Source organism: Callospermophilus lateralis, chromosome X, assembly GCF_048772815.1.
Source record: "Callospermophilus lateralis isolate mCalLat2 chromosome X, mCalLat2.hap1, whole genome shotgun sequence".
In the NCBI taxonomy this organism is placed as follows: Eukaryota; Metazoa; Chordata; class Mammalia; order Rodentia; family Sciuridae; genus Callospermophilus; species Callospermophilus lateralis.
The window spans coordinates 120261481-120549838 of record NC_135325.1 but is presented as its reverse complement, the minus strand read 5'-3'; the positions used below and the strand labels follow the sequence as shown (position 1 = coordinate 120549838).

Genomic DNA, 288358 nt, shown 5'->3' with positions numbered 1-288358 from the left:
GTCTCCTAGGGTATGTACCTAATGAAAATTCTGGCAGTGAGCAGTTAGAAGGAAAGCTGGCATAAGGCAGTACAATAGTAGGCAGACGTTTTGGCATTACATGGGGCATGGCAGGTTAAATGTATGGCAGAATGCATTAGATACGTATCTAGGTAGGCAGGCATGATCATAGTGGTCCAGCAGTTAGGACATATTATCCAAGGACTAAAGACCAAGGACCCCAGTGGGAGAGAAACTGGGGTATAGAGCATTGAATTAATGTAGCCCACAGGAATTAGGTAGCAATTAAAGAGGCTCATTGCCAGAATAGAAGCATGTGATAAAATCTCAGTTACTACAATTAGTCTACAAGATCAAAGCAAGATCAGAGGCAAAATTATTCATAACCAGTTATTGGCATAGGGCTCTTTACATTTCTTAATCAGAGAAGATTGTTAAATACATTGTGCCAAAACCTTGGTCGGGATTGACCTTGTCTTTAGGGTTGTATAACCACAAATTTAGAGATGAGTGAAGTGTTGGTATGTTGTGGATTGAGCTGCAGAAAATCACAACATCTTTACTAACGTGTAGTTCAGTTTTGAAGTGAAGGGTATATATTCAATCTCCACGAGATGCCAAAAACTGGGTTTGGTACCATAAGCACCATGAGACTTATCCCTTATGTTTAATTTCCTGTAAGCACATTACTTGCTAAGGTAATAATTGGACTTCAGTCTAAAAAAGGCAGACTTTCTGTGTTTCCATGTTAAGTGCATCTGTGATCCATGAAAATAATGTAAAAGGTAACCAATGAAGAAGTGGAAAAATTGGTGAGAGGAAGACAAACTTGTTTGGGATTCTAACATCCCACCTCTTCTCTACCTCTAGGCAATACCAGGTGATCCATTAACACCCTGTATTAGTTTTCTAGAGCTGCCATAAGAATGGCTCTTGTGTGACCTGAACTATATAACTTTCTCATATTTCTGAGGCCTTTCTCTTTGGCTTACTGATGGCCATCTATTCACTATATCGTCACATGTCTTTTTTCTATGTGAGTGCATATTCTTGGTGTCTTTTACTTATCTTATAAGAACTCCTTTCAGAATGGATTAGGGCCCCCTCCAATGACCTCATTTTAGCTTAATAATCTCTTTAAAGACTGTATCTTCAAGTAGTCTCATCCTGAGGAACTTTAGGTTAGGGTTTAAAAACAGGAAGATTGGGGGCAGGGGCACATTCGTCCTATAGCATTTCTTTACTGTAATGATGATAGGTCGGAGGAGAGTGCTCTCCTCCAGAGGACCTTTTTCTCCCCTCCCCCATTGGGATACACTGTAGCCAGAACCCTGACATAATAAACTAGTGGATCAGAATAACTCTTTATCTGCCATAGTCAAGAAGGATTTCAGAGAAGTCTCCTTGTTCCTGTAAACCCGAGACTTCCTGTCTGTATCAATTATTTTGTGTAAGTTTTATATAAATTATGATGTTGTAGCATCTGGGAACTTGCTAGCTCCTGACTATGATGGTGGACACATGAACCTTCACAGGTGATACTCTCATATAGTGCTTAATACACACACACACACACACACACACACCCATACTCACACACAAGGGAGTACAAGTAAAACTCAGGAGGTCTGAATAAGATTGGTGACATTGTATCAGCATCAATATCCTAGTGTGATATTAAACATAGTTTGCAAGATGTTGCTGGGGAAAAAGCTGAATAAAAGGTACATGGAACCTCTGTATTATTTCTTACAACTCTATATGAATTTACAATCATCACAAAAAAGGATTATGTTTGCCTTCTTGGCAATCATATTGGTAGAAATCGAAATGGGGTCATTTTGAGGACAAATATGAAACATAGTGGAGGAAAGTGTCAGAATTCTCTTACTCTAGATTGTTTCTTACCTCCATTGCTCTCTTGCAATTTGATCATGTTGTCTCAAGGATTCTCATACCTCTGTCTTGGAAGAAATCTACAGGTAAATTAGCTACTCTTTTGTGTATGTCCTAAAATAAAAAAATATTAATGGATTCTGTATCTCCAACATAATCAGGCTGTCATGATCCCAGGAAGACAGAAATGGTTTTCCTTCTCTTAATCTCCCAAGTATACAAGAAAAAAATAACTTCAGAGGATTAATAGTACATATTCTGCCTATCAAAAATCCAGGGAAGTTAGAAAAGTTGGAAACTGCTTCTCCCATGAAGTTATTGGAAGTAAAATCAGATAGAAATCAGATTGTTTCTTCTTTTGCAGAGGAAAAAGAAAACTTTCATGGAAGTAGAGTAAGCATTGAGGGATAGAAAACTGTTCCCTGGAGATCAAGTTAGCCCTGGTAGGAGGTCTGACCTCTACAAAATTGTGTGTGAATTGCATTTTTCCTTGCTGCCATGATATGGCTGCAGTCTGTTAAACTTTCCCAGGTACCATGTGGCAATGAGACTTTCCCAAATCAATCCAGTTCCATAATCTATGTCTGAGCTCTGCATGAGATAGTGTACCTCAGAAAGTAGCCCTCAGGTATACATGTACTCTTTTGGAGTGAAATTAGAAACCATTGAAGAAATTATTCTGTTGAATTTGAATTCTGTTGTAAATGAATTTCTAACTATAGTGACTTGAGTTTGAGCTTTTTTGAGGCTACATAGTCCCGTTACAGTGTTTATAAGAAGTTCTCTTCATATAGCTATAATATTTTAGCTACCATGTAGGAAATATAGTCAATTAAATACTAGACCAACTTACACTTTGATTTAATTTTATATTCCCAGCACCTAGCCAGGCAGATAGCAAGTATCCCATACTTTTGGAGTGATTAATTGGTAGGCTAACTGAACGGATAGGAAAATCTCTTGATTCATATTCTCATGTACTTCTTTTTTAAAAAATTATTTGTTCTTTTTAGGTATACATTAGAGTGTATTCTGACATATTATACATACATGGAGTATAACTTATTCTAAATAGGACTCCATTCTTGTGGTTGTACATGATGTGGAGTTTCACTGGTGGTGTATTCATATATGAACAAAGGAAAGTTATTTCTAGCCACACTTGATTTGACTTTTCTCTTGTATTACTTAATATTCTTAGACTCTTAATTCTTAACATAAGTACTGTCTGGTTTATAAGTATAGAACATTGGATGTGTGGATGAATGAATGAATGGAGTCACTTATGTACTAGAAATGTTCATAAAATTCAGTCAAATCATTACTTTATCAACTTCAATTGACCACCTATTACACACAGTCAAATCCATCTACATTGTTGAAGGACTCATGTTATATCCTTCAATGATATTGGACTGTACACTTTCATTAACTGCAAAGAGAGAGAATGTAACTTCTATATTTATATGGCTATAGTCTCATTAGTAACTGTTTTAAAAATTTCAAAAATTCCCAAACTCCACCTTTTGCATTCATTCATGGTCATTGGTACAAATTCTATCATCTGCTTGGGAGGGTTGCCAACATATTAAGATAAGAACATGATACTTCCATGGAAAAGCCTTTCAACATTACATAAAATGTATAAGCACTCACGGAACAATTAAATTAATTCACCCCTTAGAGCTAGCTGTTCAGAGCTGACTCATCTAAAATGGTGTTGAATTATTTTGTTATACAATGAATCTATAAAGAGCTGACATAAGATAATAAATTCATTTTTATATTTATCTTTGAATTTAAACATTATTAAAGGAAAAATGAAAACATTCTTTATAGAAGCATTTGGTTTATCATTTGTGTAACAGCAATGTTAAACTTACAAAAAAATCTAATGGCTCAAAACCTATTAATAATTTTTCTTCTTGTTTCAGTATGGTATCAGACTATTTTAACAGTGACAAGGCCATTAACATTCTTAATTCAAATGAAATAAAATTATGATTAAGGACATCTTTGGCATCAGAATTAGGATTGGCTTTGAGAAGTGAATATAAAAATCAGTGTTTGAAACAAGATGTAGGTTTATTTTAAACTGGAGAGAAACAGTTCAGGGATAGCCTGGTGGTTCCATGGTGTCAGATGCACAGAGTCCTCTTCTTTTATCAATCATGCTTGATTTACATCTCTAAAGTTCCCTCAGAGACCAAAATGGCCATCACATCCACATTCTCTGCAGTAGAAAATGGGAAGAAGGAAGGAGGATATTACCCTATTTTTCTGGAGGTACTATACTAAACTTACATCTTATTTTCTTGAACTTAGTCACACAGACATTCCAACCTACAAAGAGATTTTGGAAATGTAGTTTTCGTACATGGCAATGTGTCCAGCTTAAAAATTAGGGCTGATTTATTAAGGGAGACAGGGAGAATGGATTATTGAGAACAAAAATAGAGCCTCTGCCTTATCCAAGAGTTGACTAATGGGGAAGAATACTTATCTCATGTTGTCTTCACAGACGTTTTTATTAATCTTTGTTAAAACTTCAACATATTCTTTTGAAGAGCAACAATGCCTCTTGGATGTCAGAATTTTTCCTATTTCATGAACTGTGAAGTTTGTACCCCTTTCTAGGCATATGTATTGCTCAACAATAGTCTTCATGTTCAGCTGGCTGGCTTATAACTGACTGAAATGAATTGATTGGTCTGGTTTTGGCTCAAGTCTCTTACAATAAACCTAATCTAATTCTACATTTTCATCATCCCACTGACTACATAGTACTTCTAAATCATCAAGACTTTGATAAAGGATGACTTTCCAATGGCAAGGATTGCTTTTTAAATTCTAGCTTCCTCTGCAGTTTCCTCCTAGTTAAAAGAAAATAGATAAAAAAAGCCAGAAGGATAAACATCATTTGTTTTAGTGTTAAGAATTCTCCAATGGTATAATGATAAAAATGTCTTTATGCTAATACTATAGAAGTATTTGGTATAATATACTATGACTAAGGTTATCAGATAATCATTTTAGTGGATATCTTTTTTTTACATATTTTCAGCAGCCTGTACCCACTCTCTTTGGGGGATTTTTTTTCTCCCCCTTTCAGTTCATGGTTTGTAGATCATCCAAATTCAGCCAATCATAATATCCCAACCTTCTGGTCACACAGATTGGTCCAGAGGTGAGTTGGAAGTGTTAGCTCTAATTCCTAAAATGGTAGTGGTAATCATAATTATATATAATTATAACCATAATGGTAGCCATAATTCCTATAACAAGGAGGAATCATTCATTCATTAAAACAGAGTGGATCCACACAAAATGGTCAATAAATGTCAGAAATCAAAGAGAAAACTAATCAGCAACCTAAGATCATGAAGTCTCTAGTCCAAGTCCCTGAGCACCCTGAAGGTAGTTAATGCAGCTCTTTCTTTGAATCTGAACACCAATATATCACCCTTCTGCTTAAGCTGATTTGGGTTGGGTTTTCATCACTTTCCATTAGAAGAATCCTAACTGATACAACTTCACTTCTTAGAAAACGTGAATACAATTTCCCTTGGATTCTAACTATATGTGTATTCATGTCATCCCTCAAAGCGAGGAAATGAATGCCTCTAGGCACTGCAACTGATTTGTACCTGTATCTTAGATGTCTCATAACTCTTTTATACCAAGTACTCAATAAGTATTTGAATTTGGTGAACTAAATTTTCCATCTGTAGAATGATACTTGCTACTCTTTATTGAATGCTAATTAGATAGTAGGTACCTTTTTGACTAATGTATAAATTACTTAATCTTTACAACACATTTGGGAGGTAGGCACTATTATTGCCTATTTTAGAGATGGTTGAACCGAGGCCTAAAAATTTTAAATAATTTATTGATTTTCATCCAGTAAGTGGAGGATCATAAAATTCAGACAGAACTCTTGACTTTAAAGTCCATGCCTAGTAATAATATTAGCCATTTCTTCTCTGAAAGTTAGATTAGGCATAATCCCCAAATCCCTACCTACAATGGGGAAACGTGTTTCCTTCAAAGAAAGCCCTCTTGTTTACTTTTTACATGATTATAGTCAAATTGAATGTATGCCTCAAAAGTTAAAAAAAAATACTCTTCACACCAAATTAGGTTGCACTTACACTGGTGGACTTTATATATCAAAATGTCTTCTATTTTTTGTACCAGAGATTGAATCCAGGCCATTCTACTAATGAGCTACATCATCAGTCCTATTTAATTTTTTAAATTTTTTATTAGTTATTAATGGACCTTCATTCATTTATTTGATTATATGTGGTGCTGAGAATTGAACCCAATACCTCCCACATGCTAGGAAAGTGTACTACCAGTGAGCCACAACCCCAGCCCCCTATTTAATTTTTTTATTTTGAGACAGGGTCTTGCTAAATTGCTGAGGCTGGCCTTGGACTTTTGATCCTTCTGCCTCAGCCTCCCTTGTTACTGGGATTATAGGGGTGTGTTACCATGCCTCAGCAAAAGGTTTTCTTGAGGAAGGATAACTGGATGAGTACCTGGTGGTTTAGAGATCAAAAGTCGTTTGATTAGTAGTATGTAAACTCAGGGTACGTTTTTAGGGATGGAACCTTATGCTTACCTCATATCATAATACTAGGTCTTGATTAAATAGTATATAAATGGTAACTATGTTTAGGAAATATATTTATCCAAAGAGGATGGTCTTAAATCAGTCTATAATATTTTAGTTGAATATAGAATATAATAAAAATATTTTTACCATTTGTGTTTATTCTAGTTGTCTATATTGTGTGGTATTCAGTGAATTCAAGATATTTTTAATGCTAAGAATAGTTAAAGTAAAAGAGGGAACTGAAGATATTTCTCAGTGATAATACTAACAATGTTGACACTAGAGGCTTAAAACCTATTATGTACCAGTCAGTGCTTTTCAAAGCCACAAACTTCAAAATTACCTCTGTACTATTGGCTATAAGAAATAACCTAAGAGTATATATCATTCAGTGCAATGCTTCTATTTGAGAGCATGTCTTCTATGAATCATTTATTCTTTCAAACCATTGCCCACCACTTAATATGTGGCAGTCACTATACTATGTGCTGGGGAATTTAATAGCGAGCAAGACAAAACAATTCTGACTTTGTGGAGCTTAATTAAGAAAACAGATGATACATAACTAATAAGTAGGAAGAAAATAGTAGGTGGTGGTAAATGTTATATTGAAAATAAAATAAAGTGATATGATTTAAAGTGACTGGATTTTAATGTGAGTCTGGTAAGGGATGGATCCAAAATGAGAAGGTATAAGAGAAGTATTGCAAGCAAAGGAACAACTAGTACAAAGGTCCTAAGCATAAATAAGGTTGATCTTGTCAATGTTAGAAAGATGATTTTTTTTTTTGCTAGAATAGGGTACATTGGTATAAGGGACCTGACATTGTTAACAGGAGGTGACCCATGTCACCATCAAAAATTTGGCATATGTTAGTGTGAATGAATTCCAGAGGTGATAGGATTATAGATTATTTTTAGTTTTGATTCTCTGCATTTTGTTCTCTTTCTTAATAAAACACTCTTTCAAGCAAAAATACCACGGAAGACATAAAAATATACATGAAGACTTTAGGAAAGGTAGATTTTGGGATGACAATAAAAAATTCATTATAAACTAAAAATACAATGTACCAGAAAACATGATTTTGGTAGAAATGGAGAAGGAAGGGATTGGATAAACTGTCAGAAAAATGGGTATTAGAAATTATTAAATGGCACTTTCTTGTCTTTGGGGTAGAACCTCAGCCTTTCATAAGAAAGAGGATGGCAATATCCTGGTCTATGTGCTCAGGCACCACTTACTCTCATCTTTCTTGTTTCTTGGTTCCAAAGAGATAGTCTGTGGTCTATAATTATTAGCTTTTGTTTATATTTGAACCTGGCCTCTTAATTGTCCTTAGAATGGACCTTTAGCATTCCCTATAGCCTTATCTGGGCAAGCTACTCCCTATCTTGTTGCTTTACACTTTCTCATCTCTAAAATGAAGAGGTTAGACGAGATTATCATTAAGATCATTTCTAGCTCTAAATTTTTATCTCTACTCTAAACCTATTACTATGAATTTTCTTCTGGCTGTATTTTTCCCTGAAAGGGAAGCATCCAAGTATGCCTAGACCAGAGAGAAGAAAATAGTTGATATGTTAATTTTTGCTTTCCCTTTCCTTATCTCTTTATGCAGAAATGTTAATATTATTGACATTCTTATGGAGAAGGAACTGGCCATCACATTTAGCTTATCCATGGACTTGGGGGATGATTCTTTATAAGTCAATGGGTAGAAGGGCCTTTCAAGGAGGTTGCTACTCTCCCCTGAAAAGATTGATATTATGTCCTGTTCTCTGATGAAAGGAAAATTTAGAACAGGAAAACATGGGGTACCTATAGAAGAGGGGAGTTATCTCAGAGATTCTGGGGACATATTCCTATGTCTCACATTTCTGCTGAGGACTGATCATGTGAACCTTGTATTATTAGGAATGGATAGAAGCTGTAGGAAAAGCAGCTTCATTGTGCGAGGGTATACAGTAATGCAACATGTTGAAAACATTGACATTGATTTTCATAGGTCATATCAGTGTATTATTTGTCTATGTTCTTTGTTATTGTTTTAATATTGATAATAGTATAAGGAAAGCTTTGTTCCAGTGAGGCTTATTAAATTGAGAAGGCATGAAGAACTAGAAACCTCTTCCCTTCCCCTTCTCTCTGATGAGGATTTAAAAGAACCTAAAATAAAATAATGAATATAATTCTGTTAAGTTACTGAGTTGAGTTATTGGCAGTAAAAGAAACTTGCTCCTGGTATAAATATTAGTAAACAATTAAAAATGACATAAACCACTACTCTGTGCTTTGATTTCCTCATCTAAAAAATGGGAATAGATTTTGTAAATTGTGAAGTCTTTATATATATGTATATATTAATAACATTGGATTTAATGTTCATACTTTATAAAATAGAAATAGTAGAATAAAAAAGTTAAGGCAGTTCCTCAAATAGTGTCCTTTTGAGAGTTTATTTATCCAGCATGAAAGTTTTACTATTTGACTAATTTCAGCTATTTTATATGTATCTACTACATGCAGGATATTTGGGTATAAGCAAGCATATATAGAGTTTTATATTTGAAATTGAAAAACAGTCTTAATAATAGTATGCATTAAGTCCATAGAAAAATTAGATCTTTCAGGTGAATTTTGGCAATAAGAATTTACTATTTTGAGCACCACCATGTCTTTGGGGAGTTGCTAGTACTGATGGATGTGAGGGAAGTCTAAAGAAGGAGTTCTCCAATTTGTTGTCATTAAAATAAACTTTCAATTGGAAATACTCATGTAAGGAGGCATCATCTGAAAGCCTTAATGAAAAAAGCATTTAATTAACTGCTTATTCTACTTTATTATCTTACAATGAAATTATTCACTTTGGCAGGGGAATAAAGAGTTAAAATGTATGGATGGCAAAATGTGAGTGGTACTTGGCAATCCTTTGAGAATAATCTGAGAATGGAGAGAATTTGTCCTTGCCCTGTCTGAATTAATGATTGAGATGAGAGTCACAGGGAAGTAAGATTTCCCCCAAGTAAGGTGACTGAGGGGTTTCCAGAGAAGGAGAATGTGGCAGGTATTATGAAAAAAGGTATTCTTAATATTTTCATAATATTCATCAGAATGATTGGACAGTCCATTAAAAGTTGGCATGGTACCAGCTACATCTAGATATCCAGTGAGCTTACTGCCATCAGTCACAAAGGACATTCTGTCCTACATACCCCAAGCCAACCCCATGCAGTACTGGCACTGTTAGTGAGTGTTTATCAATAGGAATGAGAGGGTTTCACTGTTGTGTCTAGAAACTCACGAGAGTTTCTTTGTACTGTATCCTAAATTTAATTAGAACCATAACAGAAGACACTTAGAGGTCATTGTATTGAATTTCATTTTATTGGGAGTTTACTTGAGAAACTAACTTGACCAAAGATGGACAACAAATCTGTTTTCTAGTCCAGTGACCTACCTACTGTAAGGAAGGTTCACCTTGACTGTTGTACATTTTCCTTAAGCACAACCCATAGGGCATTTGAACTGTATGTGAGAAGGAAAATCATTACAACCAAAGTAGGCATATAGTAATACTTTTCTTTCATAGGCTGGTGTGGTATTTATAACCAAAGAAATAAAGCTTTGTTAGGGAAATGAGTTGACTTGGCTTATTATGTGCTAAAATCCTTCTACTAAATGAATTCTTTCTCATTTATATCAAACCATTTAAGAGGATTCAAATGATGACTATTTTCAAAAGAGAAATGAGACAGTCTTTTCTAATTACTTCTAATCACCTACATATTCAGCACAAGCCCAGTGGGAAAGAATAGTAAATACTGTGAAGGGTACTTGATTCCTTGAATAAATTCCTTCTACATTTACAGCTGTAGTTGTCTGGTGGGCTCCATCACTGAAGGTGAGTGATTTTGCCTTGGGAAGTAGCTGTGACTCTTTTTCCCATGTGTTCTTTCCCATTCTCAAATGCTCTCCTTCTTGGGTCCCTTGGATTGTCCCCCTCCCATTCTTCCCCACTCCAACAGCCTTGAAAAAGTGTCTGTTGTAATACACAAGTCCACAGTGATACTGCAGTCTGGATTCAGCTCCTTGACAGCTGCTTTGATTCAGGAAATACTTGTCAGAACACAGACTCAGTTTATAGCTCTGTGGGATGGATGAATTATGGGAGTTTGACTTCTGTTCATTTTCCACATTTGCAGTCCATGGCACAGAATACGTTGAAGCATGCACTACTTGTTTGAAGATGTATATTAGTTATATGTTGTAATTCATGGAGGCTTCCTTCCTTCCTCATAGTACCTAATACGTCAAACTGGTAGGAAATAAGCTATTTCACATATGTGAATTATTTAGGTGTCTGGACACTATCCTTTAAGTACCAAAGCTTGGTTTATTTTACCAGTTTTATGACTATTGCTTGAATAAATTGTGTATTCTTACACTATCCACATTGAACAGAATAAACCATATTGTTTCTTTCTTCAAAACTTCAGGGTGAATATGAGCATCAGTGATTTTATTGTGTCCTGATTTGGTGCTCTCCTTGATAACTATTAAGGGGTGTGGGGCAACTCATCCGAATACTTAGTGGCCTGAGCCTATCATTCTGTGAATTCTGGTACCTGCCTTCACTTCTTTCTCTGTCTTACTTTCATTACATGCATCCAATGTTTCCAGTGGGATTGTAGAGATCACTAATAAGAAGGAAATATGGGAATGGAACATCTGAAAGTTGGCATTTCTTATTTGAACTCTCAGGGGCTCTTTTTGTTTACATCCTCTTTCTAAGCTGTGTTCTAGAGCAGTGTCATTCAAACTTTATTATTGCAGAGTCCTAGGATTGTACAGAGATGCCAAAAGCTGTTGAGTATTAGGTGAGATGTGTGTGTGTGTGTGTGTGTGTGTGTGTGTGTGTGTGTGTATGTATGTACACATGTAGATGGTTGGATGGTAGGATTATGGTATTAGATGGAGGCCAGCGTTTAGAGTTCTGGACTCTGTATATGTTAACAGAGTGTCATTCACATCATTATATATACTTAAGTTCCACCAGGTAAAATTTCATTAAGAGGTATACAAACTGAAAAATAAATAAATAAACAAACTACAAAAATGAAACAACTTCTGTTCCTAGGAAATAGAAGACAAATCTGGATAAGTTAATGTTGTAGTAGAGAATGGTGAATGCTATTATCTTTACTGAGAATATGGATTATAACCTGCTGCTGTCATGGGTTGAAAAAGCATTTAACATTTTTGAGGTATTGGGAAATCATCTAGTGCAAAGAGTTGAACCGACTGTCAGGGATAAATAACACAGTATTATAAAATTGCAAGTGCCATTTTATATAAATTGTACATTTCTTTTTCCTATGTGAGATGAACATTAGAGCCTGATTTACAGCAGTGAAATCCCACACTTCCCTCCTATTAGTGATCTGTACAACCGTCCAGTAAATATCATGTGAGTCATGTATGGAATTTAAAATTTTCTAGCAGCCACATTCAAAAGTGAAAATAAGCAAAAATAATTGTAATATTTTACTTAACTCACTATATAAAACATTTTTTTATTTTAACACATAGTATAAATTTGTACTGTTTCAAGTTTTAAATTAAATTATTTGAAATAGTTTAGAATTCAATTTATTGTTCACTACATTTCATGTGCTCTGACATATGTATCTAGTGAGTGATATATTAAACAATATAATTTTAGAACATTTTTGATGCATTTAAGATGTCTACAAAGATTGGCTGACACTTCCATGAGAGGAGCTTAAAAAAATTCTCATTAATTCAGGATCTACTAGTTTGGAATTTATGATAATTTTTATCAGAGTTCAACTGAAGTTTACAATCTGATCTCTCTGTGGAGAAGGGTTTTACTTGCCACATACACCATATAAATCAGATCATAGGAGGCATTTTTAATCCACTTAAGAGTATTAAGTGTTTTCTGGAACTTCAGCATAACATTTATGACTCCAAAATATTCTGCTATGCACAGCAGAATGTCCTATATTCATTAAAGGACAGCTAAGAAGGTGACCTTTCCTAGGACACTGTGTAAGCAGTTATTATTGTACTGTTTTTGAAAGAATTGTGTGTTGAATTTCTTATAAAAATGTCTAAAATATGATGATTTTTCAGATGGCTCTTACCTAAGTTAGATAAAACTACATAGATGTAGTCTATGTTGAACGTAAATGTAAAACTAGCATGGAGCTTTACTTCAAGGTGATGTTTTTCATAGGCTGACAAAGGTAAAGTGAAGTAAGTTTCTTCATAAAATAAAAAAATGTTTCATCCATGTTATTTACTTATTTAGTAAGTATTTCTTTAATAGTTTTATAAGCCAAGTTTGTGCTAGATGGTAGGTATATGATACCTGTGAACCAGATAGATGGACATTCGTGATTCCTGCTGCCATGGAGCTTACAAGGTGGTAAGAGACAGACAAATAAACAGCCAATTAAAATAGTATAGTAAGGGATATAGTAGAGGAAGCACCGGAAGCTAAGAAAACCAATAGGAAAGTCCCCAAACCTACATAGTTAGAGGGGGTGGTCAGGGAAGTCTTCTAAGAATAAGTGGTATCTAGGCTGAACTGTGGGAGACCAACCTCGCACTTGACTGAGTCAACTCCCAGGCTAGATGATGAAGCGTCAGGCAGCGGCCATGCTGCTAGATTGCCCTGCTGTTCCTGGATTCCAGGATGGTGTCTTTGTTCATGGGCATGCCTTCCCACATCCCCATGGGTGGAGCTACACTCACCTGTTCCTTTGTAATATTACCCCTTACCCTGTTTGGGATAGAATGTTCCATGGAAGTGCCTTTTGTGTGTCCTCTTCTCTTTCTGTGCCCTTGGGTGTGGCCTTCCTAGATGTCAGTCAACCTGCTGACAGCAGACATCATGAAGCTGGACTCAGCCCCCTGAAACCTGACCCCTTGGCTCATTTAAATAGCCTCTTCTCAATAAAAGGGGTCAGCATGTGCTTCCTCTCTCTCTTTCTGCGGACCCTTAAGGTCAGAGGAGCCATCACAGCACCCCCAAAGAAAAAGGTATTTCTGTCTCTCGTGTGGTTATTTCACACAACCCAGTTATCCCAGTTCCCCTGGAGTGACCCCTGAGCGTTTTAGTTGAGAGCAACCCGGCACTGAACCCTGCAAGTTGATTTGGAGATATCCAAGTGTGAAATGAGTGGGAAGATAGAGGAAACAACATGTGTAAAATCCAAGAGGTGAGGGGAAGACCATGAAGCAGACCTGGAACTGAAAGTCATTCTGTACAATTGAAATGGAAAGTCCAAATTAATGAGAATCATCATGGTGGTGAAAGGCTCAATAGGAAACACCACAAAGGACCTAAGGACATTGAACTTTATTTCATCTAAAGACAATGAGTGACCATTGTAATGTTTTATGCAGGGGAGTAAGTGACATTATCTGGCTATATTTGGGTACAATCACTTTGGCTGCTGTGTGGAGAAGAAGGCATGGGAGTTGAGAATAGAAGTTCTGAGATCAGTAAGGCCTTATTGAGACACTCTTGCCTGAAGTTAAGGGAGTACAAGTGGGGAGGAAGAATTTGATAGATACTTAAGAGGTGTAAAAAAAATCACAGTGACTGGACAGAGTGAGATAGGACTAAGAGTGATGTGGACAACTGGGTGAACAGTGGTACTTGCCACTCGCTAAAATATACAAAATTACAGGTGGAACAGTTTGGGAGATGTGGGGATGGGTGAGTAAGAGTACGAAGTTTGTTGTGACATTACTGCAGCTGATGTCCCTGATGGTCTCTAAGTAGGAACAAAATATGTTCAGTTGAATTTGTGTGTAACTCTGAGTCTATTGAGATACACTGCCTTTGAAATTTAAATGGAAACTATTTAAACTGCATTCCCCATGCAGTGTGAGCTTTACTTCCTTCCCAAAGTTGCTACAGATTCTTGAGGGGATTATTAATGTTTTCCCTTGCTGTCTCTAGACCTTAGTTTTGGTCTCTGATGAATTAGTTCTGTTGATGGATCATCTCCCTGTTGTGGTTTTATGCCATATAATCCCAGTTGTTGAACTAAGCTCCTTTCCTTTGATTTTCACAAAACTCAAATCCAAAACCCAATCATACAAGGCTATTGTGTATGCAGCAAACTTGACTTGAGATTTGTGGAGATGAAAGCGGTTTGGGTGGCAGCAATGGAGTATAATTTATAAATGAATAACCATCATCCTTGTTCTTAAGAAGCTCTTGGTCATTTCTGCCAACCTGGGCTCCAGCTTCCTCCTGAATTGCTTTGCCTTCTCTCCTTTCCCTTTCTCAGTGCCTCCTAGCAACAGAAACAAATAAACAAATTCAAAGTAAAACAAAACAAAACCTCCCACTGTATTATGCAATTAATTTCTTTGTAGTTTCTTTCCTAAAGCCAAGTTTGCATATTCAAAGATTTACTAATGTACTCTGCTACCAATGGTATATATCTTCTGGGTAAAGATATGGATTATAGGAGGGTTATAGAAAATTATTTCAGCACTGATTTAAATGATATTCCTAGAGCAAAATGGCCGTAGTTCGTTGTGATTTTTAAATATCCACTTGTTTTCCTTTGTTACATTTGAGTCTGGCCCTTGAGAGAGGCCTGGAGATAGAGGTTTGGCAGTCAAGAGCAGAGAGCTTCTACTCCAAGCAGTATGAGTAGATGTGATCACACAAAGAGAAGAAAAAGTGGCCTAGGATCGAAATTTGGTTCCCACCATTATTTAAGCCTTAGATTTTAAGGGAAGCACAGAAGAAAAGGGCCCTCAAAGGCGACTGAGATGGAAGGTAGAGAAGCAGGAGGAAAAGCAGAAGAGTGTGTTGCCACGAGACCTAAGGTAGGAGAACAACAGTTATTGTTAGAAAGGAGGTAAAATCTGGGTTGTGTGCTCTGTAACCTAGTGTCTATCAGAGTGCCTGGAGTGCAATAAGTGCTGAAGGAAGACAGGTCAGATGACAACAGGCAACCTTCCTCATGTGATTCTACTTTTATATTTCATATAGCAGCTATTCTCCACAGATTTCAATACTCTATATAGATCAGATTTCCTATGTATTCCTGCTTTCCCTGCTCTCAGCACATGAGAGAACTCCAAATATTTTCTCTCCTATTTACAGCAAGCAACACTTGTCTCTGTTTCCACTCTGTCTCAACATTTCTTTCTCTCTTCATGCCCTTTTGTCTTACAGAAACATTCATCGCTCATCATTTGACAAGAGTCATCACACTGTCTAAAAACCTTTCTTTTTAAGCACTGAGGCATTTTAATGGGCAAATAACCTAGATTAAGAAAAAATATGAGCTTCCCATTATTTTTAAATACCACTTGGGAAACTATATTTTAAAACATTGTTTCCAAGCTAGTGGTGTTGGTAAGGAGAGGGAAAAATAAAATGGGCTTGTGTTGGTGAATAGAGACATTTTGTCTCTATTCAGTGAAGCTTTCTTCAACAAATATTTTTATAAGACAAAATCTTCAGATAGGTTGTCTATTTATAAATTTTGACTTACCAATTTTAAATAATGTAAAATCATAGACTTTCTTGGTTTCAGCCCATTATGGTACAGAATATATATTTATCCAATGAATTGGATGAAAGAAATGAAATGACCATTGGATATGCTGTCAGGAGCATCTGATGACCCACATACAAATAGCATCTTTTAATTCTTTGGTTTTTCTGCTAATGGAACTAATATATTAACAGCTATAGCTTAATTTTCCTTAAATCACTAAAAAATTTTGAATAGAAATGAGTTAAATTAATTAATAACAATCATTTGATCTAAATGAAAACCATGCTTCACATAGATTGATATGTAAGGCTACCTTCAGCAGCTGCACATTTTCTTTGTGGGAAATTCTTAAAATAACTACTAACTTTTCAAGTAGATACAGTTCCTTTTCCAGCCAATTTTTGTCTTCTGTTTGTCATGAGGGCAGTGATAACACTTTGACTGCCACAGTGGAGAGTAAATATCAGTAACGGTGCATTTTTTACTATCAATTTTCTTAAGAAATAAATATTTGGAAAATTTTCACTAGATACATTTTAGTTTTTATTTCATTAGTTCCCATAGGGGCTATTACATTTTTTTAATTCAAACAATAAAATAAATAAATGTACATTTACGCTATACTGTGAGGGACAGATCCAGTGTAGCAAGAGCAGTCAGATTACTTCCATACACTATGGTAAAGCTTCTATCTGTATTCCTCACATACCTTTATGAATACTTAACATATTTTCCTTTGTACAGCTTGCAGGTGAAGGCATGACCCACAGTACAACTGGCTGGTGCATCATGGGGCTTTCTGGAGAAAGAGTTCTATCACACCACCTGAAATCAGAAGGAGGTAACTTCTCTAGCACCCAATCTCAGAGAGCACTTCTTTTTAGCAGTAAACAGTGGCAAGATGTCCTTGAAAGGAAAGTGTTAGTCATGGATCAGCATCTTTAGATTTAACCATGTGTTAATGTGAAAATTCTGTGCATTGTATGTGCCTCTTTTATACTACTAGAGGAAACCACAGCAAGAGCTGGATCTACAAAGTAGAAGGTATAAAACACATCCTGGCTTATTTTAATTCAATTGTTATTACTAAGATTTTGTCAAGATAAAGGCTAAACTAGATGATATTCTGGGATAATAGACATATACCCAGTCTATCCTGGGCAACCCGGACTTATGATTATCCTGTGTTTAACTCAAATTAGAAACACACATTAACAAAAAATATATTACTTCTTTGAATTTGCATTCTATTTGCCATGTTACCAATTTAGTCTTTTTCCTACATATGAATAAGATCCTTCAGAGTATAGAATGTATTTTGTTCTTGTGTGAAGTGCTGCAACAGCTGACACCATCACATCCACCTCCTTAAGATCCTTGCACTTTTGGTTTCACCTATCCTTTCCAAAGATTTCAGTGGTTCCAATTGCCTGTAGTCACCCTTTCCATTTGAAATATAGAGTAGCTCTGTTAGCCTGACAAGCTCTAACTGACCCCTGGGGTGGTAGTAAGGGTCAAATTACTTGGTATACATATAAACTCTTACCACAGAACCAGACAGGCACCCAGTAGATACTCAATCAATAGTAGTTGCCCTTATTATTATCATCAGTAGAATGATTTGATTTATTCTCTTGTTCATACTATTTCAGGGTAACCATCTGTGCTCTCTTTGTACTTTTGAATCCTTTCTCTGCTAGAAGCCTTTGAATTGTGACTGTTGGTGGGAAGACTATTTTTTTTTCTAAGTTACTCCATTGATGGCAGTTATTGGCTCATGGTTCTCTTTCTTAATTATTGGACTAGGCATAATGGGCCCAGAAATAGAAACTTCATAAGGATGAAATTGGAACTTTAATTGAAAAGAGGAAAGCAGTGGTATAAGAAAAGACTAAGGGTCTTCTTCCTAGTGAGCAACTCGTAAACATAGCAAGATAAGGAAGAAAGTTCCTCCTGGCTCATGTGTAAAGAATGGAGATGAGCAAGAAGAGGCCTAGATATGCATATATGTGTGTGTGTGTGTGAACTTTTTATCACTGTGACCAAAATATCTTATAAGAATAACTTAGAGAAGGAAAAGTTTACTGTATATGCAGTTTCAGAAGTTGTCCACAGTTGGCTGGCTCCAAGGCAGAGACATCATGGCAGAAGGGTGTGGCAGAGCAAAGCTGCTCAGCACATGATAGCAGTAAAGAAGAGAAAAAGAGGAATCAGGGACAAGATATAGTTCCCAAGGCACACCCCCAGTGACCTACTTCTTTCAGCCACACCCCAATGGCCTACAGTTTCCACCCAGTAGTCCATTTAGTTTTCAGTAGGTTAGTGCAGAAAATGGATTAATCCACTGATGAGGCCAGAGCCCTAATAATTGCCTTAAAGCCCCACTTCTGAACCTTGCTGTATTGCTTTCAAAACATGAGCTTTTGAGGGGACATCCCAGATTCAAACCATAACAGGGTGATAGAAGAACCAGGAGTTGAAATTGAGGAAGCCACAAAGAATTTTTAAAAGAAAAGTGTGATTGGCTGTTTTGAAAACTGATACAGAGTTGAGGAAAATGAGAATCAGAAAATGGCATTGGACTTGGCCATGTGGAAGAAATCATTGCCCCCAGAAGTAGATGAAGAGGAGAGGTAGGGATAGAAGCTTGATTGGAATGGGTGGAAGAAAGACAGTTCTGCTGTTCCACAGGGGAGCAGAGAAATGGGACTGTGGTTGAAGAGAGATGTGAATGATCTGAATGTAGTGAAAAGATTAGGAAGCTGGTCAGAGCAAGAACAGGACAGTGAAATTGTACAACTTGGACCTCATATCACCAAATGTGACTAGCCATAGCTGATGGACTGCAGCCCAACTGCTGCTGCTAGGATTGCCAATAATAATTCCTGTTGGCTCAGAAAGTGTGCTGCAGGCTTTCTCTTGCAAATGTACTGGGAATAATGACAATTAAAAGCATTTGGGAAAATGTCAATGTCTGAATACTAATGCTTCCAAGTTCATCATTCCCAGGAGCTTACTTCTTCCCTTGGCCAGTTTTTATCTGAGGTAATTTATCTGTTACTTAAAAATTCCCAAGCTTATTTTAAACATGGCTGGTTTTCTGCTTTGCTCATGGTTTAAAAGCTCATCTTTATGAAATTAGAATAAACTGGCACTTCTCAAAAGTGAAATCAGCTCAATAGAAGGCTCCACGATTCTTTCTCTGTGAAACATTAAGTACCAAAGGCATTTTGGTCTGCTTGGGTAGAATGTAAAATGGGCAGTTCCATTTCTTAGCCAACAGTGTTTCTAGTAGGGAATTCCATAACCATTTGCCAAGCGTGTACCCCACGCAAGACTCTGGGGATTTTGCCAGTGAATCAGACCGCTGAGTATCTCCTTCCAAGGATTTTTTTTCACTTACTTGGAAAGATGACTGATAATTATTATTATTATGTACATTCTGCTGAACATACTTCTCATGATTTTGCTGGGTCCTCTATCTGTGAAGTAGAATTTTTACTATTGCATTTCACTGACAGGGAAACTGAGGTTCAAGGAGCTATAATAAATTGCCCCAAACATACAATTAGGAAGTGGCAGGGCCAAGATTCTAGAGCAGCATTGTATGATAGAACTTTCTGCAAGGATGGACATGTTCAATATTTGTACTACCCAATAGGGTATTCATTAGCCTCATGTGACTATTAAATAGTAGAAATGTTGTGCAACTCAAGAATCATGCTTTGAATTTTAATTAAATTAACTACAAATAGCTCTATGTGGCCAGTGACTACCATAATGAACATCATAGCTCCAGAATTTTTGCTTTCTACTCTATGATGCTGGGGTACTGTGAGAACAGTGTAATGAAGGTGGCTATTTCTTTTTTCTCTCCCCCTCCTTGTGTACATTAGCATATTCTAGTCCATCCCTCAAGTATTGAGTGTAAGCTATAGCCCCCAACACACATGGAAAATCAGGAAAATGATGAACAACATCATAAAAATACAGAAATGAGAGGTGTGACCTAGTGTCTTGGGTGATTAGTTTTCTAGTTTGTTTTCTGCAGCTATCAAAATGTTGAATCAGAGAGAGTGGTGCATTGCCTAGGTTATCTGTAATTTGGGCAGAAGTACTGAGATAAGTTCTTCTCATTGACTTGCTCAGGGCTCAATAAAAACCTGTTTCCCTCCCTCCTGTTCCAGGTCCAAGCTCTTCTCCAGGCTTCAACCTAAGGTCAAAGAGACTCAGACATCTATCCCTGTTGACCAGAGCAACACCTATAATCCTTCCTTCAGGATCCTATTCAATCTTCTTACAAAAACTCTAGGGTACTCCTGTTGTCAACCTATTTGGGTGGGGAAAGAATAGCAAGGAACTCTTACTCTACCTTGTTTCTTTATTGCTTGCTTGAAGATGATTATCTGTTGAAAACATGACTAAGTTGACTTCATAATACCCTTCTCACTAAAGCAGAAAAATAAAAAGAAACTTTTTATATTGATCTTCCTCTTGGTTTAGTCTTCAGTGAGAGGGAAGTGTTTTTCTAAGGTCTTCGTAGCTTTCTTTTCTATCCAGGACTTTAAAATGGAAATTCCCACACACAAAGCACTGCTCTTGTGTGGGTGGTATTTTCCCTAGGCTTACCAAGTGCTGATCTTGGATGCTAGATGTTTTCTTGCTTCCTTTTACCACTCAGGGTCAGAATTTTAATTTACGTGGTTCTTAACCTACTTCTAGATTCCTTCTGTGATTTAAAGAAAATAGTCAGGGCAGACAGTCTCTTTGCCTTAATCTCTTTACTCTGACTCACTAGTTTTGCTTTCTTTTTATAAATCCCCAGTTAGGAAATACACATTCATCTTTTGCCCTGGAAGCTATACCCAGATTCTTCCCTGACTGTCTGATCTATCACATACAGGGGCAATTTTATCCACTAGTTCTTTATGGGTAATGAAGTAATTTCTATGTCTGACCTTCACTCTCTTTTTTTAACTCATTCCTTACTATTTGAACCATAGGAAAGTTCCTGAGTCTTCCTAGCATGGGATAGGTGTATTCTTCAAGAAGTTGGTCAGCATAATTTCTAGAATTAATTCTCAAGTTTTTTTTTTTCCATTCTGAGTGAGACTTTCTCCATCCTCGCTTATTCCAAAACAGAAATTGGCTAGTCAAAGGAAAGTGGCCATGACTCTTAGAGTGACCAAGAGATTTTTATTGCAGCAGTGTCTGATTGACCAGAGAAGAAAAGGAGACAGAGAGGGCCCAGCAGGAGAAGGTTTTTATAGCCCTTTTCTGTGCTGCTTAAATCTAATAGGGTCTCTGGGTCTGCAAGTTGCCTTGTTGGCGTACAGTGATTGGGTCACACAGTAGTTACTAAGGGTGTCATCTCTGCCTGCAAGCAGATTGGGCATGGGCTAGGCACGGGTTTCAAATCAAAAAACAACAGGAGGAAGTAAAGGGAAAAGGAGCCAAATAACCGTCCTGATAAGGAAGGGCTAACAAAGGTGGGGGTTGGGTACTTAGTTTTCCCTGCAACTTACAGGTAGCACTTACAGATCTTTTCTGCATATAACAGTGGTTATGCTTTGAATATAGCGCTTACTGCTCTGCCACTGCAACTGATTTTTAAAATGGACATGTTTCTTTCTCTTCCTCTTTCCCCCTCACTAATCTCAGGGGAGAATTATCCCTATCCTAAGGCAGAGTTATCTGTCCCAAGTACATGCCCACCAAAGGATCCAAGTAATCCAGACTTTGGTGATAACACCTTCAGAAGAACTCAGAAATGACTATCTCCCAAATTAACAAGTGAATTTCAGCTCTAACAAAGAACACATGGAATGTAGTTTTAAAAGCCCCCTCTTCCTGCTGGTGGGCAGAATCACAGCCTTTGGGACAGGGGTCCCCTGTGTTTCTCTTTTGCTAACAAAGCAATAAACCTTCTTTTTCCTTTTTTTCTCAAAACTCTGTCCTCGTTATTGGATTGGCATTGGGGACAAGAACCAAGGTTTCAGCATCTATGGGAAGAAATAAAAGGTAATTTTTTGTATCATTCCTGACAGTATCATAGTGTTATGCCCATTATATCATACAGTTTTTCATGCTTAGTGTGGAATTGTGCCAACAAATTTACTTTGTTTGGAGTTTTCATAGGTGTAGAAAACAATAGTATTGCATTACTATACCACACAGAAGTATTTATCACAATGATTGACTTTCAATGTCTTCAATTTTATCTGAAGACCCCATGAAAGCTTTCAAATTTGGTATCTATATGAATAATGAAGGATTTAGAAGAGCTCTTAAATGCTAAAACTTAAGTATGTAGGTAATATCATACACCATCTTAATATCTGATCAAAGACCCTCTCTTACCTTGAAGAAGTTTGAGAGAAGCTGAGGAATCTGAAACTCTTATTCTTCTGGAGACATATTTTATTGACTTTACCTATCTTTACCTGATAACTTTTGTTGGTAAAGATGGTACATTGGTGCTGAAACCCGGGATGGGGATCCCTGTCACTCAAGGCAGAACCCCGTTCCCAAACTCTGAGCCCAAACTCCTGTCGTAGTCTACTCCTCTGATCGCCTGCCTGACATCCACCACCAGCCTGCAGATTGGTGAGTTCCCCCATCCCTTGAACGCCTGAACCCTAGCTCACCAGAACGAGGGAATTGGCCATTGAATGTCTGGCAATACCTCCGGGTGTTTTAGGGGGGGAACGCACCCCACCCAGACCCATCAGGGTCTCCGTGGACCCCTGGCGCTCTGCTAGGACACCCCTGGGAATCAACTGCCTGGGACGTAGGATTAATTCTCTCTAACTCCTCCATCTCCCTTCACTCTTATCTCTCTCCCTTCTCTCTCTCTCTCTCTCTCTCTCTCTCTCTCTCTCTCTCTCTCTTTCTCTCTCTCTCTCTCCCTGCCCCCTTCTCTTGTGCGACTGGCTGCTACCGTCAGGTAAACGGTTGTTTTGGCTTGTTGAGTTTAGGGAGCTTTTTCCACCGTTCTTTACAACTTTGAATTCCTTATAGTTAAGAAAACCAATCCACTCTAGGTTATTTTAAATAGCAGAGACTTAATACAGGGAATTGTTCACAGTGATATTGGAGTTCCTCCAGAAGCATAATGCTAGAGCCAAGGTTGTTCCCATCTGCTAAAGCTATGCCAACAGCAATCACAACAGTAAGGGAGCCTGGTATTCCCTCTTCTTACCTTATAATCCTCCTGTTAGTTCCTCCTATCAGCAAAACTAACAGTGAGGAAGCTGGCATGGAATCTGGAAAATGTGATAAACAGAGTCTCAGCAAAGAACAAAGTATAGAATGTGGATTTGGAGCTGAGAGAAAATTGGTAAACAGTCAACATAGTTATAAAACAACATGGCAAGCCTGGATTAATCAGTTATAATTATGCTTCAAAATCTACTGAATTGAGGAATTTCTTCAATTCTTTGTACCTAGTAGGATAAGACCAATATTATTTTGAAGTTTATGACTTACCATGAACCAGAAAAGTGTGTGTCCAATAAGTTTTACTGAAGTCTTTGGAACTGACATTAATCAAGAGGAACTTCAGACATGTCTTCCCCAGGTAGCCTTCTATCTTAAGGGGTTGTCTTCCTTTAAGGTCTGGTTGAAAAATATGTCATAGAAATAAGTCATTGCTTTAATACTTTTTGGTTCCTACTCATTCTCTAATTACCTAACTTTACTGAGGTACAATTTGGTACACCATTACCGTATGAAATTTGGTGAGTTTGGACATATATACATAATTAGTGTATACAATTCGGTGTGTATGTAGGTAAACTAGCTAAACAATCATGTTTAGAGGAGACAAAGGATACTTTCTTTCAACTACTTAAATGGAGTAATGGCCACTGAGTTAACTTAAGGCATCAGTTCAGCTGATAAAATTTCTCAGAACATATGAAGACAGTATTTTTTTCTTTTTCCTCAGTTGCCATAGACTTAGAAGAAGCAGCGTATGATGTTTGAACTTAGGGTGCACTGCACATTTTGGCATGCCTATTCAGAGTCTGGGATTCTATGCATATTGATACCTTGTGTGATATGGGTTATGGAACTCTTAATATGTTCTCACAGGATGGAAAGAGGGACTAAAAAGGAAAATATAATATAGAAATAACATGTTCTCTTTCTACAAAGTGGATTAGAGTTGGGCTTAATAGTGAAAAGTTTAAAATGAAGCCATAAGATGCTCAGCTCTTTGAAAAATTCTAGAAACTGAACAATCAAAAATTTAAAATACAAATATCTTCAATTTTTATATAGTTAAGGTACAGAGGTATAGTGAACAACATGGTGTTTTGAGATTGGACAATTGAATGTAATTGTTCCTAAAAAGAAAGCTTAGGTCCATGAAAAATAATAGAAGTTTTTTATATTTCTGTGGTGAAAGGCATTTCCCTTCCAGATGTGAGAGTTCATGACATTTCTTCCACAAGTGAAGGTAAAAGTAAAAATCAGAGCATTCAGTTGCACTAGGTACCTTTTAATGGAGAGATAACTATATACAAGGCACTGAGTGAGGTTCTAAATATACAATGCTTATAATCAACAATTCTGCCAGATATATTTATTGCCCTGTCACAAAGATGGAAAATATTCCTTAAGGATTGGTTAATGAGATATAGGAGAGCACTCTGAATAACCTAGAAGTTCAAAGTTCTTCACTCTTGCTACTCAAGAAGTGGTCCCTAGACTACCAGCATTAGAATTACTGGAGAGTTTGTCAGAAAGACAGAATCTCTAGTCCTACTTCAGACCTACTGAATTAGAACCTGAATTCAACAGTATCTCTGGGTAATTAATAGTCACATGTAATTTTGAAAAGCGTGGCTCTAGAGCAGGGGTCAGCAATCTTTTTCTGTGAAGGGTCAGATAGTAAAAGTATGTGGCTTTGCTGACCATATAGTCTCTGTTGCAACTACTCCATTGTGTGATTTCAGCAGGAAAGCAGTCACAAACAATGCAAGTGGCTGTGTTCCAATAAAACTATTATAATGAGGCAGTTTGGGGTAGTTGACAGAGTTGTATCCTAGATAGTCCATATTTGACTTTTCCTACCATATTAGATTGTAACTTCCTAGATGTTCATGGCTATTGTTTTCTTTAGCACAGTCTTTGACGCAGTGTCCTGCTGGAGATTGCTTTGTTATGTGGCTATACATTGTCATACACATTGAAATTTCAAAGGAGAGAACAAGTTTGTGTTCTGGAGGCAAGACTACTATTCAAAACAGTGTTTAGCCTCACTTTAGGGCCATCTTTTGGTCTTGGAAGTATAGGAACATGCTTAAGCAACTGAGAGTGGCTTCAGTTCTCAAGATAGGATTCATAGTGACCGAGTTTATATGATTGATGGTAAAAGCCCAAAGGAGCAGTTATTAATGCATACTAATGAATAATTTTCACAGGGATGAGAATGTGCATTGGCATGACCAAAACAATATTTTTCTATAGGTCAGCAGTTTTAAATCTGGGATCATAGGATTCAGAGGCTCCTGAGGTACCTGGAAATTATATGTACAACATGTGCCTATTTAATTTTTCTCAGGGGCTGGGGAGGAGTCTATACTTGTAGCATATTCCTAAAGAAGACTGTGAATAATGCAAAGAATTTTAAGAATCACTGTCATAACTATATTAAAATGAAAATCCAAATAGCAATTTAAACTCTAATTTCTTAAATTAAAATAAAAAATTTAATATCGTGTCATGATAATATTTTGAATAATTAGCCTCTACTTATTTCTGTGGCATTTTCAATGAACCCTTTCTTCTTAATGTTAACTGCTAGAACTGCATCATTTTTTGCTTCAGGGGAAAGATGACAGAACTATATTGGAGAAGTCAATTCTTGACTTTGACTTTCAAAAGCCTTGCCCTAGGAAAGGTGGTGGGTGGGACAGAGTAACCAGAGCAATAATAATGAACACTAGATTTGGCTGTGATGAAAGTGTAATTTCTCTGTTCCAAGCAATGATTCTTAAGAAAGGGAAAGGAAGTCAGTGGGAAGTCAAAGCGAGTTCAAGTAATTGAGTTTGTCTAAATCTGTAGAACTATACATTCTCTTCTAAAACACCAATGATTTATAACCCTGGTTACACGTCAGATCCACCGAAGGAACTTTTACAATTCTAAGGCCCAGGCCATTTCCCAGATCAATTTTAAAAAATTCCCGTGGTAGAACCCAGGTATCTGTGTTTTCAAAGTTCCCCAGGTGATTCAATTGTGCAATCAAGGTTAAGAATGGCAGGTACAGGTTGATCTCCTTAGGAAGTAAAACTATAACCACAAGGTTCCATAGCAAGAATGGAACTGAAGCCTGTTGAAGGCATTCTATGAATGGAAGTTTTAATGTTTCTAAGATAAACTGGTTTAGCCCATTTACCTTCACTATAAATATGGTCTTGATGATGGGTTAGAAGTCCTTGTCCTGTGACAAGGGTTGGATGCTCATACGAATATTTACCTCTGCTTTCCTAGGTAAGCAGGCCCCCTACTGATTGACGCATTTTTCTTTAGTCATATGGTTTGTCTGGTTATTGTTCAGTGTTGCAGGCTTGGAATACTTTTTATGTCTTAAAGATGATTGCTGATATTGGTTTGCCTTTTAGGAGCTAACCATATTTTCCTCATTCCAAATTCCTGGGGGTATTTTACTGTAATCCCATCTCATCCTGGTTCTGACTACAGTCACATCACAGACCACATCTCTCTTCATTCAGAATGGCTATTAATAAATAATACAGTCTAAAGCACATCTGTCACTGATTTAAAAGGAGATTCCTATCAACAACTTCTTTCAAAGCTGTGTTCAAAGATCATGGAAGATTTTCTCTTGCTGCATCAGATAACAAAGAGGGAGAAATAGCTTGCAATCATGACCATATGATCTTACATCAAATCACATGGAGCAATGCTCTTAAATACCAAGCAGATGACTTTGCTAGCAAGTATTTATTTAGCATCTGTTATCTGTCAAAGTCTGTAACAGTAAAACAAAAACAAGAAACTTGGTTCCTGGATGAAGAATTACTTGATCCAATCTATGGCCTGTTTAGGTATTGTGTTGATTTCAGTATGTGCATAGTAATCCCTTACTAATCTCTCAGCAAAATACGTGTGTTTTAGAAGAGAATGATGGGGGTTGGGGTTGTGTCTCAGTGGTCGAGAGCTCACCTAGCATGTGTGAGGTCCTGGGTTCGATCCTTAGCACCACATAAAAATAAATAAAGAAAAGTATTGTGTCCAACTACAACTAAAAAGATATATGTAAAAAAGAGAATGATGGATTTTGATGATAATGTGAGGTTCATTACATGCATGTACATGCAGACTGCCCTTCTTTTGGAGCAAATCTGCTTTATGATAACATACATAAAACTGTAGGTGATTCTTCTTTCCTTAGCAGATAACTGAGTAAGGCATTTTTCACATGTTAGCTATTGGAAAAATATATATTGTCTAGTTTTCATTTTTGGAATATTAGTCCACAAATATAATGATTTTTCTTGCCCTTAATCCAAAGAGTACCTAGAGTGACTTTAAAGTCATTGTATCCCACCCCTATTTGAAAGCATCAATGCTTTCTCATTGCCCTTTAAGTAAATTCTAAATTTAAAAACATGACTTATAACTCTCCTACCCCAATCCTTATAGAAATATTTCCTTAATTTTCCACCCCTCTTCTACCATCACCAGGTTAGATATTATTTCTGGGTTCTCCAATCATAGCACATAACACACTTAATTATAATTATTTTCTCAATTGTCTATCTTCCCAGTAGACTGTACAACCAAGTTGCAATATTTATAGTTGTATCCCAGGCACCTATCCAAGTATTTGTACACAGTAAATACTCAATTAATATTAGTTGAATGGATGAATACTTGTTTTCTATTTGTCTTTTCTTTTAGATTGTAAATTCCTGAAGGACAGAAACTGTGTCTCCTTCAACTTTGGGTCCTTAATATCTATCATAGTGCCTGGTTCAATGCTGTTTACACTTTGTTTCATGCCTTTATGTTCCAACAATCTTTCTTTCCCTGTCCAGAGAAAGTTTGCTCTGCAGGGTTCTACTCAGTTGCCACCTCTGCTGTTCCACTTTCCCTGATACCCCAGGTCAGTTGCTGTCATTTTCTGTCTGCACTATTACAGAGCCTCAGCCAGGGAATGTAAACATGTGCACTCACACAGAGCATTTGTTGTCTTTTTGTTTGATAATTTTTCTGATACAATCTTAAGTTCATAATGATTTTTAGATAACAGACTCCATATTTTCATTTTTCTCTGGACTCTGCAAATTATATGGAAAATGCCAATCCCAGCTAAGTACATGGCACCTCTCATAGAACTCCACAAATTATAGTTGAATTATCCAACAGTGTTTTCCAAAGAAGGAACCATGAATGTATTTCTGTGACATTCCTTTACATCTTTGCATCACATTTATCAAAGTCCTACACTAGTCATATAAAATTCTTGATTCACACTTGCCTCTTCATTCATTGAAACCACAAAGGAGATATTCTTAACCTTGAAGAACATATTCTATTCTAATTTTGCATTCATTGAAGTGATCTGATAAATTATAAAATACTTTGTTTTCTATCTTCAATAAGACCTACTTTGATTGTCTAAGCTACTCACATGAGAAAGGAAGTGCAGATGATCTAAGGGTGTACCCTGGAGCAATGCATCTCACCATTCTCCATTTTTCATACACTCAGAAATGTAGGACATGGCCCCTAGAAATGGTAAAAGAGACTTCACTTTGATAACACCTCTCACAGAGGACTGTCAAGACAGTCCTTCTAAGCTGAAACAGGGAAGCATGTTGTGAAACAAATAAATGCCCTCTCAACCTTCTTAGATATAAAGATATGATTTAATAGTTGTGCCCGATTATTCTATTCATTGGTTGTGTTTTGTGCAGAACTATGTTCTCAAGAGTGTGTGGAACTCAATTGCAATAGTCAAGCATCCTTAGCACTCAAAATTGAATGCAGATGACAGAGTGTATAATACAATATGTGATTAGAAACAGCTTGAGTTTAATCTATCACTGTATTTCCATTGACTTATTTAAAGTAATGTTGATTCAATGGCTGTATTGCTTTGTTTATTCTCAAAGCTGTAGTAAGGAAGTGATGAGCATTGTAAATAGGAAAGCTGAGGTTTTGCAGTCAGTTATGGTAATAAATCTAATAGGTTGAATTAATGTCAGGATCATGTTATCATGATCATGATCGTCATCATCATCATCATCACTGGATTAACACAGATATTATTTTAGGACTTAATAGTTTTCCAATGTGCTTTTTTTTTTACATTTTATATTTTTATTCTCTTTTTTTTAAATTTTTTTTATTGGTTGTTCAAAACCCTACAAAGCTCTTGACATATCATATTTCATACATTAGCATACATTAGCTTCAAGTGGGTTATGAACTCCCTTTTTTACCCCAAGTAGAGATTGCAGAATCACATGGGTTACCCATCCACATTTTTACATAATACCATACTAGTAACTGTTGTATTCTGCTGCCTTTCCTATCCTCTACTATCCCCCCTCCCCTCCCCTCCCATCTTCTCTCTCTACCCCTTCTACTGTAATTCATTTCTCACCTTGTTTGTTTTCCCATTCCACTTACAACCTCTTATATGTAATTTAGTATAACAATGAGGGTCTCCCTCCGTTTCCAAAAATCTACTTATCTCTGATATTGTTGAGAGAGCTTTGGACTTTTAGAAAAGATGTATTATTTTCTTCTCACATCTACTTACTGGAGACATTTCTTTGAAAAATTAAAAGGGAAACTTGAAGAGGTAGAAAAATGTACAAATTCTGAATCTAAACACTGTAAGAAATATACTTGGTTTGTGAGGAAATGTATAAAATAGCAGGAAAACATGAATTTCAAACATTAAAGGAAGAGATTTTTTTTTGAGCCCAAGGAAGGCAAACAGATGGTTGCCACAGGTAACCTCCCGAAATTTCCCTTACCACACACAAGCACTGACAATTGAGTATCAGGGTTTCTAGCTTTTTCTGGGCTATGTGGAGGAATGGCTGGCTTAACCCAATTAATTACCTTTTATGTGGGCTCCCTAGGAAACATAGAGGAGTGTGTGTGTGTGTGTGTGTATATAAGTCTTGCTAATTGGTGGTTGCAAACAAATGCCCTATGAGGATGTCAGACAAAAGAATTTCTTTCATTACAAAAAGGGTGACTGGTTCTTTAAAATAGACACCTCTCAAGTATTTGTTTACAAATCATTAAATACTCAACACAGTGAGAAAGTAAAACCCCTTGATGAGGAAATGTCAGTTAGAAATTAAGTCAAAGTGAACGTAAAATCATACTTTACATGTTAGGTTATATGTTTTTCATTTTATTGTAGAACATGGTAAAATACCAGTGTATGGTTCAATGCCAGACCCCTGGAAATCTTTGAGAGCAAGTATAAGAAAAAGAGTAGAGCACTTCAATAAAATCTGTAATGAAACTTCAATTAATATTGATAAGGATAGCATATTTTCCATCCCTGTTAGCATTTTCTATCCCTATTAGATTCCAGGTTTTGTGAGGGCAAGGACTGTGCCTTGTTCATCTTGCAACACAGGATCTAACATAAAAAAGGGATGCCATAAATGCTTCCTGAATGGATATCAAATCAGAGGGAGCCTAAAGCAATGGGGACAGCATATTTAGTATGATGAGTCAGAGCATAGTTAAGTCTTGACCAATGTGTGACAATTGGGTCACTTAAAAAAATTGCTTGGATTCCCAACGTAGTGTCTTTTGGTTTGAGAAACATGGCCTGTGTTGTAAAGCATGTTTTTGTTTCTTTGGGACATTAATTACTTTGGGGGACTTTTGGACAAGCCCTTGTTTACAGTTCAGCAATGTGCAAAGGAGGAAGAGTTTCCTGCCTTCTCTGTGCACATCCTCCACGGTTGTAAACAAGCCACAAAGCCTAGGTCTATTTCTTTTGCTCTACATGTGGAAACGCAGAAGCAGACCCTAATATTCAAAGTTCTAATGTTAAAGACATTCTACTCAGTAAATATTTCTTAAATCCCTACTCATTGCAAGCCTTCCAAGTATGTAGCTGATAAGATTGAAAAAGATGGACTGGAGTTGTGGCTCAGTGGTAGAGTGTTTGCCTAGCATATATGAAGCACTGGGTTCAATCCTCAGCGCCACATAAACATAGATAAATAAAGATATTGTGTCCATCTACAACTAAATATATGTATATAAATATATATGCATGTATGTATAAATATATTTTAAACCTTTTCAGCTTTCTAGTTGGAGTTACCATTGCCTGCATGTTACTGCAATTGCCACTAACTGAACTCCATTTTCAAATTCATTCCCCTTGAGGCTGTCCTTCATTTTGAGCAAAAGGATCCTTTTAACAGCTTCAGTCAGATAATGTTACTCCTCTTTTCAAAATTCTGCAATGGCTCCTGATCTTACTCAGTGTTCTTGAAAGCCAAAGTCCCACAAAAAGTCTTCCACCATTTTATCTCCTATTCTTCTCACCCTTGCTCATTTTGCTCGGTCTAAACTGGCTGCTTCTTCATTCTTTCAACATGACAAATTCCTACCTCACAGATATTGTGGGGTCAATCTTTTGGAAACGTATATTATGTACTGACTCCTACTTATCTTCAAGGCCATAGTTCCATGCCTGTTCTTTGATTCATTCACTTTATCTTTCATAGCGTCTTGTTGGCTTCCTTCATGACACTTACTGCAGTTTGTGATTGATGTAATGTGTAACTGCCCCACTAGAACATAAGCTCTTTGATGTCAGAGGTCATGTATGCTTTTGCTTACTACTGTATGCTAAGAACCTAGTGAAATATTTGGGTGCATCATATGTACTCAGAAAATGTAACCAACTACCCTTTATCTAATGTGAGGTATGAGTAATATGCCCTTAATGTCCCCATGCCATTTAAAAATCAATGTTTACATTCCATGTTAGTGTTTTTTAGATTTTCTATGAACTGTTATTATTAAATCAGTAGTGAGTTTGTATCAGTAATGTCTTTGAGTATAGGAGATATGGCACACAATGTCATCTTAAAGTAATAGACTTATGGATCAGCTGGAAATGAATGTAGCCTGACAGTAACACATTCAAAGAATGAGTTCTTACAAAAGATGATGGGGTTGTTAGTGGTAGAAGCTTTGCAAAATATGTCCTAGTGATAGCCATATTACTTACTGTAAATTAGTATACTAGCCTTTAGTTTTATAAGTTAGCATCTGTGGTTTTGTTTAATGTGACTTTTCCCTTGAGAGACAAATCCACTCCGTTTCATATGGGATAATGAGATATCAAATCAGATTTTAGAGTCTACACAATTAACACTCAGATGTTTGTTCTACCTTGGTGATTTGTTAAGATAATATTACTTTAATAGGACTCTTTACAGAAATTTCAACCTAGTTCTATGGAATTTCAATGTTTTACTCCTCATGAGATTTTCTTGGCAGCTCACAATATCTCTTCCCTTTCTTCTTCCTCCTATCTTCCTTCCAGTTTTCTCTTTCTCTTTCTTACTGCCTACACCTTGAACTTAGCTGAGATTATAAGCAACCAGTATACTCACTTATGAATTCATATTAGAAAAATACCAATAGGTCCTTCTGATCCCAAAGAAAACTACCTGACCGTGCAAAGCAGAACATTGGGTGCTGTGAATATTTTGTTACCTTGTATGATACTGTAGCTTTATTTTGAAAAATTAAAAGTTTGTTTTTATTTCCCTCCTATGAAAAATTTAATCCTCTGGTCTTTGCCTGGAAAAACCTTAAAGTAAAGGTTTTGAAAAGTGTGACTGACAAAGATGTCTAACTATGTATTTCCTTTATCTATTTCTGCATAATGAAGTGGTCCACAACTTAGCAGATTAGTACAACAACCATTATATCATTCTTCATGATTCTGCTTATTTGGCTCAATGTGGTAATTCTTCTGATGAACTTGCTCAGGAGTCTGTCAGGCAGCTTCACTCAGAAGTTGGTTGGTGATAAAACATAGAAGATATCTTCACATTGTTGGAGATGGCTGAAGGCTGAAGTTGGCTGGGATGAGGGGACAGCTGGGTCACCTCTTCTCATGTGGGCTTTTTACATGGTCAGATTTACATCAGGGTTGCTGAGCTTTTGACTTGGTGGATCAGCAAAATAAAGAGCACAAAAACAAAAGCTTTTATTCTAGAGTAGTTACAGAATGACTTCTTTTGTATTCTGTTAAGAGACAGGGGAATCAGATTCAATGTGAAAGGGAGCTACCAAAAGGCATGGATATTCTGAAGCATGGTTTTGGGGACTATCTCTGGAGACTAATTACCAAACTGAGCAACATAATTTTTGTACCTTCAGGTATTACTGGATGATGGCTGGCTGGTCAGTCAGAAACTTTTCCAGATCCCCATCACTTCCAGTTATAATCATTGACTAATTCTTGAGATGGAATTGAAGTGAAAATGATGTCTAACTCCTTGGGGACAGGCTTTTATGAAATAGTTGGATGTTTTTCAACACAAAGGCTTTTTGAGGTATAATTGGCACACAAAATATTGCATATTTAATATATATATTTGGATGAGTTTGGACCAGTGATGCCATCACTATAGTCAAGGTACTAAATAAATCTATCACCACTAAAAATTTCCTTGTAGTGTGTGTGTGTGTGTGTGTTTGTGTGTGTGTGTGTGTGTGTGTGTGTGTGTGTGTGTATGTGTCTGGTCAGAACATTTTAAAATATAAATGAGTTACAGAATGACAAATAGTGCATGATTCTATTTACATGAGATATTTTTTAAAAAGCAAACTTACCTAAAAAAAAAAAAGAAGGGTAGTTTTCAGAATGTGGGGGAAACGGGGAATTGTTACTCAGTGAATATAGTTTCAGCTATGTGAGAAAAAAGTTTAAGGGAAACTGGATAGAACATGGTACCTATATTTAACAATATGGTTTTGTATGCTTCATAATGTTAAGTTTCAACTATTTGGCTCACAGAGGGAATGCAAAACATGTCTCTGTTGGCTGAAAAATCCCATTAATCCTTGGTCATAATCAATCATTTCCCCTTTGTTGGTAGCCAATTTTTCTGCCAAACTTGCTGTTTATCCACTGTGAATTTACATGACAACCATTGAAGAGTTGCATGAATGATATCAGAAACTATAGGTGTACCTAAGACAGAGTTCTTTGTTAGTATAAAATTACTATCACAAACACCAAAATAAATGGGAAATTAATCATCAATCAAAATCCAGGCATAAAATTTTCATCAACTAAAATTTATTTTGCATGGCTGAAAAGTTGAAGAGAAATGATATTATACAGATGTAAACAGCATTAGAAAAGTACAGTGGTACTCAAAATAACTAGTGCCAAAACAGCCATGACACATTATTGAATACAAATTTAAAAGTATATTTATTATATTTAAATAGGTTAAATGACATTAAAATATGAACATAAAGCACTTTAATATTTTTAGCATCAATAGTGTTATATCTTGGGATGAGGGTTTCTAGTAAATAACAAAAAGTTTCTCTAACAGTGAGAATACCTCCATTCTAAAAGAAATGAGCTGTAACTTATGGGTTTATTAGGATTTATTAACATCCAGAGTTCCAATAGTTTGCATAAGGTATGTGAGTTTTAAAAAATATGCTGAAAATGTCAGAGATATGACTTATAAGTGTAATAAAATTTCAGTTTATCTTGTGACTTTTTTCATAGCCTCTACTTAACCATTCTTCCAGGAGAAAGATTATTTGATTCTGCCCCTAAAAGGTAATCTATTTTAGGAATTAGGACCATATCTTTTTATTTGATATTTCCAGTGCCTGAAATTTGTTTGATGACTGCAAAAGAACAAATAATTGTATCTTGGGTCTGTGAGTATATGAACTGGTCCAGCAAGTGATCTTCATGTTACTATGTATGAAAACATGATCTTATGCATGAGCACATTTGTGTGTGATTTTAATGTGTGGTACAAAATTAAATGTTAGTTTGTGTAAGGAAAAGTGAACCATTTTGTTTCCTGGAATCTATGTGTACAGTAATTAAGTGTCTGACACCTGTTAGGTCCTGAATAAAAAAAAATTGAATTAAAGAAATGTTAAAGGCAGTGTTGAAAAGTGACAGATTTGAGAATTTTCGTCAGCTAGGACTAGTTTGGGGGACCTTTAGAGAAATTACCTAATATAGAAAAGATCTGGGTTTCTCATAAGTTAATAGGGATACTAATAGTACCTACCTCATGGGGTTGTGGTTGAGATGGAAGATTTGAAATATGCCAAGTACTTAGTATATCTGGCAAAAACAAGGACTCAGTAAAAACTAGTTGTAACTTCTGCTTTAACTACTGCTGCTATTATTAGCACTATGTCTATAATGGTCCAGGGTAAACATCTGTAGCTTTGGATCTTGTAGGATAGAATCCATTGAGAAAATGCTAGGTTATACATCAGTAGTGAATTAGCTTTGAAATCTAAATGATGTAATATGAAATCCTTTATTTCTTTATTCTTCTTTATTACTTTTATTCTAATTTGTTATATATGTCAAAGAATACATTAAAATTCACATTATACATATAGAGCATAACTTTTCATATCTCTGGTTGTACACAAAGTAGACTCACACCATTTGTGTCTTCATGCATGTACCAGGGGTAATGATGTCCATCTCATTCTAATTTCTTGTATATGTGAGTATAGTGCAAATCAGATGAAATTCCTGGGCAGCTGGACACCATGAAGTGACTTACTAATGAGTCTGTCCACTTTCTGGTTAATAACATCATTTCAACATATACCCTCTATAAACAGGAAAGGGAAAAGAGCTAGAGGATCGTGTAGGAGCTTTGAAATGACGGAATGGAAGTGACACAACCATTTCTGCTCGTATTTCATTCACTAAAACTAGTTCACATGCTCCTCCCTTAATGTAACCGTGATAGGGAATGCATTCTTCTATGAGCCTGGGAGGGAAAACTGGCTTTGGGTGCACTTCATTAGTCTTTTCCAAACAGGCAATGCTATTATGGAACAGTCATCAATTGTTCACTTGCTAAGTAATGATTAATGATTATACAGTAGTAATACTATGGTTTTTTATTTTTAATTTTAGATACTGGGGATTGAACTCAGGGGTACTTTACCATTTAGCTATATTACCAGTTCTTTTTATTCTTTGTTTTGAGATGAGGTCTGGCTGTTTCTGAAGCTGGCCTCAAACTTGCCATGATCCTGCCTCAGGCTTCCAAGAAGTTGGGATTATAGGTGTGTGCTACTATACCTGGCCAGTAATGCTATATTTTTAACAACAGGGATACATTCTGAGAAATGCATGATTAGATGATTTTTCTGTTGTGAAAATACCATAGAAATTACTTATACAACCTATGACAGTTATAATTTAACCACATGATATAATCAACGGGACTACTGTTGTAAATGTGGTCCTTCACGGATCAAAATATCACACTTATAACACATGACCATATGTAGTCTCTTGTAAAATGTGTGAATTAATTTGATTACTATTGTAAATGTTAATGAAGACTTTCTTAATCTACAGAGATGAAGTTATATTTCAATATTTTACAAATAAGACTAGAAAGTACATCTTATTTTTCTAAAGAATGTAGGGCTGCCACATTTGTGTGGATTGAACAATGAATTACAAGGTATCCAGGGATTAATTTTCATACAGTTACCATTATTAATTTTTTAACTTCTGTGTATTTTTACTTACTTGTCAGCTCATTGATACATTTTAAAATATATATTTCATATTTTATCCATTTAGCATCATTGGTTATTTTCAATGACTATCTAATCTACCATATTGCTACTCCTGAAAGAATTTGCCTTGATTACAATTCAAAGAAATGTGAGTTCACTGAGTAAAGCACAGAATGTAAGAAAAATTAAGGTAACATAAGCAAAAGCCGTATGAAATGGCAAAAGATTCAGAAACAAAAATCTTCAGATACTGAAATTATCAGACATGAATTTTTAAAGTATACTTATCATTTTTAAAAGTATGAGAGATTAAAAATATTAGCATATAGTAGGTCTATAAAATTTATCAAAGCAGATTTGAAAATAAAATTATTTATAATAGAAATATAATTAAAATTTAAAAGTCAATATTTTAATACATATAAATTAAATTAATATACTTAATAAATTAGGAGATCTGAAGAAATAATTGACATTGGGTAATAAATAGGTAATTCATAATACCTTCTTTTTCAAGATTATTTTACTCCTATAATCCCAGCAGCTTGGGAGGCTGAGGCAGGAGGACCAAGAGTTCAAAGCCAGCTTCAACAATTTAGTGAGGCCCTAAGCAACTTAGCAAAAACCTATCTCTAAATAAAATGTAAAAAGGACTGGAAATATGACTCAGTGGTTAAGCATCCCTGGGTTCAATCTCTGGTACCAAAAAAAAAGAGAGAATATTTTATGTTTTATTAACTTTTTAAAAACTATGTTCTTAAAAGCATAAAAGATCTATACAGATAGTACATTAAAGACTTATTGGACAAAGGTATGGGAGAAGACTGTGTCTGGAATTTGAGGCCTCATAGCCCCAGTGATAGTTTTGTGATTTGGAATAGGTAACTGATATTCTAAGTCTCTTTTTAAAAGCCTTGAAGATATTTGAGATAAAACTTGGGATATAGGATCTAACAAAATGGGGATCTGATACCAGGGTTGCCAAACCAATCTGTAAAGGGCCAGAGAGAAATATCATTATGGGTCACACATGGTTTCTATTTCATCTTGAATTTTATAAACATTTAAAAATATAAAAAGGCATTCTTAGTTCATGAATTACGTGAAAATCACATTGGCTTGCTGGCTATAATTTGGCCTATGGGTCTTAATTTTCCAACCCATTCTTTAAACTGAGAATTTATAAGGAAGCATCCTAGGAGTAATAGTGAACTTAAAGAAAAATGCCACTTGCACAAACTATGACCAGCTTATTGTCACCTGGGCAGCCAAAAAACTTCAATCTCTAAAATTAGATTAAGATGACCCCAGGTTCAAATAACTGAAGGCACCTGCAAGAAACTGTTTTTTTTTTTTAAAGACCCCAAGGATGATACCATTGTCTTCCAGAGAAATTGAGATCTACATTCAGTTTTTCAAATACAATATTTAGGACACAAGCATAATGAGACTCAGGAGAAAACAAGACAATATGAACAAGCAGCAGTACAAAGGTACAAAGAGTAACAGAGTTTCTATTTTCTTACATTTCTAGATAGATTTTTTCCACTATGCAGAAGAATGTACTTAAAATGGTATGTTCCTTTAGATGAGGCCATCTTTTTTAAAAATGAAAAAATAAGTCTCTGCAGAGGACTAGAAAGTGTAAAAAGTGATATTGATATGAAAGAGAGAAATATATAAATTCTAGAATAGAATAAATTATCAAGTTCTGTAATTGTCAGATTTAACAGCTGAAGAAATAATTACTGGGTTAATTAGTAATTCAGATGAAATTATCCAAAAGGAAACAGAAAGAATGGAAAATATGGAACAAAGAAAAGGACATAGAGGATGCAGAGAGGAGATCAAACATATATATTTAAATTGTGGCAGAACAAGAGGGGGAATGAAAATAGAACAAAGCAATATTTGAAGAGGTAATAGCTGAGAATCTTTTCAAGATATACAAATAGAATAAAAACAAAAATATTTCACAGTAACAAAATCAGAGTGTTCTCTATTAGCTACTCACACCGTAGGAAAGTAACGCCCACTGGAAATGTAGAGATGTAGGTAAGAACAGAACGGTGAAAGTGAAAAACAGAAAAATCTAAATGAATACTTAAAAGTAAGCATAACAGCATACTTGATGTGTGTGTGTTTGAAATACAAGAATATTAGTATAGAGCCTGTGCATTATCCCTGAATAAGATTAAATCACATATTTGGAAACAGAGCACAGAGAAGCCTAGAATATGGGTGTATTTATAGAAAATTTCAAAACTGAAAAATTAAATAACATGGTGTTTAGAATACAATTATGTGTCTAACCAGTGAAAAACACTCCTGAAGATGAAGAGCACAACATTAAAGACAGTGGTTATTTGGGGGCAGGAGAGGAAAATGAGAACAGGGAAGGTCAGGCAGGGAGCAGCAGTGTGAACAGTCATTAATAAGGTAGTAGACAAGTTTGTTGGATAGTTAGGTATTATAAGTCAGTTTCATAAAACTTTTGTAAATACTGAATATTACTAAAATCAATGAAAGAAATATGGGTTGGTAATTTTTTAAACATATGTATTTTTTAGTTGTAGTTGGACACAACACCTTTATTTTTTTATTTTTATGTGGTGCTGAGGATCGAACCCAGGGCCTCGAATGTGGTAGGTGAGTGCTCTACCACTGAGCCACAACTCCAGCCCATGGGTTGGTAATATTTTAAGAGATTAACAATTTAACAATCATAAACAAAGAAAAATCCCTAATATCTAGTTAAATGACAAGAATTCCTTAGAGCCTTAGTGGCCAAAAAAAAAAAAAGCCCCTAAATAATATAACTATTAAAATAAAGTCATAAGACAGGGTAAATCTTGATAACATAAGATATTTTTAACACACTGACAGAAGTTTTAAGCATCCAGAAACAATTTTTTAAATCTTAAAAGCCATCTTACTATTAAAACATTATATATATAAAGTTATATATACATATGTTTGAATATGTTCATATCATTTTTATGTGCTTATTTAATTAAGAGTATTATATATAACTTAATTGTGAAATTAATCTCAAGATATACTTACTCTCTACAATATACACCAATAAATACATAATAAATATATTATTTGTGTGTTATAAACAATATTATATGCTATATATGAAATATTAGGCATTTATACTTATCTCTCATTGTATTAATTTAGAATAATATAATTAGTGCATATTATTCATATAATTTATTTTTATTGGTATAATTACCTATGTTTATGTATATTCACTATTATAATATTATAATGTGTTTTTTAAATAATGAAATTAATATATAATATACTTACATAAGAAATATATTTATCTACTTACATTTGCTATATACTTATATTTTTAGAAGTTTATAATAAATATATAAGTTTATAATAAGTTATATATTTATACATATATTTATTATATATTATATACTTGTATATTTATTATTTATATATTCTATATAACATATAATTATGTTTATAATAAATATATACTCATACATTTATTATGTATAGTACAAATATATAATCATATATTAAAATATATATTATATATAATACTATGTATAATAATATGATATATGAATTACATATATCTCATTAAATTACACATGAGCATGTTATATGTAAAATATACGTAAATTTGTAAATGTTATTTATATTGAACCTCTATATACTCATTATCCAGATTAAAACATCAAGGTGATAATATATATTTCTCATCAATTCTTTCCTATATGGTGCTGAAGTTAGCTGGAGTATTAAAATAAGAGAAGTTGAAAAGAAATAGAAAAGAAATAAGAGAATTTCAAAGGAAATTTGGACAAAGGAAGGTTTATTTTTGCTGTGGTGAATTCTACAACAGTATTTAGACAAGTTGGAAAGCTGTTATTGGATCTCTTAATTTGTGGGGAATCAGAATTTAAAATTAAGCAAAGATTCAAATGAGATCTGGTCAAAGGTACTAGATTGGGGAAAGAGAAATAGGAGGATATCCTTGCACCAAGGAAGCCCACTGTGGACAGAAAAAAATCAGTCTGCAATAATGTGGTAGTATACTGAGCATTGTGAGTAGCAGGGGTTTCATGATATGAGAAGAGAGGAAGGCATAGGAAGTCACATTTAGGAGTCAAGAAAGCATCACAGGGTTTATCTAAGCTGTACCATGGAGGATGGGCAAAATCTTGCTAGGTGGACCAAAGTAGCAGAAGTCAGACATATCTGGAGAGACCACACGAATTATCTTCACATTGAAAACTGGTAAATCAAGTTCCATAACCCTTTCTCTCACCAGCCCCATGCCTTACCATTGTATTAGGCTAAAGACTCTAGAAGAATCCATTCAGAAGTCCATATAAGGTAATGTGAGTTTGTAGAACAGATCAGTTCCTGTGAAAGTGACAGGACATGGTCACTGGGTAGGTCATTTTGCTGAAAGAGGTGGAGTATCTGGAAAATAGAAAGTGGATAAACCTTGGAGTGTCTTGGAGAATGGGGCATCTCAATTGTGTGTGGACCACTCCTGGAGAGAGAGGACAAGAGGAGGAAGGGGTTGAAAATGAGAAAGCATGTTTTCATTGTTAATTGTTTTCTTAAAGACTTTTGGTCTTTCTTAACTACATATTAGAATTGCCCTGAAAGTTTGGACATTTTACCCAACTTTTCCAAAGGAGATTTGATTTAGTTTGTTTAGGGATTTGGCCCTGGAATAAACATGTTTCAGGCTTTTCAAATGATTCAAACATGATCCTATATAGTTACTTAGTTAACTAGTAACTACATACCCTTATTATGAACTAGAAACTTGGTAACTTTATAGCCTTATGTATTATTTAGTAAATGACTTTTAAACATACAATTTTTCCTGTAGAACAAATATTCCTATTTGTCTTTTTTTGTGCAATGGAATCATTGCTTTCTTTCAGTAATACACTGGTTACATATTTTACTGAGACCCTCTAAGATGTTTCAATTCTACATCTTATCATGACAGACTCTCTTGGTAGCCTTTTCAGTAGTCAATTCTTCCATGACTTTTTCCTTGATGAAAGGACCCCAGTCTTGTCTTGGGACAGTGTGCTCAGTCTGAACCATAAAAAATAAATCGTAAAATAGCATTTCCATTCACCAATGACTACTCTAAAGATAGGTATGTGTGACACCAAATTTTTGCCGTCTAAAAGTAAGATAAGATGTGCTTGTATCATAAGTGAAAATTCTTCCTTCTTACACACAGCTGTATAAAAATGAGTTTGTTTTCCTGTTTCTCTCCCATTGGTTTTTGAATAATGTGTGAATGTCTGGAGCTGCAGGAAACAGCTTAAGTAAAAGGCAACATGCCTGTGGATAGAGAAATAGAATATAAAGAGCATGGCTTGTGGATTATGTCTTTTTGACCACTGGAACAAACCTTGGGACTACTTTCCACTGGATGTCTTGTTCACTAAACAATATCTACCTAGTTTAAACCATTGATTTTTAGAGTTCTGTTACTTGCACCTAAAAGCATCACACGTTGAACAACTCTTTTCAAAAATTAATAGACATCACCATGTGCATGAATATATGTGTGTGAGTGTGTGTGTGTGTGTGTGTCTATATAGAGTTGTAAGTATGAAAAAACAGACAATTGGATTCCAGTTGGTTAAAATGGTTTGTGTGTCTTACAGAGTAGAGTTGAGGATCCTATGAGTGGGGGAAGGGTAGAAGGGGAAGTGAGGGAGAGAGAAAGGGGAAGTGGAGAGTCAGGTTACAAAAAAAAAATCCTCATGATAATGGAAATACATTTTGTCTGCATCCTACCCGTCTGGCAGATATCAGATTTAGAATTCTCAAGTTTTAATTTCCATTTTGCCATAGCAACAACCAGCTAATGGCAGGAGTTTATTGAATGAGTTAACATTGGATGATACCACAAAATTCAGCATTGTGATGGGAAGATATTGGCCATTGGACACTACTAGATTCCTAATCACCTAAATAAAATCTATAAATAGGAAGTGAGCTTATAGTCAAGCAAACTAGAGAAAAATATGTGATGTATTTAGATTATTTTCTTCACATATACTTGGATTTTGCTAACTCAAATTTTCTTATTCAATATTCTAGTTAACTTATGAAGAATAGCTGCCAATAAGATCTGGAATCCTGCTTTTTTAGAATTGAACCTACCAACCGTATTTTGAGTTAATATTTAATTAATCACAATAGTCTTATAAACTAGGTGGCATTCTCATTTTACTGATAGAGATGTTATATAGGATTCATATTTAGGTCTCATTGTTGCAGTCAGTGTTTCCTGCTACTATTCTATATTAATAATCCTTTTTATTATTTGCCAACAATGGAAAAGAGTTCTGGATGATTTATATGCAGAAAGGACCAAATTTAAGAGAGCTGACTAGCTTACAGAATCACCAGGAATGTTTAAAAATTAATCTTATGACCATGAAACATTAAGTAATGCCCCAAATCAGACTGAAGAATGGACCAAGGATTCACTTTACTGTTATTGTATGGACTACTTACTGATGATGGGCCACTAGAGAATGGATGCTCTCACTAATACTGCTATCCCTACTACCTCAGGAACTTGACTGTGCTACTATTACCAAGGACTCATAGTTGTCCTCTCCTTGCATCACTCCTACATCACTTTCCTAGCATTGTTGGGTGAAGTCTTGACCTAAACTAGAACTTTAAAAACTTCACTATGCAATGGAATAACCTGTGAAAACACACACACACACACACACACACACACACACACACACACACACACACTCTCTCTCTCTCTCTCTCTCTCTCTCTCTCTCACTCACTCACTCACTCACTCTACCCTGGAGATGATTCTGATTTAATTATTCTAGGATAGGTTCCAGGAATTCTAAGTTTCAAAAACTCTACAAAGGTATTTAATATTTGCCCATGGTAAGAATATTGAGTGTATTCTAGACTGATGTTTGGTTGCCAGGATACTTTGATAATAAGAATCAAATGGGCCTATGCTCCAGCAACAAACAAGGCTAGAAAAGCAAGTGTCTTGCATTTTCATCTCTTCTAGGGAAGAATTGGCCCCTGCCTCCTATCAAAACTCAAGAGGTAAGATTTCCATATATATTGGAAGGGTGTTTATACCCTAGGCTGATAGAATAAATGACTAATCACCGTTACATTTCCACATGGGTTCACTATATATACATTTATTTGTATGGATGGTAGACATTTCCCAGACACATTAATTGTGATTAAAATATTAAGTCTCTATGTGAGACCTAAACATGCATCCTTTTCAAGAGAAGCATACTGTCATTGCTTCTTGAGTTAATCATCATCTTTGTATACACAAGAAAAAAGTGTGGGGGGGTGACCTGATTGGTGATTAAAGAGACTGTGGATGAGCTCTTGAATGCTGCTTTGGTTCTGATCTCATTTTGGTACAAAGAAGCTGAACCAGAATTTAACCCTCAAGAAAAATGATAACATAAATATGATAAAGGCTTGAATACTGCTAGAATGATTAGTGTAAAAATACACTTTAGTTGTTTCCTCAGGATTGCCATGTCTGGATTATGAATGATATTTAGGAATTAAAATACCTTTGAGTATTATATTGTTTAAAGATGACTCCTTGGAGGATCTGAGATCTTCTTTTACTTGGAGCTTAATTTATTTTTTCTTATGTTTTCAGAAATAGCTTTTCTACAGAATGTAGTCTGTATTTCTCCAACCAAGTGCACTAATTCCTTGCATAAAGTGTAAGCCAATGTAAAACAGTCCAACTTCTGTGAGTTTTTATATGAATGTATGTTCCTTCACCCACTGTCCCCATTGCTGATCAATTAACATAGAATTTTTAGGAAGGATCCCCCATATTACTCCATGTGCAGTCAATTTAATAAACCTTAGAGTTATGAAGATAATCATATGTAAATTACAGTCACAGGAAGTGACCTAAACTAAGTTTGATAACAGTGATAAGGATATACTATTCAATTATTTCTACTACCAGAGGAGAAAGCTTTGATGATTCATATTTCATCTTTGAACGCTCAAAGTTGTATGGTTGAAGTCAGAGAGTTTACCATAATAACATTTGTTAAAATTGTTCTCAGTAACTTTTATAGTAGATCACTCATAACATGTTGCTCTCTAGGGACCCCGATAAAATTGTCAGACAAAAAGAGCTGATTGATATGACACTTTCTCCAAAACACCTGTTCAAAAAGAAAGACCAACTCCAATATATACTAATTAAGAAAAACTTCTTTTAGAAGAACAGTAGGGTGTTTTGCATTTTTAAAACATTGTTTAATGGAATGGTGGTAGCTTGACCTCAAAATGGAACAGAGCCTGGGTGGTAATCAAAAGCCATCTCTACATATCTAGGACTGAACCTGTTGGAGTGATTATGACAAATTACAGTACCATTTGTTTTATGCTCTTTTCTGGAGCCCTTGTGATTATCGTTGCCAACTGAGATTTCAGTCCCAAATTAGCCATCTTAGGTTATAGGGATCAGGCAAATTAGGATGACTACTACTACTGTTACTAAAGTGAAGTAATAGACAAGAGAAGTGATGTGGTTTTTATTCTGAAGGTGGCACAGATATCTGGAATCAACATGCAACAATAATCTTCTGGTAGTAGAATGCTTGAGAAGTCCAAGGTAGTAAAATTTCTTCTAGGAATCTGGGATATAAGGTGTCTGCCACACCTCAAATCTGCTGTTGTAGTGCATATTAGCTTTCCATCTCTGTGACAAACTACTTGAAATAAACAACTTAAAAAAGGAAAGGTTTATTTTGATTCATAGTTTTAATCCATGCTTATTTACCCCCATTGCCTTTGGGCCTGTGGTGAGGCAGTACATTATGATGAGAGTATATAGCAAAGGAAGTTTCTCACCTCATGGCAGACAGGAGGCATAGAGAGAAAAAGTATTTAGGCCCCAATATCCCCTTCATGGGCATATACCCAATGACTGAATTTCCTTACTAGGATGTATATCCTAAAGCATCACAGTAGTATCACAGGCTGGGGACCAAGCCTCTAACTCATAGGCCTTTGTGGGACACTTATCAAAACCATAGCATAGTATAAAAGCAACATTTACATAAACAGGCACCTGACCTGTGAAATTATCACACAATAGATAATCATAATGACATTAACCAAGAGTCTTGAGATCTGGGCTCTAATCTACTAGCTATGTGAATTTTGGCAGGTTAATTCATCTTTTTAAGTCTCATTTTCCACATCTGTAGAATAACATTACCTGTCTCTACCTACTCCACATAATGTGCTGAGAAAAAAATAATAAAATACACGAATAAAATAACATTAGTGATTATTACCATCTATTGAGAACTTACTTATTGCTAGGTATTGTATTATTTTCATTCAACATCTATTCACATCTTCATCCTGTAAGAAATGTTCCTTTTGATGAGTCTATTATGACTACTAATAATCAAAATTATAAGTTTGTATTGAGTACTTATTATGAACCAACAAAAAATATGATATTTATTTTGCATGAATTATCACACCTAATATTCACAATAACTTTGATAGGTATTGTTATCATTAACTCTAGGTTGAGAATACTAGGGTCAGAGAGTAACACAACTTAGTTGTAGCATGTACCTTCAGGAAATAGAAACAGCACAGATTATCACTATGAGATTAATCTAGACATTTCATTATTTTTTATTCTAAAGTAATTTCCTCTGTTGTGTACTAAAATTTTTTATTCAAAATCTGACTTAAAAAAATAACTTTGCAATAGATTATTGATGTCATTTGTTGGCTCCCAGTCTAACATCATACCATTTTCTTAAGAAGAAAAGAGTTAAACAATGTGTGTGAACTCTGCCTCTGGTGTGGTAATTTCATAAGTATTTTAAGTTTGTCTGATGTGATTGGAGGACTTTAAGCCACAAAAAAGCAGGTACCTGATCTTTAGGCATAACATTTTTGGAATGTGGATGCTTATGAATATTTTTAGTCACTGATCATATGATCTTACTGAATGGTGTATTATTGTAATAGGACTGTGCCATCATCTCCAACTTTGTGCATACCCCAATCTCTTTCTCTCTCCCCCATATCTCCCATTATTGTATCCATGTATCTCAGGATACTTGAGATGAGTAGAGAGGAGTATCCTTTTGCTTAGTGAGTATAGATGTCATCAGTGATGTTTGGTAGCTCAGATGTCAAAAGTTCAGGCAGAAGATAGTTTGGAGTGGATTTAAGAGAGACTGGAAGAAGAATTAGAGACGGTATAGATAAATATTTTGGAGCATTTAGGTAGAAAACAAAGGTTTGAAATGGTCAGTAGAAGACAGAAAGGAAAGTATCATCACAGAGGGCTTTTCTTTAACTTGCAGGACATTAATGCCAGAAAGAGAGAGGTTAGTAATGGAGTGAAGGCCAGGAGGGGGTTGGGACCCAGAACCCAGTGGAAAGCTTGCCTCACAGGAAAAGAGACAGAGGAGATGGCCTCCACTGTAATTAGAAGGGGTGAGGAGGACAAAAATGAGTGTAGTTTTTGCAGGTTAGTGGATGTGATGGTGTTCAAACCTAAAGCTATTCCCTTTGTTCATGCGAGATGTTTTTTGAGCACCATTTATGGTGGGCTCTGGTGATATAGCAGGAAGCAAAACAGACAAAAATCCCCATGGAGCCAAAACCCTAGTGAGTCTAATATTGAATGTGGGAGTGGGTAGAAGGTTTGAGGAGAAAAAAGATGGCTTGAAACAAGCCTGCTATGGAACAAGAGTTGAATCACATCTAAATATATGTCAGTTGTAGATTTAGGACCCTCTCTTGGGCAATGCAGCTCCATGTTTGCTGCACTGAGCATGCCTTGAGGATAGTGGATATGCAGAAGAGGAGAAAAAAGTATAGTTTCAACCTGCAGGAAATACTCTGCTTATGTGAATTTGGAGTTACATAGGTATATTTTCAAAATGTTAATTTCTAAAATCTCATTAACAATTTTCTATGCATAGATTCCGGACTTCTTAAATCTCACTTCACAAAAAAAGTGCATTGAAGCAACCATACCACACCAAAACAGCACATCAACATATCAAACCACAGGTACTGAGGACACAATATCACTCTCATGCTATCCCTAACCCTCACCTAGATTAGGTGAAATAAAAATCACTTCCACTGTTTTGTATTGCTTGAAACTTTGCAGGTACATAAGGACTTTTGTAATCAGAAAACAAAAAATAAAAACACCATCTCAACATCAGCATTATAAAGGAATGTTATTATATGAAATAGAATGTAGTATGTGTGGCAGGAGTTTTCCTGGTATTTTTCTTTCTTTCCCTTCTCTTCATTCAAGTAGTTAGACTTTCAATCCAATCTCCAATAAGGTAATACTCCAAATGTAGTTAGTCTGAACTGAATATCTATTACTTATTTGATACTATGTGCCATAGTGTCAAATAAGTAATAGATATTAAAGACTTGGTATAAAAAATGTACAAGCTCACTACTACTTTTTCTATTGTCTCTATGTTGAAATATTTTATATCTATTAGATGAAGATATTTAAATTATGTTCACCTGTTTTTTTTCCAATTTATTAAAAAATATGACTAAGAATATTTATAATTTCATAGTAGCTTGCATTGTGCCTATGCTGGACAAAGCTTTGCAAGACCATTCAGTGCTGATTGCCTCTCACAGCTGGCCTTCCGCTGCCACTTCTGACCTCATGTATTGTTCTTGCCCACTGAGCTCCAGTCAGCAGACTCCTAGCTTATTCTGACTTAAGGCTCTGCATTTGCCAGTCACTGAGCCTGGAATGCATTCCTACAAGATATTTATATAGCATACTCCCTCCTTATTTTCTACTTTTCATTGAAATATCACTTTCAGGGTGAGACCTTTCCGCTAATCTGGAATTATAAAATTGCAACCTCTTTTCTCTGCTTCATTTTCCTCCCTAGCACCCATCTGCAACTGAAACACCAAGCATTTGATGTAGTCATGTGCATATTGTGCTTTCTGTATGAAAGTAAGGATTTTTTAATGTCTTTTCACTGTGAGAATGGTTTCTGTCATGTGGGGATCCCTTAGCAAATATTTGTTGAATATAGGAACAAATTTGCCTCAGAAGAGGGATTTAAAATGATGCACCACAAAATAGCATTGGTTTCCAAAAGCCTGTACCTTAGGGAAACAGGATTTCTGGTGCCAATGGAAATGTGAGAGATGTTTGTAAATATAATGGGGTTTCCACTATGGAAGAGGGAAAGTGGAGGTCTATACACAGCATAGATATCACAGGAGGGTTGCTTGAGTGGATAAAAAGATGTGTCTGTGAATAAGCTGAGATTAAATTCCTACCAACTGAAAAGAAAGATGTTTCAAAATAGAAGGATGCTTCAAAGTAGAAATCAACTTACATTACAGAAAAGTAAAGTGGTATTTCTCTTCTCCCAGAGTTGTAGGTAAGATTTACATAACACAAGAAATGTTAAACACTTAATTTTTGAATTACCTATGTATGCCCTTAGGAGAACAGAATAAGGGACTTGTCGTATTCCAAATAGCTTTCCCTATTTCTTCATTGCTTTCACCTTCGCCCCATTCTAATATGTAATATATGATCTGTCAATAACATTCCAGAAAGATCTTTCAAGTAAATGCTTGCCTTAAGCAACCAGATTCTATCTCTTTGAATTTGCCTCTCACCTGCATCTATACCTGTTTACCTAGACTGTAACTTCATATGACCAATGTAACTTAAAAGGTGAAATCTGAGAATATGAGAATCAGATAATTCAAGTATGGGACGTATGTGACTTTTGGTTGTACACAGGCTATCTACCAAATGATGAATAATTCCCATTGTATTTTTTTTTGTTATTTTTTCTTTTTTCTTTCCTTTCTTCTTTCTTTTTACAATTATTTTGCAGTGTTGGAAATTGAACCCAGGGCCTTTTCCTTGTTAGGCAAGTGCTCTATTACTGACCTTCATCCACATTTCCCCCATCCCACGGCTACTCACTTTTCTTCACCCTATCTCTAAAACTCAGCCCATCCTGCATTCACTCCTCATTCTCCACTCTATGATATTGACTCTCTAGGTGGGTAAGGAGGAGAAGGAAAGTTATCAGTGAAAATATCTGCTTCACACATTTAGTGATTTGGCTTTTTTAAAAGAACTTCTTTTTTAGTTGTAGATGGACACAATACCTTTTTGTTTATTTGTTTTTTTTAATGTGGTGCTGAGTATCGAACCCAGTGCTTCACACATGCTAAGCAAACACTCTACCACTGAGTCACAACCCCAGCCTCTAGTGATTTGTTTTTTAAAGCTAAAAGTTTAATGATTTGCCCAAGACATTAAAATTGATACAATAAAGCAGAAGAGCAGAAGTCCAAAAAAAAAGTCTGGTATAAGATATCTATTTCTAAATACCATATGCCTTCTCCACAGCTTTCTCAAGCTGTTGGAACATGGTCTTGACAGTCTGTAGTCTGACAAGGCATGTTTTTTAGTTGGATCTATAAAATTTGAAAGAAAACATAATTATTTTCCCCTTAGAGAATGGAAAAATATGAATATTTTAGTCAGAATTATGTAGGCACACAAATTTTTTATTTTTCTAATTTTAGAATTTGGAGAGAGACCATTGTTCTGTCATTGGTAAATGTTAGATTGTGCTGTTGGCCTGTTCACATTTCCCCCCAAGAAAATGCAGGAAGGAGTCTGGGGGAAATCATTTTATTTAATGCTAAAGTCATAAAAAGACAATTCATTTCCTTTTCAGTATAAGTAGAGAAACACGAGTTGCTTTCATTGATTCCCAGTTGTTCTAAGATTGAAGACACGATCAATATTCAGTTCAGATTGCATATGTTCTAAAGTCAAACATAACATATTAAAAGATTCAAACAAGGAAAGGGATGTTGTTACCAAAAACTCATTTCATTTTTAAGAATTGCATTCAATAGTGAAGTGTACACATCTGTGCTCTACTACTTGTTTTTTTTTTTTGTAATGTTATTGTTCTTACTATGGAATATAAAAATTTCTGCTTTCCAATTACATCAGTCACATGAGTGACAAAAGCCTTTTTATAACTCAGGGATATATTGTATAAATTTTAGAGAATATGTACCATCTGAAAATGGAATAATCTTTTTACAGTGAGAAAAGGCATCCACTAGAATGATACATTAAACCTTTCTAAAAAGTAGTTTAGTTGATTTATTCTTTGTCTTGGATCTGATGAGAAGGTGTCTAAAGTAGAGAAATGTGTTCTTCATGTAAAAAAAAAAGGGAATAATTGAGTTCTATCTTTAAATTATCCAGAAGCCTTTATATATTGCACCTTATTTAGTATAAAATAGCTCTGGTATTTTACTCGGTCTTGAATCGAAGTCTCAATTGCCTTTACTGTTGAGGAGGGTGGAGGCTGCTCTTTCTTGGTATGAACTCTGAATGTGTGTGTCACAGCCTGCTTTGATGTCAGAAATCCTCAGTGATGCATTTTAAATGTGGTATTCCTTTAAAATATCCCCAGATCATACCCCAATTCGCCAAACAATATTTAAGATGAGAATTTAGAGCCAATCAATGGATTCTCGTTATGCTATACAAACTTAGCCATTAAGAAAACAAAAACAACAAAAATCATGAGCCTATGGGACTATCCTGGGACCATACATAACTTTGAGTGGGACCATTTGTTTAACTTAAAGGCCAGAAATTACAGTGGTAATAGACATGGGTATGTATAGTACAGTGTGTTGAGGCTTTATATTCAAGGTACACATATATCTGTCAGGAAAATTTCATTCTTCACATTCTTCTTTGCCTGGCAAACTCCTAATTATTATTTACACCTCTATATGTCATATATTCTGAGAAACCCTGTCATAAGCTTTTGTAGCAACTTCATGGTATCACTTATTATACTCCATTATAATTGTCTACATACTTTTACTACATGTGTCTTCTCATCAGACTATAATATCTATATATATTTAAATATATGTATACACATATGCATATATTTTTCTCTATTTTGCTAAGGCCTAGCCTGATATATACACTTAATAACTCCTTGTTCAGTAAGTAAATAAATGAATTCAAAAGACTTGATTTTAAGTGAAGGATCTATAAGGCATTGATAAAAGAAATCAAAGACATGGATAAAAGGAAAGATGTCTCATGCTTGTGATTTGAGGAATTAATATTATAAAATGTTTGTACTACTCAAAGTTATCTACTGATTCAATGCAATCCCTATAAAAAATCTCAGTGATAATTTTAAAAGAATAGAAAAATAATACTGAAATTCATACGGAACCACAAAAGAACACAATAGCCAAGGCAATCTTGAGCAAAAAAAAATATAGCTGGAGGCATCATAATACCTGATACCAAAATATACTAGAATGCTATGGGATTCAAAACCATGGTAGTGGTAGCTGATATAAACCAGTGGAACAGAATGGAGATCTCACAAATAAATCCATACATTTATGATCAACTAGCCTTTAAAAAGGTGCCAAAAATACAGTTGGGGAAAGGATAATCTTTTCAATAAATGGTTCTGGAAAAGCTAGATATCCCCATGCAGAAGAATGAAATTGGATTCTTACCTCTTACAATATACCAAGAAAAAAAGAAACTAAGAATGAATAAAAAGACTTAAACATAGACCTGAAACTGTAAAACCACTAGAGAAAACCACAGGGGTAGGGAACTTCACAATATGATCTGGACAAAGTTTATTTTGGAAAAGGCCCCCAAAGCACAGGCAACAAAAGCAAAAAATAGCCAAATGGGATTACATTAAGGAACACAACAAAGGAAAAAAAATACTGTAGAAGAGACAACCTAAGAAAAGAGGGAAGATATTTGCAAGCTATATGTCTGATAAGTGGCTAATATCTGCAATTTGTTAAGGGACTCATCCCAATAGAAAGAGAACAAATAACCTAATTAAAATGTTAAAAAGGACCTGAATAAAAGTTTCTCAAAAGAATACATACAAATGGTCAACAGATATACAAATAAATGCTCAATATCACTAATCATCAAAATAATGTGAGTTAAAACCACAGTGAGATGTCTCCTCACATCTGTTAGGATGGTTATTAACAAAAAGACAAGAGAGACAAGGGTTGGTGAAGATTTATAGGAAAGAAATTTCATGGTTAAAAATAGAACTATCATGTTATCTAATAATCACATTCCTGGGTATATATCCAAAGTAAATGAAATCAGTATGTCAGATATCTATATGTCTATGTTTATGGCAACATTATTCACATTGATGTACTAAAGTATTACAATTACTTACATAATAGTTGATCATATTATATTTTAAACTATTTTAAATAAAATTATTCCCATAATGTCTGAAAAATAAAGGATGTCTTGTTTCTCAGCTCCCAAGCCATGATATAAGCACAGATAACTGAGTAGGATCCACTGTTAACAGACTTAGCTTCAAAGAAGTATTTATATTCTAGAGCTGGCTTTCTTTACATCTGTGATTTGGGCAGGTTATGGACACATGAATCTGAGGCCCATACACTGACCAACTTTTCTGAGAGAGGCTGTAGGTGGTCATGAAAAGTCAGCCTTCAAGCCAAGAGTATTTAAAGGAACTAGCCAGAGTGAACTTAGCATCACTGTGTTAGTTTCCTATGGCCAAATGTAACAAATTACTACAAATTTAGAAGCTTAAAGCAATACAGATTTATTATATTTTAGTTTGGGGGGCCAGAAGTCTGAGATGGGTTTCAGTGGACTAAATGAAGGTGTTATCAGGGCCATACTCCCTTTGTAAGTTCTAGATGTATCCATTTCCTTGCCTTTTTTAGGTTCTGGAGTTGCCCTGAATTCTTTAGCCCTGCCTTACATCCCTCTGTCATCTTGCTTCTGAGCACCTCTGCCTCCCTTTCATAAAACACATGTGATTATATTTAGGGCAAATTTGCATAAAATTCACGATAATTTCCCATCTCAAAGCTCTTAATTCAACCAAGTCCCATCCATAAAATCCCTTTACCTTACAAGGTCACATTTGCAGCTTCCAGAGATCAGGATATAGATAGCTCCAGGGGTCATTATTCACCCTCCCATAATCTCTAAACCTATCTTCAGTTTCCCTCTCCAGTAGAGAGATTTATCTTATCAAACCCAGTCATCTTTTCTTACCCTTTTCCTGATCTAAATCTAAAGATCAATCCCTGCATCATCAGCCTGTGAGCATATCTAAACAGATGACTCACTTATGATTCCAGAAATGTGTTTCATAGGCCTTTAAATTAATATGGTAGCTTGTAATCCAACCATTATTTAAGTTTTTTTCACTTAGGGCCCTTGTGCTTGTGAGGCAAACACTCTACCACCTGAGCCATATCCACAGCCCTTGTTCTTATTTTTGACTATTATTAACTTAGTTAATTTTTCTTCACCTTGTGATAAAGATCTGTTGTTGACTTTGGGAGACAATGAGAAATTATTAAAGAAGAAAATTTTTTTTTGAGTTAGATCTATTCCAGGAAGAAGCCACAGATTGAAAATTTGGAAAGTAAAGAAGAGGAATGAAATATTCTTATAGCAATGTAACCTTTGGTTTTATTAAAACATGTAGAATCATAAACTTGTAGAACTGGAGGTACTTTTGTAATCATCTAATCCAAACTTCTTTTTCAGTAGAAGAAATCAGTTAGGATGTCCAAGTGGCAGTGCAAGGTAAAAGTTGGATGAGATAATGCATCTGAGGTTGATGAGATAAGGCTTTGTCTACTGCCCCAACACATGGCACTCTAGGACATCTGAAATACCTCTCTTAATATTATTTTTCTATCTTTTCACTTAAGAGTAATTTTCTTCACATACAGAGATGATAATTTAAGAATATACAATGTAACCAACTTTTATTTACTTTCTGTATTTTGTTTCAGCATAATATCTTATACTTCATGCAGAAACTCATAAACAACCTTGAATTCAATCACAGTGACAGAAGATACAAAAATAAAATACATTTTTCTTGTAGTTCACAATACAGGAAGATTGCCAGCTTATGACTTGAAAATCATTTTAAGAGAATGTATTTCCAAGAGGCCACTAATCAGATGTTCATGTTCTAATTCATCTAGAGAACTATTCCTCATGAATTAGAGATAGAATCTGACACTTTTGCTAATTCTTTATAATAGGAACAGTTAATAGGGACAAAGTTGCAGTCAATAAGTGGTCTCCATAATTGAGTCTTAAGCTTATGAATTTGTCAACAATAATAAAGAGTGCAATTAGATAGTAACTGAGGAAATAATAGTTGTGCCTTTAATGAAGACTGAGACCCTTTATAAACTCTCTGTAATTAGTTTTTGTGTGCTAGCAAATCTGAGTCCTGAAAAATTATGGGCTATATAATATCTAAATATTATTGATGTCTCTATTTCATATAAAGAGAGATTGGGAAAGAAATCTTTAAAAAGAAAAGAAAAAAGAAACAGGGAGGCAAAAATAGAGATAATTGAAAGCTGAGAAGAGTCATTTACATTGTCCCAAAAATTGATAAAGCAATTCAGCATGTATATATTATTTTTCATGGTGTCATTCTGTGATCTAACACCAGATTAGTCAATAGAAGATTTCATCCATCATAATGGGCTTAATGTTCCTCACAATCAGAATCACAGCAGGAGGTTTGATGAGGGCCAATAAGTTCCTGAAAGATTCAGACATTATTATTGGAAACATTAATGATGTGTATATTATGTCATGCACTTGGCCAGTTACCATGCTTTGGTTTAATATGAACAACTACTTCAATAGTGCACAACATTTTATGAAGAATGGAAAGCCATAATTGATTTAATCATTAAAGTGTTGAACATACGATCTTCATAACAACTTTGCCTGGATAGCCTTTTGCTCCATTAATTCTGAAACTTAAAGAGGTGAAGCATCTTGCTGAAGTGAAGTTAATGGTTCAGGACTTCCCAGGCTACACCTTTCAATTTTCTTTAATTGCCAAATATCATCTGACACCAAGTATATACTTTTGGCTTCAAACTGAGTTACAAATTCTACAAAACATCAGATAATATACTCTTTTTTTGTAGCAGGGTAGCAAGGATTGAACCCAGGGGTGCTTAACCACTGAACCACATCCCCAGCCCTTTTTAAATTTTTTTATTTTGAGACAGTCTTGCTGAGTTCCTTAGGGCATTGCTAATTTGCTGAGGCTGACTTTGAACTTGCAATCCTCCTGCCTCAGCCTCTTGAGAAACTGGGATTATAGGCATGTTCTACCATGCCCGATTCATATAATATACTCTTACATACAGATTCATAATTAAATTTGTCTTATGATTTGTGCAAAATAGCTGCAACTTTCTGAATTTAAAAAAGTTCCACATTCGTTGTACCTTAGATATCAGTGGATATTCTGATTTACAAGATTCATGGTTGAAGCATGGCATATTCTTATGGAGCCCTCTTCATGACTTCTAGGAGGTTATTTGTTTCAGATTTATGATTCAATTATAAAGTACTAAGAAAAACTTTTCCTTCAATTCAGTGTCAATCTTGAAGAAAATTATTTTAGTGAATGACAACTGGAGTATTAATGAGAATAGATTTTTTTCCACCACAAACCACCTCTACAATATTTCAACATTAAAAACAATTCAAAGATTCAAGTAAATCAAAACTGAGCTCCAAAGTGTTGATTGTTGAGGTTATGAATTACCAGAGCCAGGGAATATTATTTGAGTAATTGTATCCTCAAAGGAAAAAAGTACAAATAAAATAGGCTGTGTTAGACCATTTGTGAATCTTTCTTTTAGCTAAATAATGAAGACAATTTATTGGCAGAGTAGACTGTAAGCTGAAAAAGGAAACAGAGAAACATAAATACCTTTCTTAGCCTTGAGGGCTCCTAAATGTCATGGAAGGAAATTTCTCAAAACTTCTCCGATGTTTTCATAATAATGTCACCTTGCTTTGTAAGTTAGATCTGCACAATCAGGCCTGGTACTGAAGGAGTGACTAGTTATATACAGTTTTCCTGATGGAGGAAAAAAAATCAGTGCATTATCATTTTGTAGGGAGATGTATTGGAGTGTAAAGAAAGTTTTTCCTTCCCCATCTCATAGAAAACATGGCTCAGTGGTAGAGCACTCTCCTAGCACATGCAAGGCCTTGGGTTTGATCCTCAGCACCACATAAAATATATAAATAAAGATATTGTGTCCATTTACAACTAAAAACAATTTTAAAAACCCATGCAGTTGTGATATGTGATTTCTGGAAATGTGGCAGTAGCTGGAGAAAGACCTTGGGCCCAGGTCACAGGACCTAGATATGTTGACAGTGAATTTTTGATCTTCTTAAGAAAGATTTTTTTTTTCAGAAATTTTGAGGGTTTTAAGTATTGATATTCAAATTATTATAGTTAGCAATCCCCAAACCTGGTTTTTCCTTCACTTTTGTGTTCTGTATACAGATATCACTATTCTATTTTAAACCATAATAGATTTTTAACAATCATTCAAAGGACTTTAATATATGGTCCTATTTACCAACTTAGTTAATTACATACCTTCAGATATTTTAAACTGCCCTTGGACATTTAATTTATAGTACTAATATTCCTTAAGTATTTTAATTGTCTGATAATAAACAAAGCCTCCAGAGTATTAAATAATTCATATAATAAATTGAATTTATATATATACAATGAACAAAAGTTTTTTTTTACATATTCTAATAGTGTTAAAAGATGCAGTAAAATTCCACTTAAAATGATAAATAAAATTATTTAGTTCCAATTTTTAAAGTGGAGTTACACAGTTGCCATTCTAAAAGGTCAAATTCTCTTAAGTACATAACTATCAAATATGTACAAAAAATATAATATATATGATTCAAACTTCTATTTTCTTAATTATAAATCTTCCTATATTTAAAAGTCTGTAGTTACTAAAGAAAAGAGCTTACTGTTCCAGATCCCTGGTTACTTATTATAGGAGATGTTGGCCAGGTCTTTGTACCATCCATGCTATCAGTGTGAGACCTTATGGTATAGTCACTACATTTCACCTAAAAGGGAATGAGTCCCCCAAAGCATATCACCCAATATTTTTGTTTCTTAAAGAGGTTCACCAATGCAAATCCAAGTTGATCACTTTTAATTCTCTGCTTCTTTAAGATATTTTGTAATGCTCAGTGCCCATTCATGTACTCTGGAATAAGATTTCCTAGGTTCAAATCTTGGGTTGACTACTCATTAACTGGGTGATCTTGGACAAGAAGCTTAAATTCCCATGTCTCAGTTTCCTAATGTGAAAAATGTGAATAATGCTAGAAAACACCCCATATGTTTGTTATGAGAATTAAGTTTGTAACTATGTATGAATAGTCTCTGGCTCATAGTATGGGCTATATGGGTGTTAAGTATTGTTACCATGATGTGTATTTCCCTTCTAACTCTAAATACCTTTGAATTGGAGGGATCATAAGACAGGAAATGTCCTTTACTTTTAATTTTAAAGATCTTTAACTTGGTAGACTCTTGCAGTCTTTAATACAGATAGGGTCATATCTTAGATATTACAATTATTTTCAATTTAATTTTGTATATTAACATTTGTTTCTTATGTAGTTGCAGCTGAAGTCATTCTACTGACTGGTTTCAGGCACAACTCTATGCACTTAATAAATGACTTGCTTGAATCATTTTCTCTGTTCCTCACTTTCCTTATTTGAAAATAAGGATAATAATACCTGATAGGTCCTATATACTTCACTCAATAAATATTACATATTTCTTGGGCACTCACTGTGTCCCAGGTACTATTGAAGGTGCTTTGAATACATTAGTGAACAAGGCAAACAGATATTCCAGCCTTCTTGGAGTTTAAATTCTAGCCAGAGTTGGGGTATCAGGGGGCAAGCAGCAGAGAAGGAAACAAAATGAATGAACGAGTTAAATATCAGGAGGTGATACTTGCTAAGGAAAAAGTAAAACATGTGAAGAGATATTAGAAATCTGAAGGAAGGTAATTGGGATTAGTTATAGTATTAAAAAGTGATCAGTGTAGATCTTATGGAGTAGGTGAGATTTGAGTCAAAATTGGAGGAGGTGAGAAAATAAGCTAAGAGGTATCTGGGGAAGAATGATATATTAGTCAGCTTCTGCTATAGCAATAAACAATCCTAATTTATGAGGTTCTGACAAACATACCTACTTTTGTTCATATAGCCAATAGCCACTCCCACAATTCTTTCAGGTATTTTCTCTCTTGAAACGTAAATAAGTACTAATGGTTACCAGCAGCAGGGAAATATATTCTACTGTAGGAAAACACGGTGAGATTAGAGAGTATGAAGAGTTAACACAGTAGATCTTGTTCATTCCTTGAATGTCTTCAAGTATCTTCAATTTACTTTTAGTGAATCCCTGGGAAGATAGCCCTCAGCATGTTCTTTATATCACTGATGTATTGGCTGTTTTGTGGTGTACGCCTAGAGAAATGAATCATATCATGCCAGCTTGTCACGATTATTGCTTTGCAAAGCATCAGAATTGATGATGTGCACCTGGTTTAATTGTTGGGGTCCTGAATTTCAGTCACCATTTTTGATTGCTAGCAAAATGTGTCTGTGACCAATCTACTCTCATGAAAACCTCAGACCCTGGGGCTCAAGTGGGTTTCCCTTGGCTTGGTCCTCCCACATTTGTTTCTGTAGTTTACAGCCAGAGCAAAAGCCTGTCCTGTGTTGTCTTGGAAAGGAAGGACATCAGAGATCTGTACTGGACTTCACCAGACTCCATCAATGCCATATTCTTTTTCTGCTAGTTTTGGTCTGTATCTTTTATTGTAAAAAAAAAAAAAAAATCTTAGTGGTGACTATAAACTGCTATTAAGTTACAATTCCTAGTAGTGAATCTGTGAACTTCAGATGGTATAGATCCCTGACACAGAGAGGACATTCAAAATTATTACTACAAACAGCTAGAACAAAGGCTTAAAAGCAGGAACATAACCTTGTATGATCAAGCAACAGCAAGAAAGCCAATATTTGTGGAATAAAGGACACAGGGGGAGAGCAACAGAAAATGAGGTAAAGGAGTAATGGAGTATCCACATGATGAAGAGCTTTGTAGGCCATAGTGAGATGGGGAGCCACAGGAGGATTTTGAATAGAAGAGAGTAGTTAAATGTAACTTCAGTTTTGAAAGGATCACTGGGGTTACTGTTTTGAGAATGAACAGTAATGGGGGCAAGTGCAGAAGTGGGGGAACCCATTAGGAGATTATTATGATAATCCACATGAAAAATGATAATGACCTAAACCAGGTAATATCAGTGGAGGTGGTAAAAAGTAGTCAGATTTTAGACTTTTCAAAATGATTTTTATGTATCAAGTGTAATATTGGTGTGTGTAAAAGATTGTAGTTATCTGTGTTTGTGGGACCATACATAGATAAATGATTATTAACTGGACTTAGAATATTGTTTTGGCCTGGGGAATTAATAAAATCTGAGAATCCTGATGAAAAAATAATGTTCCCATTGCCCATGCTGCAGAAGGGCCTTTCTGAGGCCATTCAGCAAGTGACACACAGGATTGAACAGGGCTATTGCCTCAGACAGTCTCTTCATGGTTAGGTCTATGCTTCCAGGCTGGGCACACCAGCATGGTGGAAAATTGCCTTTTTTCTCTTTATTCTCAAAGGAGGGAGGGCTGGAATAATTTTTAAATCCCCTAAAACTGTGTCTGCATACTAGGATAGGGTTGATTGTGCCTTTACTGACTCTAAACGTCATAGTGTTGGTGTGTGACCACTTGCCTCTGGTGTGGATGTTTTCCGTCACTTAGTACCACTAAAAAACATGGATTGAGGTCATTTGCATTCTGAAATCAGCTTTTGGGTTGAGGTCATCAGAAAGGAATGGGCTGTGTTTGCCCTAATTTCTGATGTCTTAGTGTTTCTGTTGTTTTCCCTTTGTTTTGCCCCAATTATCCAAACCAATCCTCCATCAGCACACACAGCAGTATTTGGGAAGATATAATCCCTTTTGGGGGCCAGAGATTATATTGCCAACTCACATGTAAAGGAGAAATCTTAACTGAATTATCTCTACTGCTTCTGTTCTAAAAATATCACTTCCTTTTTACCTAATGTATACAGGAAATAGATGGCTTTATTTCTGTGTAACAGATGCAAAAGCATCTCAGGTAAAGCAGTAAACCCCAGGTGTGAATGCATTTTGATGTACTTAGAATTGCCACAATTAGAAAGCTAACTCTCGATAGAAGACCCAGAGCTAATTATACCAGGAAGAGTCAGGAAATTGGTTTAACGAAGAGAATTTGTGACATTATCCCTGTGACAATTGGATTAGGAGATGTTTCTAGCTCTGATTTATAGAGTGTTTTTCTACAAATCATTAGCAAAAATGTCAAACAAATTCTTGTTCTTAACCTTGAAAGAAAGCCACAGATTCTTTGAGGGATCTGAGTTTAGTGTACCAAATCAGGGAAATGTATTTTTCAAGTTGCCTGGATAACACGTTGCTTTGCCACCTGACCCATGACACAGTAGCTAACTGGAGCTGGAGAAGGCAGATTTTATTACACACTACTTGAACTGCTTCTAAGCATACATTTCTTTTTTCTGAAAATGGTATTGACTGCTTTCTTAGTGTCTTTGGCAAACCTGTAACAGAATAAGAGAGGCTAGGTAATAGAAATTTATTTAGCTCACAGTCCTAGAGGTTGGGAAATTCAAGAATGAGGAACTGCATCTGATAAGGACTTAATTTTGGGGTCTTAAAATGATAGGTTGTATCACATGAGCAAAAGAGTGAGTACATGAGGTAGTCAAACCAATTTTTTTAAAATATTTATTTTTTAGTTGTAGTTGGACACAATACCTTTATTTCACTTATTTATTTTTATGTGGTAGTGAGGATCAAACCCAGGGTCTCACACATGCAAGGCAAGCGCTCTACCACTGAGCCACAACCCCAGCCCCAGTCAAACTAATTTATAATAAACTCATTCTTGAGATAATGAACCTATTCCCATGATATTTTTTAAAATATTTTTTTAGTTGTTGTTGGACACAATACCTTTATTTTATTTATTTTTATGTGGTGCTGAGGATTGAACCCAGTGCTTCGCACATACTAGGTGAGCACTCTACAGATGAGCCACAACCCCAGCACCCCTGGTATTTTTTAGAAACAATTTTATATAAACAGATCCTTGTACAAACAAGAAACACATGTACAGAGCTCTCAAATTACCAATGGTGGACCCTTGCCCCTCTTTTTCTGGGCTGGGAAGAGAACAGAGAATGGGAAAAAATGATTTTATCATTCTCTCCATTGTTTCCACTTATGCAGTCAGTTTTTCAAGTAGAGTTTCTATTCCTTTGCTGATGTTTTTGCTTTTCTTCCAATGTGGAATTCAGACTTTTCATCCCAAATGTGACTTTGTTTACAAGTCCTTGGTCAGAAATGTCAGAAAGCTGGAAACAATAATGGCATCTCAGTTTACATTAGACCAGGACCTCAGGTTCTTTATACCAACGTGTTCTACTAGTATTTTGTAAAACATCATTCCATTTTCTTTCATCTTTTTTTATATTGCTCTATTAACCACTTCAGGAGTAAATGTCCTGCAACATGAAACTCTCCATTGTAGCCACCAAGGTGTAATTCTGCTGCTGAGAAACTGGTGATGGCATCCATGGCAGGTTGAATGTCTCCAGTGGCAGATCCCAGAAAGTTGGACATTGACATATAGGCAGACTTATCTAGCACCACCTCTTCAGCATGTTCTTACAGGTAGCTTAACAAAGTTGGAGAAATGGATTCTAAGAGCTGATGATAGTGGATCTCTGTGTCTTTCTTACTGTGAGCACTTCTGACTCCTTTTTGCAGAACTTCAATGATTTCTCATAATGTATATGCAGGATCTCTGGGACTCAGTAAATGCAACAGGACCTTCCTCCAAATCTGTCATTTTCTATGTTCAGGAAGGAATTGATGTTTCTGAGATGATTGTATTGATGATATTAAGTTTGTGAAGCAGACCAATCAAATGCTGCCAGTAAAACCTAATGAGAGTATTGGCCATCAGCCACCTTTCCTACATAAGTCTTCATTATTTTTCTGTCCTTGGGTGTGTCTGACCACTCCTATGCTGTCATGTGTACCTTGTATGCCACACTTCACAGATGACTTCAGTCATTTCTGATCTGAGTTTTGGGGGTGCATAAATGTAAAAAAAAATGTCCAAGAATACTTTATGGAACAATAAGTGCTTAATCACAGAGTCCTTTTGAGCCATTGGAGTTAGAATCTGTTTCACTTCATCCATAATGAACTCTACTTTTTCTGACTATACATCTAATATTTTGTCCACACTTGGGAGATCTGCTGTCTTATAAAACTGAAATGTGATCCTTTAGAGCTCCTCCATCATCATGTTCCTCTGCTTCGAAATGGCTTTGTCATTGTATGTGTACTCCAGGATGGCAGAGGCTTCTGCATGCCACAGCATTTTCCTCATGTGACTTTTAAAACATCTGATTACTGTGCAATGTGTGGTTTACCCACATACATGTGAAATTTCTTAACAATATTTCTGGAATATTTGGCTTTACTTAATTCAACCAAATCATCTCACAATTCTTCAAAGACCTCTTTCTATTATACTGAAAGGAACATTGGATCACACAAGTTGAATCATGCACAAATGCAATAGTTTTAATTTTCCCTTGAATCAACTTATGCAAGTTAATCATAAACTTCACTCTTTTTTTTTCCTTTGTCATAATCTTTTCTACATAAGATCTCCCAAATCTTCTTTGCTCAAACAATGATGTGGTGTTGGTTTTGTCACTGAATTTCTTGCTCTGCTTCAGTTCTTTCTTCTTCTTTTTGGAGTCATCCTATTTTGGTTTCTTGGCTGCTGATTCATCATTTTCACTATCAGGCTAGAATTTTCTTGTTGAATTTACTTGCCTGTGGAATTTGTTCCTCAGTCCTTGGTCTCCTTGTTTCTTATTCTTGAACTGATTCACACCCTTTCCCTAGGTTTTACAACACTTTTCTCAAAATTCCTAGATGTGATATTAGGTCCACCATCCTTTAAAACTTTTCTTGTGAATGTCTTTGAAGAATTAGAATCACACACATGGGACTGAGGCCACCACACCTAACTGATTCCTGACTCCATTTTCGTGATATTAAAATCAATCCATTCATGAATGTAGATCCTTCATGACCTTATCCTCTTTTAAAGGTCCCACCTCTCTACACTGTTGCATTGTCATTAAGTTTCCAATACATGAAGTTTAGGGAACCCATTCAAACCATCACTACTATGCTTAGAAAGCTTTTCATTTTAAACCATATGAATGACTGTTTCTTGTTTGAGGCAGAGTTGTCTAACCTAGGCATTAATGATGTGTAGGGGTTCTCTAGGAAGGAAGAACCTTTTGAGTCCTATTACTTTTCAAATGTAAAGTGTGGGGTGTGGGGAGAAAGGGAGAGAGGTATATTTTTTTCATTCCTTTACTTAGAATGATGGTATCAAAGTGGATTAAACTTGGATTCTAGCCAGAGTGCTGACAAGAAGCTGTGTGACTTTCCAAAAAACAATGAACTTCTTAGAACCTTAGCTTTCTTAACTATAAAAACAGGAACTTTTAGTTGGTTTTTATTCATTCAAAAAATATATACAGGGGGCTGGGGTTGTGGCTCAGTGGTAGAGCACTGGCCTAGCATATGCGAGGCCCTGGGTTCAATCCTCAGCACCACATAAAAATAAATAAAGGTATGTGTCCAACTACAACTAAAATATAATATACGTGTGTGTGTATACATATATATATTCTGAGTAGCAACTATGTCTCAGCCACTATTGTAGGTAATTGGCATATGTTAGTAAACAGAACAGGCAAAGATACCTGCCCTCATGTGGTTTCCATTCTAATTGGGCATGTGAGGGCAAACAACAAACAGTTATCATAATAATAAGAAGACATTTATAGTTTGATACAAATGCTAAGAGGAAAAATAGCTAAGTGAGAAATTTTGGGAGTGCTTGCAAACATGAAAAGAGGAGAGGGTTGGGATTTTAGGTAATCTCTAAGGTGCTTACTAGCTATTACATATATGATTCAGTGGTGTTTAGTCATGATCATAGCAACTATATATTAAAATAGTGACCTGAGACTTTAAAATCCAAATTTTCTATTTTATCTTTTTGGGCTTGCAAATATGTCTTTTATACTCTTTGCTCTATTCTTAGTGTTTAAGGCTCTGTATGGTTTATTTTTTTTCTCTCCTGTATTTTATGAAAATTTCTCTGATCTCCCTTTTCTTCACTTCCCTTCATTTCTCTGGTCTCTGTTTATGTCTCTATTATTGAATTTCTCCTAGTCTACACCTCCTTTAGGCTGTGGGCAATTCCAGGGCACAAGTCAGGCCTGGCACAAAGTATTTTTCCTGTTCGTATTTATTTATTTCATGAACAAATTTTTTGAGCCTCCAGGGTTAATATTCCACAACTTTATAATGGTTCTTAGGCTAGCATTAACACCTCAAACTTTCCAATGAATGAACAAAACAAGCAGTAGTCAGTTGAGAACTACTTATTCCTGTATCTATACATCTTGCAAATTAAGTGTATATATTTTAATAGTAAGTGTCATTTGAAGATAAGAAATAAAATACTTGATAATCAATGATAATGCTTTATATATCTTAGAGATCACTAAGAAACCAAGAGACTATTTTTGGAAGCCAAAAGACTCTGGGTGATTTCTAACATTTGTTCTTCTTTATTCACTTGTCATTTTTAACATATCAAATATTTATGGAGCATTAAGAGCTGAGAATTGCCGGGCACAATGGCACACACATGTATTCCCAGCAGCTCTGGAGGCTGAGGTAGGAAAAATATGAGTTAAAAGGTAGCCTCAGGAATGTAGTAAAACTTTCTCTAAATAAAACATAAAAATTGGCTGGGGATGTGACTCAGTGATTAAGCACCACTCGCTTCAATCCCTGGTACAAAAAAAAAAAAAGAAAAAAAAAAAGAAAAGAATTCCTTTTCTCATAAAAAAATACAACAGACAATAATTTTATTACTTTAAAAAATCTGCTAATGGAGAGTATCATAAATATTACTAATATATGATTACCATAGCAAAATACTACACTATTAGGAACATTAATACTATCTAACATTGGTCTTCCTTGAAGGATGTTATGGATCACTAATCATGTATTCAATGTATGGGACATGCAATTCAATTTCAATGAATAGTAAAACAGTGGAATTATTAAATCTAATTCTTACCAATTACGTATTGTCTTATAATGTGCTGGTCTTATCTATTTATCTGCATGTACCTTGCAAACATCTACATAACAGACCTTAAACCTGGAAGACAATTCTATGTGGAAAAATACAAATGAACCACTATGATTGTTTGACAGGGCTGAAATATAAGCACATGTGTGTGTGTGTGTGTGTGTGTGTGTGTGTGTGTGTGTATATATATATATGTGTGTGTTTGTATATATATATGTGTGTGTATATATGTATATATGTGTGTGTGTATATATATATGTATGTGTATATGTGTGTGTATATATATATATTTGTTGGATATATATGGAAAATATCAGAAACTTAGTATTTTGCCTTATAATCCAGTTGTCTTATAATATATACTGAGATTCAAGGTAAACATCAGGATGCCAAGTCATACAAATTCATGGTTATGAGGTAGACTACTTAGAGAAATGTTGGGGCATTAATGTGACTGTGAAACTCACAGGAGAATGAGCAAGCACCCTAGCATATATATGTCTGGTATTAGGATTTGCCCCAGAGTCAAAGGCCTGGTTGAATTGACATGTGGTGATTGAATGTGTTCAGGTTGCAGAGTCAGAAGGTTATGGAGTCAGGGTAATATAAAGGTCATTATGCATTTTACATAACATTGAATATAAGTTGTTTATATGAAGTTAAGCATGGTGATTAATAGCATGATGGTACATCCATTCATGAGGATTTAGAGCAAATTCAATCCATCCATATTTATTGATTATCTAATATGTACCAGGTACTGAATATTCAGTGAGGAAGGAATCACTGTTCTGAGATCACTGTATCTGCTACATACCATAAACAACAAGGCAATACATATAAGCTTTTGAAATATATATAAATTCCAAACAACCTAGCCTGGGGTGGTAAAGAAAGGTGACAATTTAAGAGATAATGTTTGAATCATATTTTGAATAATGGAGTAGAAGTTAGGAATATATAAGGAAGGGGTTACATTTTTAGGTGAAAGAACAATATGTACAAATACACATAAAGTTTAAAAAGGGCCAGTTGTATCAATTGAGATAGGAATAGAGAGTACATAATAATGGTAATAGATAAAGCTGAAAAGTAGCCTTGAGTAAGATTGTCAAGGAATACATATACTGATTTAAAATTAGAATTTTATGTTCCTTGAGTGCTGCCACCATAAAACTAGTTGCTATGACCAACAAGTTCCACAATGTACACTGATCCAAATTAAATATGGTAGGAATTCATTATTTGCTTACTTTCCAAAGTCATAGTTCTGATTGACAGGTGTCATTTTTCCAAGTGTTGATTTGGGCATCCCAATTTCTGTCTTCTTGATGTTCCATAATCTTTAACACAACACTTCTAATGCTGTGCTTTTCTGTTGGCAGAAGGGAGAAAAGGAAGAAAAATAACTTGTGGAAAGTTGTTTAGGATCTGGCCTGGAAATGACATATAGCATTTCTGCTCATATTCTACTAATGAGAATTCAGTCATAAAGCCATACTTAATTACAAGGAGAGTAGGAAATGGAGTCCATGTGTCCAGAAGAGCAGATGGATTTAATGGATAACTAGCCAGACTCTACAACGTTCTCATTGTGTTTCTAGGGTTTAGTACATTATAGACACTTGATAAATATTTAATGAGTAAATAAATGAATAAGTTTTCTTTTGTTTTCCTGGAAGAGTAGTTGGATGATCTTATTCTTAATTATAAGTGAACCATTCTTTATGTAAGGATATAAAAATTCAGAAATGTGCAAAGACAACATTTAAGATAATTGATGGTTGTCGAAATGTTTGACAAGTATTGCCAGTTACTGGTCATATAAAAAGGCTATTCCAATAATCTAAATAAAAAAATATTTAATCCAGACCAGTAGGAATGGATGTAAGAAAGGCTGGATATGAGGCAAATCCCCTAGGGAGCATTAAAAGTCCTTGATGGTGAATTTATTGTGTGAGGTTGGAAAAAAAGAGTAAAAGATGATTCTAAGGGGTTGAGTTCAGTAATGGTATGAAGAATTCATCAATTTTCTATTGTCAAAATCAATTGCAATGTATTTAGTAGCTTAAAAAATTATCAATTTTTTGTTATCACTATTATTGGTTTCAGAAGTTTAAGTAGTCTCAAGTAAGCATCCTGCTCAGGGTATTACAGGCAAAATCAAGGTTGTGGTTGGTCTGAGACATTTTGCCCCTCTTGAGGCTTTTGGGTGGAGATAGCCTCCTCTCTCATTCATGTTGTTGGCAGAATTCAGTTCTGTATTATGGTTTCCATGTGACTCCCCACATCTTCCAGAAAGCAATAGGTGATTGAGTCCTTTTAAGGCTTTGAATATCTAAATGAATTCTTCTGCTACAGTGTTCTGCTTCTTGTTTTGCTTTTAAAGGTTTATGATATTACTTTGGGCCCACCCAGATAATCCAGTGTAATCTCCCTATCTTGAGTTCATCTGAAAGATCCCTTTTTCCATATAATATAACATATACACAAATGTGACATCAGTGGGTGAATATCATGGAGGCCAAAATTCAGCTTACCACATATAAAGTTCACAGAAAACCATGCGTTGGCTAATTTACCAGCTAATCCAGTCTCTTTGAAGTATCCTCTCCTGTTCTGCAAAAGCTGGAACCTCTATTGAAGCTTAAGTTCTGGATGTAATTCAGATCTTGCTGATCAGATGTACTTATATGGAACTTAACTGAAGTAAGAAGGAGAGAGGCAGTATGTGAGACATTCTTTTGACTGGCAAGAATTGGAGAAATGCAGGCATAGTTCTAGAACCAACAGATGTAGTAGTGACTTCTTAATTCACCAGGTAGCTGTAACTTCAACCAATGCATCAAATACTTCTTGATTGCTTTTAAGATAGAGAAATCATCCACTGAATATCTTCTATAGTCCTGGAAATTTTCAGTGGTTACCTTATTTAATGGAAGTGGGACTATCATTATGACATTTGAAGAAAAGAAAAATCATTAAGGGGATTATTATGGCCATACTGTAATAAGAGTGGAGAATCAACTTCAAAATTCTCCCCATTGTATGACAGCTGCTGAGATAGCTGCCTCTTTTTCCTCATCCCCTCCTCCTCTAAATCTAAAAAAGATTAGAATCATTTTTTTAAACATTTGTAATTTATAGCTACATTCTGGATTCTGACCTTGAACTTTTATAAAACTTAGCCATTTTAAAAGAGCTTTCTCATCCACATATTCTTTTGATATCAGGAGATATAACTGGGAACCTTTGGAAATTATGAAAGATGGGGGAAGGGAGGCAAGACCATTCTCATGGGAAGTGGTCAGTGATAACCAACCCTGAAACCTGTAATATCTGTTTAAATGGACATTAGAGATAGCCTTACCTTTCTCCTCCATGTCTACATGGAGTGACCTCCCAGAGATCATGTCAATACAGGAAGGCAGCTCCAGAAGCACACAATGAATGTGGTTTTCATAGACACAGCTGGACCTGCTGTCACAGGAGATAAATGAGATGCTCTGTTAGGTCAGCCAGAAAAGACAATGAACTGGGCTGTCACATTTATATAGTGACAGATGCCTGTATTCATATAATGTGAGAATCTCTGGGGCTAGAAGAGGTAGAAAATGCCACATTTTCATAAAAATGCAAAGCATGTTGCAGAATTATCATTTAAAAGTTGCTGCCTTGTGAAAGTACAGAATAACTTCTTTTAGGACAAAGAAAACCTGGGTAGGAATAGAAGCTTTCTTCACTTACACTTGGCAAAGGTAAAAGCTGCCCTAGCATGGGCCCATGTGCCTAATGTGGGATGTGGCCTGGGGGCTGGATGTGGTAGGAATAAGTACCAGGCTTAGGGAGAGAAGGATGTATCATGCAACTAAATCTAGGATGGGAGCTCTTGAAAGAACAGCATCTGCCTTTCTCATTGATAATAAATTAACAACAATTAGATAGTCACCTACCCTGTTATAGGCACTTAATACATATTTTAAGACTGGACTAGTTACTGGTGCTACACTGTATAAAGCAGGTGTCAACAAAACCACAACTCATGGGCCAAATCCATATTACCACCTGTTTTTGTAAATACCATTTTACTGACACAAAGCCATGCTTATTCATTTCTGTATTGTCTGTGACTACTTTTCTACTGCAATGGCAGAGCTGAGTAGTTGTGACAGAGATTATATGGCCAACAAAGCTGAAAATATTTACATTTTAGCTCTTTATAGAAAAAGGTTTCTGACCCTTGATGTGACGCATCATTCAAATAAAGCTACCTAATTGAAAATGGAAAAGGATTCCCCACTTTTTTTGAGAAGAAATTTCCCTTCAGCTACCAGCAAATTTTATCACTCCTGTTTGAAGAAAAAATCCTCAGAAAATTTTCTGCATTCTCTGCAATTCCTCTCCTAGTACTTTCTTTTAAATTCTATTCACTCAAACTTCTATCCCCATTGAAATTGCTCTTTTTATGATCACCAGGGTTGTGAAATCTATGGTCATAATTTTAGGCTCGTTATTTGATTGCATAGCAGTATGTGACATGGTTTGGTTGGGCATACTTAAAACCTTTCCTGGTATTCTCTTCTGCCTCACTACATTTTTTTTTTTAGCTTCAGTGGTTGTTTCTTTTCAGTACCTTGCTAGTCCTCATCTTCCTAACTTCTTGATGCTGGGTACCCCAGGTTTAGTTCTTAGCCTTCTCCTATCTATCTAAATCTCCTTGGTGATTCCATCTAGTTTTATATGGCCTGGGGGCTGGATTATTAAATTATTTTTAATCATAATTTCCAAATTCTCCATCCAGCCCAGATCTCTCCTCTGACCCATATGTCCAATTTGGAATTTATTTAACAATATTTGAACATTTTCAATTTAACTTCTCCCAACAGAAAGCCTGATAATTCCTCCTCATACCTGCTCCTCCTGTGGTCATCCCTATCTCTGTTAATGGAAACTTGACTTTTTCATTTGCTAAGGCTAAAAATTTTTGAATTATCCTTAGTATGTTCTTCACACTTAATATCAAATCCATTAAAAATTGTGTTGGATTTATTTAAAATTATGTCTAGAGTCCATCCATTCTTATCACCTCTTTTGCCAAAGTTGTAATTCAAGTGTTGTGGTTGCCATGTGTCCCCAACATTCATGTGTTGGGAAAACTTAATCCCCAGTGTCACAGTGTTGAGAGGTAGGAACTTTAATAAGTGATTATATCAGAAGGGAATTAAGTCATTTTTGTAGAAATGAGTTCATTATCTTGCGAGTGAGTTTAGTATAAAAGCAAACAGTCCTCTTCCTCTCAACCATTTGATGCCTTTCTCTTTGTTATCTATCAAGGGCCTTCTTACTGTATCATATTAACCCTTGATCTTGGACTTTCCATCTTCAAGAATCATGAGTGAAATAAATTTATTTTCTTGATATAGTACCAAGTCTCTAGTATTCTGTTACAGCAATACAAAATGTCTTTAGGCACCAAACAATTGTCATCTCTTGAATTAATTAAATAGCCTTCGACTCATCTCCCAGCTTTTCCCCCTTCAGGTCCTCAATCCATTCTTAACATCACATAATATTCCTATTAATATTTGATTCAAATCATATAGTTCCTCTGCTTGAAAGTCTCCAATGGTATAATCACATCAAAAAATAAAAGTCAAAGTCATAAAAATGGGCTACATGAACCTATATGATCTGGCCCCATTTTCTCTGTATTCTTAAATGCTATCACCTTGTCAGTCACTAAAATGTGCTTCTGAGTTTCTGCCGATAGAAAAACTGAAACCTCCTTCTGTTGTGCTTGGAAATCTATCACTGAGTTTATGCCAAGGTCATGCTTCCCCTGGATCTTCCCAACCAATGACTATGCATGGCCATAATAATAAGGCAGGCCTATGCCTGGAAGATTCAGTATGACTCTGATAAGAGGCTCAAGACTCCCCATGGGTCTGGTCAGAACTTTCCTAGCATTGTGTGCTGTCTCTGAGTCCTCTTATTTCACTCGCCTTCATTTCCCTTTTCATAGAGATCAGAGCTGCATCAGGATCTGAGGCTTTCCCTACTTCTTCCAGCTCTTTCTTTCTATTACCTTACAGGTGTTTCCACTGTCAAACAAGTTGTGAACTTCTTTCAAAACTATGTAAAATTATGGCATATCATTTTTTATTTTCATGAGTCATTGAGTTTAATTTGATATTTGTCAGACATTTATAATGATATGGACACTAGATACCAGAATTTATTTTTCACACTGAAGTGTACTGAGTAAAAGGTATGAATGCATCCTATGGGGGCCCAAACAAGTGAACCCTACCATTTTGACAAACAACTCTATTACATGAATCTCTCTCAAATACAAAAATACAAAATGGTTGCTTTAACTTATGTTTTTGTGAAACTTATAATAAGCAGAACAACCCTCAATTCAACAATGTGGATTTGAATAATTACTGTCTATGACTGCAAATGAAGTGTCAAAATGGAAACTGATGTTAAATTATATTCAAAATACAAAATCAAAATAATAAATTTGGCTCTTTTTGAAGAACCATTTGATAAGGATTGATAACCACAATTTGATAACCACAGAGGAATATGAATTTTCAGCACAATCTGACTAAACATGCAAGAGTAGTGAGTATGGTTTTTAAAAATGATATTTTTCTATTAAAAAATGAACATTTATATTGCCTGAGGACCCATTCATTGACTTTCAGCAAAGTAAACTTTCTTCAAGTAGGGAGTCTGAGTTCTTGTTAAATATTATTTATAAGTTAACTTCAAAACAATAATTATCTACTATTGTTTTTATTCTAGTTTCTGGATCAATTTTAAAAAGTATTCTAGATTGGCAAAGCAGGCTTTTAAAACAGCAAATAAAAAAACAAACAAAATTGTTAACTTATACAACTATTCATCTTTACAAATTAAGACTTTCTTTTTTTAATTTGTTCTAATCAATTATACATGACAGCAGAATGCATTTCAATTCATTGTACACAAATGGAGCACAACTTTTCATTTCTCTGGCTATACATGATGTAGGGCCACACCATTTGTGCAATCATATATGTACCTAGGGTAATGATGTCCACCTCATTCCACCATCTTTCCCATCCCCTTCCCTCACTTCCCTCCACCCAATCTAAATTTCCTCCATTCCTCCCTTCCCTTGTCCGCCCCCTCATGGATCAGCATTCACATATCAGAGAAACATTTGGCCTTTGGATTTTGGGGATTGGTTTATTTGGATTAGCATGATATTCTCCAACTCCATTCATTTACCTGCAAATGCCATAATTTTATTTTCTTTTAATGCTGAATAATATACCATTGTGTATATATATATGCACCACAGTTCCTTTATCCATTCATCTATTGAAGGGCATCTAGGTTGGTTCCAGTTTAACTGTTGTGAATTGAGTTTCTATGAACATTGATGTGGCTGCTTTACTATAGTATGCTGATTTTAAGCCTTTTGGATATAGACTGAGGCATGGGATAGCTGGGTCAAATAGTGGTTCCATTTCAAGTTTTCTAAGGAATCTCCCTACTGCTTTCCAGAGTGGTTGCACCAATTTGTAGTCTCACCAGCAATGTATGAGTGAGCCTTTTCCCCCACATCCTCACCAACATTTATTTGTTGCTTGTTTTCTTGATAATTGCCGTTTTTACTGGAGTAAGATGGAATATTAGTTTTTGATTTGTATTTCTCTAGTTACTAGAGATGTTGACCTTTTTATATATTTGTTGATAGATTGTATATCTTTTTGACGAGTATCTGTTCAGTTCCTTAGCCCATTTATTGATTGGGTTGTTTGTTTTCAGTGTTAAGTTTTTTTTGAGTTCTTTGTATATCCTGGAGATTAGTGCTGTACCTGATGTGTATGATTTCTCAAAATTTACAACAAAATAAACTGGATGTTAAGATTTATATAGCTGGCATTCAATCATAATTTTACTTTTCCATTTCTGTTGAAAAGGCATATTTTTATTTTAACCTTAAATAAATTCTATTTTATATTGTAAAATATAATGCCATTTTCCTTCATTATTGTAGCCTTGCTGTCATATTTAGAATCCTTTCATCCCAACATTATATAAAAATTCACTCATATTTACTTTTAGTACTTTTACTGACTTCAATTTTTACATTTGAGGAAAAATACTTATTTTTGAATATGTTTCATAACTGATATTGAATTATCTGCATATTTCAGTCATGATTATGTAAAATTTGCCTATACATGGAAAATAAAAGTATGTAGTTGTGGTAGGTGTTGGGATTATGGGAAGATTTCATATTTATTAAAATACTTTCACAATATGCTTGTGTTTTTCCTAAGGAAGGAGAAAAACATAGGAATGTAGTAGGTCCAGGCTCAAGTTCCAGTTTTTCCCCTTCCTTTTTGCATAACCTATGGAAAGTCTCCTCTCAATCTCCTTACCCAGGGAGATAAAGGCATTTGGACAAATGATTTCTAAAGTCTCTGATAGCTCCAACATTCTTAAATTGTATAATTTGACTGAACCATGTTAATACCTTGTCAATTCAGGTCAAAATGAAAATCATTTTGTAGTAGTTATACATGGATTTTTGAAATATCTTTTGAATATTTTGACAAGGAACTGATATCTCTTATTGTCTTTATACAAGCTGCTATAACAAAATACCATAGACTGAGATTGAGTGGCTTATTTTATTAGTCAGAGTTCTCCAAATAAATAGAACCAATGGTGTGTATGTGTGTATGTATGTGTGTGTGTGTGTGTGTAGACGGGGGGGGGGGGGGGAGAGAGAGAGAGAGAGAGAGAGAGAGAGAGAGAGAGAGAGGGAGAGATTTTTACAGGAATTGGTTGGTATTATTATAGATACTGAGATGTCTTACTATCTTCTGTCTGCAAGCCAGGGACCCAGGAAAGCTAATGGTGCAATTTGGTCTGAGTTCAAAAGCTTCAGAACCAGAGTATCTTATTATGTAATTTCCAATATGATTCCAAAGGCCTGAGAACTGTCATCTGGGGTAAACTGATATGTCAGAGTTGAAAGGCCTGAGCAGCAGCAGCTCTGACATCCAAAAGGAGGAGCAGATGAATGTTACATATCAGGAAAAGGGGCAGAGAATTTCCCCTTTCTCTACAGTGTATTTTATTTGGGACCTCAACAGATTGGATAATGCCCACCCACATTGGTCAGGGTGGATCTTCTTAGTGTACTGATTGAGATGGTAATCTTTCCAAGAAACACCTTTGAGACACCCCAAAATCATGTTTTACTAGGTATCAGGCATTTCTTAGCCTTATCATGTTGATACACAAAATTTATCATCATACTTATGAAAAATACAAATATACTTCTCACCATTTTAGAGGCTGTAAAATCTAAAATCAAGGTACCAAAAGATTTGGAGTATGGTGATATCCTGCTTCCTGGTTCATAATTCACTGTGTCTTGATATTATGGAAATAGCGAAGGAGATGTCTGGGGTTTCTTTTATAGGAATACTGATTCCACCCATGAGGACTCTGCCCACACTATCTGATTACCTCCCAAAGCCCTACCTCCTAATACCAATACTTGAGATTAGGATTTCAACATGTGAATTGTAGAGGGTACAAACATGCATACCATATCTCCAATCTTGCTTCTAAAGCAAGACTGACATTAGAAGATAGACATTACAAAATGTGATAGCAATGAGGACAATTGGTTATTTGACCAGTTTTAGGAACATTAACCATGTGCAGAATTCATGTATTTGCTACAATTTGTAGAATGGACTCTAGAGAAATGTCTGAGCAAGCATAGGAACTAAATAATATGCCATACTGCCTTCTCCTCCTCATTCTTTCCCCAAGCAATGATTCAAGGCCTAGATATGAAGAGTCCATTATATTTGTTCAAAGTATATTACTTTTTTTCTTTTATTTATTTATTTTTTATTGGTTGTTCAAAACATTACAAAGCTCTTGACATATCATATTTCATATATTAGATTCAAGTGGATTATGAACTCCCATTTTTACCCCAACTACAGATTGCAGAATCACATCGGTTACACATCCACATTTTTACATAATGCCATATTAGTCTTTTAAGTGCATCTGCTTCTCACCTGTAACTTGCCACTATATCTTCTTACTTCTTCAGTTAAAGAGTACAAAATTGAAGTTGTTGAAAACACCACACTGCCCTTACAGTAACTGAATTTTCTGCTCTGAGTTGGAAACATAGAGCAGTATTAAATAGAACATGCCAAGATGCTAAGGCAGCATGAGGGACACCATCTGTCACAATATTTTTCTAGTTAATTTAAGTAAGCAAAAGATTAAAAATATGTTTTCTTAGTCCTTGCATCTTCATAGAGGAAATCTATTAAAGTGGGATCTATGATGTCTGCCATTCCCCTATCTTTCTACCCAAGTTACCAGCCTTTAATAGAGATTATGAATTGTTTGGGAAGAGAAGGGGGGTTGTAGGAAGGAAGATATCAGAAAAAATGATAGAATTCTTTGTTGACTGGTGCTGTAACAAATTACAATGAGCTTAGTGTCTTATATAACACAGATTTTAATTACAGTTCCATAGGTTAGAAAGCTGAAATGGGTCTTACTGGGCTAAATTTAAGGTGTCTACAGTGCTAAATTCTTTTTTGGAAACTCTAGCCTCTAAATTTTCTAATGGATTTAAAATAGTGTTTCCTTGTCTTTTCCGGCTTCCAGAGGCCACCCACATTTCCTTGGCTTGTGGTCCATTCCTCAATTTTCAAAGCTAGGAATTCTGCCTCTCGGACAGGGCATTATGTAAGTATATAATTAGTGTCAAGTAAGGATAGAATAGAATTTAATATGTTTAAATGAACTCTAGTGCTAAGATCAGACATTTATTAAGCTCAGCAAAACATATATTTCAGGCCCGTTTCAAAAGTTAATGACCAGTTTAACATTCCTTTTAAATAATATTATCTCTCCCACAACTTGTTTGCCACCATAAAATTGATGGTTGTTTTTGTGTTAAGTCAAACAGGCATTTGTAGAATGGGTGAATTTTTTTTCATCATTACAAAAGTAACACATTTATTATAGAAGTTTTTGGGAAATGTACACAAGCAAAATGAAAAAGTTAAAAATCATCATTAACCCAACATAGAGAAATAATTACTGGTAACATTTTTCTATACATGGGAATAATTTTTATGTCCTACTTCAAAAACTGTCCAAACCTGTTTAGAACCTGGGAATTGTTTCATATTTTTATGGTTTGGAAATGAGATATCCTTTATAAAAGCTTATGCAGAAATGCACGAGTGTTCAGAACTGAAATGATTAGATTATGAGAGATGTAACATAATTAGTGGATTAATCCAATTTATGGATCAGTAATTTGAGAGGATTACTGTATTGGGTGGTAACTGTAGGCAGGTAGGATATGGCTAGAGGAACTAGGTCACTGGGGACATGCCTTTGGGAGTTATAGATCCTGTCTCTGGCTCCTTATGCTCTCTACTTCCTGCTTGTCACAAACTGAGCAGCCTTCCTCTACCATGCCCTTCTGCCACAATGTTCTGCCTCACCTCAGGTCCAGAATTATGGAGTTGGCCAACCATGGACTGAACCTCTGAAACCAAGAGTCCAAAATAACTTTTCCTCCTCTAAGTTGTTCTTGTCGGTTGTTTTGGTCACAGTGACAAAAAGCTGACTAACGCATGTCATTATATATTCCTCTGCATTATAAGTGCATAGCTGTATATCATTCTATTATTAGAATGCATAAGAATTTATTTCCCCAAGCATAGACATTACCTTGTTTTGATTTTTTCCCCTATGAAAAATAATCATGTGCTGTGCAAATATCTCATTATTTTAATCAGGGTAAACTTTTGAAAGAAGAGCTCCACATTTAAAAATCATGTATGATTTAAATGCTGTTAAAACATCTTGCCAACCTATAACTGGAATAAGACTTAAAATCAAAGACCAAAATTTTATGCTGCCGTGACCTTTGGACATATTCAGGATGGCTTCATATAGAATAACCACAAGTTCCCTTCCCCACTGTGTTCCTGTAGGTGATTTTTTCCATCCAAACAATCTTCTTTATCAACCAAGCCAATCAGTTTCTGCCTATCTCTTATTAATTTGTTGCAATTCCCTGGAAGTTCACAGAATTATCTAGACAAACCAATCACATTCTCCCATAGTAACCAGGGAGCATTCTTCCCTCTTGATAATATAAATCCTCCTTCCCACAGTGACTAGCATGTGTGACCCAGCATGATATGCAGTGTCCTCCACTGAGCTGTTAGTATATGACTAATAAATTACTGGTGATCCCATCTGTGGAATTTCATGAATCATGCATTTGCCCATCTCCATACCCTAGAGTGAGTATCTGTTTCTCATCAATGGGTGAAGAGGAGGCATTTGAAACACCAACCCTTGAGAAAAATTTGGTTTATTTTATGGTTGTTTTGAAGCATTTGGGATCATGAGTACTACACAAATGTTAGAAAAGTTAGAAAATATATACTTCCAGAAAAAAGAAGCTGCTATCCAAACACACACATTTTTGAATGCAATTTCAGGGGATTCAAGGGATCCTCTTAATGATATAGAGGATGATTCTATGAACTTTTTTGCAACATAAAAATGCTGAATATCATTATTTGACCAGTTTTAAAATAAGTCATTTTGGTTTCCTTTCCATGTGAAATGTACAAAACTTAAAGATTCTGTTAAGATGAATGTTTTATTTTTTTTATTTTTTGGAAAATAACACTGAAAAAAAGATGGAGTGTGATGACAAGCACTACAATTTCTGTATGTCTCGTTCATGTCAGGGCCCATGTCAGGCGCTGTGTAAGTAATATCTTATTTAATCTTGCAAGCTTATAAGGATGATGAATATAGATTGCCTACTACATAATAGGTGTTGCATTAAGAGGCAATATAGAGTGCAGTAGAATTTTCATTTTCGCAATTGAGAGACCTGGATTTGAATATTGATTTTTCTGCAAATTAATATTAGATGATTTACATAACCTCTCCCTGTTTCAGTTTTCTCATCAGTAAAATGGAAATAACAACAATAATAAGAGTTCTTTTCCATAGTTTATGCATATTAAAATTAATTACTGATAAGCTTCAGTAAGTTTTCAATATCACCATTTCTCCTTGCAGATGTCAAAACTGATCCAGAGAAATATCCTCCCTGAATGTCACATAGCTAGTAACTTATCAAGGTCATAAAATTTATATCAGTATCTGACTCATGTTAAATATGATACTATACAAATTATGATTAGTTCATTTTTGAGAATGTGAACAGTTTTATGAAATGTCTTAGCATACCAACATCCATCAACAAAATGAAAGCTTGGGACTGGGGACTAGAGACACCACATTTGATGAGGTACAGCTGTAACTGTAACATCTTGTGAATTCTCAGGGAGCAGAGATTCAATAGGAAACCATTTAGGAAATCTAAGCTGACAACTTATTCTCTTCTTCTATAGTGTTATCCCATAGAGGGTTCCTCTGCAGTGACATAATTGCATACTTATGGATATCTTCTGTATTTCAGACACAAATTTTGCTTATGTTTTCTCATTTGAGTCCTTTTACTAAAGAGGTATACTTACCCCATTTTATATGTGATGAAATTGAGGATCTGAGTAGTTAGAGTTACTGAAAACCAGCAAAATCTGGAATGCAACCTAGGACTGGCTGGAGAATAAGGTGAGTTCATAATAACAGCTATTGTAATTATCAAGTGTTGAGTGCTTATTACATACTAGACATTATGCTGAACATTTTATGTATGGTATCTCATGTTATCCTCACCTGATGCAGAGGATATGGCTATTACTGTCAGCCCCTTAACAAAGCACAAATGAAGGTTCAAAGAAACAATGTAAATTGTTCAGCCAAGATCACACAACTAAGGAAGTAGTTGAGCTCATTTTCAAACTCGCAGATTGTTACAACCAAAATTTAGTATGGGTGAGGTCAGAGATGATTTGAACTTCAAGAGGAGGAAAATTTGTTTAATAAGATCAAGTCTGTTTTTCTATTGCACAAGTGATCTTATTTCAAGCAATTCAAATTTCTGTCACTAACAAAAGTAAATGTCTCTTATAAGTAAAACCAAGGACAATTTACTATTTTACCTATTTTTGCTAGAAAAATACTATAGAAATAATTGGCTAAATATGTTTTTGGTTAATTTTTAATGTTATATGAAATATAGTTCATGCAGAAACATATCTGAGTACACTGAGTCATGGATAATTATAAATAGATAATTATAAATATTATATAAATATAATAGTCATGGATAATTATAAATTGCAAAATTTAAAAAGAACACCATCAGTACTGTGAAGCCCCTAAGAGACCTTTCTAGTCATGTTCCTCTTTTGTCTTTGTACCTACTATTTTGACTTTGCAAAATGCCTGCACATATCTTTTGCCCATTTTTACTCACTTATATTTGGGAACATTATATATTTTAGATATGAATACCTTGCTGGCTATATGTGTTGAAAATATCTTTATACATTTTATAACTTGTCTAATGTATATTTTGTTGGAGTTTTAAAATTCAAGGTAGGTTTTATTTTATTTTAATAAAAGTCATGGAACTTTGATGTAAGTTAAACCTGAAAGAATGATCATTTATTCTTGATGCCTTTTGTGTCTGATTTAAAGACCTTTCCATATGTGTTGTTCTTTTATATTATTCTGGGAAATATTTGTTTGCCTTTTTACACTTAAATCTATAGCTGCTTGGAGGTCATTATACAGGGTAAGGTAGAAGTTCAGCTTCACTTTTATTTTTTCATAGGGATACTCAGTTGTTTCAGTGATATTTACTGGAGATTATCCTTTCCCCACCTTTGCAGCAAATTGTTAGTGTTTTTCTGTGTGTGTATGTGTTTATTCATGGACTCCATTTTCTCCCTCCCATTGTTCTGCTTATCTATATAAACACCACTTATTTTCATTACTAATATTTAAATAACACTTTATATTTAGTGGAGCAAGACCTTTCACCTTGTTTTTATTCAAGGTGTCTTGGTTTTTATTAGTTTGGCAGATTTCCATTTAACTTTTAGAATCAGCTTGTCAATTTCACATATACACACAAAATCTGAATGATAAAATGAATTGTACAAACAAGGCTACTTGCTTACATGAACAGTTTAACTCTGATCACTTTTTATTTATTTATTTTTATTAATTTTTTATTTATATATTATAGTGGAATGTATTACAATTCATATTACACATATGCCATAATTATATTCCCTTTTATTGCTGAGTAATATTCCATTGTGTATTTATGCCACATTTTTTATCCATTCATCTAGGTTGGGCATCTAGGTTGGTTCCACAGTTTAGCTATTGTGAATTGTGCTGCCATAAACATTGATGTGCCTGTGTCCCTGTAGTATGCTGGTTTTAAGTCCTTTGGGTATAGACCAAGGAGAGGGATAGCTGGGTTAAATGATGGTTCCACTTCCAGATTTCCAAGGAATCTCCATACTGCTTTCCATATCAGCTGCACCAATTTGCAGTCCCACCAACAGTATATGAGTGTCTAGTCACTTTTTAATTGTATGGGTTAAAAACCAAACTACTGGTTTGAGATAGTTGTGTTGAAAATTTGAAAGTAAGGACATTGTAATGGAAATCATATTATGAGATTTGTTCACCTTGGAAAAACATCCTATGATTGATGTTGAGTGACTATTTTCTTATATAAATTATTAAACTTAATTTTTCAGTGGACAAAGAACACTGATTTTTCTGTAAAGGGAATCTGGCCAAATCTAAGAGGTCTGCTCTGTGCTGGGTTTACTCTGACCTGATATATATGATGTGCATTTTCACTGCTCAGAATTGGTGTAAGTTTTTCAGTGAGATGGTCATTAAAAATAGCTTGAGGGGGACTGGGGTTGTGCTCAGTGGGAGAGCACTTGACTAGCGTGTGTGAGACACTGTATTTGATTCTCGGCACCACATATAAATAAATTAATAAAATAAAAGTCCTTCAACATCTAATTTTTTTTTAAAATTAGCTTGAGGGGATGGGGATCTAGCTCAGTTGAAAGAGTGCTTGCCTCGCATATACAAGGCCCTGGGTTCAATCTCCAGCACCACACACAAAAGAAAAATTGTTTCAGAGGTAAAGAAAATATGAAGACTATAATTAGATATCCAATAGTTAATTATGTAGTAATTGTGGGGGATACAGTGGTAAGAAAAAGAGCTACAGACAATTCCAGGTAAGAGAGTTTTCATTAATAGCCACATTTAATTTGTGAGTGTGATTACATAGTACATGGTATCTATATGATTTACTATTACAAGAAATTTTCAGAAATAGTACTATTCTAATTTTCCAAGAATATATTCTAATGGAGTGTGAACCAGGGATTTCAGAGTTGAAAAGGTGAGGAAACTGAACCTCAGGAAGTGATGTACAGTCTGCATCTCTTCTGGACACAACTCACTTTTCTCTGTGTGAGATAAGGTGAAAGGAATCAGATACTGTCTAGTCTTGTGATCTGACTACAAGTTTCAAAAATAATCAGCTTGCAAGTATCAGGGTAAAAGGTTCTAGGATAGGAAGAGTTTTCAAGACTTTTAACATTAATGAGTGAGTCCACCCTGAGTTGTGGAGTGACCTTTCTCCATCCAAGAGCAAGATCACTGTTACATGATGCTCAGTTTTGAATGTTAATATTGGAATGTTATTTTTTCTATTTATCTGATTTTATATGTCCATTTTAAAATTTGTTCTAGTTAGTTATACATGAAAGTAGAATGCATTTTGATACATCACACATAAATGGAGTATAACTTCTCATTCTTCTGGTACATGTACAATCATATCCATCATGTAGTCATATATGTACACCGGGCAATAACATCTGATTCATTCTAATATCTTTCCTACCCCAAGCTCTCTCCCCTCCGTTCCCTCTTCTCTGTCTAATCCAAAGTATCTCTATTCTTCCCTAGTTCCCCTATTGTGAATTAACATCTGCATATCAGAGAAAACATTTGGCCTTTGGTGTTTTGGGATTGGTTTATTTCACTTAGCATGCTATTTTCCAGCTCCATCCATTCACCAGCAGATGCCATAATTTCATTCTTCTTTAAGGCTCACTAATATTCCATTGTGTTTATATGCCACATTTTCTTTTTCCATTTATCTGTTGAAGGGCATCTAGGTTGGTTCATAGTTTAGTTATTGTGAGTTGAGCTCCTGTAAACCTTGTGTGGGTGTATCATTGTAGTATTCTTATTTTAAGTCCTTTGGGTATAGACCAATGTGTGGGATAGCTGGGTCAAATGGTGGTTCCGTTCCAAGTTTTGTAAGAAATCTCCATACTGCTTTCCAGAGTGGTTGCACCAATTTGCAGTCCTCCAACAAGGTATGAGTATACCTTTTCTCCCACATAATTGCCAACATTTATTGTTGCTTGTATTCCTGATAATTGCCATTCTGACTGGATTGAGATAATATGTTAGAGTACTTTTGATTTGCATTCCTCTAATTGCTAGAGATGTTGAACATTTTTTCATATATTTGATGATGGATTGTATATCTTCTATGAAGTATCTGTTCAGTTCCATAGCCCATTTATTAATTGGGTTATCTGTGGGTTTTTTTTTCTGTTAAGTTTTTTGAGTTCTTTATATGTTCTGGAGATTTACAGTGTATCTGATGTGCATGTCATAAAGATGTTCTCCCATATTTAGTTTGAATCCATCCCATTTATTGATTTTTGATTTTGTTTCTTGTGCTTTTGGAGTCTTGTTAAGGAAGTCAGGTCCTAAACCAACAGGAGGAAGATTTGGGCCTAGTTTTTCTTCTAGTAGGTGCAGGGTATCTGATCTAACTCCTAGGTCCTTGATCCACTTTAAGTTGAGTGTTGTGCAGAGTATGAGATAGGGACATAATTCCATTTTGCTGCATATGGATTTCCAGTTTTCCTAGAACCATTTGTTGAAAAGACTATCTTCACTGTATGTTTTTGGTGCCTTTGTCTAGTATGATATGACTGTACTTATGTGGGTTTGTCTCTGTCTTGTATACTACAAAGGTATCATATCAGAAATGGCATGGTATTGGCACCAAAATAGACATGTAGTCCAATGGTTCAGATTTTAATATTTTGAAAAGCAAGATTCTCTTTTTTGTTTTTGTTTTCTATCAAATATGTAATACTTACTCTTGCTTCAATTTTCTTCCAGATCACATTTAGAATATTGTTGTAGGGATGGGGATGTGGCTCAAGCGGTAGCGCGCTCGCCTGGCATGCGTGTGACCCGGATTCGATCCTCAGCACCACATACAAACAAAGATGTTGTGTCCGCCAATAGCTAAATAAATAAATAAACATTTTTTTAAAAAGGATATGAGGTAGAGGGAATAGTATTTAAAAAAATAGAATATTGTTGTAAATTTCCAAAGAATCTTGATGGTATTATTATTAGAAACAATTTAAATCTGCATATTATTTGAGTAGTGTTGCCACCTTCCTTATAGTCGCTCATTCCATTCAGAGACATTGTTCATTTCTCCATGTTAAAATTGTTTGTATTTCTCAGAAATATTTTATAGTTTTTTATATGACTATCTTATATTTCCTGTTATACAATTAACAGTTTACTCAGGTCTTCTAATTTGTTATTTCTAGTTCATGGGAAAGTATTCATGTGGTATATTTATCTTGTATCTAAACATTATATGAAACTGATACTATATTGGGAGATGTTTCGTGAAAAATAACTACTATATTTTGGAAAGAAAACCCACTAAGTCAAGGAGAAACTAACCACAATCAATAAAAGATATAAAAAGTTATGCTATTTATTAGGTTTTAAATCAAAGATAAATGACTCCTATCTACACATATATACATTTTCTCATCTCTGAACTCTGAGAAAATGTCCTGACTTATAGTACTTTTCACTTTTAAATCTCTTCTAATGAGACGCTTTCCAAAATTCCTTTGGCCTGCCCACTCTGCCCCACCCCCTTCCCTGAGCTGTTGAGCTGTCTTTCAGGAACCACAGCTGTCTTTTCATTTCACTAACTGATTTTATTTGAACGCTGATTATTCCTGTTTACAGCAGTCATGAATACTTCCTGTGCCTTCTCTCTACCTGAATCAGTTTAGACTTAATTTGAGAGGGGAAAAGTGGCAATGGTCCAAATGCCCACCCTGTGTTTCTCTGCATTGGCAAAAGAGCCTGATCAGGAGGTGGAAATGTGTAATTACTGGTCTGCATTCAGCCCACAACATCCCTCCTGTCTCTGCTCTGCAGCTACTCTGTCAATCCTTACCCCTGTTCTCTGGTCCCCTTCACCGCCTCTGCCTGAGTTCCTGCACGGTTTTCTTATTACACGTTATGCTTACCAAATTCTTCAGCTTCTGTTAAAACAACCAAGCAGTCTGCTGCTGATGCTTTAATGCATTTTAAGTACAATATCTTTTTAAACATAAATCATTTTGAAAAGTTAAGCAGCAGTCTTTTTATAGTGACCTTGTTAAATTCTACTTTTCCTCAGCTGTCAGGCCTCAGTGTGGCAATTGGATCCAATCACTGAGTAACTTATCTCAAAAAATATGAATTTGTCATCTTATTACAGGAGGTAGTAATTTGAAAAAACAGTAGCTATTTTAATTAAAATACTATAAACGAGTATTACACACAGACAACTTCCACAACTGATTCCTGGTAAGTTTGCATTGACATTTTATGAGAGATTCACTATTAATAAAGAAGCATGGTTTTGTTCCATGTTAATTATAGTTCATTACATGGATTTAGAATTTTATTAAGCATCCGGGTGATTTCACAATAATATGTGAGAGGTTTCTTCCCCCAGTTTTGTGTTTTGTTGCACTGTGACATTCTATCTTGAAGGTGTATTTGAGTAGAGTGTATAGCCACTCCTTCTGCTGTTGTTTCTGGGTCCTCAGGTTCTCCTAATGCTTGTTGAGACAGCAGAACATGGCTCATGTCTTATTGGGCCACAGGTTCAGGGACTCCTACTTCTTGCCCTTGTAGAATTTCCTGAGGTTTTCTTTCTGAGTCTGGTTAATGACAGTAAGAACACAGACAATGGATTTGTGACAAATGAGATCTTGGAGAGCTTGAATGATTCTTTGCCTGGAACTACTTCACTTTCAAGTGGTCCAGCTGTTTGAGCAGCTCCTCCTTCTCTTTGCCATGAAGGTCCCAAGCTTTAATTTGGGTATAGCTTCACACTTGGCCACTGCCAGGGATGAGAGAAATAACTCTGCTAAGAGTTCTGATGAGTACTGGGGAAATACATTTTTTTCTGAAACAATATGTAATCCCAGAGATTTCTTCAATATCATCCCAAAGTATTAATATTGTCTTTACTTGTATATGTGAATGCACATGTATACATGACCATCGATAATTCAAATCTAAAACTAAGGGTAAAGTGATATTTTAACACATTTATAAAAAACACATCTTTCAGCTTTTTTACTGCATTTTCGATTAATTGGCTAAATACCAAAATTGGTGTAGCATTGTACATATTAGATTTAAACTGCTAGTCTTGATTTTCCTCACTTAAGGGTACCTAACTCTTCAAAAATTAAACTACCAATTTGGTGAAAAAGGTTGGTAGCTCCTTGCTTTTTTGTTAGGTTCCTAACATGAGATTCCATTAGGTCTTCACTAGAACTGGATGTTAAATATAGCATCCTTTACAGAGAAATCAGTATTCTTTGTCTACTGAAAATTTAGTTTAATAATTTATATAAGAAAATAGTCACTCAACATTAGTCATAGGATGTTTTTCCAAGGTGAACAAATCTCATAATATGATTTCCATTACAATGTCCTTACTTTCAAATTTTCAACACAACTATCTCAAACCAGTAGTTTGGTTTTTAACCCATACAATTAAAAAGTGACTAGACACTCATATACTGTTGGTGGGACTGCAAATTGGTGCAGCTGATATGGAAAGCAGTATGGAGATTCCTTGGAAATCTGGAAGTGGAACCATCATTTAACCCAGCTATCCCTCTCCTTGGTCTATACCCAAAGGACTTAAAACCAGCATACTACAGGGACACAGGCACATCAATGTTTATGGCAGCACAATTCACAATAGCTAAACTGTGGAACCAACCTAGATGCCTTTCAGTGGATGAATGGATTAAAAAAAGTGGCATATATACACAATGGAATATTACTCAGCATTAAAAGAGAATAAAATCATGGCATTTGCAAGTAAATGGAGGGAGTTGGAGAAGGTAATGCTAAGTGAAGTTAGCCAATCCCAAAAAACCAAATGCCGAATGTTTTCTCTGATATATAACAAGGCTGATTCATAGTCGGGTAGGGAGAGGGAGCATGGGAGGAATAGATGAACTCTAGATAGGGCAGAGGGTTTAGAGGGGAAGGGAGGAGGTATGGGGTTAGAAATGATGGTAGAATGTGATGATCATTATTATCCAAAGTACAAGTATGAAGACACAAATTGGTGTGAACATACTTTATATACAACCAGAGATATGAAAGGTTGTGCTCTATATATGTAATAAGAATTGTAATGCATTCCACTGTCATATATAAATAAAAAAAGAAAAAAGATGGCTTTACTGGAGGAACTGAATGTATACCTTACATGTAGATAAGTTTTATCTTATATGAGAGAGAATTCAGGACATTCATTTAAACTGTATTAGAAGTTTGGTTGACTATTTAAGTTGATGCATTTCAAAGTATTTAGTCTGATTAACCCTCAAAATGTAAGCACATATATCAGCAATTTTACCCAGATCCAGAATTTCATATTATAAATTTGTGCTTGAAAATAACTGGTATTACTGAAGATATTTTGGTAAAATTTTACTTTAAATTTGGTTATCCAGTGGCACACCAACTTCCACTTACTTCAGTAATCTCATTGGTATTCTTCATTGCCTTTTTGTATGCAGTAGGTACACATGAGTCTATAAACAGATGTCTTTCAATAAATAATATTCTGCTGGGCATGGTAGCAAACAGCTGTAATCCCAGTGGCTAGGGAGGCTGAGACCGGAAGATTGAGAATTCAAAGCTAAAAGTGAAGTGCTAAGCAAGTCAATGAGACCCTGTCTCTAAATAAAATAGGGCTGAGGACATGGCTCAGTGGTTGAGTATCCTGAATTCAATCCCCAGTACCCAAAATTAAAACAAACAAACAAAACAGTATTCTTTGGAGATCAACAATTTTAATGCATATATGTCTGTCTATATGAGTTCTTTGAAGATGCTACTTATTTGTCCACTTTTTGAGCCAGTGCCCTACTGATGGACATTCATGTTATTTCAAGTCATTTTATTACAAACAATGTTTACTGAATAACCTTGTAAAACCTCTTTGTATATATATGTGACTATATCTGGAAAATTCTCAGCAGTAGAATTGCTGGATTAAATGGTTGGTTGCTATTTCAATACTGATTAATACTGACAAATTCTTTTCATATAAGCTATACCAATTTGCATTCAGACCAATAATTTATGAGACTATTTGTCTATACTCCAGAAAACACAATACCTAATGAAGCCTTTGATCTCTTCTAATCTGATAGGAAAAAGTAGTATTGAATAGTTATATCTTGCCTGTCTTTACTAATGAGTTAGGCTTAATATTTATTTTTTTTATGGTTCAAATCATTTAGTATTTACTTACAGTGAGTTCTTAGGAGAATTTGACTTTTATCCTCTGAAATTAGGAGTCAAGGATAGGTGCCTGACTCTGACCCAGAAGAATATAAGGGCAAGAAGGAAGGCTACATTTGCCTCTGATATCAAAGCAAAGAGAGGGACTCAGAGGGGACAAAGTTCTATTCCACAATCATGGCATATTTCATGATCCCCCTGGAGCTAAGCAGATACTTTTGTGGGTAGCTTGAATATATTCCACTGGAAATGATCTCTGACTAAGGGGACTGTCTGCTGCAGAGAAAGTTCTAGGAGAAGAAGTTTTTATGAAGTATAATGTCAGGAAAGGAGCTGTGAAACAGCAGAGGGAGTCAGAGAGTACATCAACAGTAACAAGGAATTGTGCTGACACTTTGGGGAGGGATTTAGAAAGAATCTACTAATAATCTACACAAGAAAGCCAGCATTTGTATGTGTCCCTTGATAGAGGATATTTGATAGCCAAGAAGAAATTTCTATCAGTAACAGAGAAGTAAGCAGACAGTTTTGTCTCTTTATTCTCTTTCTTCCTCTTCTTATTAGCCCTGGAGTTACCAAAAAATGTAGATCATGTCTCAAAGGATATTAAAGAAAGTGAACAAATAACTCCCAAGTCCACTGTATGTTATGTAGCCTGGATTCTGTCTGACCTGGGAAAGAAGAGGAGGAATTCAAAATCAGTTATGAGATGAAAGTTTTGATTTAGATTGGATTGGACTTGTAAATATAGGTAAATTAGAGTACTTCACTAATACCTGAAAATGGCTGAAAACCTGTGAGGTGTGTCCAAGATGTTGTTTTTCAAGTAAGGAAGGTAGATATTCCAGGGTGAGTTTCAGGAAAGTTATAGGGGAAAAATATTTCCTCATTTTATTCAACCAAATTCTAGCCCATGCAATATACTTGTTTATACCTGGCATAAGGGAATTCTTCTAATTTCACAATTTAACAAGAGAAAAAAAAATACCTTTAGATTTTTGATTGTGTCTGAATTGAGCCCAAATGCCATATTTAGATTTATAAAGGCCTAGTGTGTTTTAAGAAGAGATACTGCCTTCAACTCACTATACCCTGTTTCTGGCTAAATTGTCTAGATCTTTGCTCCTCCAGGTGTGGACCATAGACCAGCAACATCAGTATCACCTGGGATCTTGTTAGAAATACAGAATGTCAGTCTTAATCCCAGATCTACTGAATCTACATTTTTACAAGATCCCTGGGTAATTCTTGGCACATTAAAGTCTGGAATCATGAAGCTAGAGATGAAGAAAACCTCTTTTGTCTTTCAGCCCACTCCATAAATTTAAAGTAGAAAATAGTGGATGGAAGTAAAAGATGAGAATGTCTCATTATTATATTGGAAAAAATTTTCAAGGTCAATGATCTGTTGTTTTCGTCATATTCAGTGTATGACTGTAACCAAAGTCAGTTTGAAATCACATTGAACTATTACTATAAGTTAAAAAATATTTTTAGTCATTTGCCATATGAATTCTAAGTCTCACAACTGTTCTTTTTAATTTAAATTTGTTATATATGACAGCAGAATGTATTTTAATTCATTTTTTATTGGTTGTTCAAAATATTCATATTACACATATACAGCATAATTTTTCGTCTCTCTGGTTGTGCACATATTCACACCATTTCTGTCTTTATACATATACTTAGGGTAATGATGTCCGTCTCATTCCATCATCTTTTCTATACCCCCCATGCCCCCTCCCTTCCTCACCCTTCCCTTTGCCCAATCTAAAGTTCATCTAGTCCTTCCGTGTCCCCCCCAACCCCATTATGAATCAGCATCCTTAAGTCAGAGAAAATGTTCAGCGTTTGTTTTTTTGGGATTGGCTAACTTCAGTTAGCACTATGTTCTCCAACTCCATCTATTTACCTGCAAATGCCATAATTTCATTCCCTTTTAATGCTGAGTAATATTCCATTGTGTATATATACCACATTTTTTTATCCATTCATCTACTGAAGGACATCTAGGTTGGTTCCACAATTTAGCTATTGTGAATTGTGCTGCTATAAATATTGATGTGGCGGTGTCCCTATAGTATGCTGTTTTTAAGTTCTTTGGGTATAGACCAAGGAGTGGAATAGCTGGGTCAAATGGTGGTTACATTCCCAGTTTTCCAAGGCATCTCCATACTGCTTTCCATATTGGCTGCACCAATCTGCAGTCCCACCAGCAATGTATGAGTGTGCCTTTTTCCCCACATCCTCACCAACACTTATTGTTGTCTTCATAATAGCTGCCACCATTCTGACTGGAGTGAGATGAAATCTTAGAGTATTTTTGATTTGCATTCCTCTAATTGGTAGAGATGTTGAACACTTTTTTCATATATTTGTTGATTTACAACTGTTCTTTGAGGTGAATGGCATAGAAAGGTAACTATAGTCTACAATTATTTATGTATAAAATTTTATTTATAAAACATAAAATCTAATGTATATAATTTTATATATGCATATAAATACATATAATTTGTATACTTATGCACATAACATACATATGCATACTATATATTTATATATTTTATACACACACACACACACATACATATACATATATAATGAGAGATATAAGAGGGAGATGTCTGAAGGTTCCCAATGAATATAAATGATAAAATCTTAAGAAGATAGAAATGTTAGTAACCTTAATTTGGTTACTATACATTGTATACATTATCATCTAGCATCCCATAAATGTATAACAACATTGTATGTCAATTAAATATAAAACATTTGATAATAGCTACTTCCACTTTATAGAAGAGGAAAACAAATTAAGAGAGTTTAGGAAACTTTCCTATAGTGACACAAATAAGAGGTGGAATCAGGTTTTCTACTAGTTATTTTTGAGTCCATTATTCAACTGGAAGCATCATGAAAAGATATCTGTGAGTAAAGCTAGCTTAGACTTGGCTATTTTAACCCTTCAATTAAGTAATAAGGACCTAAGGCTTAGATGTGGTGAGGGCCAACTCTTTGTGATCCTACTGTCTCAACCTCCCAAGCCACTGGGATTACATTTGTGTACCACCCTGCCTGGCAGACTTGTAGCAATTTGACAATAGAGACTACATTTTATTTATTTTTTTCAATTCTTATCATCACTTATGTGTGGCCTGGCATGCAAATTCCAATATCCATTGAATGCATATAATTAAAATAAACCTAATAGAGATGAATTTTATACTCAGATACTGAACAATATAATGATTCTTGCATAGTTCAATTTAGTCTCTCCTAAGTAATGTCGTCTGAAGTTCAAAGAGATAACTTAATCTTTCCCATTCCAGGACAATTTTGTAAACTTGGACTTGCTTCTGATTGGGAATGAATCCACAGAAAGTTGGGTTCTCTGTCCTGCTTTCTCTTCAGAATGGTCCCTAAGTCTAATGTGCTCACTTAAGTGTATCTAACATCTTTTATGAATCTCTTTATATCCTTTTGCTATTTTAGTCACCACTAAAGAGATCAGTTCTATACTAGCTTTTTATGTGAAACTCAATAACGTCTCTCATCTTATTTATGCCAAAGTATGGACATGTCAGAAATCACTCAATCTGTGCTTGTACAGCATTGAAATGGGGAGAAACACTGCCCACGGGGCAAACTTTTGACCCATGGGGCATGGAGGTTAGTTGATAATTACTTCCTCCTTTCTTCTATGGAAAATAACATTTCATATGGTTTCTTGGGCACTTGATGAGGCTGAGCAGCCACTTGTCTTTTGTAGTGGTTTAGTCAGTAATATATTTTTATTTTAGTTCTTTTCCCTTCCCTGCTTCATTCCCCTGTATCCTTGATCCCTGGGATCCTGCAAGTCTTTGTGTTAGACTATCCTTCCTGGGTGTTTGGGCAAAAACACTTAGTAGGGCGGATTATCAGGTTTTAGGAAGGTGTCTGCCCTTGCTGTTCTGTCCTGAAATGTTCTTGTCCTGTTTTTAGTCACCTTCACTCCTCTGTGTTTTTCCTGCTGATGTATTTTACTTCCAACTAATTCTAGACTTAAAGTTCCATCATGTCTGCAGGGCTTGATCTTTTATTTAATCTGAGTTTCTTTCCAGATCCATGACCCTGTGGGCTACAGAGGAGATACCGAATTGCTTCCCAAACCTCATAAGAATCTCTGAAGATTCTGTGAGGTCCATTTGCCTGGGTGACCTACGAATCCATCATTCCTTTTAGAAGTCTTCCCTGTCTTGATCCCAAAATTTATTTGGGAGCTAATGACCCTGTGCTCCTGAACTGGCCTATGAGACTTCTCCAGTGCCTATCTTGTGTTTGTCTTGTGCTATCCCCTACTTTATGCACATATCATCACTCATACCGTTAAATCTGGATGGGAGAATTGAAATTGAAGTTTTATGATTGTTCTGAGAGATGAATATCATTATTTTTTCATTGTTTACCCAATGCCTTACCTTCTAAGATTCAAATGACTTAGAATTTTGCAATTTATATGAAGTATTTCTCTAAAGATAATTATCTTTATCTTGAAATCAGAAATTCTACCAGGAATTTGAGAAGCTCAGTATGAGGACAGTTTTTTGTTTTTTATTTCTGTTCTAACAACCGGCCCTGGGGCCAAAACTATGTGATGCTCTAGCTGCCTGGACTGGGAAAAGACCTTAGGGGAACCATTGCTACTGAAACACTGAGCAAGGCTAAACTTAAGCCTAGTGTTAGGCAAAAAATGTTTTTTTGCATAACTATCATTCCCTGATATAGTACCATTCTTTGTCTTTCTGCAACTCTCTTCCTCATACCATCTCTATGTCCTTTCTCATAAATTGCTCTAAATAGTCACTAAGGTAAATTTTACAGCATATACCTGAAAGGACAGTATGCTTCTTTAAAGAAGCATTGAAATTTCAGTTCTGCTGAAGTGGCCTGAAATCTGAACTAAAGGTTAATTTTTTATTAGGAATTATCCCACAAATAAAATAAAATAGGGGCAGAGGATTGATTAACCAGAACTTGCTTTTGCTCGAGTATAGAGTTTTTCCTTTACTGTCTTCAAAAACCTTCTTACCCTTTTCTTTTCTATTTATTCTTTTTTAAAACATCAATATATAACACATACCATAAAATTCATACTGTTTTTCTCTCATAATGTGAAAAATATGATCCTTTATATTCTTATTCATTCTCAACATTTCTAAGTAAAATCATATAACATATGGCCTATTGTGCCTAGCTTCTTTCACATAGTATCATGTTTTCAAGTTTTATATGTGTTGTAGTATTTAATAGTGCTTTATTGGGGCTGGGATTGTAGCTCAGTGGTATAGCACTTGCCTAGCATGTGCAAGGCCCTGAGTTCGATCCTCAGCACCACATAAAATAAATAAAGTACTTTATTGGTTTTAATGGCTAAATAATATTCTATTGTATGACTATACCACATTTTTTCCCATTTACCTGTGGATAGATATTTGGATTGTTTCTACATTTTGACTATTGTAAATTTTGTCACTTTGAATATTGACCCCCCAAAATTTAAGTACCTATTTTAAATTCTTTTGGATATATACCTGGGAGTAGAATGGCTGGGTCACATGGTAACTCTATAGTTGACTTGTGCAAAATCATCAAACTGTTTTCCAAAGAAGCTTCAGAAGTTTACATTCTTACTAGTAATCTGTGAAGATGCCAATTTCTGCATATTTTTAGTAACACTTGTTACTTCTTATCTTTTGATTATAAGCATGCTACTAGGTACAAAGTAATATCTCAAGATTATTTTTATTAGCATTTTCTTTTTCAATTTTTTAAATTGATTTTTTAAAAATAAATGACAATGGAATGCATTACAATTCTTATTACATGTATACAGCACAATATTTCATTTCTCAGGTTGTATATAAAGTCTGTTCATACCAATTCATGTCTTCATACATATACTTTGGATAATGATGTCCATCACATTCCACCACCCTTGCTAATCCCCTGCCCCCTCCCTTTCCCTCCCACCCCTCTGCCCTATCTAGAATTCATCTATTCCTCCCATACTCCCCCTCCCTACCACACTATGAGTCAGCCTCCTTATATCAGAGATATCATTTGACCCAGCTATCCCTCTCCTTGGTCTATACCCAAAGGACTTAAAACCAGCATACTACAGGGACACAGCCACATCAATGTTTATAGCAGAACAATTCACAACAGCTAAACTGTGGAATCAACCTAGATGCCCTTCAGCAGATGAATGGATAAAAAAAAGTGGCATATATAAACAATGAAATATTACTCAGCAATAAAATAGAATAAAATCATGGCATTTGCAGGTAAATGGATGGCGTTGGAGAAGATAATGCTAAGTGAAGTTAGCCAATCCCCACCCCCCAAAAAAATGCCAAGTGGATTTTCTTCATGTCTAATAATTATCAACATCTTTTTATAGGCTTAATGGTAATTTGATCATATCTTTCCAGAAATATCTATTTAAATGATTTGCCTAATTTTAACTGGATTTTCCTGTATTTTATTGTTAAGTTGTAAATATATATATATCTATTTCCTGGATACTAGATCATCATAGGTATATGATTTGAAATTATTCTCTCTCATTTTCATTTTTTTTGATCATGTTCTTTGAAGAACAAACTTTTTTTATTTTAATGAAGTCTAATACATTAATTTTTGTTTGGTTTGTTATTTTAATTTCATATCCAAGGTTTTCATAATTTTATAACCTAGATGTCTTATTATTTTAGTTCTTAGATTTAGATCACAGATCCACATTGAATTAATTTTTGTGTATGATGTGAGGCATTCCTTTATTTTAAAATTATGCTCTATTATTATTTCATTTTGATTTTCTGTTTTGCAGTACTAGAGATTGAATCCAGGTCTTCATGCATCCAGAGAACATAATTTACTTCTGAGCTACATCCAAGCCCTCCTAAAATTTGTTGTTATAAAACTGTTTGAGATTTATAGAAAACTTGAAAAGATGTCATTGAATTCCCACATTACCTCTTCCCAGTTTACCTTATTATTAACATTTAGAAATAGTATGGCACATTTGTTATAACTGATGAACAATATGGATACATTATTATTAAATCTATACTTTATTCCCATTTCCTAGTGTACTAGTACTTTATTCTGTCTCCGGATCTCCTCCAGGATACCACATAACGTCTAGTTGTCATGCTTCCTTAGGCTTCTCTTTGCTGTCACAGTTTCTCAGACTTTCCTTAATTTTGATTACCTTGACAGTTCTGGGGCATACTGCTCAGGTATTTTTTTCATATATCCCTCAACTGGTGTTTACTGTGTGATTTTTCTTTTATGATTAGACTGGATTGTGGATTTTGGGTAGAAAGGCCACAGAAATTTTCAGTCTCACCATATGTCAAAGGCATATAATATTAATATGATTTATAATTATTGATATTGACTTGATCACTTGGATGAAGTAATATTTGTCAATTTTATTCACTATAATGTTACTCATTTTAATTTTTTAAACTCTCTCCATACTGTGCTATTAAAAAGGAAGTCACTATACATGGTTCACAGGGACAGAAAAGGATGTTATATTCCACACCTTGAGGGCCGAGTACCTATCTATATAAATTATTTGGCATTTTTCTATATGGAAAATTTTTCTCTTCTCCACTTATTTACTCATCCAATCTTTTATGTATATCACTACGGATACATAACTATTTATTTATTCTTCATGCTATAATACTATTATTCTTCATGCTATAATACTATTTTATTTATTTTGTTTCTTAAGGTTTTTCTAGTTTGGCCACTGGGAACTCTTTCAGTTGGTTCTACTGTCCCTTGATACACTTCTATTAATGCAGCTGTTTTTAAAATGAAGATTTCTCTACTTTTTGCTATTATAAAATACTTACAATTCATTCTAGAATGCTCCTCTCCCTTAGTTTTAGAATTCAGTTCCAAGCAGAGTGTCTTCAAGGATTCCTGGTACCTTTCATTGTAGACTGTTTTTAGAAACCAAGATCTCTGTGCTAGGTATGCCCATTGCTATTGTGGTTATCTTTGATTTTAGGCCCACTCAGCTGACAGAACATGCATATACATATGTCCATACTAATTCACATATAAACCCATAGCTATAAATGTCCGTATGTGTAACCATCAAGCTATCTACTTAGAGCTAAACATAGATTCATAATGATGTCTTCAACTATAATCCATTACACATGAATCATTTTTTGGCTCTTTTATTATATGAAAACTCCCACTCAGAAATCTGGCTGGGCATGGTGGCACATGCCTGTAATCTCAACAGCTTGGGAGGCTGAGACAGGTGGATCATGAGTTCAAAGCCAGGCTCAGCAAAAGTGACACAGTAAGCAAATCAGTGAGATCCTGTTTCTAAATAAAATACAAAATAAGACTAGAGGTGTGGCTCAGTGGTCAAGTGCCCCTGAGTTCAATCCCTGGTACAAAAAAAAAGAAAGAAAGAAAGAAAGAAATCTGGCTCCCACTGTCTGCTATCGATTTACTTAAAAATTCATTTCTAATATCCATGTGGAGAAGTATCAGAATTGTTAATCCATTGATCTAGGCTATCATGGGAAACATCTTTATCTGAATATATGTGTAGCTTCTTTTCCCTTCATTTTTACTGATTGTATTCATTTACAAAGTCACTTTTCTCATATCAGCACTTTTTGTCTCATCTCAATCAATGGACTTGTTTCATACATTTGTAATACAATTAAATTTTCTTGTCAAAGTCTACATTCTTTCCTGTTATACTCCTATCTCCTAAATCATTTTTAAATTGTTTTCATTAAGGTGGACTTTTGGTACTGCAAAGGTCTATGGGTTCTGTTAATACATAGTCATATGTCCACAATTACAGTATCATATAGAATAGCTTCATGGCCTTAAAAATTCCCCTGCGCCTCAAGTATTAAATTCTCCTTCTTCCCCTCACATACTGGTAATTCATTATCTCTCTTACTGTCTTCATAGTTTTGCTTTTTCTAAAAATGTCACATATTTCAACCCCATAGTATGAATTCTTTTCAGATTGACTTCTTTCCACCTAACTATATGCATTTAAAGTCTACTCATGCATCTATATGATTCGATAGTTCATTTTTATTGCTAAATAATATTTCATTGAATGAATATACCACTGTTTATCCAATCACTTATTCTTATTTTCAGTTTCATTGGCTTATACTCTTATTTTTATTATTTGTGCATTTATAGGCTAAGTTTTTCCTAATTTTTACCATTCCTGTTGATTCTTTATTTATTTTCTTCCTTGCTATATATCCTTTATTCTAAGCACCTTAACCATTTTTAGGATATAGTAAAGTGGTAATAAATGTGTGCAACTGGTACCATAACAGATCTGTACAAGTTTTTCATCTTGCAAAACTAACACACTATATCCACTGAGCAATAACTGTTCATTTCCCATTTTTCCCACTATTGGAAATGGGAAATCACTATTATCTATTCTAAGTTTTTGATTAATTTAGATGCCTCATAAATGGAATCGTGTAGTATTTATGCCTGGCTTACTTCATTAGCATAATGTCTTCCAGTTCCATTATATTGTAAATTACAAGATATCCTTCTTTAATCTGAATAATAGTCAATTAAATCTATACCACATTTTCTTTATCTATTCATATACATTTAAGTTTTTAATACATTTTGAGTAAATATTTTATATAGTATAAGATAAGATGCAAATTCGTTATTTTGAAAATTTATAACCAATTTACTAGCACTATTTCCTGCCTTTCCATTTGTGTAATATTAGTAATGTTCTGTCAAAAATGATTTATTCATTGACCATACTACCAAAAGCACTATACAGGTTCACTGCAATTCCAATCAAAATCCAAATGGCATTCTTCATAGAAATAGAAAAAGCAATCATGAAATTCATCTGGAAAAATAAGAGACCCAGACTAGCTAAAGCAAATCTAAGCAGGAAGAGTGAAACTGTACTACAGAGCAATAGTAACAAAAACAGCATGGTACTGGCACCAAAACAGGCTGGTAGACCAATGGTACAGAATAGAAGACACAGAGACTAACCCACAAAATTACAATCATCCTATATTAAACAGATGCCAGAAATATTCACTGCAGAAAGGATAACATCTTCAACAAATGGTGCTGGGAAAACTGGAAATCCATAATTTACAATAGCTAAACTGAAAATTGAATCCCTATCTCTCATCATGCACAAAAGTTAACTCAAAATGGATCAAGGATCTAGGGATTAAACCAGAGACTCTGCATCTAATAGAAGAAAAATTAGGCCCTAATCTCTGTCATGTGGAATTAGGCCCCAACTTCCCTAATAAGACTCCTGTAGCACAAGAATTAAAACCAAGAATCAACAAATGGGATGGTTTCAAGCTAAAAGGTTTTTTTCTCAGCAAGAGAAATAATATATGAGGTAAATAGGGAGCCTACATCCTGGGAACAAATTTTTACCCCTCACACATCAGATAGAGCTCTAATTTCTAGGGTATACAAAGAACTCAACAAGATAAGCACCCAAAAAACAAGTAATCCAATCAATAAATGGTCCAAGAACCTGAATAGACACTTCTCAGAAGAAGATATACAGTCAATCAACTAATATATGAAAAAATGCTCATCATCTCTAGCAATCAGAGAAATGCAAATTAAAACTTCGCTAAGATGCCATCTCACTCCAGTCAGAATGTCAGCTATTATGAAGACAAACAACAAATGTTGGTGAGGATGCGGGGAAAAAGGTACACTCATACACTACTGGTGGGACTGCAAATTGGTGCAGCCAATTTAGAAAGCACTATGGAGATTCCTTGGAAATCTGGGAATGGAACCACCATTTGACCCAGCTATTCCTCGGACCTAAAAACAGCATACTACAGAGAAATAGCCACATCAATGTTTATAGCAGCACAACTCACAATAGCTAAACTGTGGAGCCAATCTAGATGTCCTTCAGTGGATGAATGGATAAAAAATGTGGCATTTATACACAATGGAATATTACTCAGCAATAAAAAGAATAAGATCATGGCATTTGCAGGGAAATGGATAGTATTAGAGCAGATTATGGTAAGTGAAGTTAGCCAATCCCCAAAATCAAATGCCAAATGTCTTTGCTGATATAAGGGGGTGACTCAAAATGGGGTTGGGAGGGAGAGCAAGGGAGGAAGATTACCTCTAGATAGGGAATAGGGGTGGGAGGGAAACAGAGGGAGAAGGTAAATAGCATGGATGGTGGAAAGAGATGGTCATCATTATACAAAATACATGTATGAAGATGTGAAATTGGTGTCAACATACCTTATATACAATCAGAGATATGATAAATTGTGTTATAAAGGTGTATTAAGAATTGTAATGCAAAATAATAATAATAACAATAAGCTCATGTATAATGGCATAATTTGGAGTGAACATACTTTATATACAGAGTTACAAAAAATGATTTTGTGAATGGATAATTATGATTGTAATGCATTCCACTACTGTCATGTATATAAGAAATTTAAAAAAAATGTTTTAAAAAGATGATTTATTTATATATGTTTGAATTTATTTTTAGTAATAAAAATAAATTCTCTTTGATTCATCAGTCTATATGTATATTTTATGCTGTAGTCCAGCTGGGCTGCCTAAGTCCGGCTGGGCAAAATAACCGAGAGGTGACAAGCAACTTGAAGGTTGAAGCAGGAACTACTTTATTGTGAGTGAACTCAGCAGGAACTGAGAACTCAAAGTAGCGGGCACCTAAGGTAGCAGGAGCTGCTTATCTGCCGGACCGCAGAGGTACATATACCCAACTAATTACACACAGCTTAACTTAATTGACATCATCTAGACACAGCAGTCAGTCATTAAGGAATCCTCATCATCCTAATGGCTCACTGGCGTTACTTCTCAAACCACTCCTCCTGGCATACTGCCAGGCGCCATTTTAACTTGGTTGTGGCCCTCAACAATTTTATATTTTATACAATATTTCTTTTATTATTAAAGCTTTGTAATAAGTTTTGAAATCATCTGCCCTTCTCTTTATTCTTAATAATTGTATTTTTACAACTAATATTTACAATTAGAATTGTGGTATTAGTTTTGTTATCTTGAATTTCATTGTTTGGAGTCAGTTGAATGGCATGACATAAGTAGTGAATCTAGTTTTTGAGAAGCATTATTTTGAAAAATTGTTGGATGAGGTTGATAGTATTAGTCGAAAGATTTTTAGAAAAAGCTTAATTTTAGTTGAGATACAATGTGTGTATGTATATGTGTATATGTATATACACATGTATATAGTACAGTGTGATAATTCAATACATGTAGATAGAATCTACTGATCAAATCAGGGAAATCAGCATTTTCATCACCTAAAACATTCATTTTTATTTCTGTTGGGACCATCCAATATCTCTCTTATTTTGAAATATATGGCAAATTGTAAACTATACTCACCCTACTGTGCTGTAGTATAGTAGAGCTTATTCCTCCTAACTGCATTTTGGTTCCTGTAATCCATCCTCTATGTATCCAATATGCTCTACTTTCTCAATTTTTAATGTACTACTTCTGCTCTATGTGAGATCAACTTTTTAACTTGTGTGTATGAATGAGAACAAGTAGTATTAATCTTTCTGTTTTGGGCTTATTTCACTTAACATAATGTCCTTCAGGCTAACTCATGTATTGTTTGACAACTCTTTAAACCATGCTTGGATATGGATTAAAAAATATTCACATATGCTCATAAATTTTTCATAATGCACTCCTAGTTCTGTGGAGCCATAAGGATACTCTGTGCTTTAAATTAAAATCTTGTAATTTATTACATATATCAATGTTCTCCTGAGGTTCAGGAGCATATCTATCTTCTTTATGGATGACACTTTATAAGAATTCCTGTTTTCTAATGAGAGTTTCCTACTGTTCTCATGCAAAAAGAAGATTGACCAAAGAGTTGATTTGCATAGGGAAATTACCTGTGTCTTGATTTTCCCCCAAATGCATTCTGCAGAGGCGTCATCTATGCTCTCACATTTATTCATTTGAATTAATGCTAGTGAAATCTTGCATAAATATAGAAAATTTTAATGCTCTTAATAATTACATACAAGTTTTTTATTGGGATTTAAAGAAAGATGAATTATCATGCGCAAAAAAAAACCCAAAATAAAGTTAGTCAGGCATTGCTGATTAAACTAGAAATGCTTATCTATTTTATTAACCTATTGGAAGCATCATTGCTAATTTTAAAGAATTTAAGTCTGCATTGTTGAGTAGTATATTTTTTATATTAAGCACTTGAATTAGGATTTCTGAAACTCTGAAACTCAGAATAGTTTATTATGTATAATATGTTGCACTCAGGATATTAAATGGTTGACATTAAATCTTTATGTAACAGTAATTTTAATTTCCTAATTTTGCAGTTTATTTATATTTTGAAAATATAAACATAAATCTGTAATGTCTACCTCTATTTCTAAGTAGTCATTATACCATTATAATACCCAGGGAAAGTGGAGAAGGATCTTTCCCCCACTACACCACCTAGCCATAATACCACAAGGGAAAGAAAATGGTTATTATAATAAACGAAGTAGAAAGCACACACTGTACTGGATAGTTGTCTTGTTTTCTGCTACTTAGCATCTGAATACTTCTCCTATATTTGGGGCAATGCCTACTATATGAGATTTATTCCCATTAGAAAATATGAAAATGCTTGATACTTGCTTCTGCAGTCCCATTTGAAAATAGGGATGTTCAGTTAGATAGCCCTGTGCCAAGCCCTAAATGGCAAATTAATTATATAAAGAAGTGTGAATACTACATTCTTCCAGGTTTAGTATTGGTTTGGTGGCAGCTAAATGTCTTGTCCAGCACCAGTTATATCTGGATCGAGCAGCAGTGGTAGTGGTATCTTCCAACATTTTTGTGGTGATGCTATTAACCATGCAGCCTCTCTGCTTGATTCTAGAGCCCTTCTAGAATTTGTGTGCCAACCAGAATCTATAAATAAATAGATTTTCTGTTTAAATTTTGCAAAAATGTTTCCTATTACTCATGGTTAAGACCCTTAACACATATACTCACTCTTAGGATCTTATAAATTGAGAGGAAAAAAAAGGGACTAAAGGTGTTAGAATCAGCTGGTGAGACACCTGTTTCAGATTCATGTCTTTAGCTTGGGTTTGAGAAGAAAGTCTAAATAAAAAAATTCATTTGCTCTGCTTTTCAAATCTGGGAGATGTTACAAGGTAACTCCATGGCTATGTGGAGCCAACATCAGAGTAAAATGGATATTATAGTATGGTTAATGCCTCAGAATTTTACAGTCTTGTATGTGGCAGAGAAATCTTTCAGTGTTTCCCACATGTCCTGAGGAAGAATGTGGAATATAACTGATAGTGCTTGATGGTGAGCCAATGAGGGACATCACAAGAATGACAGAATGTGATCTTGTACTTGAAGACTAAGGGTAGACTGACTGAGCCTGAAATACAATGAGACATGTAACTCCCTATGTCAATGAGAACTGAAATGAGGATTAGTGAATAGAAAGGACCATTGATCCCTATCTAAGGTGAGCAATAATAATCTGTTAGTTCTAAGTCCTAGACTAGATGGATGAGAAATGATAAGACAAAGACAAGAGATGTCTAGCACTCCCAATAGAGAAGCCACTGGAGATTTGGATATATATTCATCATCGGATGAAAAATAATATAAACAATATTGTCTCATTTTATTATTAGGAAATAAGTATTTCTTCTGTAACTGTGGTCATTTTTTTTCAAATTCATTTCAGATCAAATAAAATAGGTACATTGGTTGCTTTTTGGCCCCTTTAGGGAATTCACTTCATCAAAATTAAATTCCTGAAATGTGCACTGAAATGTGGTTTATAGATGCTTAGATACTTGCTCCCCATTTAAAAAATTCTGCTCTCCATTAGACCAGAATTTTTAAAGACGTATTTATATTTATATTTTATTTGTCATTAGTTCATATTTCTATTTTTCTCCATAAATTGCTAAACTTGTTCTATGTGTTAGAATCCATTAAATTTGAAAGTAGAATCAAATAGTAAATTGCCTTCCCTGTGATGATCTTATTTACTAGTGTTCATCCAAGAAATTAGCATTTTACCTTTTCACTTGAAGCAGAGAATGTGATCTATTTCTTGTATTCAAATCCTATGTGGCATTGAGATCTGTTGGTCACACTGAGTAGGCATCATATGAAGCAGCCATATCCAGAAAAACAATCCACATTACGTGTTACCACATTTTAATTGATATTACTTATCTATTGAGAATTTTTTTCTGTTCATATTGCCAGATTTTAGTGAGTCATCACCCATTCCCTTGAGCATTTAGAGATATGGATAATTCTTTCAATTAAAGAAGTTGAGGCAGAATGGAACACCAAGGGACTTGCCTGATATAGTGATGGAGTTAAAAATTTATTAGGAACTCAATTGCTTGCTCTGGGTGAGCCTATATTTGTTGTAGATGATATCTACTTTAATTTCATGCCCCTGGGTTTATAGACTCTACTTATGTAATTAGTGGTGCTGTTACCATGTCACAGTTCTGAAATGACATTTTACTGCTAAGAACCTGGTATAAGTTATGAGCTTCAGTTGATTATATGTCTATTTTGAAAGTTCCTTTGCTGTACCATCATTCATTGAACACTTTGAAATGAGACTGTGTTTTCCCAGAAGACCAAAATGTATCAAGATGTGTATACTTCTAATATATATTCTTTGAATTTACACTGTCGAGGGACAATGCTGTTCAATCAGTTTGATGTAAAGATAGCTCTGGAGTAGTGATAAAAATGAAATTTTCATAGAATAACATTTTTAAAACTGACTACTATTTTCCATAAGAACATAATCAAGCTAACTGGAGACCCTAAACATATGAATGTAAATTTGTCAGTTATGAAAATATATGTGCAAGTGATATATTATTGATGATTGAACTGTTATTATAAGCTGCAATGAAAAGTTTGTTAGAAACTACACAAGAACAATACAGAATTAACATGACCTTAGTTTTAGGAGCATGAACAACTTAAATGTCATTTTAGAATATTAGATTCTTCAAATTATATTTTTATTATAATTATGAGAAAGTAATTGGGAATTCATAATGCTCTAAATCCCATCTTAAAAATAGTTTAATATATGCAGTGATTGTATCACTTCTTTATCTTTTCATGTTTACACTGACTCTCAGATATTATTTAATAGGCATTATGCTAAGTAATGCTAAAATTAACTTAGATGTATTCAGAATACATGCCTATACAGATAACTGAGTGGAATTTCTGCAAAGTTTATTTATTTGCTACCTTTGTTTTTCATTGTACGACATAGGTACAAGACTATAATAAAAGTAATTTGTGGAAGAAAATATGACCATGTGAATATATTCAAAAAATTCCAGAAAACATAGATGAGGCTATAAATGAACAGTCCATGGTGTATTATATAAAGTAAAAACTCACATACTTTATTTCCTTAATGAAAATCCTTTATGAAATAAAACCTAATCAAGTTCAGTTAATATTATAGGCTGACGTCCCCCGCCAAAAAAAATTAATATGCTGAAGTCTTAACATCTAGTACTTCAGCATAGGACTGAATTTGGAGACAGCATCTTTAGAGAGGTGTTTAAATTAAACCCAAGTATTCAGGGTAGATCATAATTTAATATGTCTGGTGTCCTTATAAGAAGTAGAGTTTAGAACAAAGATATACATGGAAGGAAGACCACCTGAAGCAGCCATTTGCAAGCTGAAGAGAGGACTTGAAAAAATAAACCCTGCCGACACCTTTATCTCAGACTTTTTAGCCTCCAGAATGGTGAGATGGTAAATTCTTGCCATTTGAGCCACTCAACCTGTAGTACTTTGTTATAGCAGTCTTAGCAAATTTTTACTTTACAATCATATATACAAATAGTTTGTCATTTAACTTCATAAAATCCCATTACTAGCAAATGACATTCGGACTGCTAAAATTTTGTTCAAGAAGCAAGAGAACTTGATTTGCAATTACTCTAAGAATAGATCTCTTATAAGTTATACTGTTACCGTGGAGTATTACACCAATTTTACTTGTGTGGAGAGTGTCATCAGTTTCTGTCCTGAGTGGACTGGGGAGAGATGCTGTGCCAAGATATGCTATATCTGTTTTTGTTCAATGTGAAATCTTTGCTTCCATTAAGTTTGTATCTCTGGCCAAATAAATGGGGCAAATTAATAACGTGTGTGTGTGTATGTGTGTGTATGTGTGTGTGTGTGTGTGGTTTCAGTAGATTCCAACCTAGATTCCAACCAAAGTTTTATATCAACCAAATCATTGATCAAATATGGGGCAGATTATAAATATTTCAGAAATTCTAGGTCTCTAAAACTTTTACCTCCCAGTTCCCGCATACCCATTCTCAACTTTTCTAGATGTAAACTTCTCTTAACACTTATAAACTATCACTAAAATAAAAGTTACACTGCTTTCACCTGACTTATTTCTTAAATTTCTTCATTTGACAATGACCACACTGCTTATTTTTTAGAGCTAGGGTTGTGCTTGAAATACGATTTTTTTTTTTTAAAGCGAAGCAATATATAGGTGGAAAGAGAAGAATGGAGCAGGGGAAGGGTTCACAGATCTTTCAAAGTATTGGTAAGGGGCTATGTTTTTATCTGGGTGCTGGGTATTGGGAGTTCATCTTACTAGTATTCTTAAAAAGATTATATTTTATTAGTATTTATTTAACTTATTTATTGGTATTTAAATTAAGTGTCAACAAGCTTTGTGTGAAGTTGCCAGGTAGCTAATATTTCTGGCTTTGTAGTCCATACAATCTCCAGTGAAACTACTCACTTCTATCACTGCGACAGAAAAGCAACTATACAAAACAAACAATTGGATGTGATTTTATTCAAAAGTTACTTTGTTTAAAAGAACAATTTGGTCATGGTGGCACATGCCTGTAATCCTAGCAACTTGGGAGGCTGTGGCAGGAGGATCAAGGCCAGCCTCAGTAATTTAGCAAGGGTCTGAAAATAAATGAAAGACTGGGGATGTAACTCACTGATTAAACACCCCTGGGTTCAATCCCAAGTACCAAAAATTAATTAATTAAAAAGTAAAAGAGCAAGCATCAGGCTAGATTTAATGTATGACTTGTAATTGACTAACCCCTCCAAATTGCACACGAGTATATTTTACATACACTTTATAATTGTGATCTGTTTTATAAAGAATATGTGAAAAAGCATCCCCTGCCACAAAAATCAACATGCCAGTATTCAGTAAATTATAGAAATACTTCTAAGGCCTTTTCTCTTTCTACGTGCTTCCTTCGTTTCTTTTATGTTTTAGTTTAGTCTCTGTCATAGGACCTTTATATTGTCATGATTTCTGGCATGTGCCCTTATGGTAAGATGGACACTGAAATGGGTATTAGGGAAACCAGATTCTGTTATCCATTTTTCATGCTTAACTTTCTTCCTTTATGCAATGAGAGTTGTACCAAGTGATTTTAAATGCTATTTATAATTCAAATAGTCTGTTATCTCAAATGTCTTGCTATTATTCAATTTTAGACATGGACTCACCCCTCTCCCCACCATGTAAAGAGAGTAGCTCAAGTTGTTATATATGAATGCTGTCTTGAATTATTATTTCTATGTAAATTTTCTAGGTTAGTAGATTCATATATCAATCAGTGTTTTAGATTTCAATACTGTAGTTTGTAAAAAGCCAGTTTTCTTTGTTAACTTCATAGATGAACTCCCAAGAATGGTTAGTAATTGCACTGTCTTCAGAAAAGAATTACAAAATCTATCCAGAATCAGTAATAATATTCTAAAAGTGTTGGTTGCATTATGTATTGAAGGTTTGTCAAGTAATCTATTATAGCAATACAATTTTTAGGTGTTTATAAATCCCATGGTGCTGATTTTTCCCCATAGATTGTCAATTGAAGTATAAAAATTTATTTTAATAGGTTTATATTTGGTCCTAGATTTATGATTAATTTTAGAAACAAAAACATAAAGATTGTAGTTCATTGGAATAGCTGAATAAAACCCAGGAAAGAGTGAGTAGTCTTGATGAGAATTCATCTGTAAAGATACAGACTTCTTGGCAAATCTACCTGTTTAATAGCTTGGAGACAGCACACTTTAAATATAATATGCAATACTTTGTCAAAGGGACCAATGAAAAGTATTTCTATAATACATAAAAATGAAAAAATTCAACAAATAGGAAGATAGAGTGTAATTAGGTTTCTATGCTCTTTGCTCTTAGATTTTTGAGACATTATAAAGAAAATCCTAATGTGTTCAGTTATATAGATCAATTGACTTTCATTTCTGAGTTCCAGCAAATGTACAGAAAATGAGTGTCAATTCAGATTACACTTTCAGTGATACTGATGGAGGGCTACACTAAGAAAGTGAATGTATTTTTGAAAAAGAAAGCCATTTGTCAATGAGCTGGATTTTCTGATGGTTGCATACAAGAGTACCAGGTGCTTAGGGAGATTGCAGATATTATTATATCAATGTTTTTCCATCTCTCCTCACCATTCCTCCATGATGTTGCAACAAGCCTGGAACAAGACCTTGCACATAGTAGGTGCTAATTGAAGATTTGTTTACTTGACTTCTATTAAGGTAGATCTTCTTTCTTCAGAGGAATGTCTCCTCAGTTTGACCAACAGTCATTAAATAAGTTAAAAAGGAGCATAGCTATCTAGGTCAGGATTGAATCCTAACCTCTTTGTTTAAGCCCCACCATTCAGTTTCAAGTCATTGACTATAGGGCTTCTACTCTGTATTAGGAATGATGAAGGAGTTCGTGAAATTGTGAGGGGAATATTTTATTTCAATTCTATTTTATTCTATTACAATGAATAGAAATTTATTGAATGTATATTGAGCTCAGCACTGAATGTTGATTACTCTTCAAAATAACATTAAACAATGATGTTTTATTTACCTGTTTTATTGATTATTTTTGTGGATTGTCAAAGCTTGTAAGTTTAACCAAGGTGATCCTACAAATAGTAACTTGTAGGACATGGATAAAATATAAGTCATTTGTCTCCAAACTCCATATTTTCTCTACCACAACACAATGCTCTGTAACAAAGTGCTATTGCTTGGATGCAATTAAAAATAAGCTCTTTCTCATCTCTAGCAATCAGAGAAATGCAAATCAAAACTATTCTAAGATTTCACCTCACTCTAGTCAGAATGGCAGCTATTATGAAGACAAACAACAATAAGTGTTGGTGAGAATGTGGAGAAAAAGGTACACTCATACATTGCTGATGGGACTGCAAATTGGTACAGCCAATATGGAAAGCAGTATGGAGATTTCTTGGAAAACTTGGAATGGAACCACCATTTGACCCACCTATTCCACTCCTTGGTCTATATCCAAAGGACTTTAAAACAGCATACTCCAAGGACACAACCACACCAATGTTTATAGCAGCACAATCCACAATAGCTAAACTGTGGAACCAACCTAGATGCCCTTCAGTAGATGAATGGGTAAAAAAAAGTGGCATATATACACAATAAAAGAGAATAAAATTGTGGCATTTGCAGGTAAATGGATGGTGTTGGAGAAGACAATGCCAAGTGAAGTTAGCCAATCCCAAAAAACCAAATGCCAAATGTTTTCTCTGATATAAGGAGGCTGACTCATAGTAGGGTAGGGAGGGGGAGCATTGGAGGAATAGATGAGTTCTAGATAGGAAAGAGGGGTGGGAGGGAAAGGGAGGGGGTGGGGGTAAGCAAGGCTGGTGGAATGTGATGGACATCATTATCCAAAGTACATGTATGAAGACAAGAATTGGTGTAAACATACTTCATATACAAACAGATATGAAAAATTGTGGTATATATGTGTAATAAAAATTGTAATGCATTTCACTGTCATGTATTTTAAAAAAATAAAATCAATGAAACTTAAAAAAAAAAATAGCCCTTCCTTCTGGCTGTTCGACTACTCCCAGAACTGGGAAGTCTCCACAAACATTGACCAGGCTACAGCTTCAGTATTCCTGAACCATTCTTGTCTTAATACAAAGTAGCCCAATAATCTTAGTCCTGCAAATCAGACCTGGGACTCTGGATCTACAGAATACTATAGCTAATCTACTTAGATTTGTTATCTTGGAATGAGTTACTTAATATCTCTATGCTTGCTTTTATTCTTATTTCTATAATAGGTTTGGCAAAATCACACATGTCACATGAGTACTATGAGTATTCAGTCTTCCAGTTTCTTTATATGTCATGAGTTGATCATTGGCCTTACCTAAATTTAGGCTGCGTACTGAGTTGTTTGTATACTGATTGATTCTTTCAGTCACATTTACTAAGCATTACTTTATGTCAGACAATGTGCTTGGTATGAGGGATTCAGCTGTGAATGAGACACAACACCAGCCCTTATAGACTTGTAGATTTGTAGTTTTTAAAGGATAAGTGTGAATGAAATAATTATAGTGAGATATGTCAGTGGTTATGATAGGAAATAGATGATGCTATAGGACTAATGTATGGAACCCAGAAAGATCACACCCTGGGAGAAGTAATATGTAAGTTAGCTGTGAACTAAAGGAGAATGGATATTATTAGACAAAAAGAGTAGAATATAGGGGCGGGTTGAACATGGTACTGGATATTTGTGCAGAATTATGAATGGTCACAAAAAACTGCTGTCCTCAACTCTTTCTTCCCCACTTATCTAATCCCAACTTTAGCAAGTTACAATAGTCAAACTTTCTTTCCAGGCATGAAGCCTCACATCATCATCCAATCCTATAAATTCCTGGTGTTGTGTCTGACCATAGGAAGGCAGGAGTAAGGATCAGTGGCCCTGCAGGAAGAAGGTCCTTTCCTAATTTATTGAGAAATATTTCACCTTTGGCTACATCCATTTCAAAACTTGTAATGTTCCAAAATTTGTAATGTTTATTTGGTTCTCCTGTAATGTTAAAGCCATCAACATCCCTTTCGGATGTTTAAAGACTGCAACAAATTCAGTGGGAACTGTGGATAGGATGGAAGAGGTGGGGTAACAGTAGAACTTTTACTAAACATTGCAACTTTTCTCCTGAAGTTCTCAATCTGTGTGAATGTGCACTGTGGGTGATGACTGAATAGATTTTTTTTTAACCTGTCTTTTGCAATCTAGCATTCATTTACCCTGATCTTCACACTTCCTTTTTGCTTCTCTGTTTCTTTGCTTGCCTGCCTTCCTTCCTTCTTCAGATTTTATGTGCCAAGAGCAAAAAATAATAATAATAATAAAGAAAAATTAAAAATAAAACTAACGATTACTAGTTAAGGGTATCCTAGTCAACAAACTTCTGACTTGTTAGTGATTTTCCAGAAGCTTAAAATAACACTTACTATATGGTGTTGGGGGTGACAATGATTTTTAAAATAACACATTATTTATGAAATCTTTCAATACTCTTGAAAAATGTCTTTGTTGGTTAAACTGGTGTGAGAGGACGTCTCGCCATGTGACCAGCATTTTCCCTCCCTGATTGGCTGAGGCTCTGTCAGTCACTTCCAAGTGATCTGCCCACATCAACGTGGCCCTAGGTGGCTGCCCCAATCTTGGAAGTCGCAAAATGTCACAAAATGTGTCTTCATGCATAGGTGCGCCTTCCTGCAGCCCCAGGGATGGAGCTATGCTCACCTGTTCATTTGTGATATTATCCCTTTGCCCTGTTTGTGATACAATGTTCCATGGAAATGCTGTTTGTGTGTCCCCTTCTCTTTCTCTGCATTTGGGTGTGGTCATCCTAGATGTCAGTCAACCTGCTGAAAGCAGACATCATGAAGCTAGACTCAGCCCCTTGAAACGTGACCCCTTGCCTCATTTGAATGGCTTCTCCTCAATAAAAGGACAAGCACATGCTCACTCTCTCTTTCTGTGGACCCTTAAGGTTAGAGGAGCCATCACAGCACCCCCAAAGAAAAAGATTCTCTGTCTTTTGTGTGGTTATTTCACATGGCCCAGTTCCCCTGGAGTGACCCTGAGTGGTTTTGTCACTGGGAATGCGACAAACTGGTAGTTAGATTTCGTATATGATCTATGTGTTCTTTTCCCTTCTGTTCTGTCAGTTGAGTACTAGTCATCTGTAGTTTAATGGGCCTATGGTGTCTTCATTATATAGGTCACTTTTTTGCACAAGAAGAGATTTCTGAGTCTCTGCCTACTCTGGTTCTTAAAGTTTGCATTTGTTCTCTATTTGGTTGTTCAACAAATGCATCTTAATAAGGCCCTTGAGAGGAGCTAGGGGGATCTGAGATAGAACATGGAAGCCCTGATTCCTCTCTCTGCCCCCAGACAAGCTTGTCAATGTTTTCCCCAATGACCAGGTTCAGGAGCTACTGATTTTTTCCAAAGCTTCTGAGAGACTTTCTCTGCAAATCCCTGAGTAGCTCCCCTAAAAAGTGTAGAATGTTGGACTCTGTTTGACTTCTATATAATGTTCCTGGGGTGGTGGTGGTAACATTGGTGCCACTAGCAGAAGATACACAGAACATGTGAAGGAATCCCAAGTTGTGTACAACAACCAGGTGTGTCTGTGCAAGGAAGTGGCAGGACTATAAAATATTTTCTGTGTTCAGTACCCAGTCCACCATAAAGAAAAATGCCTAAAGTTCTCCTTGTCTATCTAGTCTGGGAACTGTATCTAGTGTATCTAGTGTGTTGTCTCCCTATTGTAAGCCCCAATAACCTTTATTTTTTTTTCAGTGCTTCCTCTTTGTGATTTATGGCTCTAATAGAGCAAAAGAACCCTGGGCTGATTGGTAGCAAATAAAAAAAGGCATAGTCCCTGTGTTTAAGGGATTCAAAGAAAAGCCACACACAAGCAGATAACTCAAGAGATGATATGATAGTGCAACACAGATATGTACAAATAGCTGTAGTAGCACAAAGGGAATCATCCCTCAAATTGCCAACAGTCCCTACAGGGAATGAGAGGGTTTGGCTCATGTTCATTATAACATATTATGTGAGATTTTTGAATTACATGGTGCCTGATTATTGTAGCTCATCTAGTGAAAATATGACCTTTGAGAACTGAAGTAGTATTTTGATAGATCCTATATCCCAAACTCATGATTAAACATAAGAAATTGTCGCGACCCCTTGCCCGCAAGGAAGACGCAACTCAGGAATCTTCTTTCAGCAGTTTATTCAGGCCTTGATTTAAGTATCTTTTAGTGACTCCCTTTCTTCTTCCCTCCGAGGGCCCAAGCACAGCCTAATAAAGCCTCCCACGTACCAATCTTAAGCCGCCGCGTGGATCTTTCTTATAGGGTGGCAAGAGATAGCGTGCCAACTCTCCACAAAGGAATTTGTTTATCACAGGCCACAGTGGAAGCCGGCGCCATCTTCTAATGGCGGCCACAATTTACAACAATGGCTTACTACAAGAAATATTATAAAACAGTGTTTTTTAAACTCTGTGTCCACAACAAAATCTCAGTAAACATGGACTCCTCTTCCCCTCACCCCTTTATTTTTCCTCTCATTCAAGAAGTACCTAGGTGTAACTGGCATCCATAACTTTCTTCCGTGTATTGTCTAGTATAATTTGAACATAAATTAGCTTTAATCTTAACCTACTTTTGGGTCTACTTTGTTGTTTGTGGTTATTTTTCTAGTTTCTTAGTTGAATAATTTATTTTTTATTCAAGATTTGTTTAAATAAAACATTTTAACTCTTTAAATTATCCTGTATAGAGCTTTAACTTTATATTATAGATTTCCATATGAGATATTTTTACTTTTTGGTTTTAGAAAATTTATAACTTTAATTTTTTTCTTCAACTTGGCCTGTATTAGAGTGTTTCTTAATTTCTGAGTTGTAAAATTCTGGAGTCATCTTTGAATTATTAATTTCTATTTTTATTTATATTGATTGTTGTCAGAGTATGTGAATTAAATCATCTTCAAATTAGGCTTTACTGCAGCCAGGGAAAAGATCAATTTTTATTAATGTTTCAGTAAAATGTGTTATTGTTGTTGGTAAGGTACAAGGATATGTGTGTGTGTGTCTGTGTGTGTCTGTATGTATGTGTTTGGTTTTGTTTCTGTCAAATTGAGCATATCAGTTGTATTCTTCAAATACTACATACATTTTTTTTGGTATGACCTCTTTATACCCCTACCCTTACCAGTAATACAAGATTTTTCTTAAATTTTTGCTATCTTACTAGAAGGTTTTGCTTAATGTATTTCAGTGCTATGCTTTTTGTTTATTGAATAATGGTTTAGACTGGTTTCATCAGTCTTTCTAGATTACAGCTTTCACCATCACAAAATTTCTTTCTTACCAAATAATACTTTAGGTTTTGGTGTATCCTTTTACTGACATGTTAGTCTTTTATTTGCATTTGCCTGACATAATTTAACATATCCTTTATTTTATTTCTTCTTTAAACACATTGTTTGGAAATAGGCAACTGGAACAGAATTCCCTAGATTCTTACCCAATGTGGTTTATCTGTCCAGGTCAATAGCCAATTGTCATTTTTCCAGAACTTTTGCATCAAGATGGGGCCATTAGACAGATCTTGTTAATAAAATGTGAATAGAAGTAATATTTATTAAAAGCCCTATTCCTAGAAGTTCTTCCATGGTCTTCTATGTTCTCACTCTCTTGTTTTGCTCATGGGCTGACAAAACACACAGGATCCTACTGAGGACTTTCAGGCCCTAGTGGAAGGCAGAGATAAAGATGGAGAGTCTGACACTTGTGTTGAAAGCATCAAGCAGAACATCCAATTGGATTGGACTTAAGTATTCATTACAATTGTTAATCTACTTTAATATAGAAATACATATAAAATGCTCCCAGTTCAAAAGATATATACTATATACAATGAAATACAATTTATCTTTCCCCTGTAGTCTCCTGGACAATGATTTCCCTTCTTCTGGATAGCCACAGTCAAAGTTTTCTTGTTTATATTTTAAGAAATTTTTCATATTCCCTTATCTGTTTTGTTATTAAATTTAATCAATATTTTCCTATAGATTAAAAAAATATATGAAGAAAATTAAGTTTTGGTGATATAAGGAACAGGATTTTTTAAAATTTTTTCTTTAAATGATTTTTCTTCCATGTGTAATGTTTTGATTTATATGGAGTTGAATTTTAGCAGTCTTTCTTAAAAATGAAATCATAATTTTGTGTAATAAAATGCACATTTATGTCTGTTTAACTATTGATGTATTGAATCTAAATAGACCTATGCTCCCTCCTTCTCCCAAGTGTCCACACTTGTCCACACTTCAATTTCCATCAATACCTTTAGAAGCCTTCCACTTTCCCACTAATGAACACACTCCAACTTTCCTACCACCACTCTCACCCTCTATTTCCTTGTTTTTCTGAAATACTTTGAAATTGTAGTGCCAGGCTCTACATATTTTCAATTAGAAAATGCCTCTTCTGTTTCAAGAATCTTTTACAAGAGTCTTTTATTAGTTTCCAGAGTCATTGTCCTCATTCATTTTGGTATAAATATAAATAATATATGATTCATTGTTCAGTATAGATTCTTATACTTTCTTCAGGATATTTTTGCTCTAATTTAATTTTCATTTGAATGAAAAAAAAACTTTTTTGAATGAAGAAAATTCCTTCTTAACACTAGAAAGTTTTAAAATATCTTTTCTTTGTTCTTTTTATAAGAGACCTTGGGTAATATAGGCTTCTTAGATTACAATTCTTTTCTGTTGATACACTTTTGATGTTGCTGCATTGTAGTCTAGCCTCTATTGTTGCTCCTGAGATGCTTGATGCTAGTATGTTTATCTTCCCTTACCAAGAAACCTGCTCCTTCTTCATTGAAGCTTTTAAGAGTGTTTTTACAATCCTTGGAATTCAGAAATTTAATCAGGATAGATCGACTTTTCTTTATTTCATTAGACATTCCTGGGCCTCAGCAAGCTCTTAGGGTCTCAATATTCGAGTCATTCTTTAGCTCAAGAAAGTTGTTGCTATTATATTGCTGTTGTTTCACTTTTTTTCTAGCTATTCCTCATTTTATTCTCAAAACTCCTAGTAATAATGTCCTAGGTTTCCTGGATTGTTCCTCAGTGTCTTATATTTTTATTCATTAAATTAATTTCTTTGTATTTTTACTTTGTACTCTTTTTATCTTTGGGTAAACCAATATGATCTATTTTTTCAAAATATGCTTTTATTTTTAATTTAAACAGCTTCATTGAGGTACAGTTGATGCTCAAAAATTTGTACATATTGAATATATACAATCTGGCAAGTTTGGACATATGAATACATCTGTGAAACCTTCACTACAATTAAGGTACTAAACATGTATTGCCTTTCAAAATTTTCTTATGCCCTCCCTTTTTTTCTTCTGTGTTCACAAGAGTTGACATGGATGTACTCTCAACACATTTCTAAGTGTACAATACAGTACTGTTAAATATATGCATTATGTTGTACAGATATGCAGAACTTAATTCATGTTGCATAGGTAAAATTTTGTCAAAGCAAATCCCCTTTTCCCCCTTCTCTAGCCCCTGACAAAACCTTGTATTCTCTCCTCCTATGAATTTAGCCACTCTAGATACCTCATATAAGTAGTATCCTACAACATATCTTCTTCTACAATAGACTTCTTTCACTTAGCCCATCTCTCAGCTTCATTCATGATGTACCAGATAACAAGAGTCTAGTTCTTTAAGATGGAATATATTTTCAATATATGTTTATACCACATTTTATTTATCAGTTCATCCATTGATTAACATTTTGCTTCTTCCATATCTTGGCTATTGTGAATAGTGTTTCAACAAGCATTGGAGTATAGATGTCTCTTTGAGATCCTGTTTTCAATCCCTTTAGATATATACCCAGATGTAGAAATGCTGAATCATATGTTAGTCCTATTTTTAACTGTTTGAGGATCTCCATACTGTTTACCATAGCAGCAATGACATTTTATTCTCCTCTGAACAGTATCCAAGAGTTACTGTTTCTGTACATCTTCATCAACACTTGTCTTTTCTTGTTATTATAGCCATCCTGACAATTGTGAGGTGATAGTTCACTATGATTTTGCTTTGCGTTTTTCAGATGTTAAACATCTTTTCATGTATAATTGGCCATGTATTTGTCCTCTTTGGAAAAATATCTATTCAAGTATTTTGTCCATTTTTCATCAGTTTATTTGCTTTTTCTGCCATTGAGTAGTAGGAATTCCTTATCAAATGCATGGTTTGGAAATATTTCCTTCCATTCTGTAGGTTGTGTTTTCATTTTGTTGATTGTTTCCTTTGCTGTGCAGAAATTCTTGAGGTTGATATAGTCCTACTTGTGTTTGCCTTTGTGATTTGTACTTTTTCTGTCATACCCAAGAAATAATTTATTAGGTCAATTGCATGAATTTTTTATGCTTTTGATTCTTCCAGGAGTTTTACAGTGCTAGGACTTACATTTTAATGTTTAATTTATTTTTAATTAACTTTTGTGTATGGTAGAAAAATAAGATTCTAATTTCATTTTTCTGCATGTGAATATCCAGTTTTCCCAGCACCTTCTCTTGAAGACACTATGTTTACCCCATGTTTGTTTTTGGAATCCTTGTTGAAGACCATTTAGCCTTTTTGTATGGTTGTATTTCTGTATACTCTTTTCTGTTGTATTGATTTATAAGTCTTTATGCAAGTATCATACTCCTTTAATTATTGTTACCTTGTTATATACTTTGAAATCACGAATTGTGATGCCTTCAGCTTTTTTCTTCTTGCTCAAGATTGATTTGGCTATTGGGGGACTTTTGTGGCTCTATAGAAACTTTAAAATTATTTTTCAATTTCTGGAAAAATATAGCCATTAGGAAGGGAAGATCATATTCAGTCTGTTGTCATTGAAGGAATAACCAGACTCCCTAAGAGCTGCTGCATATAACTATCTCCTTCCTGTAGTGAATGAATCCAGTATGTGAACTAATCCCCCTACTACCCTCATTTTCCCACCTCTGAGGCAACTGTGGAGGAGCCTTTGTTCCGTTTTCCACTGGAGAGACAAGCCTGCCTACAAAGTTCTAGCTTCTAATCAAACAACTTCTCAGCAATAAATAAACAAAAACAATGAAGATATTCTGAAATTTATTCTCAAGGGAGTCTATATTTCATATGTAATCATGGATCTTGTCTGGGTTCCAACATATCGTCAGGGTTAACTTTAGCTGTTTAGGTAGTCCCCACAGAGTCCCCAGTAAGAGAGAATCAAGGATCTGGATACATGATACATTATTCCCTGAGTATCACTCTCTTCTGTTTTCATTTACAATCACTATCTCTTTGAAGTGAAAGGTAGGAGAATAGGATGGTGGGTCCCATGTGTTGCTGTTGTCTTTCTCCTTAGTCTGTCCATAGACACTGCTTCCTCAGGCTCTCATAGTCTTATAACTCCATGTCATCCTGACTGACATGAGACTTTTTATTTATTCATTATTACAGTTCCCTATCCCAAAAGCTTGGCTCAGTTTCTCTGACTGATTCAACACCATGGTATACTGAAAATGATTTCTTTCCTCTGATACCTGCTGACCTGCCAACAGTGTGCTTGTTTTGCACTGGACCTTTTCTCTCACACACATATTTTTTTTACTACTTGGGAGTTTGAGAAAGTTGTCTTTTTTTGACTGCTTGGAAGGCAACCCTTTTCCCATAACGTGGTCAATCAAGATCTCTTCAATGTGCCCATGAGTTAATCAGGTAAACAGTTTCTGGTTTGCATATCTTTCAGGACTTCTTGGATACACCTAAATTCAGACTGAGTAGTTTGCATAGATCTTTGCTCTGGGACCTATATGACAACCTATTACTTCTCCTACCAAGTAGAGTCATTGTGAGGTTGAAATGAAGCAATATTTGCAAAATGCTTTGTAAACTCCAGAAGCTCATCATTTATGTTTTGTGTGTGTGTGTGTGTGTGTGTGTGTGTGTGTGTGTGTGTATGACATCTCGGCTTATATCCTCTAGTTAAGAGCAAACTGGAGTGCTTACTCTTCTCTAGGGTTGTTTCTTACTTTGTATCTTTAAAATATCTTTACTTATTATTTTTATGTTGTGCTGAGAATTGAGCCCAGTGCCTCACATGTGCAAGATCAGCACTCTACCACTAAACTGTAGCCCGAGCCCCTCTTTATATTTTTTTATTTTTATTTATATATGACAGCAGAATGCATTACAATTTTTATTACATATATAGAGCATAATTTTTCATATCTCTGGTTGTATACATAGTATATTCACACCAATTCATGTCTTCATACCTGTACTTTGGATAATAATGATCATGTGTAATTAAACCAAGTTTAAATGCTATGCTGCTTCCTTGCTACTAAAATATCCTTTGATGGTTTCACAATTCCATGTTTCATTTTGATACTAACCCTTCCAGGAAACTTTACCCCTTTTGAATATATGTGCTTACATTTGTTTAGTTAGGTAAATGCATTTAAATTGTGTTTTTGGAACTTTTTCCTGCATCTTCATCATGGATTTTATTATACTTTTCTTTAGTGCAGAACCAATTATGTCTTTTACAACTCCTCAAAACTCAGTATAATATGGTGTTCAAATAACTAGAGCAATTTAAATGGCATCACTAAATACTTTACTAGCAATGAAAGGTAAGCCACTTTTTTTTTGCTTACTCTAGTATGAGTTATCAGGAAACACAGATATGAAACTTTTCAACTTTCAGTCATTTTCTCTCTAAATATTCATGTGTGTATGTGTGTGAGCATTTGTAAAATTATGACCTCAGACACACATTTGGGGATTGGAGTTAGTCTCCTGTGGGTGGTGAGGCTAATAAGCAGGAGTACTGAAGATTAAGAGAGTGTAGATAGTCATAGGGACAGATGATAACAAATTTGTGTTCAGTTTTTGTAAATTGCTTTTAATATCCCAAAGTTCTATTTCTTAAGAGGCTGTCTGAAGACAAGGTGAGGGTAACTAGTTCAAACCAAGCTGGAAGAAGCCCTGGGTTTGAGACCTTGCCTAAGTGCTGAACATGATCCTTATTTGTATGCCTTCTATTTATTTATTTTTTGTTTATTTATTTATTTGTACTGGGGATTGAACTCATGGGCACTCGACCACTGAGCCACATCCCCAGCCCTATTTTGTGTTTTATTTAGAGACAGGGTCTCACTGAGTTGCTTAGTACCTCACTTTTGTGGAGGCTGGCTTTGGACTCATGATCCTCCTGCCTCAGCCTCCTGAGCCACTGTACCTGGCTGTATGCCTTCTATTTAACTTGCATGAAATGATGAGCAGAAGAGTGTGTTGGGGGAAAGAGATTGATTCAATAGTAAGAATTTGTTACCTAAATTCAAATTTCAGTGGAACACATTTTAGACCAGAGCCCTCATGACCTCTTGTCGTAGCATATGTGGTAAAAGAAAATAGTAAAGATTATGAGTAAAGTAAACTCTTCTAGTGCTGTCATAAAGGGGATCTTGCTGCTCTTTTAATTTTGTAGAGTGAATTAAAACCAGCATCTTAGAAAAAAAATACAGTTTTGGAAAAGAGAGCAGAGTTGTTATCAGTGAATGAGTCATTAGAGATTACTGTTACATTTATGGCTAAACCATGTTTGAAAGTGCAAACGGAAATGGTGTTCTGAAAACAGCATAGAAAAATTAATCTATGGTCAATCTCACCGTGGAATGTATAATTCTAGTAATGAGTTCTAAAATGGGCTAATTGGAGCCTGGCTTAAAATATATTATACAATTCAGGAAAAATGGTTTAATGTATGAAATAAGCCTGTTTTGTTAATCCAGTGGAGTGGAAAGGTTCAGGTTCAGTGTTATTATTTTCAATCCCTTAGAAGTTGAGGAGTTGCTCTGGAGGCTGTGAACATTTCTGCTGGTTTTCATCATCTGTTGTGAGGAATCAGTTTCTATCATTACAAGTCTACTCTGTTTTGCAAATGATTCTGTCATATCAATTTGGATATACCCTCTGATGGGAGCTATCATTAGCCAGTAACTAAAAAACTATTAATTATAAATTGTATTTAATATTACATGTGCTGGGATAGTCTTAGAAGGGAGATAATTTATTTTTATGAGGGGTCCTAGGGAAGTTGCCCCACAAGCATCTGACTGCAATATAGCTCAATTGGAAAATACAAATAATATTTCACTACATAATAAAAAAAAAAACTAAACCCTGACCACTATCACCAGCAAACCCTTTCATCTGTAAGAATACAAGATCACATATAATAGAATGATTCTTAGTGCTAAGTTACTGTTCTCGTCTAATGTTTTGGAGAAATACTACCTGGACATTAGATTTGGAAATTGTGGATTATTATGGTATTTGCATCAAACTTATTTTATTCCAAAAATTTGAAATACTGAAAAAAAAACATTTATTGGAAAACATTTGGTTCAGCAAATGACTTTTTTTTTCAGAGAGAGAGAGAGAGAGAGAGAATTTTTTAATATTTATTTTTTAGTTTTTGGCGGACACGACATCTTTGTTTGTATGTGGTGCTGAGGATCGAACCCGGGCCGCACGCATGCCAGGTGAGCGCGCTACCGCTTGAGCCACATCCCCAGCCCCGCAAATGACTTTTTTTGCACAGGACTGGAGTGTCTGGAAATAGAGAGTTCTCACTCCTCTGGATGTGAGAAAGCCTTTTTGGAATATTTGGTATGGAGGCTGAAAGACAAAATTTAAACTTGCACTTTAAAATATTTTCTTGAAGAATTAAATCTCAGTTTTGTAACTGCATTTGGAGATTGCTTGTACCCAGTGGGCTCATTTAGAAACATGCATAATTATTTTAACAAATTAGGCATTAAAGTCATTCTACAAGTGCTGCAGTAATTGCTCATGAAACAGTGTTTCTCAAAATGCACTTGATATTGATGAGTCTTACCTTTGCGAGCATAGCAATGTAGCATGCTATTTCTTGGGGGCAGAATAAAAGATGAATACTGTTTTCTTCTAAGAACTATCCTCCCCCAAATCACATTGTAGGGGTGAGGGTGGAAAAGTCGAGAATTTCTGTCCTGAAAAATGATAATATGTTTAGCAGTGTTGATGTGGGACAAGGGGACAAAAGCAGAGTTAGCACAAATTATTAATGAAATTATTAATGAAAACATTTCATATGAATTCCTTATCCCAAATCAAGTTTCCAGAATTAGGCTTTTGGAAAGCAGGGTATTCTGTTTCTCTGCAGCTTGTGGTGAATTGCTCTGCATATGCTAGGTGCTCCATAGATACTCGTTGAATGAGGATTAAACCCATTATCCTTCAGCTGTCTATGCCAGGTGCTGTGCTAAACATTTCATTTATATTATCTCATGTAATCAATGGAATTGTAGCTCTCCCGTTTGACAGATGAGAAAATTGAGGTAGGATTAAGTGACTTTTCTGATGCCACAATGTTAGGATATAGATGACGCTCAAACCTGTGGTGTGTGCTTGACTCCACAGTTGATAATCACTGAGGTATATTGCTTTCCCAGATGAATGCAGGAATGAATTTAAAGGTTCCTATTAGATAGATCACTCTGCTGTTTCTAAACTTCCTAGTTTTCACTTCCTGAAAACTTTACCCATAAATTCAAATCTCTGAACTGATATCAGCATAAAACAACTGAACAATCAGAATTTTTCAGGCAAATTACTTCAGAATGCAGTCTTCATTCAAATATTTTGTGGCCTTTAGTGGCCTTTCTGAGGAAATAGAGACCTAAAACGTTGAGGAGGAGCATTTTTGATGATCCAATATTCAAAAGCTTTTCTTTTTCCTATGCTGTTTGGGAAATGCCAAGTTTTTAGAGATTCTGCCCTCATTTACTCTCCTAATTTTCTGTGTGAAAAGTAAAGTACTTCAGCTGCTGTCAAAAGACATCATTTGCATTTGTGCATTGAAAGTCTCAGATTCTTCTATTAGTATTTTCTGAAAAGTGACTATTGACCCAATCTTTTCATTTACTGATCTCTTTATCTAGGGCCCAATTCTTGGACTTATAAATGTCAGAGGGCATTGACCAAAAGAAAATCCACTTTATCAGAGATAATCATCTTTAAGACTCATTAATGAGCTGCTCTGCATATTTCAAGTAACTTTCCCTGCTGACCCATTTCTACCAAACTAACCAGTTGATTGAATAAACAGATTGCTTAATACCAGAACAATTCAGGTTGTAATAAATATATGTCCCATACAGAAAAAGTCCGTGGGAAAATTCAAGAGCTTTTCATCACCTTCTGCTAGATCCTAAACTTGTGCTGCTTTCTCTGTTTAGATGTCTGTTGATAGTCACCTCATTTACTCATGAGCTCTAATGCTAAGCTGAGAGAGCTTTTTCATGTCTCACGCACACTTGCCTTCTGAATTGTCTTTGAGGTCATGTTGATTTTATGTATGCACGATGTTAGTATTGTTCCTTACTTTCCACCTTCACTGTCACTGTACTGGCTCAGACCACCATTATCATTCCTTTGGACTACCACCACAGCTTTCTGATGTCTCCTTGTTCCCAGTTTTGAGCTATTCCTACAGTCTGTTATACAGAGTATTCTTTCTAAACTGAAAATTGGATATCACTGCCTCTCTGCTTAAAGGATTCAAATACTTCCCTATTGTGTAAAACATTTCAAACATCTACAGTCTGGCTCTGACCCACCCTTGGGGTTGTAATTCCTTATATTCTTCCCCCATGCTCTGTACTCCAGCAGTAGGTGAGGTGGCTAAGTACAGTGGGTGGCACAAAAAATTAGGAGTCATAAATCTTGCATGATTTTGGACCTAGGTTATTATTGTTATTTATCAACCATGTGGCTTTTGGTAAATTCGGGGACATCATCCCTGAACTTCTCTGTTCCCATCTGTAATAGTGAGGATAGTGATATCTACCAATGTTTATTGAGAAGACTCAGTAAGATAATGAATACTACAACATATCATGATTATTTTTCAGTGTGATTCCATTCTGATTTATGTAATAAATGTTGTTGATATTCATATTTTTTCAATGTTGTGAGTGCTACAGTAGCCATGATTTTGTCTTCTTATCTCTTGATCCCACATAACACTTAACAGTGTCTTATAGCAAAGAGTGTTGAATTTGAAATGAGAGCTTAACAATTCAATGTCTGAGATTTGTTAACTTTCTGAAGAACAACATGAGGCACCTAGTGAAATGTTCATGTGCATATGTAAATACCATTTTTCTTGCTCATTATTCAAAATGTCATATAGAAGATGATTTATAAACTTGTATTATGTATCCAAAATTCTGCCCATGATGCTCTGTGATCTAGTGGCTTTTCATTTGCATGTGGATCCACTTTGAAAACAGAGCTAACAAGAATGGGTACTCTCATTTTCTCTTCTGCTGCAACTGTTTAATAGCTCTCTGCAGGTGTACCTCCTTTTATGAAATAAATTTATTTGCATACAATTGGCAAATATTTATTGAAAGGGCCAAAATTTAGATACAAACACCTTGTTTTGAATATTTTTTAAAAATTAATGAAGTCTTTAAAAACAAATTTATGTATTTTGAGTGGGTAGCTTGGTTTCATTCATATGATACTTATTTTTTTCAAAGTAGGGCAGCATTCCCATGTGTCTCAAGCACTTAGCTTTGTGCCTGGGGTGTTCTCACCCACACTGATCAGAAATAAAAAAGGAGTTGGTGGTTTGATGAGACTCAGGAAAATAGGTCCAATAGAGGAAGAGTACCTGAGCTGGCTGCTTGGCTATATGCAGAGCTCAAACAACACTTGTCTGATGGATGATCTGGGACTGGAAAGTCTCACTGGAAAGTGATGACTGAGTCCTAATGCATGTCAAAGTTCACATTTGTATATCTCCCTGTCACATGACTTTATTTAATGAGGTTAAGTGAAAATAATGAAATTCTATCTCTAGTCTTATTTAACATGTAACATTAAGAAGTACAACATTGTTATGTAATACTTGAGAAAATGTATGGATGTCAATCAGATCTAACAAAGGAAATAAGCTATACAACCCCCCTTTTTTGTGTTGAGGAATGAATGCAGAGACAGAGACAGGGCACTTATCCACTGAGCCAAATGTCCAGCTGTTTTCTGTTTTTTTTGTTGTTGTTGTTGTTGTTTATTTATTTATTTATTTATTTTTGTGATTAAGACCAGGTCTTGATAACTTGCTTAGGACCTCACTAAGTTGCTAAGTCTGGCTTAGAACTTGTGATCCTCCTTCCTCAGCCTCCCAACCCACTATTATTAAAGGCATGCACCACTACACCCGGCAAGCCACACAATGCTAAATGGTTAAATATTAAAGATAATATTTAGCTCATAAGATCAATTAATAATTTCAGAGCCCATAATGTTTTGACCTTCCAGCATCTCTTGGATAAAAATTGGGACTTGCCAGCATATCAATGAACAAGGTTAGACACTTGCCAAATTTTAAACCATGATCTGCAAACCTCTACCATCATGGAAAGCCACAATAGGAAACATTTGCTACTTTTTAAGCCACACAGATAAGTCACAATTTCAATAACATATGCTTTAGGCACTGCTACTGTCATTGCCTGTGCTAAAATGCAAAATTTGGTTCAATACTAACATTTCCTATTCTAAATGTGAGCCCATCTCACATGTTTACTTCCCTCACAAATCTGTGACTTCCTCAAACCATGAAGGAAAACCATACACATATTTGATAATATTTTAAATGACTTGCAAAGTCTAACATACCATAAATAAAATAAAAAACCCTTTAGAAAAATATTTCTGACATAATAAATGGTTAATAACTCAAATGGGTTAAGAATTTATGCCAATTACTAAGAAAGATAAAGATCATAGTAGGAAAAAATGGACCCAGGATAAGGACTGTGAATTCACAGAGAAGAGGATATATATATATCATCAACAAACATATAAAAATATTTTCAACTACGGAGGAAAATGCCTATTAAAACAATAAAAGGCTATGTTTTCCTACCATGTAAAAGCAGTTACAGCATTAATCCTGATAAGACTGTGGGGCATAGGCATTTCTCATGCATTGTTGGTAGAGGATGAATTGCTACCTTTTGTAGGAAAATAATCTGCCGATGTCTATAACAAGTTAATAGCCAAATAACATTTGGTTTTGTGGGAAGATAATCCACACAAATCAAAGTCCCAGAATAGCACATAGAAGGATGCACATTAAAGCAAAATTAAACAAACAAAATAAAACTACATAAGTGACCTAAATGTCCATCAATAGGGTGGATGGCTGAATAAATTATAGGAGATCTTTGTTATGATATAATGGAGCTATTAATAGCAAGGCATTAAGTCTATATAGAGCTGGGGGACTAGGGGAAGCTTATTAATTTTTTCTTATACATCTCTGTACTGTTTGACTTGTTATAATGAGCAATTATCTTTGCAATTAAAAAATAAAGTAAAAAAGCAGTAATTGTAAAGCTCAGCAATTGTAGGATAACATATGACATGGTATGCTAGCAGCCATTGGGTACCTTGGGGACTCACAGGAGGAGGCACCTAACCTGGTTGTACTTCATTGAGAGAGATTTTCTGGGTGATATGACATCTGAGTTACTCCTGAAGGTTGAGTGGGAGTTAGCTAGAGGGGTGAGGTACAGGGTGTTCTATGGCTCATGAAACAGCATGTATGGAGGCTGAGGGAGACAGAGCTTGAAATCAAGAGACATTTTCAGTTCATAATTGACAGAACTTGTTGATGGATTAGACATGAGAGATTAAAGGAAAAACTGGGGTTCCATGAGGATGCTTATTTGTCCTGAACAGTAGGGTAAGATGAATAAAGAAACTGATTTTAGGATAAATTGTTCAGTTGTGGACAAAGCTTGTAGGGAGGCAATTCAGATAACGCCTGGATTTCTAGAGGGTGATGTGCTTGGTCTGAGACCTGACCTTTGATAATACTATCACCCTTAGGCTTGACTTCGTAACTGTATGGATACCTATGTGGGCCAGTCAGAAAATCTACTCCGCTCTCTACTCTCTGTTCAATGGCTGCAGATGATCTCTGGAGCCCATGCCCCTTGGCTACCCCAAGGCTGGATTCAAGGCCAGAGCTAGCTTTCTGTGGAACCTAAAGTTTACATAATTTGGGGAACTCTCCTTAACACTAAGCTTGCAAAATTATAAATGACTATATATGCTGATTTACAATTAAAAGATAAATTACACCAAATTACATATTTAAAAGTGCAGACAGGGGCTGGGGTTGTGGCTCAGTGGTAGAGCACTTGCCTAGCATGTGTGAGGCACTGGGTTCAATTCTCAGCACCACATAAAAATAAATAAATAAAATAAAGGTATTGCATCCATTTACAACTAAAAATTATTTTTAAAAAGTACAGATAAATCCATACAAATAAAACCATTTATTACAGAATTGCTTAATTATTAATTTTAGTGAATTATCTTTTGTAAAATATTTCCCACTTTTTCACTGAATATACTTTGATTTTATAGTATCATCATCCATGGAAAGATGATATAAGGATGACTGCAGGTTTAGCAGTGAGATTTTACATATGATACCAAGAACACTAACCATGAAAGTAAGAAGAAAAACTAAAGTGGAATTTTATTACCATAAAGACTTATTTTAAAAGACACATGAAGGAAATATTATGAAATACATATTTGATAAAAGGCTTATATCTAAAATAGTTAAGGAACCCTTAACATTTCAACATCAGAAAACCTATATAAAAAGTGGGCAAAAGATCTGGATAGAAATCTCATGAGGATATACACAGATGACAAATAAGCATACAAACAGGTGTTCAGTGTTACATATCTTTAGGGAATTACAAATTAAAACAACCATCTGACACCACTGTACCTATTAAAATGATTAATATCCAAAGCACTGATAATACCAAATGTTGTTAAGGATGTGATACAACAGTAATACTTGTTCACTGCTGGTGGAAATATAAAATGGCACAGTTACTTTGGAAGACAGGTTGACAGTTTCTTACAAAACTTGCATACTCTTATCATATCATCCAGTGCCGCAGTCCGGCTGCAGCAAAATAGCCGGGGGCGGGGGGGGGGGTGTGTGTGTGTGACGAACAACTTGTGTTCATTAATATAGCAGGAGTAGGAGCCGTTTATTGTAGGACAGGAGTGATATTTATACATTCCACACAGCTTATCTAATTAACATAAACTCGATACAGCAGTCAACCAATAAGGAATCTCCACACTTAATGACTCGCTGGGGTTACTTCACAAACCACTCCCTCTGGCATTTTGCCAGGCACCATCCAGACTTGTTTACAGACCTTAACAATCCAGCAATTATTTCCTGTAGTATTTACTCAAATGTGTGGCAAACTTATACCCATACAAAAATTTTCCCATGAATGGTTATGGGAGCATTATTTGTAATTGCCAAAGCTTGGAAACAGCCTTTCATATGTGAATGGATAAACATTATATAAATGTTTATAAATGGATAATGTTTATATATGGATAAACATTGTATCTTATATCCAGATAATGTAATATTGTTCATGATAAAAAGAAATGATTCATAAAGCCTCAAAAAGACATGAAGGAAGATTGAATTCATAGTGAAAGAAGCTGGACTGAAGAGATTACATACCATATTATTCCAAAATATGGAAAAGGCCAAAATGTTCAGATAGTAAAAAGATCAGTGGTTCCAAAGGGCTGGGGCTAAGGGGAAGAGAGGGGAGAACAGGTGAAGCACAGGGGATTTTTTTTTTTAGTTATACATGACAGTAGAAAGTATTTTGGCAGAATATACATACATAAAGTATAACTTATTCTATTAGGTTCACACTCTGTGGTCATACATGATGTGGAATTACCCTGGTCGTGTATACAAATACAAGGCCAGAAAAGTTATAAACAATTAATTCTATTGTCTTTCCTAGTCCCCTCCCCATTCCCTTCCTTTAATTACCCTTTGTTTAGTCAAATCAATTTCTGTTATTCACCTCCCCAACCTGGGTTAGCATCCACAAATCAGAAAGAACATTCGGCCTTTGATTTTTTTGGGATTTGTTTATTTCACTTAGTGTGATATTCTCTAGTTCCATCCACTTACCAGCAAATGTCATAATTTCATTCTTCTATATGGCTGAGTAATATTCCATTATGTATATATACCACATTTTCTTTATCCATTGAAGAACACCTAAGTTGGTTTCATAATTTAGCTATTGAGAATTGAGCTGCCATATACATTGATGTTGCTGTGTCACTGTAGTATGTTGACTTTAAGTCCCTTGGGTACAAATCAAGGCATGGGATAGCTGGGTTAAATGGTGATTCCTTTCCAAGTTTTGTAAGGAATCTCCATATCTCTGATTGGCTGCACCAATTTGCAATCCCACCAGCAATGTATGAGTGTTTCTTTCCGCCCCCCCCCCCCCGGCATTCTTGCCAATATTTATTGTTACTTATATTTTTTATAACTGCCATTCTGAATGGAGTGAGATGGAATGTCAGTGTAGTTTTAATCTGCATTACTCTAATTGCTAGGGAAGTTAAACATTTTTTCATATATTTGTTGGCCACTGGTATTTCTTCTTCTGTGAAGTGCCTGTTCAGTTTCTTTGCCCATTTATTGATTGGGTTATTTATTTTTCTGGAAATTATTACCTTATCTGTGTTACTGGTTGTGAAGATTTTGTCCCTATCTGTAGAATCTCTGTACACATTCTTGATCATTTCCTTTGCTATGAAGCTTTTCAGTTTGATACCATCCCATTTATTGATTCTTGATTTTACTTCTTATGCTTTAGGGGTCTCAATAAGGAATTCAATTTCTAAGCTGACATGATGGAGAGTTGTGCCTACATTTTCTTCTAGTAGGTGCAGCATCTCTGGTCTAATGCCTAAGTCCTTGATCCACTTAGATTTAAGTTAAGCACAGGGGATTTTTTTAGCAGTGAAACTATTTTTATGTTACTATAGTGGTAGATTCATGACATTATGCATTTTAAAAAATCTATAGGATATATAAAAGAAAGGGAATTCAAATATAAACTGTGGGCTTTAGTTAATGTACTACTGTTGGTTTAGCAATTGGAACAGATATACCACATCAATATAAGGTATTATTAATAAGGAAAATTAAGGACAAAGAGGGGGCTAGAGAGAATATGGGAGTTTTCTGTGATTTATGTTCAAATTTTATGTAAACACAAAACTTCTCTAAAAATAGTCAAATCCTGAAAAGATAATTTAATCTTTGCTGTATTATGGTTAATCAAAATTTGAGATAGTGGGGCTGGGATTGTAGTTCAGTGGTAGAATGCTTGCCTCGCATGCATGAAGTACTGGGTTTGATCCTCAGCACCACATAAAAATAAATAAAGATATTGTGTCCATGTACGACTAAAAAAATTGAGATACTCTAATAAGTTCATTGTGGCTAGAACTGAGTGGGCAATACAGAAGATATGTGTGGTGAGGTGATTGAGGACCAGATTATATAGGGATTTCCAAGGACATTGACTTACATACTGAGTGAAAGTAGTATATATGGGAAGTTTTAGAGAAGAAAAATAACATGTCCTGGCTTATTTTAAAAAACAGTAAAAGGAGTCTGGTTTAGTCTATGTTGAAATTATAGAGTGGAAGGTGTGGGGAAAGTGCTAGGGAAGCTCAGAGGAGAATGCTGTAGTTCAGGGGATGGGGATTGGAGGGAGGGCCACAGAAGACCCAGTTTTCTTACAACTAAACCCAAAGGGAATACATTATAATATACTCACAATTTGGAATGTGATTTCATTTTATCATCCTCAGGTAAGCTTTAGTTTACCAGGGACTTTAATTGAATCCCCTGGCCTGGAGCACTTTTCCTGTTTGCCACTAGATGGCATTTGTGAATACCTTTCATTTCAAGAACAGTTACTCCAAAAGTATTTACACTAGATGGCGCTCAAGCCATTTCCCCCTGAAGCTGGCTTGCTCCCAGGATTTGTTGCTACCAAACACTAGTTACTTCTTGAGCACTAAGATCTCTGAGAAATCCATCAATACCCAGTTCTGGCCAAACAATCAATTCTATTATGACTACTTTTGTGTGCAGTGTCAAATTATACATGCCCAGTGTAGTGATTCGGAGGCAAATTCTTAATGCAGTTTAGACCAAAAAGAGCTATAGTTTATAGTCTACTGATGTCTCCCAGCAGGAGGATGAAGCAGAAATCATCCTCACTCTCCCTTTTGACATGAGATGGGAGATCCATGCCGTGTCTGCAATGCAAGTGTCTTTTTTATCCCCCCACTTAGGTCAGCTCTGTGACCTTAAGGTAGCTAGCTACCTGCTTTCACGTAGTTAAACATATGCTTGATTAAATATCTTTTAAAGCTAGGAAACCAAACCATGATTCCATTGCTTTAGCTAACATTCATCTTTTTGGTTTTCAGGGATGGTCATTTCTTTCTTAATAAATTATAAGCCTCTGGCATTCTCTCTTCTTCATGTTTAATTCTAACTGTATTAGCCTTCTCTAGTTAAAATACACAACTACAAGTGATTCTTGCTGTAGAAATGCATTTTCTTTTCACTGTTTGTATTTCAAAGTTTAACCACAAAATTTCTTAACCAATCTGGAGGGATAACTTCCTCATCATTTTGTCTCGTCCAGATTTGCAAAGGGGTTATTTTGTGTATATTTAATTAACAAAAATTATATATATATATATATATATATTTTCAAGGCACACAATGTGATGATTCATTATATGCACAAATTGTGTGTCTTTGGACTTGAAACAATATTTATTTGAGTCTAACTTTCCTCACCCATAAAGTGAGAGAATACTTATAAAATATTAGCAAGTGTACTCTGCTCATTCCCATCCAAATAGAACTTAAGCTGATAATATCTTTCAGTTTTTATTTTATGTTTTTGTTTTATTTTCTTTAAGACCCAACTATAAACCTGAAGTAACTCTACAGGGACCTCATCTTCTACGTTTGAGAAACAGAGTCTAGTCTTTGTTTTGAGAAAAACCAACATTCTAAAGTATACAATGAGTATAAAATTCTCTCCCACATTCATATTCCCCCCTCCACACACTCTTCTTTGTAAAAAGAAGAGATCTATGTGATTATAACCTCTTGGCTTTGAAGAGTTTCCAAAGTGTATTCCTTATTCCTAACTCATTTTATCCTCCCTAAATCTGGCATGAAATAAGGCATGCTGCCATTACAATTCAGGTTTGACAGATGAAGTTTGTGAGCTTTGTAAAGCTAAAGGGCCTAGCTCAAGGTCAGGAAGTTTATTGGTGGGGGAGCAGGGACACAAGCTCGGATATCAGGAAATGCCATGACACTGGGGACTTACCTGACTAATGATATCTATTGGGGTTAACTGTATACAGTGTCTTGCAACATTTACATATTTTCAAGCATTTGACCTATATGACAGAGAAAGGAAAAACTAATTATATAAGGTCACAAAGAACTGCATAAACAGAAAATTGAGGAAAGAATGAAGTCACAGTCACTTCTGTCCATATTGGTATCAAAACCTCCTGTTTAGTTAATAGCCAATTCCTTAAAATGTGGAAATTTTGTTCTTCTAAAAAGGGTAAAATATATTTCTAAATGTTGTGTCATTTATTAAAATCCTAGGTATACAAAGAAATGTTTATGCTGAAAAGACAAAGCTCCTCCTTCATGTTGAGCAAATGGGAATCCTTTGATTCAATTCAAACTTTCTATTCTAGGTATTGTTGCATGTTATTTTTAGGGAATAAAAATGGAAAACATTCGGAGCTTTTAAATACCACCCTTCTCTTTCTCAGTTTGCTTGCTTATTAATAATACAGTTTGAATGGATTCTTGCTTTGACATGGAAGTTTATTTTTAAAAGAAGCGTGGATAATATGTTACTATAGCAATAATTTCTCACTCTGAAGCTATTTAATCTTAAAAAAAAACCATAAAACTGAGTGTCAAGGTGGTCCATATTTAGAATGAATGCAGCACTTGACTATATCAATAATTAAGGTGTTCATGATGAAAAGAATTAGGGTTTTTGGTTTTTGCATTTTTTTAATCTTTATACAGCATCACTCACCTGTTAGGCCCTCTCAGCATGGGAGAAACATTTGTAGGTAATGTCAGTCTAGATACTGATGCTGCTGGAAACGTGTGGAAGTGGTTGGTTGTGTGACAATGTGTGACAACCATATGTATTTGTACACTGAGACCCTATGGAACAGCACCAAGATGTCATGTTTCATATTCTAATATAAATATGCATCAGAAAATGAAACAATAAGTTTATGGCAAAAAACTCTTCTAGGCCAATTGCTTTATCTCTGGTTTAGCATCTGAGAAAGGATTATCTTTTGTTATTAATGTACATTGTCCTGCTGGGACATGGTTTTGGGGGAGCAACCATTCTTGTGAGGGGCAGTGTGTATAGTTCAGCATAGCTGCCCCTAGGTGGTGTTTAGATACAGAACCAGTTTACCAGTGCCCTGTCTGGCATGATTACCACAAAAGAAGAAGGGAATAGAAAGAAGGTAATAGAAACCAGACAGTAATCACATCATGAAGGCTGCATTCTTAAGACTGCCTCAAAATCTAATCACTTCCAAAGGCCCTACCTCCAGATACTAAATCATTGGTTATCACAGATTCAACAGATGAATTTTGAAGGTGATACAATTAAATTCATAGAACTCACCCACCTTTTCCATCTTTCTCTTCTCTAGCTATGCTGAAATTATTTTAATTCCTCAGTCATGCTCTTTTTTGTTTGTTTAGGGGTCTTGAAATATGGTGACTCCTTCACCTGAAATCCAGGGAAAGATTGTCTCCCTCTGTGTTGACAACTAATTCCTATTTATCATTGTATTTGAGATGAAGATCACTTCCTCAAAGACATTTTCCCTAAATTCCAGACTAGATGAAAATTTCATAGCATCCTTTGGGCCCACCACATAAAATTTTTGACAATTGAGATTGCTTATTCTGTGACTCTTAGGTTACACTATATGTTCAATGATGGCAGGAATATGTTTTGTTTACCACACATTTATAGTGTCTAGCTCAGCGTGATCACTTAAATTTTTGCTAAATTAGTGAGTGAATGAATTACAGGCAGCTTTGCCAATATAAAATCAAGTTGTTTTTGTTTGTTTGTTTAGGCCCCAAAGCCTTTTTTGAGACAAGCCCTCCTCTGGAGCTTGCAGGGTTCATATTTAATGTGATACTGAGTGCCTCCTGAAATAGCATAAAGAATGCCACTAATTTTTATCACAGGTCAAAATGTACCCATACAAATACCTGCTATTTTCTTCAGATTGTCTCTTTGAGAAAATCTTTAGATACTGGGACAAATTTTGCCCCTGAATGAAAGTTTTCTGTTTTGGAAATTGTTGAAAGTTATTTAGGAACCTTGAATTGAATTCATTCATTGATTCAACAAATTCCATTTCTTCTCTGAAATAAGGTGTAACTAGTAAATAATAGGGTCAATTTTCTGTGTGACTCATAAACTGACTCAGGAAGCAATTTCAAAAGTAACAACTTTAATGAAAGTCATGGACATTTATTTTGCCTATTTTTGAAGCCACTATACAACTCAGACTTGTTGACTTAATTTGTGAAAAAGTCAAGGAAGGGTTGAAATAGTATCCATGTCACTCAATTATCTCATGCTTTGGGTTGCAATTTTTTCACAAAAAGTAACATCTGGCCCTATCAGCACACCTGACGTCAGCAATAAAGCTTGTTTACTCCTATCTAGCCTTGATCTATGGCCCTGGTTATCTGTTTTATTCATTTCCGGAACCATGCCATGCCTTACTTGCTAAGATTTCCTCCTGGCATCTAAAGGTGGGTACATTGTGGTGTCTATTTTACTCTGTTAGACCCCATTAGGGTGTTCTGTTAATGCAATTTTGTTTAATTCATATTTGTTGAGCACAATGACAAGTCTTTTCCTAAGCACTGAGATGAACAAGGTTTGCAATTTATAAGAAAATAACAGCAAAGTTAACAGCTAATATGAAATCTGGATAGACCATTAAATAATTCCTTTAAACTATTGTGACTAGCATAACATTTCATGTACTTAAAAGATTCAAAGAAGGAAGGCTACAGGAAGGAACTACTTCCCCTATGGATTTCATTCCATAATGTATACATGTGCTATAATAGATCATGGTAGTGACCAATGAGAGGTAGGGCACCATGTTGTCCTGAACTGAAAGAAACAGCAGTTGTCTAAAGCCTGTCATGTCACCTTAAATTGATTGCTATTTCCTATACTTCATCATGGTGTTCAGGGACTGTGTTAGCTCCCTATAGCTATAGTAACTGATTACCACAAACGGTGGTTTGAAAGAGCACACATTTATTACCTTGGAGTTCTAGAAGTCAGAAATCTAAAATCAAGGAATCAGTACTGCTATGTTCTTTCTAAACACTTCAGGGGAGAATTTACTTTCTTGCCCTTTTCAGCTTCTGGAGACTGCCTACATTCCTTGGCTAGTAACCCATTCTTTACATCGCTCCTACCTCCTGATTCTGTCATCGCATCGCCTGCTACTGTGATTTTCTTGCCTCCCACTGATGAGAAACCTTATTGACTATACTGGGTTCACCTGGAAATCCAGGCAAATATCTTCATCTCAAGGTCCTTAATTTAATTGTATCTGCAAAATCCCCTTTGCCTTATAAGGTTATATCCAGGTTCCATAGGTCATAATGTGGACATCTTTGGGGGACCATTATTCTATCTACCACAGGGACGAGGGCAGTGAGACAAGTAGATACATACAGAAACAGCACAAAGAGAATATGATGCTATGCCAATATTGCTTCAGCTCACCAACCAACTGAAGCAAAACCACTGGCAAGGACTTCCAAATATTTGCTCTGACTTGTCATTTTTATTTCCAAATGACCTACTTCTTTGAAATGTATGTCATAAGCTCATACTGTCCACTATATCTCCTTGTTGATATTATCTACCCACATCCTTATTATCATCACTCCTTAAGATTATACTACCTGGTTCACTTTGTTCCTCTCTACTATTATTTTTAATGACATGGCCTATCTAACACACTGCCTTCCTGTTGCATAAACTTTTTTCTTTTCAATACTCATTTTTCTTAAGCCCAAGCAGCCACACAATACCTTGTCATAATTCTGAAATTCTACTGTCAATTCATCCCTTTAGTCACTTCCTCTTTTCCTATTTTGCTTCCTTACTGCAATACTTGAACTAATACCTTCAATATACCCTTTACCTTCTTTATTCAGTTCTGACCTTTTTTCTGTTTATCCATTATATTTTATATCCATATTTATATACTTTATTCATTTAATAAATTTTAATTGAGAAATTAATCAGTCAGAGATACAACAGTGAGAAAAATGTGGGTTTTGCCTCCATAAAACTACTTGCACTTCAGTTAAAATGTACTCGCTGCTATATAATTGCCCTTAATTTTTATAGTACCTCTGAAATTTCAATTTCAAATCCCTTCTATAATTGAGATATCCTATTCATTAAGTTCACTCTCACTACTTTTTTCTTCATTTACATCTCTTTGCTCATCAAACCTCTTCTTTTCACTAACACTTAGCTGATGGCCTTACTTCATCTTCATTAAAGAGAGATAGAAGTCTAGCTTGAAAGTGCCCATCTTTCTTCTACCATGTTTTGAAACCTTCCTACATCTGTACCTATATTCTCTGCTTTTCCACCCATTTGAATGAAAGGAGTGTCCTTGTTCTTATCAAAGATGAAACACTTTTCTTATGCCCTGGATCTACTATTATTTTGCCTAGTAAGGACTTCATCAATTGTTTCTCGTTTCTTGTATCACCACTTTCTACTGCATCATCCCATGAGCATACAAATATGTTGTAGTATTTTCTGTTTTAAAATAAGTAAACAACAAAAACCTACCATGGTTACATATACTCTTACAGTTGCTGCCTGATTTTTAGACTCTACTTCACCTCAAGATGTCTTGATGTAGTCTTCCCAATATCAAACTAAAAAGCTTTTGCACTCCCAAGGAAATAACCATCAAAATGCAAAGATAACCTCTAGAATAGGAGAAAATATTTGACATACCATATATCTGGTAATGGGTTAATATCCACAATAAATAAGGGACCTCTCCAACTCAATAACATATTAAGCAAAAAATAAATAGCAATACCAAATAACCCAATTAAAAACAGGTGAAGGACTTGAATTGGCATTTCTCAAAATAAGATATACAAATGGACAATAGGTAAAACAAAAAGAATCTCAATATCACTAATTTTCAGGAACAAACAAATACACAATGATATATCATCACATGTCTGTTAGAATGACTATTATCAAAGACAAGAGATTAGAATCTGTTGATGGGATTTTGGAGAAATTGGCATCTTTGTCACTGTTTCTTGGAAAAGAAAATGTCTGGCTGCTAAGTTAACCAGTATGGATGTTCTTCAAAAAATTAAAAATACAACAACCATGTGATTCAGTATCTCTACATTCAAGTATATATATCTAAAGAGATTGAAATAGGCATCTTGAAGAAATATCCACATTCTCATGTTTATTGCAACAGTATTGACAAAAACCAAGACATGTAAGCAACCTCATCTCCTCCCACAAACAAATAGTTTAAGAAAATGTGGTATATATCTGCAATGGAATTTTTTAAAAGGAAGGAAATCCTGCTCCTAGAAGCAACTTGGATGAACCTGGAGGACATTATGATAAGTGAAATAAGCCAGTAATAGGAAGACTAACACTATATGACTTGACTTCACTTCTAATGTAGTCATGCTTCATAGAAACAAAGAGTGCAATCTGTCAGGGGCAAGAGGAGGTATTAATCAAAGGGCACAAAGTTTCAGTTATTTAGGACAAACAAGTCCTATAAAATTTAAACATTCTGTCTTCAGTTAACAATATTGTACTAATGCATACCAAAAAGTTGCTAAGTGTATAGATCTTAAGTGTTCTTGATACACACACACACACACACAAAAAAAAAAAAAAAAAAAAAAAAAAAAACCAATAACAACAACAAAGAAGAGAGAAAACTTTTAGAAGTGATGGATATGTTAGTGACATGGATTACTGTGTATATTTATTTCCAAACTCATCAAAGTATATACATTATGTAGAGGTTTTTATGTCGATCATACTTCAATAAAATGATTTAAAATGTTTTACGTGGCAAAAAAATGCTTTAAAAAAAGTAGCGTAATTTATGAGATACTATTTTCTCATCTCCAATTTACTCATCTTACCATTATTTGATTTTTGTGAAAATGTATACTCTTGTCATGACCAATATTTGTGTCAGCAAATGTGATGAATACTGCATATAATGAAACACTTTATATACGTACTTGCATGTTTCAATTTTATGTCAATCTTAATATGTTCAAAATGGAACTCTGATCCCTGGTTCCATAGTTGCTATTTACCTAGTCTTTACTCTTGAAATATTATTTCATCACCAAATTGACTACAATCCTACATATTGAAAACATGTATCTATCTACTTCTTTCTATCCCAACTCCTTTTAGCCTAGTCTCTGCTTTCCCTGCTGCCACTATTGCTTCACTATTATTCACCCTCCACTTAACAGCCAGTGTTGTTTCAAAATCATTCAGACTTTCCCCCTATTTTCCTTTGGCTTATATTAAGTGTTGCAAACTCACCTGCTTGTCCAGGCCAGGCAGATAAGTGAGTGAAGTAAACTTTTTTTCTTTAAAACCAAGGAAACGAAAACAGTTCCAGAAAACTAAATCAAACTTTAAAAATTTTTTGCTGATTAAAAGCATAGACATGTAAATTAATAATATATGTACCATAGACTATTTAAACCTGCAAGATTCAGTTATCCTGCTTTTGGTTTTATTTTATAGATTTGTCTATGGATCATTATCTCTACAAAAAAGGAGGACTATGGTGATGGTAAATGGCAACACACTGTTAGGCTCATTGTGGGGAATACAACAAGCAGGCACAGGCACAGTGTCTTAAGGAGACTACATGCACATAGTAACTGTCTATAGATTTATTGTTCCCTTTTCATACTAAATTTTTCCACTTAGCAATATGCATTTAATACTCTATAAATTTCCATGAATGTAGACTATATCTCCATATATTTAGCTTTTAAATTTCTTTCATCAGAATTTTCCAGTTTTCCTCATCTAGATGTTACACATATTTTATTAGGAATATATCTAAGTATTTCATTTTCAGTATCAATATTGGTTTATTATTCATTTAAAAAGACATTATCACAGTAAGGGGAACTATGTACAGAAGAGAAGTAGGATTAGAAGGGAAGAAGTAGGATTCTTATTATAGTTCCGTATGACCCTATACAAAAGTTTAAAAGATTTTAAGACCCCAATAATTTAGAATTTGCTGTGGAGTTAAAAGATGATTTTTGTGTCAAACAATTGCATTTTAATGTCATTATGACTATCCATATATATACAAGAAAAAATGTGGTCTTCAATAAGGATGGACTTGCTACCTATACTGTGAAGAAGTACCTGACGAGATTGTCACTGATGGATGAAAAAAATCCCAAATAAAGAACACTAAGAAAAAGTATTTATCTTAATGTTGTAGGGCAGGATGGTGCTATGCCAAAGTTTAATATTAAAGGCCAGTTTTGTGATCTTATGTAAATCTCTTAACTTACCTGAGCAAAGTTCTTAAGTATAAATTAGGGATTAACTAATGAATTCTAATCTTTTCTTATCTCCCAAGCATAGCAATAATAGAAGAATGGATTTAAGATCTGAAAAAATATAAGCATCTATTTGAGCTATAAAAAATGTTCACTTATAGTTAGTATTCTTCCTTTATTCCACATGAGATACTTTCAGATAATTACAATAGATCTTAAAAAGAGTAGCACTCAGCATGAGTTCCTGTCATATTAAAGTCAGGAAATTCATCAAAGATCAGGAAACTCATCTATGATTAGGGCAAATGAAAAACAGAATAGAATCTTTGTCCACGGTTCTGCCCTTCCTTTTTCTTTTGTCTTCTTCTCAGCTTCTTTTCTTCCCTTCCTTCATCCTTCCCTTCTTTCCTTCCATTATTTCTCCTTTCATACTGATGGCTGGACTTCACTGCCTGAAGTTCTGATTTAATTGTTTGGAGGATAGGGAAAAAGAAATCATTCTAATAAATTATTACAGATAATTCTTGTGTGTAGGTAGGATGGAGATCCCGTGGGCTAGACTGAGCAGTCTGAATTTTCAATGGGCTACATCAGTTGACTAGTTTCCGTGGGTTACATGATTGGGTAACAAGAACAGGATGCAGGTCTCAACAGGGAAATTCCCTGAAGTTACTGTAGTTCCATTAATGTCTGCCTAAACTCAACTGTGATCTTAATGAGTCCTGGCTGAGCCTCTTCATTTTTATTGCTTTATATTCCAAACACATAAGAAATTATCAGGTAAGAGTTGCATGGAAAAAAAACTCAGGGAAAAAAAAAGGTGTTGTCAAATTGAACATGGTGGCCTGCTGTTGCTTGGATGACTTGAGTTTGAGAATGAAACCACCTGCAGACATCTGAAGGCATTATGATAAAATCTTACTCTATCATAGCATTGTACCTTCTTGTTCAAATATTTTCTTAAAAACTATTTAGCCAAGGATTGGCTTTGTCTTCTATCTTTTTTGTTGGGGGCGGGGGAGTACCCGGGAATAAACCCAGAGGCACTTGACCACTGAGTCACATCCCCAGCCCTATTTTGTATTTTATTTCAAGCTACTTAGTACCTTATTTTGGCTGAAGCTGGCTTTGAACTCTCAATCCTCCTGCCTCAGCCTTCTGAGCCGTTGGGATGACAGGCTGAAGCCACATGTCTAGCTGTTTTCTATCTTAATCCATGAGGACAGTGAGGCCCAGGAAAGGTCATGAAAACCTAGTCTGTGTTCTTTTGCTCAGTCTTCACTATTTTGTGTCCAGGAAATGTCTAATAGGAATACCAATCAAACTTTCTATTAATTAGAAATTTTGAGTACTCAAAAAAAGAGATGATAGGTTATGGCCAGGCCATATGCTATAAACAGCAGAATAAACCAAACAGACTTTTTAATCAGGATATGTTTTTGCAGTTGTGAGGTGTCCACCTGGGCTTGTTTCCTTTGTATTCATGAGTTCCTTCATTACCATTGACACAACAAACACATATACACATATATGTTCTGTGGCTTCCCCACAACCATTAGACCCATCAGAATTCCCAATAAATCCTGACAAGAAAGGAGATTCTACACTTCAGTATCCTTTACGTCCTATCTTGTCCATTTCTGAAGCATTCTGATAAAGGTAGTTTTCCTTTAAAAAGTAGCCTTAGAGATGCAGTAAAAAGTCTATTTTCAGGTCTTCCTCTAACTCCCCTGTTTGTCTTTACTGCTAAGCACAATTAGGTTATGAAAGCTCTGAATCAAACACCTTACCTTCCATGTCTTGGTCATGCTTAAGGCTTTTTTGGCAATCCCTTTCCTGGGGAACTTATCTACCTTTCTCATCCAGGCCTTCTGGCTGGGAAACTGCATGTTGTTATAAGTCAGATCTCTTACTGGGGGATGTGTGAGCATAGACTATTCCATGAATTTCCTACTTTAGTCTCTATTCTTCATAAGAATGGAAAGTGTAGAATTGGCTAATTTGAGCATTTTGACAGAGCCTGCTGCAAGACATGCACCCTGACTCTTCACTCACATTGCCTTAATCTGTTGCCTGACTTTCCTCATTTCATTAGCTGTGTTGGTGCTATTCAGCTTTTCTAAGCTATGTGCATGATCCTGGGGAAGCACTAGCTTACTTGGGATAACTAATGTTATCCAGAAGCTCAAGCATACACCTTGAATTTCCTATACTAATTTGGCTTCCTGGAAAGCTATATTAGCAAGTTTGAACATTTTAGACCTTTGTTTTTTTTCCTTACAAATATTTTATTGGTACGTTATAATTGTGCCGTATTTGCCCACAAGCATAAAATAATTTGATTAAACTCATTTCCTAGTACTTTCCCCTTTCTATCCTTAACTCCAATCTGCTTGTTCTATTCTACTGATTTACCTCCTATTATTATTCTGATTATTTCAATTAGTATAATTATATACATATAAGTCTATATTCATTGTCATATAGCCTAATTTGGTAGATTTGCACTTCCCTATGCCCCTCCTTCCTTCCCACTTAATCCCCTCCTTCTACTCTGTGGATCTCCCTTCTGTTTTTGTGAGATGCCCTTTATTCCTTTATTTATTTATTCCTTTCTTTTTTTCTCTACCTTCCACACTTGAGAAAAAAAATTGTCATTCTCTTGACTTTCTAAGTCTGACTTATTTCACTTAGTATGATATTCTAAAGTTCTATTCATTGATCAGCAAATGACATTCTTCTTTGTGGCAGAGTAAAACTCCAGTGTGCATGGCTGATCACATAACGTGGCTATTGGAAATTGTGCCACAGTAAACATTGGTATGCATGTATCACTACAGTAGGCTGACTTTAGTTCTTTTGGATAAATACCAAGAAATGGGAGAGCTGAGCCATATGGTGGTTGCATGCCTATTCTTTTCAGGAATCTCCATACTGCTTTCCAAAATGGTTGTACAAATTTGCAGTTGCACCAACAACACATAAGTTGACATTTTCCCCTACATCATCTGTAGTATTCATTGTTACTCATATTCTTGATATCTGCCATTCTAACTGGAGTGAGATAGAATCTCAGTATAGTTTTGATTTGCATTTTCCTGATTACTAATGATGTCAAACGTTTTTTCATATATTTATTGGCCATTTGTATTTCTTCTTTTGAGAAAAATCTATATATTTCATTTGCCCATTGTTTTAGTTAGCTTTTTCATTGCTGCAATCAAAAGACCTAACAAGAAAAATTGTAGCAGGAAAAGTTTACTTGGGGGAACACAGTTTCAGAGGTCTCAATACATAGATGGTTGGCTCCATTCCTTGAGACCTGGTGTGAGGCATGACATCATGGCAGAAGAGTGTGATGGAGGAAAGCAGCTCAGGACATGACACCAGGAAGAAGAGAAAGAGACTACTCTCACCTTGAACAAAATATAAACCCAAAGGCAAGTCCCTAATGACCTATGTCCTCTAGCCACACCCTACCAGCCTTCAGTTACCATTCAGATCATTCTTTTCACAGGATTAATGCACTGATTGGTTTACGGCTTTCATAACTCAATCATTTCACCTATAAACTCTCATGCATTTTCTCACACATGAGTGTTTGGAGAATATCTTACATATAAACCATAAGACCCATTTATTGAGTGGATTATTCATGTTATTGGTGTTAAGTATTTTGAGTTCTTTATATATTATGAATATGAATCCCCTGTCAAAAGAGTAACTGGCACAGATTTTCTACATTCTCTAGATGCTCTCTTCATGCTCTTAATTATTTCCTTTGCTATACAGAAGCTTTCTAATTTGAGATTGTCCTACTTATTGATTATTGGTTTTATTTCTTGAACTTTAGGAATTTTATTAAGGAAGTTGGTGCCTGTGCCAATATATTGGAGTGTTGGCCCTATGTTTTCTTCTAGCAGTTGCAGTATTTCTGGTCTAATTCCTAGTAGAACTTTGATTTGCTGTTTGGATTAGAACTTTGAATACATTTTAAGTTCCAAGAAAGGCTCTCATCTCAATTTCTCATTACTTGTAGTACCTATAGGCCTGGAAAATAAAATGTTAGACTAGTACTTTACAGATAAAATGTAACTTGTTTTGCTCTTGACCACTACCAATCATGACCAAATCAGTCTGTTTTCCTGGGTTTTGATTTTGGAAGTGCTGGTATTATGCATGAAAAGATATAAAATTCTCCTCAGTTATTCTTTTCCCTTGTTCCATGTGACTTTCATTTTTAAGCTGTGTTTTCCTCATAAGACCTATAGGTTGTAATATATGTTTTTATGTGCATTTATATTTTAGCAAAATACCAAAATTGCCTTTGGCTTTTAGGTGGTTATATAAGGAAAACATGCAATGTTATGACTATTTCATTTTTATCCCCTTCTTGCTAAAGCTATTTTTTCTTTATAAACTCATAGCAAGAATGAGTAGCTGGGGAAGAAGGAAATCTGCTGCTGGCTAACAATATTCTTAAGCCCTTTCTGATACTATTTATGCTATTTTAAATAAATGTATAAATCAGTTGTACGTAAGTAATACATAGGCTGGAGAGTCACAATTGAATGTTGAATTGAGCCATCTACTATACACTGAGCCTGATTTTGCTCAGATCCACAAGAATACTTGAGAGTGATCCTTAGATGGCACCTAAAGAAAGGGAGGTGTCTTTATCAGAAAAATTGGTCTGTAGGAATATTTTGCCAATACATTCAGTTTATTTCTGAACCATGATGATTTCATTCCCTCCCCACCCCACAAATAAGAAGAAAAAGGAAGGAGAGGTGAAACCTCATATGTAGTATTTATGTGATTATGCTAACTCCAGAGGAAAGGCTTGGGGACAATGGTATCCAATGAAAATTTCTGTAATGATGCAAACAAATATTTTATATCTCTGCTGTGATACATGAAAGTCAATAGCTGCATTTGCTACTACTCAATTAAAATGTGGTTACTGTGGCAGAGGAACTCAACTCTGATTTTAATTCATTTCCGTTTAAATGGCCACATGTGGCTAGTGGCTGTGATATTGATAGCTAAGTATTTGAAGATTGGATTCCAGAATGAGCGGCTCTTTCATTGCAATGTTAAGCTTCCCATACTCTGCATGCACATACTTCATGAGGCTGGGGATCTTTGGCATAACCAGCCTCCCCCACTGCTAAAGCTTCTGGGTTTATTAATCTATTCCCTTTATTTCTTGTCTATGCCTAGTTACCATATTTGTTCAACAAATCTGTTCTAATACATAGGGTACTGTGACATGTGCTATTTCTGAAGATATGCAACTTTTATTCAGAATGACATTTACATAGATTTGATTAAACAAATTTAATTTCCTCCTACTAAGCAACTCATTTGGTGTGAACAAGTAATTTTCATATCACTGAGAATGCAGACTTGGAGAAGAGATGTAAACAGAGGGGAGGAGGTAGAAAGATATTTTTAATTTTCCAAGTTCTGACTCTCAATATCTCAATTATTACTTTCTTTAAAAAATCACTTGCCATGTTGAAGGAATATTTGGTGGTAGAGCTCTTGCCTAGCATATACAAAGCCCTGGGTTTTTTTCCCCAGCACTGGAAAAAAAAAAAACAGCACATGAGATGAATCAGCAAATCAGAGACTTTCAATAGTTTATGGAAACATCATTAACAACTCCAATAAAATGATGCTTTTCTTCTTGCTACCTTTCTTTCTCATTTCTTTTTCCACAATTGGCTACCCAGCTTCTTGCAGGAGTTTCAGTGACAGGAACTCCTCTACATTTCCCCAGGCTACTAATTTCACTCTTGGGTGACTTACATTCTTAGAAAATCCTCACTACTTATGGTGTGACAAAAATCTGTTTTGGGCTCTAGTTTTTACTTCTGTTATAACAAAGCACGTGCAATTCTTTTTCCATGTAGCACTCCTCCAAATTTTGAAAATATAGTTCCTTTTTTACTAGAGTCTTCTGAGTTGATATCCAGTTAATTTATCTATGGCAGACTTTCAAGTCTCCTCATGGTCCTACCTTGGTCATCTTCATCTGGACATACACTTGTTTGTCAATAGTCCACTGGAGGTAATAAGTAGCCCAAACTGAAACAATCCAAGTTTGATCTGATTACAAATAGACTGGATCAGGATTCTTGGATTTTGGATTCTACAACTTTATTGATAGAACCTAAGATTACTTTGTTTTATTTAAACGCAGAAACACACCAATACCCACATTGATCTTGCAAGTCAAGTAAAAGCCTATTGTCTTTTTTACAAGTGTTAAGTAATGTCTCTCCTGCGTTGGTATAGTTATATTTCTGTGACCAGGTGCAGGACTTCATGGCAACCCATGTTAAATTTCATGTTGATATCCTTGGGGCATGTTGTAGATACTGTGGTGTATCACCAAATGCCTTTTCTAAACTGAACTTGTTTTTTTCCTGCTACTAAGAATGCTGTTGGTAATCCTCTAAAGTGAGCAATCTTTGAGGATTGTTTCAGGTAAAGAAAACTATCTTAGTAAGGTAATATTTACTTTAAATGGCAGGCTCCATCTACTGAATGGTCAACTCTGAGATATAAAGCCCACCCTTTGCCCCACCCCTAACCCCAATTTGGAACCACTTTTCAGGGCTATCTTGGGTCCTGTACTCCCTATGGGGGATAAACTGGATCTTCTTTGGGATTGTATCACCTTTTAATCTCTCCTGCTGCTTAGCCCTGATTGCTTTCTCTCCTTTTTTTTAATCCAAGTATTGATCCTAAGATCCCTCCCTAACAAACCTCTTGCTTGCTAACTTCTGTCTCAGAGTTTTCGTCACAAGAAACCCAATTTTTACTCATATATTATTACAATCTGAGTAGCAAATTTACTTATCCTGCATCTGTGGTCAAGTGACATAGTTATTCTAATTTTCAGATATGGTTCTTTTCTGGGATCCAGAGCCTACTTTAAACTCTTTAGTGGCTATTTCTGCCTCATTGCTCATAGGCAACTCAAATTCAATATAGCCACAAATGAAATGTACTCACTATTTCCACCATATTCCTCCTACCCAATCTGCTCTTCTTACTCTATCAACTCAGTTTCCTGCACTAAAAATCTTGCAGTCATCTCCCTCAGCCTAATCATTCAAAGCTTCCTTCTTCTAGTTCTCACTGCTATTTCCCTAATCAGCCATGATCATCCAATCTATACTATACTATAGTAGCCTCCTCCCAGGATTCTATGTCATCAGGTCCACTCATTTCTTTTCTGTTTTTCTTCATATGACTACCATAGATTCTTCCTAAAACAGATATGATACTATTGTCCTGTGATTTAAAAATATTGATATCCTTTTCCCATTCCCTTGCTTAAAAAATATGGCAATATTTCATAGGTTTCTGCCGCAGTCTGACTGGGCACAAAATAACTGAGCCACCACAAAAGCCTTGTAGATTCAAACAGCAACTCTTTATTTCCAAACTCTCGCTGACACTCTACACGCACTTTCTGGGAACACACTGCCTTCCTGGCTCTGCACACCAATTCTCTCAGAACCCCGAGAGAACTCCAGAAAGCAGGCGCCTGAGGCTGCAAGATATGCCCTAATCCTGGAGCCGCCCTATTCCCAGCAGGATCCACCCTAAACCCAGAGCCACCCTAATCCCTGAGCAGGGTCACCTTTCAACCCAAAAATGCCATGCGTCATTCCTACTTGCCTATGGCTCTCAGCAGGTTGCTTTTAAAACCATTTATACAACCTTTCTCTTTCCTGTTTGTTTCCACTGATATTCTCTTCATATATACTCTTGTCTCTAGCCATATTAGTTTCTAAACATAAATATTCTCTCACATCCTTTATAGTCTTGAAAATGATCTTCCCTTCCCCATTTCATGCCTCATGATTTGTCATTTTTTCTGAGTATCATGAGCTTCGTGGAGGTAGGGAGTGTAAGCTTTTATGCTTGCTCTTTAGTACAAATTGTAGTGCCTGCCCCAGTATAGTTCCTTGTGTCTCCAGTGTGTCCCATATGAAACACTAAGATTAAAGTGCCTTTCTGTATAGAATATGGTTTTGGATTTTTAGCATTGCTGTGGAGAAAAAAAAATTGAACAAGTAGTTTAATGAAGTGTTAAACTTTATTTTACTTATAAGGAGCATGGGTATTCATATTTTTCTCAGGGAAGGCAAATGCCAGACTTAAGCCATACTCTTCAGTGCTGGATTTAGCATGAGTTAAGAGATCAAATGTAGCACACATTTAATAATTTTGTGGAATTATAGGAACAACTTGAGTAGCATTTACAGGTTTCAACCTGGTAAATAAATGGCAAAGGTCAAAATCTTCTATTATGGGGGCTGGGGTTGTGGCTCAGTGGTAGCACACCTGCCCAGCACATATGAGGCACTGGGTTCAATCCTTGGGACCACATAAAAATAAACAAATAAAATAAAAGGTATTATGTCCATTAAGAAAAATGTTATAAAAAATCTTCTACTATGGACACAAAAGGGAATTCTGGGCTGAAGTAAACAAGACTAAACTTACAAAAATAAATCTTAAACTTAAATTTAATTTTTCTTTAAATTTATTTTTTACTGATGCAAAAAACAGCATAAAAATATACATATTTTATCTGAAATAAGTATGGCTAGTCCTGCTTTCTTTTGGATGTCATTTGCATACAATATCTTAGTCTAGCTCTTTACTTTCAGTTCATATGTCCTTAGAGATGAAGTTTCTTATAAGTACCATTTACCCATTTAATCAATCCATGTCTTTCTAAACAATTTTTTAGTTGTTGATGGACGTTTATTTTATTTACCTATTTATATATGGTGCTGAGAATTGAACCCAGTGCCTCACATGTGCAAACCAAGCGCTCTACTGCTAAGCTACAACTCCACCCCCTCCAAGTCTTTTAATTAGACTACATTTTAAAGGCTAGTTGACAGTATTTTCCGTTTCCTGTAGTATTGTGAAAATCTCATTAATCCATTTATTTTCAAGGTAACCATGGATAGTAGTGTGCATCAATTCCTCACATATTATTTTGGTTTGTTTATTGTAGATCTTTGCTTTGTGGTGACTGTAAAGCTTAAAAAATATTGCTTGATTATTCCCAAGCTATTTTGAATTGATATCAAGTTAATGTGATCTGAAGAACAGAAACAAAAAAGATAGAAAATATAAGAAAATTGTACACTTACCTCTATTTCCACCTCATTTTGAATTTTTGATATCCCATTTAAATTTTTATTGCCTGTTTCTTAGAATATTAATATCACTATTTTTAATTGTTTTGCTTTTATTTTTCTTATTAAAGATATGAATGGTTTTATACACTTTGTTTACAATATTTTAGTATTCTGAGTTTGTCTACATATGCTAACCAGTGAGTTGTATACCTTCCTATGTTTTCTTTATACTCATTATCATTTTTTTCTTTTCATTTCAAGAATTTCCTTTTAAATTTCTTATAGGTCTAGTGGAGATATATCCTCTCACCTTTTGTTTTTCTTTATCTTTAATAAAGGGTTCGGCTTTAAATATCTTTACCAGTTATTTATTTCTAAAAGATAGCTTTTCTGGGTACATTATTTTTGGTCGACAGTCTTTTCTTTACTTCTGTACTGTGAAAAATCTTAGCCACTCTCCTAACTTACAAAGTTTCTGCTGAGAAGTGTGATATTAGATAAATTGGGACACCCTCATATATTATTTATTTATTTTCTATTTTTTGTCTCAAGAATATTCTCTTTATCTTTCTGCTGTGAAACCTTGATTACAAGATGACTTGGGATAGACTTAGTTGAGTTAAACATTCTTCATCTCAGAGTTCACTCATTCTGGTTAATATTTGCTTGGTTTCTGGTACCTTATTTTGACCATTAAGTGAGGTCATGGTTTCCTGAAAACTCTTAATGCTTAATGTACTGCATTATCTGGACAGTGAATGGTTAGGTGTTCATTCCACTAATGGCCTTAGTTTGTGTGTGTCTTTTAAGAAATTTTAAAGCAGGGTGTTTTTTTTCTCTAGCCCATAGTCACTTCCACCATTTGAGCACTAGATGGTGACCTAAGGCCTGATTTGCCATGAGATCTCTGTTGTCACTGTTCCAGCAGTAAAGGATGATTCAAGCCAAAGTTTGTCTTTAACCCACAATTGGTATATTGTTTAATATAAGCTGGAGGTGTACCTCAAAATGTAGTACATCCCCACAATCCTCTCCTTGTAGATAAGTTAAGCCCAGAGACTTCATTCATAGTCACTGGCTTAAGGTCAGTTACTAGGGGATTCTTCGTGGCTCTGGGCAGAATCACCAAAGGGAGCAGCCTCAGGTAATTATGCCACACCTGCGTCCACCAATACAAATCACACCCTGAATCCAGTGCCTGGAAGGAGAAGTACTTTGGTAGAACCAAGGCCTAAACTTCTGTGGGCTGCCTATTACTGAGGTGAACTTATGGCCTAAGACCATCTACAGGCCATGCTGGCTGGATTTAATGTCCAATATACTGGTTTTATTTGTCTTTGCCTCTTCTAGAGTCAGTATACATAGGCAGGACTGGGGATGGGTTCATTAGGACCTACTTAGTTTTAGAAATTTTTTCCAGCTTGGCATTTAGTTCCAGGGCAAAGTCCTGAGTTAGCTATTCTATCCAACTTTAAGTTAATGGTGTTTTTCTCCACACTGTGCTGCCCATGGTTGGGGTAAAGTTGATTCAGGTAGCTTCTTGACCACAAAGGTTAATGCTAAATTAGATTATACTTGAGTCTCACAGATATAAGGACCTGAACAATCATGGAGGTGGTACTCCTAGCCCATTCCAAGGCTGGTAGTGATGCAGGCCAAAACATGATTATGTCCCACTGGGGTACACATTTCCACTTGATAGTTGGGCAACACTAGAGACTCCACATGCATACACTGGTCTGGAGATAGCTGTATTGCCCAAGGTTCTGGGATGGGTTGTAGAGATAGCTGGCCACAAAGAGTGATGCTAAGCTTTGTCATACCTGAATGTCAAAACCACTAGGATCTAGAGTCTTGGGAGAAGGATACCTACTGCATGGCTGGTCCAAATTCTAATCTGTTCCACAAGCACACAGGTCTCTATGTGATGCTGGAGCAGATCTAGAAGCTCCATCTTTGAGATCTGGCTAAATAGGGGCCTCTGGGTTTTTCCTGGTGTTGAGGCTCACCATGATAGGCTTGGCTCTGGCCTACAAAGCAAATTCTATTATGGTTTTCATGTCTTGCTCCCCAGTGTCTGGAGACTTGTTTTCTGCTCTGTTGCTCAAGTTTGGGGATGGATTAAGACAGTCTCTCTTTTTCTTGACTAATGCAGATCCAATATCTCAGGACATGGTATTGTCCTGGAAGTAGTGGTTGTGGGGCTCTGTCTAGCACTGGGTTTCACTCTGGTGGCCTTGCTAGAGGGTTTCACACCTGGACTTAATGTCCTCTACCAAATGGGAGTATAACCAAAAGCTTTGCCCTTGTCTCCAATGAAAATTAATGCCAATTTAATAATGAGGACACTGTTTTGAGAAAAGGAAAAAGAAACACAGGGACTCCTGCCCCAGAGGCTGTGATTCTTCCAACAGAAGGAACTGGGGGATTTTAAAGGAGCTCTTCAAATTTACATTCCAGGTTTGCCCTGATAGGGGGTCCCAGGGTTCCTGAGGGTGTGTTAGCATTCACTTGTTAATTTGGGAGGTATTCACTTCCTAGATCCCTTGGGCAGATTCCTCCTTTGTGGGAGCACAGATAACTCAATGTAATCTTGTTCCCCTGCCCCCAGGTTAGGGAGGGGGAGAGGGAGAAGAGGAAAAGGTAAACAGGTCTTTTTTAAAAATAAGCATCAGAGCTATATTGAAAGGGTGAAGTGGACTACCGTTACAGGATGTTTCTCTCTTCATACTGCTTTGCTTAAAGTTAGAGAGAGGTGACCCAAGTAATTCTTCTTTAATGAATCCTTTCCTAATTTTATGCTAGAACCAGGCACTATGGTCTCTCTCCTGGATTCCTCATCTTTTGTGAAGAGAATCTGTTGTGTGAATATCTGTTCAACTTGATGTCTGGGAAGATGCTTACTGGAGGATCTTAGCCACAATGTTTGTTCATCCACCTAGCTGAAGAATATCTTTGTGAATTCAATTTTAAATATATAACAAGATAGAGGAGATCTGGCTTAGAAGTGGTATATGTGAAAATATTTTGTAAGCCAAGAATTTAATGTGGCTATTAAAAAGGGGATGCAATTTTTATACTTCCAGAACTATAATGTTCAGATCACAGAATAAAAAGCCAAAATTACATTGTATTGATGCAAACATGTCAGGAATATTGTATTCAAACTGAAAGGTAGCAATGCCAACTTAGGATGTCTCCAAAGGGGAGTAACCTGAGTAAGGAAGACGGTTTCAGGTAGGAAAGGTTGAAATAGCATACATATTAAACTGGATGAGAGATGACCATCAGATGGGTTTATCACCTTAGAAGAATGGCCAAATCTTAGGCTAAATCAATTGGCAATGTTAGACCAGGACGCAAAAAAGACAACTGACTCTAATTAAAATCAAATTAAAGCAAGCTTATTATTTCGACTGGCTGGGCAGCTGGGCTGCCTCTCCCACCCAAAACCGTGGGAACAAGACAGCACAGCAGCTTTCCTTCAGCCCAGCTTTATAGCCCAGAAAGTTACACAAAAGGGGGTTACAGATAACAGAACTCTGACAAGCATCACACTGATGGTAGTTTACATTTTTGCTGGCCCCAACATCAGAATTTATGAGGACCATTAGAGCCTCAGAGAGGGTCGTTGTCTGGCCAGGGAAGGCCAGGATTTGTGAGGCATCACTAAAGTTTCAGAGAGGGCTGCTATTTGGTCAGAGAGCCAGGCATGGGTGAGTTCAAGGCATGGGTAGGCATTCCAAGCAGGTTCAGAATTTGCAGTAATTTATAGTAAAGCCAAAATTATCTTTTCATGGATTTGTGGCGAGATGCCCAATTTTAAGAAAAGATCAGGTTGGGTCTATCAGGCAACATCAATGGATACAAGATTTTAAAAAGGAACATTTTAGCTCAAAATACTACTTTATAGTCTAATATATGTAAAGACTTCCAAAAGTAAAAAAAAAAAAATGCCTTGTGAACAAATGAATTTCATGTCATTATGGGCAGGTGACATATGGTTTTATGATATTTTAAAAGGCAGTTGAAAATATCTGATAGGGAGTAAGACTGTTAGGGGACAGACAGATGAGGATGGTGGGAACCTGAGGTTAAGAGAATAATTTCATAAAATGGTCCCAGTGTGCTCACTTCCACATGCTTTTTTTGTCAAGAAACAATTTATCTGCAGCCCTGCCTGGCCTAAGTGGACAGGTTATTTCACATTACTCAGCAAACTACTGATTTGTAGGAGAAATGCAGGCCCAAGATAATGTTGGTGAGAGTAACTCAAGTTACCCCGAAGAGGGAGACTTTTGTGACTATGTCCTAAAACTCTTATAGATAAGGAGAGTTCTTCCTAACCATAAAGTCTGTAAGAATGTATGGTTAAGAATCTAATTAGAGGGCCTGGGAATATAGCTCAGTTGGTAGAGTGCTTGCGTTGCATGTACTAGGATTCAATTCCCAGCACCACACACACACACACACACACACACACACACACACACAAATCTAATTAGAACCAGACTGCATAGGCCATAGTGACCTACAGTGGTCATGGCAGTTGGGTTTTGAAAGTCTGTGTTGTCTGTCAAAAGTTAACAGGTGAACCTAAGTGAGACTCTCTGGAAACTCTCTGGGATCCCAGTAAAACTGGAGTGAGGGGAGGCATGCTGTCTCTGAAAGGACCCACACTTTCTCTTGAGAGTGTCCCCTTTCTGTTTTCGTATTCTTTCAATAAACTCTTGCCTGTTACTATGAGCAACATGTCTGAAATCTTCCTGATTTGACTGCAAGAATTGGGCTTTAAAGAGGGGTCTTCTCACTGAACCAGGTTCTCCGAAGGCCCCAACTCTGTGACAAGACCATTTGGCTTTAAGGTTTCAGGTAAAGATGGTAAGAACTGACCTATTGTCAGAATGCCTCACTATGTTTCAAGATATTGTCCATGCAAACACAAATATTCACATCACTTTGGATTTTGAGCTATCTTTTTTTTTTAACAAGAAGCATTTAAATTTCCTCATGTTATATCTGAATTTTTTAGTATAGAGTTATGTTTTAAAAATATTCCCATGGGAAAATTGCAAGTTGGAGGCCAGCCTCAGGAACTTAGTGAGGCCCTAAGCAACTTAGTGAGACCCAGTCTCAAAATTAAATCTTCCTCTCTCTCTCTCCCTCTCTCTCAGACACACACACACACACACACACACACACACACATACACACACATATACACACAACTAGGGACTTCCCTCAGTAGTAAAGTGTCCCTGGCTTTAATCTCCAGCAACACACACACACACATACACACACACACAGACACACACAGACACACACACAGAAAAGCAGATAGCTTGAATGTAAGCACATTGTAGTAGTTAAGAGAAGAATGTTTGGTTTTATCCCTCCATTAGTTGCTAGTTGTGTGACCTTGGCCAAGCCACTTTGCTTCTCTGAACATTAGTTATTTTTTTCATTGTTAAATCTGAATCATAACAGTACTAAAATATTGGTAGTACTGAGGATGATATAAAATATATAAAATATTCAGTTCAGTGGCTGACACAAAAGCATTCAGTAAATGGTTACTCTTGTAACCATATTTACATATATTGTTGTTATTACTTGTTTCTCAGATTATTGGAGGTTAAACCAAAAATGTTCCCTCTCTTAAAATAATGTCGACATTTTACTCTTTGCTCATAGCATAATAAAGCTCCATTTGTGATTGCATTTTGCAATTATTTGATAAGTTATCTTTGTTAAGTCTATGGGCAGTTTCAAACTTTAATTCTTTCACCTTTATTTGCAACATAAAAAATAACAGAATTCATGAAGCAACAGATGAAAAAATGTTATCACTTTTTGAATAATGCATTCTGTTGAAAATTAAATGATTTAAAATAGAATTGCTTCTGGAAATGACTTTATGAGCAGTGGAAGGATTCAGTGGAAGAACAAGAAACAAAGCACTTGAACAAAGCATGATTTGATTTCTTACCATGGTTTCATGTAAGAGTTGGTTCATACTCTGTTTTGCAGAATGTGGTCAGTTTATTATTGGTAAACAGTGATGTTCTACTTTTCAGTCATATATTTTGATATATGGTTACTGCATGTTTGTGTTGGTAGAGTTAGAACTTAAATGTGAGTTACATCTTTTCTAAAATCAAAAACAATCTGAATTTGGTATGATAATTGCACCAGTTTACTTAAAGCAATCTTGTTGATAGTAAAATTTTTCTCATCTGTAAAGTACCAATGCTTTCTTCATAGCATTATAGACATATTAAAGACAGCATATATGACATTAAAAGCTTTGTAACATGATTAATGTTAGATACTTCTTTACTTCAGGAATACTTAATATAAGAAGAGGATTGGAAAGGAGGGAGGAGGGACATGATAAGGGAAAAACCTTGGAATGAACATGAACTAACTTTTCAGTATGTGTGTGTGTGTGTGTGTGTGTGTGTGTGTGTGTGTGTGTATAATCACAGTGAATTTCACCATCATATATCCACAAGACACTAATTTTAAAAATGTAAATAAATAGATCAGTCAGTATAGTACAAGAAAGGGAAGATAGGGAGGGAGGAGGGGAAAGAAGAAGGGAGAAGGTTAGAGTTAAGTGCTGGGGACTGAATTGGAGCAAGTTATATTCAGTGCATTTATAATTATGTCAAAATGAATCATAATGTTATGTATAACTAAACCAATAAGAATAATGAAAAAATCCAATATGATATGTAATAATACAATAATTTTCTATGGACCCACTTCAAACGAGTAATATAGTATTCAGTATTTCCCCCAAATCCCTTGACTGTGTTACTATACTTTTCTGGATTACATTGAGCATCCAGAGTTCTGTGCATGATTTTTTTCTAAGATCCTCATTCTGTACAGAGGAATCTAGAATTTCCCAAGATCACTGAAGTTTAGTGGTAGAAATATAAGTAGAACTCAGATACATTCCATTCATAGTCCAGTATTTATTACTATCTTAAAGGCTCTGGATCCTTGGTTTGACTGTTTATTGGAAATGTCTAGCTATCAATTAGTTCCTCTTTATTTCAGCAAAGAGGAAAAGGTTGTATATTAGTAAACTTTAAAAAAAAATTTGTAGTTGTAGATGGACAGAATGCCTTTATTTTATTTGTATGTGATGCTAAAGATCCAGTCGAGTACCTAGCACATGCTAAGTAAGTGCTCTGCCACTGAGTTACAGCCCCTGCCCAGTAAACTTAATCTGTAAAACTAACACAGTGCCAACGACTGTCTTTTTAAACATTAGTAAATGAAATTTCTCTCAGGGTTGAAATGCCTCCTTGGTGAAGATATTCGTTTCCTGAATATTTTTTCAGGTGTCCTTGTCTTGCATTCTTGAGAAAAGCAATTATCTCATTTATTTTGACACACTTATTAATACCTATTGCATATATTGATCTATGTATTTGTATAGCCAGGTTAAATAGATGAGATATAATTGCATAAATTGAGATCATACTACAATGGTCATTTTTACTAATGGATATTACTTTAAATTCTACTTTATTTAACAGAAAAAGAGAAACAGTGTAAATGAAGTAATCCTTAAACGTCAAATAAAATTTGTTTATCCAAAAGAAATATTAGATCTGGCAATAGCTATTTTAAGATAAATGTTATCAAAAAACCATTAGAAAATGGAATTCTTATTTCTTCAACTACATCTTTTGGTATGTGACCTTTAAGATAGCCCCCGGTGACTTTATATTTATGTTGTCAAAGCTTTTAATAGTTTTATGTTGCTGAAGATTTTATTAGTTTCATGTTGTTTTATAACCATAACTCCTTCAGATATCTGGTACCAGGAAATTGTGTCTACTGTGTCTTATTTATAATTACCTTTTCTCAGTGTTTCTTGTACACTTATGCTCTGTTATTCCAGAAGATCTACTGTAAGAGTAAGTATACCTTTCAAAATGAAAAGACACAAGGATTCGCTTGCAGGAAATTTAAAGAAACTGTGGAAAGAGCCGGCTCTTCTTGTCATTCTGTCCTAGGGAAGAGAAAAACCACTGGGCCAGGTAGGTGATAGCAACTCTGAATTGGAAGGGAAAACAGGCAGAGTTCTTGTGCCTTGCTGCAAGTAGGTGGACACAGAAGGTAAGTGGTATGTCAATGGGTTACACAGCTAGAAGATGATAGAATTAGGGCTAGAACAAAAGTATTTTCCACTTCAGTCTCAGTAGGTGTGCTTTTCCACAATTTATACTTCCTTGTGATAGAATGAGAATGCAGTATTGTGGTCAGCATTATGACCATTGCTTCGGCTTTTCAGTGAAACAAGGGAATTGCCTTGGCTCAGTGTGAATGCTTGATAGTAGAGAAAACATAGGCCCATTCTTTTCTATTCCAGGAAGTGTCAAAATATACCTTGGTAGCAAAGACTTTATATGTTGCTGAGTGGTAATTGCTAGAAGGGAAATCAACTATTTGGTAGGAATAAATCTACCATGAGCTTTTATATAGAGCGGCCACCCTTTTCACTGGGTCCTTTTCCTTTTACACTTTCAAATACTTCTTAGCCTCTTCGTGGGTGCTAAAAGTTTTATGATTGCAGATACATCAGAGGCTTGCGGGTGGTTGGCAGCCATTTTCTTTCTTTTCCTTTCTTGGCTTTGCTGCTCTTGATTTCTCATCTTCCCCACTACAAATATCCCTTAGCAGAAATGAGATGTGATCCACAGGAGCAACCAGCTACTTGTCTGTGCTGCCTTTAGCTTCTGGGATGCAGTTAGACTCTTGATTGCTGACGTGATGATTTACACACCTGCTGCATCTTGCAGAGGGTTTCACGTTGTCACTGGTGGGTGCAGCCCTCCTAGTTCCTGCATGTGACATGGGCTTACTGATTACAAGTAATGTTCAGCTTTAAATAAGATTTAATTAATATTAGCACAGAATTCTAATTGGCCTTTTTATAACTTAGGAAAAATGGAGTTGTCTTAAATTCAGTTGAAGTTTGACAGATTGAAAATGAAAAAAAAAAAAGAAGAATCAGGTGATTTATTGAGGTTTTCGGTCCACTTAGTTCTAGAATCTGTCTGGTAATGATGTGTATTATGTAAAAGTGACATCATATAAAGATCAATATGTTTTTGATCAAAGTGGGAGTATAGCTCAATTTAAAAAATTCAGACAGAGAAACTTTTTCCCATACACATTTCTAAACTTTTCTTCAATTTTTAAATTTTAGAGAATATTTTTGTATATCTTTGAATGCTGATTTCTGGTTGTTTTCTGAGTTGTTAATGACTCATTGAACATGAATCATAATAATCTGTTTCTTTTCTATTTATGGTGGCATTTTATGTTTGTTTCTTACTCTCAATGTTGCTTTTGGAATCATTGGAATACAGTTGTTATGAAAAATACCCAAGGAATGAGCTGAGATTTTTTTATTTCCTTTTGTTTGAAATAATAGATACCAGTCCCTTACATTTCTATAATGCTATAAAAAAATTAATATGCACCATCTCCCTTGATTATTACTGCAAAAATTTAAGGCAAAAGACAAGTGCAGCAGATATTCTAATTCTTTTTTAGATAAGAAAGTCAAGACTCAGAGAAATAACACTGTTCAGAAAACTTTTAGTTGCAAATCCAACAAAACCTCATATATTCTGAAAAGAAATTTATTGGCTTACGTATCTGGGAAGGATGGAAAGAATAGGATTTAGTGGATCTAGGGCTCATGCAATAATTAAACTTTCTTTGCTCCTTGATCTCTTTCTTCCTTTTCCCTTAGTTCCTAACACAGCTTCTTTTTTCATGTTGGCCTTTTTTCTCTCATAGTCCTCCATAGAGTTGAGGACAGGGTCACTGGAGGCATAGGGGTCAACATCCTTTCTCTTTTGAAACTCAGTGAGGGGAAGAAAATCCTCCCCGTCTTTCTGAAACTAGCTTGGAACACTGTATTCTTAGTGGCATGGCTTGGATGATGTGCCAGAGGGGATCCAGCACTGTCATTGGCTTGGCCCATGCCAAATAGGCATCTATATGTTCAGGGGAGCATGGTCTGCAACTGAAGAAGGAAAGATGCTAAACTACAGGAGAAGACAAGATTATGGAAACTATGGAGGTGAAATAATGATTCAGAGTTATTCTTGGTTCAGTTCTTCTATTCACCGTGGCATGCTATTTTATGTTTTTTGTTCTCTAGATGTTTCATCTTGGAAGCACCTCCGCTTGAGAAGCACATAAAGGTCCTATGCACTTATTTTTCATTCTAATTTTGAAATGATTACAGATTCTCGGGAAATTGATACATCAGTGTCTTATATACCTTACCCCTAGACTCTCCCAATGTTAACATCTAATTTTGGTACAATATCAAAAGCAAGATATTCACATTGATGCCACCCAAAGAACTTATTTAGTTTTCACCAGTTTTATATACATTCGTGTGTGTGTGTGTGTGTGTGTGTGTGTGTGTGATTTTATGCAATTATGTCAGAGATGTAGATCCATTTAATATCCACTGTTAAGGTCTGTAAACAAGTCAGATTGGCACCTGTTATTTTGCCAGAGAAATGTTAAAGTCTATAAACAAGTCTGGATGGCGCCTGGCCAAATGCCAGAGGGAGTGGTTTGTGAAGTAACAAAAGCAAGCTATTAAGTGTAAAGATTCCTTATTGGTTAACTGCTGTATCTATTTTATGCTAATTAGACAAGCTGTGCAAAATGTATAAATACCTCTGTTATCCTACAATAAACGGCTCCTATTCCTGCTGCATCAAGGTACACAAGTCATTCGTCACCCCCCCGGATATTTTGCCCAGCCAGCCGGGCTGCGGCAATCCACCACTATCAACATGTACAGCTGTTCCATCACCATAAATATTTCCCTTGTGTTCAACATTTATATTCACATCCACACCCTTCCACTCCATCACTAACTCCTGTCAACCACTGATGTGTTTTCTGTCTCTATTGTTCTGTCATTTCAAGAATTGTGTGGAAATGGCACCATATGTTATGTGAACTTTTTGAGAATGGCTCTTTGCACTTAGTTTGTTTTTGAGGCCTATCTAAGTTGATGAGTGTGTCAATACGTATGACTTTTTTGTGACTTAGTAGTATTCCCTAGTATGGATCTACCACATTATTTAAATCATTCATCTAGTTAAGAACATCTGGCTATTGTTTCTAGTTTTTGACTGTTACAAATAAATATGCTGAAAATCTTTTGGTACATATTTTTATGTGCTCATGAGTTTTCAGTTCTCTGGGTTAAGTGACCAAGAATGTACGGGCTGGAGACATAGCTCAGTTGGTAGAGTGTCTCCTTACATGCATAAGGCCCTGGGTTCAATCCCTAGCACCACATGAAAAAAAAATCTGCCCCTGGGGTGGACTCAGCAACACATTAAAGACAATGAAGAAAAAAAATTTAAAAAGCATTTGATTGTTGCATCATATAATAAGTACTCCTTTCTTTTTTGTTTTTTCAGTGCTGTTGGGGATTAAACCCAGGGCCTCATGCATGCTACGCAACCACTTCAGCACTGATTTATATACTAAGCCAGTAAATAATCTTTTAGTTTTATAAGAGATTGCTAAACTTTTTTTTTTAGGATGGTTGTACCCATACCCCTTCCAGCCATGTAAGCATGATCTACTTTCTTCATATCAAAACAACATGTGTTACTGCTCTGCAGTTTCAGTCATTTGGAAGATATCCAGTGAGGTCTCATTGTGGTTTTACTTTTCATTTCCTTCATGGTGTTGAACACCTTTTTGTGTGCGTATTTGCTAACTATGTATCTTCTTCATTGAAATGCCTGTTCATGCCTTTCATTTACTTTCTAAATGGATTTTTTTTCTGTTGAATTTTGAGAACTCTTTACATATTATCCTGGGAAGTTATTATATTCAGATATGTGGTATATAAATATTTTCCCAGTCTGTAGCATATATTTTCATTCCTTAAATAATGTCCTGTGCAGAGAAAATGTTTTTGGTTTAGATGAAATCTTATGTATCTTTATTTTTCTTTTATAATTCATGCTTTTAGTGTCATATGTAAGAATACTTCATGTAGCTGTGGGTTCTGAAGATTTCTGTTATGTCTTCTAAATGTTTTAAGTTTGGAATTTTATGTTAGGACTATGATCTATTTTGTGTTGATTTTGTGTAAGGTATGAGGTTTTGGTAGAGGTTCTATCCTCTGTTCTATTTTCTTCAACACTGATCACTATCTGATAATAAATACATATTTATTTTCTGTCTCCCTTACCATCAGTTTCATTGAAAAGGAAGAATTTTGCCTATTTCTGTTTACAGTCAGTTCCCCAGGACCTTGAACCTGGAATATGCTAAATAAAATTTTTGAATGAAAAAATGCATTTTTTTCAGATTTGATTTTCCACAATACAAACATTTGACTATCTTTTATAACATAACCATATTTCACGGTTTGATTAGTTTGGTTCACATGCTAAACTTCCTATTTCTTTTATCTACCCAAAGTCCTCTTTTCCTAACAAAGCATGAAGAAAAAAAGAAGAAAGGATGAGGATGAATAAAAAAAATATCTTGTCCTGTCGAAAGACACTTTTGCAAGAAATTAAATAGAAGCAAGGGCAATATGATCGGGAGACTTGGGCATAATAATGAGATAATAGATTTCTATCCTTGCTAGGCAAGACAGCTGTGAACATAATAAACAAGTATAAAAAACTATGCAGCAGAAAATGATTATAAGTAATTAGTGGCGGATGGTTTGTTGGGGAAAAAGACAAATGAAAGAGAAGTTTGACAGTATTGACTGGGAAGTATTGATACCATATCTGTGGCCTTTGGGGACTTTGTGGTCAGGACTTAGAACATACCATAGAGTGAGCAGTGGATTTATGAAAGCAAATTTCAGTTCCCTTGACAAAGGTCCATTATGACTCCAATAGATGCTTTCACTGTGTGTTAACAATGCTCCCAGTAGCAATAATTCTTATGAAAGCTAGTGATGACTGAGAATTTTCTCTGTGGCAAGCACTGTACTAAGTGCATTGTGTGCATTGTTTGGTTTAATCCTCAGTAAGATGCTATGATGGAAGGACTAATATAACTCTTTTACAATGTATAAAATTAGGGAAAAGTGATTTGCCAGAAATAATAATAAGTCTCCATCCAGCCCATTAGGTTCATTGTACTTTATTTTGGTTGGAAATGTGGAATGTATTTTTTTTTTATTCAGAGGGATGTGACTATGACTTTGCATAGAATAAAGTCCTTCAGATCTTCACAACTATTTTAAGTGTAGGATAACAGGGCAGGGCTGGGGTTGTGGCTCAGTGGTAGAACACTTGCCTAGCATGGGTGAGGCACTGTGTTCAATCCTCAGCACCACATATGAATAAGTCAATGAAATAAAGATATAAAAAATTATGTTATAAAAAGAGTGAGAATATTTAACAAAAAAGATAACAGGGCAGATTGTTTTCAGTCACCAAGGTCTCCCAGCAGTGAGGTAAATATATCTACAAGCACATTGCCATTTTCAGGCCACTGAGGAATCTTTTTAGGCTCTAAAAGTTTTCATTTTTGCTTCTTGATTTTTTGGATGCCTTGCCAATTTCAACACAATACCCTCTACTAATTGCAAGAGGAAGTGACTAACAAGCAGGCCTAGTCAAAGAGGTATCCAAAGGTGTACAGGAGCCTAAGATTTGACAAGTTTCATTTCCTCATTCTTGCAACAATTTATTGAGCATTTACTATGTGCTAGGCACTCTCCTAAGTTGTAAAGATAGAACAGTAAACCAGACTTACAAGGCCCCACTCTCATGGAACTTAGGTTCCAATGAGAAGAGTGAGGAGGAAAGTCCTCTTTAGCAAAAGTATAATAAATGACCTTTCAGGGTTAATGATATTTTAGATGAGCCCTGAAGGATAAGAAAGGAAGAAAGTTGGAGTGTTCATGAAAGAGCAACTATCTCATCCTGCTGTTTGAAACATTGTATTGGTGTCAGCCCATTAGGAAAAAAGTCCAAATTCCTTAGTGTGGGATACAGATGTCTTTACAATCAGACACCTGCTTGCTTATGTCTGCAGCCTTGTCTCTAGTCAACTTCCCCTGCTGCATGATGTTTTGTATCTCTTTGTCATTGCTTATATTGCACCAATGGCCCTGAATTCCTTTCCCAAATTTGTTTCCTGGTAAACTTCTATTGATCCTTGAGGCTCAGCTCAAAGGACAGCTTCTTCTTTCTTGGACAGACCTGACCAGATCCTTCTTTGTGATCCTGCTATATTTGGTAGCTAGAGCTATTTCAGAACTTTTGCAAACTCTAGTGAATTTATCTATTATTATATTAGACTTTTGTTCAAAACCCAACTTTGCCACTTGACCTTTCTGATCATCAGCTCCCTTAGCAGTGAAGTCAAGTGGGCCCACTCAGCCAATGTAGTCATTATGATTATAACAAATGGTGATAACTTTTATAATCTCCAAGCCTCCACTTTATTCATCGATAGAATATAGGAGTTGAACAGAAACTTAGATTGTTTTTGTCATAAACCAGAATTGAATTCTATAAAACCAGAAGGGGTCTTGTTAATGTTTTTAAAACTGTGCTTACAGAAGTTTTAGGAGTCTCTCAGAGGAGCTTATGGCTGGTATCTGGTTTACCACCTTGCCTCATTCAGAAAAACTGTTTATGTATTTTTGTCTCATTTGTTAAAATTCATAAGATTCTGTTTGCATTTTAAAAATTTGACAGTTTTTAAAAGTTTGGGACTCATTCATTTCATCTAACATAATTGATCGAACCCAGGGGCACTTAACCACTAAACCACATCCCCAGCCTATGTTTTATATTTATTTTTTTATTGTGACACAGGGTCTCCTTAAGTTGCTCAAGGCTTTGTTAAATTTCTAAGCCTGGCCTCAAAGAGTGTGTGATCATCCTGGATTAGCCTCCCAAGCCATTGGGATTACATGTATGTGCTGCTGTGCCCAGAGAGATGTTTAACTTTCTTAAGGGAATAGAATAAGTTGGTGGGTTGTACTAACATCCAGGTCTGAGTGCTTCATAAAGCACTCCAGATAGGACTAAAACTTGTTTTTGTGATTCCAGATATTGCTTTGTATTGAATGAGCATGATAAGACTCTGTAGAATTCACCAGAACCCTGGGACTCTACAATTTTGTTTTGTCCTCAACACTTGTAATTTCTGAGTGTTTTAGTCAGATTTTTCACTAATCTGACAAAAAGACATGACAATAACAATTACGGAAGGAAACAAATTGATTTTAGACCTCATGGTTTCAGAGGTCTCAGTCCATAGACAGCCAACTCCATTCTTAGGGCCTGAGGTGAAGAAGAACATCATGGCTGAAGTGTGTGGAGGAGGAAAGCTGCTCAGGACATAGTAACCAAGAAAGCAGAGATCTCTGTTCACCAGGGAGAAAATATAAACTCCAAAGGCACACCCCCAATGACCCTCCTTCTCCAGCTGCCTCCTACCTGCCTTCAGTTACACCCAGTTAATCCCTGTCAGGGAGTTAATGCACTGATGAGGTCAAGGCTCTCATAACCCAGTCATTTCATCTCTGAGCTTTCTTGTATTGTTTCACACATGAGCTTTTGGGGGATACCTCCTATCCACACCATAACACTGGGTATCTACTAACAAATTTCCTAACTTTCTCAGAGTGTTGGTCTCCCTGTGCAAAGATATTTATAGCACAGAGAAGGCTATTGCAGGGGGAGGGAAGTGATGCTTTTCATGAGTGTCATCTTGTGTAAGACTGAATAAGCTCAACCCAGGGTTTTTAGAGAGGGAGAAACCTTCCTGTTGAACTGTTCACTGTACTGGATGATATTTTGTGTTAGTCAAGTTTGAATTTGGAGGCATCACTTAGTATTTATGGCATTTGTAAAGCTTCTACCTCCATCTTTCCTGTTCTCAAGCCAGAAGTTATTTTTTTCCCAGTATGTTGGAGACCATGATTGTCTCAGTAGGAAATTATATGGAGACTATGTTTTAATTTCAGACTTGGAATGCTTAACTTCTGGTACCTTTTGCATTAAAGTCCATATGTTTTCTCCAAATAGCATGAAGTGATTAATTGAGTCATTAAGACAACTTTTGCCTTATTAGGGATCCAAGAAAGCTGAATGTAATGCTTGAAGTGAAAACTAACCACATTTATTTAGCTTTCACCGCAAAAGTGCATATGTAGCAAATGATTCTGCAGTACAAATTTGCAAATTGTATGAGAGTGGAAGAGATTGTTAATGCTTTAGAAACAGCCAGTGCATTGGGATCCAGAAAGATCTTGACAGCTCAGGAAGAGTGTCCAATTCAAACAAAACAATAAAGGGAAAATGTCTCTCATGCCCTTGGCTCAACAAACAAACTTGACAAGAAAGAGACTTTAAATGAGGATTTTATTTCATTATAAATTCAATCAGGGTTAGCTAAAGTAATAGAAATTTAAAACCTAGAACACAAGAAATGATGATACTAACATCATTTATACTGACTGGAACACCCCCTTCAGTCCTGTGTGTGATCAGGTCCAGCAATGGCTTTGTTTATTTATCACTTGCCTCCTGTAAATTTTATTTTGGAGTTTTAACATTTTATTGGTCAATCATAAGTGCTTTGTGAATATAGTGTATGACTGGAGTCCTTTTTTTTCAACTGGATTGCCACTCAGTAGCTTTATGCACAGACAATTCTGGAGTGACATTTTGATACGATGGAGAACACATTCAAAAGTATCTGTTCAAACCCTCACCCAGTGAGGAGAAATTTGGAGGATCCAGTGATGGTTGATCTGAGGAGAAATGGTGTGTGGGTGGGATACTGGAGAAGCACAGACTATCTGGGCACTGAGTTCATGTGCCCTTATTACCTGGCTAGCCCTGAAAGGGCCCAGAAGAGTCTGCTACTGTAATCAGTTGCTTCTAATTCCACTTAAAGGATAATGGTTGATGATGATTCTACTACAGGATTGTATACATCCTGAAATAGAAGGTAGGAGTTTGAGGTCAGAAGTAACTGTAAGACAGTAATGTCAATGGGAATTTATGGAATGCTGGTGAAGACCATGTACTTCTCACAAATAGTGTAGTATAGATTTCAGGTACTCTCACCCACATCTTAAGGAGTTGACTTGAAAGAAAAGGATTTTCCTAAGAAACATAAAGTTGAAAAGAATTGGTAAATATAAAAAACACCTACCATAATTCCTGCCAGAGAATGTGTGCTAATTAAGTTGTTGTCATCATTATTATTTTTATTATTACTTAAAGCCAACACATGTGTAAGGTGTTATGAGCAACTCCAGTTGGAATCTTCTTGTCTGTCAGTGCCTTTGTCACCCTCCTGACCTGCATAGTAATATTCCCTGCCCCTATCTTTGACCCATGGCATCTGTGTCTGTATTTTGTCCAGGTTCAGCCAGACAGGATGGTACCAATGATGATATGTTCTCACCTCTCTGCATTTGTACAAAATTCTGTCATTAAAGTATACAAGTCTCCTGCTTCCATTTCACAGAGTTTGATTATTGCAGTTCTAGTGCTCTCTTCTTGCTAATTTTTATTCTTAATTGCAAGTGCACACATCCATGAGATGTTGCTCCGCTGTGTTAACTCCCTTATAGTGCTCTGGAATACCTTCTGTGAATGTGCTAGAATGTTTACTGCACTTGTGTGGGGTGAGGTTTTGTAGTCAGAACTTCATGGTTTTAAACAACAAAAAAGAATTTTCCCAGTACTGAAGACTTCCTGGAACAGGTTTACTCATTAGTCATTCTTTTCTCTGGGTACTTCCTGGCTATTAGGGAAAAAATCCCCAACATAAATAAAACATCAAAGTAACACTCTGGCTCATTGTTTAACTGTTTCATGTACATGATGAATACATTACAATACAGTTATTCCTAGTCTACATTTCGTGGTCACATTCCATATTTAGATAAATTGGATGATTTTCCCCTGACCTAAAAACATCTGAGGGCAAGTATCTATCTAAAAACGTACAGGATATTTTATCATGAGCCAGGCCATAAGAAACAAATGACCCTGCTACCTTTGTTTTAGTAGAAACTACTTAACATTAACTTGAACAAAGCAAATCATTTAAATCCTCCATTAAAAGTTCTCATGCCAAAAAAATTAAAAAAAAATGTTCTCATGCCATTTCTTCAGTTCCATTGATACATTTTGTTATAATTTTATACTCTGAAGCAGGTTAGAATTAATTTGATTTGGAACTAGGTTACCTACAAGAATGCCATTGATTCATCTCCTTCTGTTAATAACTTTCTCTTTAAATCTTTTCTTTATAGAAAATTCAAAAGTTCAGAAAAAGTTCAGAAAAAAAGAAATATTACCCACAAATCTTATAATCCCATTACTCTAAATAACCATTATGGATATTTCACTTATGTCCTTTTAGCCATCATTCTTTCTTTCTGTTCCCCCTCAATTCTGTATATAGTATTGTTTAGTCAGCAGGTCCTTGAGCAAATATATATTGGCTCTACCAAATATATGTATGTGTGCGTGTGTGTGTGTGTATTTGGTAGAGTGCTTGCCTAGCATATGTAAAGCACTTTGTTTTGATGTAGGCTACTATAAGTGGAATCTTTTTAAAATTTTTTATTAATATTTATTTTTTAGTTATAGGTGAATACAATGTCTTTATTTTACTTTATGTGATACTGAAGATCCAACCCAATGCCTCACACATACTTAGGTGAGCACTCTATCTCTGAGCCACAACCTCAGCCCTATAAGCGGAATCTTTATCAACTGAAAATCTTATTATATTGCTTCCTGCTTTGTCATTGATAACATCAATGATATTAGTTTATATTTTGATTATTATTTTCTAATCTTTTGTTTAGAACCATCTTTCTTTTTAATAAACATAACATAATAACGGTAATTATTATGATAATGATTTAACATATTTTCTTCCTATTTCTAAGTGTATCTCCATATTAGTTTTGTGATTCTTTTTATTATCCATAAGACTCTTCTTTCTCAATTTGATGCCTGTTTCTTTGAGTTATATTTGAATTTAATACTGTAAAGTCTAATTTAAAATTGCTTATATTTACTTGATGAATCTCTGCCCTTTATTTTAACCTTTAACAAAAATTGTAGGCATAAATTCTAACTTTTGAAACATTAATTGAAAAATGCATTGAAAATAAAGGTATACTACTAAAAAAAACCTACTGTAATTTGAAAGTACTTATTTGTGTAAAGTAGGACTTGTCTTCATACTATGAGACAAGTATCCAGAAAGAAATTGGTTGAGGTAATATGAATGTTTATTGTTTGTAGCCATGCTTTTTAATTATGTTCATCAAAAGTATCATTGTTGATTGCAATCAATACATGATTAGAACTGATAAAATAAATAAGTTCCAATAAAATGCTGGGTTTTTCCTGTTTATATATCAAAGTTCCATGTACTAATTGGTTTGAAAAGGCTCATTGCTTAAAAACAACAGTTTGAAAACCATGCTTGGGCCCCTTCCTTGTTTCCAACCCAGGCAGATGCTCACTTTCACACTGACCCTGCAGATGGCGCCATATCCCAGACTAGAAGGAAATCTTTTTCCCCCTCAAAGCCCCAAGCAGTAAAATGACCTTTACTTTTATGAACATACATGTTTGAAATAGACTGAATTGTCCTGAATAAAATCTCAGTAGGAGACCCACTATACCATAACCTTCTAGAGTATGAAAGAGAATGCCCGCTCCCACCTTTCTTTTTTCCAGAAAAGGAGACCAGGCTGAAGAAGCAGTGGTATTATATGAAGGGGGTGTCGGGGGGAAGGGGAGTTGAGTTCTTCTTGCAAAAGTAAATAAAATGCAAAAGAACTACCTTATTAGCAAAAATAACTCTGTCCAGTCTCTTGGATCTTGGTCTTAATCTCTCTCTCTCTCTCTCTCTCTCTCTCTCTCTCTCTCTCTCTCTCTCTCTCTCTGTCTTTTGGTAGTTATAGATGGACAGAATGCCTTTATTTTATTTGTTAATTTTTATGTGGTACTGAGGATTGAACCCAGGATCACATATGCTAGGCAAGCACTTTGCCTCTGAGCTTCAGCCCCAACCCTTGGTCTATAGATCTTTTTTGCCACTTTCAGCCTGGGATCATGTATCTTTCTCCCTGGGGGAAATGGAGGGGAATACCTGTAACTTAGAGAATCTAGCTCTTCCTCCTTATAGCCCCTTTTTATGAAACTTCTGCTCCTGACTCATTGACATACAAAGCACATGGTCTCAACCTCCTTTTCAAATCCCATTTTGCATGATTTCCCTTCACATTTCTTTGCCTTCTACTCACAGTCTCCTTGCCATTTCTGCCAGCAGGTTTCATTGACATTTTACTCATGAATTTCTTTCAACCACTACTTTCCCCTACTCCCCTAGAAGTAAAAACACTGTTACTTTTTAGGGTCCAATCAAAATAATAGCACCTTGCCACAGTCTGGCTGCAGCAAAATAACGGGGGGGGGGGGGGCGCTGTGGGGGGGTGCAGGGGTGTGTGTGAAGGGGGTGCGGGGGTGGGGGTGGGTGCAGGGGGGTGGGGGTGATGAACAACTTGTGTAGATTGATACAGCAGGAGTGGAAGCCATTTATTGTAGGACAGGAGCGGTATATACATTCCACACAGCCTATCTTAATTAGCATAAACTAGATACAGCAGTCAACCAATAAGGAATCTCCACACTTAATGGCTCGCTGGCGTTACTTCACAAACCACTCCCTCTGGCATTTTGCCAGGCACCATCCAGACTTGTTTACAGACTCTAACAGCACCTACTCTAAAAATTGCCTCCAGGGGTTGGGATTGTAGTTCAGTGGTAGAGTGCTTGCCTAGCATGTGTGACACACTGGGTTTGATACTCAGCACCACATACAAATAAATAAAATAAAGATCCATCAACAACTAAAAATGTTTTTTTAAAAAATTGCCTCCAGGAAGAATTAATCACCTACTTTAATCTTTCAACCAATATTTTAAGAGCATTCATGTTGTGGGAAATGGTATTGCATAGTGATTAATGAACACAGAATCTAGAACTGGGTTCAGATCTTGACTCTGTCAGATGATACCCTGTGACCTTGGAGCATATTGCTTAATTTATGTGTATCTCTGTTTTCTTTTTATTTTTTTATTTTAGTGAACAAAATAAAACCTATCACATATTGGGCTCTGCAAAGCTTCTTACTTTGTGAATTACAGTTTATCCTTCTGTCAAATGAGAATAATGCTTAAGATAGAGATGTTTTAAGTTTGTTAAAATGAATTCTGTAAAGTGACCAGTGTATTGTATGATACTGAAATCATAGTGTTACAGAGCTGGAGCATTCCAAGAAATTGAGGCAGTGTGAAGATTCCCCTTCAAATTCTGATTCTTGCAATCAAGTCAGAAAAATTTCAGACATGTTGCTCATAGTAACAGGCATGAGTTTATTAAAGGGATAGGAAAACAGAAAGGAGACACTTTCAAGGCAGAGAGTGCGTCCTTTCAGAGAGGAGAGGGACAGCATTCCTCTCCTGCTCTCTAGTTTCATTGGGGATCCCAGAGAACTTTCCAGAGAGTCCAGAACAGGTCCACCTCTTGACCTTTGACTGACAGCAGGGTGACATCAGACTTTTAAGTACCTATTGCCATGACAACTCTGTCACCTTGGCCCATGCTGACTGGTTCTAATTGGATTCTCAACCATGCGTTCTTATAGGTTTTATGATTAGGAGGAGTTATCTTTATCTTCTGGGATCTGGTCTGTGAAAAGGGTCACAAAATTCTCTGTCTTCATGGTAACTAGTTTCCTCTTATCAATGTTATTTCCTGCCTGAATTTCCTTGAAGATAACAGATAGTTTGCTGAGGAATGTAACATATCCTGTCCTCTTAGGCCAGGCAGGGCTGCAGGTAAATTACTTTTTGGCAAAGAAAGTGTGGGGTCAGTACAGTGGGCCCATTTTATAGAATTATTCTCTTAACCTCATGTTCCCACTATCCTCATCTGTCTGTCCCCTAACAATAGAAGATTTCACTAGAGTAGTTATTTTCAGATTCTTTTAAAAGCCAAGTATGAATCAGCAAAAAAGCTCTAGTTGGGAAAAAAATAACATAGGAATATTTAAGGTATATATATCATACAAAATCTGTAAAGTGTTTAATAGTACTGTAGAAGGAAGAGCAATATATATTGAATCTCTAGGATTTCATTGTAGCCGAAACTTATAAAACTGTTGTTACTAAAAATCTTAAAAGACCCAGAAGTTATAGTTTTACAGAGCTTAGAATCAGGAAGTCTCAGTTCTAATCCCATTTTCTACACTCTGTAGTTGTGTCATGCTTATTACTTTTCTTTTCTGGTCTTTGTTTACTTATCTGCAAAATGTGGGATTGGACTTAGTGTTCTAATGGTATTTATGGACAAAATCTCTGATTCACATCAATATTTAGCAATATTCAGAAATGATCAATAAGCTTGGAATCTTTTAGTCTTTTTGCCTCTACTCAAAACTAAATTAATGACTGCGCTTCAAATCTTCTTCTTTCCACAAGTACTTATCTAAGTAAATAACACCACTGTTTACCTAATCCTGCAAACTGGAAGTTACCTGAATCAGATCTCACCCACATTCCCCATATTTATTTAGTCACCATTCTCTGTTAATTGTGTTGTTTTAAAATCTAATTTTGATGAATTGCCTATTCTTCAGACACACCACCAATGCAATATGTTTTAGGCACTTGTCTGAGAATGATATAGTCAATACTCATATAACCACTCATTTGAGCTTTATTAAATATTTAGTATTTTGCTTTTTGCTTCAGACTTATTATTATTATATAGTAGGAAACATTACTAGACATCTGATGCCATTCTCTTATTTTCAAAACGTAAGCATTATCTGGGGATTGATGTGTTTCTTTTTTATGACATGTACAAATTACAAACAATATATTTTATTATGCTTTTAAATATTTACATGTTCATGCAAATAATATCATACTCTGTATATTTTTGCATCTTATACACTTGATCTTATATTTTTTAGGTTTACCTATGTTGAATTTGTAGCTCTTATTATTTTTCATTAATATGACATTCTAGTACTATACCATAACTTATTAATTCTCCTGTTGAGAGGCATTAGCAATTTTCCTAATAAAGAAAATTATCTATAGTTGAAGAAAATATTCTTCTATGTTTCTTTTCTAGACAATATCCTTAGAGGTTAACTTGATGAATTATAGACTATATATTTGAAGTTAAGCATCTTTTCATGTACTTATTGGTTGTTCATATTCCCCTTATGCTCAGTGCCTATTAATGTCATTTGCTTATTGGTATATTTTGGTTGAGTTGTTTGCCTTCCTCCCTTAGAGCACATAGGATCTATTCTCCGTGTTGGTTATTTGTATTGCAGATATTTTTCACTACGTTGTGCCATTTTACATTTTTAAAAATGATATTCTTTGATATAGACATTTTATTGCTTATACATTAATAATCTTTTTAATAATTTCTATGTTTTATATCTTGTTCAAGAAAGCCTGTCCTATACTAAGATTATTGAGAATATTTTTTTTCTATAAATGCTTATACACTTTTAAAAATGTTTCTTTCTTATTTAGATTTCTAACCTACCAGGATTTTTTTGTGTCATCTGTGAGTCAGGGACCTAATTTGTATATGTGTGAATGGATTAATGATTTATCCAGGAACATTTTTGCATCAATTCATCCTTTCCCCATTGATTTGTAATAATGTTCAGTTTAGTTCAGAAAACATTTATTAAACACCTCCTATATGTAAGCCACCACATTAAATGCAGTGGAATAAAACTATTTCTGTTTCTGTGAAGCTTGAATTTTAGTGAGAATATCAGAGTACTAAACTTAGAAAATTAAAAACTCTTTGATGGTTCTCCACTTCCTAAAAAATTAGATCTTTCACATTACTAAGAGTTTGTTAATGATCTTAACCTTGCCTCCCTCTCTAGCCTGATCCCTTGGCACTGACCTCCCTGAAGATTTCCCACTTCTTTGGGTCAAAGTGTAGTTTAAGACACTGGTCCTCAAATCTTACTGTGTATAAGAATCATTTAAAACACTTTTAGAAATTCATATTCCTGAATTCTATCTTCAGAGACACTAGTGCAGTAGGTAATACTGATGAGAGTGGCCTGAGAATTGCACTTAAAATACATTTGAGGCCTTCTAGAAGAGGGCACACCTCCATCTTCTCAAAATAACTGAATTACTATTCATTGAATCCATTGAGAACAAGAAAATCTAGAGGCCATGAAGACTTACCTCTAGTATTGACATATTTGAAAATAAATTTTTAAACTATGTCAGTTTGCAAAAGAAAAATCCAGAAGTCTCTGAAGGTTTCTGGATTCAAATGTTTGCATCTTTGGAAATTTTCCTTGGCATGTGACATAATTTACATTTGTAGAAAAAGAACATTAAAAATGCTCACCAAAATTTTAGGATGGATCATCCTCAAATGTGTAAGATGTATTTGATGAACAGGTGCATTAAATTAGTCTGATTGAAGTGGCAAAGTGTAGATTTTTCAGATTTCAGAGATGAAGGTATTATTGATAATTAAAAAATTGAAATAACATGATATGAAACTTTCAGACTTCATTGCCTTGATGTGACCTTGATATATGGAGTACAATCAGGTTCTGAGACTATAGTAGTCCAAGCCACTTCCTTCTCAATTCCCCTCTACTCCTTTGGAGTGAGAGCAGACTTGTGAGCCCCTTTGATCTTTTTTTTTCTCACTGAATTGCCACCCTCATTTTCTGCAGAACACCCTGCAGCTTAGTGACATTATAGAGGCTTTAGACAATTATTATTTCTGTTATCTTTTATTTCCATAGGGTCTAAGGAATAAATCCTTTTTGACTTCTTTGCAGTTTTTTTTTTTTTCCTACAATTCAGGTTGTTCCTTTTTCAGTCCCCATTTCTTTCTGCTGTCTAAACTTTGAAATACTTCTATACCTATACTCCTAAGGTCATCTCAGCTACACCCTTGGACTCTCATACACTCATATGACTCACTAGAGTGAATAAAGTGGGGGAGATGGTGAAAAATAGTCAAATAGCATTCATATAATATCAAATGATAACATTTATAAACAATCTCGTTGTGGTAGGCACTGGTCAAAGAGCTTTCACCGTGTTATCTAATTAAAACATCATAATAGCCAATCATGGTGACACACCCCTATAATCCCAGAGCCTTGGGAGGCTGAGGCAGCAGGATGACAAGTTCAAAGCCAGCCTCAGCAACATAGCAAGGTCCTAAGAAACCTAGTGAGACTCTGTCTCTGAATAAAATATAAAAAAGGGCTGGGATGTGGCTCAGCAGTCAAGCACCCCTGGGTTCAATCCCAGGTACCAAAAAAAAAAAAATCATAACAATCCTACCATATGCCACACTATACTATACTGTCCTGTACTATAGTTACAGTTGGCTTTCTCTCTTGATTTTCTTCCATTTATGAATTCCCAACCCCTCGTCAAATACATTTTTTGAGCAATTATCCCTACCTGTTACATTATCAATTTTCATCCAGTGATCATTTCTAAAGTAATAGTTTCTTCAATCTTGTAAACAGAATTTCTCTCCACTCTCTTCCCATTACCACTACCTTTCCTTCCTCTTTTTCAGCAAATGTCTGAAAGAGTTGCTTGCATTTATTTGCTCATTCCAACTCTTCTGCTCCCTTTCTCTTTTGAACTCACTCTAATCATACTTTCACAGTAATATTTTGCTAAAACTCCTTTTTTAAGGTCAACAATGAAATTCACATTGATCAATTATCAGACTCCATCTTACTTGACCAGTAAGTATTCTGTGATGGAGCTGATTACTGCCTCTTTGACGTATACTTCCTTGATGTAGATTTCTGTATTTTTCTGGTTTTCTTCCTATCTTACTGGCTACTCTGTCTTTGTCTCCTTTGCTGATTACCATTCTTCTTCATGAACTCTGAAAATTGTAGTGCCCCAGGGTTGAGCTCAGTTCTAGGACATCTTTCTCCATCAACTCTCACTAATTAGTTTTGCGATATTGGTTTGTTAGGGCTGCTGTAACAGAGCATCACAGTTCTGGATGCTGGAAATGTGAAATCAAAGTTTTGACATGGTGGATTTCTTCTGAGAGCTGTGAGGGAAGATCTGTTACAAACTTCTCTCTTTGGCTTACAGATGGTTGTCTTCACATGGAATTCTCTGTGTGTGTATCTATTTGTCCAAACTTCCCCCTTTTTATAAGGACACTAGTCAAATTGGAATAAGGCTAGTCTAATACCTCATTTTAACCTGATGACCCCTGTAATGAATCTGTCTCCAAATCAGGTTACAATCTGAGGTACTAAAAATCAGTAAATGAGCATATGAGCTCTTGGGGCATACAATTCAACCCATAACTGTTGATTTCATTAAATAACTTGACTTTGAATATTATCCATATACTACTGGGTACCTAAATTATGTCTTCACTCTGTGTCCCTGTCATGAATTCCAGCTCCCTATTCAATGGCTCCCCTTGGAAAATTTAATATTGATCTTATATTTAATATGTCCATACCAAAATCCTAATCTCTGATCCTCACCCTCCAAAATACACCTGCTCCTCTGCAGCTTTCCTTACTTTGGTAAGTGCAAATTTTTTCATGTTGGTTACTTAGGCAAACATATTTATGTGTCATCTTTAACTTCTCTTATATTTTGCTCCTATGGCACGTTCTACACACAAGAGCCAGGGTGATTTTTAAAAAAGCAAGTCAGATCATGTCGATTCCCTGCTGTGAACCCTCCATTGGCTTCCTTTACAATGGCCTCCCTAATCCTTCATGATATTGGACCTCAGTTACCATTCTGATCTCACACCCTACCACACTTCATCCTGTTCACTTTCCTCTCTTCTGTGCTTACAAATGGGCTTCCTTGTTGTTTTCCCAATAGTGGATAGCCTAGTGTAGTCTGTTACCTCTTTCAAACCTTTGTTTAAATATCACTTTCACAGTAAAGCCTTTCCTGATCTCCTTGCTTAAAATGTCAAATCCTCTTCTGGCTCCCTAGCACTCTCCATACTCCTGCTCTACTTTTATCCATAGCATTTGGCACTATCTGGTAAACTATATGGTTCATCTTATTGTGAGTTTCCAGCCAAATAACATCACATATCCCTTTGCTTAGAGATTTATGTGTATAAAATCCATGGTTGATTTGAAGAAACATTAGTTGAACCCCTCACTTTTTTTCAACCAAAGTCATTGCATTTCTTCTGTTCTGTGCCAGACCTTGTGCTGAACAGTAGGCACACACAGATAAGCACATCAAGCTCTTTTTCCTTGCCCTTGAAGAAATTACAGTCTAATCATAGAGAATAACAGAAGTCCTAATTTTCCCAGGAGTGACACATGGCTATGTGAGTGATAAACACCACTGATCTGGATGGAGGGACTGTTCATAGCAAACCGAGAAATAATCACTCACCAAGTACAATCAAAATGTGCCCTTCCCCAAGGCTCCTCTGACTTTGCAATTTTTTTGTATCTATAAAAATAACTAATGCTCATCTCCACGAGATCGCTGATTTATATGCTTGTGAAGTCATGACTATGATTATTTATGCAAATGAAATTAATTTCAAACTTCATCAGAGACTTTATTTAGTGTTTGGGGGACTAGTACTCTACTCCTAAGCCAATCTGCAAGTTTATTATTAATAACCACAATAACATTTTAAAGTGTACATGATGTGGCAGTTGTTACACTACAATCTCTTCCTATGTTATTTAATTTATCCCATATACAATCCCATGAGGCAGATATTATTACCCAGTTTACAGATGGAGAGAGGCTCAGAGAAGATAAGTCAGAGGCCTCAGAGAGGCAGAGCCAAGATCTGACTCCAAATCTATGTGCATTCCACAACTTTATAAGTCACTGGCTTCTCATACCCAGACCATTTCAACTTTATACCCTGACTCTAGTCTCATTTCTATTTCTAAACCGTTACTAGAGAGGCCCCTCATTTTCAGTAGAAGTCAGGTCTAATTTGAAATGCAGAAAGAGAGCTGCTATTTAAGGAACCCTGCTGTGAGATCTTTTTTAAAGCAAAGTCTTTTTATTTCAAAGTGAATAATCTCCCCCAATTTATCTCTTTTGTATGATTTGAAAAAAAGTCTGATGCATGCACTTTTAATACATTGGAATTTTAGTTTGTGCATGATATAGTTGAAAGAATCCTGGATTGAGTCTTTGTCCAAGCAGTGCTACTGATTGAGTCTGTGACTTTGGATGAACTTTTTTTTTTTCTTTTTTGGTGTCTCAATTTACCCCTTTCCTCAGCAAAGAAGGTACACTTCTTGTTCCCTAAGGTTACTTGTCATTCATAGAATCTGTGGTCCTATTAGTCTTCAGTGCCCTTGCTTTTTTCAACTTTTTGATTAACCTCTTTCTAAATCTTTTGTTAACAGTGAATTTCACTGAACTCCATGAGCACTGAACCTAATTTCGGTCCTAAAAACTTAATATCCAAGTAGACCCAGGTTTTACTTTCATTCCTTTTAGTTATTTGACTCTTGAGAGATGAATGTGATTCTATTGTTCTGTTATTTTTAAGATTTTTCTTTTTTATTTATTGATTCTTTTTAGTTATATATGACCATAGAATTCATTTTGACATAATTATAAAAGCATGACTATATCTTGTTCTAATTCACTCCCCAGTTAATCAGGAATTCAAATCAATGACAATATACAATTTGGCACACTAAATTTTTTCATTTCTCCTTGCATGAAACCTATGGGAAGTAGATAGTATTTTGTAAAAGTAAAAGCTGATATTCAGAGAGGATTTTCTTTTATTCAACAAATACTTATAGAGCATTTTCTATGTTCCAGGCACAACTGTAAGTCCTTATAATTATGAATTCATTTAATACTCACATAACCCCATGAGGATACTAGGGCTCTAAGAGTTTAAACAGTTTGCCCAAGATTATAGAACTTTTTGTAGCAAAGCTGAGACTTGGACCAGGGAATATAATTTAAGATCCATTCTCTCACCCTATACACTAAACAGAAGAAGCAGGTCTGATAAGTTCACATAGCCATTCCATTGGGGAGCCTAAATTTCTATTTTTCCTTCATGTAAATTCCTTTCAATCTGTGCCCAAATGTAATTCACAAACTTCACAGACACTATATACATGTTTTTCTGTTTCACCAACTGGTATAAATATCTCTGCCTTTGGCAGCTTCTGATAGGGAAATTCTGTTTAATAATGAGCTCTGTGTTGTTAAATGTTGATAAATTTTTCCTTAATTTCTTCTATGAACTTTCTCATAATTCTCCTTTATAGAAAAGTAGGTGTCCATCATTGGGGAAATTGATAAAGTATGATAGATATCTATCATGAAATACTATCCAGCTGTCACAAGAAATGAACTAGATGTGCAAATGACAATATGATGCATATTTAAGATCATAGAATTAATGCTAAGTAAAAATAGTGTTATGTATGGAGTAATAATATTTATGTAGATAAACTACAAAAGATCATAAAGTGTATGTATAAACATACAGATATCCAAAGACATATATAAAAATAATGAAGTAGGTACATATGGAGGATGCGAATAGGGATAGGTTGTAAAGGGCAAAACAGAAAATAAAGTAGCAGAAAGAGGGCTGGAGCTATACCTCAGGGATAGTGCACTTGCCAAGCATACATAAGGCTCTTGTTTGGATACCTAGATCCCCCCCCCCAAAATTAAAAAGTACCAAAAAGGAAGTGCCTTTGCATGAATTCCTTTTTGTTGTTGTTGTTGTTTGTTTATTATTTTTTGTTTTGATACCAGAGCTTGAATTCAGGGGTGCTTAACCACTGAGCCACATCCCCAGCTCCTTTTATATTCTATTTTGAGACAGGGTTTCACTAAATTTTTTAGGACCTCACTAAGTTTATGAGGCTGGCTTTGAACTTGGGATCCTAGAACGTCAGCCTCCTGAGCTGCTGGGATTACAGTTGGGCACCACCATGCCTGGGTCTGAACTCTTGACAGTGAGTCAGGTGGCATATTGTGAGGGCAAGAACACTGGCCCCAAATCCCAGTCTTGCAACTATTTGTTTTATGTCATTGGCATGAGGATGATAATGATGGTGTTGAGGATTGAACCGAGGGCCTCATGTGTGCTAGGCAAGCATTCTACCATTGAGCCACATCTCCAGTCCCCATTTGAAAGATTATCAACAAGTGTATTTGTAGTATAAAACACTTCTTATGAAATAACAAGATAGACATATATACAGGTAGGAATATTGATGTACTTATATAAAGCACCTCTTTGGCCCCAGTCTATCTATGCAACTAAATTCTCATCCTCTTTTAATTGTTTTCATTTGGTATGACCTATGTTTACTTTCTCCTCTCAGAATGACAGCCCAGGTGACTTGTGACTATTACTGATACCTCCAACTGATCTCAAAATCCAATTGATCTTCCACATGCACATCTGAGAGACTGCCAGCCTTAAAGCATTCCTAAGAATTTTACTTATAGACTGTGCCTTTAACATTTTATTATGAATAGAATGAGTTTTCATAGAAGTAATTAAAAATCAAACCTTATGTAGAAATTTGTGCTTTACAAAGCATTTTCACATCTATTATTTCACTGAATCCATGTATTAATTTCTAAAGAAGGTACCAGAATCCCAATTTTAGTAATAAGAAGACTAACACAGAGACTTACTAACATAATATAACAACATATACTATAAGTGGCAGAGCTGGAATATGAATCTAGGTGTTCATCCTTTAAGTCCTGGGTTTTTCCCATAACACACTATATCTCTTAAATAAATTATTTATTCATTAGAATATAGTTCCTTTAATTTCATCAGCCACAATTAGGTCATGCTAGGAAGGTAACCTAATATTATAAATTCTTCTCAGAATCCAAAATGCACAATTGTGAAAGGCAGATTTTTTTTTCTACAGGGTCTTGTATAGACCTCATCACTTTAAGCATTAACAGAACTGCTTGGCTTGAAGAAAACTTGGAAATGACAACCTGTACAGTTTTTCTGGAGCCTCCATTTTCTGATGTACAGAATGAGGATGATGAACTAGATGATTGCCAAGGAAATTTCCAACTCTAATCCTGTTGGTTAGTCAGATCCAGAAAATTTACCAAAGGGATTTAAAAAACCAATCCACGAGTTGCAAGCTGAGCCTGTTATTTTGCTATGTTGTAAGGAAGTGATTATATGAAAATGACACTTGTTTTGGAATAACATACTAGAATCATACTTAGAGTTGATGCAATCCTATTAAAAGCTGTTAATGGAATTATTCTGATAATAAGGTGTTATTAGATTCTTAGTATTAATGATATTCATTGCAACAGGAGATTAATCTGGTAGTAAAATTTAAGCTCTGACTCTGAGTATAGGGGTCATTTCAATGTGATAAGCATGCAATGGTAAAGAATAACATGGGAAGAAAAGATTTCACTGGGAATGGGGGAAAATATGCTTGTATGTGGTTTCTAAAACACTAAGAAAAACAATTTTTCTATCTGTTCTAATAAACAAACTTTTAATATGCAATCTAAACTCGCCCAGTAAACTAGAATCTGGGCTTTCATAATCAGTTGTTTGGTTAAAACAACTGAATTACAATTGATTGTACAACTGCTTATATTCTGGTGTTTTCTCTATTCATCACAATTTTATCATTCACAGCAGTACAGATCTTTAAATGTGATACTCTTTTATTAAAACTCTAATATACTGTTTTTATTAATGCCTCCAATGTTTTCTGACACAACATGAACATCCCTTCACTGTCAGCCATCACTGTGCTGGCAGATCCTGACAATGCTGTTCAGTCATAGGTGACTTTTATTGAAGTGCCATTTCATAGGATGTGGTATTCATGAATAGCTTGATTTGGGTGGTTTGCTGAGGGTACTGGGAGATGAAGGAAGTGTATGATAATTTTACAGGCCATATACTTTCTCCATTACCCATTTGACCAGAATGAAAACTTGCCCTTTATTTGTTTACTTCCACAATTATTTATTAAGTTTTACAAATATCCTTTGTTCTTTTAAAAATCTGTTTCACTGATATTTAACTATGAGATAGTTCATAGTTTAGAAAAGAGTTTAATATACTTTGTCTCAATTGGATCTTTATATGAGTACTACAAATAAGAAGGGAATTTATTACTTGCCCCATTTTATGCATACAGAAACTAACGCTTAGAACCAAGACCAGACTGACAGAAAATAAGAGTCCTTGTTTATTTACTTGCAAGACCCATGCTCTTTCCACTACCACTTTATTACCCCTCTTTAAGCAGAGGGCAATCATAAGTTTGGGAAATGCTCATTCATTAATTTCTTATCAGTACTAAAATCAGTGGACTCAAGGGTTTTTCAAATAGGTTTACTTTGCATCTCTCTCTCCCTGTAAAAAAGTTCACAAGGTTATTTAACTTTTTAATGTTGCGTGGAATTTGTGCTGTATAAGAATAGCTCAATCTCATTTAAAGACTCCTGAGCCAGTTCATAGACTAATTACCAGCAGTGGATTCTCTCTCTCTGTTGAGGGTCTTCTCAGTATGATCAATGTTCACCTCTACTAGGTTGAATGGATTCTAAATGAAGTGATTAATTTGAAAAATCAATTACTCACAACACCCTCCAGTTTAGTCTCCTTCATATAGAGGTAGTTTTGTGACAATCAAAGTGAGCTGGGAGGAACCCAGCCCAGGGAAACAACTCCTGGGACATACGGACTGTTCTTTGCCCAGGAGTGGGAGGAAATTTTTTTTCTGAGCCAACAGTTTCTCTTTCCTTGGACTGCTGAGGTAGGAATGCCCTTGAATTAATCCTTAATTTTTCCCATGATCAGATTCTAAGAAAACACATTTTTATATTGAGTACCTTCCTGTCTTGTTCTCCCTAATTTAGTGGATAAGAAAGTAATAGATTATCAATGGGAACCTACTTATCACTATACTAAAATTTGTCCCAATTTCTGGACTTAAGCCCTTAGCCTTATGATATTTTGGAAATGAACAAGATATCAAAGTCAATGGCATGAAGGTAATTAACTTGGGTTTATTTCTTCTGACCTCAACTTATGTTTTTGCAAGCTAATTGGTAGCTATAGTTAAATTAACCAGATTGCTCTAGTGGAACTAGTGCATCTTTCATTAGCAGACATATTTGACAGAAAGGGAGGGGTATAGACCCTTGCCATCCATTATTAGGGAGACCACAGGTCCTGATTAATACAGAACAATCATGTTTTGTTGCTTTCTTATGATACAGTATTTTATTAATAATTAATGTTTCCATCCTCCTATTTTGCCAGTTTGGGTGGTATATCACATGGCTCCCTATTCATTAATTCTCTTTTGCCATACTACACCTTGAAATAGATGGTGTTTTCTTGGAGCTTTGAGCAGATGTGCTGAGCAAAATGAAACGTATATGTACAGTCAGCTTATTATAAGTGAATGTTGTCATAGTTTTCCTGGACTGCCTACAAAGTACCACTGACTAAATGGTTCAAATAGTAGAAATTTATTGTCTTGAGGCTTTAGAGGTTACCCATTTGAAACCATGTGTTCTGACAGGGTTGATCCACTTCTGAAGGCTAGAAGGGAAGTGCTTATTCTAACCCTTTCTTCTTGGCTTGTTGATAGTGTATTCTTCCTGTATGTCCACATGGCATTCTCCCTGTTTCCAAATTCCCTCTTTTTATAAGCATACTGATCATACTATGGTAGGGTTACCCTGATGATTTTATTTTAGCTTGATTACCTCGGTAACAATCAAATAAGCTCTTTACATTGCCAAATAAGCCCACATTCTGAGGTACTCTGAATTAGGAATTAATTTGGGGATGGTGGGGAGCCAATTCAAACCATACCCATTGCTAATTGCTTACTGTTTTTATTCCTGCATTATAGTTAGACCTAATAGTTGGTTCATTTTGATGTATTCATGCATGCATGTATTATTTGCTCTATTTAAATCACCAGTATTTCCCTTTTCCTTCCCTTTTCCCTCCCTCAATTCCCTTTCTCTACTGTAATTTTCTTTCTTCTATTAATGTATTATTTTTAATTGATACATTTTGATATACATAACACTGAAATTTATTGTGATACATTCATACATGCACACAGCTAATTATTTTTAAAACATATAAAATGTACCAGAAAAAAATACTTTGGAAGAACCATCCCATTTAAACCTGGAAACACACTTATAAGTAAATTCTACCACACCCCTACTTAACAGTTCAGAGAATGACAGCTCATTGAGGTCAACTTACTCCAGAATACCCAGCTACCAAGTTGAGGCATCTAGATGTGAACTGCAAGCCTGGTCCTTGCTGGGCAGTGGTATAATTGTGTAGTTCTGATGATTGGGGAAGGAATTTAGATGTGCAAGTCTTTATCTAGAATTTTATTTTATGGAGCACAATCTCCTAAATCAACAGGAATCAGCGCAGAAGTTTCACATTGACATAAATATGCAATAAGGATTAAGGGGAAAATAGAGGGAAATTGGAATTCTTGAAATTGAGGGTGTAGTAAGAGGAAAGAATCCACTGAATGTGAAAACAATAGGGTAAAGGCCTGTATATACCTACACTCTGCTTATTTGAAATGTTTCTAGTACCTACTCTTTATTGTTGTTGCCTTTATATTACCTTATTTTGAACCTTCAGTACAGAATAGATGATTTGGGGACCCGAAACCTTGCTTTTTTGGCATATGTAGTATCTGTGAGATGTGCTACTGGTGGTGCCAGTCAGCTTGCTTCCTCTGTACATTGTAGAAATGCATGTAAGTTAAAAACCATTTATCCTTGTGGCTGATGTCAGGAGACTCTAAGAAAGCTATTTCTTATATGTTTTTTATTCTGGCATTGGGAGATGCTCTTCAATAGAATGGGACAAATTCTTTATTGGGCCTGGCAGACTTTAGCAATATAATGAAAAGAAAGACACTTAAAATATGAAAATTGTTAAGGTTTCCTACTGATTGTATCACCTGAGGAAGTTCACAAGATTCGGGCTGGGAGGTAGATGATTTCACATCTGTTTCCATGTTTCCACAATACTCTCTGACTTATGCAAGGCTGTTTTTCCCTCTGCTTTTCTCTTTGCTATCCACATTTCATAAATTGGATAAATGTATATAAATGAGGAAAGTGAGCACCACTCTGGTGACCTTTTCAACACCCGCCTTTTGATTATTCTGAATTTTCTTCTCCTTGATGGAGAGGCAGAGCATGCTGACATCTTTCAGTAGAGTCTGGAAATCATGTTTACACAGTCTTTCATAAAACAATGTGCCAATCTCAGGGGGAAAAGGCAGAGCAATTAAATCTTTTCCTGAAACACATAACAGAGTAGGGATGTGTGAAAAAAGTGATGAAGTTCACAATCCTCCAAGCATATAGCTTTTCTTTGAAGGCACTGCAGAGGAAAGCACCTCTGTTTGTAAACAAGGAGAGGAAGAACTAACATTTGAAAACAAAAAACTTTGTAGTTCTCAAAGCATTTTCCTATCTATTATTAAATGCTTTTAATAGCTTTGTGAGTTAGGCAGAGCCCATGTTGTCATTACTTGAGTGCCTTAGGGATGAGTCATGTTGGAACCTCAGCAGTATTAGGTGTCAAGGAAGTAGTGTGAGTTGACTTACATGGTGGGAGGGTGTTACTAATTCAGTTACAGAGTTGGGCAGAGGTCATGGCTACCTTGGAGTATTGTCAGCCCCTAAATCCAATACACATGCTTTTTGTGGGAGATCTATCTGTTTGACAGGCTGGGGTGGTTGGGGTTTTTAGTCTGAGAATCCAGTGTAAGTCAATATAGTTCTGAGTTAACTTGACAGAGAAATTAAACGGAAACTTTTTTATGAAGACTGAAGTACAAAGATGCTTAAAGTTCATCCCTGTTACACTCAGCCCTGAATTAAAGATGGGGATACTTTCCAGGCTCTACCTAGATAGACCTGACACTTTCAATATCTATGACCTTAGTCTAGGTTAGACTAAGAATTGATGTAGATTTAGACATGTACATTTGGTTCAACTGAACTTTTTCTTGAAAGCAGCCCTGGAAAGCAAATGTGGGGAAACTAAGGCAGGAGGTAACAGCAATCATTCTCTCTGTTTCATTGAAACAAAGGCCTATGATACTTAGTCACAAGATAAGAGAGTAAACTGAACCAAGAAAAAAAAAACTGGTGACATCCGAACCAGTGCTCTTTATTCTACATGTTTTAGAAGTGCTTCAGACAAAGAAAAGGCTCTTACTAGTATTTTCTGCATTAACAGGAAGAGTTACGAGTTACAGTATTAGAATGTCAGGCTCCATGGTAAAGTAGAACATAAAACTGAAACAAAACTAAAATAGACTGTGCCACAGAAATAAGACAACCAGTGTGATACTAGAGAGCACTGAGAAGCTTTGTATGTACCTATGACAATCTGGGTCCTTGTTTCTTGTTTCAATGAAATGACTTCACATAGGTGTCTGATTCAGATTTTCTATAAGTTTTCTTTATCTTAGTGCATTTCTACTAAGATTAATGGCATATACAATGTCTTTGTTCTCTATATAAACTTTTTCCTTGTATATATTATATCAGTGTTATAGAGTTATTGCACACATATAAATTATTTGCACAACGTAGTGAAGATCCAATACACACTTCTCATGAACTCAGTCTTCATAAAAGATAGTGAATGAAATGTGTAGATGGAATAAAGAATCAAGTTCATGAGTATAATCATGGAGAATGTGCCCGGTATGCAATTGTGGGAAAGGATGTGATGGATAGACATGCACTTGAGGTTATTATATTTCTATATTGATTGGTTCCTATTCATCTTGATATAGAAACAATTATAAATATTTAAAACTAACAACCAATGATTCCATATACTCAAGAATTATTGACATAATAGAATCCAAGTTATGGAATATCCTGTAGTTTTTGTTTAGTTCTGCCTTTTATTGGTTCTTTTTTTTAGTTGTTGATAGATCTTTATTTATTTATATGTGGTGCTGAGAATGGAACCCAGTGCCTCACACATGCTAAGCAAGTGTGCTACCACTAAGCCACAACCCTAGCTCCCTTTTAATGGTTCTTTACATGATTGCTTTCTTTAATAATAAATAGAGTAAAAGCTTATAATGGTAGGGATCATGTCTCATTTCTTTTATCCTAGCACACAGAACAGTATTCTGAAAATAATGGAAAACTAAATAAATTTGCATATTTAGAATTAAGGTGAATGGGAGAAATCAAAATAGCTATTATAATTCTTTTATTTCACAGATGGAACTATTTTCATCTGAAAAGGTATTAATATTCAAAGTTCCCAAAAAGAAAAAAATAAAAAATAATATGTGTTAGAGTAAAAAGACAAATAAATTAACAGAATGTAAAAGTTCTTACTCCAAATCTACTGACAACTTACTGTATTCTGAATGAGGACCTTCTGTATGAGTCCCCCTTACTACTTAGTTGATGCTATCTTTGGATCCATCTTCCTCAACAATTTGAGTTCAAAAATGAAGTGCAAAAATCACACCTAGATGTTGGCATTCTGTAATTTCTCTTAGGAATGCATAGAAGTAGGAAGAAAGAGAGGTTGTGAGTTTAGAATTTATTTTCTGATAATTGAGCAAATCGGCTTCACTTTAGAGGATATAGGAAATCATAAAATAAAGAAAATCGGGATCAGTGATAATGTTACAACCTGGGGATGGGCCAAATGGGCATCTCTATGTATTTCTTTGTAGTTAATGCTGGTGTGTGTGTGTGTGTGTGTGTGTGTGTGTGTGTGTGTGTGTGTGTAGGGGAGGGGACAGGAAGAGACAGAGATTTACATTTGTAGGATTATGCTCCATAAACTGCTTGTTACCATGCGCTAGTCACTTAGCATTTAATTTTCAACATTTTTGTCATTAAATATTATTAGAAAAAAATGATTTTAGCAGCTGAATTAACATTTCATTGGTATGCATTGTAAACTATCTAACCAATCCCCTGTTGTTACAATATGATACATATCTTTTAGCATAGATATTTACAACTCTTGGCCTATTTTCTTTGATAAATTTGTAGCACATGAACATTTTAAAGACTTTTTATATGTTTTGCCAAGTTGCTGTATAGGAAGGAAGTGACACAATTTATGCTGCCACCAGTAGTTCATGAGAAGACTGATCTTAATATACTGCTTGCATAGAAGTTATCATCATTATTATTATTTTTTGCACCTTTGAATGTTTGCTAGGTGTGAATACTGTTTTAATTTAATTGTTTTCCAGGATTACTGGTGGGTGACATAGAAAATGTTCTATCTTGTTTACTGGCTAAGTGCACATTGACTTTTATGGGTTGCCTATTTGATAATTTGTTACTTTTAGTGTTGATTTGCAAGTATTTCCTCATTTTGTCATTTGCCTACTATTTTTAAAGCATTTATTGTATCATGCAGGAGCTTTAAATTTTCAGGTAGCTAAACCTAGTAATCTTTTTTCTTTAAAATTTCTGCTTCGGTTTCTGCTTAGTAATGTCTCTTTCACTAAAAGATTATATAAAAAATGGAGCTATTGTCTTCTCCTTTGGGGGGAGTATGTGGGAGGAAGATATTAGATACCCATGCTTATTTTTTGATTGTGGGAGTCTTTATGTAAAAGCATTTTTATTGTGCTTAATCAAGTAATCATTTCCTTTATTATCTTTGTTTTATAGGCACAGTTGCAAGATGGAAAATTTTAAAAGCATTTTAATAAAAACAAGTAAGCCTGTTTTGATTCTAGTTCAGTATAATCCCTTAGGCATTTTACTTTTCTTCCACACTTCTATATTATCTTCTTTTCCATCAATATGATTAAATATAGTAGAACTTTTGCTGAATTTCTTTAAATTCATTTTTATATAAGATTTTACATACAGATCATCTTTTTTCTCTTTTGCTTCCAGACCCAATTTTCAAATGGCTCCTATGCCTCTCCACTCAGATACCTTATAGGTATATTAGAGTAAAAAATATTCAAACAGTAGATTAATTATTCTCCATATAATGAAACACTTCTGTTCTATATTTTTTCTGTTTTTTTTAATTGATTGTTGGTTTTATCATTAACATAGAAGTACAAGTCCACAATGTTAGCATTATGTCTAATGCCTCCCTCATTCTGTGCCTTCATATTCAGTGAATTAATAAGTCCTGGAGAGTTTCTCTCCTTATGAGGCTTCAAAATGTCATCTCTCCTATCTATTCCCTTCTAACATAATTTTGGACTCTTTTTCTCCCCTTGGATGGTTGCCATTGTCACCTACCCAGTCTGCAGACATCCAATCTCTCACCTTTATCACCGGTCTTTCAGAGTTGTTTCTCTCAATGACAGTTCTGCTCATTGCTCAAAGGTCTCACTGGATGAGGCTTGTCTGTGGGGAAGGCTAAGGAGCACTGGAATGGGGAGGGGCACAATCACTTCTCTTATGAGAGCCTCCTGTAGTGGCACTTTTGTTGACTAGTTGATAAGCCTGGTAGGAAAATATTTTATAGGTGACAGTTTAAAAGCCAAATGAAGACAATTGAAAAACCAAAAGACACGTGGGAAAGATAGACAAATGCAATGAGCACACTTCTTCATCCACTCATTCAATACTATCTCCTGTACAGTTCAACCCCCTCAGAATCATAGAAATGCAAATTGAAAGAAAATATCAATCAACTACTCACTGATAATATTATTAAAGATACAATAGTGATGACAAAAATATAACAAAGTGAATATGTGAAGAACCAGGCACGCTTTAAAAATATGAAAGGCATTGTAATTGATATATTTTCCCTTGGTAACTACAATTGGTAAAACCTATCAAAATGACAAAAAAATTACCCATCCTATGACCTGAAAGCATCACTTTTAGGGGTATATCTTATATATACATATATGTGCAGAAAATTTTATTAGTATGTTTAATGTAGCATCATTTTTAGTGTAACAAATAGGAATTTTAATTGTCTGCCAATTGTCGACTGGGTAAATGGATTAAGACATAACTATGCATTGGAATGCTATACAGTTGATAAAAATAATGTAGACCCATATTCACATAAATGTGGAATAGCATTTAAGACATGTTGTTAAATAAAATGAAATTGATGAATATGTATTTTCACAAATATATATGTATATTTCTGTTTGCGTAAAAGAATAAATATACACATAAAATATATACACAGACGTGTATATATATGCACTATATATATTTGTGTATATGTATTTGTATATATAAATGTATATGTGTGTGTGTGTGTGTGTGTGTGTGTGTATATATATATGTATATAAAATGATAAAATAACTAATTCTCCCTGCTTTCTTTTACCCTGTTACTCTTCCTCCCACTCAGCCAAGAGCTAAGGATTTTTGTATTTCTTATCTGGAGGAAAGGTTAGTTCAGGAGACACAAATAATCATTTCCCTGTCCATTGAGTGTCAGAAGCCTATGTCCTGATGAAGAAACAGAAAGGGTAAATAAAGATGTATACATACATCATCTGAAATTGTCCAATGTGATTGATTTATGAACAGGGCCTCTAACCCACTCAAGACATATTGGAATATGGTGAGGGGAAAAAGGTATAGGAAGGGAACCTCAGAGGGAAGAGATATTGTGAGTTTTTTTTTTTCCAGTAGGGTTATGGTTAATGGCAGTGACAGGGCATGTGCACACCACTTCCCAAATAGAGTTTATAGAAGAACCAAGAGCCTAGAATAGAAATTATAAGGTGTTTTCCTGACAAAAGTTAAAAATTTACATTTTTGCTGGTAACTATCCAGGAATGTAAATGAATGTCATGGGCCTTTTGGGGAAAAACTGAAAGACTCATGCTATGATTATTAGTTTCAGCCAAGTTTTGCCATGTGAAAATGTAAACCCAGTGTTTCCAGATCTTCTCTGATTTTTCAAGAACAGCTAGAAAACTAGATAACTCGATCTTATTTCATATATCCTGTTGTCAGTTCATATTTAAAAGCAAACAAGAACATAGTGTGATCATGCAAGACATATTAGCAGGCCATCTCTTTGTAATTCTAGAATAGCTTTTTAATCCTCAACTAGCTTCACAATATTCTCCTTGAATTGTAGGAAGGTGGTGGAAAATGTGAATTTCTCTGATTTTTAGAACATCACAGGAGTGTCAAAAACCAGCACCTCCCTGAATGTCCTGAGAGCTTAGCAAATTCTGAGAACATTCAGTTTATATTCCTAGCATCTGGAAGTGGGAGAATGAATGTGTGTGTGTGTGTGTGTGTGGTGGGGGAGAATGAGATTGAGAATATTAATGAATTCCTCTGGTCAGAAATGAGGGTCACCCTACCAGGGATCTCCAGGGAGAGAGAACTAAAAATGAAATGACAGTGAAGAATTTTCAGGGACTGCCAGTGGATAAGTGATAACAGATCAAATCCTCCCATTCTTCTCTCTCGAAGCCTTGAGATCAAGTAAATTTAAGTTCCTAGAGTTTGGATTCTATCTAGGAAAAACATGCATGTATGTCTCTATGTGTGTATTGGCCAATTGTTGATTTAAGTGAGACCAGATACCTCTACCTGATAGAATGGAGGTTCAAGTCACAATTAAGTCCAGCTGTGCAAGAACTGCAATTTCATATTTTAACAGTTGTCCTGTAAACAGAGTTGGAAACATTAAGTGTGTCTATGCATGAAATCACTGTGGTAAAGATGTACCAGAAACTTTCAACAGTGATTTGAGAATTGAAAACCAGGTATTGAGTGCTTTGTATTAAATAGACTTTTGAATGGAAGAAAATTTTTACAATATAAAAAATTAATTAAAACAATAAATGGACAAATAAACCTATTTTCCAAGCCAAATTTTTTCTTGGGCAGGGATAACCAATGTGATTTAGTCTCCTCAGATTACTCCCTTTCACCTCTTTACCTCGTTTTCTTTTCTACATTCTTCTACGACCTCAAATTCCCCATATCTCAAGTGCTACCTTTAGACTGATCCTTTGGCTTATCTTTTAGGGGCCAGCTCAACAACTACCATTTTGGAATTTCCCCTCCTTTTTCTCAGTATCCAAACCACCTATTTTGCTCTCTAAAACTTTAAAGCACTTGGTTCATACATAATTAACATGTGTACCAAATTATCATATAGTGAATGCAACATTTGGCTCTCTCTTTGACCAGTGTGCAAATCCTCTGAGGGAAGGCTTGTGCAATTCCCCATAAAACTTTCTTTCCTTGAATGAAAGAAAGCTTCAGCATGAAGTTCTAGGTCAATGGTTCCTAAACTATTACACATTGTAGTCAACTAGGTTCCTTTTAAAAGTTCAGATGCTTAGGCCAGTCACATCAGAATCACTAGAAGTAGAACCCTGACATCAAGTTTTCTTTTAACACCTTTACAGGTGATTCCATTGTGAAGCCAGGTTTGAAATTCACTGTTTCACAGAATGTTAAATATGATCTAAGACCAACAAAGTATTCTAGAGAACATTCTTTGTTTCCTGTAGTTTTTATACACTTTCCACCTCCATTTATTTGCTTTTAAGACTCTGGAAATAGCCTACAACTCTGAACCCTGTTGCCATCTTTAAAAACAAAGACAAAACTTGGTTTGCTTGTTTTATAGGGTTGTTATGAGGATTTAATGAGATGATATGGGGGGAGAGGGCTTTGTGAACTCTAAAGAGCTGTAAACATATTTATTCTTTCTCTTATAGGATCCATAATTTTTCTCTGTATATATATATTTAATTAGTTCTTGTAAATGAATTGACTTCAAAAGTGTTTGAAATTTATTTTCAGGATTATCAAAAACTATTCTGCATTTTACATTAGTGTTTCAATGAAGCACTTCCTTTTGCTCATCTAGAGCTATTTATTCAATTTTCTATCTCTTATTTTAAATATTTTTTTAGTTGTCAGTGGACCTTTCTATTTACTTAATTTGTTTACTTATATGCAGTACTGAGAATCAAACCCAGAACCTCACACATGCCAGGCAACTGCTTTACCCCTAAGCCACATTCCCAGCCTGCAATTTTCTGTCTCTTGAATGGTGATAAGGGAGCTTTGCATTGATGCAAAATACAGAATATTTCAAAACTCTACAAATTATGAGCTTAGTCTCTTCTAGATATTGGTACAATTCATATAACCTTTTAAAAAAGCACACCACTTTTTATTTTTGCTTTTGAGAAATTGCTGTGACATCTGATGAGATGAGATATCATCTTAGTTAACTTCCCTATCAATTTGCATGGCAGATACTTCATAGAAAAATTTTGGCCTAGTGCTGATCACTGAGTCATTGTCAGTTTGATGAGTTAACTTTCTTTTGACATAAATGTACTTCAGTGACATTTAAAATGGAATGAAAACTATTCTGGGCAAGGGAATCAAGCAATAAATTTGTCATGCCTTTGCAACTTTGAGCCTTCTCAAGGTAGCATACCTTCAAATTCAACATATGGGTAGTATAATTTTATATTCTGCAGCAATGCATTTTTCATACTCACGTCTTTAATTAATTTTTTGGCTTTCAGAAGAACCATAAGTATAGTTGAAGGCTCTCTAGTCCTCTGAATTACATCTATAGTAAATATTTTCACTCGCTATAGTAAGCCAATTTTTTTAAAGCTAAAATTGGTTAAGTTTAAATTGCCATCAGAGTACAATGTCGTTTATTGCATCAGTACAGTAGTTTCAGAAAGTGCATTATAATACTGATGATGCTTACAGCATAGCTGCCAGAGTTAGAAGGCTAGGGTTAGAACACAAATTCTAGCATGCTTGCTTCGTAGATTGTGTTAAGTTAAAACTCTCTGTGCCTGGATTTTTAAAATCTATAATACACATTATTATCAGATGTCTAAATTACACTGAATGGTTTGGTAAACAAAAACAAGTTCATTGAAAAAGTGACATTATAACATAGGAATATAGAATTGAGTAGAACTGTGAAGGCTACAGAGTACTTACAGAGATGAAACAGGGCTTATAATATTATAAAAAAAACTACATAATTGAAAAGACACTTCCTGGACATGGAATGAGAGTCAATATGGTAAAGGTAAAAATACTGCCCAAATTTACAAATACATTTAATATGATCTCTATGAGAATTCCCACCTGCCTTGTTGATAAAATGATCCTAAAATTCACATAGAAATACAAGAGGCTGGAACAACAACAACAATCTTGGGAAAGAGTAACTAAGATGGAGAACTCTCATTCTCTGATATCAGAACTAATCTAAAAAGCTACAGTAGTCACAGAACTATAGAAGTGGCATAAGGACAAATATGTTAGGTTGATGACATAGAATTTAGAGTTCAGAAATTAAACTTTAACGTTCATGAACAATTGATATTCAACTAGAGGAACATTAAAATTAAATGAAGAAAAGAAGAATGGTTTTGGGACATGCAACTGTATATCCATGTGCAGGAGAATGAAGTTGGACTTTTGCTCAAAACACACACATACACCCCAAAATGGATCAAATACCTAACTGTAAGAACTTACACTCTAAAACTCTTAGAAGAAACATACAAATAAAATGTTGTGACTTTGGATTAGGAAATGGTTTCTTAGTTGGGACACCAAAAGTACTAACAAAATAAAAATAGTAAATTGGATTAATTAAACAATTTTTGTAATCCTGAAATTCATATACCACCACAAAAAATACTTCAAATAGTCAAGTCAAAATTAGGCTAAAAGAACAAAGCTGGGGACATTACACTTTCTGATCTCTAGTTATGTTACAAGGCTATAGTGATCAAAATAGCATGGTAATGGCATAAAGAGAAACATTAATCAATGGAATAGGATAGCAAGCATGGAAATGAATCCATGCATTCATGATCAATTGATTTTGCAGAGGTGCCAAGAACATACAATAAGAAAAAGTCTCTTCAAAGATTATTGTCAGGAAAACTGGATATATATGCATGTGTGTGTATGTATATGAAATATATACATAAAATATGAATTCAACTTTTAAAAATCATTTATGTTTGAATTTTTCATTTTAAATGTGCATGTTGTGCTGGGGTTGTGGCTCAGTGGTAGAGCGCTTGCCTAGCATGTGTGAGGCACTGGGTTTGATCCTCAGCACCACATATGAATAAAATAAAGGTATTATGCTAAAAAAAGACACAATGTGCATATTTATGAAAAAAATCATTGCCTTGCTAGCTTGTTGGATGCCCTTATATGGCTGCATTATTTGTGTTTGTGTTTGAATGAATATAAAAAAAATAAAGTCATGGCCCTTAAAGAATTTCTTTCCTCTCATATTGAATTTAGAGGGGCTGGGATTGTGGCTCAGGGGTAGAGTGCTCACCTAGCACGGGCGGGACCCGGGTTCGATTCTCAGCGCCACATTAAAAAAAAAAAAAGGCATTGTGCTGTGTCCATCTACCAAAAAAGATATTCTTTCTCTCTCTCTCTCTTCCTGTCTTAAAAAAAAAAAGTTCTTTAAAAAAATAAATAAGAATTCAGAGGTAGGAACTCTAGGCCTGATGCAACTGTTCCAGGAACTGTATTGCTTCTGTCTTTGTGTTCTCTGCTTACTTGGAAATTGGTATGGGAATGGTCCAAGAAGAACAATTTTGGGGTTTTAGAATATATAATTCTATAGTTTATAATCCAAAGTGATCAGAAGATGGCAGAAGGGGCGTAGTAAAATCCATTCTCCTACTGGGAAGAATCAGTAAGCAACTTCTAATTAACAAGTAATTAATAATAATTTGTAATTTATAACATATTTTTCTAAATTTATAGCTTATTATAATTCACAATATATAGTAATTATATTTATGAATATATCTTCCTTGAGGATTCATCATTTTATAAAAATTTAAATTTCACAAATGTAACCAACATACTAGTGAAGAAATTCATGTATGAATTTTCTCTTTCATCTTTGCTTCTGACCAATAGAGGAAATTTGTACCTTATTTTTCCCAGGTTAGGACCACTTAAGGATGGACAGTAAATTGTATATGACAAACTCACTTCTTAAAAATGGGCCTGCAGAAGCCTTAGTGTAGCAAATGTATCACTAGAGACAAGTCACCACCACAGTCCTTTCGTGATGTCACAGTAGAGGTACCCATAACTAAATAACATGGAGCTCAGAAAGATAAATGCTGTGTTCTTTTTTTAACCTGCATTGAGCATTTTACCTTTTCTTCATGCTCAACATTGTATCTAACCAACACCTAGACACACTTCATTTAGCAACACATACTGTATTTGAAAACTCTCCCCAAAGAGAAGTGCATATTAAAATAGTCATTTCTGATCCTAATTGAAGAAACAACTCCATGCTGATAGGGCCTGATCTTTATTTAGTCTTGATAATTTGGTTGGGTCTTCAGACTCAGTTTGCAAAGCTCTTTTAAGTAGAATTTTTGTTTCTGTAAGGAAGACCATATTTGGAGTATTGAAAATAAACACTGGTAATGCATGTATCTTTCCCAGTAGCTTTATAATTTAATAAAATGAAAAATATCTACAGTAATTACCATAATTGAAATTGCTCAAAATAATAAAAAAAGTACACAAAACAGGGAGCCATTGGAATACAAATTTAACAGATTATTCACTTGGTAAAATTGAGCCCTGAAATGGCAGGGAATGAATCTCTTTTTCAATACCCTGTCCTTGCTGCTTGGCCCAGTGCCTGGTACATGGAAAGCAGGCTTCAATAAATATGTAATAGTTCAATGAATAAATAATCCAAACTTGGTGGGGTAAAATGTCAGATCCTACCATTCTAGTATATATTTTGACTTCTAGATAAAGAACAAATCACACCTGTCTCAAGAAACAACTGATTTGAGTCTTAGTTCTTGACTTATTTCTCTGTCTTGGCCAAGAAGTGCTCTTAATTTCCCCTTCTGAGATGTTTTGCAAAACAGTCTAAGGTATTTTTAATCTTTTCCTCCTCTTACCTCTTATATTTAACAAGTCAACAAAATTTCCAACTGCACTTGAGAAATATCTGTACTTCAAATTAGGCTAATCATGTTAACCTCAGGAGGTTCAAATATAACACCCTCTGTCCATCCTGGTTGTCACTGTTTTGGTTTAAGTCATCAGAATTTCATGCCAAATATTTTTGAAAATATAAAAAATGTATAAATAGCATTCTAAGCAGTCTTTCTGCCTCTAGACTCTCTTCCTCCTTGTTTTTTAATCAACACAGCAGATAATCATGTTGATATTTAACTAAAATATTTTCCAATAAATGCAGATTTCAATCAAAGAAACCTCTAATGCGTTACCATTAGTTAATATGTTTTAACAGTCTGGCTCTTCAGTGACAGATCTTAGCATTTCTTTCCAGTGTTCTTTATGTTTGAATATATCATACTCTTTGCCATGTCAGAGTCCTGACACATGTTTATATCATCTCCTTGAATCATTCTTTTTTTCCTTCCTTCATGTATCTGTTCAGCTTTAAAATTAATTGTTCTGTTAAGCCCTGTTTTAAGCTCTTTAGGTTAGATTAGACCATCCCATTATATAATCTCATAAGACCTTGTACTTAACACTCACAGCTCTTCTAGTTAATTAGTTAAAGTCTATCTTTGCTAAATTGTAGGGGTGAGATTATATCTGTCTTGTTAATCTTTCTGTCCCTGTAAAATTATATTTTGATTGGATCCAGTAGATACTCAGGAATATTTGTTGAATAAAGAAATATAAACTAACATATAAACACATTGTATACTGCTATAATTTGAATCAGTTTTTGTATATTATCCATTTTACCTCCCTGAAATGCCATTTTCCAAATCTCCATTGAAACCTATAATCCTATGAGTATTTATTTGTGCCCCTATCATTTTCCAGCAGCTGTGCTAGAGGGTGGGGATATAAAGGCAGACAATGTATAGATCCTCCCATGAAGAAGTAAAGATTCTAATGAAGAGATATGAGGTAGATAAATAAATAATATTACTAAGAGCATACTGATAAAATTTTCTATGAACCAATGGCAGTGTTAAAGAAGGATTATTATAATTATCAAATCTACTGGTGGGGATGGGGTGAAACAGTAAGTTCTAGGAGGGGCTTACAGAAGAAGTTATGCTTGCTTCGATTCTTAAAGGATTAGTAGATATTCACCATGGAAAGAGACAGAGGAGCATGCTGCTTCAAAGAAGCAGCCAGAGTGATAGGAATAACAGATTGGTTATCCTGGGAAGCTGACTCTAAGTTTGAGTTTAGTGTGCAGGCTGTTTACCAAGGAATACCTGTGGGTACAGTTCTTATGAACAGAAGGAGAAAGAAACAGGACTTGTCAGAGGGAGAGGCCCTATTGTATCACAGGTCTAGGAAGACATCACAAGGAAATGTGCAGCTAAAAGGGTCTTTCAGAGTTGTTAGTTGTTTTCTTACCACTTGGATAAAGATCCCCTGGGATAAAGATCCAAGGTGTTTAGATCTTTATACTCCTACATTGGTCATTGGATATGGGTTGTCTGTGAGAAAGGGACAATGGAAGTGCAAGTCTCTTTAGCTGAGGCAATCATTAAAGGGCTGTCAGTTAGGAGTTGACTCCTGATAGAATTCCCAGCAACTGGGGGAATAAGTCATTCCTTGAAGCAGGATCTGGTTGGTACAAATGGTTAGAAAGATTGAAATAGCTTTTCCAAATTTAGAAATTAGCAAGTTTTGTATTACTGGATAATAAGTTGGCAATATAACACCGATGGCAAAAGATGGTGCTCGTGAGATAAGTAGAAGCAAGACACAGATAATATGCTGTGCAGTCTGGATAATTAGAACAAGCAAGTATAATTTCCCAAAGCAGGAATGAGTTTTTATGTATTAGGTGAAGAAAGAAAGTCCCTTTAGGCAAAAGATGATGTCATTAGGGCAATGGCAATTGGAATGGAGAAGGAATGAAATCAAGACCTTGTAAGAGGGTAGAAATGTAGGAATATGGTGGTTAATTAAATATGTATATGTTGAGCGGCTTGATATGGGGAAAAGAGCTCAGTTTTGGACAGGCAGACTTGGAGTTATCTGTGAAACATCCAGGGAAGCTGTTCTATAGAAAGATGGGTATGGAGTCTAGAAATTTAAAAGAGATGAAAATATAAATTTGAGATCGTGATCACATGGATGATAACTAATGTCACCGTACCAAATGAAAAAGATTTTAGGGTTGCAGACTTTAAGGGAAGAATCATCAACTTCCTGAAGATGGAAAGAACTAAATTTTTACAGATTCCTCCCCCAAAATGTTGAAAGCAGACAATGGGGACAAATAGATTACAACAAAATTTTCTCACAGAACAACAAATAATTTAAACATCAACATAGTTTTATTGTTCACCTGCCTGCAAGTTTCATGGGGCAATGTGATAGGACCAGAGAGATGCTAGTCACATGGTGGGTTACTTTGTGCTATGGTGGAGGAGACCAAGGCCAAAGGCTCAGCACATTTTGGGCAAGAAGGAAACATTGTTTTAAGTAGCAAACAACCAAGCCAGTGTCACTTCCTAGGGAGTGAGCATTTATACAGCAGTCACGCTATAGTCGCCCTGACCTACTTAGTTGTCTATGTGTCTAGCCACAGAAACAACTTAGTATCAAGAGACCGATAAGCCTTGCAGTTAGGCACAGTCAGCAAGTACTTGCAGGGATGCTCAGGGCCCATGGTAGACTGACTCTCCCTAAAACCATGTGATTTCTTTGACCCCCACAAACATAAGCAGGTAGGCACAATATGGCTTCAGGGGGCCACTGTATATAAAAAAAGGAAATTGATGTTGTTAAAGAAAAACTGATGTTTCCTTCTCTGGCATTTAAAAAGAACAAGAATTAAACCCAGTTCTTTTTATTTCTGTGTATGATTTTCTTGGTATTTAAAGTGATAAGCAGAAGTCACAATAAGGAATTCAAGGCTATGCCCAAGCCTGAAGTATGTTGATCAAAGTAGGACTTGCCTTGAATGATTTTTCTTTTTCTTTTTTTTTTTAAATTAGTTGTAGATGGACACAATACTTTTATTTTATCCATTTATTTTTACATGGTGCTGAAGATCAAACTCAGTACCTCACATGTGCTAGACGAGCGCTCCACCACTGAGCCACAACCCTAGCTCATGATTTTTCTTTTTCTTGTTTGTAATTCCTTGCAATGAAATTTCCCAGCAAGTGATGTTCTGAAGCCTGTCTCAAAATCCTGTGGGGGCCATGCCCAAGGTTAACCAGAATGAAACCAAAAGGAATGAACTTTGCTAACTTTTATATACTCGTCCTTTCAATTTCCCGGCATTTTCTCTGCTGTGATTTCCGGTAATTGTAGAAAGCAGCACCATAGAGTTTCTCACTGAATGCAATTAAAGATTTAATGAAACTTGGATTCATTAACTTGTGTAGATTTTTACAAAATCACCTTGCTGAAGCCTGCAGAGTGTGCCCTAATGACCCATGAATAAGCCACACATATAATCTTAAAATTCTACAGTGAGCTTTTAAAACAAACTCTGTAGTAAATGCAGTGGCTGGGCTGAAATATGTCAGCTTGCTCTCTTTTAAAAGCTACTTAATTTTTTTAATGGAAAGTGCAATTTAGCTGACAGGTACCTCTTTGCTGCTGCATTGGAATAAAGTAGATTTAAAGGCATGGAGTAAACTATAAAAAGTGTGTCTTTATGTAGAAAGTAATAAAATAGGAAATGCAAGGAATACACAGAGAATTGAGGATTTGATTCTGAATATGATATATAGTTATTGATGTTTTCAAAGAAGAATGTTAGTAATAAAGCACAATGAATTAAGCAAGAGAAAAAGCTCAGATGAAATGACAATATTTTGATAGGAGAAGAAAACAAAGAGATCTATGAAGACCGAATGAAGTCATGTAGACTTCTCTATGTTGGAATTGAGGCTTGATTGGTACTTGAAAAATTGGTGAGGATAGAGTCTCTATTCTGCAAACCAGGTGGATCTCTGAATGCAAGTGACTGGTGATTCCAAAACTAGGCCATAGCAAAAGTTTAGAAAAGCAGATTAAACATCAGAAGAGTCAGTCATTAGGAACTCAGGAGGCAAAAGTCAGCTTCAAGCTGGTTATTATGGGCATGTGATACTGGCATTTGGTCACAAAAAGATACAAACATTATATGAAATAGCATACAAGGTTGAAGTGGGGTTATTATTAAGATTTATTTCATATTTAGCTGATAAGCAATTGGCTATATACCATGAATAGGAATGGATTGCATGTGGAGAACAAATGGTCCTCTATCTGGGAACTAGAAGAATTCATCCAGAGCTCATAGTCAATTCTGAGTCTTTTTTTTTTTTTTTTGGTACTGAGGATTGAACTCAGGAGCGCTTGACTACTGGGCCATATCCTCAGCCCTATTTTGTATTTTATTTAGAGACAGGGTCTCACTGAGTTGCTTGGTGCCTCACTGTTGCTGAGGCTGGCTTTGAACTTGCAATCCTCCTGCCTCAGCCTCCCCAGCTGCTGGGATTACAGGCATATGCCATTGTACCTGGCTTCTGAGCCCTTTTCTAACAGGACCTCTCATAAGCATTTGCTACTATGGACCTTTACCACATTCTTAAAATTTCTTCTATTCCTGGTTTCTACTGTTCCTCACTGTTTTGGTTACTCCTTACCTCTCTACCTGCTCCTTCTCCACCCTCTTTACTGGCTCATCTTTCCCCCCTGATTTACTTCAAGGCTTATAACAGACTGTTTCTTGTTCTCTGTTTATTCTCTGTCTTCGTCTCATGGCTTCAACGTTACCTACAGAGTGGAGATGTGTGTGTGTATGCATGTGCACACATAGGTATATGTATTTATACATACACACACGTCTATAGTCTTATGGTTTATGTATGTAGTGCTCCCCAAAAGCTATAGATGACACGATACAAGAATGTTAAGAGGTGACATGATTAAATCATGAAAGTTGTGATCTAATCAGTGTAATACTCCAATGATATGTATTAACTGGGGTGGTGACTGTAGCCAGGTAAGGTACGACTAGAGGAAGTAGGTCACTGGGGATATGCCTTTGGGGTTTACATTTTGTTTCTGATGAATGATGCCTTCTCTCTTCCAGTCTGTGATACCTGGAGCAGCTTTCCTCTGCCATGTCCTTCTACCAAGATGTTCTGCCTTACCTTGGTCCAAAGCTATGAAGTCAGCTGATCATGGACTGAATCTCTGAAACTGTGAGTCAAAATAAGCTTTCTTCTTCTAAATTGATCTTGTGAAGTATTTTGGTCACAATGAGAAAAGCTAACTAAAACACTCTTCTCCCCACACAAATACATATATACATATGAATATATTATATATCTTCAAATCTAAGTCTTGAAGTTTAGTCCAGTGTTTCTCAAATTTTCTTTGATAATTAGAGTAATATATCAATTTTAAATGAAATATAAAATATACAGATTCCCTTATGTATAACTTTAACTATTCTTCCTAAAAGGAAATTTATTATTTTTTTAGTTATAGGTTATCTTTATTTTTATGTGGTGCTGAGGATCGAACCCAGTGCCTTATGCATGCTAGGTGAACACACTACCTCTGAGCCACAACTCCAGCCCTAAAATGAAATTTAACTGAGACATGAAAATTATACATAGTTATGTTGTCCCATGTGATATTTGGATACAAGCATACATTCTATAATGTTTAAATTAGTTTAAACATATCTATGTAACATTATTTATGGTGGTAACATTAAAAAACCTTTCTTCTAGCTTTTGAAAAATATGTAGTGCATTGTCATCATCTGTTTTCACCCCACTATGCAATAGAACCACAGAACATCGTATTCCTATCGAACTACAACTTAGTACTCATTGATCAACCTCTGCTCATCTCTGCCTGCATCCCTACTCTTCTCAGCCTCTAACCACTTTACTATCAACTATTTTTAAATTTCAAATTTATATTACTAGTATATGACCTCATCATATGCCAATAATTAAAGTAAAAGCTAATCTGAAGTTTAATGGAGAATTTTAGATCATTGACACAGGATGTTAGAGCCATTAGTTAGATATCAGAAGATAATAGAATAAATTAAACTTATATTAAACTTAAAATTATAAAATATCCAAAGGTAGTACCTAAAACTGATGGTCTATTCAATCAACTTTTATGAGACAAACTTTTTTGGATTCTACATATGAATGAGACCATGTAGTAACTATTTTTCTGTGCCTGTCTTATTTCTCTTAACATAATAATTTCTAGTTCCATCTGTGTTATTGCAAATTATAGGAATTCATTCTATTCAGGGTGGAATAGTATTCCATTGTATATATGTACCACATTTTCTTCAGATAGGAGTCTACATTTTTTCCATGTGAATATAATTTTTCCAGCACCAATTGTTAAAAATACTGTTCTTTCTTCATTGTATATCCTTAGCAAATTTCTTTTCTTTCTTTCTTTTTTTTTTTTTTTTGTGGTGCTGGGGATTGAACCCATGGCCTTACGCATGTGAGGCAAGCCCTCTACCAACTGAGCTATATACTCAGCCCCATTAGCAAATTTCTTAAAAATCACTTGCCTCTAAATGCCCAGCCATTGTTTTTTCATTATTTTAATAAGATATTTAAAAATATAAATCCTGATGTGCATGTTCTTTATAAATAAAGCTAAAATAACCAAACTTGAAATGAAATAAAACAAACTAAAAATCAGAGCATAATATGGCAGATAATGTTGTTAAATCGCTTTCTTCATTGTGAATGCTATGCTGATGACGAAAGGACATTTTCTTTTGAATTCAGCATGCCTTACTGTGTGCCCTATGATGACTCAATTCTGCCACCTTCTCTTTGTAAACCATGGTGAAACACACACAGACAGACAGACACACACACACACAACACACACACACACATCATACTGTTAAACATTATTTAGACTTCACTTGATTTGAACGTATCACTTATTATTTAATTGCATTCAGAAAGTGATCTAAAAGAGATTGTTTATTTCTTTAAGTCTTACCATCACAATAAAAAAAAGAATCTAAAAAAATAAAAGATTTCTGAGTGTATATCTCTAGACCACATTTTGAGATGCAGTGCTTCATTTTAATGATCCATGATAAACTTAAAACAGAAATGTTTAAAGTAAAATCATTTTCTTCCACTTTAACCACTTCCTTATCTTATGTTTCTTATCTCAGTACCACCCTATATATCTGGACATGCCAGTGTGAATACTGAAATTCATCCTGTTACCCTCCCTTCTCTCTACAATCTATAAGCAGAAAAACATTAAGTCCTGTTGAGTCAAACTTCCTGATATATCTAGAATTTATCTGACTACTTACCACTGCTCTATTTTGTGCTGTCAACATCTCTGGCCTTACAATAATAACGGCTTTGTACCATTTCCTTGTTTATAGGAAAAACCAAAGTGCTAAATTTGGGTCTTAAGCTTAGCTCTTATTTTAAATTGGTAGATGGGACATTTGGGCACTTTTAATTCTAAATAATTACTAAATAAGTCAAGGAAATTACATTTTATGGATTTGGTAAGACAGTAAACATCTTAGATGATTTGTTAGTGCCTATTAGTTTATTTCAACTAAAATACAGGGGGAGGGCTGGGGTTGTGGCTCCGTAGTAGAGCGTTTGCCTAGTATGTGTGAGGCACTGGGTTCAATTCTCAGCATCACATATAAATCAATAAATAAAATAAAGGTCTATCAACAACTAAAAAAGTATAAAAAATACAGGAGGAACTACTATAGATGTATCAGAGAATACCATTTAGACTATTCCTTTCACACCCATCTGACTGGACCTTAGGTTCTTCATGCTTTTTCCATGCTATTCACCTACCCTTTCATGCACATATGATCCAGAATACTGAAGACACTTATATATTTGTTGAATAAATGAAAAATAGTTTTTTGCTATTATAAAATTTAAAAGTGGAACATTTTCAAGATTGGCTAATTCTAAGCCCATCATTTGGCAGAAAAGGAAACAGACTGTTAAAAAGGAAACCTAATTTTCCAAGGGACACAAACTAGGATGTAAAGTATAATCTCCCACCTCAAGGAAACAGGAGAGGAGGCTTCTAGGATTTTTGAAACTTCAGGTATTAAAATTCCTCACTCTACATTACTTACTCTGTTGTGGTAGGAGTTTTACACGATAATAAATTAAAATATTAGAATGTTCAAATTGGAAGATGTATAGAAGTAATCTAGTTTAAAAAGTTTTATTCTTTATTTTTTTCTAATTGTAGTTGGACGCAATACCTTTATTTTATTTTTTAAATTTTTTGTGGTGCTGAGAATCAAACCCAGGGCCTCGCACGTGCTAGGCAGGCAAGTGCTCTACTGCTGAGCCAGAAGCCCAGCCCCAAAGTTTCTATACTTTAAGGAAGAAAAATCCTTCATTCAAATGACATGCTGCATGGAAGCCTGTTGGTTCAACTTTCTTTTACTATTAATATTTGCTGAGCAATATTCTGAGCTCTGTAGATGCAATGGTAAACAAGATGTCAATGCCAAATTGTGTTCTGAGTACAAGAGAGAGAAATCAGACAGCTGAACCTATGAGCAAATCAGGTAACCTGACAGAGAGAGAGAGAGAGAATTCAGTAATAAACTAATAATTTGAAACAAATCAAGGGTGAAAATCAGACCCTTGGGCTGGGGTTGTGGCTCAGTGTTAGAGTGCTGGCCTAGCACATGTGAGGCACTGGGTTCGATCCTCAGCACTACATATAAATAAATAAAATAAAAGTCCATGGACAACTTAAAAAAAAAGTAAAAGTTAAAAAAAGAAAGAAAATAAGACCCTATGCATTTTATTCAAATTAGATTTGAGTTTCAAATCATTTTGTTACCTCCATATTTCATTATGATGACAAGTCAATACCAGGATTCCAAAATATATATTGTTAAATGGTATTAAAAATCATGGAATGTTTAGAAAAAAATGTTTTTCCCCTTTCTCACAAGGAAATATCTGCTAGTTTAAATTTAAACATAGTTCCTTCAGTTGTATTAATCAGTTGGCTGATGATTATATATTTTGATAAGTGTTATAAAAGAAACAAAGGAGGTACCATGATAGAGAATCCCTGAAGTAGTGGTTATTGAAATAGTGTAGTGAGGGTTAGTGCCTTGTGTGGCTGTGCAGTTTGGCATTGAACAGAGATGTTCAACTGAGGGGCCAAGAGAGGGCTGAAACAGCCCAAGCTCTGCTTGTCAAGTTGAATACCATTTGCTTTGAGTTAGGTCTACCTTTTTCTTCCTTCAAAAGTACTACCTGCCCTCCAAAGCCTGTGCCTACAGTGCGTGATGAGTCCACTCAGAGGGGACTTTGTTCTAATTTGCTCAAAGGAGCTACATAAGAAAACTGCATCACTGATCAGGGAAGATCTTTTTGAAGAGGCGATGTTATGTCAGATTCGTGGGACCCCAATAGATCTCCATCCGATGCAAGCACACAAGCGTCTATTGCAAGCTCGAGCCTGGACTCACAACTGTTCCTGACGCAGCGGTCCCAGGGAGTGAGTCCCTGTCCTTTGTTCAGTGAGATTTTATAGGTTTGGGGGGATACTCTATGCGTCACAACATCACACAGCAAATCATTCCATACCGCGGGAAAGTCAAACAACAACTCTTAACATTGATTAGCACATTCACTGGTGGGAACAAGTTGGGTAGGGGTGATTGGTTAGTACAAGAGGGGGATTCCTTTGAACAGATTGGTTTAGGCCACGAGGGGAGTACGTGCTAAACTACATGGTTTCCCAACATGTTATCAACCACCATAAATTACTGGGAGGGTCATCTGGCATCCCAGGTATTTCCCTGTCTCATGCTGATTGGAGGTTGCTAGGGGGTTACCATGGGTCCTCACCTAGCCTGACTGAGTCAGGGACACCTGGTGCTGCAGACCTCTCCTGTTATTTACAGACAAACAACTCAGCAGGGTGGGTATGTGCCTAGGAGTGCTCCATGGGTTTTTCCAAGGACAAGGGTCACGCCCCCTTCCTTAGGACAGGCCTTGAGGTAGAAGATGCTGTTATTTATTTATTTTTTAAAATGGAGTCACATTAGTTTCTCAGTGATATTTGAGATTTTATTTTAAGGATGAAAAGGAAAATCTGTACTTGTAGTAGTAAACAATGACAAGCAGGTATCTGATAGTCTTTTAGTTGGATGTGTGCTTGGAGTATTTGAGGAAGAACAAGCACTCAGGTGTGGCTGGTACAGTATATTTGAAGGGTGGAAGAAGAGGAGAAAATGAAGTTTGAGAAGTAATGGGGGCTAGAGTGCATGAAACTTTCCAAGCTATCTTGAGAAGTTTGGCTTTTCCTTTGAGTTGGAGTGGATCTCATTGGAGTGTTATAATCATAGCTGCTCTGATTCAAGTACCTATCACTGGTGGTGTGTTGCTAAATGTTTAAAAACTGAGTCTCCACTGATTTCCATGATGTGACTATTCCCATCATGGCTGATTTCACATCACTGGATGGCAAATTGAAAACAAATGTTAAAAACTGGCATGAAGTTGTATGAACCGATTGTATCAACTCATTTTGCAGAAGCAAAACCTGCAGAGATCAATGATGTTCCTCTGAAGGACTTAGTTTACCAACCTAGGGCATACAATCTTCATCCTAAAGGCAGCAGGAAGACATTGGTGGGTTTTAAGCAGAGATAACATGATTATATTAGTGTTTTACAAAATTTGGGGTATAAATTGGGAGTAATACATGTGCCATATTTATTTTATAAATGAATAAGTGGTCATAAGTATTCAAGAGAAATCAAGAGGATTCAAGAGAAAAAAAATGGCAAAACCCAAACACATGAATTAGTGGCAAAACTAAAATTTGAACCCAGATTACTTACATATTTCCCTTGATAATGCGTCCCTAGAAGGAAAATACCTAAATAATACTTTATTTGATCATTTAATACAATAATAGTAAAAGGACATGTGAGAGGGTGGCATTGTCAACCAAAATGTATGTGTCTTGTCAATAATCCAATAAAAATGTCACTATTGAGGGGCTGGGGCCGAGGCTCAGTGGTAGTGCACTTGCCTGGCATGTGTGAGGCACTGGGTTGGATTCTCAGCACACCATACAAATAAATAAAATAAATGTCTATCAACAACTAAAAACATTTTTTAAAAAGTCACTATTGAAAACAGGTGACTGAAAAACTGACTAGTCTCTAAAAATTTTGGAACAGTAAGTTGAAATTAAAACAGAATTACTGATTGTACCTTTTTGTCTCCTAGAAGGAGACACAAATAGATGAGGGTTTTAACTAACAATTCAGAACCATTAATAAACTAACTTGAATATTAAAATATACCTTAACTGCAGAAGCCTTAGTAGTGTATAATCAACTTTACAGAGAAAATATAAATAGACTTCAGCAATAAACCAATCATTTTAAACACATCAAGGATGAAAGTTGGACCTTAGTTAATTTACTGGAATGCTAGAATGTGACTTCCAAGTTACTTTACTACATCTATATTTCATTATATTAACAATGAAGTACTAGAGTTCCAAGTTGTGTGTTGCTAAAATATGACAGCAAGTAAGGAATATTTGGATAAAATGTTGGTTTTGTTCTCATGGGGGAAAATATGTGAGCTTAAAAATTGTATGTGGTTTCTTAAGTTGGCTTAAACTAGTACCATGAGGCATCTTAAACAAGGTGAAATTTGTCATTTATCTTGGAATACAACCAAGAAGAACTAATTAGTAGGAAAAGTTTTCCCCTGTAGGCTGCAAAATTAGTCTTGAGGTCAAAATAAATGATAATGAGAAACTTGGGTTATTAAGTCTAAGCATAGTTTCCAAAGGATAAATAAAAAAGGTCATTGAATAGAATATTATCATAGAGAAGCTTTCAAGCTTGCAGATTGAGATTTAGTTGATGCAAGTTGTTGAATTTTTAACAAATTTGCATCATATATATTTCCTTCATGTCTAATGAATCATTAAATTAGAAAATATAAGCTCCCAGGATATTTTATATGAATGTTGAATTCAAAATATTCTCATGTTTTAATTTTTCAATGCTGAAGTGAGGACTTATTTTGTTAGGGAACCACACTCTGGTTCCATAATTGGAACACTTCCTATAATTTTTAACTAGTGAGTAGGAAATTCATTATTCTTTCTGCCTTCTGTTTGACTTTCATTCATATGTTCCACAAACATTTATTGAACATTCTGTTTGTGTAAGACACTGTGCTGGGAGCTGTTTTAACTGCAGCAATGAATCCATTAAGGATGTAGCTTAATAGGGGAAATAAAACATTCTTCCATTTGTATAACATGAGATTGAATGTTATGAGAATCATATGGGAAGAAAAAATTATATATTCTGGGAGCCAAGAAGGAATATATTATTTTTACTTGGGATAAAAACAGAGGCTTTTAGGTGAGGATAAATACACATGGGAATGAGTAGTTAGATGGCATTACAAGTGGAAAAAAATAAGTTTGATAAAAGGTTGAAGCTGCAGAACCATAGAATGTGTTAAAAGGAGAATGTAAAATTCAGTGAGATGAAACTCTGGGATGTGTATAAAGAATAATGGTGTATAGGGTAAAAGAGGTTTGTTAACTAATCTATTTATCAAAAACCTTTTAGTGGGTACCACCTCTGTACCATTAGATGGTTGAAATAGAAGAACAGATAAAACTGTCTTTAATCTCATGTAATGTTGAAAAATTCCTTGAGTACTAACAATAGGGTTTTGATACTCTAAAGGCAAAGAGATCTTCAAAAGTAATATGATAGATACATGAGCATAATTTTTCAGTACATTAAAAAGCTACTAGCCATGTGTTATCACTAGAAGGCACTAGAGTGTAGGAAAATCTATAGTTTCCCCAGCTTTTGCTGGTAGAAAGCAAAACAACTAGCATGATAAAATAAATTTCACTTGTATATAATTTCACATTGTGAAAAAATCAATTTCACATCATTTACTTCATTTATTCCTTTGGCCATCCCTATGTGGGCAGGTATTATCATCATCATCATCATTTCCATCTTTTGGATAAGGCTTGGAGACTAAGTGACTTGCTGATGGGCACACAAATATAAGTAGTTGAACTAGGAAGGGATTTCAAATCCTTTGTCATTAAATCTCCTACTATTTTTAATGATTTTCAGTCTCTATAGAATGAAAGTCTCCCAAAACAACTTTTCTGTGCATAGTTTCCCTATCTCTTTATTCTAATACTAAATGCAATGAAATGTTAAATAGATTATTGAGGGCACAGATTTCTGAAAGTCTTTTCAGCTGTCAGTTTTGATTTAAATGAAAACAATATCATACAAATCATATGAGCTTGTCACAAGGCTGTATCCTAAATGCATGCTGATTCCGTGACTTCTGCTGTGGCTACCCTATATAGTGTTTTACAACATCTCTGTATTACTCCAAGTAAATCTGCCAAAATTCCTTGTTGGCATTCTTTTTCTCACTCCAAAGATCCCCCATATTGATTTAATAGATCTTTCATAAAGGTGACTTCTTTCAAAGGCTACAGCAACATTTATCTTTCATGGGCTGCAAGAGCAGCATATCCCTTGAGAGGAGCAATATTGATTATTTATTAGAGTTTTATCCCAGCAGTGTTGAGGTAGTAGGAGGCTGTAAAGGGAGAGTCAGGATTCAGGTACCCATTTGGAAAGTTTGAAAGACAGCAACAACATGCTCATGAATTCTTCTTGTTGATACAAGAACTGCAATAAATTGCACTGAGACTTGTAGCCAATTGTGTAACAGCTTCATCAAAGAGGCCTTCTGGCACCACATAGAGAAAATCATTGATAACATTCTGTGCTTGGTTCCCACGACAGCTATAGGGAGCCATTCCACCACTCAGGGCGTGATCTTGTTGAATTCTCAAAATAACTTTATGAGAGAACTGGTATTATCTCTCTGTATTGTAGATGTGTGACTCTTGCTAAACAACACCCTCTCCCTTTGCATGAGCCAGTTTTTATATCTGGAAATGACCTACTCCATCTTGTTTAGCTATTGAACTCTATTTAAATGTTGAAATTCAACTTAAATTCCCTGTCCTCTGAGAAGCTTTCCCTTATTATACTTTCTCTGCTCATTCATTTCACAATAGGATTATCCTTGTGCCTGGCCCTGTGCTAGGCATTTGGGTTATAACAGAACAGTGGAGAAGGCAGAAAAGGGTCCTGACCTTTTTGATAGTTCTTTTTTTCTAGTAAGGGGATATAGACTATGAACCAAAGAATACAGAATACAGTTGTTATGGTTTGAATGTGAGGTGTCCCCTAAAAGCTTATGTGTGAGACAATGCAAGAAGGTTAGGTTATGAGAGTATTAATCCAATCAGTGAATTAATCACCTAATAGGAATTAACTGGGTGGTGACTGAAGGTAGGTAGGCTATGGCTTGATGAGGTAGGGCATTGGGGGCATGCCTTTGGGTTTATATTTTCTCATGGTTAGGCAAGTCTCTTTCTGCTTCCTGATCTTCATGCCTGAGCCACTCTCCTCCACCACACTCTCGTGCCATGATGTTCTGCCTCTCCACAGTCCCAAAGGAATGGAGCCAGCCATCCATGGACTGAGACCTCTGAAACCTTGAGCCTCCAAATAAACTTTTCCTCCTCTAGTTGTTCTTGCCATGTCTTTTGGTCAAAGTAGTAAAAAAGCTGACTAAAACAATAATCATTTCCAATTGTAATGTGTCATGAAAAATGGAAGACAGGGTAATGTGACAGAATGAGGAGGAGTGTTGATTGGGTATTCAGAGAAGCCTCCCCAGAGAGACCCCTTCTCTACTTTTCACTAATATTGTTACATCCACTGTATGCGATTTGACCTGTGGATTTACTTGTCTTCTCTTCCAAATAATCTGTAGACTTCTTAGTCAAATGGATAATGTTTGCTTTATCTGAGCTCACAGATGCAGACTAAGCACTTTTGAAAAATGTTTGTTGAATTATGTTCATGAAACTTAGTGAACAATTATGTAACTTTCCTAAAGTTGTATTACTAGAAAGGGATAAAAAAATTTGAACCTAACTTTTTTGACTTCACTAGTAGTGTTCTTTCCCCTATATTACAGCCTCCTTTCAAAGTCATTTTTTTATATAATTTTTAGTTGTCAGTCGACCTTTATTTATATGTGGTGCTGAGAATCAAACCCAGTGCCTTGCACATGCTAGGCAAGTGCTCTACCACAGATACACAACCCCAGCCCCTCAAAGTCTTTATAGTAAAACCTGCACCCTAGATTCTGCAATAATCTGTACTACCACCACCCTTATTCTATAATCCAACTTCACCTTCTACTCTCCTATCACTGGGCTTTAGCCTACCAGTCTCCTTGCTGTTCCTTAAGCAGGCCAGGCTTGTTCCCTCCTCAGGATCTTCCTCTGCCTGTTTTCGTTATTGTTATTTTTTGCTGGCAATAGCCTTTTCTCAGTGTTCATCCTTCACATCATTTGTTGTGCAACTACCTTATTTCTTTCACATCATCACTCATATATCACTTATCATTTGAATTTTTCACCTGCTTCTGATCCCCTTTAATCAGTCTAGCTTTTGTTCCCCATGACTCTTCTACATTACTAAGTTGTTGCCTTATTTAATATGTTTATTGTCTCTTTCCCAAGCTAAGATAGCTTCCAGAGAGCAGGATCTGGTTTTATTTTGTTTACCATTTTATCTTAATGTCATAAAATAGTGTCTGAGACACAACAGTCATCTAGTCACCATTTGTTGAATTACTTTAAATATTATTAATGTTCGACCATAGTTTCCTCACATGTCATTGAAGAGAGAAGTCTCTTAACAACAAAATTGCATAAGACAGAAAGCAAAGGTTATTCTATATTTCCATGGAATGATTTGATGCTGTGTTATCTATGCCAAGTTTAGCATAGTGCTGAGACCTGAGTGCATGACAGGAAATATGGTACTTCCTTCAGAATAAAGTGCTGTATAATTTCTGTTTACTGGATATCTCTCCACTTCATCATCAGGACATGGGACATAGATTTAGCTCATTGAGCATCCACTCTGCTTTTAGCAAGCACACTGGGAAGAAGCATTCAGGGATATTTAGTGAAGAGAATCATATACATTAGCAATTGATCATTTGTTGAATTCTCCCTCTGAAACTTCTGGAGCCTTTACTTTAAAAGAATGATGGTACACAATTCTACAAATGGCTCTTGGTTTCGACTGTACTACTTTTCTGAAGACATGGGGTACTAATGGCAGTGATGGGATCTTCTTAAAGTGACCTCTTGTATGCTTATTAATTTTGTTTTCTCTTTATCTGTGGAAGTCCCACATCTGACAGCAAAGCAGCTACCAAGATAGGTTTTCTACAACTTGGCAAGCAAAGCCATATTTCTCAGTCAAATTGTATTGAAATAAATAGATACTAACTTCTTAGCTCTTAACTCATAATACTTTATTTGTTTTGCATGGTGTTTTTAGAGGTCATCCAAATTTTATTGAAATGCTCTGCTGCATAAACATTGTTTCAAAATAAAATTTTGAAACATTAAGCAGTTTCAAATATGAGCTATCCGTGGATGTGTTCTGTGGTCTTCATTTGTGTTTCAGAATTTGTCCTAGAACAAAGGGCTTTGAGGACATGCCTATTAAATTCAAATTAGATAAAATGAAATGTCATTGTTATAGAAGTTTTGAATCTGAAGTCCTGCTTGCACATTGTTACCACCTGCCTCGTTCTACCCCTCCTCACCTGCCAGTTCCATCCAACTACCTCATGGAAGCCCCGCTCATCATCTCACATCATTTCACAGAAGCCAAATTCCCTTGCACGGCACACATAACCCAACAGAAGTCCCCATGAATACATGCCCATGCAATCTAAGTAAATTTTAAACATTTAACTACACAAAGTCTCCTCAGACACAAAGTCATGTCACACTCTGATACTTAAGTATAATACATATGTGCACACCTCCTGCCTACACACAATGCAGTTCAGCCCAACCTTCCCCACACACCCTTGAATAAGTACCCAAACCTACTAGTGTTTGAAGCTTTCCTTTCTCCTTTATCATATGTTTATCCATGGTGAAATAGGCAAGACTTTCTTCAGATCAGCAGTTTTGAAAATGATGCATGCAAGAAAAATAGGTTGAACATTTTAGGCAAATACTAAAATAATGTGAGAATCTCATATTTACTAGATTAACATCTATAGCATAGTAATCACTGTTAAAGTGCTCACAATCTGTGTAGTTTAGTATGAATTTACTTTGTTCACTAGATTTTTCTGCAATGTATTTTATTTTTTAAAGAGAATTTGAGCTTTCTGATGTAGTAATTACATAGCTCTTCATCAACAAAAACCTTTAAGTTATTGGTCACATTCACATAGGGCAAATAAACCTTAATATAATTGAATTATTACCAGAGATACACAGATAATTCTGGAGTTCTCCACGGTTTTGTTGAATATTCATTTTTATATTAAGTGGCACTTGTATGTGAATTTACCTGAGTCTGGGGACAGAGCCTTCTAATGACATCAAATGTAAGATATCTTGAAGCTCACACAGGGCTGGTCACTGTGTCTTCTCTCACCATGCAGATGGGGAATTGATAGGCTATTTTATAGTTCTCAAACACATATGATTCATATACTGTTCATCTAAGATACAGACAAATAAGATGTCATAACATAAAATTTATTAAGGTGATAATGAATAATTATTTCTTTTTTTTCATTGGGAAGATGATTGCTGTTATTTCATTTATTTTTCTTCTTAAATTTTTCCATATTTTTACTTGGGCATTATACTCATCCTTACTGGTGGGATTTGTTACTACATATTCATATATGCACACAATATAAAATATAATTTGGCAGTGTCATCCCCCAGTATTTCCTCTCTTCCTTTTTTCCTACCTCTGGTCCCTTTCTACCACTCTACTGATTTCCCTTTGATTCTCATGAGATCCTCCCTCACCTTTCTTTTCCTTTATCTTCTCTATCTTCCGCATATGCCCCTTGACCTTAGTTTGGGTATTTTGCTTAACATAGTATTCTCAGGTTCCATTCCTTTTCCTGCAAACAATATAATTTCATTTTTCTTTATGGCTGTATAAAACTCAATTGTATATATGTACCACACTTTCTTTACCCATTCATCCTTTGATGGACACCTATATGTGCTGATATAAACAGGGGTATGCATGTATGTCTGTAGTATGATGACTTTAATCTTTCAGTATAAATATGAAGAAATGGTATAGCTGGGTGTTATTATGAGATGTCCCCAAAACCTCAGGTGTGAGACAATGAGAAAGTTTGGAGGTGAAATGCTCTAATCCATTTGAATGGATTAACTTAGCAGTAACTTTAGGAAGATAAGGTGTGGGTACAGGAGGTCAGTCACTGGAGGTGTGCTTTTGGGGTATATATTTTGTCCCTGGTGAACAGAGCTCTCTCTGCTTCCTGGTTACCATGTTCTGAGTTGCTTTTGTCCTCATCCTCCATATCTTTCCACCATGGTGTTCTGTCTCACTTTAGGCACAGTGGAGTTGGCCATTTATGGACTGAGACCTCTGAATCCATGAGGGCCAAATAAACTTTATCTCCTTTAAAATTGTTCTTATCATGTCTTTTGGTCACACTGGTGAAAATTTGACTAAAACATGGGGTCATATGGTAGCTTCATTCTTAGTATTTTGAGGAAAATCCGTACTAATTTCCTATGTGGTTGCACTAATTTACATACCTATCAGCAGTATAAAAGAGTTCCTTTTCTCCACATCCTCTATAGCATTTATTATTGTTTGTATTCTTTTGTGTTTTTTTTTTTGTTGTTGTTACTGAGAATTGAACCCAGAATCACTTAGTTACTAAGATACATCATCAGCATTTCAAAAAAATTTTCTATTTAGAGACAGGGTCTCACTGAGTTGCTTAGGGTCTTGCTAAGTTGCTGAGACTAGCCTCAAACCTGTGATCCTCCTGCCTTAGCTTTTAGAGTTGCTGGAATTACAAGCATGTATCACCACAGGGTTTTATTGTTTGTATTCCTGATGGCTGACATTCTGTCTGGAGTGAGATGAAATCTCAGTGTAGTTTCAATTTCCATTTCCCTAACTGCTAATGATTTTGAATATTTTTTCCTATATTTGTTGGCTATTTATATTTCTTTTTTGAGATGTGTATGCTTAGCCATTTGCCCATTTATTAAGTGGGTTATTTAGTTGTTTTTAGAGTTAAGTATTTTTATTTCTTTATATATTCTGAATATTAATTCTCTGTCAGAAGAGTAGCTAGCAAAGATTTGCTTCCATTCTGTATATTTTCTCTTCACTTTCTTAATTATTCTCATTGCTATGCAAACAATTTTTAATTTGATGTCATTGTATTTGTTAAGTCTTGGTTCAATTTCCTGAGCTTTAGGAGTCCTACTGAGAAAGATATTGCTGTGTCTAAATGTTGAAATGTTGACCCTATGTTTTCTTCTAGGAGTTTTATGGTTCTGGTCTAATTCCAAGGTCTTTGAACAATTTTGAGTTGACATTTGTGCAAGGTGAGAGTTAAGGGTGTAGTTTTATTCTTCTACATATAGATAACCAGTTTTCCCAGCACTACCATTTATTTAAAAGGCTGTTTTTTCCAGTGTATGTTTTTGGCACCTTTGAAAAGAATTGTATCTGTGTGGGTTTGTCTGTGTCTTTTATACCTTCGTCTATGTATGATGCAGTTTGTGTTATTATAGCTCTGTAGTATAGATCAAAGTCAGGTATTGTGATGCTTTTAGTATTGCTTTGGCTATTCTGGATCTTTTATTCTTCCAATTGAAATTTTAGCACTGTGCTTTAAGGTTCTATGAATATTATTTTACATATATGAAGGAGACCTTTCTTTTTTTTTCTTAAACTCATTCTAATCATAATTTATTAGTTTATGGTTTATAAATTGAAATTAACCATCTTTACATGGTAACTGATTCTCATTAACCCCTCAGGATTCAGGGATTAATACATTTACTGAGTCTTCTTACGTTCCATATCAATATAATTACTTACATTTGTTCTTTAAGAATATAACCTCCCTGGTAATAAGTTTTAATTGGCTAATTCAATTGTGCAATTAATGCCCTTCTTTGGGGTTCTCCAAAGTAAAAGAACAAACAGAGCCTGGCACGGTGGCACATGCCTGTAGTCTCAGTGGCATGGGAGGCTGAGGCAGGAGGAACATGAGTTCTGAGGCACTAAGTAACTCAGTAAGAACCTGTCTCTAAATAAAATGCAAAATAGGGCTGGGGATATGACTCAGTAGTTAAGCACCCCTGGGTCCAATACCTGGTACTAAAAACAGCAACAACAACAACAAAAAAAAACAGCTGGAGGCGTGTGTGTGTGTGTGTGTGTGTGTGTGTGTGTGTGTGAGAGAGAGAGAGAGAGAGAGAGAATGAATATGAATGAGAATTGATTAATATGAATTTGCTCTTCCACTGCCTTTTTGTTCTGTTAGGATCTTCAGTGGATTGGAGGATTCCTGCCCACATTGGTGAGTACTGATCGTTACTCAACCTACTAATTAATACAAATGGTGAACTCTCTCAAAAACACCCTCACAGACACACTCAGAAATATGATTTACTAGTGATTTGTAAATCCTACAATCCAATCAAATTGATATGTACAATTGCATCAACTTAATCAGATCTTGAAATATTTCCTTATATTCTAGATATTCATGGCCTGAAAAGATAAGGTGAACTGTCACTTCCTCCACTGCACTGTATTTAATAGACTTCAGTGGAAGAGAAGAGCATGGTAATCTCAGTAAAAAATTTCATTCAGGAAATTAAAACTGGAAAACACAAAGCAATCACTCATCCAGAGCGATGATGGAATTCTCCTGGACAGGCATTGCAAGATTTTTCTTTCATGGCAGTATTGAAAAAAGTTCCATGATAAATTCCTGATTCTATTCTTTGGAAGGAATTCCTTTGTCCATTACTCTCAGTAGCCACTGGCTACACATTTTGTAATGTTCTTTACTGTTCATTATTCTTCAATGCTACATCTGAAGTGGGTGAGAAAGATGTAAACATCCCTGACAGCTGACAGCTGGTAGCAAGGCTGGCAACTACATTTAGGCCATGGTGTTTATTTGCTAAATAGTTAGGCCATGGTGTTCCCTGCTGAAATAAATAATCCCATATAATATCAACAATATTTCAAAAGAGATCACTCCATGACCTTGAAAAAAGAAAGACCACTTAGTAATTATGATTAAATATAGACAAAAAGCAAAAATATTATACCAATACACACATACATGCACACACACACACACACACACACACACAGACACTCTAACACATACACAATAATAACTCCCATTCCTGGTGATACAACTTCTTTACCAATGGAAAATCTAGCCTTAATTCATTCCCTTTATCTCTTAGTTAAAACCTAAAATAATACACTGCAGAATTGCCCATTTTTTTTTTTGGCATTCAATGAAGAACAGAAGCCTACTTCCTTAAATCCTCCCCATGCATCACAAGCTTCAGCATTCCCATCAATATGGGATGAACTGTCTGCTCTCCTCCCTGGAAATTTATATATTAAAGTCCTAACCCCTAGTACTTCAGAGTATTAAGTATTTTGATATGAAATTCTTAAACAGGTAATTAAGTTATCCATGGTGGGCTGTAATCCAATATGACTTTTCAAAAGTAATCCAAGTGCCCTTTTCAAAAGAGGACGTTGGAACACATAGGCACTAGGGATGCTTGGGCACAGAGGGAAGGTCATGTGAAGAAACAGCAAGAAGATAATTATCTGCAAGCCAAAGAGAAAAGCTTCCTAAAAATCCAACCCTGCTGACATCTTTTTCCTTTTCTTTGATCTCAGACTTACAGGCTCTAGAACTTTGAGGAAGTAAATTTGTGTTAAATCACCCAGTCTGTAGTATTTATTATTGAAAACTGAGTAGAGTAATACACTATACTCACTCTTTTTACGTAGTAACTGTTTTTTATTTATTATTTTTTAATTTATATATGACAGCAGAATGCATTACAATTCTTATTACGCATATACAGCACAATTTTTCAACTCTCTGGTTGTATACATAGTATACTCACACCAGTTCATGTCTTCATACCTGTACTTTGAATATTAATGTTCATCACATTCCACCATCATTAATTACCCCATATCCCCTCCCTTCCCCTCCAACCCCTCTGCCCTATCTAAAGTTTATCTATTTCTCGCATGTTCCCCCTCCCTACCCCACTATGAATCAGCATCCTTATATCAGAGAAAACCTTTGGCATTTGGTTTTTTCAGGATGAGCTAACTTCACTTAGCATGATATTCTCCAACTCCATCCATTTACCTGCAAATGCCATGATTTTATTCTCCTTTATTGCTTGGTAATATTCCATTGTGTATATATACCACATTTTCTTTATCTACTCATCTATTGAATGGCATCTAGGTTGGCTCCACAGTTTGGCTATTGTGAATTGTGCTGCTATAAACGTTGATGTGGCTGTGTTCCTGCAGTATGCAGTTTTTTCAGTCCTTTGGGAATAGACCGAGGAGAGGGATAGCTGGGTCAAATGGGGGTTCTATTCCCCATTTTCCAAGAAATATACTTAATGCTTTTCATGTTTTCTCATGATGTGCAGTCTTCCTTGTTGCAACACCTTTGAGAACCTTATTTTGGTAGGGTCCCTGGCACATGCCTGTAATCCCAGTATCTTGGGAGGCTGAGGCAGGAGGATCATGAGTTCAAAGCCAGCCTCAGCAAAAGCAAGACACTAAGCAACTCAGTGAGACCCTGTCTCTAAATAAAATACAAAATAGGGCTGGGATGTGGCTCAGTGATCAATTGCCCCTGAGATCAATCCTTGGTGCCACCCCCCCCCCAAAAAAAAAACCTAATTTTTACTACAGGATTTTCTCTGGTTGTGTTTGGTACTGGACTTTATCCTGGATGTATGAGGGAGACATTTTCTCTTTGGGGTTTTGTAACATGCTTCTTGCTGGTACCAATTTGTGGTCTAATAAATTTTTTATAGATGAGTGTCATATAAACTTATGAAATATGTAATCTTATATACATAAAATTTTCCTTTGAAAATTGTTTCTGAAAAATAGTAGTACATTTCCAATCTATGTGCTCACAGGCATTTCTGTATACCTTTAATTATACCCAACGTTCTTTCTTACACATGGTTGTCTCCTGTGTTTTCTAAATTCCTAGCCTGCTACCTCTCTCTCTTAGCTACATGCTGCAGTCAGCTTTTCTAACCCCATGAAAAGTCCCAATTTATGAATTCTATTATTCTTTTTAAAAATTTCTGCTTGAAACCCTATTTATTTTATCTTGACCTCATATTTTTTCTTGTATTAACTAGCTAAATATACCAAGTTATTATCACCTTGGAACCATGGGAAGCAACCATCAATACACACTAACACTTATTAAAATGTTTTTTTTCTCCAACAGTTGCCAGGTCACTAGATATGATTTTTCTTCCAAGATATCATTGTCAATCTTTTTACCAAATATGTTCTTATGGAGTTATACCCCTATCTAGGTTTTTAGCTTCCTCACTTTATTTTAGTATAGCCTGTTGCCTGCCCACTAAACAAATGCCACATATTTTAGAATTTTGCAATAGTATGAAACTACTTCAAGTAACTGATTTTTCATATTATGGTGACAGTACTTTTGTAATAGTAGATAAAATTTTTATAGGAAATTGTAGTTTCAAAGAAATTAAAATCTTTCTTCCCATTCTTGTATGGTTTGCTTTCACCTAAGAATGTAACTCTAGAATCTCAACATGTTCAGAACTGGTCTCAACATTGTTTACACTGACCTGTTTTTTATTCAGTGTTACCTAATCTGTGTCAGTGAGCCTACCATCTACTAAGGTCCAATTCCAAAAATTTCTCTCTCCTAAAATAAAACATTACCAAGTCCCTAAATAACTCTTTTTAAAAGTCACATATATTAATCATTCTAATTCATGGGTTTCACTACAATATTCACATAGAGTATATATCATGTATTGATCATGTTCACCCATCCTTTCACCTATTTGGCACTTACCCCTCTTTCCTTCCTCCTAGCCCCTGTCCCAATCCTTTTTTTTATAACTTGACAAGTTTTTTTTTTCATTTTTTAAATTTGTTTTAATTAGTTACACATGACAGTACAATGATCTTGACCTTTCATACATTTGAATCACTTGGGGTATAATTTCTCATTTTTCTGAGTGTACAGGTTGCAGAATCACATTGATCATGCAGTCACGTATATACATACAGCCATAATAATGTCTATTTTATTCTGCTGTCCTTCCCTTCCCCCCTTCCCCTCCCCTCCCCTCCCATCACTCTCTACCCAATCTAATGTGACCCATTTTTTCCCCTCACATCATCATACATGTATTCTGTATAACGATGAGGATCTCCTTCCCTCTTCCATGCAATTCCCCTTCTCCCTCTTTTTCCCTCCCACCTCTCTTCCCCATCTAGAGGTAATTTTCTTCTCATGCTCTTCCTCCCTACCCCATTTTGAGTCACCTCCCTTATATCAAAGAAGAGATTTGGCATTTGTTTTTTTGAGATTGGCTAACTTCATTTAGCATAATCTGCTCTAATGCCATCCATTTCCCTGCAAATGCCATGATATTGTTGTTTTTTAGTGATGAGTAATATTCCATTGTATATAAATGCCACATTTTTTTTTTATCCATTCATCCATTGAACGGCATCTGGGTTGGCTCCACAGTCTAGCTGTTGTGAATTGTGCCACTATAAACATTGATGTGGCTGTGTCCCTATAGGATGCTGTTTTTAGGTCTTTTGAGTATAGTTCGAGAAGAGGAATAGCTGGGTCAAATGGTGGTTCCATTCCCAGTTTTCCAAGGAATCTCCATACCGCTTTCCAGATTGGTTGCACCAATTTTCAGTCCCACCAGCAATGTACAAGTGTACCCTTTTCCCCACATCCTCGCCAGCACTTGTTGTTGTTTGGCTTCATAATGGCTGCCATTCTTATTGGAGTGACATGGTATCTTAGAGTAGTTTTGATCTGCATTTCTCTGATTGCTAGAGATGGTGAGCATTTTTTTGTGTGTATTTGTTGATTGATTGTATATCCTCTTCTGAGAAGTGTCTATTTAGATCCTTTGTTGATTGGGTTATTTGTTTTTATTTTTGGTGTTTAACTTTTTGAGTTCTTTGTATACCCTAGAGATTAGCGCTCTATCTGATGTGTGAGGCGTAAAAAATTGTTCCCAGGATGTAGGCTCCCTATTCACTTCACATATTATTTCTCTTGCTGAGAAAAAACTTTTTAGTTTGAATTCGTCCCATTTGTTGATTCTTGGTTTTAATTCTTGTGCTATAGGTGCCTTATTAAAGAACTTAGGGCCTAACCCCATGTGATGGAGATTAGGGCCTAGTTTTTCTTCTATTAGACACAGAGTCTCTGGTTTGATTTCTAAATCTTTGATCTATTTTGAGTTAACTTTTGTACATGGTGAGAGAAAGGGATTCAATTTCATTTTGTTGCATATGGATTTCCAGTTCTCCCAGCACCATTTGTTGACGGTGCTATCATTTCTCCAGTGCATGCTTTTGGCACCTTTGTCTAATATAAGGTAGTTGTAATTTTGTGGATTGGTCTCTGTGTCCTGTATTCTGTACCATTGGTTTACCAGCCTGTTTTGGTGCCAGTACCATGCTGTTTTTGTTACTATTGCTCTGTAGTATAGTTTAAGGTCTGGTATAGTGATACCATGTGTTTCACTCTTCCTGCTTAGAATTGCTTTAGCTATTCTGGGTCTCTTATTTTTCCAGATAAATTTCAAAATTGCTTTTTCTATTTCTGTGAAGAATACCATTGGGATTTTGATTGGAATCACGTTGAATCTGTAGAGTGCTTTTGGTAATATGGCCATTTTAATAATATTAATTCTGCCTATCCATGAGCAAGGTATGTCTTTCTATCTTCTAAGGTCTTCTTCTATTTCTCTCTTTAGGGTTCTATAGTTTTCATTATATAGATCTTTCACCTCTTTTGTTAAGTTGATTCCCAAGTATTTTATTTATTTATTTATTTTGAGGATATTGTGAATGGGGGAGATTTCCTCATTTTCATTTTAGAGGATTTGTCATTGATATACAGGAATGACTTTGATTTATAGGTGTTTTTATATCCTGCCACTTTGCTGAATTCATTTACTAGTTCTAGAAGTTTCTTGGTAGAACTTTTTGGGTCTGCTAGGTATAGGATCATATCATCAGCAAATAGTGCTAGTTTAAGTTCTTCTTTTCCTATAGTTATTTCTTTAATTTCTTTTGTGTAATTGCTCTGGCTAGTGTTTCAAGAACTATGTTGAATAGAAGTGGTGAGAGACGGCATCCCTGTCTTGTTCCTGATTTTAGAGGGAATGCCTTTAGTTTTTCTCTATTTAGAATGATGCTGGCCTGAGGCTTAGTGCAGATAGCTTTTACAATGTTGAGGTAAGTTCCTGCTATTCCTAGTTTTTCTAGTGTTTTAAACATAAAGGGATGCTGTATTTTGTCGAATGCTTTTTCTGCATCTATCGAGATGATCATATGGTTCTTTTCTTTAAGTCTATTGATGTGGTGAATAACATTTATTGATTTCCGTATATTGAACCAGCCTTGCATCCCAGGGATGAAACCCACTTGATCATGGTGCACAATCTTTTTGATGTCCCAATCCTTAATAATCCCTCTTTTACTTTAATTTTTTAAATTATTTATTAGTTTCCACATAGAAAACACTATGATTGTTTTTCTTTTTTTAAAATTTTTATTGTTGGTTGTTCAAAACATTGCATAGTTCTTAATATATCATATTTCACACTTTGATTCAAATGGGATATGAACTCCCATTTTTACCCCGTATACAGATTGCAGAATCACATCAGTTGCACATCCATTGATTTACATATTGCCATACTAGTGTCTGTTGTATTCTGCTGCCTTTCCTATCCTCTACTATCCCCCCTCCCCCCTCCCCTCCCCTCTTCTCTCTCTACCCCCTCTACTGTAATTCATTTCTCCCCCTTGTATTTTTTCCCTTTCCCCTCACTTCCTCTTGTATGTAATTTTGTATACCCCTGAGGGTCTCCTTCCATTTCCATGCAATTTCCCTTCTCTCTCCCTTTCCCTCCCACCTCTCATCCCTATTTAATGTTAATCTTCTTCTCATGCTCTTCGTCCCTACTCTGTTCTTAGTTACTCTCCTTATATCAAAGAAGACATTTGGCATTTGTTTTTAAGGGCTTGGCTAGCTTCACTTAGCATAATCTGCTCTAATGCCATCCATTTTCCTGCAAATTCTATGATTTTGTCATTTTTTAATGCAGAGTAATACTCCATTGTGTATAAATGTCACATTTTTTTTTTTTTATCCATTCATCCATTGAAGGGCATCTAGGTTGGTTCCACAGTCTTGCTATTGTGAATTGTGCTGCTATGAATATTGATGTAGCAGTGTCCCTGTAGTATGCTCTTTTTAGGTCTTTAGGGATTGTTTTTCTTTGTCTGGCTTATTTCAGTTTTCATTAGATCTCACTTCTATTCACCTTTTCTCAAGTGACATGGTTTTATTCTCTTTTATGGCTGAATGGTACTCCATGCTTACATTCATCATGTTTTCTTTATCCACTCATCTATTGACAGGCACATGTGTTGATTCTATATCTCGGCCATTATGAACAGTAACATAATTAATATGGAAGTGTAGGGATCTGTAAAGTATGTTGATTTTAATTTTTGGATAAATACCTTGTTATTTTTTGGATAAATACTATGTTATTATTTGATTGTTTGTTTATATAATAGCTTTTCTGAGATGAAATATAATCTCAATTTTGTTTCAATTTGTAATTCTCTGATGGCTATATATATTGAGAATTTTTCATATATTTATTGGCCATTCTTCCTCTTTTCTGAAGGGTCTGATCAGATCACTTTCCCATTTATTGACTGGACTATTTTGTTAGGTTTTTCTTTAAGTTAGTTGAGTGTCCATCAACAGAGAAATAAAGAAAATATGGTATATAACACAATGGAGTATTATTCATTCATAATGAAGAGTGAAATCCTGTCATTTTCAGGTAAATGGATGAAACTGGAAGAAATCATTTTAAGTGAAATAAGCCAGATACAGAAAACAAAATATCGCACATTTTCTCTTATATGTAGAAAGAAGGAAAAAAATGCTACAAAAAAAAGAAACCTCAAAAATGATATGGAGGTCTTGAAAGGGAAGAGAAGGAAAGTTGGGGAAGAGTAGGAAAATGGATGAGTGACATAATCAAAGCTCAATATATGCAAGGATGGAAATGCCACAGTGAGACCCATTACTTTGTATAATTAACATTTGACAATGTTTGGCCTATAAAATACCAATTATTAGTGTTTTAAAATTGTTAATATTTACAAATTTTGCTAACTCAGCAGTAGCAAAAGAACACATGAAAATGGAAATCACAGAAGTGAAGAAGCTCCTAGTAGAGGTGAATGATTAAAGAAAACCTCCTAAGGGAGTAATATTTGAGATGAGAATGAGTAGATCCATCAATGTTAAACTTAGGACCTTTCCTGTGTTTATATCAGACATAACAAATGTCACTGCATTGTATAATAACTATGTATTTTAAGTATTACCACAAAATGGTAAGCATTGCATTGCTAGGAATTGAGAAAATATTACTCACTTTTGTGAAGTAGAATGTATGAAATTAAAAGTTTGTTTAAGGGATAAAGGGTACATGAACAAATGAATGAATGAATCTGAACTCTTAGCATATCTCCAATATTGTTTCTGTCCTTTGTTGTGGCTGAGTCTATGTCATAAGATTCCTGTTTTCTTTTCCTGCCTTCTTCTCATTCCTTCTAGCTGGAAAGCTCTTATTTACCTCACAAATGTATACATAGCCTTCAATATTCATATAAAGAATAATTTCCTTTAGGATTTTTTTAGGAAAGGAAATAATTTCCTTCCCCAAATTCTTCGTCTTCACCAATCCCATCACAACACATCATCAAACCCACAGAGATTCTTATTTGTGCTCTCTGGTATCTTGAATTTCCCATTTCCATGGCATCATATTTTAAGAAAATATTTTCAACATATGTATTTTTCTTCCCTCCTAGATTATGAAATTTTTTGAAGCATGAACTACATTTGCTTTTTCTTTGTGTCTCCATAGAGAAAATACTCAAAAAAATTTTGTTGGTCTCAGAATACCACATTAACAGTGTTGATAGATAACTGTAAATTTGTACTTAAAATAAATTTATTTCCAGTAAAAGCTAGCAAATTTTGGACCTAGAAAGATATTATAGCTTATGTAATTATAAAAAATATTTAGGCTAAATTTAAATGCCACAATATTTCATGTTTTCTTTAATTTCTCTTCCTTATCCCTATTAAAATATGTACATTATGAATATAATTATGATACACTTGAAAAAGCAATTAGGAATTAGAAGGTAAATGGAATGGCTAATTAAATAATTTAGGAATACCAAACTTATTATCATAAAAACAGAACAATTCATTTACTTACACATTTTAACAATCATTGATATATATATCACATTTGGGAAGTCCGGAAAAATGATTTGGTTCATGAGTAGACACTTTATAGTGATAAATGCTACATCTGAGAGATTTCTGATTCTAGTTCAGGGTCACATGTGGAATAAATATATAACTCTGCCAATTAAATTAATTTATGCACATATATGTATTTATAAAGTATATGTGTGCATGTGGGTGTATACACATATACACATATAAGTGTATATTTATATGTGTGTGGGGGGGAGTCTCTTTGTACATGGCCCTGGGATGCTGCAGTCCAGAGCTATTATCTTCTACAACCCAGGTAAGGCCTGCAAAGTTAGCATTGACAATTGAATGTGGCAGGTGGAAGAAGCCAGCAAAGGGTTCCAGGAAAGAAGCCTGATGGTGTTTGCTTATCAGCAGCAGGATAGCCCTGTAGTGGTGTTTTACAGAGGAGCTACTACCAGCCAACATTTTCATTGGAAAAATTGTCAGACTGAGGTAATATTGAGGATATTTATATGCCCCAACAAAAAGATAATGCAAAGGCAGAATTTATGTCCAGGCAGGTGATGGCAAATCAAGCAGCAGCCAGATAACCAAGAAACTATCTAGGAACCAACCTACTTTGATATGATTATTGTTATATCTTGCTGCAAAGGGAACTTTTGAGGTGACTGGCCTGGTTTCTGGGGCTTGCCTTTCTGTTTGCTAAGATGATGAGACTCTGAGTTAATCTTGGTTAGTGTCAGACACTTTGAACTAAACTCACAAGAAACTGGGTATTTATGGATGAGATTAGTTCCATTATTTTATTGAACTGATGATAGCAATGTTGGACCTTGCTATCATGTTTTTCTGGTGTTTTGTGGTTTTCTATTCAATGCATTCCCCAATCAGGATTGACTTGAATTTCATTAGATCTTGCCAGACATTTTTTTTCTTTCTTAAATTTTGTTTTTTATTAAGCTTTCAAATAGGATATATTGTCTTCACTGTTCTATACTTTTAAGTGCCTTTTTAGATGATGATGATGATGATAGTGATAGCTACTGTTATTGTTGAGGACTTAGCAAAAGCCCGGTACACTGATGATGATGATGATAGTGATAGCTATTGTTATTGTTGAGGACTTAGCATAAGCCCGGTACACTGTAAGAATTTTTCATGTGTGACATTATTTAATTCTTGAGAGGCTAGCTACAATACTGGTTAGGAATGTGAGCTCTATAGTCAAATTGTACAGATTAACTCTTAGATCCATCACTTACAAACTGTACCTAAGTTTCCATGTACTCCAGGTGACATGGGAATTAACAATAATAAAAATAAATCCTGATAGTTGAAATTATGAAGCTCACAGAGTAGTAAAAGTGTTTAAGTGCAGGGGTCAACATACTAGGAGCCCACAGACTAAATCTAGCCCACTGTGTATTGTTCTAAATAAAGTTTTATTGGCACATGGCCATGACCATTCATGTACATATTAACTATGTTTGTTTTCAAGCTATAGTGGCTGAGTTGAATAGTTGTCACAGAAAAACATATGGCCTGTAAGGCCTAAAATTATTATTATTTAACCCTTTATAGAAAGCATTGATCAATTCCTGCTCTAGTGTAATGATTTCAGGTCATCATTAAAATTCAATGGGTGCTAATTTAGAGTACAGGCCTGGTGTCAGGTAGATCTGGGTTCAAACACTTTTATCACTTATTCAACTATGTGAACTCAAATAAGTTATTCCCTATAGTACAATATTTCTTCACCTGAAAAATGAACATAACAATACCTTCCTTACTGGGCAGTGTGAAGATATGAGGACTAAATTAGATAGTCCATGTGAAGAGTTCAGTACAATGTCTGGCATATAATAAGTGATGGTTTATTTTACCTGCTATTATTATTATTGTTATTGTACACTTTTTATTGGAAACTCACTAGTTTTGCTATAACAGAAACTCACTAGTTTTGCCTATGCTGGTAGTAGAGGATCATAATAGAAAATAAGTGGTGGTAGATTCTTGATTGTAAGGCAGATAACAAAGGCCATTGATGAATTGCAGATATTCCATTTAAATATATGGGTGATATAGAAGCATTAGAGGCTCATGAATAGGAGGAGGGGAAGAAAAGCTTGATGAAAAATGCTTCCTAAGTATTGTCTTCTTTTTTTTCACTTTCCCCTTAGTACTTATCATCTTATGTTACACAGAATGATTTATTATTTATTATGTGTACTCTTCATTATCTATCTCTTGCTGCTAGTACACGAGTTCCATTGGCTCAGCAATCTTTGTTCTGATCACTAATAGACCTCCAAGGACTTAGGAAACAACTGGCACATGCAGAGCACTCAATATCTATCAAATATGTTTGGTCAGAAATATGATGGATAGATTACATTAAAAAAAAAAACACCACTTACAAGATCAATATACTTTACCAATAAGTGTGATGGCATGGATACTTGCTTAGGATGATGGTAATTCTTTTTCTCAAGGAACAATAAGGAGGATGTTGTTTTGCTTTTTTGTTTCAAAATAATTTTAAGGACTTAAAAACTAATGAACCACAACATTTAAAGAAAAAAATTTGTTGGAATAAGGTGCTTCCTTTCTGAAAAAATACACATACAAAATGAAATATTACACCTAGACCTCAGGTCAGTTAGCAGGGGTAATTTGGAAATGAGCAGATGCAAATATGAGAGGAAATATTATTAGGACAAATGATGCACACTGTTGGCAAAATGAGCCACTTAGTGTGTTGTCTTGCTAACATGTAGTGATAACCTAGTATGCTAGCCACCTCATCAGAATTGTTGTGATTTATGTTGCAACATGAACAATTTTATTACTTCACTATAATTTCACATGTCTACTGCAGTTCTGATGCCCTGCTTAGTTTTGATACAACTGTCACTCCCTTTTCTCAAAGGACCTCAAATTCACAAATAAACATTAATTTGTTAATGCAGGAAATTGCTTAAATGGCAGTTAATTACTTAAAATTTGCTAATGCAAATGTTTTGAATGACTTTCTCCTTTAAGATCCTAAAGTGAGTGCATGTGCCATCTACAATGATCTATTTCTGTATCAGCAATTGCCTGGTGACTTCTGTAGCTCCAGCTCATTGGTAGACCAACAGTTCTGGTCACTTCTTATTACATACATGAATCAGTCTCTCCATTTTGATAATATTTAGTGACCCCTTTGAAATCTTTTTATTCCCCTGAGGATAACAGTTCCATTCAATTGAGCAAACCACAGTTCCTGAACAAATATGCTCCTTTCATTTTGAAATCACCATTGTCATTTTGAAGCATCCCTGTTTTCTTTACCTTGTTACAGGATAAGGGACAAAAGTAATCATGGTGAAAAATGGAATATATTGTATCCAAAACTCAATGGCAAACCAAGGGAAAATTAGGGAAGAATGAGGCAACGTAGCAGATGGTTAGAATCCCTAAAATAAAAAGAAAAACTTCAAGGCACATAATTGGAAAAAAAATGGAAGCTATTTGTTATTAAAGATTTTCAGACAGATTTTCAACTACTACTATCACACGCTCACTAAACATGCATTTACCTTAATTTATTTAAGGAACACATCTACTGAATATCTCTATATAAATCTAGTACCCATAAGGTTCTCTAGCCTTTTCACCAGCTTTAATTCAAAGGAATGATATGGAAGAATAGCTACGTATCTGGGCTCTAGAATCAGTATGGATTCAAATCCCAGCTCTGCCCTCAATAAGTAAGGTGATCCTGAAAAAGTCACTATCCCTCTTGGAGCTTCATTTTTGTGTCTTGTCAATTGAAGATGATACAAACTTCTCAGTATTGCTGTGAAGAATACAATAAATAATCCACATAAATATTCTTGTTTGTATAAATACAGAAATCTATCATTATTATGATATAGATTTTATGTTCCTGCCAACACTGGAAAGTTATTATTTCCCTCCTTATAACAGTGAGTTTCATGTCTCTGGTCACACTGTTGCCTGTACTTGATGATTTTCCAAACATCTTTACTGTTAAAGCTCTGTATTTTAGACGTAGTTAAAGCTACATCCCATTGTTAGGGGATGGACAGGTTAGGATGGTGGGAACATGAGGTTAAAAGAATAATTCTATAAAATGAGCCCACTGTACTCACTCCAACACGTTTTCTTTGCCCCCAAAAGCAATATACCTATAGCCCTGCCTTGCCTCAGTGGACAGGATATATTACATTCCTCAGCAAACTTCCTAATATAGGGAGGAAATAATATTGGTAAGAGGAATCAAAGTTCTTCTCTTGAAGAGAGAGACTTTTGTGACCCTCTTTATAGACCAGATCTCAGAAGGTAAGGATAATTGTTCCTAATCATAAAACTTATAACAATGCATGGTTGAGAATCCAATTAGAACCAGTCAGAATGGGCCAAGGTGGCACAGAGTTGTCATGGAAATAGGTACTTGAAAGTTGGATGTCACCCTGCTGTTAGTCAAAGGTCTAAAGTGGACCTGGCCTGGACTCTGAAAACTTCTCTGGGATTACCAGTAAAACTGGAGTGTAAAAGAGGCACACTGTCTGTCTTCTCTCTAAAAAGACCCACTCTCTCCTTTGACAGTGCCCCCTTTCCCCCTTTTTCTCTCCCTTCAGTAAAACTCATTCCTATTGCTCCAAGTAATATGTCTGAAATCTTTCTGATTTGGTTGCAAGAATCAGGGTTTGAAAGGAGTCTTTGTGCTGCCTCATTTTCCTGGAAGTCCCCAGCTCTGTAACACCATGACTTCCTCTATCCTCTCACCCTTTAAGAATTTTGTCTTCATCTGATGCCAGAAATTGACTTTTTCTGGTAGTATTTGTTTAATACCTAACTGATATAATCTGTAAACATAAAGTACTAATCTTAAATTGGTTTCCTTTTACCCTAACTAAATTGTAAGGCTCTTAAGGCCAGTGATCACAATACATTTCATTTTGTAGCCCAGACTTCTAGCATACTACAAATTTGTCCAGATGCCCTATAATTTTTTTAGGTGGTCATTATTTGTGGTATTAAAATGATGAAGACTAAATCTTGTCTCACAATCTAACATTAGCCTGAATATTCATAATATTTTTTGGGTAAAAAGCATGTGGTCAACAGACTTGGGTTGATTCCAGAGTCCCCCACTTCCTAGCTGTGTGATATTAAATAAAGCACTTCCCCTTTCTGACCCTCTATAAGAATTAAATTAGTTGGCCAGGAGCACGGGTTCATGCCTGTAATCCCAGTGGCTGAGGAGGCTGAGGCAGGAAGATCACAAGTTCAAAGCCAGCCTCAGCAAAAGCAAAGCACTAAGCATCTCAGTGAAACCCTGTCTCTAAATAAAATACAAAATAAGGCTGGGGATATTACTCAGTGGTCAAGTGCCCCTGAGTTCAATTCCTGGTACCCCCTCAAAATAAAAAATAATTAAATTAATTAAAACATTTGGAGGAAATTTGGATTGGGCAGAAGGGAGTAAGGTGAGGGCATGAGGGTAGGAATGATAGTGTAATGAGACCAACATCATTACTCTAGGTATATATATGACTGCACAAATGGTGTGACTTTACATTGTGTATGGTCAGAGAAATGAAGAGTTGTGCTGTTTGTGTACCATGAATTGAAATGCATTCTACTGTCATATATAACTAATTGGAACAAATAACAAAGGAACTTACCAAAATACCCAGAACAAAGTACTTGATAAAAAGATAGCTATGCCTTACTCAATAAACTAAAAATTGTTACTTCTTTTCCTTAGATTCCTCCTTCTCCAATATTATTACTAGTATTTTAAAATTCCCGTCAGCCATTCCTCAGTTTATTTTCCTCTTTTAGGTCTTCTGAACTTGATCTTTGATTTCACAAAGGAGTCCTGGCACTTAATCTACTTTTTTTCCACAGGGTTTACCCCCCCCCACACACCCCCATTTCCCATTTCCTTCTCTCATGAGTCTGGGACCCAAAGTCAATGATTTATCCTTTTTTTTTCTCCTTAGTACTCTGAATAAATTCCTGTTCCTGCCAATTTTCAACTTTGGGCCAAACTCATAATATGACTCCACTCCTTTCCATAAGTTCTTAAATAGGGATAGAAATAATAACTACCACACCAATCAAATCAGTACAAGGACAGTGGTAATTTACCACTGTGGACATTGATATTCAGTTTCAGTTAGCTTAAAAATTGTTTAGTTTTTGTAATTAGGATAGAATCCGGGGCCTCAGATATACTACCACTGGCTGTATCCACAACCCCCTGATTGATTTATTTAATGATGTTTGAGAAGGATTTAAAAAACTAATATTTTTCTTCAAGGAGCTTATGTTTATCCAAACCTTTGCCAATCTCCTGAAAACACTTTTTCCTTCCAGCCTCCTTCATAGGGGTCTAATGGTTCTAATGTGTATGTATGTCAGAATCACCCATAGGTTTGAAACACAAATTGCTGAGTCTCATATTCAGTTTGTGGTTCAGTAAGTAAGTCTGTGGTGGGCTTAAGAATTTGCATTTCTAATAAGATTCCAAGTGCCATGCTGCTATATTCCTTCATAATTCAGTTCTTTCACAAAATAGAATACATACACAGTTTGCATTTTTCTGCTACAATCAACTGCTTACTTTACATACAATCTTGTTTCATAACCCATTAGTTTACAGAAATAACTGTCTATAATGGGAGTAATGATTCCCATGTTAATACACCCAATAAATACATTTGAATCTTTATCTTCTTTAAGAATTACCATTATAATTTATTAAGAATTTACCATTATATTTTTTTGTATTTTTGTTTTGTTTTTATTGGTGCCTTATAGTTGTATATAATAAATAGTTGGGTTCATTTTAACATAATGATACAAACAATGGAATTTTCTTAAAGTTGTCTACTATGGTTTCAGTGACAACACATTTACCCAAGTCTCTCTTTGCACTTTATTTAGTATTAGTATTTCTTGCTCATTTTTCTACTTCTTCATTTCTTTTGTCTACACTTCAATCTTAACAATTACCCAGGTTTCCATTCTTGTCACTCCTCTACCTAAATGATCTCCTGTAGTAATCTCATCTACTATATATATCACTTGTACATTGATGAATCTCAGGTTTATTCCTGGCCAATTGTTGATTCAACATTTTTATTCTCAGAAAGGAATCCAATCCAGAAATGGCAGAAATCCATGAATAAAAAGTATTTAACATATTGTATGCTCAAATATATAATTTTTCCTGGTTCATAGGACACTGAGAATATTATAATATTATGGCTAGATAACCTAGGAACACTAATAATCATACCTCCACAGAAGTCAGGATGATAACCAGTAAATGAGAAAGTTTTAACTTTATTTTGTTTTTTTAAATTTTTTTAGTTGTAGATGGACACAATATCTTTATTTTTTATTTTTATGTGGTGCTGGGGATCAAACCCAGGGTCTCATGCATGCAAGGTGAGTGCTCTACCATTGAGCTACAGCCCCAGTCCAGAGAAAGTTTTAACTTTAAACTAACTTCATTGTATTTAGATATGATAACCATAATTGTACCACACAAAGGACTATTTTATTTGTTTATTATTCATTCATCAAGTATGATTAAATAATTTTGCAGATATTAGGCTAAGTTCTGTGAGTTTAGTAATGAGTAGCACTGATTGATCCTCTCTTGTGAAACTTATGGTTTAATGCAGGGGACAGATAATAATCTTACTAAACATATAATTATAATAAGAACTATAAAGAAAGGGGAAAACAATGTGAGAGCACAAGAGGGAGATTTAGAATAGGAGATTCATTTGGAGAGAACTCCTTTGAGGAAGTGACATTTAAACTGAATCTTAATGAATGAATAGGGGTTCCAGGTAAACAATGAGATTAGAATAAGCGAAAAAAACATCATGGGAAAATTCTTTGAGAAGAAAACAACTTGGTGTTTATGAAGAAAAGCCTCTGTGGCTGGAGCAGAGATTGATGGTTAACTAATGTCAAGGAAGTCAGAGACCATGACATGTATGGCCTTGTAGACCATATGTAAAAAAAAATGCATGCTTTATTTAATAAATTCACTAAAATACAGGTAATTATAAGAACTGTTGAAATATTTCAGGTGTGGGATGATGTTATCTTATACTAGGATAGTAGCAGTACAGACAGAAAATATAGGTGGATTCAAGATTTATTTTGTAGGAAGTAACAACAGAATTTGATTGCAGATTGGTTGAGTAGATTGTTGGCTTAATCAATTGGGTAGATGATGATGTCATTTGTTGATATAAAGAACTTGAAGTAGGAATGTATTTCAGAGTAACCATCAACTGTTCAGATTTGGACACTCTGTTGTCTTTAAGTTAAGACCAAGATCCATGGTCTTTCTATCTTTTGTCTTGTTTCCTTAAATCTACCTTATATCTTTTTATCTTCACCTATAACTATCCCCAAGATCTTAGAGTTTTCCAAATATGAAATACTGTCACACAATTCTTTGGGTTGCTTCTGTGAATTTTGCTCTCTAAAGCCTTCCTTGGCAGTCTTAGGAAGAATAGATGAGTGTGTATTTGTGTCTCTTTCATCATAATAACAACACAACAATAATACAAGGGAGGTGCTATTTTTATCGTTTTATGAATGCTCAAAGAGAGGCAAAGATAGCTTGAGAAAAGTCACTCAGTAACATACAATAACAAACTCAGGTCTGCATGACTCCAAAACACATATTCTTAATCACCATGTTCAAAGCCTACCAAATTATTGTACAACCATTTTATATGGTACTTACTATATGTTTGTCTTTGTGCATTACTTAAAGACAGGGCCTGCATCCTCTTTATCTCTGACAATGATATGCATAAAATGGATATTCTATAATTATCTATTGATTAAAGATAAATAATACTAATATTTGAGACTGTTGGATTTGTGAGCATGTACTTGAAGTACATGGTTCAAGTAGGATTGTATATGGAATTATAAAACACACATTTGAAGATGAGAACAAAACTCCATTGTTGTTATCTCCCTGCTTACATCTCTTGGAACCCATGGGGTATCTTAGTATGAGGAATGTCCAAAGTATTTTTTGCCTTAACTTCCTCTAGTGTTCTGGCTTACCTGCAAAGAAGCCAGTAATTACTATCAGGTATCATATTGAGATTTTTTTTTCCTATAAGATATCCCTTTTGGTACTTGAGTGAAACAAGATTTCAGTCTAGCATTGGCTCAATAACCAAATGTTTCATAAAGACCTTCTAAATCAAACTTCCCAAGACATCTCCCAACTATGGTGAAAGCACATAATAGAAGATATGGGGTAGGAAGAAAACAATATTTCTCAAAATTAAAAGTGTTTACTTTTTATGGCCTTGTAGTTCTACTTCTAGAAATCTATCACATAGAAATCCTTGCATTTCAACACACATTTTAGTGTGTAAAAATATTTCTTACCACATTGTCCTGATGGAAATTTTGAAACAATTATTATCATTCACTGAATGCTTATTATGAGGCAGGCGCTGTTCTAAGAATTAGTTCATTTGATTCTTGTCAAGGTCTTTAATGTTTTTCACCAAATATTTTATCCTATCTCTATTTCAGGAACAGAGAGAATGGATTGCTCTGTTTTCTTTTTAGGTGTGAGTCAAACTGATGTGTGCTACTTACTAACTGGATCATTGTATTGTCATCTTGAGATCATTTCAAAGCTCCAATTTCTTTTGACATAGAAAAGAGAAAAACTGAAGAGGGATTTCTCTATTAACTGGAAACTCTTGAGTTAGTAAAATGTGGCTCTAGCGCCACACAAAAAATAGATAAATAAACAAAATAAAGGTATTAAAAAATAACACCATTTTTTAAAAAAAGTATATGTTTAAACGTGTATGTATGTAAAGAAAACACCCAAAATACACAATCCATAAAAAAATAATGTAGTCATTATCTAGATAAATGTACTCTCAATCTGGAGAACAATCATCCTCACAACTTTCAAGTTCTTTTCTTTTTTCCTTGAAGACAATGCTAGGATCACCCCAGATATAACTTCCAGACTGAAATAAACCAGTCCCCCAAAGCCAAAGGTCAAATATTCTCTCTGATATGTTGAAGCTGAACCACAACAAGTGGGGAAGGGAAGAATAGAAGTGCAGTGGATTAGACAAAGGGAAGAATAGAAGTGCAGTGAAGGGAAGGGAGAGGGATGGGAATAGGAAACACAGTGGAATGACTCTAACCTAACTTTCCTATATGGATGTATAAATATACCATAGTGAATCTCAGTATCAGGTACCTGCACAAGACTGGGATCCTAATTAGAATGTAACTAAAAAGAACAATTATTTTTTAAAAAATGCAGCATTTACCCATTACTTATAGATACTTCAAATTTTAAATAATCTTTTAAAATCTTCTCTACATCCCCTTATAATAAATATGGTTACTAAATGCAATATGCAGAATTCCAAAGTTGACTCCCAAAGACAACTTTTTCACTCTTAGTTATAAAATCAAATACTAATCTAGGTACTGCTATTAGTGTCAGCATTAGAGACATAATTAACAGTATAAGTCAGTTCACTTTATGATTTGGAGATTATCTGGTAAAACTAATGCAATCATGTGAGCTCTTTAAAATCAGATTTTTTCTCCTGGCCAATAGCACTAGAGAAAATGAGAATTTAAAAGCATATGAACAGTTCAATGTACCACTACAATTTTTGAAGAAGGAGGAAGGCTCATGAGAAAGAATGAAAGGGAGCTCTAGCTCCAGAAAATAGGGCTTCAGAAGTTAGAATTATAGCCACAAATAACTGGGTCCTGAAAACAACTTGAATGAGTTTGGGAGAGGATTATGCCCCACAGTATTCAGATAAGAGCCCAGTTATGGGCTCCCTGATATTGATCTTGTGCGGTCCTTGCAGAGAACCTAACTAACCCATAACCAGATTCATGAGCCATGGAAACCTAAGATTTTCTATATATGTTGTTTTAAGCTACTGTTATAGTATTTTATATACAACAAGAGAAAACTCATACACCCAGCTTACCCAGAATGCTCTCATCACATTTTCTGCACTGTATTTGAGGCATTTTAGTTCAGAAGTAATGACCTTAGTTATGTGTTCAGGTTCAGGTTCAGGGTCACTGTTAAGTATCTTTTTGGCAGGAAAAATATAAATAATTTCTCCCAAATGCTAACTATTGCTTAGAATATAGTGTTTTGTATTTTCCATGATTCCTGGTGCTAAAATTCATTTTATTATATTGGATACCACTTAAAGTTTTATAATTTCTCTCAATTCATATTCACCAAATTAATGTTGAGTTTGAGAGACTGAATTATGAGAATTCAGTTATTAGTATTGATCGAGACTGAGAATGAAATATTCTTTTGCATATATCAACATCTAGTACATATGCTATAAAAGAATCAGAATCTCTGTCTTCAGAACAGAAACTCTTAATATTTGGTGGATTGTATGTTCTTTTAAGAGTATGACAAAATCTATTAATTTGATTCCAAAGGAAAATGCATATATAGTTGACCTTCAATGTCAATGGGGCATTGGTCTCATGACCCCTGTAGTTACTAACATCTATGAATGTTCAAGTTTCTTATACGAAATGAAGTAGTTACATATAATCTATACATATCCTTACGCATACTTTATATCATGTCTATATTACTTGTAACATGTAATACAATGTAAATGTTTCATAAATAGTTGTTATACAGTGGTATTGTGTAAGAAATAACAACAGGAAAAAAGTATATAAAAGTTCAGTACAGATATATTATTTTCAAATATTTTTGATCTGTGTTGGTGGACTCTACAGATGAAGAATCTGCAGATATGGAAGGCCAACTGTATGTATATAGACCCTTTATTTATTTTTACAGGTAGTAGGTTAAAATATTGTACACATTTTGTGTTTGCAAAATAATTCATTTGCTTGCATATTTTTTTGCTATTAGATTTGAATTGTGTGAATAGTTTTCTTCAACTAATTGTGAAGTATCCTATGTTTTCCATTCCATTTTCCCTTGTTCTTAGACACATGATCTAGATAAAATTGATACCAAGTAGTAGAAGGTCAACCAACCTATATCAGATTTGAATCAATGAGAGAAAAAAATTGTGATATTCAACCTGTAAAATCACAACTATTTTTTCAGGTTCTATAATACAAAGGATAACCATTATTCAAACCATGGAAACATCTTTGACATTCCAAACCCAGCAAAAAAAAACATTTGAAACAGAGAAATAGTTCAACTAATTCTATCCAGAATAAGTATTTGTGATAAAAATAAGTTAAGCTACTTCGAGCCAGAATGTTTGGAACAATTTGTTAATCAGGAATAGATAACCAAAACCATGTGTAAATTCCAACCACCACATATGAGACAAAACAATGGCAAATCAAATTTAAATATTGAGTATATGCTGATTTGGTTTAATTTGAATCCTCAGAAAATTTTATGCCTACATGTTTCTCATATAAATCATTAAAAAATTTTGGCACCATAGGCACAAAATAATTGTGCCAATAATAATTATTGATGTGCCATATAGTCGTAGACAATTTGTGAAAAAGTGAACTTTTTTGCTCTTTTTTTACTGGTTCTTTTTATTTATACACAGTATTATGATTCATTTTGACATGATTATAAATGCATGGAATATAATTTGCTCCAATTCAATCTCCAGTACTTCCCCTTCTCCCTCCCATTCTCCCTCCCGCTATCCCCTTTCCTCTACTCTAATTATCTTTCTGCTATTGACTTACAGCCTTTTATTTAGTGTCTTGTGAAAATACATAATGGTGAGATTCACTGTATTAAATTATGTTTAAAAGAGAAATATCAAACTGTGTAAAGAGACAAGAGAATGACATTCACCAAAGGTCATCATTCTTGTATTAAGGCTAGAAAAGAGAAAAGGTCTATTACATTGATATATAGGAAGACCCAGTTTTCTTCAAAGGAAAATATAATTCCTGTTTTTTTTTTTAAACTTTAGGAATGAAAGTTTTACCCCAAAACATTTATTTCCTTTTTTCCCCTAGTGATTGTTATTTTGGGGGAGGAAGATCAGGTTTTTTTGCATAAAATAAAATTCACCCATTTCAAGTTTATAATACAGTATTTCCATCCCCCAGAAACATTTCCTTTCACCCCTTTGTAGTTATCCCATTTCCTATGCTTGACCCTGGTAAACATTTTCTACTTATTATTACTATATCTTTGCCTCCTATAGAATTTGACATAAATGGCATCTAGCAATATGTATTGTTTTCTGTTGCACTTATTAATTTACATAATATTTTCAGACTAATTCACATTAATTTGCATATGAGTAGTGATATTCCTTTATGTATACAATCCCAATTTGTTATCTATTCAAAAATTAAGTGGAATTTAGATTGTTTCCAAACTTTCCACATTATGAATAATGTTGCTATTAACATATGTATGCAGTCATTATGTCACCATGTTTTAATTTGTTAGATAACTATATGTGGATTTTCTATGTCATATAATAATTTTAACTTTTTAAGGAACTGCCAAGCCATTTTACAAGTGTCTGTATCATTTTAGATTCAGCAGCATGTGAGAGAACCTGTTTTTTCATACCCTTACCAATATTTGACATTGCCAACATTTTAAAAAAATGTTATCAACTCTATTGGGCACGTAATGATATCAGACTGTAGAAATAAGATGGATTTTCCTAATGTCACAAACATTTTGAACCTCACTGCAAGCGCTTATTTGTCATTTGTGTATCTTCTTTTCTGAAGTGTTCATTACAGTGGTTTATCCAACATCTTATTTGGATGTTTGATTATTATCAAGTTGTAAGTATCCTTTATATATTCTGGTAATATATCACCTATTGCTTATTATCATATATATGTTTTATTAAAAATTAACAGAATTTGGGTTGTATTTTCATTTTTATGATAGCATGTTTGGAAGTGAAAACATTGTAACTTAAAATATTTTTAGTTATAGCTGGACACAATGCCTTTATTTTATTTTTTATGTGGTGCTAGGTTTGAACTCAGTATGTCACATACGAGAGGCAAGTACTCTACTACTGAGCCACAACCACAACCCTCAAAAGATTTTAATTTTGATAAGCTCTATTAATATTTTCTTTTATTGTTTATATGTTTTGAATCTTATTCTTTCAGTCAATATCACAATGCTTTAGTCCAATGCTGATTCTAGGAAATTTATAAATTTGCCATTTTCATTTAAGTATAGGATTTTTCTTTAAAGTAGATTTTTATTATGATAGGAGAGGATTGTGGTATGTTTTGATTTTCTGTTTGTCTAAAGAAGTTTGACTATCTTATGTCTAGATGTGGTTCTTTTTGTGAATACACTATGCAGAGTTCATTGACCTTGAATCTTGCAGTTTATTTTTTTAAATATATTTTTTTAGCTGTCAGTGGACCTTTATTTTATTTATTTATTTATTTATTTATTTATTTATATGTGTCACTGATAATCGAATCAGTGCCTCACACATGCTAGGCAAGAGTTCTACCACTGAGGTACAGCCTCAGCCCATGCAGTTGATTTTTTAAAACAAATGTAGGAGGTTTAAGTCATTATTTTTTATAATATCTTCTATTTTCTTCTAAGGACTCCCATAACACAAGTGTTGAGTGCCTTATATTGTCTCACAGATCTTTGATGCTCTGTTTTCCCTTTAGACTTTTGTAATCTTTCAAAGAATGGATAATTTTCTTGATCTATGTTCAAGTTTTCTGGTTATTTTACCATATAAAATTTGCTGCTGAACTAAGCTGGTAAATTGCTCATTTAAGTTATTGTTTTTTAAAAGGCAAAAATTTCCCCCCTTTTTTAATACTTCCTTTTTCTCTGTTTTGATTCTCAATTTTAATTCATTGTTACTACAGTATCCTCTAGATAGTTGAACATGTTTTTCTTCAGTACTTTTTACATATTTTTGATTGCTATTTTTTAATTAATTTATTTATTTTAATTAGGCATATGACAGCAGAATGCATTTTGATTCATTGTACACAATTGCAGCACAACTATGATAGCTGTTTTGAAGATACGACTATATTCAACATGTAGGTACAATTCATTTATGTTGACTATATTTCCCCTGAGTGTGGGTCATATTTTCCTTTTTGTTTGCATAATGAGTAATTTTTTTATTGAAAACATGTTATTTTATGTTTTTTATTACAGCATCTCTGGTTTCTGTTGTATTTTGCCAAATTTTTAAATCACTTGTTTTTGTTTGGATTTTGGTTTAGTAACTTGCCTGGACTACTGAGGAGTTTTGTCTGCTGCACCTGTGTAGCCAATGATGTCTCAACCAAGTATTCTCTTTTGTAAAAAAAAAAAAAAAATCATTTCGATATTTTGGCGTAGCTTTGTATGAATTGCACCTGTGCCTGCACAGCCAGCTTTTGAGAGGAAAAAATGTTGTTTTCTGGCACTTTGAGCCCATTGGCTCTCTACCCTTATGCAGACTGATCTGTGTCATTTTGGGAATACATTCTAAGTTGTATCTAGTTCTCAAGACTCTTTTGGCTTCCATTTTTTAAAATTTAAATATATTTAGGGTGTATAACATTTTGATATGCATATATGTACCAAAATGTTTAATAAATTAATTAATAAATCATTATCTCACATTCTTCCCATTTTTTGTGGTAAAGACTATAATCAGAACATTTCCATTATGCAGTACATTATTATTTATTATAATCTTCATGCTGTACTTTATATCTCTAGAATCCTTTAATGATGTCTTCTAGGTCCCTCGGGGCACATGTGGTTTAGAAGTCAAGCAGGGTTGTGTGAAAGCTGATCCTTAACCCTTCCATGACTTTCGAATTCTCAGGGTGACCTCCATAATTTTTTGTCTTGTCTCCCATTCACCCTGAATCATTTCAGCATGGCTGGGCTAACAAGACCTTAGGCCTTTGTTCTCTGCCCTGAAATGAGTCTGTCAGTTTTAAGCCAGTAAAGCCTTTGGTTTTCTGCATCCCCCTCCCTTCTGCCGCATCTGCAATGTGAGTTCACCACCACTGGCTGCAAAGGGGCTATTTTTGCCATCAGTCTCAAATCACAAAGCTACAGTTTTGACAGCTGAGTGAAGGGTTTATGTGGATGGGAGTAAACCAAGAAAAGATACCTATAGATTCACAATAGATTCTCAGTGCCATTTTCAACCAATATCCTTAGAGTTTGCAAAAAAATATATATATATATATATTTTCAATGCATGTTCGTTTGATTTTCTGTGACCCTAAATCACTTGAAAGTTTTCCCCTCCCTTCCTCCCTCTTTTCCTTCCTTCCATCCTTCCTTCCTTCCTTCTTTTCTTTTCTTTCCCTTCCCTCCCTCCCTTTCTTTCTTTCTTTCATAAGTTTTGCATTTGTTTTCTGCAGAAGGAGATCATTGTACCTCCTCTATTATTACTATAAGTCCTACTTTCTCTGGCTGATTTTGAATTAAACTTCATTTTATAAGGTTAGGTACATTTTTCCTGGGTGAACACTAGCTAAGTATTATAATTGCCTTTCAAAGACTTTATTCACTTCATCTAGATTATTGAAATTATTGGCATGAAATTGTTTATGGCATCATCTTTTTTAAAATGACCATACTTACTCATTTTAACTTCTTAATTGATGTGTAATTGACAGAAACACTGCATGTTTAAATGCACAATTTGACAAGTTTTGATTATATTTATACACTGTGACAATGTCAAAAATATATCTAGCCTCCTCAACTATTTTTATGACCCTTGATAATCCCTCCCTGATATTGTACGTAGGTTTTGTCATCCAGATAGACATTGATCTGCTTCATATATATACATACACACACATATATATATTTGAATTTTCTGAAATCATACATAAATTGAATCACACACACACACACACACACACACACACACACACACACACACACCCTTTCATCTCTTGCTTCTTTCAGAAAGCATAGTTACCTTTAGATTTACCCATGTTATTTCCCACATCAATAGTTATTCCCTATAATATTCTGGGCTGCATTTTGTTGTATGGATTTAGCATAGTATGATTATCTAATCACTTGTTTATTTTTCTCTCTCCCTCTCTCCCTCCCTCCCAGGAATTTAACCCCTGGGTGCTTAACCATGGAACCACATTCCTAGCCCTTTTTTATGTTTTTTCTTCTTTTTTTGAGGCAGGGTCTTGCTAAGTTTCTGAGGGTCTCACAAAGTAGTTGAGGCTAGCTTTGAACTTGTAATCCTCCTGCCTTAGCCTCTAGAGCCATTGGAATTACAGGCATATGCAACCATGCCTGGCCTGTTCTCAGTTTTTGAACATTACAAAGCTGCTGTGAATATTTGTGCACAAATCATTGAGTGGACACAGGCTTTCATTTTTGTTTGGAAAATACCTATGAGTGCCTTGGCTACATCTTATGGTTAATGTTTCACCATTTAAGAATGTGTAATACTGTTTTCCAAAGTGTTTGTACCTTGTCATACTCCTATCTGCTGTGTGTGAGAATATCAGTTCATCCACGTATTTGCAAAATCTTGGTATGGACAGTCTTTTTATTTTAGCTATTCTAATAAGTATATATTTGTATCTAATAGTGGTTTTAACTTGCATTTCTTTAATGGTTAATGATATTGAATGTATTTTCATGTGCTTATTTCTAATGCCTATACCTTCTTTTTTGACATCTTTTATATCATTTATTCATTTTTTTCACTGGTTGGTATATTTTCTTATTGTTAAATTTGGGGACTTTATATTTTTCAAATACAACTTCATTATTATAAGTATGCTTTACAAATATTTTTCCAGTCTATAATTTGTCTTTGAATTCACTTAAAAATATCTTTTGAAGAATATAGCTTTTAGTTATAAAAATATCCAATGGATAATTTTAATGAGTTGTTTTTGATGTAATGACCAAGAACTATTTGTTTAACTTTAGATTCTACTGTGTTTTCTTCTAGAAATTTAGAATTCATTTAGAGTTAAATTTTATATGTGAGGTGAATAATAGATTTATTTTGTTCATGGATATCTACTTGTTTCAGCACCATTTGCTCCATAAACTGTATTTTCTCTTCTGAATTATCTTTGATCCTCTGCTGAAAATAAGTTGACCATATGTATGTGGGTCTATTTCTGGATATTCTCTTCTGATCTATTGTTATATTAGTCTACCTTGTCCCCAGTAACACAGCATGTTGATTACTATAGCTTGAAATTAAGCCTTGAAATGAAGTAGGCAAGTCCTTGAAATTTGTTTTTCAAAGTTGTTTTGGTTATTTGAGTGCCTTTGCAATTCCATATGAATATTAGAAAAAAAGTTTTCTAATTACTATAAAAATGTTTTGTAATTTCGTTTGCATTTACATTGAATCTATATATCATTTTGATGGTAACTGATACCTTAATAATATTGAGTCAAACACATGATACATTTTTCCATGTATTATTTAGTTTCCCTGAAAATTATCCAATTTTCAATTTTGGACTGGGAATGTAGCTTGCGGTAGGGTGCTTGCTTTGCACACATGTTTTCCTGGGTTAGATCCCAGCACTGCAAACACAACTAATCTAAACTAAAACTAAAGCAAATAAAACTGCACAAAAATCAAAACAACAAACCTCAACAAAACAAATTTATACTGGTGTACAAGTCTTAAGCTCTTCATTAGATTTAAATGGCTTATGTTTTTGGTTTTATTAAAAAGGCGTTAAAATATCAATTTCTGATTTTTTACTTCATATATAAAAAATTTATATTGATTTGTATCTCAGCATTGTTTATCTAAAGTTTTAGTTCTAGTATCATTTCATTAGTGTTTCTACACAACTGATCATTTTGTTTGAATAGAAAAAAACTTTACCTCTTCATTTCTAATAGTAATTCCCTTCACTTTTTCTTCTGGTAATATACTAGATAGTATCACTAGTTCAAAGTGGAATAGTGGTAGTAAGAGCTGACAACCTTATCCCATCTGGGATATGCAGGAAGGTACACAGCCTTTGATCATTAAGTAATATGATATTTAGTTCTCAATGATTTTCGTTTTGGTCAGAGAAAATACTTCATATGATTTCTTTTTGAGGGGGTACCAGGGTTTGAACTCAAGAACTCTTGACCATTGAGCCACACCCCCCCCCCCCAGTTCGTATTTTGTATTTTATCAGAGACAGGGTCTCTCTGAGCTGCTTAGAATCTCACTAAGTTACTGAGGCTGGCTTTGAACTTGCAATCCTCCTGTCTCAGCCTCTCCAGGCACTGGGATTACAGGCGTGCACCACTGTGCCCAGCATTTCACATGATTTCTTTCCATAGTATATTGTAGCTTCACCAAATTAATTAACTAGGTTGATAATTATTTAAATTATTTCTATCATTACTCATTTTCTATCACCTTATTCTCTCAATTGTAGTAGAAGGGCCTTACAATTTCCAACTATAATTGAGGTCTTGTATATTTTAGTTCTTAAAGATTTGTTTCTATTTATTTCAAAGATATTTTAATAAGGTATATATACATTTGGGATTATTATGTACTGCTTTAAATCGACTCCTTTATCACTATTAAATGACTCTTTCTATTGGTGCATTATAGTTATACATAATATTAGGCCTCATTTTTGACATAACATACAAGTGTGGAATAGAATTTGCTCTAATTCAGTCCCCAGTACTTCCCCTTTCCTTCCTTGCCTACTGCACTCTGTTCCCTTCCCTCTACTCATCTTTTATATATGTATAAAACACCCCATTCGTGTCTTCATATCTGTACTTTGGATAATAATGATCATTACATTCCACCATCCTTACTAATCCCCTGCCCCCTCCTTTTCCCTCCCACCCCTCTGCCCTATCTAGAACTCATCTATTCCTCCCATGCTCCTCCTCCCTATCCCACTATGAATCCGTCTCCTTATATCAGAGAAAACATTTGACATTTGTTTTTGGGGGATTGGCTAACTTCACTTAGTATTATCTTAATCCATTCATCAGTTAATGAATACCTAGGCTGGCTCCATCTCTTAGCTCTCGTGAATTGCACAGGTATAAACATCACTATGCATGTATCTCTATAATATGCTGATTTTAGTTCTTTTGGACAAATACCAATCAGTGGGAGTTTATTGAAAAATCTCCACACTGTTTAAATGACTCTTTTAATCATTGGTAATATCCCTTGCCATAGTCCAATTTACCTGATATTATTTTTTCAGCTTGCTTTGATTAGTGTTTATATATTTTTCTTCCTTTTAATTTAAATAGATATCTTTCATTTAAATTCAGTGTCAACAGTATACAATTTCATCTTGCTTTCACACAAAATACTATATTTTTTTGTATTTTACTTAGTTTTATACTTTTTAAACAAGGTGACTACTAGTATGATTTTGTTTTCTATGTCTCATTTACATTTTTGCTCCCCTTCTTAGGTTTCCCTCCTTTGTTTAGATGTAATATTGGTATTAATCAATATTATCACCTTTGACTTGTTAGTTATACTTCTAGTTTTAAAAATGCTGCCTTGACAATTTGCCGTATACAACTTTAACTTACCAAATTCTATCTTCACATAACATTCCATCTGACACATTGTATAAAACACGACACTATGCTTCTATTTCCCTCCTTTTAGCCTTTGTGCTATCATCATATACTTTACTTTCTCTTATGCTATACCCACATCATGCTATTAGCAATTTAACAATCAAAATATAATGTTAATGACTAATGTTATATGGGCAGGAGAAGATAGCAGTTTATAAAGGTCAGCTTTTTTAGGTTTTGTGTTAGTAGCTTTCTGTCAGTGTGACAAAATACATGAGATAAAATATGTATAAGGAGGAAAGCTTTAGTCTGGCCTATGGTTTCAGTTTTCAGTCCATGGTCAGTTGGCTTTGTTGCCTTGGGGCTTGTGGTGGCTATAACACAGTGGGAACACATGTCAGAGGAGGTCTCTTTACCCGACAGCAGCCAGGAAGAAAAAAGGGAGGAGAGAAAAGGGCCAGAATCCAGTATCCCCTTCAAGGGTATACTCTCAGTAACCTAACTTCCTTTCATTAGGCCCCATACCATAAAGGTGCCACCACCTCCCAATACTGCCACAAGGCTGGGGACCAAGTCTTCAACACATAGGTTTTTAGAGGACATTCAAGATCAATATTATATCATGCATTAAGGTTCAAAATAGAAAATGTCTAATATATTGATGGAAACAATATAAATTTCTCCAAAGGAAAAATCTAATTCCCTTTGAAAATAAAATCTTGAACCTTGATGGTTTTATGACAAAACATCTCTTAACTGATAAAACATGAAATAACATTCAATTTTTGGGATTCTAATGAAATTTACAAATGGATCAACAATATTATATTTTACAATAATTCAATGAAAACTGAAGCTACTTAGCAAAGGAGGAAATGAGATACACTTTGTCTTTTATTATAACAGGAACAATTTTGAGGGATGGTAAGTAAAGCCAGGTCTAGTTATAAGATTAGACCCTTTTTTTTTCTACGCATTTTTTAGGCCATTGACTCAAATTCTTCTTCAAAGATTAAAGTAATATATTCTATATAGTTAAAGAGAACTAAAGAGCAAAATTCCATACTGCAATTATGCCATAAACAGAAAATACTAGGATAATGAGTTAGTACAAGGGGGCTGAGGTTGTGGCTCAGTGGTAGAGCGCTTGCCTTGCATGAACCGGGTTCAATCCTCAGCACTGCATATAATAAAATAAAAGTTCATCAACAACTAAATTTTTAAAAAATATGTAATGTAAAGCAAATTATAAACAATGAAAAGTAGGTAAAACACCCAATATTTGTATTGACTTCAGAATCAGACATGCAATGGCTTTAAAAATAATATTATAATTACAACTTTAAGTAAATTTATTTTAACAGTTATATTTTGCCTCTATTTGCATCAATAATTCGAATTAAACTTGTTATTAAGGGTAATTTAAGCCAATATGTTGCACTGTACCTTAAGAGTACAAGTTTTAAATAAATGTGTATTTTGTTTACAAAATACCACAGTCAATTTAGTATTTTCAGGTTCTCCAGCAGAAAATGATTCCCCAAACTGAATTTAGCTTCAAAGCAACAGTTAAATACTTAATGAGAAAATATTGCATTATTTATAATTTTCAAGGGTGTATTTTAAATGCTATTGATTTCACATCCAAAATTGTATAAGAAAAAAATAATACTTCTGCCAAATATGGCCTTATTTAAAAATAGTGTAATTTTGTTAGTGGAACTGCAAATTAGTAAAATCATACTGGAAAGCAGTATGGCAATTCCTATAGAACAAGAGATCAACCACCTTAAGACCCAACTATCTTACTCCTTGGTATTTAATCCCAAAGATCTAAAATCAGCATACTACAGTGACACAGCCACACCAATAAATATAGCAGTGCAGATCACAATAGCCAGGTTATGGGACCAAACTAGGTGTCTATCAAGTGATGAATGGATAGAGAAAATGTGGCATGTATACACAATGGAGTTTAACTCAGCCAAAAGAAGAAATTATGACATTTTCTGGCAAATGGATGGAACTGGAGCCTATCATTCTGAATGAAAAAAAAGCAATTTCCAGGAAGTTAATGGTAGAAAATATTCTATGCAGAAGCTAGACCAAAATAAGCGGAAAAAATGAGGGAATCCCATGAAAATAGAAGAGAGATCAGTGGAGCAGAGGAAGATTGAGAGGGAAAGGAGAAAAAGAGGGATGAGATAAGGGAGAGCTTACTCAATTAACCTGACCAAACTTTCCTATGTACATAAATGACTATACTGTAATGTATTTCACATTTACGTATTTCAAATTTAGTCTATCCATAATGCACTAATTTTAAAAAAGCTATAAATAAATCAGAGAAATATCTGTAGGGTAGAGGAAAGGAGGGAGATGGGAAGTACTGGGGACCAAATTGGAGCAAATTATATTCTATGCTTATATAATTATACCAAAATGAGCCCCTATATTATGTGTAACTATAATGCATGAATAACAATTAAAATGATGTAACTGAATTTTTGAGGGGAAATATGTGTATTTTGAACATAATTGTTTTAGAAAAAATGGTAATACACAGGATAAGGAGAATACACACAACTGTGAATATGATTTTCTATATTTTTAGTTCTCATTTTTTAATTTTTCATAAATTCATTTTGGTGTATAGTGTGAGGCAGGGCCGTAATTTCTTTTTAAATTTTATTTAATTTTCAAGAGCCATTTTGTCAAGTAAACAATTTTTCCCTATGGGTATAGGATGTTTTATATATCATATCATAAAATTTCATACTCCAGTATGTATAATTTTGTATTCTACTTATTTATGTTTATTCATTATCAGAGCCTTCAATTATTGACATTTGAATTCAACAATTGAATTTTACTCAATATTTTCACTTATTCCAGATATGTAATTTCCACCTTCATCCTGTATTATTTTTAATTTATTTATTTATGTGTTCAAATTTGTTATACATGACAGCAGAATGCATTTCAATTCATAGTATACATATGGAGCACAATTTTTTATTTCTCTGGTTGTATACATAGTATAGTCACCATTCATATCTTAATACACGTATCCAAAGTAATGATGTCCATTTCATTCCACCATCTTTCCTACTCCCATCTCCCCTCCCTTCCCCTCCCTCCCCTTTACCCTATCCCAAATTTCTCCATTCCTGCCATGCTTCCCCTCCATCCTCATTGTGGATCAGCATCCACTTATTAGAGAAAACGTTCGGTGTTTGGTGTTTTGGGATTGGCTAACTTCAGTAAGCATTATCTTCTCGAACTCCTTACCTTACCTGCAGATGCTATGATTTTATTCTTTTAATGCTAAGTAATATTCCATTGTGTATAAATGCCACATTTTCTTTATCCATTCACTTATTGAAGGGCTTCTAAGTTGGTTCCACAGTATAGCTATTGTGAATTGTGCTGCTATAAACATTGATGTGGCTCTGTCCCTGAACTATGCTGGTTTTAAGTCCTTTGTGTGAAAACTGAGGAGTGGGATTTTCTGGGTCAAATAGTGATTCCATTCCCAGATTTCCAAGGAATCTCCATACTGTTTTTCCAAATTGGCTGCACCAATTTGCAGTCCCACCAGCAATGTATGAGTGTGCCTTTTCCCCCACATCCTCGCCAACAATTATTGTTGCTTGCCTTCATAATAGCTGCCATTCTGACTGGAGTGACATGAAATCTTAGAGTAGTTTTGATTTACATTTCTCTAATTGCTAGAGATGATGAACAACTTTTCATATATTTGTTGGCCATTTGTATTTCTTCTTTAGAGAACTTCTTTGATCCATCACTTCATCTTATATTTTAAAAATTTATCTTTGAACCCTTAGATTATTGAGTTAAAATAATTCCTTCTACAAATACATAGTCCTCATAGTATTATACTCTTTTTAAATATTTTTATTTGCCACAATGTAGTGTACATTGACAAAATCAGCTTTTATAATTTTTAAAAATGAAAACAAAGTGACATAACTAATATTTTCTGTTGTGTAGAGCCTGTATTTTAAACTATGATCCATGATCCCCTGCTGCCTTTGCCATGTAAATTTCACACTATCTCTGCCTGAAGATGAATTAATTCAGGTAATTAACATTCAATCTAGAGACTGGAGATTTCTAGCTTTTATCAGATTTGTTTTAATATTTTTTAAATTATTTTTTTTTAATTTATATATGACAACAAACAGAATGCATTACAATTCTTTTTTTGTTTTTTTTTTATTTTTTTATTGTTGGTTGTTCAAAACATTACATAGTTCTTGATATATCATATTTCACACTTTGATTCAAGTGGATTATGAACTCCCATTCTTACCCCGTATACAGATTGCAGAATCACATCAGTTACACTTCCATTGATTTATATATTGCCATACTAGTGTCTGTTGTATTCTGCTGCCTTTCCTATCCTTTACTATCAGTATTATACTCTTAATAGCAGTGAACATAAGTTTTTAAATATAGTTTTGACATTCTGATTATTAAAGTAAGGCATTTACTTTAAAATCATATTATTTTTATTTTACTACTTATAAAGTTACATGTTTTCTCACTTTTGTGAACAGCATATTTATGCTTTTAATATTTTTAATTGTGTTTTCATCTGTTGTTGGGCATCTGGGCTGATTACATAATTTGGCTATTGTGAATTGTGCTGCCATAAGCATCGGTATGGCTATATCACTACAGTATGATGATTTTAGTTCTTTTGGATAAATACTGAGGAGTGCTGGTAGCTGGGTCATATGGTGATTCCATTCCTAGTTTTTTGAGGAATCTCTATATTGCTTTCCAGACTGAATGTATAGTTTTGACATTCTGATTATTAAAGTAAGGCATTTACTTTAAAATTATATTATTTTTATTTTACTACTAATAAAGTTACATGTTTTCTCATTTTTGTGAACAGCATATTTATGCTTTTAATATTTTTAATTGTGTTTTCATCTGTTGTTGGGCACCTGGGCTGTCCCACCAACAATTTGCAGTCCCACCAACAATTGTAAGTTTACCTTTTGTCTGCATCTTCATCAGCATGTATTATTTGTATTCTCGTTATTCTTGATGACTTTCATTCTCACTGGAGTCAGGTGAAATCTGAATATAGCTTTGTAAAAATATTTTTTAGTTGTAGATGGACACAATATCTTTATTTTATTTATTTTTATGTGGTGCTGAGGATCAAACGCAGTGCCTCACATGTGCTTGACAAGCACTCTACCACTGAGCCAGAACCCCAGTCCTCAATGTACTTTTAATTTTCATTTCTCTGATTGCAAGAGACATTGAACATTTTTCATATATTTGTTGGCCATTTATATTTCTTCTTTTGAGAAGTTCTTTGGTCCATTTATTAATTGGGATATATGTGTTTTTGGTGTTAATATTTTTGAGTTCTTTATATACTCTAGATATTAATCACTTGTCTGAGGAGTAACTAGCAAAGATTTTCTAGGCACAAAGATTGTCTGTAGATTCTCTCTTCATGCTCTTAATTGTTTCCTTGGCTGTGCAAAAGCTTTGTCATTGGATGGTATCTTACTTATTGATTCTTGATTTTATTTCCTGCTATTTAGAGGTCTTCTAAAGGAAGTTTGTCTCTGTGCTGATATGTTGGGGTGTTGATCCTAAATGTTCTTCTAGGGACTGCAGAGTTTCTGATCTAATTCCTTCCTGTCTTGGATCTGCTTTGATTTGACTTTGTACAAGATGAAGTCAGAATCTAGTTTCTTTCTTCTACATATATATTTCCAGTTTTCCCAGCACCATTTGTTGAAGAGACTATGTTTTCTGCAATGTATGTTTATGGTGCCTTTGTCTTTTATGAGATAACCACATTTATGCGGGTTTGTCTCTGTGTCTTCTATTCCATTGTCTTCATGTCTGTTTTGATGCCAATACCATGCTGCTTTTGCTACTACAGCACTGTGGTATAATTTGAGGTCTGGTATTGTTATGCCTCCAGGAAGGAACTATTTAGTGAGAGCTTCTTTCTTTTCAGAACACTGGGCGTGCAAATATCCAGGTATAGGTACTTTCACTCAATGTGTGTCCTCTGCTGATCCTAGTTCAGTATCACTTTAAGAGAAGATATAAAATCATACTCAGTATAATCACTTCAGAAAAGAGTCACACACCATTAAACCTTAGAAAACAAAAGCAAAACAAAATGTTGATAATGTTCTTTGCAGTTCCTCTAAACCAGGTATAGAATTGTAATAATATTCTGGAATGGACTGAGAAATTAGTTATTAAATACAGAAAATTACTATTAATTACATTTTATAGGAGTGGAAAGAGGAAGAGAGAAATAATAGGCAAAAGTTTAAACAATGAACAGATATAAAAGAATGATACAAACTAAGGTTTAAAAAAAGAAGTAAAAAATAAATTGGGTGGGGGATGTTGAAGCCAGAGCAGGTAATGTAAGAAGGAAAAGAGGGGTTAAGAGGAGCAAATATAAACCAGAGCTAGGAAAACAAAGATAGAATGAATGCCGTTAATATTTTAAAACATTAGAAGTAATAAAACAGGATGGGATGAGGGCAAAATATCAAATAGTAGGGGAATAACTATTGAAACAAAATGAAGAACAATATATGTATTATCAGAATTTTATAACAACCCATGCTTATTGAGTCTTCCTGTTTTGTCTTGTTTTTTATTTCATCAGGATTTGGGACCTTTAGAAGATGCCCATCACTTTTCAGTTTTGGATGCACCTAAAGTAGCTGGGGCACGGGGGCTACTTTCTTAATTATTATGGATTTCTCACCAGCTGGTTCTTGTTCATCAGCCCAGATGCCTGAGGCTGCAGGCTCAGAGGGTGCTGTGTTGTGTTTGTTAGCTGTTTATGTTGCATATAGGAGCACAGGATGAAGGGATCAGGGCTACTGATCTGATTATTGTGAGATGCTATGCACACACTTTCTCCACGGGGTCTTTTTAAAGTATCATAGAGCCTGGTGGCTCTCTGCATTTGAGCTCTCATTGCCTGTGGTTATTAATCCCCATTCCACACCAGTGACTAGGATAGGGACATGTGGCCTGCTTGCAGTGAAGTTCTTAGTGCCACAGTTGTGAAGTACAGGTGTCTATTCCTGTCTTAACTCAAGCTCCCACTAAGGCTGTGAGGAGCACTTGGTCAGGCCCAGCATTTCCTAAGAGTGATTAGCTCTTGTGTCAGCTCCACCCCACTCCCCTTTTCTGTGGTGAGGAAGAGGTGATTTCAGTAATTTTCAGCCAGAAGATATCCTTTTACAATTTCCTTGTACATGGATTATTGAGACATTTCCTTTCAGAGGTCTTACCTCTGATTTTGTTACTATCTGAAGGTGGGGAGAGGCTGTGATGATTTGATTTCTTCTAGGGAGGCTGCCTAGGTATGAACTCTAAAAAATGGCTGCCATGTATAGGAAGGGCTTTGAGTTCACCCTTTGGATTAAAGTGCTTGATCTCCTTCCCTGATTTTCCTGTTCCTGTCTGTTTAAATTTGGTCTGCTTTTCTTTTCAGATGTTGTTAAGGAAGTAACAAAACTCTTCATGTTTCTTTATTACCTGTTCTCCCTGACCCCACCCTTGTTCAGGTTCAAAGTTAAGGAATTCTGCTCTTATTTTCTGCTCTACTAACCAAATTTCAAGTCCCTCAGGTCTCAAACTGTGTAGTATTGCATCTTCAATATTTACTTTGTCACTCACCTCTCTAGTTAGTTGTTATGTCACTACTTTCCTTCTATGCTGTGGAGATTTGGGAGTTGCTGCATGGTTTCTTCAAATTTTGTTTCCAACACATTCTGTCTCCCTCTTCTCCAGTGACTCCAATTGCAAGTAGAATATCTACCTGATATAATTTAACAGATCCTGATAATCTTTTCATTTTATTAATTTCTCTCTATATTCCTTACTTTGGAAAATTTTAATATAACTTCAAGTACCCTTACTATTTTTCATTTCCAATTTGTTCTTAAATTGATCCAGTTATTTTTATATTTTTATAAAATATGTATTATAACATATGAAATTTCCAGTTATAGAATTTTCATTTTTTTGTCTATAATTTCTATGCTTAGATTTTCTACCATTTAATTTATTTCAAGTATGGTTTGATTTACTTAATTTAGGATAATGACAATAATTAAAAATCCTGCCTGCTAGTTCTAACATCTGTTCTATCCTAGGTTCAGATTTTGCTGGTTTTCTCTTAAGGTATTCCATTGGTTCTTCATATTTTAGATAATTTTAGAAGTATTTTGGGAATTATATATGATAATTTGTGGATATTATAATTCTGGTGGTTTTTCCCCCTAATAACTCAGCCAGCACCCCCACATTCCTAAGCTGGCAGATATCTTGACTGGATATTAGCTATAAACTGTGTTCCTTGGGCAGTGTCTCTATGTCAATTCAATCTTTATCTTTTCAATTTTTTCAGTTTTCAATTTTCTTCTGTACATGTATATTTCAGAGATCAGAGAGAGGGTGATATGCAGAATTTTGAGATCCTTCTTTCAGGATTCTGAGTTTATTTCAAAGTTAGGTTTCCTTAAATTCAATTCAGTGGGATTTTTGGCCGTGAAAATTCTGTTCCTCCACTGGTGACCTCTATTTCATATACAGTTTTATTCTTAACTTTGTCCTACACAAAACATCAGAATGATGGCAACTTACCATGTACATCTTTTCTTCTATCCTTTGTGTGTGCATATCCCTGATTTTGTTCTTATTCCAATGCTTCAGATTGTTACTTTTATAATTTTTCCACTTTTGTAGTTATTGTTTGTGGTGTAATCACCCAGTAATATCTCACTCCAGCATTACTGGAAGCAGAAGTCAATAAACTTCTATCTGATTTAAAATTTTGTATCTGTATTCACAAGAAATACTGGTGTGCATTTTGTTCTTCTAAACCATCTTTTTCAGAATTAGATATCAATATTATTCTAGCTTTATAAAATCAAGAAAGATTTCTGTCTTTTTTCTAATCTCTGGAATTATCTGTGACTTAAAATTTGGTAGCAATTCTATCTTCACCTGCTTTCTTTTCATATTCCTTCATGCTACTGGGTTGTTCAAATGTCTAATTTTTCCTTGAAATAACTTTTCTAATGGCTTTCCCATGAAGAATTTTGTATTTCCTCAAGACTTTCAACTTCATATTATGTAAAATTTTACAGATTTGTTTTGATAAACAAAAACCTCTTAATATCTGTACATTTCCTTCCCCCCTAATTCTGAGTTTTGTATATCTCTGTATCCTATAATTTGATTAATTTAGAAAGAGTACTGGTTATTCAACAATGGAATGAAAAATTAAATAACTGTTTAATTTTAAATTTTAGGGTTTCCCTTTCACAACAGGTATCTATATGAGGCACTCACTGGTACTCAACTTGAGCATTGATGTATAACTTAATACAAGTTGTCCATTTATAATTTCTGGTGCTAGATCTTTTAGTATCTAAATAATTATGGGCTAGACAGCTAAAATATTTAAAGCCGTTATTTTATTGCATGACACATAACAGATATTCAGTTAATGATATTAGGACTATGACCACAACATTGTTAAGACTTTCAACAACCCTAAAATTTTAGAAAAAAAGTCACAAGACTTATAAATGTTACTGGATTACTTAATAGATGACTCACTTTAATTTTGAAGCTCAGTTGCTTTAAGCCATTTTCTTGTTCTCTTGTTGTGACAAAGTTGTTTTATTATACTTCATCATTATGACTTCTGTATGACATTCTTATAGGTTAGATTCTATGTTGGGAAAAGAAGAAAGTGACAAATTCCTGGATTAAGGATTTCACAGACTATAGAAGGTAAAACTATTCACAAAAGAAAGAACTGTGGAGTCCTGAAGAAAGTAGTATGCAGTTTAGAGAAGGAAGAGAACTAGAATCAAGGATGAACATTTGATTTGGCATTTAAAGGTTACTTAGAATTTAGACAATCAAAGAATGAACAATATTATTTCATAGAGAGTAAACATTAGCAATACAATATTGGTAGGCAGAGATCATGCCTAAAATGATGAGTTTTATTAATCTATTTTGTTAGATACATAAATTGAAACAAGGAGAAAGAAGGCTTAGAATATACATTGAAATAAAAGCCTGACATACCTTGGATAACAGATGAATGAGCTTTGGCTTCATTTAGAAGTAAATGGGGAGACAGTTGTAGGTTTTGACCAAGGAAATGATGTGATCATGACCATTACCATTTTTTATTGTATTGGTGTTACATTTTGTATTGATTTATAACATTGCGTTGATTTGTAATATTGCAAATACTTCCCCCAAATTTTCCAACATTTGTTCAGCCTTATTTATTTTCCACCTTTCATTCATTTCTTTCCTAGTGAAAATATAAGAGAATTCAGTAGTTTATCTGTTTAAAATAAAAAGTCCCCTAATAATAATTCTTTTAAAGTATTTATTTTACCAATTATGAATTATTGGGGCAAATGTTAATATAAAAATAGAATTTCAAGCAAAACTTAATTAGAACTACAAATTAATTTGAGGAAACTAATATTTTAAATATTTTAACCAAATGAATGCTTTTTACTGAGAATATTGAAGTAATACCCTATATAAGTTACCTAAAACCTGTTTCTCATTTCAGTACAACTTCTATACTGTCTCCAGTACCACTTTCAAAAGCTTCCTAAAGCCTTCTGACTTCCTGTGACATTCCTTTTCTCATTCCCTTTACTTTTCACACTTTGCCTTTACTTTTAATGCGTTAATTTGCAATTAAATTTTAGTGTCTCTTACCTTCACTGAATTATGAACTCTTCAGAATCTAGGAATGGTGATTAAATAATTTTATCTCTTGAGTTTAGCAGAGCAGCTGACACATAACAGGAAAAGAGTAAAATTTGAGAGGTGAAAATGGAATAAATCATCAAATTTATGCTCCCACTTTACAGATGAGGAGACTGAACACAGAAATTGGGCAGGGTGTCACCTAGGATTCAAATGGCACAGGATCCTTCTTTCCTGCCTTTGGGAAAAGAGTAGAGTCACATACTAGTGACCCAGTACATGAGGATTACTACAGGTAGAGGAGAGATTGAGCAAGGTTTTGGGCCTTGCCCTACTGCTTCTATCTATCCCAGTAACTTCCAAAGAAGACCATAAGATAGAGATTTCCAAGGTTCTAGTGTCAATTCCCAATAATGAGCAAGGAGTTATAGTATGGATTTTTAAACAATTCAAGTTAGTTAATATTTGCAAAGGTCATAGAATAGTGCCTGGTACATAATACACTCTATGAATTTGTTTTAAAAACCTTCATAAATTTACACATTTTCTAATACAAACAATAACAATAAAGCACACAATGAGAACTAATCCAAGTCAACAACATTGATTTATGTACTCAGCATGATTCAATAATCTATTAGTGATTTTGGATCTGGTCATGCTATTTTGGAATACGTTTCCACTTTTTACCTTTTCTCTTTGGTTGCTCAAGAGGGATAGCAAGGAAAGGAAATTCAAGAGAGCAGTGTGAATTTCTTCTTCTTTTTCTTTTGTTTAGCAAGGATTGAACCCAGGGGTGGTTACCCACTGAGTCATACCCCCTGCCATTTTCTGTATTTTATTTAGAGACAGGATTTCACTGAGTTGCTTGGGGCCTCACTAAATTGCTGAGACTGGCTTTTAACTTAAGATCCTCCTGCCTCAGTCTCCCAAGATGCTGAGATTACAGGCATGTTTCACTGTGCCCAGAGTGAATTTATTCTTAATAGTAATTGTTTATTCACGGATTGGCTAAGTTCCTTGGGATTCAATTTTCCCATTAGAAATTAAGTGTTGGGTAGATTATCTCTAGTTTGTACAATTACTAAAAATGTTTCTTTGTGTTTGTAAAGATCATAGAATCTACTAAGTATTGGAAATTTCTCTTATTTTCCATGAATCTAGAGGCAGAGCAAAATCTCTCTCTTGGGTACATGTTTTAAGTATTTGCACCCCTCACATTAGTCCAGATACACTTACAGTTTCAAGGATCAATTTTAGTTTACAAAGCATTTTTCAAATATATTGAATTACCTATGTAAATGCTGTGACACAGGGCAGATGTTATTGTACATGTTTTGAATGTAAAACCCATAGAACTCAGAGATTAAGTGGCTTTCTTGAGATAATAGAATTATATAGCCCATGCAGACATAACTTCAATTAATGTGTTATCACTTCGATAATTGGACTTAGTTTTGGAAATTTTCTTATTTAACTCCCTGGGCCTTTGTTTCTCTGCAATGAAGTATTTTAGCTCTGGATAAAAGAAAGGAAACTAGAACCATATAAACATATAAACCATCATAAACATTTTTCCCTGAAATTTGATGGTGAAAAAGATCAATTTGGGGAGATTATTTAAGGCCAGAACTACCAAAGCAAACCATGAGAATGATAAGAGATAAGAAAACATTTCATAAATAAATCAAAGTAGTGAGTTAGAGTCAGGAGTTGAAGGAGACCAAAGTTTGGTTAATTTGGGCTCAATTCTTTTTAAATATTTTTTAAATGTTGATGGACCTTTATTTTATTCATTTATTTATATGTGGTGCTGAGAATCAAATCCAGTGCCTCATGCATGACAGGTAAGCACTCTACCACTGACCATAACTGCATTTCTCTTTTTTATATCCACCCCAATTATTTTTTTATTTTAATTAGGTATATATGACAGCAGAGTGCATGTTGATTCATTGTATACAATTGTAGCACAACTTTACATTTCTATGGTTGTATACAATGTAGCGTCACACCATATGTGTAGTCATACATGTACCTAGGGTAATGATGTCCATCTCATTCCACCATAGTTCCTACTCCCATGCCCCCTCCCCACTCCTCCTTCCCCTTTGCCCCATCAAAGTTCCTCCATTTTTCCTATGCCCCCTCCATTATGGATCAGCATCCACTTATCAGAGAAAACTTTTGGCCTTTGCAGAAATAAACCATTTCTAAGTTGTAAATTACATGCTGTTCTGAATAGCCTGATGAGATTTTATGTCAAGGTGCTCCATATCACCTTAGATGTGAATTTTCCTTTGTCATCTGTATCCCTGCTGTATATGCTATCCACCCATTGGTCGCTTAGTAGTCATCTCTGTTATCAAGGTGATTGCCTTGGTGTTCCATGCTTGCATTCAAGTAGCCCTTAGCAGTAGCCTACTACTAGGTCACAATACCTATATCATTCATCTCACTTCATTTCATCACATAGGCATTGTATCATCACACATCATCACAAGAAAAGCAAATATAGTACATTAATATATTTTTGAGAGTAAGACCATGTTTAAACTACTTTTATTACAGTATATTTTTAGAATTGGTCTATTTTATTATTGTTCTTATCTAATACTTTGTTCAATTTATAAATTAAACTGTAACATAGTTACTTATGCATAAGGAAAACATTGTAAATGTTGGGTTTGGTACCATCTTTACTTAAAAGGGGTTTTGGAGCATACATGCTACTGAAAAAGCCCACTATACAGGGCTCCAAATAGCAAGTGTATTTCTAGAATTTTTTTCAGCTCAAGATGAGATAATCATAAGTGAAAACATTGTCTCTGAATCAAAATATTTCGCTAATTTAGCAATTACTTATTGAATACATACTATTCCAGGCACAGCTATTGATGCAGGAAATTCAGCACTTACCATGATTAAAATCTTCATCCTTAGAAGACACTCACATGACACTACTCTAAATGAGAAGAGCATTTAGGATGATGTCCATAATAAGCTTGAGCTCCCATGTATTGTTTCAGGTCTTCAAACCTTATCATTTTCTTGTTTTATATGCTTATTTAGTTGAGAAATTATAATAATTTCCTTGATGTGAAGTTTAGAGATTTTTCCTGGCTAATCTCTTTTTCTCAAGATTGGTTCACCCTAAGGGCTAGTAAAGCATGTAGTAGTCTGCCCAGCCTCCACACTAGCTTCTAGTCCTTCTTATAGCTCCCAGCTGTGAGTCAGCCTTAGTTCCTAATCATTGTTCTTGGTAGAGGAGCTCATGAACATCAGTGCACAGCTGTTTTTTCTCTCAGCAGTAATTCTCACCAAATTAAGGATGTCACTCCTGCTGTTATAGCCTTTTTTTTCTGATACATCAGTGTTGCCATTTCTAGTGGAACCTATTCATCATGCCCACTTTGGGGCCTTCAAACTTAATGTCCCTCCTGATTGGTATGTTCTTCCTCTATTATTTGCACATAGCACAGTGGTAAACACACCAGGCTTTGGAATCATAATACCTGAATTTGAATACTATCTTTACCTCCTAATTTCAAGTTACTTAATTTCTTGGTGCCTCAGCTTCCTCATATGCAAAATCTCCATAATGATGATAATATGTAGGTATGCTATGAGTTTATGTAGGTTAATACATGTAAGATATACATGATACTAGTGAGTGCTCAAAAAATTTTGCTATGATTTTCTCAGCTATCTCCATAATTGTCAAACTGTCTTTAAATAGACATTCAACCACTTTTTATTTTATTTATTTTTTAATGTTCTTTTTAATTATACATAACAGTAGAATATATTTTGACATATCATACATCCATGGAATATAACTTCCCATTCTTGTGGTTGTACACAAGACATCCAGCCATTTTAAAACACATTATCTTGCATATTTCCAGAGTCTTTTAATATTTATTTTTTATTTTTAGTTGGACACATACCTTTATTTTATTTATTTATTTTTATGTTGTGCTAAGGATTAAACCCAGGGCCTCACACGTGCTAGGTGAGCACTCTACTGCTGAGCCACAAGCCCAGCCCTATTTCAGAGTATTGTTTAGCACATTCTGTAATTGACTAGTTTATTGACTGTATCTTTACATTCACACATGCTCCACAACATATACCCACCAAAGAGCTGCATAAATATTAGTATTGTGCCTACTTTTATATTTCCAATGTCTAGTACAGTGCCTGGCACATAGTAGGTGTTGGTTAGCCATTAAGAGTTGTTAAATGAATCAAAAGTAATTTGGAAAGATAGCTGAACACTTTAATGATGGTAACAGTGATAAACAGTCCCATCGATATAGCTTTTTTAATAAGCTTGTTACTTCATTTCTGTGGGTGGTTTATATTTACCTACTTTACAAAAGAATTTGGCCTTACAAGGAAATAGTCAGATAAAGTTAAAACAAGGGAGAAACAAACAAACAGAACTAAGGCACTTTATATTGTTGAAGACCACTTTTGGTTGTTAATGCAGAAAGAAGGGCAACACTTGGTTAGCTGTATGCTAGGTGTTATACTAGGATCTATGCATTTGTTTATGCCATGCAATTGTTATTTAATAACTCTTGATTCTTATCTCTACTACACAGTGAGAATACTGAAATTTTCGCAAAGATATCACATATTTTAAAGCTGACAGCAGTTAATATTAACAATGCCAATCTGTTACAGAAGGTGAACTTTCTTCAGTTTCAACAGAAGTAATCAGTAATATGAATGCTCACATATAGAAGATAGTGAACAACACATCAGATAGTGTTTTCCATCATAGCTTTAAAGAACATTCTGAGATGTTCTTCAAATGATTGTTTCTGATATATTGGTCTTTAATTTAAATAAATAAAATAATGAAAATGCTTTTAAAGAGAAATAAAATATTGTAGTCAAGATACAGAGATGTTGATTACTTGATTTCACAGAAGAATGAAGCTTGTTTAATTGCAACGAATGATGAATTTGTTGGTTTTTTTGGATTGATTCCCTCAATTATCAGTCATCTCATCATTCTTTTATACAGAAATACAAAACTCACTATAAAACATTTGGAAATATTAAAAAATTTGAAACAAAAAGCACAAGTCACTCCTGCTTCCTATAACTAATGGCTCTAAACATTTGGTATTTCTTTCCAGACCTTTTCTAATTGCATTTCTTTGTATTTGTATGTCTATATGTTTATACACAGTAAAAGATGGCAATCAGGATTTCTATTTATAACAACATGGGAAACTAGATACCCTGAACTAGCCTTCTTTGTAAAAACAAGTAAAAGTAGTTGATCAAATATTTTTTAAACATTATAAATTCCATGACTGAATTCACTAAAAAATTAAAGAATTAAGGCAGTGAAATTGGGAGCTCTGACAGACAAATGAGCACTGAAACTAATTTTGCCTAAGAGCATCTGTCAAAATTTGTGATTTGAGTTTCCCTTTGATGGCTACTTGGGGAATGGGTGGAGTGACCATAAATCCTGGTTTGCCTGGTGTAGTCCTCCTTTAATCATATTGTTGTTGCATAATTACTAATGGCACTCTTTTTCACTCCTAAAAGTATCTTAGTTTGGCCAATATTTTATTTCTTCACCCTGAATATTGACAACCTCATAGGAGACACATAGACACACTCAAAAATCCTAAAATGGAGAAGTAGAAAAGACATAAAAGTGTCCATAAAATGTGATTATAAACATAGGAGTAAGAGACCCACAACTCTAAGCACACATAATTCAGAGACCATGTTTAAAAGTTCATGTCATGTCATGATTAAAAGTTCAGTTCTGAATAAAACTGAGTAGTGTTATATTGCTCACTAAATTCTGAGTGGTTAATGACAGAGCAGCTATTCACAAAATTGGAAGTAGTTTTTTTTTTTTTTAAGTGATTTAGTTTTAGTATTAGAAGTTTGAGAACACCAGGGTGTATTTAAAAAAAAAGGCTTCTCTTAAAAATAATTTGGTGGTGAAAATATTAATGCTTAAATTAATTAAGAAAATGTGTGTGGATATGTGTGTGTTTTAATGTGTGCATATATGTATATGTGTATGAATAATACCTAAATCTTCAACGATGCTAGCTAGAAATAGTAATTATTACAATATAATACATGGCAGGTACTCCATCTATTGTGATGTTTAGAACCACCATAAACATTCATTTTTGTTTTCTCCATTTTCAACAGGAATAATTTTCAAAAGGTTTGTAAGTAGATGGGGAAATATAAAAAATAGACATGTGGCAGTAACCAAGGGAAAGTAGATGACAGTTCCTGTTCATGCTGGGCTTTTGTTGTTGTTGATGTTTTTTTTTTTTTTTTCTGCTGTGAGAGAGTCCAAAGGAAACATAGAAATTTACATTTTGAAAGAATTTATCTTTGTGTAATTTCCTTGAGGATTTTTATAAAAGGCATAGTATTATAACTATAAAACAGTTTCCTTAAAAAAATCAGGTGAGAAAAGAGGAACTTGGAAGATTTCAAGCCAACTACAGAAGCACTAACAATTTTAGCACGAGCAAATATTTTATGTCCATTTTAAGTCAAAATAAACAGCACAGAACTAACTATAAACAACAAGATTGTCATCATCAAAACTCTAAAATTTATGTCTTGATTAGGGTAACAATGTATTTACAAAATAAATATAATTGACAAATCTGAATATTATTAAAACTGCAGCACCTGTTTTTTTTTTTTAAAAGAAGAATGTCAATTATTTTAGGTCCACTTTGAAGTACTATAAAATTATTACATTGTAACTTAGCAAAATATATAATATAGACATCTACTATGAGATATTGTACTTGTATGAGGATTTATTCTATAATTTCAATCTAAGAATAAATAAAACTAGTTCTTTATCCTGATTTATAAATTTAACATTTTCATTAATTTTTCTTTACAAGTATTATTTGTAATGGCTATATTATATCCCATATGCTTAATTTGTCCCCCATTTATTCGTAATGGCTGTATTATATCCCATATGCTTAATTTGTCTCCCAGGTTACTTTTATGATTAATATTATAGTAAACAACCTTATACCCAAGTCTTTGAACACAAATGGTAATGATTTGTTTAAGTGTTTTGGGGTGCAACATAGAATTTGTATTTAATAGTATATAGCTAGGACCCAGAAATCCCAAATCTTTCCCTGTATTTGCTCATTTTCTCCATGGGGTATGCAAGGGTAGCATATATAGAGGGAACATGTATATATATGTTATACACACACACACACATACACACACTATGTATATATATAGAGAGGGGGATATTAAGATACTATTTCAGGTTCATTCTGATCAATCTGAGTTTGAGCCTGTGGCTCTAATTCAAAGCCTAGGCAGAGCTTCTCTCACCTAAGTCCAAATAAAAATGTTCTCAAAAACCAGACACTCAGTCTGAATTGATGTGCACATCAAAAGTTCTGCAATGAGAGTAAGTGAGAAAAGATTACAAAATGGCCAGATGGCCTTCTTCCTAGTCCAGCTGCTTGGGTACAGAAAGCCAAAGAGCAAGAGAGGGAGAATGAGAACAAAAGTGAGAGAAAGAGAGACATAAATATGGGAGTAACCTTATTTAACACAGTTATCCTGCCTGTACATAAATTTAGCCTGATAAACATTCTGTAATATACTTATATTTTCTGCTTTAGGGGGAAGAGAGAGGAAGGGGTGGTGACAGAGTATAGTCTTCCTTACAATAACAGAGACACATGGACGCTTGCTGTTTCCAGATTGTTCTTCAAAGAGGTTCTACTAATTTATAGAAATATATGTCAGTCAGCAGAGTACCTAACTCATTTCATCATAATCAGCTGTGAGTATTGTAATTTTTAAAACAGTTTAATTGATGAAATGTATTTTGTTTTATTTGCATTTTTAGTACTATTGGAGATGAACATTGTTTTCATATATCTATGTCAGTTTTATAAAAATTTTTGTTTTAAATTGATTATAGAGTCATAGGAAGTTGAAAAATAAATGTAGAAAAATATCCCAAGTACCCATCACCCAGCTTCTCCCAATGACTATATATAGTTATAGCATAATATCAATATTAGGAAATTGATATTTGTACAATACACAAGCCTTCTTCAGACTTTACTAGTTTTACCTGTACTCATTTGCCTGTATATATATTTGTGTGAATGTAGTTCTATCTATGTAATCTCATCACATATTTAGCTTTGTATAACTCCACAGTAAACTGTATCATCATCACGAGATTCCTTTGTTTTATCCATTTATAACCACACTATTGCCTACACCCATTCCTAACCCCTAACAACCATGAATCTACTCATAATTTTTATGCTTTTGTCAATTTTAGAACACCATATAAGTGAAATCACATAGCTTCTAACCTTTTAAGATTGATTTTCTTCAGTCAGCATGTTCCTTTTAAGGTCTGACTGTTTTTGTATGCATCAATAATTTGTTTATTATTGAATAGTATTATATGGCATGGATATGCCAAGGTTTGTCTAACTGTTCACCTATAAAATATTTTTAGTGTTTCTGAGTTTTCAGTTATTACAAATAAAGGTGTTATGAATATTCTTGTACACGTATTGATATGTGTATTGTTTTTGATATTTCTATGGTAAATGCCCAAGAGTGCAATTGCTAGGTCATATGGTCATATCCTACTGAGTTTTGTGAGAAAGTGTCAAACTGCTTCCAGAGTGATGGAAGATATTTTGCACTCCTACCAGTAATACATGAATGATCCAGTATCACTGCATCAACTCCAGTATTTGGGGTTGTCACTTATTCTTTAACTTAGCCATTCTGATAGGTATGATTAGGGTCATCTATTTTTATTGTGTGAATTTCCCTCTATTGTGTGACTGTTCTTCTAGGAGCATGAGTATTTTCTCTCTTAATTTATTAAGAACATTTTCTATACTAAGTATGTTAAGACATTATTACCTGTTTTGTAAGGTTTTTTTAAACCACTTTTTATCTTCCTTAAAACATTTTTGTCTTTCAAGAACATTAAATGTTTAATTAATCAAATTTATCTTTTTATTTTATAATTATTTATTTCATTACTTTTATGTATAAAAAGTTGCTCTCTACCAAGAGATTAAATAATTATTCATATGCATATTCATTTTTAAGTTTTGCTTTTCTTTGTTCCATCTGGAATATATTTTGGTGTACAATTTAAATATATATCTTAAGACATTGCCATGTAGATATTCATATCAAAATTAATTGAATAGTCCCTCCATTTTTTTCTTTATTGGATTATGATGCTTTCTTTATTACCCACTCCATTTTTATTTAGACTTGATTCTGTTTCTGTGAAATCTATGCAGTTCTATCAATCTGTCAATTTTTGTGCCAGTATCATTTAGCTGGGATTTTGGCAAGAACTAGATTGCAGTCAAATCAAGACTGAGCTCCGGGAGTTTGGATATTCTACATAAATCGAGGAAATATGACCATATGTTTTAGTGACCAAATGTTGGCATGAAAGAGATATGATTCTATTATGAAAATTCAAAGTCCTGATTTATGTCTTACTATGTCAGAATCTTTGTTCTGTTCCTGGGATTGTAGCACCTTAATTTAGATATGCAGGGTGCTTTCCAGTAACCCACAATTATTTTAAAAATTTTTTTTATTTTCTAAATATTTATTTTTTAGTTGTAGTTGGACACAATACCTTTATTTTATTTATTTATTTTTATGTGGTGCTGAGGATCAAACCCAGGTCTTGCACATGCTAGGCAAGCCTCTACTGCTGAGTCACAAGCCCAGCCCAGTAACCCACAATTCTTAGACTAACTCAAAATAGCCTCTTGGAACAACTGTGGATATCCAGTAATTCCTCTTTACAGATCTGTATCTCTATCATTTACCCTAATTTATACTTTCCCAGCGTCATAACATTTGTATATGAGTCTTTTAAGGAAGTTATCTATGTGAATGGAATGCATTCAAGTCAGTGCATTGTAAGAAATTTAATCTGTTTTAAGCTTCTAGAATTTCAGTCTAGAAAGGCTTTAAGATCTCTCACTAATCAATATTTGAAGTAATAATTCACTCAAGGACAGATAAAAGTACTTCAGTTCCCTATGGTGGTACGGTAAGGTTTCAATGATTCTCCAATAGATTTTTAATTATTATGTAGAACCTTTATTATTTTACTTATTTTCTTTCTTTTCAGAAAGACACTCTAATTTTGTCACTCAAAAAATAAATCTTTGGGGCTGAAGCTGTAGCTCAGTGGTAAAGTGCTTGATTTATATAGAATATTCAAACTTCAGGAGCCCAGTCTTGATTTGACTGACACATGTGGGGCACTGGGTTCAATCTTCAGCACCACATAAAAATAAAGATACTGTGTGTTAATCTACAACTAAAAGAATATTTTAAAAAAATAAAATAAATTTTGGCCTAAGTACCAGTTTAAATTTTATTTCACAATTATCTGTATATTTGCTTGCAAATAACATATAACCTGATTCAAAATGGTTAAATAACAAAGATAATGTATAGATTCAAGTAAATGAGAAATCCAAAGTTACTATGGGATTTATTATGATCTGATTCAGTGACCAAATAGGATCATCAAGGACCTGTTTTATTTCTGTGTTTCCTTATTGTTGTCCATAGTTTTATCTTCATCTAAAGGCCAGTTACTCTCCTGGGGCCACAGATGGTTGTAAACAATTCCCTAGAAACACTTTTCTTTGTTTGGGAGAGCATGTAAATGTATCTCGCCATTTCCAGTGATGATAATGTGTTCAAGTGTTTAGAAAATGCCAATTGGCTTCAACTATTCCAAGTTCACCTCCAGGTTTGGGAGTAAGGTTAATTCCACGCAGTTTAGGATTCTGTTGTTATTGAAGAAGAAAACATGGATGCTGATCAGCAAATCAAAGATGTCTACTAAACCAATTATTCTGAACTTTAGATACAGATTCTAAAATAGTCTTGGGAGGTTGGCTGGTATTCATATAGCTGACTGTTCTAGTTGAGCTTTATAGAGACCCTGCATAATCTTAGATCTCATTCAACAACAAATACATATTTATTGACTACTAGATACCAGTCTATTGCCTGTCATTTCACCTATATTGGGAAGAACAAAAAAAGGGATGTTTTTAACCAGAGAATACTGTTTATTGGGATAAAAATCTTCAAAACCTATGAAAACTCCACTCTGTATAGATGAATACTTTGTTGAGTAGCTCAGCACTTGACCAATACAAAAACAGCTTGTTGTGGCTATCATTTCCCTTGAACACCAGTTATTTTTTAGTGGGTATACTTCAGTTTCACTGTCCATGATTTCAGTCTGCCCCATATTCTGGTGTACACTGGTCTTGGTTTAGTGTGATGGAGATATAGCTAAAATGTTCAGAAGTAGAGTTATTTCATGTTGGCAGATGTGCAAGCACATAGATTTCAGGTATATGTGGGAAACTTCTGATGTCACTGTCCATGAGGTGGCATGGGTACATGATTCATGAGCTTCCCTGTTTGGCACACCAAGACTATAAACATATGATGAGAACATTGTTTTAAGCAAGAGAGTTGTCTTGTAAATGGTGACAGCAAGTCAAATGAATGCCATTCTGGTAGAATAAAATAACATGAGGAATCTAGAATCAGTTTGGTTTTTGGTTTTGAACCAAGGCCTATAGTGGTAATGGAGAAATCTAGAAGAAACAAGAAGGTCTTCAGACTTTTTTAAATTCATTTTGTGATTTATGCCTGTATCTGAGAGCAAGAATTACTATAACTGAGTTATTATTTCTTATCTAGGGAAGTAGCCTGTGATAGGCCACAAATAAATAGCATATTATAATTGGCAGAGTAATTTCATACCATACTTTTATCTTATTTGATCCTTATCAGAGTCTTATGAGTTAAATAGGGATATGTGATAATTCTGTTTTACAAAGGCAGAACCTGAGTTTCAGAAAATATGTTATCCAAAGTCCTTAAATAAGCAGACAGTGAACCAGGAACTTGAACCCTAGTCATCTTATTCCAAACCCCATGCTCCTTCCACCATAGAAACTATCCCTGAACTTTTTACAAGGAGACATGGAATAAATAAGAGATTAAGATCAATAGTGGGCTATTATCCTTACTATTTCCCCAATCAGCTTTTGGAAGATTCTCCACAGGAGGAGGGAATACAGGATAAGCAGCGGTCTCATGCTATTAAATGTGTTTTCAGCAAAGGAAGATAAGGTTATAACATGCTTTTACAAGGGTATTCAATGGATATATGAAAAAATTAAACATGAGTTTATAGAGCTATTATATTGCCATTCCTTTCAGTTTAGGAAAAGTGTCTTTATTGTGCATGTTGTCTATTCTCAGTAGACACATTTTTATGCTAGATCAAACCACTATCATATCTCAATTGGTTCCCTTCAACTAGTCTATTTTCAAAGTTTTACTTATGAATACATACCTACACTCTACACTTTTCTTCCTAAAATTAAATTGGAACTTTTCTACCTCTTAAAATACTCCAGGGGTTCTGTATTATCTTTGAGATGGAGAACAAACCTCTGTAGCATAGAATATAAAGCCCATTCTAATCTTACGAATTTTTCTAGCCTTGAGACAGGGTACTTTCTCATATGCACCATATACTCCAAGCATTCTGAATTACATTTGTTCTGCCATTTTCATACTTTGTGATCTCACAAGTGCTGATTTACATGGTGTTACCTATGCCATGAATATGGTTTTCTTCCTTCCTTCCTTCCTTCCTTCCTTCCTTCCTTCTTTTCTTTTCTTCTTTTCTTTTCCCTTTACTTTTCTCTTTTCTTTTCTTTTTCTGCTGTTCTCATCCCATGGCAAGCTTCAATATTCAGGTTAAGCATTACTTCTTCAGCAAAACCCCTCTCTGATTCCATTCCTTGGCCATCATCCCACAATCCAGCCCCAATTCCTTGGAAGGCAGATTTAGTACTTGCTTCTTCAGATTAAAATCGCTATTTCATGTGTATTTTGTTATAACATTTATCAGTTTGCTGACTTTCTTTTCCCAATAGTTATCTCAACTAATCTGTGAACACTTCAATGTCAGATATACTAGCTGCTTCAGCAGAATACCCTTCACATAATAGATGTTTAGTATAGTTGCTGAGTGAATTAATGCTTAAATGAATAGATGTTTACTAGATTGCCATACTAAAGTCCATATGTGATCAATAACTTATGTTTTGCAGGTATTATAAGAAATGTATGCTTATGCACAGGCATTGTGTCATACCTGGAATTTCATGTTGTTACCGTTTATATATGGTGTTCCCCAAAAGCTCATGTGTGAGACAATTCAAGAAGGTTTGAAGGAGAGATGATTAGGTTATAGCTTTAACTCAATCAGTTAATTAATCCCTGAGTGGTGACTGGAAGCAAGTGAGTGTGGCTGGAGGAACTATTCATTGGGGGCATGGCTATGGGGTATATATTTGTATCTAGAGAGTGAAGTCAGTGTCTGTCTCTCTCTCTCTCTCTCTCTCTCTCTCTCTCTCTCTCTCTCCCCTTTCTGATCATCATATGAGCTGCTTCCCTCTGCCACACTCCTCTGCTGTGTTAAAAAGCTTCACCTTGAGCCCTGAGGAATGGAGCTGGCTGTATATGGGCAGAGACTTCTGAAACTGTAAGTCCCCAAATAAACTTTTCCTCCTCTACATGTGTTCTGGTTTGGGTCCTTTACTCAAAGCAGTGAAAAAGTTGACTAAAACACATGTATACTGTTAATGTTTACTATAGTGAAAAGGAGTACTTAATAATCATAAATAGATTATGAAAGAGCATGGCAGGGAAGAAGACCTTGGATCTGGTCACAAGCTTGCCAACACAGGTTTGGTTAAAATTCAGTGAGTAATGTTTGACAAATTCCTTTCTCTCTCTGGGTTTTGTCTTTCTCATCTGTGAAATAGGCACAGAGAAGGAAGATGGGTTAGAAATAGTCTCACGAGGCCCTTTGTTCTCTGATAGTATATATTCTAGGAAGCACTATGAGTGATTTACAGAAAACCATGAATACTTATGTAACTTCTTGAGCTGTATGATCCTTTACTTGCTTAGACTGAAAAGTGTTCCTGTAGAATATGAGCATTGACAATCACATTTTGAACATCAGGAGACTATTTCCCACATCCAATGTTTATATTACTAAAAATGCTATTGAGTTAATTCCTATTGAGTCCTGGCAGCTTCACAGTTTGGAGAATCTTTCTCTTTTTTAAAAAAATCAGACTAGACATTTTAAGAAGTGTAGAAAGTAGTCTCAATACAAAGGCTTAAAGAGGTGATTTTCTGTCCGTAACTTTTTATTTCATAGAGTTTTTAGGCTCATTGTACTTTATTTTTAAAAAGAAGCAATGTTATTAAAACAGTCCAAGCAAATCTTGGAAAAAATGAAGAAAGCAAGTACCAGTTTCAATTTCTTTATAGATTTTAATGTGGGGGGGGGCTAAAGCTGATGTCTGTAAATGCATCTGTCAATGTTTTCAATATATGACTACACTGTCAGGCTTATTTCTTCTAGGCAACTTACAATCTTGAAGAAGCTTGGAAGAAAATGTACCCTCAATGCTGCTATAAGCTTTATAATGGTAGATCATGCACAGGTGCATATGAGTAGGTTTTCACTTTCAGCCTTTTTCCATATAGGAGACTAATTCAATATTTCCAAATTTGAAGGCATTAAAAATATATAATTTTATGGTACAGAAATATTTTTATTAGGTAAATAAAAAAATGCATACATAGGATCACTAAATGACATGTACAAAAATGTTAATTGCAATCCTGGCTTGTCTTTGGGATCTTACAGGGAATCAGTGGCATCTTATGGTGGGTAATTGAAAACTTTCAATAATTGAGGTATTTCTGTTCAGAAGTATTCCATCTTAGATATAACTGCATAAGATACAAAGAATATTATTAGAAGGGCATCTGTCTAGGAGGAGTATCTTTTGATTGTCTGAAGTTTCTATTTAAAAGATACCCCCACCATGAGAGTCCCTGGACTCTGCCATTCCTATTGTAACATTTTGTGGGTCACAGGAGGCTGGGAGCACAGATATGACCATGATAGAAATTACATAATAGTATATTTCTAACTTTCTCCTCAACTATCTGTGGGAACTCCAAACCATTCAGATTTATCCTGCAATGTTTTATCCTGATGGGGGAAAGGGTCTTGTGTTTATTTATCAATTACATTAATAAGGTTCTGTATGGCATTTGTCACTTTCCTCATCTCCTCTGATACTGAAGATGCCTGTGTAGGGAACATAGTCCTTGCCTTTCTACATCTCCATTATGACATTGTTAAATCTGAATAGCTTATCATGAGGCTATATACCATGTTCTAAAGACTCTCACCCCTATCTGTACTATCTGTGTGCTAAGTCAATAAAAAGAGAAACATCTGTCATTTATTTAGTTTATGCTAATGTGGTAGGCCATATTAAGCTCTTTAAATGAATGGTCTTATTTGATTGTCGTGAGTACTTTTTGAGGAAGGTATTCATAGGCATGTTTTATAGATGAGAAAATTGTGGTATAGAGGGAACATGATATACCCAAATTTACACAGATTATAAGTGATGGAGCCAGGATATGAACATAGGTCTATCTTTCTCCAGAGCTTAAAAATCAACCTTTAACAGATCTATACTGCTACAAAATAGTACCAATTTGTTTAGCACTGCTATGTGAGAACTCAGGGCAGTGTGTATATTGGGATCAGAGTTGTTCCTTCAGTCACTGAACTATTACATTTAGTATATTACATTTAGTGTACATTTAGGCATATTAAATATGTCTCTTTCCCCTGTTAATGTTCTATGTGTCCTTTCCAAGTTATGCTCCTGTCCTCCATTTAAAAAGACAATTTATCCACACAGGTTAGATCCTCCCCTAATTGGTGCATATTTAATATTATATAGTTTTGTTGGAATTTTAAAATACAATCACATGTGAAATAACAATGAAATGTATGGTTAGCTGATTTAGTTGTTCTGCAAATATAATGTGTATTACACAAAATGAGATGACTGTGACATTACTAGGTGCTCTTATCTACTAGAACACTCATGGAATATGCAGCATGTCATTGGCTGAAAAATGGTCATGCAGCACAATACATGACTGTATTTCATTTCACTAAGCAATCTCTAGTATATACTTTTTGCTAATGGTACATTTTATGTAACATACTTGTTGTTTAACTTTCCAGGTTCTATTGATTCATTTATATTGTGTAGTGTTTATAAGATGTTTTATCATTTGTATTCAAGTGTGTTATAGGATTTAATCTATTGGTAGACCTAATGAGAGTAATGTCAGTTAAAAACATTATTTCCACTTAGCATTTCATGTTTGAGTGTTTGGTTGTAGATAATTTTATTTCTTTTGCCTTTTTATCTTTATTTTGTTTATTGAAGCCTATTTTGTCTCATTAGTACTGCAACCTCTCTGTTATGCTTTATATAGAGGGGGATGGACATGGAAATGGGAGTAGGTATGATGGAAATTTACATATTTGTGCCCAATTCAGTCTGTTTCCCATGCAGGTGATGTAAAATATCAAATATTAGAGAATCTTCTCCCAAAGATGGTATTGTCAGGATTTTCTCTTCAGAAAATGACTATTTTTTTTTTTTTGCTCAAGTGTAGTAATAATAAACCGGGCACAGTAGTGCACACCTGTAATGCCAGCAGCTCAAGAGGCTGAAGCAGGAGGATGGAAAGTTCAAAGCCAGACTCAGCAAAAGTTCTTTCACAGATGAGTTGACACAAGGATCTGGTTTTCATGGGGGTAGAACACCCTCAGTATGAAATTCTTGGCTTGCTTCCCTATTTCCACTTTGCCTCAGATCAGCTGCCTCTGGATATTCCACAACTCCTGTAGGCAGGCAGGCTTTCATCCCAGCTGTTTTATTAAGGTGGCATATCACTTTTGCCTCTCTGTTAATGAGCACTAGAAACAACTTTCCTCAGCACATTGTTTCTTTTTGCAGAAAGACCTTCTGAAGTTCTGAACCTTTTCCTCTTTCCTTCTGTTTTTTTTCCTCCTTATTATTTAAACAGCTTAAAACTCACATAGGAAAAACACGATGGCAAACATCCAACAACACCCTGTATTTACCAACCTGGATAAAGTTTACTTTTGCAACCATAGTTACCACTGCTAGCTGCTATGTAATTTACTCTTGGAGGTTCTTGTATATTGAAAATAATTTACATGAAACCACTTAAGATTGTCTCTTGACTAGGATAGCAACTTTTATACAAATCTAAATCTCTTTTTATAGAAGCTTTGCTTATTTTTCCCTTCTGAAGTCTAAAAACATATTGGTATATAACACAACTTTTCCTTTCAACTTATGGAAATTTCTCAAAAAATTTACAAGAGTGTTTTATATCTCTTTGTAAAGTTAAATATACTGTCCCCAATATATGAGTACAATAAATTCTAATACTGATAAAGGGGTGACACCTATTGTGTGGCATTTTAAAAATGTTGATTTACTAGACGAGAAAGGAAGAATCACTGGAAAGACCACAGTGATGGAGATCAAAAAATATGCTATACAATAAACAACCATGAGATAATGCTTGTCACTTTAGTAATATCTCAGTTTTCTCTATCCTTAAGTGGAATATGTGATGTTGTTAGGCTTTACAGATAGAGGACACTGGAGAGACACTGCAAGCCTGGAGAAGGACGAAGGAGACTTTCTTTTTTCTGTGTTATGTCTTCTATTGAGATCAGTATCTAGAGTCCTGACAGCATTAATTCTAACAAACTTCACATCATCTGGCATGAGTTTTTTGTTACCACAATGGTAGTACTCACACTTTAGCTGTGACCTCTGCATGCCTGTAGGTTTCTTTGCCTTCCAGGGATGGATTGCTCATGATTTTCAGCTGTAGCTTGTGGCTTCTGGCAATCTCTCCCCTACTGACATGCTGTGTATTTCTATAGTAGTCATATCCCATCACCCAGAGGGCAGAATCTCAGCCTTGGGGAGAGCTTCTTCTAAGTTCTTTCCTTATTCAGTCTTCTTCAACCCTAGAGTCTTCTTTTACCTCTCAGCAGTCCACCACATTTAAGTACTTAGCAATTCTTTATATTATACTTTTTAATTCAAAGTTCTAGTGTATTTTCTTTTTTTTTCTTTTTTTTTTTTTTTAGGGACTTTATTATCAAAGTTTATTGTTGGGGTCACTTCCTATCTATCTGCCAGGGAGTACACTATGTCCGGGTGTGCTATAGTCATTCTGCAGAACAGCTGTACTGGGGCTGTTAGGCATAGACCGCGGAGGGAAGCCAGGAGACCGTGGTGGCAGTGCCGTCCCTCCAGGAACGCTCCAGTGCTGCGCAGCCTGTAAGGCATCATCTCTGCTGGCGAGGAGACGTGAGGTATGGATCAAGATGAGTCGAACCATTTCTGTTATCTCGGCAAGGTAACTGGCTCCCACAGAGGAACCTAAAATTAGGTCCTATAGCATCTTTTAAGCTTCCAAAGCAAGAGAAATAGGACATGGAGAAGGGCCAGGAACTGGGCCACTGGAGAAAAAATTAAGGAAGGAATGGAAGCTTCTGGAATGAAAAGTAACAGGTTCTGGGTGTCGTTTTTGGATGTGCAAGAATACAGAATATAAAGCAAATAGGGGAACAATTCAGATAGTGAAAGTTAAGTGGAGTTTTCCTCCTATGGGGAGACTGGTTTAAAAAGATCAGAAAGGTGAATCACTGAAGGAAGAGGAGTACCTGAGTAGAAATGGGCGTTTCAAGATGCCAAGAGAAGCTTGTACGACGGCTGCGAGCTGCGTCTGTAGGAGTGACTACAGCAGCCAGTGAGCAGGCCTGACTTGGGAATGACGGCTCCTAGTGATGGCTTCTTCTGAGGATCTGTAGCTCAGACGGGCTTGAAGGAATGTCTTCATAACTTGCGACTTGGCGGGAATGTGAGTGACCACTGTGTAAGAACTCAGCGGCCTTCCAGCTGTCCTTGCAGGGTGGATGATCTCAAGTCTCCAAACAGCCGTGGCAGAGGCCTGTGCCCTCCCACATCCCTTGTTACAAGAACATTAAAAAGTACCAGATGAGTCTGCGGGCCTTGTACCTTGTGGACAGCAGACCCCTCACAGGGACGTCTGCAGGTGGCCCGAGAGCAGGAGCTCGTGCACCAAGTGCTGCCTTCACCGTTAAGCAGGACAGTGAAGAGGCAGGCCCATCAGACAAGACCCCACAAGTCTAGCTGCCATCCAGACTGGGAAGGTAGAACAGCAAGTTTACTTTGACCATGTCTTCCATACTAACCTAGTTTGTCTTCAGAAAAGCCACCTGCTGGCACCAGGCCAGGGTGTCTTAATTTTGCTGTTAGCATCAGTATCTCATATTCCCTAAGGGGCTTCTGATGCCCTTCTACAAAACCTGTGACCCTGTGGGCATGGCCTGTGCTCCTGGAAGCATTCTCAAGGCAAGACACACACCGACTTGAGGTCTTCTCTGCAGAGAGCTGCTTCATAGCACCAGAGCTGTGCCCACATGCGGGTCTCCATGTTGCGAGGTCCTGCTCCCCAGGAGCACCTTGCCCTCGCCTACTTACAGGCTTCTTTTGACGGAGAGGTGGATAATCTCCAAGAAATGGGCAGAAGGGTTCTTTCCTAATCTTGTTGCTGATGAAATTAAGGGTCTTCTACTTGGCTGCGGACACTTCAAGGGGCAGGCAGGGCGTGTCCCAGGATGGACACTGTCCGCTGTCCAGGACTGGGCTGTTGAGAGCCCTGTCGCCTCTTCCTGCTGCTCCCTGTGTATCCACTGCGTTCGGGAGTCATTTCCCCCCTCTGTTGCCGTCAGTGCCATTTGCTGGAAAACAGAACTAAATGTGAATTAACCTTTGGATTTCTGGATATCTTAACAAAAACAGCAATTCCATTAGTTTTATGTCCGTCTCCTCCCCTGCCGCCTGAGCAGCCAGACAGCTGCGTCTGTGGCAAGAAAGCCCAGGCTGAGGTGTGCGGAGGTGCCCGCGCTCACAGCTGCAGGGTAGTCAGCTTTCTTCCCTTCTTGGCAGTTCCTGAACGAGGCCCTGGGGGGGGGGGGGACACTCGGAAAACTGAAAATGCCCCCCCCCCCATGTTATCTGACAAGGAGAGGGAAAAGCAAAAGGTGAGAACACTGGCTCCAGAAGAGGGAGGCTGGATCAGGGGCTTATCAAAGTGGGGGACGTGAGGAAGCAACAGGCCATTTCTGTTACCCGGAGCATACAGTAAGGTCTTGCTCTGTGGTAACTGCAGGGGCCCAGAATGACAGTGGAGTTAGGGACATGACTAACTGATGATGTGGGGGTGTGCAAGGAGGCCTGAGCCACTCTTCCACACCGATGGAACTGTACTTTCACATACAGAACCACATCAAGGTGGTTCAGTCTTCTGTCTAAGGGATGACCTCACCTCTTGTGAAGCAAGGAGGTTGGAGTGGCCTGCCCTGGGCACTTCCTAGCTGCCTGCGGCCTGCTGCTCCCTCCAGGGGAGTGTGGGTAAGGGAGGCTCCTTCCCTCTTCCTCTCAGCTGCTGCTCTGCACTCAGCCCTATCCCAGGCCCTCCATTTGTAGTGTTAGGTAGCACCCTGCTTTATTTTGTTTCTGGTGCAAAGATTTCAGTTCTACAGCACCATCCTGCAGACATCTGCTGACATAACAGCCCACCCACCCCAAAGGCCAGGATGAAACGGAAGATGTGAAGATGCGTGTTTACTCCTGGCAGGTGTTAGGTGTAGACCAGCCCAGGACGGAGACCCGAGGCCCAGCAGATGAGGTACTGAAGGCAGGCCTCCTGCCCTGTGTCCTGGTCCTTCAAGTACATCAGGCACACACTGGCCCTAAACATTCTGTGTGAATTATAAGGGAAAGAAAAAAGCTGTCTTTTTCAGACAAAATTTTTTGTGAGCTGCACATTATCAGACCCTTTTAGGCCCAAATAGTTTCTTACAGAGTTACAGCTGTCAGATTCCGAGTCGGGCAGCTCACCCTTTGTTCATTTCACTAGTATATAAGTGCTCCTGGTCTGGGCCCCAAGGCACAGTACCCATGAAGGGCGTCAGACAGCCCTTGCCTGGGAAGGAGAGAATGCTGCTGGTCTGGCACCCGCACACTGCCCCGTGGACTGAGAACTCGAAACAAATATCGGAGAGAGGTAGGTTGGCTGGCAGCCTGGGATGGCAGAGCCCTGAGCACTTACTCCGACCAGCCACCAAGGAGCTGGCCCCTCAGTTGCCCTCTGCTGTGCTCTCCACAGGGGGTTCACCTCCTCCCTGTAGCTCGCTCTCCACTTCCCACAAGACATCATCTTCCTCCTCCAGGTTGCTGGAGATGTGGCACTTCTTGAACCCCTGGACAATGGATTCGCTGGAGATGCTATTCCAGGCCACCATGACCCACTCCAGGAAGAGGCCCAGGGGCGGCTTCTTGGCATTGCCGGTGGGGCTCAGGGCCAGGTTCCCAGCCAGAAGCCAGTTGGAGTACTGGGCGCGCACGCTGTCGTTGAGCGGCTTGTAGACCACCACGTCCAGCACCTGCAGCTGCGAGGTCAGGCCCCCGGGGATGATCACCATGTCGGTATTCATGCTCTCCATGGAGCTCTTCACTGAGTCGGTGGCGTGACCGCGGAAGCCGTTCAGGATCAGCATGCCCCGCTGCTTGGGCAGGGCCCCGGTCCGCCGCCACCACCACACCACCTCCAACCAGTCCTGCATCAGGTCCTCCGTCATCCACCCATAGCGGTGGCAGCGGATCTCCATGCCGCTGGGGAACTTCCCAGGCGGGATGTACGTGCCCCTCAGGATGATGTAGGGCGGCAGCTTCCGCCCGTCAGCCAGGACGCCCAGCATGGCCGTGATCTTGAGCTTCTCCCTGCCTGGCGTCTTCACCAGGACGGGCTTCTCACCCTGGTTGTCGACGGTCACCCTGGACGGCACCTCCAAGCAGATGGGGGTCTCGTCCGCGTTGCCCATCTGCGCCACGTGGTAGTCGTGCGCCCTGCGCAGGGCCAGCACACTGCGCTGGTAGGTGACCAGTTTCTCGGTCAGGTCCTCGGGCAGATGCTGGGGCACGGGCACCTTGTGTCGCAGGGACAAGTCGTACCTTCTCATCATCCTCCGGCACCAGCCCAGGCTCGCCTTGAAGCCCTTCTCGGGGATATTCATCTCCTGGGCGATCTCCAGTGCCTTCAGCTGCATGGCCTCCCTGGTGATGGGGTCCCCCTTGGCCTGCATGTACCGCACATACTCGGCCACGCGCTGGTCCACGAGGGCGAACCTCCCGTTCTTGGGGCCGCGGAAGGCCCGCCGCATGGCGTGCGCGTTCTGGAGCTGCGGCTTGACCTTGCGCCAGTCCCGCACGTTCTTCTCGAGCACCCCGAACTGCTTGGCCGCCTGGCAGTTGTTGGTGCCCTCGGCGTACTCCACCACCATCAGCTTGAAGCCCGAGTCGTAGCTGCGGCGCATGCCCCGGCTAAACTGGAACCTCCCCGCCAGGTCCTCGGCAGACAGGTCGCACCCCGGGAAGCCCATGGCCATGTAGAAGGGGTACCCCTCGCTCCACTCGGGCAGCTCGGCCAGGCCTAGGCCGTCCAGGTGCTGGGGCTGAGGAAACTGTGCGTGGGGGTTCACGGGGCCTGCCCAGTATGGAGGCTTCACGTCGGACTCTTCCTTTTCTGTGGAGGTTCCTCTTTGGAGCTGCCACTCATCAGAGTTATGGGACTCCTCTTCCCCTTCCAAACGAGTGATCATGTCTGGCTTAGGGAAAGGGAATTCCAGGGACAGGACGGTTTCATAATTCATCCTCATGACTTCCCGGTACAGGGCCTTTTGTTGCTCCGTCAAAACTTCCCACTCCTCATCGGAAAAATATATGGCCACCTCATCAAACAGGGCCGGTACCCATCCACCCTCTGAGCAGATTCTCACTCTCTGCATGTCTGTGGGGACATCCTCCAGTTCCCAGCTCCGGATCTCTTCTTCCTCTTGCTCTTCTTTCAGGGTCAGATTGAGAGGGTAGGTAGTGGACTCCATATCTGGTGTGTGTGTGCGTGTGTGTGCACGCACGCGCGTGTACCAGAGGCCAGTTAAGAAAGAAGGATGGTTGGCCCAGAATACCCATCATCTGGACTTTCCAATTTCCAAGGTTCCGTCCAAGAGCCAGTTCAGAAAACAGTCATTCTGCTTTAAGGGACTCTTTTTCCATGACCAGGTCCCAGACGGCTCCCCTCTCCGGTTCTCACCTCTAACTGCCCAGTAGGGCAGCAAGGATTACTCAGGGCTAGCAGGAGAGAGCTCTAGTGTATTTTCTATATATCTTCTTAATAGTCCTAGGCTCTTACATTGAGTAATTGGCATAGCTATATATGTGCATGGACATACATATGTGTGTGTGTGTGTGTGTGTGTGTGTGTGTGTGTTATGTATTGTAATCAGAAAAAACTAACCAATAAACAAGACTTTGGGAGGTGAGGTTAGAAAATGAAATTTAGATTTCAGAGATGCACATGAGAAATGTTATCCTCATATGCCGCAGTCTGGCTGGGCACAAAATTCACGAGCCACTCAAACAGGAACAAATTTTATTTTTGAAACTCCCGCCAATGCCCTGTATGCTCCCGGGAAATATGCCGACACACACACACACACACACACACACACACACACACATACACATACACATGGCGTTCTCCCGGACACCACAAGCCGAGGTGGACAGCAGGGGTCTAATATCCATTTGAATGCAGATCTTAACATAATCATATCATCTCAATGGCTTGCTGGCATCACCTTTCAACCAAAAATGCCATGCATCATTACTACTTGGCTATGGCTCTTAGCATCTCCCCCCCTTCTGTTTAATTAAGCAACAAGCAATGTGGCTTAGGGACCATGCCTGTGAGGTTGTCCAATTCAACATATGGTCCTTACCCGTCATCGGATGAGCTGACCTCTAGGCATCAGCCTCCTGTCTTAGGTTGGTACCACTGCAATTGGATCATACTCATCACTGACTACCAATCCAGCATACAGCCATACTTGTGGATAGGCCTATGCACCAGTGGGGGGTTGAGGTTCTTTGCCTCACCTCTGTTGGCCCCCAAATTTAGACCATCAGTAGTAGAAGGGAGGAGGATACAGAAATGCCATGACACCAAGCCACTTGACGGCTCCTTTGGAAAAATTGCATCAGCAAAGATACGGCAGCACTACCACAATTCGCTGCATCAACAGAGAGTTCAAAATGCATACAAGTGATACATAGTCCAGGAAAGTTCTGCAAGCAGTTCAAAGCAGAGGAATCTATCAATATGTCTATTTCCTCCCAAAGTAAATCGACTCCTTGATTGAGCATTACTTGTTGAGTTATTATTCATTGATGTATCAGTTTATACAGTTTGTTGTGATAATTATCGAAGAAGTTGTAGTTTGGATTCATCTTTGTCTTCACCAAAACTGGGGTGAAGACAGGAATTCTGACAATGATGCTAAAAAAAATTATGTAACATTCCAACAGGTACTAAGAAAACAATTTTCTGAACAATTTACATTATCCTGAACAGAATTATTAAATATAATGAAAAGGAAAGGTGAAAGTAAACAAACAGATCTGTTAACCTCCTTATTTGTTCACATATTAAAACAATACTCAACAGCTGTTTACCCAATTTAAATTAAACCATTAAAATCACGTGAATAAAAAAAAATTTGGATCCATATATTCATGAGCGCTCCTCATATATGATATATGGACATATGCACACACAGACATACAACACAAAACAGAAGTGTGCACACATAACATACAACTCAAAAGACAATAGTAAAGGCCTTGTAGCTTTACATAGGTGAAATCTCCATTGCAATGTTTAAAAACTCCACAGTCAAAAAATAAAACTGATCAGAAAAACATTAACCTAGGTCTGTATGAGCTCAAAAATAAAATAGAACTTTATGATGTGGGAAAAGGCAATAATAAAATAGATATTGAAAAAAGCATCCTGGTTAATCACTGTCACAGATATAAGAATAGCCAAGTTGGAGCTCTGGATATCAGTTGTTATGGATTTGAGTCAAATCATCTTCTTTTTGGTCTGTAGAAATCACTTTGGTTAGTCTCTCTGGAATCCAAATTGGCTGCTGTTCTCCCTGTGGAAACACACAAACAGAACCCCGACTCCAGACAATCACTGGGTCAGAACCTTTCCATTGTCCTGTTAGAATATCCTTCCAAAGTACCTTAGGCTTATGTACATTTTTTTGGATACATATGTCTTTCCGCAGCACTAAGTTCTGATGAATCCAAATTTAAAAAGTTTAGAGTAAAAAGGGTTATTTTAAGTTTATCTTTGGAGGATATATACCCCTTTCCTCCCTCTTTTTGCTTTAATAAGTACATTTTAATAGTTTGAGCTCTTTCAACTATGCCTTGTCCCCGTGGATTGTATGGAATTCCTGTTATGTGAGTAATGCCAAATGATGAGCAAAATTGTTTAAAAGACAATAGAGGTATAGAGGTATAGCCAGGACCATTATCTGTTTTTAACTGTTTTGGAAGGCCCACAGTGGCAAAATTTTGTAAGCAATGAGCTATAATATCTTTAGTTTTTTCTCCGGCATGAAGGGAGCCCATCAAAAATCCGGAAGAAGTATCACCTATAACATGCAAATATTTCAATTTTCCAAATTCTGGCAAGTGTGTGACGTCCATCTGCCAAATATGGTTAGGTATCAGTCCTCTAGGACTGACTCCAAGATTGACTTGTGGTAAAAATGTCACACAATTTTGACATTGTTTTATTATATGTCTGGCTTGTTCCTTAGTTATTTTAAAATGCTTTTGTAAAGTATTAGCATAAATGTCTTCTTTGATTTAAGGAGAGCAACTAAGAACTGAACAGGGGGAAAGAGCATGAGGAAAAGACATGGAACCTTTTATGAAAATTTATAGCTTCTTCTAGTGTAGAGAAAATATGTATGTCATGTGTAGATTTATCTGCTAATTCATTGCCCAAACTAAGGGCTCCAGACAATCCTGTATGTGCCCTGATATGTCCTATAAAGAATGAATCTTTTCTGTCCCAGATTAGACTTTGTATAGTGGAAAACAAAGAGAAAACAGTAGAGGAAGGGGAAATCCTACCAGCATCTTCAAGGGATACTATAGCATTAACTATATACTGACTATCGGGAAATAAATTAAATACAGAATCTTTAAACATCACAAAAGCTTGTAATACTGCATTAAGCTCTACCTTTTGAACTGATTGTTTGGGTACTAAAAATGTAAAAGTTTGATCAGGGGTAACTACTGTTGCTGTACCATTATTTGACCCATCAGTGAATATATTTGGAGCATTCATGATAGGGTTTTTTTTTTTTTTTGGAAAAACTACAGGATGCAAAGACCAAAAAGACAACAAAGGATTAGATGGTAAGTGATTATCAAATGAAACATTAGATTTACACATGATTATTGCCCAAGTATTTGACTCATTAGCTAACTCATCAATTTGATCCATAGTATATGGAGTAATAATTTTATTGGGAGAAATCCCAAACACTCCCTTTGCTGCTCTTATTCCTTTGAGTATTAATTGTCCTACAGCCTCAGGATACCTAGTAACAATAGTGTTAGGAGAATAAGATAAATGTATCCACAATAATGGACCTTCTTGTCAAAATACTCCTGTAGGAATATTTTTTGTTGGTAGTACAATAAATAATAAAGGCAAACTCATACCAATTCTGTCCAAATGCATATTTTCCATATATGTTTCAATGATTTTTAATGCCTTTCTTGCTTCAGGCGTTAACATTCGGGGTGAATTTGGATCTGATGGACCTTTTAGGATATCAAATAAAGGTCCCAACTCTCCTGTTGGTATGCCTAGATAAGGCCTTATCCAATTTATGTCTTCCAATAACTTTTGAAAGTTGTTAAGTGATTTGAGTTGATCTACTCGTATTTGAATTTTTGGTGGACGAACCATGGTTGAGGATAATAGAAATCCTAAATAATTAATCGGAAGATTTAATTGTACTTTATCTATTGCTATCTCTAGATTATAATTTTTTCAATAAATTTGTAAGTGTGGCATAACATTCTAGCAATGTGCTTTTATCTTTATGTGCCAATAATACATCATCCATATAGTGAAATATTTGTAGTTCAGGATTTTGATTTCTAAGTGCCTGGATTGCTTTGTTAACATAAATTTGACACATAGTTGGACTATTAGTCATCCCTTGAGGGAGTACTTTCCATTTATATCTCTGATCAGGACCTTCATGATTCAGTGCAGGGATAGTAAATGCAAGACGTGGACTATCCTCAGGATGAATTGGAATTGAATAAAAACAATCTTTAATATCTATAGCTAAAACATACCAGGTTTTTGGCAAAGCAGACAATTGGGGAATCCCTGATTGAGCAGGTCCCATAATAACCATCTCATTATTAATGGCTCTTAAATCTTGCAATAATCTCCATTTACCAGATTTCTTTTTGATGACAAAAATGGGAGTATTATGGGGAGATACAGAAGGTTGTATATGTCCCTCTGCTAATTGTTGTTTGCCCAGGTCATGGGCTGCTTGTATCTTTTCTTTAGTCAGGGGCCACTGAGGAACCCATACTGGTCTTTCTGATTTCCAAGTAATTTTGATTGTCTCAGTGGCCCTTTCTGAAAACCAAATCCATGTTTATTTATTCCTTGATCTATTTGAATTGGTGCTGTCATACCTTGTTCTTGTTCTCTTAATGTTTTTTCTTTCCTAAAGCCTTGTCTAGCCCTAGTAGTGGGAGCGTTAGGATTGATGTTATTTGTTAATGTCAAACCTAATTGATCTAGGACATCTTGTCCCCATAAATTTATAGGAAGATGATCCAATACATATGGCTGTATAGTTCCTTCACATCCTTCAGGATCCTTCTAATCTAATACCATTGCACTTCTATGGGGATTAGTTGCCACTCCTAGGCCTCGAAGCATTTGAGTGACTTGTTGTAATGGCCAATGTTTTGGCCATTCTTGACGAGATATGATGCTAAGGTCAGCTCCTGTGTCCGGTAGCCCATTAAATTCATGTCCTTGAATATTTAGTTTTAGCATTGGGCGAGAATCTAAATTTAAAGACAGCATAGCCCAATCTACACCTGTGGAGCCTAATCCCCTGGAACCTCTTTCTACACTACGACTGGAAAATTTATCATGTAGGCTGGGTACTATTAATAACTGTGCTATTCTGTGGTGAAATTACTGATATACCTCTTGGAGAACTAACTATAATTTTTATTTCACCTTCATAATCGGGATCAATTACCCCAGGACTTATCATAAGTCCTTTTAGTGTAGAAGAACTGCATCCCAAAAATAAGCCTACTATTCCTTGGGGAAGAGGTCTTTTACTCCTGTGGGAATGATTTGAACTCCCATCTCTGGAGTTAGTGGAGGCACAGATGTCCAACCCTGTGCTCCCTCTGGTTTGTCTGATGAAGGATCTGATGGACAATGTGTCCTGGGCACTACCCTGATGGTGTTGCTGGGTTCCTGCATTGCCCCGTATATTTGGGGTTGTGGGCCCCGGAGCATTGGGCCCCCTAGTCCAATTTTTTGACAATGGAGCCTGATGTCTTTCTCCACGATATCGTGGGTAAACACTTGGTCCTTGTCCGTTTTTTGATAACAGAATACCCTCTATGGTGGTTTGAGAACGGCATTCATTAGCCCAATGTCTCCCTCTACAGCATCATGGGCAAACACCCGGTATTCTACTCCTTTGATACCTAGTTTTGTTAAACCCTCCTCCTATGGGGCAACTCCTTTTAAAATGTCCTGTTTGTTCACAATTGTAGCATGTTTTTGGCCTGGCATCTAAAGCCTGTTGTGCTGCAGCTGCCAAAACTTGCCCTTGTTCATTAATGTCTCTACATAATTTAATATATGTGTTTAAATCTTCATGTCTCCATGGTCTAATGACCTCTCTGAAGTAACGATTTGCTTGGTCATAAGCCACTTGTTTTATTAATGACATTGCTTGTTCTGTATCCCCAAAAATTCTGGCAAATGTTTGAATAAGCCTATCTACAAATTCAGTGTAAGGTTCATTAGTTCCTTGTATTACCTTAGATAATTGTCCTTGTAAATCTCCATGCCCCTGTAAAGTCTTCCATGCCCTAACCACATCTATAGCAATTTGTGCGTATATGCCAGGATAATATTCAATTTGTTGCCATTGACTCTCATAAGGTCCTTTTCCTAACAACATATCTAGATTTCTTTGAGGGTAACCAGCTGTTGCATTTAGCCTAGCTGTCTCCGTGTAAAATTCCTCATTGGCAACCTTCCATAACAAATATTGTCCGCCATTTAGCACAGATCGACACATATTAGCCCAATCTGCTGGTGTCATGTCCAAGTTGGTAATGGATTCAACCATGCTTACTGTGAAGGATGCTTGCGGGCCATAGGTTGTTACAGCCTCCTTTAACTGCTTCACTGTTTTGAAATCTAAAGCACGGTGAATTCTTTGCCCTCCTGCCTGCTCAAGTACAGGGCATTCTAATCTTTGAGGTCCTGCCTCAGGATTCAGTCTATCAACTACGGGGGTTGAGGGCCACTCAGCTGTCTCTATAGATAGAGCTGTTGGTTGAATTACACCCTCTGGTGATAGAACGAAGTTAGTAGCAGCCTCCTGTTGTAGCTCCCCACCCCCATGGTTGTTTTTCCTCTAAGCTTTCTTCCTTTAAATTTTCTTCCTCTATCTGACTAGCTCGAGAGACCTTCTCTTTTGCTTGACCTAACATGTTCTCTACCATAGTCTGAACCTCTAGCAATTTTCTTAACAGTCTTTTGGTTTGTTTTTTTACTAATTTCTAATCTACTATAAAGGTAACGCAACCCAACAAGATAACACAACACAAAACCGAATCAGAATGAAACAAAAACGGAACAAAAAATCGTTGTATCAATTTTCTCTTTCTCAGGGCCGAACAACTTCAAACCTTGAGCCAACCATTTTTCCCATTTTGCCTGAGAAAGTTCTAGGGATAGGTAGCTTGAAAAAAAGAACAAAATAAATCAAAACAAGAACACATTGTTTTTTGAAATGGTCACCCATTCTCTCACCTTCCCTCAGGGGCAAGCAATTTTGCTTACTTCCAAGCTTCAGGCGTCCCCCGCACGGGCCACCAATTGCCGCAGTCTGGCTGGGCACAAAAATCACGAGCCACTGAAACAGGAACAAATTTTATTTTTGAAACTCCTGCCAATGCCCTGTATGCTCCCGGGAAATATGCCGACCCACACATGCCGCGTTCTCCCGGACACCGCAACAGAAAATCCCTCCTCCGGAATTCCCTCCTACCGCACTTCCCCAACCAATAGGAACTCTCAAGGAGTCCCGTAGCAGGCTGAGGAGGTGGATAGCAGGGGTCTAATATCCATTTGAGTGCAGATCTTAACATAATCATATCATCTCAATGACTTGCTGGCATCACCTTTCAACCAAAAATGCCATGCATTATTACTACTTGGCTATGGCTCTTAGCACTCATATATAAATCTGTCCTGTTTACAACCGGGCTAGTCCTGTCAGCAAAGGGGACCCTACTGAGTATAGAAGAAAGCTTAGGAAAATCAAAGTAACAAAAACACTTGTACTGAGTTTCAATACACTGACTTCAAAACAATAAATTAATAAAGAAGTTTCTCTATTTTTGAACTCAAAAAAATCTTTAAAAATTAAATTGTTTTCAACTCACAGCTTGTTAACTAAATAAATATGATTTTCAATTTAATTGTTTTGAAGTTACTATTTTTGGATGTAATAAAAGTTTTAAAAAATATTTTTCTTTTTATTAACATACTTTAAAAAATATTTAGTTTTTAGTTGTAGTTATTTTA

At 35.5% G+C, this 288358-nt stretch overlaps 2 pseudogenes; both read right to left on the bottom strand.

Moving 5' to 3' along the window:
- Positions 1 to 62327: 62327 nt before the first annotated feature.
- LOC143638709 (pumilio homolog 3 pseudogene) lies at positions 62328 to 85625 on the bottom strand (annotated as a pseudogene).
- A 539-nt stretch (positions 85626 to 86164) lies between these two features.
- Positions 86165 to 275404, bottom strand: LOC143638708 (large ribosomal subunit protein uL29 pseudogene; annotated as a pseudogene).
- Between the last annotated feature and the right edge of the window lie 12954 nt (positions 275405 to 288358).